Source organism: Plectrocnemia conspersa, unplaced genomic scaffold (assembly GCF_051122295.1).
Source record: "Plectrocnemia conspersa isolate PC_06_02 unplaced genomic scaffold, ASM5112229v1 ptg000013l, whole genome shotgun sequence".
NCBI classification, from domain to species: Eukaryota; Metazoa; Arthropoda; class Insecta; order Trichoptera; family Polycentropodidae; genus Plectrocnemia; species Plectrocnemia conspersa.
The window spans coordinates 7,106,126-7,394,483 of record NW_028277177.1 but is presented as its reverse complement, the minus strand read 5'-3'; the positions used below and the strand labels follow the sequence as shown (position 1 = coordinate 7,394,483).

Genomic DNA, 288,358 nt, shown 5'->3' with positions numbered 1-288,358 from the left:
ATTCTCTTAAAAATAAATATGTATGTATGGTGGATAGGTATACGATGCTGTCGCGCTGCAAACAGCTTCAATTTACATATACATATTTGTACATATACCATATTTATGAAACTCATACGGGAATTTTTTTATTTTGGGATGCTAAGGTGTGCTAGGTTAGAATGCAGAATAATAAGCTAATTGAAATAAAATAAAAATAAATATTTTTAAATATGCAATGATACGCGATTATTTTTTCACGATTTGTGAAAACGGGACTTTTCATATCAAAAGCAGTATTACCCGATATTTTTTTAATATGGCAACACCGCTTAAAACGTCCATTTAAAAGTGCCGGTGACGGCCGCAGTGTACGTTCTTTTGTGCAGGAAGCGAGGAAACGAGGAAGTCGTCACGAGAGGTGCGAAGAAACGGCCGTCGACGATGAAGGGAATAGAGGAGATCCACGCCGAGGCGTTACGCGAACTTTCTTCGCAAGCCTTCGACAACGTCGCCTTCTCTAAGCAAATGGCGAACGACGACAAAGCGGAACGCGTGCGCATAACGTACGAGCTTTTAGATAAGCTGAAACTGTTGCCAAGAGGAGAGGCTAGGGCGAACCAGTCGGGTAAGTCCGAGAAGGCCGCAGCGGAGCACCGCGTGCGGGGTAATTCGCTATTCCAGCTCAAGAAATATAAACTGGCCCGTCGATGCTACACGGAAGCGATCTCCCACGCTCCCGGCGGCTCTCGCGAACTCGCCATGGCTTACGGCAACAGGTCGGCTGCCATTTTTTATCTCGAATTTTACGAGACTTGCGCGGTGGACGCCGATCGGGCGCTCGAACTTTTGAATATCGACGACCCTCTTCGAAATAAGCTCGTCGAACGGAAGAAATCGTGCTTCGACAAGAAGGACCCCGCGCTGCCAAAGAATCCTCCGACAAATCCGCTTCTCGGATTCGAAACCAAAAACGCCGCAATACCGTGCGCCAGCGAATCGTTGAAGATCAATCACGACGCCCGCTACGGTCGATACGTGACTGCCGCGGAAGACATCTATCCCGGTACGATCCTCGTTGTTGAAAAACCATACATAACGCTCTTGCTGACCGACCAATACTACGATCGCTGCTTCGAATGCTGCCAATTGACAAAGGCGCCTATACCTTGCGTCAGCTGCGTCTACGCCAACTACTGCTCTGTCGCCTGCAGAGATCGCGCCGATTCCGGTCCGCACAAATACGAATGCCCCATCATGGGATTCCTCGTTAAGATGGATTTTACCAAGATCGAACTCTTAGCTCTCCGCACTTCCATAAAAGCTAGAATGGAACACGACTCGTGGGGTGCGCTCCGTCGTGTCGTCGACGCCGTCGAATCTGCAGAACCCGCCCAAAAGGGATTCTTCCAAATTGAAAACGGAATCAAAGTGTACGACTCCAAGTATTACCAATCCGTTCACTCGTTAGAGGCTAACGAAAAAGATAGAGATCCGTCCGATTATTTCATGAGAGCCGTTTCGTCCGCGGTCTTCGTGGATCTTCTAAAAAATACTCAGTTCTACGATGGCAGCGACGAAGAAGACATATGGTTCTCGGGAAGCCTCATCTTTCATCATTACATGACGGCGGCTTCCAACATGCATAGTCTGGAATGTCTCGTCGAAACCGACGGTTCGTTCCTCTCCAATCAGCACTTCGCTTCCGCTGCTTATCCGTTCCTGAGCTTATTCAATCACTCTTGCGCCCCCAACATCATACGGGTCAATTCCGGAATGTCGGTCACCCTCATAGCGATGACGCCGATTAAAAAGGGAGAACAAATATTCGACAACTACGGGTGATTAAATAATTTAATCATTTTCATATATCTCGCGACGTCATATTAATGTGAGTTTTTTCTTTTCAGAGAACACTATGCCTTGCACGAATTCATGCATCGACAGAAGTCTCTGATTAAACAGTACAAGTTTAACTGTGTATGCAGAGCTTGCGTCGGTCAATGGCCCACTTTTCACAATCTCAACGACAACTCTGTGCCGAAGACTAGTCTGAGGTTCGAATTGAACCATGCGATTCTTAGTAAGTTGCAAAAGGGCGATAAAAAGGTAGCCGCTTCCACCTTGAGTAACTTATTTAAGAGTGTGAAATTTCTGGATAAGTACGCGCCTTGCAGGACTCTAGCCGTACACGAGGAGACCATTAAGCAATGTTTAGCTCTATTCGGCGATGTGGCTTATGAAAAATAGCACTTTAATATACTATGAGCTCATTTGGTCTCGAATATTTTTAACGGTTATGCCAACCTTGATGCCAAATTTAAATACGTCATGACGATGTATAATACTATTTTTTTTATATATAATATTCGTTGAATTATTTCAAATATGATATATATATATTTATATAATGTTCCTATTGTACGAGTGTTGTTTTTCTAAATACGTTGTCTATTTTTATCTAATAAGTGCCATGACAATTTTATTTTTAATAAACATTTTTTAATGTAAAACTGGTGTTTAATTTATATTAGCTTATCCAAATATGGCTCCATTTTCTGGAATCCTAACAAGACCGGTGGTCTACAACGGGTGTGTAAACTTATTTTGTGAAACAGCAGATCGTAAATATTTTAGGCTCGAGTCGGAAAGCCAAATTTAATTGAAGTTCAAAAAAAAATTTAGCTTTGAAATTTTCAAAAGCAGCAAGTTTTATAATTTGGTTATCATTGATCGAACAAATATTGTTGACACATCGCACACGATTTAACCCTTTCACTGCAGTTGATAATTTTGCGCGCCATTTAGGAATTTGCTAATATGTGCGGAGCACCTATTTATGCCAGAAGTTATTTAGATACTACATTAATAAATTAAAATGATTTTCAACTTTGAATTATACAAAAAAAAAGTATTACAAGGTTTAATTGGCGATTTTTTTACTTCTATGGGTGTCATCTGCAGTCAAATGGTTAAGAAAGAGTAAGTGTTGAATGCTATGATTACACGAGCTTAGTGCTTCTCACTCGTATTTTTATCCACGTCTAAATAAGTACTAAGCAACAAGTAAATCTGACAAGTACAAGTGAATAGAGATGAGACTTATTTACTAAGCGACTAGCAGTCACAATTTTAATAAGCACTTGTTTCTCGCAGAGTCGTCTAAACAGCCGTGACAAGTGTTTAGTGACAAATTGAGATGGCAAGTGAGTGCACATGTTCGTTTTTTGGTTAGTTTATTTTTGACTATGGCGGCAGAAATGTGGAATTCCAATACATCTTTGGAATTCATTCAGGAATTCAAATTTTATCAATGTTTGTGGAACCAATAATCATCTATATATAAAAATAAACACACGAGGGAGGCAGCATACCAGGAACTTGTTGAAGAGATGCTTATTACTGGTTTCTTTTTCCGAATATCATTCTATATTATCGTAAATTGGTTGACATAAATGTCGCACCATAAAAAACTCTCATTTAGAATCGATGCTGACAAATTCTAGAGTAGTCACACATACGGTGTTCGTATTCTGAACTATCATTTTAGGACTTATAGCATTTTGCAAAAACTGACAAATATTTTGTGTAAATTGAATATTTACGATCCAAAATTTCTCATTGATATTGTATTTGGCGAGTGCTCCCACCAACTTTTAAAATTATCAATAGTGTAATTTTTTGTAATATGACAATTTGAAAATTGCGATTATTTCGCACTTTTTTCGATTGCGCGCAAATATGTCTGCTGTACGTGTGTTTTTTCGCGTAAAAGTGCAGCACTTTAGGTGTTAAGTAGCAGGAGCTTGTAATAGTATTTTACAATTCATTTTTTAGATGCCATTAACAGAGGAAGAATGGAAAAAGATTGCCAAAATTTTGCGAACTATATGAAAAAGGCAATTTAAATAAACCAAATACAACGCTATTGCCAAATACAGTTGAAACATTTCCTTCCTTATGTTTTTTAAAAAAAAATAATGAAGCTGTACCCACAAATTGCATGCAATACTGAGCGAAAAACATTTAACTACTAACTATCACGAGCTAGATCGGTTGTTGAAGGTGTATAAACATAATCTGCTCCAGCCCCTGAACTTCGAGAAATTATTTATTTAGTTCTCGGCGGTATTTTGATTTTAATGTATTAATTTTTTTAATATCGTTGGTCAGTATTGTTTGATTATGTACTGAATATCATAAGAAATGACTTAACTTCAAAACCATATAATAGACACAAAAAGCCAATATGCTTAAAAGAAAAGTTACGTTACTCTCAACTGTGTTACCCGTGACTAGCGAGGTCTCAGTGCTGTACGTATGCGCGCCTACTGCGTTTCCCGAGCTGTTCAAACAAAAGATATATTTTTCTTTCTCCATTTGATTATAATTTATTTGTTTTTTACGATTATCCGCACTATCCTCATTCCCAATTAGTGCGGATAATCGAGGTTATGCTTGGCTTCACACTTCCATTTTAACAGTAATTATGATCCGAGATCTGAACTTGGGGTGTATTGAACATCCACCGTACACCAAATTTCACCACCGGTGATTTTCACATCTTCGGATGCTTAAAAAGGCATGCAGAGAAAAGAAGTCCGTGAAAAGATTTTTTTCTAGTTAATCACAGCAGATTCGATATTTTATTTATAAAACTGCGCTATTGATAATCGGCCCTGGATGAAAAGTTATCGAATGTTAACAATAAAAATATTTTTTAATTTATAAAGTAAATTTCACCGATTCCCAGACTGCTTTCAGTTTAACGTCTTAATACTTACTTGTAGGTATCGATTGTGTACTGTCTAATTTACTCCGTTGTACTACATTGGGTTCACGTCTGTCATGTTACAAAGGAAGATTTATAATTAAATAAAATATGTAAAATTTGCATTTAATATGTAAGATTCTACATCATACATATAGATTTAGTTTATATGATAGAAAAGGTTTATAAAAACGCGTATTTGTATAAATAATAATATATTTATTAATAGTGAGTTAAATCAAAACGTCAATAATCCATATACTTTATGTATGTAAAATTTTCGCTTATATTTAATAAATTAACATAATACATTAAATAAAACTACACTAGAGCACAGCATTAGTATATGCAGACTAGAAATGATATTTTCAACTCCATTCTTCTCCCCGTTACCCACAAATGTCACTCTTCCATGAACATCTGGAGAAATAGGACTTTTATGTTGAAGATACGATACTATGGTGTCGACGTCGTAGTACTTCATTACTTCGCTCGAAACTGAATTATCCTTAAACGTGTCGTATCCGTCTCCTCCGTTATACAAAAATATCGGTACCAACACTTTGTAATACTTATCGTCTTCTAAATCTGAATATACTGGAATTTTACACAGTCCACAGCGTGCTTTTGCCGAAACGACCCTCGATCCTGATGGTTTTGATAGATCATATGATACAATCAAACCGGAGAACTGTAAAAATGAACCCGGTGCCTCTATTAAATCGTAATTGTACACGGAGACCTCCAAACTTTCTCTTAAATACTTTCCGCTTATATTAACGGCTACGATTGGATTATCGAATGGCAAGACAGCCAATAAGTCGGCTTTTGTTATATTTCCGTTTGTTCCTTCGGCGTCGATGGAAGTTCTTATGCCGCCGCCTTGCATAATCGCTATAGGTGCATCAGTCCAACCATTGTCTCCTTCATAGTCCAACATGTATTTAAAAACCATAGCATCGGTTAAAAGGTTGCCTATATTGCATTCTTGGACTCTGCAAATTGAACCAGGTCCGCCGAGTAAAACGTTTGATACTCCGACTACTTCTTTTCTCAACGCCAATATGCCTGGTCTGTACGTTTCTAATAACTCTAGTACGTCTTTATCTTGAGGTATAGAATTATTCAACAATATCGGCTCTCCGTCGAAGCTGATCAAGTCTCCGTTAGAATCAAATTTAACGTGAAGCCTACCCAAATATTTTGTATAAGCGTAAGCTTGCACGACTGGAACTTTCTTTTTAGACGGCTGTTCGACAATTGTCGGGTATGGTCCTTGAGATTCTTCTAAATCGGGAACCTTTCCATTCCATAAAAACGTATTGGTATGTCCGCCTATGACTAAATCTATTCCTTCTACATCTCTAGCGATTCTTTTATCGGTCTCAAATCCAGAATGCCCCAAAGCTATTAATATTTTGATATCATCTTTTTTAAGTCTATCGACTTCTCGCTGAATTGCCACTACTTCGTCTTCGTATTCCACTCTGTTCGGCGATACTAAAAATTTAGTATCGGGAGTCAAATAACCAATGACACCGACTTTCACGCCTTCAATTTCAAAAATGGTCGACTTCTTCAAATTCGCTTCTTTTTCCAGATCCGGCTCATTTTGCAAATCAATATTAGCGCACAGAATAGGACACGTTAAGTTTTCAACGAACGGAGTCAAACCACTAACGCCATTGTCGAATTCATGATTTCCCAAAGACTGAAAAAAAACATGTAACAAGTAAAGTAAAACAAATATAATATTTTTAATTTAGGGTTAGAGTTTTTTGTACTAACGGTAAATAAAACCTTATAAATGGATGCTAGAATTATGAAATATTTTGTTTATTGATATTAATTTCAATATATGAAATAATAATTTCAATGCATGAAAAACGATAATACATAAATTACCTCACTCTTTGCTGAAATAATAATAGAAACACTTCTTTTTCCTTATAAATGTCATATTTTTATTCTCTTTATGGCTTTTAAATTTATTTTCGTTGTATTATTATCCTATTGCTATCGAAACAATCTAATTGGACTTCTTCAGTGCCTATATTAATATAAAATTCATATTAATTAAATCTGATATTATTCTTACATTGATAATTCCCAAGACTGCTAGTAAAAGTTGTAGCTATTTACATTTTGATGGCAAGTTGTGTGATTATTTCAGACTTGGATGCTGAAAGATTTGTTTGATATATTTATATTTTATTGCACAACTTATTTTTTATACCAATATCCATATGTAATTCAGGTTTCAGTATTAGGAGGCGGTGTTGAATGCGCAAGAGCTCACTGACAGGTGATATAGAATTATTTTTGCAGTGGTGACATTGTAAAAATCGTGGAGTACTAGAAGAAGTCTTTGCCAGTGCCTCTCGAAATGCATTAGTGTGTGTCAAAGTGAGTTTCTCTTGTGCTCCGCTCTCTCTGATCTCTGTTCTGCCTCATTTTATACTTTTAAAAAGTTTATTTAAACCAATTAGGACGTATTGTCAACATTAGTATCTCTCCCTCATAATTGTATGATATTTCATTATCGTTTTCTGTAAGTGTTTCTTATATTTTTTCATTAATGAGTAAGACATTTTTTGTATTGTAATATTTCATATATTGCAATACTATACTGAAATTAGATATGATAACAAAACTATTATATTACCGAATTTAGTTGAACAAAGAATTTGAAATTCTAGACCTGTGTTTAAGGATCTATGAAACATTAGCACTAAAGAGCATCAGCTATCCGAGTCTTAATTATAATGTATACGTACCACAGCATCAGGTTTGATTATGTTGATAAATGCAGCAGCGATCTCCCATTTATAGACTGTGAACCAAACGGTACCGGTGTATGTATCACCAGCATTTAAATACAAAACTGGTGGACTTTCGCCTTTTGAGGCTTTCAACCGGGCGTCTCTCACTCTGGAATTAATTAAATTTATTAGTATACTTGTATATTGAAAAGTATAGTTGATCTAAATGTCATATATACACCTGTTGGCTACCCTAGCAAATCCGCCGTAGCATTTTCCATTCTTGACGTCGTTATCGTTGCACGTTGAAGAAAGTGCAGACGTCTGCTCGAACCTTGCGTGCATATCGTTATTATGCAAAATAAGCAGTTCGAAGAATTTATCTGTATGGTTAATTGTAACAGCTGACATAGAATTCTTCGCCAATAATGACGCACATATCACAACGAATAATAAATGCATCTTCATCGTATTGTAGAAATTTCTGTAACAATATAAAGAAGAAAAAAAAAGTTAATTTTACAGCATTGCTAAAAATTGAGAAATTCATTCCAGGTGCAACATTGCTTAAGTAGCAGTTTGCAAAAATGTGCTGTAATACAGAATATTATATTTTGTACACTTATTTACGTATATAGTTGAGTTGTGTATTTAAAAACTGTTTTGCTGATAACACATTTATATATAGAGCAACCCTAATAATAGTCGTATAATTATTAAAATATAGTATGTCTAACTACATATTTGTTTCGATATCACTACTTTACATAGTAATTGTTGATTGTGTTTATCCCTTTATAATGTCGTATTTCAAGGTAACTTTTACAATAAAATAAATAATTCAGAAGAACAGTCGCTCAATGTGATACGAATTGACTTGAAAGTTTAATGCTTCTATCGTGCTAAAGTTTATGTTGCAATGTCACAAACGAAGCACTCTATGTACTGGCGTATAAATCGACTTCTCTTATTTCTGCTGACCTAAGTGACAATTAATCAATGCAAAAGTAATACAACGAAACAATACTAATCGAGAATATAGTTTTAATTATGATAATACAAGTACATTCCCACAATTACATATTATATAATAAACATTTAAATAGATACTTTATATAATCAACTAAATTAGTAAATAAAAGTGAACGTTAAAATCAACAAAGTTATCAAACATTATCTTATTGTTTTAGTTAAAACTTTAATAGAGCGCTATGTTACTGTTGTAATCTCATTTCATATGCATAAATAACGCTATCAACCTTAATTGCAGGAAAATGCTCAAATTAGATAGACACATGTATACAAAAATAGTAATTAAATTGCAATGGTGTTCGACAAGGACATACCTTATCGCCGATTTTATTTAATTTACTCTGGAAGGAAAAACAAAATATTGAGAATATGTATTTTACGAAAGATGCATATAATACTTGAAATTGTGGTTTATAACATGCTTAGTTAATTTACATTATAAATTAAAGTTCTGGGGGCAATCTGCGTTAATGGTAACGAATTACAACAAATAAGTAAGATATGAGAAAAATTTAATGTAATGCTACTTTTGCCTTCTATTTAAAGGACTTCCTCTAAATATTGATGTATTACATAATATTAAAAAAGAGACAAGAAGTTAGTGACTATGGAACGACGCGAACGAAAACTGCATTGTTGCTCCACTACGCCTGCCGACAGTGATATTTATAAAGATATTTGTGAAGAATATCTTCAACGCCTCATAGGTATATTTCAATTAGATATTGATAGAAACACATGAATGCAGTTTCTTCAACTAACACCAGGCTTTAAAACGACTCTCAGTCTTCGTGTTCAGATTCATAACATATTGGTTGCAATTTAATTAAAAAATTAACTTGAATGTAAAAAAATCCCCTCGACAAAAGTTGCAAGAATCAGATAAATTTCAGTATGTAATATTGTGTAAAGATATTTTTTAGTAATTATTGCGTATTAAGCTATCTGAAAAATGACGATAAGTTCGATAGTCCGCCATATTGTTTCAAAATGGCGGAGATGCAAAACAAAATAATCGTAGCTCTGTTAATAAATTCGTAGAGAAGAGCTCAAAAATTATTTGAAACATATTTATTATCAAAAAATGCTTAATATTCTTTCACATACATAAATCTACCCATTTTTTGGCCAGTGTCGATATGACTTTTTACTTATATATAATATAATTCTAGTTTAGAACATAATAAAAAAATTGTTTTATGGACTAGAATCAATATCAGACATGTTTACTATTTACGGGTTTTCACTATAAAAATGTAGATAAGCATATGTAAAACTAGTATTAAAAAAAAGATGTTAGTTATTTTATATGTAGACTTTTCCTAAGATAAGTATATACAATTTCGACAAACACGATCAGATTTATTGGCAATTACTGTATGTAATTTCGTTGTTATTGTTAATTGGTGCATTACAATACCTCAGCTTTTTTTAATAATCCGGAAGATTACAATACTTATTTGGTGTGTCATTGCAATTTTACTAAGATTATTTTGTGGACATCATTAACTCAACTTTACGGATATATCATAATTTAATCTATAAAAAACGACTATAACTGCGCAGTTTTCCGTCAGTGATGATTGCTTATAATGTTTCACTTCGTGTTTTGTGACGAAGCGAGGATTTCTACATTTGTCGTGTATATTTTACAAATACAATTACTTGGAATTGACATACAAAACCGTGAACGTCACATCGTTTTGTCAGCGAGAACGTTTCGCAACATTTCAATGGATTCAGAAGAATCAGCAACTTATTTGATACATATGCAAAAAAAATCTGCACTCGAATATATACCTCAAAATATTTACGATAAAATCACATATGCAAATAACCACGTTTGACGGCTTCGTTGTTATTATTGTAGATATTATAATCTGTACACGTTTATGTGACAATGGTGTGACAGTAAAAAATAAATTGTATGGAGAGAACAAAATGACCATGAAATTATTTATTGGAACGAATTTATGTCGGTTCGTCAACAACTGTGTCAACATTATTAAAAATGCTCCTAAAGACGAAATCGACATTGTTTTAATGTTTCTGAGCGCGGGCGAAACGTCAAAAATTGACGTGCTATGAATTTATCATAAGTAAACTACAAACACACGTATGTGATTACGAAGGGCTAAAGAATTCACCCTTAACGGACTAATAGTGGTTGAACTGTTCGTGACAATACGTGGATCGAATAATTTAACCAATAGAACCTACATTGAAGATTGATAGATTATTTTATGTTTATTGAAATTGCTGGTTTAGAATTTAAGGGCTTGACCTTGTCCATCTATTGTAAATTTTCAATCCCTACTTTAAACAACAAATATTTACTGAAAAATTATTGTATTTGATTTTGAATTATGATTTTTCATTAGTACTACTTTCTAACAACGTGATACTACAGTTGAAACGATTCAAAAATCTTCGAGACACTCGATAGTGTGAAAGTTTCGTCAATAAATAAGTTATCTATTAACTGATAATATAAACCATTAAAGATATTTACGACTTGAGATTCGCTTGATTTTTTCTCAGAAAGCAGAAAGTATGATTAAAATCTTTAACAAAAGTATAACCGTAGAAGTAACGGTTCTTTTGTGATTCAAAAATAAGTATCCTCTTAGCTTTTCATGTTTAATATGAATAATAAGGTCAAGGACAGAGAATAATATAGACAAATAATTCAGTTTTAAATGCAAGAATTGAAAAATATTTGCTTTTAATTTTTAACTCCAATTTTGAGCAGTCAGAAGATCTCTGAATTTTGAATACGTACTCTAGTTTAAAAGTAAAATAATATGTCATATAAATACAATTATTGTTTCTACTCGAGAAATATTTATTGAAGAAAAGTATAAAATTAGGTTTTCATTTTTTTAAGAAATTTTCTGAAAAATATGATATTACATTTGTAAGACATAATGAAGATGATGATAGTTTTACTGGTTTTAAAATGCGGAAATAATTTTGAATAAATATTTTCATGTATTCAAAAGATCGTAAAAGTATACAAAGATAAGAACAATGACATACTAAATAATCGAGATCACATTTAATGTTTGAGCATTATTAACTGTAGAAGAGTACTGATTTGTTTTAGGTTGTTTATAAAATATTAATATTAGTTAAGGACGTAAAGAATTTATATTTAAAAAAAATAATAACCATATCTATAATAATATGTATAGTGTTAAATATATTTTAATATAGCTAAAATAACGTTAAACTGAAACTTAGGAAGCAAAATAATCCTGATTATGTTAGAGAGGAAGAGACTGCTTAACAAATTCCATCTAATGCAGAAGAGCAACTAAATTTGCCTATGACAAATCTAATTTTACAGTCTGTTTGTAATAATGGTTAGATTCTTACTTAATAGTTTAATCTTTATAATGTATTCGAAATGACTGGCAAAGTGACAACTCGGAGATGCGTTGTATATAATACAATTAAATATACATCTTATATTAATTTAGCGTAAAAACAAATGTATGTTTTATTCTAAAAAAATGTATTATGTAGTTTAAAAATATATATCATAAATAATTGTTACTTAAAGTGAGATTTAAAAAAAAATATTATCGAAAAATAAGTATTGTCTTCTTCTTTCAGTGGCAAGGTCATTTGATCACGTACTTAAATTGCCATTTAATGTTAGATATAAAAAAAATCAATTATCAGTCAATTATATTTATGAAATTTAGATGAACTTTACTACTACGGCCGGTTTCACACGTGCCGGATGGATTTGCCCGGCACCGGGCTGGCGGCGTGTAGTGGGGGTGGTGTTGTATGGGCAGCGTCGGGCCGGCGCCGGATGGATTCGTCCGGCACGTCTGAAATGGTAGGTACTAGCCCATACAACACCATCCCCACTACACGGCGCCGGGTGAATCCATCCGGCACGTGTGAAACCGGCCTAACTCTCCATGGTGAACAAGGCAGTAACGTAAGATGATAATATAGCGTTAAATACATGGACTTACATCTGGATTTCAAGTCTAATGTCAACAATCACGTTTTTATACTTTAATGTAAAGGGCTTGCCGTCATTGCGGTCTAAAGAAGGAGCGCGCTTACCACAAAAAATCTTAATATACAAAAAACATATGCCTGCTTGATGTGGAGTAACATCAGTTATACTGTTTTTTGTTTTCTAAACTACAAGTCATTTGATAAAAAGATATAAAAATAATATTTAATACACATTTTTTGACTAAATTTAAAAACCTTTAAAAACATTGTTATTTTTGTACCAGAAAATACTATAAAAATATTTCGCATAACCCACTAATCTCGTTTATCGGAGACAATAAAAACAACCTTAAATTTAAATATAAGTACATATTGTTTTAGACTTTTAGAGGCCGAAGACCATATATCAATCTACCAAAACTTCACCAAAATGTACTTAAATTAGCACTTAATCCATTGTTTTTTATTTATATTTTCTTTCATTTTAATAGTAAAATATTTTTAGTTATTTTCCTTAAATTATAACCAACAACGTTTTATATTATATTCATATTTTTTTATTATATTGTAGCTAATAACAAAATTGTAAGCAATAAAACGGCTATAAATCAGTTACATAATGGTATGTTTGTAAAATTAATTAAAATATTGAAATGAGCACATGAGAGACTTAAAGAATTAATACTCACATTTAAGGCATGAAGAACATCTTAATTATCTAATTTAACACAATATTTTTCCGTTTCGAACAATATCTAAAAAAATCTATAGAATATTATTACTTATTTTCTGAACAAATGTCAGTTAAGATATTTTTTCATTGGGTTATTCATATGAAATAATTTCCAATCATTACAAATGACTAGCAAACATTGGCAAAAAAATATATAAAAATAAATCTTGCAGTTCGTCTAACTCTTTTTTTGTCAGTGCATTCCATCGATATATAAGTTTTGGTGACATAAACTATTAATTGAGGTTAATCATACATTAATTGCCACATTGTTACTCTTGAAGCCTCATTTTTAATTAACAGACATGTTAAAAAAATGTAATTGTTGTTTACCTCTCATTTTTAATTGACTAATAAAATTACACACATTCTTATATACCACGCGAATTATTTGTTTATATTATTATTATAAATATAAGTTAGTCAATAAAAAATAAACTATAATGTAAGTAATACTAAAAATATCATCATTGGATAGTCAATTTAAAATCAGGTTTTATTCAACGCGAGGTTTATATATCAAAGCAAATTGAATTTGATCAATGTTTACTTTTATTGACTAACGTGCATGAAGCACAATAAAGGTTCACATATCTGAATATTACTCATATCGCATATGATATTTTTTATTTGTTATTTTAGCATCATAAAAAAATAATGTTAACGTATTATAAATAGTATGTATGTGATTTCATCTATAACTCGTTATGACGATACCAATTCCAAACTGATTGCAATCTACGGTTTTACTTTGGTAATAAGGGTTAATAAAACCACATTAAAAACACGCGATCTGAAAGTTTTCAAATTATAAATGTACTATTTTCGAATCGTTATCGAACGAAATCTTTACGAATGGAGCAATCGATGTTATGTAAATGGTTCATACAAATCATAAAAACACGTTATTTTTATCGTTCAATGCATATTTTTAACTATAATAGTTTACATATAATTGATAGTTCTGTATAATGGTGTTATTATTTTTATATTATGTCATTAAATTTAAATCACTTAATTTCACTTTGAATATTTCACAACTGATAAAAAGAATGAAAGATAGAGATGCAGATATATAATTGGTTAACCACAAATTTAGTTCTTAAAAAGTCGGCTATTATTGAATTAGAACAATTACACTTAAATCCATCAATATGTATTTTTTATGAAAAGTACTAAAAGTGTTAATATAGTGTAATGAAATAAAATACTTACATAAAATTAAAATATCACTATAATCCTTGAACTGTCTTATGTAAAAGAAAATAACAAAAAAGTTTGGAGGCAACCTCAAAGTTTAGCGGACAAGTCCACCTGCTTTGGGCCACCGTACCTGTCTGTGTGTTGTCTGCTACGAGGAGCCTTTGAAAAATACAATTTGTTACCAGGGGTTGCCAACCGTAATATATATTTTAATTTTATAATTCGGTGTATTCTTATTAAAATTAATTTATTTCGGTTTAATTATATACAAATTATTATTTTTCTTAAATATTATATCTGCAGGGTTTCATTGATTTATTAATTATACTGTATAATTATATTTTTTTACTAAATGAAATTAACATTTACTCCATTTCATATTGTTTTTTTAATTAACAATTTACTTTCAATATTTTTTATTAATAATTACGATAGATTATGGTGTATTATGCATTTTTATACATACATTAGAGATGCTAAGCATTTGATAAGAATCATATGTTTAAGTTGTTTTGTTTGGCTACCCAGCGTATTTATTACTTTGTAAATAGCGTCAATTAAAAAAGGTGCTTTCAAACAAACCGTCAAGAAAAATTATCATATAAAAAACACGCAAGAACAACTTGAACAATACACGCGACAGATAAAAACCATCACGATAGACGAGTGATATAAGTCGCTGACTATTGACCTGAAAGACCTGGGCGCAAATCCCATATGAATCTCAGTGTTTATAAATTTCTATCGTGCCTGAAAGATCGAAATTAGTTATTAAATATATACAAGATATTCTCTATGAGCTGAAGTAGATCATTAAAAGAGAACTTTCAATACTAGCTCGATTTTAATTAATCATCACGATATTCATCTGTGAGATTAGGTAAAACTAATCTGTGTTGATCAATCAAAATTATAATTATATAATAATCAGTATTTCTGATTTTTCAGACACGATAGAAATATAAAAATACACTTAGGACCATATGAGAGTCGAGCCCATGTCTTTCAAGTCAGTGTTCAAAAACCATACATCTATCGTGATTGTAAAAAAATGACAGCGTGAACTCTTCCGCATTCGACACCGCCGCCCGACACTGAAACCTGAATTGCATTTGTATATAAGTAAAAATATATTTATTGCTTTTTATTTTAATTTTCCGTTGTAGCCTAACAGGAGTAAACTAAACGTAAATATGTATCAACTGGGTAAGTCAATCAAACATAATAAATATTAACAAATAAGATTAAGGAATCGGTAACATCTATAAAATAGTTTTAAATTAATATGTTACTTATAATTTAAAATCAATAGATGTCACTTTGCAGTTGGGCAGGTCTTTATAATAATAGTACATTTTATAAATAAAAATTCGAGTCTGCTGCCGTGGCTGGGTTACCAATCACGACCTTACGGACTTTATTGTATGAATGTCAAACAAATATTTATATCAAACCAGATATGTATATTTCTATAAATTTTTCAATAATCTTTAAAAACATCAAATCAGATTTATAAATAATTTATGTTATATTTAAAACCATCCAATATTCATTAAAAAAATATGGTAATTCATTTGATTACACAAAAAAATTAGAAACATATTTTTATTTAATATAAGGCGTCAGGCATTTTAACCTTTGCCTTGCTGTGATGTACAATACATGTGCATGTAATAATATTGTGTGAGTATATCCATAAATATGGCGAATATATTTTATTTCATATTTTAGATATTTCTTCATGATACATTTGTATATAGAATCAGATAATTACAATATATACGTAAATATCAGACGTGACAAAAATAAATATTGTCAAAAAATTGAATAATAATTCGTCAATACAATCATATTCCATGAAGTAATTCGATTAAGAGCCCCTGGTCGAAGACATGAGGTTTTTGATACGCGCGTCAAGGTCAGTTACCTAAAAACAGTCTTTCGAGATAAATTTTCTGTATACAGAAAAATGACAATATCCAATGCTCGTTTTTTTTTTAATTTATTTTTAGAACTTATATTGCAATGATTGTAACATTTCGATTTTTGTTATTATTATAATGATTATTTCATATTAATATTCATTTTTTTTAATTTAAATTAATTTTAAACAGTTTTACATGTACACCGAGTGTACATTACCGGAGTGCGCATAAGGGGAAGATTAGTGTCAGTTCGGATAATGCATGTTTGGGATAATAGACTTACAAATTATTTATTTTTTATTATAATATGTAAGGGCGATACAAACTCTATCTAATAAAGCTGTGAATAATTCCGTGAATCAAAAAACATTTAACTTTTTCTTAAAAAAGTAGTATTTATAGAATCTGCAAATATATAGATACTATTATTTTATTTTATTGTAACTTTGAAAGTAATGTAATATTCTTGCTGCAGGGTTGATTTTATTTATTTATTTAAATTAAATTAAGACTATTGTGACCTAACAAGTTACTCAAATGCGTCACGAGGGTAAACAAAAAACATTATATTATTAAAATTCACAAAAAAAAAAAAATATAAAAAAATAATAGATACAATAGTAAATAAGAGTAACAAAATCATAAAATATTAAAATTCAATGATACGAACTGGACTAGCTCATCATATGTGCCATTAAAATTAAATATATCAATGTGCGATGCAATCGCCAGGATGGGAGTTTTTTAAGGATGTTTCTTCAAAAATTGTAAATGACGTTGTTTGGTCACATAGCGATAAATTTTAGATTTTTATTTAGCTGACTCTCAAATTTAAATAAAGCACAATTTATTAGGCCGTATCTCGAAATACTAGGATATTTTCTCAGTGACTATTTTTATTTTAAGATAAAAACGCAATATACTATACATGCATAGGGAGAAATATTTCTCAAAAACTCTTACTGTTCGAAATAGTATATATGTATTTTAAAGTACACTTATGAAAAAAAAAATTAAAACTATACTTATGGTAATTCCACCCATGGATCTAGTCACCGTTATTCAATGTCTGATTATTAACCAATGACTAAAGCTATAATTTTTTGTATTTTTAAATATCCATCCGGTAAATGTAACCGCAATACAATGTTACTGCTTATGCTATGAAAAATGGTAATATAATATTTAATAATGACTTCTTAACCCTTATATATTTTCAGTGGCGTAGCTAGGGTATGTGCCGTCCAGGGCGTTCCTTAAAATTGCCGCCTCCCCCCCTCATACATTTTTTGCAGGGTCATAAAATCAGCATTTTTTAAAATAAAAAATTGGTTACTATTAAGCATATGTTATTTGTGGATTTATATTATATATGTTTTAGTGCATTCAGGGTTAAGAACCACATTAGACGATCGTATCGCGAATATGCCGCCCCCAAGCAAGTGCCGCCCGGGGCGGCCCGCCCCCTCCGCCCCCCCATAGCTACGCCACTGTATATTTTCACCACTCCTTATGAGAGTAACATCATATTTGTATTCATATAAAGCATTGATCGCAAGTAATTAAACACATTTATAAAAACCATACATAAATTTCTTTAACCCAGTATCCTTCATTCCCATATGAAATAAGAAATTAATGTATATATTAAAAATTGATATTTATCGTAACACTGCATTATTAGGAATTATAATTATATCAGATATTATAAATATATTTGCGATAAAATTGCATATATACTTTGAATATATCGATAGCATCTAAGAAGTAAAATTGTTTGTGTGTTTTTCTATTATTATATGTTATCAGATTTTTTATCTATATCTTATCTTACATTCAATGAATCATTTTGATACTTTATATAAAATTAATAGTTTAATATGCCTGACAGAGCAAAACAAGAGGTAAGCACAATTATTATATCAGTATACACCTATCGTAGCGAAGCGGTAACGTTGTAATACATTAATGAAAACCTGCTGATTCAAGTTTTGGAAATTCCATCAATACAGGGAAAATCATATTTCATTATTATCGGTATTTGCATTGTTCTATTGTAATACAATATTAATAAAAAAAAATGCTTAAAAGCAACAAAGGCCTGTCTCGATAATTCTATTTATTTTATTGGCAATCAGTATTTTCGTCGAGATCAGCATGTGATGCGATTTTTTTTACTAATTCTAGGTCAAGTTGGCCACGCTTTATTAGTTTTTTTGCAATAAGTAAATAAACGGAATAAAATAATATTTTTCTAAAATTAAATATGTTTTTACATATCGCAATTTATTAACTGAAAAAATAATGAAAATTATTTTTAGTATTTATTTTTAGCATAGGTTATTCTATAAAAAATATTACCGGTGCTTTAAATAACTTTAAATGCGTCTTTTAATTTTGTTTTTGGGTTTTAAAACAGTAATACGACAAATACGCTATTTTAAAAATGCTTCATAAGTACTTTATGTTTACACAAGAAATACACAAGATTATTCGTCACAAATAGTTTTCAATAATTGCTTTTCGAGTAGCAAAAATAATTGTTCAGGTGTCATGTAAATTTTTTCATCCAGTGCTTCGTATATTTATATTTCTTAACTACTCTGCCATTTATTACATTTTATCTATTGTCGTAAAACGTTGTCTTTTCAATGCCCACTTTTCAGCAGTAACAGAAAATAGCCACAATGATCTATTCGGGGTACCTAGAAGTAATGTCACTTGGATACCAATATTCATTTTTTTCTACATAATGTTATTTACAACGATTTATATAATCTTCCTGCACCTTTTTAACATATTACAATTGCATTTTATGTAATAATTTTTTATTAAAAGTTGCTTTTCTTTTTATATAAAATTCATATAATATGCAGCTCCGTTGATATTGTTCATTAGATTGCCTCACTGTATATAACTGCAATTTCATGAATAATATTTTTATGTTTTCTCATCTGGGGTAAATTAACCACAGTATTCGCAATTCATCAACGAAAAGTTTACCGACTAGTAAATTCGTCGAGTGAAAAATTCATCGATTCTAAAATTGATCACCGATGATTTATTTATTAAAAATCATGAAACGTTAGCTAACGTATTTAATTTCTTAGTTTGTTATTTTATCCGTCAAATACATATGAATTATATGAACTATTGATCCAATTTCAGTGAAATTTAAAACGGAGCGATAAAATAAGGGTCCAGGATGTTCCATCGTGAGCCAGTTTATCATTGACTGATTAATTATTTTTATTGTCGCAATAATTTTTTCTAAATTCATAATTCTGTAAACTATTCTCGTTTTATCTTTTTATTGTTTAAGCAAATTTTATTTATCGAATTATTAAGTCAAATCTATGCTTTAAATTGCCCTCATGATAATGCAGTGTACAATAATAATACACAATATTTAAATAAACAATAATGTGAAACTAAATTGTAATTCTTTCTTTCTGATAATACTACGCATTGGTATATACAGGTAATTGAATAAAATAAACGGATTTGATAAATATGTGATTACGTGAATGATTGTAGTTACGAAGCAACACATGCGTATATAATTGGTATATAAAAAACTACAGATAAAATTACCCCTAGTTTAAAGGTTATTTTACTTAATAGTTTTGGGGACTTCCAGTTTTTTAACATAAAGCAAACTTCAAACATCTATAGTTTCATAGTTCAATAAAGGTAGTTCCTTCGTTAAATATTTTAGTCCAAAGAGGGGTGCCATTTAATTCTAAAATACGGTTTCGGAAGATTGTATAAGCACAAGTAGATCTGTCCAACTGGCGGTAAGAGATTTTTGTTCGTTTAAGGATACTGGCGGAGGCTAAGAAAAAAATGTCACCTCGAAAATATTTGCTTATTTCGGAAAGCTGCGGGCTCTAAAAAAGGGTCATCTGTTGTTTTTTTAGTTGGTTTCGTGATGCTGGCGGTAGCTAAAAAATAAGGTAATCTCAGAAATTTTTGTTCGGTCAGAAATATCTGAGATGACATTTTTAAAGCCCGAGGCGCCGAATATCTTCGGACCGGCTTTGAAGAGACGCCATGGAGGCACAGTAACATAGATTAGCCAGAAGATTGCATCAGCGGATCATCCAGAGAGCATCACGAAGATCAACACATGTACGACAAATCCTAACTGCTCCACCGAAATCACAACCGACAATAATACAACTTGACACGCCAGCGAAAACAGCATCTACATTTCTCTATATATTTTTATATAATAAACTGTTATCAGATTTTCTAATAACTAACTCAAAACCCGGAACCTCAATTGATTTTGGTTGTTATATTAAAAATATTATAAAATTCATATAATTAGAGGATAAAAAATACACCTCTACTATATACTTTATTTATAAAATCTGCCAGTTTATATCAACTATTTTTATCATTATTTGTATTTAACAATATCACATGTCTTGCTTTATTTAACCTTTAAAAGTTCGTTACTGTCATATATATGATTTTATACATGTTTTGCAGTAGTGTCAATTGCAGATAATATTTTTTATATATTTATTGCAACTTGTCATTAATATTTAAATTATAATATTACTAAAATGAATTATTTATAAGATTTTATCGACAAACTTTATTAAATAGTAAACTATTAATTTTATGACTAAACATTATGTATAATATAATAAAAAAAATTACAATGTGATGTTGCTCGAAAAATTCAACTATATTTTTTATTCAATATTAAATATTTAATAATAATTTTGCAAAAATTCAAATGCTTTCATTTTTTACAACGGATTTTACGTTTAATCGATTTATTATTTTTTTTGCAAATGTATTCACAGATATTTAATCAATACTAGAAAGTGTTGAACAATATAAAAATAATAGCAGATATATCACACGTATTTCTTTCAAAAAAACTTTGCACATTATTTGTGACATTTTGTACAGAAAAATACTTATTTATTTTTTAATTAAAACATATTAATATGTAGACTTTTTTATATTCTTACTTTTTCTCCTATTTTGTTTTAGCGCAGTTACAAATCCTTTAATTTTTAAATAGCCTATATTTTAAAATAAGATGGCTGATCTAATTAGCTAATAAACGTAGCCAAGATAATTCGATAAACAGTGGGTTATTTTAGAAAAATACTCATTTTGATATTAGGTAATCCCGAAATGAAGTCGTTTTTTTAATGTAACAAAAAAATCACTTTAAACCACTTCCCGGTCACATTACTTGTTGAAAAATGACTCAAAATATTATTGCACAGACCCACCCTTTCCTATGCAACGGTATAAAAATATGCAGCTGTTGTCAATTTATAAATATTTATACAAATTTAATTTTAAACAAAAAATGCACAAACCCTTTAAAACGCTATCTTACAAACAAAATAACTTTTGTATTCTATCTTATGAATTACCTACAACTTCACAATTTTTTTAGAACCCGTATTTGCCGGTTTTTTAGAAAATTCGTATAACATTGCTATTTTCTTGAGAAGTATAATTAATAGTTTGAGCAGACTTGAAGCATACTCCTAGAGAAACTCCTTCATACCTGAACGTGTACTTTCAACCTTAAAGTTATGACAAGAAAATTGGTTCAAAAGGTTAAAAATCATTTTAATTAGCTTATTCAATATTTATTAAAAATATAATTAAGAAATAAATTTACCATAAATTTATTATCATTTTCGTTAATCTACCGCTGAAAAACGAAGGGCGTTAACTGGTAACTAGAAACATCTGTGCTTTTTTTAATAACTGTTAATTCTTATTAACATAATTTAAATCAACAAACTTTTTTTAATATTAACGTAATTAAAAACAATAAAATTCAATTCTGCTACGGAAATAAATAAAATACTATGTCTCTTACATTATAAACCTTGAACTCTACCGATACGCTTTTTTGTAAAGATTGTTTATAAGTTTTAATGGGAAACAGATAATTGCATCTGGTAATTGCAATAGTTTTAAACTGTTCTCTTTAATATTTATTTATTTGCTTTGGGAATAATCTGGTTTTATTTTCAGAAAATAATGTCACTTTTGATTTATCGTTGTGCAATATTTATTTATGGATTGATGATTTATGTACTGCGTTGGTAACACTATTTTTAACGTACAATATTTTTAACGTACAGATTTCACAGATAACGTTGGTTAAACATTATGTAAAAAATTTACATTATATTTGTAACGTACAACTTGAAAATTATTTTTAAAATACTCTTCTCATTATATCTACATTTTTGAAAAAGTTTATTTTTTTGAAAAATATGACTTGAGAGACAAACATATTGAATTTCTTAAAAAAACAATTAAAAAACTACAAAAGTGACACAAAATTTAAATAGTTTCTGACTCCTGTTATCGATAACAAAAAAGTATGTAAGTGAAATATGTAAGTTTAAACTTTAAAAATATTATACCATTACATAATATTTTAAAAGTTAAAAAATTCTAATTAAAATATATATATAATATTACTTTGATTTTTCAACCCTATGAAACAATATCATAATAATTTTAATTTCATTTGCAATTCAATTACATACAAATATATATATTTCGGGTCTATTATTCGAAACTCTCTATCGTACTTGTTAGCAAAAAACGCCAGAGAACAATAATGCAAAAGCTCAAATAAACTGGTTTTGCAAGTTTAACTTGTTTCTTAAACTGATCCAAAAATTGATTAAAAAAATTATGTGCGCGTTCAAGTACCATCTGTCATACACATAGATTATTTGCAAGTTTAGAAAGTTATCGTTTGTGTCGCGTTTATAATTTATGCATAATTATAAATCAGAAATCGCGAACTCAACAACATTAAACGGTAAACTGGATCATTGGATCATGTCTCGAATTGAGTAGATCTATAATAGCTACTCTAAACCACGCCTACGATTGACTTGGATTTTAACACATTTGGATTTTTGCATGAAATTAACAACTTCCGCTTGTGTCCTTTAAGTGGATATGTAGACTAGTGAATTGAATAAGTGGAATGTAATTTTTGAACAGGAGTGAATGTATAATAAAATGTTCCTTTTTTACATCTCAGTTTTTCATGGGTACCCTCATATTTACCCGTATATGGTATCGAATTAAAATGCTGTATTAATTTCATCACGATAATACAATTTATGAATGGCGTTAATTTTATAATAAAATATTAAATACTATTGTATTATTAGAATATTAAGAAATAAAAAAAAATTAACTTCGTAATTAAACAATAATTTGAAATTAATTAGAGGGTATCACAATAATATATAATAAAATGAATAATAAGTTAAATTATTTTAAACTGACCAGGACTATGTTTTCTTCACTCTTAAACTAATTTTACAACAAATAATTAATATTTGTGCTAAACTGCCTGATGGCGAAATTTTTGATAACAATAGATATTTTTATGTGCAGCTGTGTTTCGAAGATCCATTAACGACAGAACAATTATCGAGTATATTTCCCTTTTGTTGTACGTTTTGTTGTAGATTCTCATATGCGAATATAAGAATCTGACTATGGTAATTTTAATGATAATTATAATTTAACAATTCAAATCATTGTCGTGACACATAAAACATAAAAACGCAGCATCACGCCAATCTCTGATCTTAAAAATGATTGCCGGTGAACTCATGAACACCCAACGACATTCCTCTTGCGAGATTACAGCACGCCATTGTTTTTTAGACTAACGGGTGTTCATTTTAATATATTTCAATCTAAAGCGACATATGCATTCCTAGCCGCGAGCATACAGAGGGGGAGTGCACTATGCCACTGTTATAAATAGTGTATACAACGAGGTCTTTTTTTAATACAGCAGGGCTATAATGGCGGGGGTCGACGACCAAAGGGCTCTCCCCCTCTGTCCTACTCAGATTTTTGATCGTGCTTCGGCTTCACCCTGTGCGATTTAACCCCACAAACGAGTCAGTGTCCGAAGCTGGTGCTTGTGCTACTCTACAATCGACATCGACGTTTGTTTGGCATTTGACAAAAGCAAAGTATATATCTTTATTATAATAAATTTAAAACTAGAATGTACAATTTGACTTGTGCTATTTAGATATTATAACATTCTACATATGCTCAAAAAATTATTATATTGTACAGAAAGATTTTTTTTATATATATTATATATATATAATTTAGATACCGTCATTTTTGTTTACACTTATACCAATTTTTTAACATACTTTTTACTTACATTAGCTGCGGTACCTCACAATAGTGAGAGCCCGACAGATTCATCAGTACTTTATAATTACATTATTGGTGATCATAAACTAAAATGTTTATTACTTGTTTCACTCATTTTAAGCTTTACTTTATGGTCAATTTTTTGGTCATTTTTTATGGCTCATTGTTCTAAGTAATATTTTTCTGCTACAATTACGTCTCCAAGACCATTGATAAATTTTAACTCGCCATAAGCCTTATTCGACATTTCTATCACATTTTAATGCAAATAATAATTAAAATTATTTGTTAGATAATTTTTAAAATAAATTAATCATCCAACGTGACATAAAGCGTCATCATTACTTAACACAAACTATGCGTTTAATATGGGTGACAATTTACATGCGTAACAGACGTCACAATAATATGAACTAAACCGAAAACGAATAAAGCACGATATACAAAATTACTTTTTCATTTATATGGAATTCAAACCTAGGTATTTCATGTATAAGTCAAAGATTTACATCACTGGTCAATAATATGAATATTTTTCTTTCTATAATAATAAGAAAAACAGAAATAAATATCGAAACACAATTATCGCATTACAAGAACATTATCACATTCTTGCGTAAATTATATATTTTCCTACCACATAAAAGTGTATTAACAAGTTGTTTACTTGCTAATTATAAATCGAGCAATTCCAGTTAATCCAATAGACAATATATTCCTTCTTCTATCGCTTATAGATTTATGTCTTTAAATATTCATTTGTACAACCTTAAGATTACCACGGAATGACTTATAATAAATTAATAGATATAACAAAAATGAAACATACATTTTGTGATTTATTTTAACGCTCGCTCATGGGTTTGCAAAATAATATAGGAAAAAATATAGTCTCGCATTATAATTATTTATTTTAAATCATCTATTACAACATGACGCAAACTGAAATCAAAGTTTGTAAGTCAGCGACATATATTTTAATAAATATAAACTACTATTAAAGCTTGCAATTAATATATGTCACTATGCACGATCTATAATAGATCGATAATATATAAATTATTCATCCGTGAAATAAGGAAAATCTAGGAAAAAACAAATCTGTGGTGATCGATTATATTTATATAATAATTACAAATTCCAATCTTCCAGACATAATTAATTGAAAAACACTAGGTTCGTGTGGAACTCAGGTTTTTAAAGTATTAGTTACCAACTTTTACCTAGTTCAGTCTATCGTGCTGGTTAATATAAATATATATTAAGAGTATTATCTCTTATCAAATCATTATAGTGTGATAATAAAAATAAATAAATTAAAATCCCAATAGAACACAATAGTCTAAACTTAAGTATACAATATACACTAAGTTTAGAGTGATTAGATTGAAGTACAGAGTATATTAAGTTTAGATTTTTAAATTCTAACTATAAACTTCCAGAATGTGTAGGATAAAAAACCATAAAACATGTTTATGCAGTAACCAAGTGTATATATATATATATATATATTCTTACGGAAGTATTCAAAGGTTTCTGATTCGAATCACTTTACATATTCGAAAAATAAAACCACAAAATCCAAAATATATCTTAAACAATACCACAGCTTCCATTAGACAATACCTCAGTTTTAACGGAAAGTTTAATTGTTAACACATATATTTTTGCCGTGTTATTATTTATAGTACAAATTTATATTTACCAAATAATTGTTTTAATAAAAAAAAATATTAAATTTTATGGAAACCCATTTTTTTAATTTTACAATATTAAATTTTCTTTACAAATTCGTCGTATAATAATTACACTTTTAAATTTTTTTAACGATATACATTAAATAAAACTAAAATAACACAGATTGTTAAAATGTGTTCGAAGCACCACTAGGAAGTCATCAATCACTTTTATCTTTTCTGCGTGATTTACGGCTACATATAATTAAAATATCTTCTAAATATATACAAATATCTAGTGTCGTTATCATATTATCTTTTTTTCAGATGATTCCTGTCGACGATCTTAATCTATGCAGCTATAAGCAAATGCTGTTATCGCTCAAATATCCATTGGATAATTACGAATACTCAAATTTAGATAATCATTTGCAGAAGGACAAAGCGCAGCAAGAATTTATCAATATGCAAAATAATTACAAGAACAGAATAACTGACGATTTGCAGAATAATTGCGAGAACAGAATGACTGATGATGAACTTATCAATTATGTATATAGAGGATGCAATTTGTATTATAGCGGAAATAATATAGTGAGCATCGTATAATTATTAAATTTTATATTTTATAAGTTATTGTGTGTCTACTCTTCAATATATACTCAGTATGCATTTTAAATTAAATATTTTCTAGTCAAAATATAATATAATTGTATTTAGAATTTTTAATAATATATACTCATTTATAAATTACGAATTGGATTTTTATTTAATTCTTTATAAAATATCAATATGTATCTTCAGATAAATATTATTATTCGAACATAAATATTGTAATTAACCACAATGAATATATTCAATTTGTATTGTATTCAAGTGTACAAATTTACGTCAACAAACAATTTATTATACGTTGTTGGATTAAACTCAAAAATTTACTTCTATACACATAAAAAATCAAGGTTAAATTCTTGTACTTTCCTAAGTTTAATATCGATAAATTAAAAACTTAAATATCAGTCAAGGCCAAAACTATTTATTTTCACTAAAACATACGGAAGTTACAATAATGTAATTTATGAAAATTTGTAAACAAACTATATTTACACTAGTAATTTTATTGCATGCTTAGACTAGATTCACCTAATGTAGCAATGGAAAGCCCTGAAAAAATACATTACAGCAATTAAGCATTTCGTCATAACTAAATTTATATGTAAAATTACTGGGTTTTTTAGATATCGTTAATTAGAAAAAAAATATAAAAACCATCTCTTTTACAACGTATAAAAAAAAGTTATAATTTCATATGTATACGTTTTTAATAAACTATGGTACATAATACATACACACACATTATTTCAAGTTACAGTTTAGGTTCTATATTTTAATTATGGATTTTTGAATAAGTTTCCGGTGACACTATTTACAAAAAAAATATAAAAACGATATCATAATTTTTTGTGTAGTTGTGGCACAAAACACATTATTTTGCTAGGATTATTCTTCATATTTTTTTACCACAAAAAGTAAATATACTATAAAAACCTAAATATAGTTTTAAAATCAGCGTATAATTATCATACACATTATGTTATTAAATCTTTTTGTAAAAAAATGTAATCAATATTAATCTCAACTCAAATGTATGTATGTAATTTATTGCATCAAAGCAAAGTTTTGATGCAATAAATTTTGCATTAAATTTATTATTACAAATATACAATATAATATATGCCTTGATTAAAATTTAAAATAATATAGTGTTATTTAGGATTAAACTCAGAATGCAAAATTTTATGCCACAATATATATTACAGAATTTTATTTTATCCTTTCTTTTTTAATTTGTGGGGATTTCATACACCTGTACAATTTGTCATAATTTAGAGATCATCCTAACAATAATTTCGAACAAACTAAAACGTCGCGAAAGTAAGGTTACACACAGTATATATTAATATATGTACTGTGTAAAATCTTTCTGTCATTATTGTGATTACACAATAATGACAGAAAGATTTTTAGCGATCTATACGATAGTGCTAGAGGTCGTGCTGACGATGCTCCTGGATAGTTGGTTGGTTAGTCGACGGCTGGTTTGGATCTGACGTGGTGATGTCCTTGTGAGAAGTCCGAGTCTGGTTATTATTAAAACATTAAAAACTACAAATTAATTTATCTACTATTGAACGGAAGAAATTATAAATCATAATAATAATTAATTATAAAACTTTGTATTTCTGTTAAAAAAATATAAAAATAAAGAATAATCCCAAGATTATTTTTATATTATTTAACATGTTATGCCCTAGAATCTAAAGTGATCTCATCAAATGCATGCTTTGAAATAGTCGAACACTAGGAACGTCGTTTGGGGGAGCAGGTTGGGGCATTCTCCCCCCCCCCCTTGAATTTGGCCAGAAAAATGAATGCCATTTAATGAAATACTATGAATCTCACTGAAATTGAAATATTAAAAAAACGACCACAGACTGGCTAATTTTTGCCCACTTCCTGGAAAAAGCTGAAATGACGTTTCTGGAATGCACGCTGCACGTGCAGTCTATTTTTATAGCCAAAAGCTTAACATTTAAAGTGCAAAGTATTCACTAACAAAGTATCAAATTTACAATGGAAACTTTATAGTGAAATTAATTCACACCCAATTTTTAATAATTGGGTATTTTTCTATTACTAAAAAATTGATTCTGCTTCGGGAATTGTTCTCATGACTCTTTAAATAGTACAGCGCCTTACGAACTGCACTATTGTAGGTTTAGAGTTTTGAGCTATTTTCCATATTCATCTTTAAAGTTGTATTCTGCTATATAAATTTCATTATGATACTCTTCTCGGTTTAAGGAAGCTATTATAAAATAAAATAATTTCTACACCTTGTGAACTGACACTGAATATTCAGGGCACCTCATATATTAACCCAATAAAATATATACAGCTGTATACATTTTAATACAATGTTTTATATGCCAACTTTAAAATACCTTGTACATTGTGTCTAAAGCCCTTTCTTAGTTAATATATTTTATTCGAGCTTCGTCCATTAGCACTTTAACACTTCATTCTCCAAAAAAATTATATAATAAAAAATATAATTTTTTTCTATAATTTTTGTTAGACGCTACTAGACGCCATTTCCCTTTTAAATTGTTTTAATTATTTTTTTATCAATTATAAATTAGTTATAAAATATATTTTTTGGCTCTTAAGCATGCTTAAATTATTATTAAATATATAACATAGCGTTATAGGATTACTTTATTGTGAATGGCATGAATTAAACGATGGTCAAAAAATAAGAGCTTATAGCCAACGTTTTGGCTTCGTTGACAGAAATGTCTAACGCTCTATATGTCAGATGTTTACATGATCATTTTCGGTTGTAAAAATGTTAGACGATAAGGAATCGCTACCGTATTTTAAAACTAAGGTATAATTAAATACATAAAACATAATTTTAACCAATACAGTACACAAAACATAAAATATGTACCATTTTAACACATGACTGAACAACAGCATTTTTGTATAGTCGTGTACAGCTTTTATTTAATTTTTTGCTTTTTTTAATATTTCAGCTTAATTGCTTATACGACAATTTTATAAAATTGTCATTATCAGACCAAAACGAAGCCTTGCAAATTGTAGAAGGATGCTTCAAAACAATGCAGAGATATTGTGAAAATTCCAAAATTAATAACATTAGCAATATATCGAACGATGATGATAAACATATCATAGTTGATAATAAAAGTTTTCCGTTCGAATCTTACACAAAAGAATCTCCGTTGAAATATGACTTAGTAAAACAATCCAATACACTGAATGAAAACGAGTTAGATTTAGAACAACCGATTCAACAAGAATTTAGCGATTCTGAAAAAGAAGAGAGCAATGAGTTTTCCGACTCATCATGTTTGATGATTCCTAAGCATTTAAACTCATTGGTGGAAAGATTAGAAAATGAGGAAACATTTTCAAACGCAGACAATAACATACAGTTTTCCAGTGGAATTGTAAACGAAGAAATGATCCATTGCAATAGTGATGATAAAAGAGAAGAGTTTAAAAAAAATAAATTGAATATAACCGAAGTAATCAACAGCGATAATGTTGAAAATGATTCCGATTGTACAGAATCCGATGTGACAGACAAATCTTCAAATGATAAGAAAGAAGAATCTTCGACTAAATTTTCTTGCGCTTTATGCAGAAAGCAATTGAGTACTTATACAATGTTGATTCAGCATATTTTTACGCATTCGGGTACTCCGCAATCTTGTATTAAATGCAAGAGTTCATTTACCAACGCCGTGTCTTATAAATACCATTCGTACAACTACTTTTGCTCACAAAAAGATAAAATATATGATAAAAATAAACGAGGCATAATTAAAAAGATCATGTGCTGTCCATATTGTGCAATGAGGTAATCTATATCTATAAATAGTATATTTATTGTTATAAGATGATCTTAAAGTGAACTTACTTTTTTTCAGATTTCGTAATACGTTCAATTTAAGAAGACACATACAGAATAAATGTGGACAATACGAAAAAGAATACATGATTGGTGTTTCAAAAGATCTGAGATTTGACGAGATTTATAGATGTGATGTATGCGATATACGATTTATTTTGAAAGAATTATACGAAGAACACAAAATGGTAACATATTAAAAAATATAATAATACTGTCTATCGAATATTAGACATAACATACTCCCCTTGAATAAATATTTGATGTTTTTTTAATATTTTTCATTTCATAATCATGGGTTTTATTGTAAACTCTTTGTTGAGTTGTACTATCTGTATCCTCCTTAAATAGTTTTTAAGTTTTTCCCGGGGACCACCAGTCAGCTGTCGCTAATTATTATCTCACTATCAGTAACTAAACGACTAAATTATTTATAGCATTATCTTCAAAAGCCTCTGAAATTCTTAGAAATTCTTTCTACACACTTAGCTGATGCAGGCAGATTATCTTTAATCGAATGCTTGTCTACAACTGACGTTTTTTGGGACCATTTCTGCCTGAATTTTACAACCTTAAAGTGTTAAATAAAGTAAAGCGTGAAATTAATCTTAATGTTGAATATTATAAGATAAGTAATACCCACAGTATTGATATTATATTTATTTATCTTTATCACAGTATTGATATATTTATTTAGGTAGAAAGTTCTACCAATAGTAAAAGAAACCCCCAATAAATCCTTCAAAAGCGGGTGATCTTTAAATATATGTATTCATTGTTTTGGCGAACGACTTATTGTAAATGTTAAATAAATGCATTCATGGATATATACTAAGAAAAATAAATATAAAATCATTGTTTGCCAGTCTAATTATCCAATGTATATATATTATATGCTATTGGAAAAATATCTTATAATGAGCTGATTGTTGTCTATAATAAAAAAGTATTAAAACATATTTAAATTTACAGAAACACGAAAAATACAGATGCAAGATATGCAGTCTCAATTTCATTTGTAGAAGACTGTTAAGAGAACATAGTGTTAATCATCATAGTAGGGTAAGTTGCTACAAAAATATTTTTTAACGATAACAATATAAAATCTTTTTTAAATAATTTTAACTCTATTATTTCAGAGAAGATTATATTGCGGAGCATGTAGCATAGAATTTCCTAATCGTGCCGTTTATAGATGTCACATGAAAAAATTCAAAGACGACGAAGAACACACAAAGATGATAAAGAATGGTGAGTGTTTCTTATTGTATATATTTATTTATTTACAATCATACCTTGATTCGCACGGTAGATAAATTTTTCTAAATTTCGAGTATATCAAATTTGCATAAATCGAGGCATAAAATACATACAAAAATGGAAGATGGGTTACAAAAAATAAACATACGCGTAAATCAAGACTTAGAACTCCATACAGAATTGGGAGGGACGTCATTTGGGGGAGACAGATGGAGGCAATTGCCCCCACCTATCTCCCCCAATTGAAGTTGTCTTCCCCAATTGAAATACACGTCAAAAGCAATAAAATCGAGTTTGCACTTGGTAATGGCCATTCCCACTGTGATGGCGACGGCACGATTTTATTGCTTTTGATGTGGATTTTTACTTCTGAGAAGGGATAATTGTTTTTCGCGTTCTCCTATTGGTCACGTGGACGTGAATTCTTAACAGAAACATTTTTATTCAAATCCTTGTAAATTTCTTGATACTGTACGTAAATAATTTTTAAACTCGCTGAAATTTAACAGCACATTTGATATTTGGATCGATATTTAAAACCATATTTTATAATTTACTGGCCAATTGTAGAACTTCAGCAATATTTTTCGAAGTGAATTCATTTGGCTTGAATCATCAACTCGCACAGATAAACGTCAAATATATACGATTGTAATATATATTTTTTTCTTGACCGCGTTAAAGCAAAATCGAGGTATGGGTGTATTTATATTTTATTTTATGTATTATTTTTCTTTCAAGATAACTCCAATTTGGTATGGTGTAAAGTTTGCGTAATGAGTTTTATCAACGAAAAGACATACCAGAAGCACTGTCGGAGCAATAGTCATCTGCAGAACACTGATCCGGATAAGTTGAAGTTGAAAGAATTTGTTTGCGAGAAGTGCGGTTTAGGATTTAAGAATAAAGACACGCTCACGAGTCACCACAACAGGATGCATAAAAATAAAGGTATGATATCTATATTAACTTTAAATTATGAACTTCCAATTCGGAATTTGAATTGCTCCCAAAAAATATATTGGCACAGTATCAATAAAATTCATAGATCATCAACAATAGATAAATTGCTGTCAAAAATATTTATAAATATGACATCTAGAATTAATATTAAACATGTTTCTATACAAATGTTTCTATAAAAATGATCTATACATGTTTCTATATAAATGTAGAAAATAAGAACAATGAGTATCAACGAGTAAATCTAAAACTATAAGTTGGAAATATCTGATATTGATTTTACCATATACTCGCCTGTTACGAAACTATTTCTGTACATGATAATTCGATTATAGTGAAATTTTGAGAGGCGGTCGTATGTAGCAATAGCTAATACATTCATAAAAATCTATAATTCATCCTATGTGCATACATATTATAGTATAGACGATTTAATTCAATAAGGTTAAATGTTATACGGTATATTTATTGTTATCTCTGAAGTAGTAATACTTTTAAATAATAACATTATAATTAAAAAAAAACATCAAGGTAAACTTAGTGAAAGTACGATAGTCCTATATAATAATATTTTTTTACAGAATTACTCAAGTGCGATAAATGTCTATATTCAACAATGTTGAAGAGCAATATGAATCGCCATCAAGGCATACACCATGAAAAAACAACAAAGAAAAACGCATGCGATAAGTGTCCAATGTTTTTCGACTCTTCATCAACACTCAAAGCACACTTGAACTGTGTTCACTCAGAGGTAAGCGTTTTTAAAGCCAAATATAATGACTCAATTATAATCCATTTACTTTTACAGGAGAGGCCGTTCACTTGTGAAATTTGCAATAGAAAGTTCAAACTAAGAACTACACTGAACAAACACAATGTTGTGCACAATCCTGTGCATCTTTATCGCTGTTCTTATTGCTCCAGCAGTTTCCGAAGGTCTACCAATTTACGTCGCCACATAAGGTGTTTACACAAAGACATGGAAAGGAAATCTGATGTTTCTAGTACGTCCCCGTCATATCTAATCTTTATTTAATGATTTTAGATCCTATAATAAGATAATTTTAATATTATTTTTACAGATACAATCAATAAACATAAGAAGATTACCGAGCAGAAGATAATCAATCCTAATGTAAATCAAGACGTGAATAACTTACCGAGTGATCAGATGGTCTCTCTGATAGACGTTCAATCAGGCGAACTGCTCGTTTTGTCCATTACGGAGATCAATAAAAACAACATGAACATTACGGACAACGGCGAGTTGATGAACACTGTTCATGTGCCTGAAATTTGGCCCACTCAGGCGGCTGAGTTGTTTCCTATGTATTCCAATTGTGAACCGACCGCTTATATGGTGCAGGCAGATAGAGTACCGGAAGCTCAATATGTGACGAATTATATACAAATTCCTGATCATAAAGGTATTGAAAATATCCAGCTGCTGACGGATGAGTATAATGGGATGAAAACGGATATGTTAACTCAGGTGACACTCGATAATGAGATGATCACATCTAATGAAGCTTACGGATTGAATTTGGAATTGTCTCAAAATTATGTTAATAAATAGGGTAGTTTTATAGTGACTGTTTTTTATGTGAATCTTTGACAATTGTGTGTTGAATGTGAAATTATATATTTTTATATGAATTTTATTATAATGATGATCATTTTGAGTATACTGAAATTTTTTCGAATATTTAATTTTAATTTTTTGATTATAATGATATTGTTATAATGTTTCTTGTAATTTAATAAAATTTAATTATACAATTGAAGCTATGATTTTTAATGATTATCTTTCTGTTTATTGTTATTTTTTTAAATCAATTATTGTCTTCATTGCATATTAAATATGTACATTGAAACGTTGCCTAAAAAAATAATATTTTCAGGGCTGCATATTGACATGTATAAATATTTCGTTTAACAACGGTGATTAATTTATATATTTTTTTAATGACTACATAACAAATTCTACTTTCGATAATGATTCATTGGATATTATTAGTTGATTGACAAACTTGGTGGCGCTGGTCTGATTGATCGCTTTCTTTGGGTGTGAGCCAGTCGATTGTTGATTTGAGAAAATATCAAGTATTTTATACACTTCCTTGGATAAAGCTTAGATGAATCAGAGAAAGAGCTAGTATAATTTAAAAGCAAGAGTGGCTCTTGGTCGAAGATCATAAATAAATAAAGCTACTATACTATGTTTGTGTTAACACAGTCAGTTTAAGAGCTATTATTACACAGTGAATAATGATGAGCTGGATAGCTATCAAACTGACTGTGTTAACACAAATAGAGTATAGTAATTGTTTGTTATGGTAATTAATTAAGGTGACCAGATGAGGAGGATTGTCCACCTCAAAAAACCTTTGAACAAAATTTTCGAAATGACATTTTTTATTTATTTTTAACTCTCGTAGCAAACTGTCCTTTATCTTCCTCGGACAAACATTTCCGTAATAGCTTTTGAACAAAAATTTCCGAATTAATATTTATTTAGTTTCCGCAACAATAATGACCTTTTTATTTTTAGTGTCCTCAATCAAGCACAAGATTCTTTCCTGCTTACTAAAACAAGGGAAAAGCATAATGTATAAGATAAAAACAAAACTTTAATCATCAGTCAAAGCATATACATAAGATGAAGTCTTCAACTCTTCGATTGAAAATTCACAGAAAAGCAGCCATTTCCACTTTGACCGTCCAATCTGGTCCAGCCGAGCAGTCATCCCAAATCTTTAAGAGTTCAACTTGATCTTTGAAAGATTAATTTAAAAAAAAATCCAAATGAAAAATTAACAATTGTGCCTACCAGGTACTCCTATTTAAAGCAAATGCATATAGAAATAAAATTTATTTTTATACAATTTAAATAACTTTGCCCAACTTCTCAAATGATGAAATAGTTAATTTTTATTAGCTTAATTTTTTAAATAGCTTTTCTTGATTGTCTCAGAACAGTCTATGCCATATTTATTAAGCAGTAAATTTAAATTCGTAAGTCAAATCGCAATATGTACACATACATACATTGGTCAGTCCGACTAAAAAGCTTAATTCTAAGTAGGTGATTTTTCAATGGGCCAATATTAGGTAAATGTGAGACAATGAAAAGATCCTTCAATCAATAGAAACCTTTTTAAATAGCAGCATTCTTGTATCTTCTTTCATTGAAATAATAACGCAATAAGACAACGGATGTGTATAATTAAATATTTATTTATTTTCACATATATTTTACTATATAAAGATTATATATATATTGATAAGTAAGTACAAATGATGACTGTGAAAGTACATCTATGTATAGGATTATATAAATATGACTAGATATTGGTAATAATAATTTTACACTGTGTTTATAAAGATATAATATATGTCATCCTGAAAATTTCTCGAGTCTGACTGAGTTCTTGCTCATCTTGGAAACAAATATTTTCCCATTCTAGGATGACTCTTGTTGATTATTGATATACATATTGTAGTAAATGCATTATATTTTAATAATATATCATCTTCTTAGTTTTAACTGCACATTCATTATTTTATTTCATAATCAGATTCTATGTATGTTTTTTCACTTTCACTAAGATAATTTAAGTAATGAAAAGATTTATTAATGAAACATGGAATCCGAGAACGAAATAAAATTTTAAACAAATTAATATATATTAATATAATGTATATTTTTTATATATCGAACCTCCGGAGGAACATGACGTTAGTGTAAAATGAATATTTTGATTTTTTTATTTGTAAGATTAAACATTCGTACATAATGTAAATCGTTTGCAGCTATTCTATTTAAAAAAAAAATCTTCCGGAGGTGTGAATATGATAAATTATACATAAGCACCTACCTAATGCCGGTTATAAGCTAATCATTACTTTAATGTATATTAAAAGAGAAATAGTTTGCCTATATGGAATTATTGATCAAATTTTACAATTGAAATAATATTATAAATTGACTGCTAGGTTAGCTGCTAATTAAAATTACACTACCGTCAATCTCTGTTAAATTCTCAATATGAATGATGCTACTTATATGCTGTTAAATCTAACCGATGATATAATAAAATAATATCTAAAAATTTATAATTTAATAACTAATCTATTTAAACATTTTGACACTTAATAACTATAAGTTTAAATACACATTGTCATAAAATAAATTCGGCTGAAAGTTTACAATTTCTATTCTTTTATAATCATGAACCAGGAACTATAGTAATTGTTCCCCACATTGGTCTTGATTCACTCATACTGTTAGGTCCAAAAGTATCCAATAATAAGTTTGTCAATATTTGTAGAATATCATATTTCCTGTTATTCCTAGTGTTTGTATAAATTAAGTCCGAAGGTATGAAACAGTTCAATCAACCTTGTCAAAATTATAATAAAATATGTATGATTTTTATACCTTTGCATGACGCTTTACATGCCTTCTTTCGAACATAGTCCTTGAAAATGTAATCATACACAAGTCAGTGCAATTACTGGCATATGCATAATATATTAACATCGAAAGACAGAAATAGGACTGGAAATCAATACGAAAAATATATAGGCCAATGTATAGGTCAGCAGTTAATTCACAAAGAGTTATTCAGCTTTACAGGTATTTTTTGGTGAAACTACTGAATCAAAAAATACTGTTCAAAAATGAATTGACCAAATTAAAAAAACGAGCCTTAAAGAGGATGAGCGCAACGGTTGCTCAAATACAGTTAACGAATAAAATAATAGTACTTTTTTAGTAGTGATTTATCTATTGATCCCGAATCAAAAAAAAACACAAAGAAACGGCAGCGATCACAAGAATGCTAGAATGATGCCTGCCATGCCTTCCAAATATTTTTCCATCTGTTTAAAGGACCACTACATCAAACTTACTGCGTACTGCTCGTCTAATAAGTGAAGTTTTGGCAAATTTACGATGGGAATTACTGTAGTAGTGGCGTAAGAGAGGTGTAATGCACACTGGATGCCTTGGAAAAATATTATTATCATTAATATGTTTTACCCAGGCCAACTCTTTCATTGCGGTCACGGTCATTTTTACTTTTAAGGATTGAGCACTTTTTGACTCAGCAAAAAATAATAACTGAATTCTTCTATTTGGAGTTCACTCATTCGAAAGTATTTGAAACCTGAACAGGTGGGAAATATGGGAATCTGTGAAAAAGCTTGTAGAGACAATGTAGAGTGCTCACCGCAGGGTAGTGGCATCCACGCTCATACATGTCTTGTATGATTTCACTTCTTATGGGAAATCTTGAATGAAGTGAACACTAATGTATTAAAAGACTTCTGCAATTACATCAGATTTCAAGCGCTCAAAATATTTCTTTAAAACGAATAGGGCAAAATGGTGAAGGATTCGTTATGCAGCAGAAACATGAAGCGAGATTGACATTTCGATTTGATATTGCCAAAATAAATTCAGAGGGTTGCGTTTGAATGTCTTGACTGATTTTATTCAACCAAAGACCAAAGAAATTGGGAAGTGTCACATATTACTCTGCCTCGGGTGTGACTTTTACTAGCCAAATTTAACTCCTACTCGAAGTAATTATTTATTTAAAAATTAAGAACTTTAAGATCAAATAGAGACACGTCGAAAATTAATATCTAGATAAAAATATTTTTTTATACCATTTTATGATCTTTGATTACATATAATATTTATTGACCAATGTCCAATATTGATTTTGGATGTAAAAGATGATACTTTTAGACCAACCATATCACAAAAAAAACGATTAAATATTGTTAAAGTATATATCTAATTAAATGCAAAATGACTAGAACAAAAGACTCAACTTAAAAGTAGAATTGTGCGGAATTACATATTGTTGATGCCCTGAATCAGTCGATTCCGGAGGTTGACCATCATGGGATTGTCTCGGGGTACGCCGCGGTCGGTCAAATACTGAATGGCTTCCTTGGCGCAGGCCATGTACCCCAAAGCTCGGGCGTCGAACGTCAGCAGCAACGAAGCGAAATCGGGGTCGAACTCGTCGTCGGTGTCGTCGTCGTCATCGGATAAGTCTTCGTCGTCCGAGTCTACGGCTAGAGCTTGCTGCAAAGCGTTGATACGTTCGATGGCCAGCTCGATGGCGCCCTTCTTCTTCATGTTTTCTTTATCGTTGTTAGCAGGCGGAGCCGTCTTGGTCCTCCTGCGTTTGTTCCGGTTCCGGTTCCTAACAGTTTTACGTCGACGAGTCGACTGATCCGTATTGACCGCTGGCTGTACAGAAACGATCTGATTTCTCTCAGTGTCTTCTACAGTAGCTACAGTGTCTACGACGTCTACGGTGTCGTCCATGACGAATCCGATTCAAACAAGGCGTGACACAATTTCCACGGATAGAAAACGCATTTTCCGATGGCGCGTCAGAAGGGGTGAATAATTGTACGTCGGTATTGATTGGACAAACACAACTACGCTATATGTGGGGCAGTTAGCGACAGTCCTGTCCTCCCTGAGTTTACTCCGTCAACATTGTGCATCCTCGCTCGGCACATGCGTTCCGACCGCCCATCTCTGTCGCTCGCGCCGTATTGACGCGACAGAGCGAGAGGGATGCCAAAGCTTAGAGCTTTCAATTCTCGCTCTCGTTCGCGACTCAGTGGGTGCGATAGTGATGTAGATATGTTGTACATCTGTCCTATTTTCCAACTGTGGGGTGACCATGATGCGCAGAACATTGATTTTTAATTCACTCGAGTGCTTATGACTGTTTACGAGTAAGGCTGAGAGATGTCAAAATAAGAAAATATGAACAAGAATGAAATCCAGAATGAAATATAGGTGGACCAAAAGTCACGTTTTCATTTAGTATTTTACCTTTAGCATGATAGTATACATAGCAGGGCTGGGACTAGACATTTTGTCACCTGAGACAAAAGGAAAAATTTACGCCCTACATATTTAATTTTTTTCTTTCAATAAGTATAATATTAAGCAAAAATAATTATAATACACAAATTTAGAAACAAAATAGATGTATCTATATTAAATAATATCGTTTACTAATTACCTTTAAAGTTTTTTTAACTTGCTTTTGTTGAATCAAATTCATAAATTATTTTATCTACTGTAAATAAAAAATTATCGTCACAAGGAACAGATTGTTGAGATCGATCATATAATTTGAAAAGTTTTCATCGTTTGTTTTCAAAATTTGTAGACAATTTCATTTACAAAGCCAATTTCTCACTTTTAGAAAAAATATTTTTTTATATGGTGTCTTTTATTTCCTGAGAGGAATTATATAATCCTTGTATTAAACGTGTAGCTTTAATACAGTCATCTTTATTAAGGCAAGTTTTGTTTACTCTATGTTACTCTATGAGTAAACAAAGTTTGAAGAGAAGTTGTTCTTGCAATATTAAATTCCATACTAATAGTGTACTTTATTGGTTCCAAAGAAGGCGCGCACCAGAGAAAATACGTTTAACTCTGAGTCTCTTGCCAGTGTTCTTTGAACTATCCGGTTACCGAGTCGTTAACCATTCATTATCACAGCCAATAAAAACAACGAGAATTTAATAAATTGTTTCCTAACGCTCTTTGTCGGTCTTTGATAAAAAAAAAAATTGCTGTGCGCTATTAAGGAACGTACAGTACATAAATGATTCTAAAAAGTTATTGTTTAATCATAACCACGTACCACAATTCGAAAGCTTGCACAAAAGTTATTCGTTAGTAATTTAAACAGTTCAATGCTTCTTAAAATAGCTAGAAAAAAGTTTCAACAAATGGGTGGCGCACTGAATTAAAACGAATTTATTCTACGCTTTTATTACGCAACAGAAACGGTCCATTTCTTGATCGTGAGACGGATTTTTTTCGCGACCACAGAAAGCAGTGTGTACAATGGATGGAGAAATATGTAACACCAAAGCATTTCACGAAATCTAAACTACACAAAAATAAAACTATGATGCTTTTTAGGTCTATACTAAAACCATTATATATGAGTGTAATTTTTAAGGAATTGCCAAAACTCAGCAAAAACCGCGCTGGTCAATCTAAATGGTGAGATTCTCTTGCACGTTCATGCACGACCACGCATCGCACAATTGCCACTCCAAAAGTTGAATGAGTTGAGTTATTAAATTTAGTTAGCTTTCTCTATCATACTCATCAGACATCTCGCCAACGTATTATTACTTGTTAAGTATTTCGACAACATCTAAGTGGAAAACAACTATGCTGCTGCTGAAAGAAATGATATTGTTAATTAATAATATTTCTTTTATAATTTTAAACTTCACTCAAAATTTTTCAGTCAGTGACTCGTTTTTTCTTTTATCCACTCTATACACGATAAAGATTTTTTATTTTTTAATATTTCCGAATTAAATTTAAATATTCAATCTATTTGGGACAGAAAGTTGAATTTAAATAAAAAATCACAGTTAGTTAAGACTTATATCTAATTTTATGATTGGTTTATATTGTGTACTTTTAAAAGACTGAAATTTAAATTGACTATGAATGTATCTACAATAATTCTGAATCAAAAAATAAATGCAACTCTCCATTTTTATTTGACATCGCCCATAAGTCAGTGTACTATGCTTAATACAATCCTTACACAATATAATTCAAGACTCTTAGTAAATGATATCTATAAGTAATATTTAAGCATCTATTGTAGAATTGGAATATAAAATATTGTATTTTAAATTTAGAATAAAATTTATTTTATGAAAGATATTTATAATATTCTGAAGTTTGATTCGCTACAATATGAATAATGAAGGTAAAGTGTATCAATCTGTATGGGAAACATAGTCACCCTATAGCACAGCTGCCGGTCGATTTCGGAAGCAGATGTTACAGCGAAAGGTGCAGACCTGTCGCTTACGCCCGGTGCAGGGGATCTGATACATGAATAACCATTTCGTAATTAATGAAAAATAACATGTTCGAATTCGGTAATAATTGTCTATGATTATATTCTCAGAAAATATTTTAAAATGGCTGCAGAATCTTGTCGTTAAGAAATTATCAAATCTTTCAAGGTTGGCTCAGTCACAAAATCGATAATGCTCTGTGCTAAATATAGAGTAGTAAAAATCTAGTAAACAATCACACCTACGTCTGGAAAAATCAGTGGTGTATTTTCACTTATATATCATTCGTGGCTGAAATAACAGAATTATAAAATTCTGTAGATTTTGTATACAGAAATATTTATTGATAATATAAACAGTGATCTAGTGGAGCCGGAAAGAAAAAAAATCCACGAACGCTCATTACCGAGAGTTCCCACTGCGACGGCGCAATTTTATTGCTTTTTTTACTTTTTAGAAGTGATAATTGTTTTTACGCCCTCATATCTGCCTCAATTAATACCGAAAGCTCTGTCTCAATTAATACTTCTCCTGTCATCCATTCTACGCTGTCTAATTCTTTTTTCAATTTACATTTTTCAATCTGTGCATTTTATTTTTGCTATTTTAACAGAATTTTATCATAAATCATCGTGGTGTTTAAACAATTTTAATTACAAAAACTTAAGATCAGTTACTGCTTCTGTGAAATTCATGGCGGAATCTTACAATCGCTTTTTATTTGATTTTTTAATAGCGTCCCAGAAATTGAGCACAACAATAAAATTAAAATTCAAAATATTTTACACCAATTGTGTTGCATCGCTTCCAGCTTCAAACGTTATATCTGGATCTCGATGAATAGCTGTGACAGCTTTTATTCTTATGCTTCAGTGTGTTTCCAAATCGCGTTTTAATGTCGGTGGTAGAGCTTTTTTTAATTATTCCTAGCGATAGTAACACGAGAAAAAACGCGTTTATGCTTTCAACTGTTCCAAAAAAGTCAAATATATGTTTGAATATGGATTATTATCAAATTCTTTTTGGCACCTCCCTCAATCATGCGCCCGGGGATATATGCCCCCTTTTCCTACGCTACGGCCAGGAGCCAGTGTAAACGTCTCTAGGTTCATATAAAATAAAATCTCATAGATTGCCCTAAAGGACAGTAGCGTTTCATTTTTTAGAACTACACAACTTAATAGGAACATGTTATTGCAACATTATATTGTTCAATATTATATGTATATATAGGTCCTAGATATATCTTATTACTATCACTTAAAAACAACTCTTATATTATAATTTGAGATATGAATGTATTATTTTTGTTTTTGTCTTTTTCGAACAAAAATATACGAGGTCACCTTTTTTAGCTCCCGCAACATTTCTAAATGAGCAAAAAGTGTCCTCCTTTGATATTTTAAAAATCTGGTCACCTTATAACAATACTAAAAAGAGAAAGAATACAAACGAGACAAGTAAAAATTAAAAAAAAAATAGAAAAGATATTTTTACTTCGTTATTATATTTAATTTTAATTACGTAGTAATGTTGTATTAATTTTCAAAATATTTTGATAATTTTTATTTTACTTATTCGTTTAATTTAACAATATTGAATTAGTCAACAATATTGATATGAGATTTTCACTACTGGTAATCCTATGTTTAGACCAAAACTCAAATGTCACTTGTCTAGCGTCAAAGTTGCATGGTTAATATTCTGGTTAATCATTTGCGATGACGTTTTCACAATTTATTAAGATTGGTACAATATTAGTCAATATTATATATAATCATTATTAACAATTCATTTATTCAATTTATTTTTGTAGAACCTGATCTTGAAAGCGAAGATGAATCAAAACCATTTTTTATTAACATCAAACCTACTAAGGTACTTTAAATGTAATCAGATTTAATGGCTAAATTAAACATTTCAATTATTTTCTGGTACTGCCGTATGTGTTTTTGATTTTATTTTTCAGTCTCTAGTAATACTTATATTTTTATTTATTTAATAATTCAGATAAGAAGTTTTTTTATAATTTAAGGGGTCCTAACAAGTAACCTAGCAAATTTTAATTTTAATGATCAAAAGGTATATAATTGTACAATATAAAGACATACAAACATTCTGTTTATAAGATATAATTTTTGATATAAATACTAACGAACTAAAATATATCTTTTTTTCATTCCAAGCTGGAAGTTATTAAAACAGAAAATAATACTGATGACAATAAAAACGACAATGTAGATGATATGCTCGATATTGGTTAGTTAAGTATTTATGAACTTATGAGTAATATTATCTCTGCTGTACACAATACTCTGCATGTAAATGTGCTTTCAGAAATGCACGACATCAAAAATATACTTGACAGTGAAAACACCAATACAGAAGTACCCTTGTTTCAACAACCAAATATTCATGTAAGATTACAGTTAATACTATTAAACTTTTACTGGGTGCTTAAATTGTAGCTTTGTGAATAACTAATGGGTCAGGTAATACTTGACCCACTGGTTATTCATAAAGCGGGTAAAATCCAACTTTTTTCCCCCACTAATGTTTAACAACGAGTTCTGTTGTGTCAAGCTGCAAAAATTGTCAGACATTGATTATTTGTCTGAATATTGATACACAATAATCTCTCACGGGCTGTGTGTGACACTCACCAGCCAATCACAAACCGATCGTTGCTGTCATCTTCTCTGTGTCTCTTATAATTATTAAGATTTAAATCGTAAGTAATTTACATCCTACGTTTTTAGTACATACACCTATGTATGAATTTAGTACTGAGACTAATTTATACAAAAAAATTGTCGATGGTTGGAATATTATATGATGATATTATAACAAAAATAATTTATTTTATTAACAGACACACTTTATTACGATGCGGAAGAAAAATCCTATATGGGACTAATTTATAAAATGTGCCTCAGATCCATCGAAGGCTCAGTGCATAATTTGCAGCAAGGCATATTCTCTGGGTAGCGACAAGGCCAAAAATCAGACAATTACTGGTCTTAAAAGTCATTTGTCGAAAATTCATTCTGATCAAAACAGTTATTATTTAAAACGAGTCGCTGAATATGAAATTAAAAGAAATGATATGAAAAAAAAGTGTGTGAAAGCAGAACCTGATGTAACGACATATATGAAATCTACAGTACTGCAATTGATGGAGCCTGCTGGAAGAGCTGCACATTCACAATGGCCGGATGATCATGAAGTTTCTCGCAGAATCGATAAAGCTATTATGGACCTAATAATTGTAGATATGTTGCCGTATTCTCTGGTAGAAGGCAGTGCTTTTAAACAATTCAATTTTTCAGATTCTTTGGGTCTTAAGAGATACAGATTCAAGACTGAAAAGTTCTTTAGAACAAATTTAATGCCTGCCACTTATGATAAAGTAATGACTCACATCACCAATCTTATTTCTAAAGCCGAATGGATCACTTTTACGACGGATATTTGGAGCAATTCTACTAAATCGTACTCATTGATGACTTTTACAGCGCATTTTATTTTAGAGCCTCAACGTTTTAAAGCCATTCTCGGTGCAATTGTATTGCAAGAAGACCAATCTGGAGCTTATTTAGCGGATAAGCTTATTGAACTGATGCATAAATTTGAAATCAATTCGAAAATTCACCTAGTAATCCAAAACCATTTTAATATAGGTAGCGCTACACATATTGCTGATTTCACTGTTTTGGGTTGTGTGGCACATACCCTTCAGTTGGCAATAAACGATGCTATTTTTGTTCAAGAAAATAATAAATCAATCATTAAAAAGATCAGAAAAGTTGTGCGTCATTTTAAACGCAACGAGCAATCAAATATATATTTATCCAAGTGCCAAGATACCTGTGCTTTACCTAATAATTCACTAATTCTAGATATAGAAACGCAATGGAACAGTACGTACCTTATGTTAGAACGTATCTTTGAACAAAAGAACGCTATAAATCTCTATAGCGTCGAAAGAGATGGGCTAAAATTGCCAAATAATCTAGAGTGGGATTTAGTGGAACATATAGTAAAAATTTTAAAGTGCTTTTATGAAGCAACGTTAGATATATCTACCGATGAAGCTTGTATTTCCTTAATCATTCAGCTTGTTGCAATGTTAGAAGGAAAACTTCAGAAAATAACAAAAAATGACACAGAAAATGCAGCGGAAGAAATGATAGAAAAATTACAAGCTTCCATGAATTAACGATTTTATGTTTTAAAAAATACATCTTATCTTATCACAGCTACTATTTTGGATCCAAGATTTAAGACCAAATATTTAACTGCCGATGAGATTGAAACGGGTAAGAAAGAGATATGTAACTTTCTACTAAAAAAAATGCATTCGTCTATGACAGTGCCAGAAACTTTACCCAGTATTGATAGTCCTGCGTCAACATCAATTGCTGTTCCTCAGACCGTTAAAGAATCTACTTCAAGTTTATGGGATTATCACGATAATTCAACAACTAATATTGGAGATTCGTTACCGGAAGAAGAAATACCTCTGTGCGAGCAAGCGCTTCTTTCTTATTTAAGAGAACCCAGATTGTAACGAACTGCTGACATATATGCTTACTGGCATTCCAGTCCGTATCCTCTACTACGTCCAGCTGCAGTTAAGCACTTATCAGCACCGCCAACCAGCGTTGCCAGTGAACAGTTGTTTAGTTCAGTTGGACAAACCTATGCAAACAGGCGGTCAAATCTACTCGGGGGGGAAAATATGGAAAAACTTTTATTTTTAGCTTACAATGTAAGACTATTCAATTTTAATTATTAAGTTAACATTAAGATTTGAATTAAAGAGAGACTATGCAAAGCGTATTTTATTCATAACCTTTCTATTCCTCGGTTCATATATGACATGTTTCAGTTTTGTCCGAAAATAACAGAAAGACAGTATCGGTCGGTCTCTAAATTTAAAGTATCGGGTTTATAAAGATTCACATTTTCATTTAACAATAGGTCAGTCTACATATGACCATAAAATGATAATTTAATTTACAATAGAATTTTATTCTGTATGTGAACTACTGTTATAATATCATAATTTATTTTCAGCAACAAGAACACGAAGAGGTTGGTGACCCATTAGGTAATATTTTTATGATGGGCGATTTATGCAGTATTACAAAATTAAATGTGAATATCCTACTTGCTTCGAAGAAGTCTTTCATTGCCCTTATTAATGCAGTCTGGGGTATTGCTTTAATAACGGCTCTTAGTGATGCTTTTAGCTTATTATTATTACTTTTAATGTTTTTCCAGTTTATGACTGTAGTTATTTATTTCCGTTGCAAGATAACAGGCGTTATCCCAATGCGTTACAGCAGGGTAAATATCAGGTTGCATAAGTCTTTGTGTTTTTTTAAGGTTCGAGCTAAATAAGTCAAAAAAATAAAATGTGTAATACTTTTATTAAATTATATACTCTCCATTTTTTTCTACAATTATTCATCACTTGTTAGTCAATTCTTTAATATCTGATTCGAAAAATAATGCATTTTTGGAAACAATCAATATTTTGATGTCATTTTTTATATTCGTTTTTGTATAATATTTTTTTAACTTAAAAACTGTTTCATGGATCTAAATAGATGATAGTCATTAAGAGCAATATCTGAAGAATAAGATGGTTGAGAAAGGAAGGTACCAAAGAATCTATCGATTTTTTCCATCGTCTTATTGGATACATGAGGGCGAGCGCTTTCCTGGTATAAAATTACCCTTCTTTGATTTATAAGGAAAGGTCTTTTTATAGTCAGAGTTGCTTTTAACGATTTTTTCTTACACTCGGTTTGGTAAAGGTTAAACGATTTAGCTGAGCATATTATGTGTCAGTCGTAATTTTTTCCCCATAATCCAATAATTCGTTATGAATTATGCCCTTCATATCCCACCAAATGCATAACATTATCTTATTGGGTGTAATTCTGTTCTCGGGGTTGATTGGCGTCCAGCCAGGGACGTCATTTGGCGGGGGCATGTGCCCCCTCCCTTTGAATTTAACCAGAACATCTATATCACTTAATGAAATCGAAGTATTAAAAAAAACAGCTATTTACTGGCCAACTTTTGCCCCACTCCCTGGAAAAAGCTGAAATGACTTCCCTAATTCTAAACCAGAATTTTTTGGGTTATCCCTCAAAGAAAATCTAAAAAACAGTTTCGAATCCATCCCGAATTCTTTTAAACATTGCATTTCTGTGAAATCATATCGAATTACATTTTCACCAGTTGATAAATATTTTTAATATAATTTATCTGACAGGTGCTAGTAAAATTATTTCCATATGTAGTAATATATACATGTATATACTTATCATTATTTATTTACATGCGATGTATAAATGGTTGTATTTTTCAGTGAAGTTATAATTTCACCAGTGAAGTGCAAATACATTTTCACCAGTAGATATATATTTCTACTAGCGAAAATATAATTTAACTGATAGGCGCTAGTAAAATTATATGCTGCTCTAAAATGTCTCTGAAACTCAGTTGTGAAACATCCATTTGCTGTCCAAACCCAAACCTAACCTAATGAAGGTTCTGAAAGTAATTATAGTTTTTAAACTTTCATTAAGTCAAGTCCAAAATACAAATTAAGCCAATTCATTTCTCTGGGGAAAATAGGCAGAATGATAAATACAGACAGAGGTCACATCTCGCATATTGTTCCATACAGATACAAAAGTGTTTATCAAAGTATATTCAAACCACTTCTGATATAAGAATGTTGGTTAAAATATATTCAAATCGAATTTTGGTCAATATGAGAGCGCAAAAACAATTATCACTTCTTAGAAGTCAAAAATTGACGTCAAAAGCAATAAAATTGTGTCAGTGCCGTCACAGTGAGAACGCTCGTTACCAAGCGTTCTCACTGCGACGGCGATGATGCATTAGATATGTTTTTAACTGCTGTTGTCGTATTATGACCAAGTTGAAACTCATAATGCATAATATACCTTTACTGAGATTATTTTATCTCCACTGCCATTGTTGATTTAGGGCTGAAAATATCGAAACAAAAAATATACCGTTACTAAATACTATCATTGATACAACTACTGTTATCAAACACCAAAAGAATAGTTATGGTTAATTTAAAACAAGTTATACATTTTTAAAAATGTAAGAAAATAACGCAAAGACTTTTGGAACAACATGATACAATCAATAACTATTGAAAAAGTAATGAGGCACAAAAACTGAAAAAAAAATAGGGAGAAATCTTAAACAGCATGTAGAGATTTCGATTTACTTAGCGTCCTTATTTCTTTATTCCATTCATAGGATATGCCTTCAATCTGGCTAATAATACCCTTTTGCTTACGATATTCTCATAATAAACACCATTTTCAAAATACAGACACTGGTTGGAAGCAATGAGATTTATCTCCCTTTCAAACTAAAACTTAAACCTTCGGCTTGTGATACAAATGCACTACTCTTATTCCAAATGTTAAATCACTACTTGTGATTTAAAACAAATCTACTACTCATCGTGAAATAATAACAGATATTCACATTTATATTTGTAATAAAATTCATAACTATTGTTTTATTTATTTGTATTAATTTTGTTATAGGCCTATCTGATTTTAAATGTGACCTGTGTGGAAAATCGTTGAAAACTAATGCAAACCTTGAGCATCATATGCTGATTCACAAAGATTCTAATGATTTTAATTGTAAAAAGTGCGGAAAAGAATTTAAAACTAACATATCTCTTACACATCATATAAACTATAATCACGATTCTTACAATAATTTTGAATGTAATACATGTGGAAAAATATTTAATAAAAGGTTTTCATTTGTACGGCACATGAGGATACACAGAAAAACATATGATTTTAAATGTGTCATATGTGAAAAGAAATTTAAATATATGGAATCCCTTAAACAGCATGTAAAGATTCATAAAGCTTCACGAGACTTTGAATGTGAAGTATGTGGGAAAGCTTCGAAAACAAAAGCAAACCTAAAACAACATATGCTGACCCACACAGAGACAAATGATTTTAAATGTGAAACATGTGGAAAAGATTTTAAAACTAAGATATCACTCGTACATCATGTAAACTATAATCATGATTCTCGTAATAAGTTTGAATGTCATACATGCAAACAAGTATTCGATGAAAGGTTATCATATTTACAGCATATGAAGATTCACAATGATTCTTATAAGTTTAAATGTGACTTGTGTGGAAAAGGGTTTAATAATAAAGAAACTTTTAGACGACATGTAAAGACTCATAATAATATTCAAATTTTTCAATGCGATATATGTGGAAAAATATCGAAAACCAAAGCATCTATTAAACAGCATATGCAGATTCACAGAGACTCTAATGACTTTAAATGTAACAAATGCGAGAAAGGATTTAAAACTTCAGCATCCCTTTCGTATCATATGAAGTGTCATATCGAATCAAGTATTTTTGTTTGTAACATTTGTGAAATAGATAAGAAAACAAATAAATCTCTTTTAAGTCATATGCAGATTCATAGAAATTCTTATGACTTTAAGTGTGAAATATGCGGTAAAGATTTTAAAACTAAAGGATCCCTTTCACAACATATGAAGTTTCATAGTGCTTCTTATGACTCCAAATGTCTTCAGTGTGGAAAAGCATTTAAAAACAACTTATTATTATCTATGCATATGATGATTCACAAAGATTCTTATGACTTTAAATGTGAAATATGTAGAAAAGAGTTTAAAACTAAAGTATCTCTTACGCGGCACTTGAATGTTCATAAAGATTCTTATGATTTTCAATGTGAGATATGTGGAAGAGATTTTAAAACAAAAGGCTGTCTTTCACAGCATATGAAGTTTCATTCTGATTCTTATGACTTTAAATGTGATAAGTGTGATAAAAAGTTTAAAACTAAAGCATACATTTCTCAGCATATGAAGATTCACTCAGAACCAATGTGAAATATATTTATAACATATAAAACTAAAAACTTGTCTACGTTTTTAATGATACAATATTTGTTATAGTATTCATAGCACATTATTTTTACAAAATAATGTGGTATCTCTCGAGAGACTTATTAAAATGTATATAAACACTACCTGTATAAATTTTATTACATGAATGAATAAATTATAATTAATGTTAGCTTTTTCATTAAATGTTTTTAAAAAATGTTTTATTTTATAACTATGTAGGTCTCAATTTAGACTGCATTGTCCCTATTTGACTGCATAAAATTATAAATAGAAAAACTATTACGAGAGAAGTTACTCCAATTTCACAATAAAGCTGAACATTACCAAAGTTGTTAATTTGTCTGCTTTTTCAAAGTGATATTTTTGCAGCCTCAGTGTAGTTGCAATCGTCTAATTTTTATAATAGTATTGTGGGTCTGATTAAATTTGACTACATTGGACCTACGCAATCCACAAGTACGAAGCGGCAGTGGAAAAATATTTGTTTTGGTGACACATATTCGAACATAATAACATGTAACTATTTAACTATAAAATAAATCTTTTTTTCCGTCAGGTTTGGAACAGGGGAATAAAGTTATGTTTCTTATAGGACAGTCATTGGTTGAATAACTGCAAGGATAGAATGTATGATAATGAAAATGGTGTCAAAACGATGATAAAATTGGCCAGAATACTCAAAAACAGCCTTCTGAATTTATTCTCAGTGTTGGATGGTTATGTTAACAATGTTAATTCATCTATCAACCGAAATGTCCATGTCTTTGCACGTTTTGTTTGTATATTGAATTCTCTCCAATATTTCGCCCTATTGGGTCTTTAACTAAGGTGACCAGACGTCCTCATTTGCCTTTTTAAATAAGAAAATCCGAAATAACCTTTTTTTAACTCTCACAGCAATCTATCCTCGAACAAAAATTTTGAGATGACTAAAAAAACTTTATTATAAATTTTGTTAAGAATATTTTATTTTATCTGCACTAAATATTTTTTTAAAAGAATTATAATTATCAAGCAAAAAGAACGAGATAAAACAGTATATGGTTTGACATATAAATTTCACGACTGGCGACACTAACTGTAGACCAAAACTTAAATGTCAATAATTGACACGATTTAGTGTCAAAATTCCTTCGTTAGTGTTTTGCTCTTTGCGATGTCGATTTCACAATTTATTAAAATTGGTAGGATAGTAATTATTATGAATTATTAGTGTCCGTAATGTTTTTTCAATTTTATTTTATTTATTTCATAGAACCTGGCCTTGAAAATGAAGATGAAACAAAATATTTTACTACTATCGTACCTAAGATTAAGGTAATAATAAGCCAGAATTGCTAAATTACTATTAGTTATTTAATTTAAATATTTTAATTATTTGTTATTTTTTTTTATTTATTTTATGCTGACTAATTAAAATTAATGTTATCAAATTTTAAAAATATGCTATATTATGGTAGTCGTACGTCTCTATTTATCATAAATTAGAGGCCTTGAATTTGTGTATGTGTTTTTTTTAAATAAGCTTTAATGGCCAGATTTAAAAATACTAAAACTCTTTCAAAAACATTAATTCATGATATGCGAGAATTTTTCTTAGAACAGGGAAGTATGGTTTTTGATGGGAGACCGTACGACTTGTCTATGATAATAAATAAAATATCTTATTGGTTTCTTATTTGAATTTGTAAATATATGTATCAGTGACAGTATGTATATGGGGTCGATTAGAGCGAAGTATAAAACTTTCTAAATTCTTATAAACTGTTAGAGTACGCTCGGGATAAGGATTCCGGTTTGTTATTGTGTGCGTGAACTGTGTGGCTCAAAACAATTTCGCCCAGAATATTTAATTTTTTTTTATTTTTTTATTTTAAAAGAAACTATATGTTTATTTAACATACATAGATCTGAGCTAAGTTGGAAATTTCAACGGACAATTAAAAATATATTATATAATCGAAGAAACCGGACATTGATGTCATTAATTAAATATTTGCAAAATTCAAAATCTTTCACTAGTCAAGAAAATAATGAAGTCTTTAGATATTCTTCAAAAGCAAAAAGATATAAAATGGGGAAAGAAATTATTCGCAGAATGCTTAATGGCTCGACGACTCTATTAAATCATTAAAATCCATTGAATAAATTAAAAAAATTATCATTGGCGCAACGATAAGAATAATAACTTTTTTAAGCCTTACAGAGAATAGTGTAAAAAAACCAACAGCGTACGGATTAATGGAAAAATAATTAAAATATTTTAATCCACGGGTAAGAAAACGAATAACTTACAGTGTATATTTGATTGAAGCCTTGATATCAATTAACCCAGATATGCCCAAGAAATTTTGTTCTCTTAAAATTTCATTTATAAATAAAAAACAGTGGCACGAGTTTAGTGACCTACCCATGGGACAATGGACATATCTGGGTTAAACCAATATCAACACAAAAATATTTAAAGTAAATCACTAGAGAAGATCGAACTTCTGTGCCACACTGCACTTTAATGACGAATACCAGCGTTGACGAATCAGCGACTGTCCTTAAAAGAGAAAGCGAGACAACGAAGTACACGCTACATCGCTTCTCCCTCTCATATACATGTACACGCACACAATAACAAACCGGCATCCTTATCCCGAGTGTACTCTAGTGTGACTTTGTTATACTGTGAGACACAGTAGATTTATCTTGAATAGGTTTTTATTGCATAATTAATAACATATAAATACAGGTCGTTATCGTCAATGTCGATTATTGAAGAGTATGGGTGAATCTATAGTGATATAGCAAGTTTTTGGTTAGTAGTCGTGAAGAGTGTGTATGTAAAGTTCGTATTCTAGTGAACCTTTTATATGTTTTAAGCGTGCGGCTTTGACTAATGGTGAATGGGTTTATTTTGTCCAATTAGATAGTAGAAGGTGGCAAACCATAAATTAAATTATTATCTGGTCTCTTTACAGTCCTTTTATGCAAATGAATAAGGACAATACAATAGTCTTTCTCTTGAGAATGACTACCATAAAATGTATTTACCCCGCGTCTGAATGAGAACAATTATATTGTTCGAACCTAACGAATGGTATAAAAATATTGACCACTATTCTAATGCTTCGCTTTCACGTTAAATTCTTCGTTCACTTTTTAGAAAGTAATTAAATAAAAGATTTATTTGTAAGATTTCATTGCTCTCAAAATTTTATTTATAAAAAAACTTGATTATTTGATTATTTTACTAATACTAGATCAAACTAAGTGAAAGGCAAAGTGCTCATTTCTGTGTAGAAACTTTTTTATTACCAGCTATAAAAATATATATTACCGATGACATCAGTTTCAGTCTGATATTATTACAATACCTACTACTAGGTTTTGATTTTTACCATGTTGTAACAGATTAGACTTGTTTAATTATAATGATAGATTAGAAATAATTATAACATAACTTTACAACTAAAACATTATTTTTTTCGTTTTAAGATTGAAGATATTAAAATAGAAAATGATTATAATGATATTCAAAACGAGAAAGAAGATATGTATGAAATTGGTAAGTAAAGTATTTTATATGTGTACATATTTACAATTTGTTTCATTTTTGTTGTAGTTATATTTTCAGAAATGGAAGATGTCAAAAGTTTACTTGTCAGTGAAAACACCAAGACAGATGTATTCTTGTTACAACAACCGAAAATTCAAGTAAGATTACAATGATAGTATTCAGGTTTTGTTTTACTGAGAATATATTATGTCTGAATTGTTTTACCATGTATTTACTAAGTTAAATATACTTTTTTTTGCGCAAATAAATCAGTTTAAAAATATAAATGTTAAAGCATCAATAGGTAATAAGAGGATTGAAAACTAAATAACTTTTTTTTTGTATAAAAAAATCAATGCCTATTTTTATACATGGCCCTAAAGAGTAACTAAGCAAAATTTGATATTGATCACTCAAAGAAAGTAGAATTGTAAATAGCAGGTATATAATATTAATTAAAAAATGTTACTCATAAAATATATTCTTTTTTATATCAAGCTTGAAAATATTAAAAAAGAAAATGATACTGATGACAATGAAAACGGCAATGTAGATGATATGATTGAGTTTGGTAAGTTCAGTTTTTTCATATATTATGTAATTATCAATTATATTACCTATGTTGTTTTAAATGTAGATATATTTTCAGAATCACACGACATAAAAAATGTACTTGACAGGGAAAACGCCAATACAGATGTAATCTTCTTAAAACAGACAAATAATCATGTAAGATTACAATAATTGTTACTAGTTAACAAGTATCAGATTTACAATAAGCTAACAGTAACACATTTAAATATTACAATAACTCAATCCATTTATCACCCTAGAAGTCACTCTTAATTTATAATAAAATTTAATAACTACTGAGATAATTTCATAATTTATTTTTAGCAACGAGAAGAGGAAGAATTTGATGACTTCTTAGGTAATGTATTATTATAAGATGATTCACGAATATTGCTACAAAAGGAAATTTTACTTGTTTTTATTTCTTTTTATATTTAATTATTTACATAAGAAATCCAAGAAACTGCATCCACTGCAGCAATGTATTTGATTCCTTTTTAAAAACTGAAAAAACTTAAGACTCGTGATAGAATGGATCTGTGTCATTATTAATATATTTTTAAATAAAACTTATTACTATTTTTTGTAAAAATAAAATACTTATAACGGAGATATTCACATTTCTTTTTATAACAAATTTATGAATTACTTTTTACATAGAATCAGTATTATTTGTATTGTTATTAAATGTATTATCTTTTATAGATAAAGCTGGCTTTAATAGTGACAAATGCGGAGATCAGTTTACCAATATAGTTACCCTTAGAGAGTTTGATATTAATAAGCAAGGATTTGAATGCGATAGATGTGGAAAAACTTTGAAATCGAAAGCAAACATTAAAAAACATTTACTTATTCATGTAGATTCTTACGATTTTAAATGTAAAGAATGTGGTAACATATATAAAACTAATCAATCGCTTTCGAGACACGTAAAGAATGAGCATAACACTTGTACAGTTAAATGCAGTAAATGTGAAAAAGTATTTAAAAACCAGAGAATATTGTCAATGCATATGAGGATTCACAGAGAAACATATGATTTAAAATGTAACATATGTGGCAAAAAGTTTAAATATATAGAATCTATTAATCGGCATGTCAAGATTCATAATGCTTTGAAGAAATTCGAATGTGACATATGTGGAAAAACATCGACAACCAAAGCATACATTAGGCAGCATATACTGACCCACAGAGATTCTAACGACTTTAAATGTAACGTATGCGGAAAAGGTTTTAAAACTTCAGCATCACTTTCATGTCATATGAAGTTCCATGTTGAATCAACTATTTTTGTGTGTAACGTTTGTGGGAAAGATATGAAAACGAAAAGAAATCTCTCACATCATATGCAAATTCACAAGGATACCTATGACTTTAAATGTGAAATATGCGAAAAAAAGTTCAAAACTAAGTTATACCTTAAACAACATATGAAGTTTCATAATGATACTAATAGCTCTAAATGTTCTCAGTGTAAAAAATCATTTAAAAACAACTTATTATTATCTATGCATATGATAGTTCACAAAGATTCCTATGACTTTAAGTGCGTAATATGTGGAAAAGAGTTTAAAACAAAAATATCTCTTACACAGCACTTGAATGTTCATAAAAAATCTTATGATTTCAAATGTGAGATATGTGGAAAAGGGTTTAAAACTAAAGGATCGATTTCTCAGCATATAAAAATTCATGCTGAAAGAATGTGACTTTAAATACAATATATTCATTTTTAATCCAATAAAAAATAATTTGAAACTTGATTATCAAATTTTAATTTTTAATGAAGCAAAAGAACTTTTGTGCGCTGGTCGCAAAAATTAAGTATATTTCGTTCTTTTTTTTGTGTTTTTTTTTCAGTATAGAATATTTTAAATGAAGTTCAAAAAGAAAATTTTATACACGATACCATGCGTATAAACAATACTTTGAAGTTGTGCAATAAATTTATTAAAAATCAATGAATATTGTTTTATTACGTAACTGGAGCATGAGGGGTTTTCTCTCCTAGTTTTATGTTAAAAAAACATTTAGATTGATACAGTAAAAATCAGGGCTGTGGAGTCGGAGTCGGAGTCGGAGTTGGAGTCGTGGAGTCGTGGTGTTTTGGCCGGAGTTGGAGTCGGAGTCGGAGTCGTGAAAAATGAGCGACTCCGAGCATTTTTTAAATTATGAAATTTATGAATTTTTAATTGCGTAATAATGAATGTATATAGCGTATGAATAATAAACGTGTAGAGAAACACCAAAAATACCTGATAAAATTAAACTTTTTTGAGTCTGAGTCGAAGTCGGAGTCGGAGTCGGAGTGGAGTCGTGTTGTTGGTAAATATCGGAATCGGAGTCGGAGTCGGAGTCGTGTTTTTTTTTAACGACTCCACAGCCCTGGTAAAAATATATAATTGTATGGATTGAGGATTAAAATTTCATATTGATACATCTCCGAGCTTATAAACAAATGGCAGGCAGTACAGGCGATCGTCTCGGGCGCTAGATATTGTGGGGCGCCGTGATACCAAATAAAGGAGCAATATTCACTTAAAATTCACCTTTGGGCTTGCCCTGGAAGTCACTAACACACTCAAAAGTGTACTCGTTCATTTCGAGATTTTCAGAATACTGGCTCTTCAAACTAGGCATAACCGACATGTATTTTGATTTTGTTCCATTGATCTTCAACCCCATTTTCCTGGATGATGATTTAATGCCGTTAAAGACTTCTATTAGTGCCTGTTTTGATCTCGCCACTATATTTAAGTCATCAGCGAAGTTTGGCATCTCGGATTACTTTTTGTAGTGCAATGTTGAACAGAGTTCACGGTAGAGAATCGCCTTGTCGTAGGCTGTTGACTGTTCGCAAAGGTTTTGTTAGATCATTTTGTACTCTCACTTGGCATTTGACATTTCTCATTGTGAATTTCACCAAGGAGATTAGTTTTTTGGTACACCTTGCTGTGTAGTCTTTAAATTATTTCACGCGTAAAAAATCGAGACTAAAAAAAACTACAAATTCTTAAATACTCTATGGGGGCCAAAATAGATTTGTTATGGCAAAAACTGGTCGGCGTTGAAGTGGCGTTGGCGTGACGGTTTTTCTACCTCTCCACTGGCAACCCTCCTGGCGTGCGGACGCATCTTCTCGTGTCCGCCTCTATTTACAATGTAAACAACTGTAACCGTCAATAACTATACTACTGCAGCGGCTCAATCTGTGTCTCATTGCCACCCGCCATCATAACAGTCCCTAAAACCCACAATCGCAGAAAAGAGTATCGTGTCAATTATAATATTAGATTACTTAAACTTGAATTATATTTTTGAGCTCATGTAATGAGTTATTAAAGTATTATTAGGGGGGTGGCAAATTTAGTTTTGGTCTGGGGCGCCAAATAACCTAGGGTCGGCCCTGGTTTCTAGAGATGTCGCCATATTAGAATAGACGCAAGAATTTGAAACAATAAGAATTACCAAATTCGAAAACATAAATATGAAAAACTATAAACAATGAAATTATAAACATTATGAAAATATCAAGACTTTAAAAACCATTATTTAAAGCAACACTAAACAATTTATTGTACTTGTCAAGACGCATTAAGATTCTTCCGCATTCGACACTGACACAAGGTTTATGTATCTATATTGTTATACGTAACTATTTATTTAACCTTTCCCTTACTGTGCCAAATATATCCGCGTGTGACTGTGCTGTGTAGCTTATACGCATGCAAAGATTAATTATGTAATGCTATTTTTTGTAAAATGTCGATTTTTAATTATTTATATTTCTGTAAATTTCAAGGGTTATTCGGTTGGAAATGTTTTTAATTTACTATATAAAAAAAATGCTATTTTGTTAGAAAAAGCAGATGTATATTTGGCTGCGCACCTTGATAATTCAATTATTTTATACATCATTCCAATTGCTTTGAGTCTGTTAAAACATGTATTTATATTTTATACATTTTTTTCAGAAACATATATACATAAATTAAAGTTGCTTAATCTGTTTAGTTTTGGTATACGTCAAATCATTTTAAATACGGTTCAGAATTATATTGATAATATATAATTTCACAGCTGGCAGCATTAAGCTTAAGACCAAAACTTATGTCAATTGACGCATTGTTAGATTTTTTATCAGAAATTTGTTTATTAGTGTTTTGCAAATTTTCGTCATGATGTCAATTCCGCAATTAATTAAGATTGGTAAAATATTGATTATTATAATAAATAATTAGAGTTGAAAATGATAATTAAATTTATTTTGTAGAGTCTGTCCTTGAGAGTGAAGATGAAACAATGCCATATTTCAGTACTATCTTACCAAGTATTAAGGTAATAATAAGACAAAGATGCTTAGCTAAACAATAAATTCATATTATGTTGTGAAAAGCATTTTCGAAAATAAAATATATTTAATGGTGGAAATCTGAAGAACGTTTTTCCTTATTTTATATTATATATTAAGTAATATACAATTATATTGATCAATGTTATAGCTAACTAGTATTTTTGATTTCTCTAAATTTTATAATAAATATTATCTTATAATTTAAAAATAATAAAAATGATTTATTATAAAATATACGTATGTATATGTATATACATATTTTATTTGAAATCTTAGATTACACAACTAACATATTAACTATTCATTCAAAGCTCGAAGAAATTAAAATGGAAAATGATACTGATGTCAACGGAATCGAAAAACGAGATGATATATTTGATATTGGTAAATAAAGTATTTCCCTTTATTATTTATATAAGTTATATTCTCATCGATGTAGGTATAATTTCAGAAACGCATGACATCAAAATTGTACTTGACAGTGAAAGCACCAATAAAGATGTACTCTCGTTCCAACAATCGAATAATCAAGTAAGATTCCAATTACTATTATTTAATTGCACATTTAATAATACAATAATTCAGTCCTTATAGTGTATTTTATAGTCATAACTATAAAAGTAACTTATTTCATTTACAAAAAAATAATTCTAAATAAACTATTGTTTAAAAATCATAATTTATTTTCAGCAGCAAGAACAAGAAGAAGTTAATGATCCCTTAGGTAATGTAATAAAAATATATTTAGAAATTTTGCTACATAATAAAATGTGAATATCTTTTTTCTTATAAAATGTCAAATTGCTCTTCAGATTTCAGATGGCTTTTAACTCAAATTCTCATTTGACTCGTTTAATTACAATTGACTTATTTAAATAAGAAAGATATTCACATTTATTTTTATAACAAAATTTGTTAATCAATGTTCACCCTATGTGGTTTAATTGAATTTTATTAATTTTTTTATAGATATAAATGGGTTTGATAGTGACAAAAGTGGAAAGCAGTTAAACACCATAGTAAACCTTGAACGGCTTCATAGTAAATCATCGAATTTTGAATGTAACAAGTGTGGAAAGACATTGAAAAACAAAGTAAACCTTAATCAACACATGCTTACTCATATAGATTCTTATGATTTTAAATGTAAGGAATGCAGTAAAGAGTATAAAACTAAAAAATCACTTGTAGGTCATATGTATTATCATCATAGGGCTCGTAAGGTTGATTGCTATAAATGTGGAAAAGTATTTAAAAACCAGAAGACATTGTCAACGCACATGATGACTCACGGAGATTCATATCCTTTTAAATGTAGCATATGTGGAAAAGGGTTCAAAACCATAGTGTCCCTTAAACAGCACGAAAAGACTCATAGTAAATCAAGAGACTTTGAATGTGACATATGTGGGAAAGCGTCAAAATCAAAATCAAACCTTAAGAAACATTTTGAAACTCACAGCAATTCGTATGACTTTACATGTCAAGAATGTAATAAAGATTTTAAAACGAGTATATCTCTTGTACATCATTTAAACTATATTCACTATTCACGTGATAATTTCGAATGTGACACATGTGGAAAGTTATTTAATAAAAAATTATCATTTTTAAGGCATATAAAGATTCATAAAAATTCTTATGATTTTAAATGTGAAACATGCGGACAAGATTTTAAAACAAAGATTTCTCTTCTACATCATGAAAACCAATATCACGATTACTGTAATAATTTTGAGTGTGATACATGTGGAAAAGTATTTACTAAAAGGTTTCCATTTGTACGGCATATGAGGATTCACAGAGAATCGTTTGATTTTAAATGTGACGTATGTGAAAAAGATTTTAAATACATAGAATCTCTGAAACGGCACCTAAAGACTCACGGTGATCCAAAAAATTTTGAATGTGACGTATGTGGGAAGACAACGACAACTAAAGCATATATTAAGCAACATATGCTGATTCACAGAGATTCTAATGATTTCAAATGTAACGTTTGCAGAAAAGGGTTTAAAACTTCAGCGTCACTTTCGTATCATATGAAGTTTCATATTAAATCAAGTATTTTTGTGTGTAGTATTTGTAGGAAAGATATGAAAACAAGAAAATCTCTTTTACATCATATGCAAATTCATAATAATTCTTACGACTTTAAATGTGAAATATGCAGTAAAGAGTTTAAAACTAAGTTATACCTTTCACAACATATGAAGTTTCATAGTGCTTCTTATGACTCTAAATGTCTTCAGTGTGGAAAAGCATTTAAAAACAACTTATTATTATCTATGCATATGATAGTTCACAAAGATTCCTATGACTTTAAATGTGAAATATGTAGAAAAGAGTTTAAAACTAAAATATCTCTTACGCAGCACATGAATGTTCATAAAGATTCTTATGATTTCCAATGTGAGATATGCGGAAAAGACTTTAAAACTAAAGGATCGCTTTCTCAGCATATGAAGTTTCATTCTGATTCTAATGATTTTAAATGTGATAAGTGTGATAAAAAGTTTAAAACTAAAGCATACATTTCTCAGCATATGAAGATTCACTCAGAACCAATGTGAAATATATTCATAACATATAAAACTAAAAACTTGTCCACGTTTTTAATGATACAATATTTGTTATATTATTCATAGCACATTATTTTTACAAAATAATGTGGTATCTCTCGAGAGACTTATTAAAATGTATATAAACACTACCTGTATAAATTTTATTATATGGATGAATAAATTTATAATCAATGTTAGTTTTTGCATTACATGTTTTTAAAAAATGTTTTATTTTGTAACTATGTAAGCTTGTAGATTTAAGTATAGAGTAGCATTTAAAACTATAAAATGTTTTTCACATTTCACATTTTTGTGTGAATACATGAAAGAACATATGTGTAAATAAAGCTTTTGCAATAAATATTTAAAGAAATAATTAGCTAATTGTTTTATTTCATAACTAATCAGCTAAATTATCGCTTGCTGAATATAAGGTTTTAATTTATTATATATAGGTTAATGTAAATATAGATTATTAAGTGTAGTAAGTAAATTACTATATAGTTGTACCTTGATTTACAAACTACTCTACATACGAACTTTTTTTATATCTCATTTTGTCCCCTACATGCAAACCTAGATGCGAGACATGAACTGCGATGCACTGCGTGTGCGCACGCTGACTATTCAAGGAGTATTTGTTGCTACTAGGTCGTATTTATCTGAAATACGACGCAAAAATGGTGTGTGCAACGCACGCTGCACGTACAAGATGATCCAATTGGAGTTTTTTTATGTTAACAGTACTGTAAACCAGTCAGCTGTCAATAATCACGCGTGTTCAAAGTATCAAATGTTAGTTTGCAACAACTTTTTTTAAAACGAAAAAGGTGCCGGAACTCACTTCTTGTCAAACTTTTTACTAAAGAAAATTATTTTAAAATGTAATTTAAAGCAGCTTTTCCTATGCGACGAAGTGCATTAATAAAGAATGAAACTTTATCATAGTTTTTTCTTTATTTTATACGTGTCAAATCTAAAGTTAAACGAACAAATACAAATATACAACTGAAGACTAAATGTAAAATAAAATTGTAAAACATCACATTATGGGGACCCCGAGATGACCGTCCGTGACGCAGCATAAGTGAAAGTGAAGTTCCGCTGAGCCGTGCATCCGAACTAAGCGGCGTTGTACAACTACACCGCACCCCCGCCACCGCAAGCAGCGCGCGGAGTGGGGATACTGTTGCGCACCCGACCGGGATTATAAAGCGGTGCCAAAAAGCTCACTTAACATTCAACATTCGACTCTGGACTTCTGACTCAGCAACTCACTGGACTACACGGATTCTACACCTCGCCTCCTGTCTGAGCAACCATCTCCAGGACACGCGCTCGAGGATTAATATCGACGACTGTCGAAGGTTCCCAGTCAACACGCGTCAAGAACGTACCGGAAGATTTCATAAGGGCCACTTTGTACAGTTCGCTGTACAAACGTCCTATCACAAATCGTCAACCGAACCCGCCGATAACTAAAAATATAGAAGCGTAACCGCGACCGCTTCAACATATTTGAATAAAAATTTATAGTGATTTCCAAAGTTTTGTCCAATTATCGTCTGACAAATCTTCTAGATTCCTTTTATAATGTTGGTGTTTATGGCCGAATAAAATCTGAGAAACCACAGATCAACGTATTTTGAAGGATCGAAAGTTGAAAACGTGGTCCGACGAGATTGATAAACAAGTGCCGAAACTGTATTGGTCTTGAACCAAACTCTTATTGAGATAACGTTCACTTGAAAAAATGGGAATAGTATTCAGAGCATATATTAAACACAATTTTTTTTCAGGATGTCTTTTCGAGAATGTATTCGCGAAATCCACGAATCATTTCTCTTTCGTTTATGGTAGGCCAATTGACATGTTCTTAAAATTCCATCTCTCCAAATGTCAACTGAATATCAATATTTTCAGGCCAATATTTTTAGTCAAGTACGCTAGCCCAAAACTCAAACTCGACATTTTTCTATCTACAATAGCATCATTTTTTAAATTGACTTTCAAAATGGAATAAAATGCTTTCGAATCAATAGGATCATTTTTTGAAGAAAAAAACGTGGTGTGAAATGTACAGCAGCTGCAGCACATTTATAATAGGGTTCATAACCAGGAACGTCATTTGAAGGGGAACAAGGAACGAAAATATAATTAACTGACTGGCGCTAGGGAAGTTATATGCTGTTCTAAAATGTCTGCAATTTAATTTAACAGTTACGAAAACGTAAATTTGCTGTTCAAACCCAAACCTAAACTACTCAAGTTAATCAAACCCAATGAAAGTTCTAAAACTACTTATAATTTTAGAACTTTTATTAGGTCAAGTCTAAAGTACAAATTTAGCCAACTCAGCTTTCAATGGAAAATAAGCAGAAGTACAGTCACCAATTTAAATATTACAAAACGATTAAACTACAAAAAATATTTAAATACTAAACTACAAAAAGAAAATCAAGATTTGTCACAAGTATACGGCCATATTAAAATTTTTAATATCGATATCTCTTTGATTACTTGAAAATACTTTCGGAGATGGTTTTTAATCAAAATTTTCAGTGATTTTATAGCTTTCGCGACAATCTGTCCTCCGTTATGTACAAAAATTTCCGTGATGACCTTTTTTAGATCCGTATTAAAAAAATTCGAGATAGTTTTCAAACAAATATTTCGCAGATGACACTTTTTTTAGTTCTCAGGAAAAAAATCCCAAATGACGTTTGAGGCGCCGAGCATTCTCGAGCCGGCCTTATATCGATGCAAGTAATTGTTCTCCAAAATGAAGTACCTCAAATCCAAATACACAACTACAATTACTAATTAATAAACATTTGGAAAAAAACTTAGATTTAAGTATTACACAAATTGAACCGAACATCAAAAACTTGTAAATCTGTGCACCAAGTCACATTAATTAAACTTTAATTTGTTTTTAAAAAAATACAATAAATGCAATCTGTTATCCAAGTATCTCATTTTCATTAAGACAAAATCTCAGTATCAACCCTCACCACAAAATAGTGAAATACCTAAGTAAGTAGTACATAAAGATGTAGCGCCCCTAAAAAAGATTTCTGGTTTTGATTTATTTTTGAGGTTTCCATGTAGCTCGCGAGTGAAACATATACTCAATTTTGGACCATGACATGAAAAGATTGCCCATTACTAGTCTATATTCAATTTATATGTCAGATTCCGTTCTTGCCTTATGATATTCAATTATTAAATCGCTTTTCGATATAGAATAAAAAGGTTCAATTAAAAAGACTATTGTTTATCAACTAATTTACCTATATTTGCTCTCAATGTATCAGATATTCTTACATTATAAAATGTTCATAACAATAACAGTGTACAAAACGTTCTTGTACATGTATGTGTGTAATATGAGATATATAAAAAAGTTGTAACTTGATTCTTTAACGATCGTTCTCGTCAAAAATATTCTTTCAAAACCATATAAATACAGCAAATACACATAATTTATTCACAACATTGAAGCTGGGTTATTTATCAAATCATTTTTATACTTAATTCGCTATTTTAACTTTTAAATAAAATATTGCATTTCAAAATATAAACATTATTGCCGATTTTCCGAGCAAAAGCACAAATATTTACATACACATATACTGCAAAATATAAAGTTACATGATTGAATTTATTGTTATTGAGACACACATGGCGTTATAGTACTTTAAAAATAAATACACAATGTTACAATATCACAATTTCATTTTTATAAAATATCATACAATACTACACATTCTCGTCATCATATGTATTATTATGTTTTACTTTGTACGCTTCATTGAAACGAATTGCATACATTTAATTTCGAATTTAAAAATTAAGATAAAAAAAACTCAGTTTGGTGTTCAAAAAGGCATGTTATTTCTTTAAAATATATTGAATATAAAATAATAATAAAAAAATACAACACACAGGTGAAAATAAAATATATAAAAGTGCCCATATTTATTACATATGTAATTCACAATACAAATACATGTATACAAGTAGTCGTTTGTCCTTCTAGATATAAGAAAATTATATAAATTTCAAATCAGAATAGGGTTTATAGCTGCTTTATTTCTAGATAACACATAGTAAATAATGACAAAAGACTACTATAACACAATGACCTAATAGAATAATAATAAAAATGCCAAATAATCCTATATACCACTAAATTGGCCACTAAAGACCAAATACAAATTATGTAATTCTACATAACACACGGTCTAATAAAAAAAGTGACGATTCACATAGTTGTTCAAAAAGTTCTGATCTTAAAAATTTTGCTGTCACTTTATTTAAATACAACTTCAATAATAAAAACATATCAACATGAACTATGAAATAAAGAAGCTAAACTTGAATTGAACACTTACTAAGTTGCAAGTTCCAAAATTATAAAATAGAAGTTCAATAATGTTTTCAACAGCTCACATTAATAGGAATAGGTAAAATTGTTATTTATTTAAAATAATAATGAATTACACACTCAGTAAATATAAAGCAGAAAACATTAAAATTTGTAATATTGTCTGTGTAAACAAAAATATGTTGTATTATAACAAAAAATAAAAAAAAAACATTTTGCTTTAAGCAAAACTTCAACATACAAAAACACGACTTTCAATGCAATAAGACACTCATATATACGTTATACTGATTTTTAAAACATGTCCGCACTGAATATCCTACTCACAGCACTATCGTCAATGCTCTAATTAAGCATTACAGTCGTTTATAAACAATACGTCGCGATTTTTTAAACCGACTTCTCTTAAAGTTTTATTCTCCCCGGAGCAATTCAATATTCGCTTAGGAAAATTGGTCATTATTTCAAACTCGTCAGGGGACTTTGGATGACTAAACACAAAGTTGTAAATATCCTGAAACCAAACAATTTAAAATTATTTGACATTAAATAAGATATATAATGGCACTAGATTGACGTTACCTCCAAGGTATCGGTTAAACTAAATCTTCTCTCTAAACGCGTGCCACATGGAAGTTTGAATAAAAACGAAAGACATTGAGGATCAGTAGGCGACGGCTCTGCTGGTAAGTGAGATGCCATTTCTCTCTTAGAATTCACGAGATCCTAAAAATGTTACATAATCCGTTATATTATGATTTGATGTTAGATTGATTAATTTCGACTTACAATTTTTCTCTGCTCTTCTTTGGCAGCCATATCTACTTCATGCTGTCGAAGACGAGCTTCCTCCTCGCAAGCTTCTCGGCGCCGACGTTCCTTTTCCTGGTCTGCACGAAGGGATTCTTCATAAGCCTCATCTTGCTGCGCTCGGATCGTAGCATTCAAACTTCTTTCTACCCTAAAGATTGAATTAATATTGAGCACACATTCAACAACATCATTTCGTTAGAAAATTACGTCAATCGTCTCCGTTTTTTACTGCGCGTATCCATAATTAAAAGTTATTAGCTATTTTGTAGTGTTTTGCAGAAGTCATAAATGAGCAATAAATACAAATTGGCAATTCAATCCTGGTTTATTATGTAATGAAAATGTGTTTTATTGTAACTAAGATACGTTAATTATTATGAAATAATAAAAAAAAGTGAACAAATTTATTCTTCATGATAAAAATAATGCAAAATTTTATTTTTAAATATTTCAGTTTTAAAAATTGTACGAAAAAAATAACATAAGTATTCCAATCAATACTCCAAACCTATATGTGTTTTTTTTTTATATTTTATGATGTAAACCAAGTGAAATAAAAAAACGGTTGTAAAATGCAATTAGAAATCGCAGCAATATAATAAATAGGCAGCAGTGTTATATATAGTTAAAAAAAAGTGACAGTTGGAGTTAGACATACAACAGAAGCTTAAAACGATCGCTGCACTTGAAAAATGCAATTAAGTGTAACAGCACGCTGTCATTCGTATTTTTGCGTAGTTAAGGGATGAAATTTGAAAATCAATTAAAATTCAATGACAAATAGAAGCTCAAGTATAATGATGTATGTGTCACTCTAGCGAGTATATCAATATCTTCACAGATTGATCTATAATATAAGTCAAGAATTTTACAAATAAGCTTAATTTTATACCTATCAGCTCTGGCTCTTGCCAAATGAACTTCATTATCCCCCAATACTTGTCTCAATCGCCTGCAGAGTATTTCCGGGGGACAAGAGCCCTCTATACGTCCGACAATAGTCATTTTGTGGTCTCTCAAGGCCACAATACATATCAATGGATATTTTCTGGTAGCTCCGACTGATTGAGCAACGCGATATCCCTCCGGTGACTCCACTGAACACCCCCACATCAATGTGTTTTGATTTATATATTGAATCACTGTATGGTGCGATAGTGTGTATCTAAAAATGAAGATGAAAATCAAAATTGCTAGTTTTATACACATTATCATAAATCAAATCAAATCAAATCAATACCTGCAAAAGTTTGGCGTATCGGGAGCATTATCAGAGTGCAAATATATGAGAAGAAATTTCAACTCTTGTTTAGCATCATTCAGCGCTTGAGAATACGTTCCTTGGTAAAAGACTGGATGCGGACTGTACCGAGCAGTGTATGCGTTGATGAAGCCCATCACATCCCCCAAAGGATCGGTCACGACTGAATTAATAAGAATTAATAAGAATTAATAATTAAAACGTTGAAGCTAATCGATTTTGCATTTCATTCGCTATACTCACGGCGCCTGTCGTCGTTTCTGAATATATTCAAGAGGATGTACGGTATGGAACCGACGAACGTACATACTGAATACACAAATTTAACGACGTATATGAATAGTCCTCGGATGCCTCTGGAGTTGGGGTCTGGATTGTCACTCTCCGAGAAGATTTGTTGCGCTATGTAGTCCTTTACGACGATTGGAGGACGAGCTTCGGTAGCGAATAAGGAAGGTCTTCCCTCCCGTATGTTAAGTTGTTCTTGGATGGCAACCTAAAATTGAAGAAAATACATTTTTAATTGGTGTGAAATTTTAAATTTACATATCATTTTGTAGCAAAATTTATGACAGTAACTGGAGAGGTCAGAGTATCACTATATCAAAGAAATATTGATTTTTGTAGCATTTCTTAAGTCAAGACATGGATCATCGATATGAAGGATACATTTATACATTACACTTAATATTAATATTTGTATATTACTCTACAGGAAAACGCGTTTCTTTTTCTTATTGATTTATCATGAGATGATTTAGGTGGTAAGTTTTTTTGCATTCATTTAAATGTACACCTTTCAACGCTTTGGTTTTTTTAATAATTGGCTACTTCTAAAAATGTAATTTTACCAATATGTATTAGAAAGTGGCAGTCATTCGTATGACTTGAGCTAATCAATAAGTTAAATTTTAATAAACAAGAATAAAATTAAGGACTATGGAAATATTTATTCAGACGAAGTGGAGAAATTTTAGACATTATGAATATAAAAAATGTGGTACACCGTATTATTATTATTATATTATTTTCTCTTTGGAATAAGCATAATTTATTTTTAAAACACAGAAGGTATTGTGAAGTAATAAAATCCTTTAATTGTTTGATTACCACTTCTACCATCACCTTTTCAATACAAGGCAATGTGTTAATTGGTCTTATTTTCTCAACCTTATGGCCAAATTAGATGGAATTATTTTGGATCATTTGATTATTGCACAACTTTTTCAAGATTGGTTCACACATAAGCAAAATTGTAGTAATAATGAGTAACCACATAAAGCAATATGGATGAAGCGGTCGGTTTATGCTTCAATTCGTAGTTTTCGGAGTGCCGGTTGGCGATTTGTGATAGGACATTTGTACAGCGAACTGTACAAAGTGGCTCTTATTAAATCTTCCAGTAGATTATTGTTGTCGTAGAATCCTTCGACAGTCGTCGATATTATTCTTCAAGCGCGTGTTGGTTGGTTGCTCAGACAGGAGGCGAGGTGTAGATCCGAGTTCAAAGTAGACCTTTGAGCGAAGATGTGATCAGAGTGGCGAGTTGTAGTTCAGTTGAGTGTTGTAGAGTCTGATGTCCAGAGTCGAATGATAAAGTGAACCTTTGGCACCGCCTTATATTCTCGGTCGGGTGCGCAAAAGTATCTCCACTCCACGCGTTGCTTGCGGCGTCATTGTACGACGCCGCTTAGTTTGGGTGCTAGGCTCAGAGGGACTTCACTTTCGCATATGTTGTGTCCCGGACGGTCGTCTCGGGGTCGCCATATGAACATCAGAATATATCCGGAAATTAATATTGTTTCTTCTCCCGAATACCACAAGTGAATTACAGCCCATGGACAAAACGGTGATGGCTACATTTAAATGGTATTGTATGATGAGAAAAATGAATCAAACAATCAAGGCAATTGACAAAGAAAGAAGGCCTACATTAACCCTTTGATTGCGAGGGAGTCGATTTTTCGATCCTTGTATCATCATGCTATTATATATGAATACCAGTGTCACATTTCTTGTCTACGTGGCGCCTTTTCCTTCAAAACAGATCGAAAATAGTATGTAGCTACCCTGTTTAATATTTTATGCGTTGAAATCATATTGAAATACGTATTTTTTATACATTTAAAAATGTATAATATTTACGACGGAAATATTTTTGTGATACAATTTAATTCATTTAGTCATTTACTGACGTTTGTTGAATAATATGGTTTCAAATATCAATGTAAATCAGTAAAATAAAAATAAAAACATTCTAATTACAGAATAAGTTGCAAGAGCATATATGATATTCATCTTTTTGTTATGAAAACAAGTATAAATGGGATTATTTTACAGTAACATTTTCATCATTATTATTAACACTAAGTTTACGAGTATAAACTCGTTAATTTGACGGGTGTTACTAAAATAGGTATATAGTGACCAGATTTTCAAAAATAATAGTCGTAAAATAAGCTCAAAAAAGTTGCAACAAAATATAATAGAAACGGTGATTTACCAAAAGATATACATGGTAGAGAATTTCAAGATTCGAAAATGAAATAGTCTCGGATTTTAGAGAAGAACAAAAGTGGCCTATTTTCTTCTAGGAGTAGGAGTGATAACATTTTTTGGACATCTAGAATGCTATTCTATTATTTGTATGTTGGGAAATGTTGAGAAAATACATAATAAAATCATCATTTCAAAGTTTAGCAAATATGGAAGTATTGCCCTACAATTATTTTTTTATTTAATGATTTATCGATCTCATGCATTGAAAATGACATAAAGTTTGCATCAAAAAATTGAAGAAAATAAAAATGTAAATAATTGTCGAAATTTTTATTAAAATAGACAATTTATGATTTTTAATAGTGTTGCATGTTTTAATTTATTTGAAATAGTGTACTTATTTAGTTAAAATTGTTGTGTGTTTCTGTTTTAGAATAATTACATTTTTTGGTACATAATGTAGTAAAATAATCAACTTTTTGTTTCGATTAAAAGGCAGTGGTTGAACACCTTATATATCATATTATAAACCTAATAAGTCGCAAATTCACGGAAAACATAACACAGATGGAGAAAATCGTAGTCTAACAAAGAGAAGTAGAGAATAGATTGACGTTTCACCTCCAGGTCCCATCGGTGCCGCTGTAAGACGTCTCGGCAGACTATGACGTCGTCGATGCCCGTTAGATCCTGAAACTGCAGCAGCTTGGCGGTCTGCTCGGCGGTGAGGCCAGCCGCCTGCTCAGCCATCGCCGCCGACATTTTCACCGCCGAACACCTGAGACTCAGCCCGTCACTGTCGCGAGCTGCAGCGAGGGCCGCAACACTTTCAATGTCGGCCATCGCCGCTTGGCCGCGCGAGATGAATTGTCGTTTTGTTATGTGCTCAAAAATGCTTTTTAAAAATAATAACTTTGACCATTTAATTCAGTAATCGCGGTATATGCTTATTATTACTAATATGTTTTATTCTTTCCCTTTTTTTGGGGTAATATGGAACATTATTATAATCCTTTCTCTTACTTTTTTTTTATCTTTGGAAAATATTTTTATTGAATAACTTGTTGTCGTTTTTAGTATCTAATCGTTCTAGAGCAATTCTAGTCAAATAACTATTATGTGAATATTTTAAATATTATAATAAAATAATACTTCCCGAATCACAAATAATGCTGCAATGCAAATGCTGCTGGAAAGCGAAGATAAAAAAACAATTATTTATACCGTTGTATAAAAGCATATAGATGTTGTCAACTCGGCGCAGCTAATGGTATTTATTACATTTTTTATGTGAGCCTTTCAAACAAAGATGTACAGGTGAAGATATTTTATGGGGAAATTATGTAGGTTCAAACAAGGATTCAAAGCAAAGAAAATTGAAATGGTATATAAAAGGTATTTCATGTGAAATATTAATTCTTGCAAAGCACCTCTATTGGCGTATATTTAATGTAAGCAACAATACTTTTTACACTTTATCGGTAGATGTCTATAGTAAGCAATATGATTTCAATTATTCAATTATTAAGCGTCAGTGTAATACAAATAATATATTACAATTTAATTTATATTATATACAAAAAATAAAACAATATTTATATAAATATTTTTTTATTTAATAATTATATTTTATCAATTGAAAATTAAGTGAAATTAGATTAAAAAAATAATGGCTATTAAAATTGTATTACTTACAGGACACTAAAGGGATAGATATAATCATTATTACATTCTTTTGTAGTTTTTATTGATATTGGTACAATTTTTATTATAAAATTCTAAAGCGTAACAACGAAATCCTAATGCACAAATCTAGAGCTATAATAGTAAGATCATTTGAGTTACAGTTTAATTGAATGATATTTCTTTCATACTGTGAAAAAATATAGCTTTTTTAATCAACTCTATTTCAAACTTCTATAAATATTTGCTTTTATTTTCGTAATACATTATCTATACAATTAGGTGCTAAAATACCACTTCGTACTTAATCAATCCATGTATTGTAAAACAAGGCGGAAACACGTTTATGAATAGTGAATACAGCGGTATGATACATAAAAGTCGAAGTGCGTGATTTCAGAACCGACAGCCAAAAATGGTCTCGCGTCGCAGAACTAGTTTTCCCGTCGCTAAAATGGAATAATTATTAGGGCGGGTTTGTACGTATAAGCGGCTTTATATGATTCTGAACTTTTTACTTTTGTCTTTCAAATATGCCATCTGGGGCTCGTCTCTCAATGTTGTCACGAGCTACGAGCGAGAACTCGTTGCTCTTGATTGCTCTTTTATTCTCGCCTGTATAATGACAATAAACTTTTCTGAAAATATCTCCATAGTTGGAATATTCTATTGCTATTTAAAATTCTTTCATATACATTTACAATACAAAAATAAATGTGTATGAAACAATCGTAGATTAAAATAAGTACATGGAAAAATGTGCATTATTTAAACATGATTAAAATAAAATATTATTTGCTTATGAACTCTATTCGATGAAAATGCTTGAATTTAGTTGTTTATTTTAAATTTTTGCAAAATAATGAGTAAGATATATTTATGTGTTGGAGGTCTGCATAAAACCGCATTTAGAAATGTAGTTTATTGATGACTATGTAATTTATATAGATACGAAATATAGTGTTCCAAAAATATAATATAATGTTGGTAAAAATAATATATTTTGAAGCCTTTCAATTCTAAATCAATTTAGACATCTTTGATCTTCAAACGAAAAGGTTTCACGTCGCTATCCAATCGGCGGCGTTAAAAAAATAACGAAATTGCAAATTTGGCGAGTCGCGAAGTGGCCTCCGGTAATACGGTGACGACGGGGATAATGGCCGTGCAAAAAGCAGAACCCTTTCAAGGTTGTTCGCCGAAGAAGATGGCTTCGGTGAAGAGAAAAAAAAGCACTATCGATTCATGAAATATTCATCGACTTATCAAAGCGAATCTGATGCTACCGAAAGTGTCGGCAAAAAGACTCAAAAAGATTTGTCCCAATTTCCGTGGAGCAAAATAAGAACTAAGCGACAGGTACTCATGAAAGGAATCGCACCTTGCTTAGCTGATGTTCAAATCTTATCTATCTTCTTTAAAGCCTTCGAGGAATTAAAGAAGTTTAATCTATAATCTCAAAAAAAAAAATGAAGCGATGAGACCGAATTAACACCTGACAATGCGCCTTATCTGGTCTTTCAAATCATGGATTAGCGCTGATAGCCTTTCTTTCAATACTTTTTATTCTCAGTATTTTTACAAGTTAAGAACACTTTATGATATTTAGATCTTACTGTTTATTAACTAAACTTAATAAAATGCAGTTTTCAAGGTGGAGGACAAGCAAAAAACTTAAATTCTTGAATAGAATGATAAATAATCAGTGGTCATGAGTTTGATGTTTATTTATTTACCTTTATTACATCCTTTCATTTTATAAACTTCCATAGTAGACCATGAGAATTTGTACAAACTAAGAAGAAGTAACTTTAAGAGACCTCTCCAATTTCATTTCAATTTATTAATACATTAACTATTTCGATATAAATAGCTTATAAATTTTGTATCCCGGTTTCTTATTTAACACTATCAATTATCTAATATCTTTTTTAGCTCTACATGAACGCTAGATCAGTGGTCAACGAACTTTTTTGGTTATTGCCGCAAAATTCAATATATTTCTGTACAACGATATTAATATTTTGATGTATATCTGTCTACAGTTTTAAAGACTCTATTTAAATCAAAGAATAAATATAAATTATTATTTTATACTTTGGTGAATGATTAAAATGATCCATTGAGATATATGAGTCTAGAATTGTATCCGCAATTAGTTCAGATTTGTCTCGGTCCGTGTTAATTATAGTGTTTTGATTTTTATCTGGAGAATTTGCGCATCTTTACTTTTGTACGATAGTTTTCCGTAGAGTTTTTAAGTCCGGGGTATATTATTTGGATGTTTTTTGTCAATTAAAAGTCTTTTGTCAATAAATGTAAGAGGAAAACGACATGTTTTAAGAAAACTTATTCCATCAACGCTTCTGTTATTGCTGTCGAAGTCTTTCCCACGTGTGTGATCTCACGTGTAAGATCATAACATTGCCAACCAATTTCCATTGGTTTGAAAATTTCTCACAATTACGAAAGTGAATACCAGCATCGGAATCGTGGGACAGTTTGCACATGCGGGCAAACTGAGAATATTTATGCATTTGTGGCAAATACAATAAATCTATAAAGGCGATCCTGACGCAGATAAATCTCGTTTGATCCAAATCGACTGGGGCAATTTTGTCCAATCTGCCGCCATTTTAAAATGGTCGCCGTCGGTCTTTTCCATTAGTTTCATCGAAATGTTTACGTAGGATAGGTGGGATTTTGACACGTTTGTTATTGTTTCCCCTTTTTTGTTCATTATTTTTATTATAAATATCACTGTGTGCCAGCTAGGTGCAATGTTGATCTTGTTTATTTATTTTTTGTTTTTCGACGTAGGCGTTTTCATAACTTGTAAAATGTTTACACAAAACTTTAGAATTCCGCCACAATTGGTCACGGTCGTCGTTATTTGTTTTATTTTCATTGTTTATGTACGCTCGGTAGCGAAGAATGTAATATTTATTAGTTGAATATATTAAGAACGCCACACACATTAAACACAATGCGCTTCGTTAAAAAATCGTCGTTAAAATTAATCAAACAAACGGGTAGTTGTGTTTACTCACTCACGTTGGTACGACTGGGCGGTCGACAATATATTTACGCAATGGCGGCGAAATGTCAAATTTTAAAATCAAGATTGAGATTTGTTTTCTTAGATGCGCGTTCTATTTTTTAGCATAAATAGTTCTTTGACTTTTTCCAAAGCGGAGCTTTAACTATTTGTTACCAAAATTTGTGTTTCATATGCCAAAAATTCGATATAAAAACTGCTGATGCATATTCAATTGTAAATAAAATTAAATGGAACATCCCTATTATTTTACTTAAATTTCACACTGGCAATAAATTGAATAGCACCTAATTCAAAATACTTTTTCTTCTATTCACACAATATTTATTTATATGTTTTCAAAATGTTGTTAAATATACATAATTTCTCACAAAATTGTTTAGGATTTGTGATGCTATAGCTGCTACGATAATATTTATGAAACATCTTTCCACAATAAGCTCTTCGTTTGAATCGAGATTTGTTTATGAACCAAAGTGCGTGTGGCAAACGTCACAGAGTGCCTTTTGTTAATAAAATTGTTTAAAAATAACATTTACACGTGAGAGGTGTTTGCTTCGTGTGTCCATTTTTCGTGTTTTTGTTTTTGTAAAGCTGCCTCAACTTTTATGGCAGCCATATTTGAGAGAAATATTTGTTTTCTCACCTCAAACTCGGATTCTTCAACGTTCCATTTATTTAGCTTTGTTCTACCACCTTTATAGATGTGCTAAAAGTGCGTTTTAGGATTGAGCTTTTATGGGTTTTAAAAAAAATATGCGTGAATATTCTGCGTATGTAATGGTCCATGTCGCCTCCGAATCTCGGCTCGAATTTCGGTTAATTATAAGGGAGAACCGCTGCAACGGTCAACAAAAGGGTCTCCACAGAGCCAACGTTACAATTATACACAATTTCGAAAAGCGATTTGGTCCTTCATTGGCCGCATTAAATGCCCCGATCTTTTTAAAAAGTGCGGTCAACGGACAAAAGATGGGCGTGCCAATTTTTTTGGTAAAAGCTTTCAAGCGGCTCTTATTTTCTATGAAAAATGACTGTCGATTCCGTATTTGCTGTGTCATTATTAGACTCAGGTTTGGGAAAAAATAACATACATTAACCTGTGTTTCTAGTTATATTCTACCTGTAATGAAAATGATTATACGTGTCGACTTTGCGGTCAACTCGGCTGTTATGTAATGTGGAATATGAGAGCTTTAAACGACGTTTATTATATTAATTTATTAATAAACTGTTTCACAGAACTTTTATTATATATTTTTTATCTATATTATATAGCCTCTCTTAAAACGTTTAAAATTGACCATCCCTCAGATAATCGATTATATTCAATATATTTACTATTGATTATTATATTGAAAAATTGTCACTTTGTGTTAGTTATTAATTTATATTCATTGAATATGTGACATGTTCATGTGCACATGCACTTACACGTGCGCACTTGGGCTTCGGTTGAAAATCGAACCATAATTATCGGATGATTTACGAAGCCAAAATTTTGCGAATCATGTTTTACGATCAATTAAAAGAAAAAAAACAACTACCGTTGTAGAATGTGCCTTTTTAAATTTCCGTCTTTCTGAAAACCGATATCTGAATAATTATTAAAAGTTGTGGGTTGTGTTGGATTCTATTCCTAAATATGTTTATAATAAAATTTAATTTACCATGACACTTGCTAGTTCATTTTCTCTTGAAACAAAAGAATTTTTAATGGAACTAAAAATTATGATATAAGTAATACATTTTGGTATGTTCTCTTCATCATTTCCTGATTATAATGACTCTTTTTAGAGTATACAAAAAACTCGTACGTACACTTACATTCAATATGCACTACATGAAATGCAGATGCAACAACAGTTCTCATGAGTACATAATTCACAGAAGACAGAAATACGGCTCGTAGGTATCCCGAGATTTCTAATTACCCGCCATGGTGATATATTAATACGGCAAACCTTATGATGCGTTCGCACTACCGTGCCACCTTAAATATTTAATTTAATATTGAAATGTATTATAATGACAACCCTAATACATTTAATGGATAAAGATAATGCCACGAAAATATAATTTAATTTTAACTTCAGACTTTAGACAACTTTGCAAGTAAGTTTTAATAACGCTAACCTCATTCTTGACTTTTATTATATTTATTCCACAACCGCAGAGATACGTAAACGCAAATGGTAGTAAAATTCGAAAGGCAGGCATCGTCACATATGGATATGACTGATACAAACCACACAATAATTAAGTCAGCAATTGTTCATGAAACAGCACTTGTAGCAAATTTAGTTTCGTAGACATTTTAGAGCAGCATATAATTTCTCTAATCAGTTAAATAATATTTTTGCTTAAAAATACATATTTTATATATAGTGTGAATCGGTATTATTATATTTATAATTATGAAATTAAATATGCATAAAATCGGGATTTTAAAACTTACTTACGTTTAACATAAAAAAACTTGAAAAATTACGCTTCAAACTAATTAAATACATTTTTTTTCATTAAATTTTAATGAATGTTGTTGTAACTAGAGTTCTTGAATTTGCATGAGTCTTAGGAAAAAAACATAACGGTACTATGTATTTTATTTTGGTTAAAAATGAGTACATCTGTTATATTATAAAAAAATAAAAAATCAGAAAAAATGTCTGAAATAGTGCATCAGAATAAGTTTTCAATTAAATTAAAAATAACATCATATCAGAATTTGCCATAATATTGCGAGCGCTTCAAAAGGACTATGGGAAGTAAATGCATCTGCTAACAACATCTCGACATATTTAATAAAACGATGGTGTTAATCTCTTAAATAATGAATAGCTAATATTTTACATAATTATGTATATATTATAACACTCTATTAGGGACATTTGCGATATAAATGCATTTTGTCGGCAAAGTTTTATTAACAAGTCCTTGACAGTGATTCATTAAGTTATAAACTTTTAAAAGCGGTAGCAAAGTAAGACCTTATCATAAACGTCTTACTTTTCTTAATATCATAATGAGAAAGCCGCCGGTTTATTGCCTTATTGACATAGATTTGTCACGCTAAACATTTTTACGAAAGCTTTTATTATCGGAACGTCTTGTTTATCTGAATGCAAAGTCTGTGGCAAATTTTCATTGTTGAGTTGTCTCCAACAAGTCAAAAGAGTGCACAGCGATTGTGAACAAGAACTCAATACAAAACGACACCAATTCTATAAACTCATAAATTCTCGTATACAACGGGCTGACGAAATCTTCTGTGTGCATTCAATATCAGTATACATATTTATACCCGTAGATAATTTTACCTATTTTTTGTGAAAGAATAAAACAGTAAATACCACAAACCCAAGTCCAAAATCGTGATAAAAGGCCGATCATCAACGTCGGTTAATCACGAAGATAAATTTCTGATTTGTTAAATAATTTTATATACGCACTTTACACTCTAAACGGCAGGGCTGTCGAACGTATTCGTCTATGATTTATTATTATAAAAAAAATGATCGGCGCCGAGATTAGATGGATGAAATCGTTGCCTAGACTGAGAGGCAACCCTAAAATTATGGATAAAAATCGTGATGACCTCTACTTAGGGAGATGCTGTGAACTATCACAGGTGCTTCGGTAATTTTACTATACCACTAGGTATTTTTCACGACCTTTGTCCTTGGAGGATTTTTCATTTTCAACTTAATTACACACCAAAACAACAATTTTACTGGACGTTCGATATTATATCATGTGTGAATGTTTAAAAGCATCGTGAATAATCTTGAACTCATAGAGAGTGATGGAAAAAATCATATATGTAATTTTATATATGAAAATATGATTTGAAAGAAACCAGATAATATGTTAATGAGAACTAAACATTTGCGAGCACCGTTAAAATCTGTATCACAACATCATATGGCGCGGTTCTTAAACTTTGTTATATTACAATACTTGTTATGTTATTAATATTACAATTTGAAAGTTTTTATCCGCATGTAATTACTATACAATTGAACTTTTAATTATTATTATTATTTTAATGGTAGTTTTTATATTATGATAGAACTAAATATTCATATTAGATGTTTTGTTTTAGTAATCATCGATTTTGATGTTAAGTAGCTATCAATATCTTTACTAAAATATCAAAAAATATAAAGAAACCCCTTACATTGTTCGAACAAATCTTGCGTCTTTTCCGCTCGTCGATATCACACGCGCCGCATTGTCCCATTTTACCTGTTGCACAAAACTGCCTATGAAACAGGTAGAAGATAGACGACTTCCTATCGCCATTGCCAAGTCAACAATGCTCTTCACCGTTATGTTTAAATTAACTTCGAATGCACACAAAGCCTTCGGTGGTACCACAAAAACTCAGTATGTGGATAAACAATTTTTTGCACTGCTCGCAAAGTGGTATCCTTTGTTCGACCACCTTTCTTCTTTCTATTCAACTATTATTTTCGCTTAGTGTAATCCGTACATGTTTAAATGTTGAACCAAAGGGTTATCCTCATTAAATGCCATCTAATCCGTTGGATATACAATGCAGATCTTCGTGCTTGTCGTCGTTTAATTAAAGTTTGTCGTAGGTATTCGTAGAACAAACCGTGGAGGCTAAATGTGCATAATGTATAAGACAAATCATGATTGTCTTCGACGGCAGCTCCGTTTAGTTTAAACGGACGAGTAATTTGCAAGATCATCTTGAGGTTAATTGGCTAACGTTTGATTGTGGATATGTAATTGTGTGTATACACATACGTATTATATGTGGACATCTATACTATGATACAATTATTATTGCGAAACGATTCAGATGCTCTATAATTGTAAAATGTATATAGTCGTGGTTGTTTTTATGGGCAATGATTTTGGAACAACAATTTTTATTATACATACATAATTTTAGAATAATATTTTCTATGGAGATAAATCAATAATTAAATTAAATTAATTACAATAATTGAACTTAACATAAAAATGCTGAATGGTATAAATTCAGTATTGAGATCAAAGATTGAAGCAGTTCTTTAGTCGCTCTTTACCTTTTTGTACTGTAACAATGACTTATCAATGTCAGTAATACATTTTAACGAAATATAAAATAAGCATTATATTTTTTTAAACGTAACCCTTAATTAATATATATTTAGGTAATGTTTATAATATATTATTGTAAAATAGCAATCTATAACTTACATATTTATTATAAAAAAATATACCAAGACATCAATACCCTTCAGTAGATGTATAAAGTAAGAGAATAAGTGTCGCGTGTCGGAACGAGGTTGGCGTTCAATTAGGCTTTGAAAGCTCGAAGCTTACGGCCGATTGTTTCGAGTTTTTTTACCATAAAGCTCGCAGCGTATAACAATGGCCTCGTTGAGCTGATACGTGAAAAAGGAGACCGCGGAATTCCAATACATAATATAGGAGAGCGAAAAAAGTATGCCCGCAAAAACTTGTCAAGCGAAATATTCGAAATAATGGGCACGTGCGATTAGGGTTGCTGAAAATATTAATAAATCGATGCTAAAAGTTCAATTATACGAAATCCATGACTTCGGTAGACGAAAATTGCATTTCGCGGAACAATCGCGGTCTGGTCATAAATCGTTGTGAATGAAATTTATGACTCGAACGAGTACACTAGGTAGCCGACTCGGTTATGTTATAACTCATCTTCGAAATTTAATTGTATCGATCTTATCGATTCCGAGATGAGGCATCCCTAAAATGGAAGCTGCATACTGGTCAACCAGGTTCCTGTGCAAGCCAAGCGTGAAAACTATGGTTTTGTTACAGCGCATTATTGACTGCGCCCTGATCAGATTGCTCTTGTGCACACAAGGAATTCAAGAACTCGTTAAAAGTGTTTGAAGACCGAAATTACTCATATTTAACTAGGATGATGATACCTAACAAGTGGTATATAGGTACATATGTATCATTCTTGTGTAACGGTGACATGCAATACTTTATTTGAAGAGTATAGAACCAAAGTTAGCAATCTTAATTATGTTTAGATATAAACTAATATATAATTGGAAATATAGATAAATTATCGTATATCTCCACTTTTGGTTGAACATTACTCTGATACATATGGTATGAAAATCTCACATCCCCAAGATATTAAAAGTTTTTTTGCGGCATAATTTTTTGGAGTATGACGTGTATTGCTATGAGAAAATGAAATAAAAACGAGCCACATATAATACATACATAAAAATACTTACCATTCAGTTTTATATCCTTCATGTAAAGTTAACTATTATGGAAATCGATTATTTACATCTGTAATCATCGATGTTCGTTGGGGAATCAAATGTGCTTAAAATACTTATCATATCAGAATTATAAATGAAAACATTTATTGTTATAAAGGTTTGAAAACACAGGAGCATTCGAGACAACGCAAAAACAGGAACCAGACTCCATATCTCCTTATTGGGTACCAATCGATGACACATTCAAATGCATCGCATTTTTTTGACGAACATCTGCAATATTTTCTCTAATTTCTTCATCAAAGGTCAACTTTTGAAAAGCAATCAACTTCGTCACCTTCGACGACGTTAATAAATAATTTATAAGATATAAAAATCACATTAAACTTATTATCATATATATGTAAATTTTTAACGGCCATTATTCTATAGAAGTTTTGATTCACACTTATGTTTATCTACGAAGAGAAGCAATTAGAGTCCATACGTGTTCGTTAGCGGCTGCTTGTTTAATAAGAAATTATAAATTTAATTGATTTTTATTTACGAAAATATATTTTTTTGGTTATAAAAGAGTAAAATTTATAACTCTAAGGATGTGGTTAAAAAGAGTGGTTTATTCAATACAAGAAAAATAAAAAATACTATTGTGAAGAAGAAGTCATAAAGTGAATAATAAATATACTAAATGTAGGATGTTATTCGTAATAATTCATTTTAAGAAGTAGTATTGTTGATTTTTAATATCCAAGATTCTGAGCACGCTTGCGATAGATACGAATCTAGATTCAGGGGAAAAGGAGAATAACTCGTTGTAAAATTAAGTAACATGGGTATTAAAACTGTAATATAATAATTCTCAAGTGGAACACTTGGAAGTTACTTCAATAAATAATTCATTAAAAATTCAGTTACAAGCTTTCCAAATACCATATTTTTTTATAAATATAATAAAAAATATTATTCTATTTGATATTTGCAATAAATGGCTTCAAATACGAAAAATGTAAAAATCGTTGTACATATACATATGTCGATCTTTCACTGTTTTGAGGTACCCCAGATAGTCATATATTATATTTACATATGTAACTGAAGAAATAATAAATATTTTTTATAATTATAATACATATATTTAAAAAAAATTGATTTAATGTAAATGATTTCTATTGAAAATAAAATTAATAAATTAAAGAGTGCCAAATAAATAAACATAACAAAAAATATTTAATATTAAATTTATAAAAAAATATTGAGAGCCTCTGAATTGATTTCAAAAAATCCACAAAAGCCAAATAACATATAAAAAAACATAAAATAAATTAACGAAATTTAATAGTACAAAAGTGTTAAAATAAAGTATTAAAACATACTAACACAAAAAAGTAGTAAAATAAAACAAAGCCAAATAACGTTGAGAATCACTGATACTTTTCTTTAATTTACCATAAATCTAATATAAAATAATAATCAATAAGCAACAACAGAAATAATTATGGTAAAATACGTAAAATTAGCTCACTCCCAGGTACTAACAAATTAACAAATATGTATAAATTAACTCGCGATTCAAAGGGTTAACCATCGATTAAAGACATTATACTTAGTAAACTCATAAGGATCACATATATTTTTGTAGTGAGGGTACGTTTAATTCGATGGGTTAGCTAAGTTGGATCGGTAATCTTTATTACTTTGGGTTGTTCAAGCTTATTATGAGAACAACCGTTTTGTGATGATGATTCATATAGTTCGGTCAAATTGATCTGTAAATTTAATTTCGGGCAACTGAATACACACTGAAAATAAAATTACTTGACAGACCTCGTTAGAACGCTAGAAAAATGTAGAAGCAGTATCTATGTAGCAATCATCAAGTGTAAAAAATTGCTATTAAAAGGTACAGCATTGTATACAAATTTTATCGAAATGTTAACAAATTTTGGATGATTTAAAGATACACTCACAGAACATTAGTCATATGATATTGTATGCCATATTTTCCTCATTATTTTAATGTCATGTCATATATGTACAATAGTTAATCCACATTAACATAACACTGAAGGAACGAATCTAGACATTTAATAAGTTTATCTTTATGTGTATTATGTTATACGAGTATGTACATACATTATTGCGATTGGCCTTATCTTGAATATGGTAATTTGGTTGACAATATTGATTCATATCTTGTATCAATGTTTCTTAATTTATATTGTATACTAAAGTTAATGTTTCCAGTTTGTTATTTAATTTTAAGAAAAATAATAAATAAAAACTTTCATTTGATTCATAATTTTGAAATATTCTCTATGGATTGTTGTGACGAAAAGAAGAAACATTCCATTTGATTCAGCACCTGGTGCAAAAAAATGAATACCCGCAAGGAAATCGCATTATAAAATACAAAAATCAAATATATACCTGCGATATAATATTATAAAAGAGCAATTAACTCAAAACTAAACATAACAAATTTATAAATCAAATGAATCAAATGAAAATTGTTGTTTGTTATTTTTCTTGTATATAATAAAATGTACAATTTTTAACGTAGTGCTTCAATATCCGCGATTCAATCCTCATATATAAATATCTTTGGAAGAACAACGTGTCTGCAACATCGTCGGCCTAGGATTGTTGCGATGAAAAGAATAAACATTCCATTCGATTCAGCACTTGGTGTATATCTAAGCCCAGCTAACAACTGTAATGTATAAATCTTACAGTGAATGTGAATTTTTCAGTGAAGTTATGTTTTCATTAGTAGAGTCCAAATAGAATTTCACCAATAGATATATATTTCTACTAGTGAAAATATAATTTAACCGATAGGCGCTAATATGCTGCTCTAAAATGTCAGTTGCAAAACGTCCAATTGCTGTTCTAACCCAAACCTAACCTAATAAAACTTATAAAACTAATTATATTCGTAAAACTTTCATGAGATCAAAAATAAAAACTAAGCCAACTCATCTCTCAGGGGAAAATAGGCGGAAGAAGAAGTACAGACAGACATCAAATCTCACATATTGCTCCATAGTTTGTCTGCGCGTGGATATTATACTATTTAAAAAAAAATATGATAGCTAACCTTACTGATATTACTACGGACGTATGATATGATAGTATTGGTCGAAGTGTAATCAAATCGAATTTTAGTCAATTTTATTGCTTTTGACGTAGATTTTTGACTTCTGAGAAGTGATAATTGTTTTTTGCGCTCTCCTATTGGTAGATATGCTTTATTTGATTCTCACCTTTTGTAAGTCGTAATATTGCTATTAAAAAGTCTCAATATGAACGTAACATTTTCGAGCGTTTCCACTGCGACGGTGACGGCATGATTTTATTGCTTTTATAGGGATTAATGAAATGGAAATATTCAAAAAACGACCACTGACTGGCAAACTTTTGCTTCCCCCCCCCCCTTTAAAAAAGCTGAAGTGACGTCCCTGGGCTCAATTGTCTCAATTAAAGCACTCTTGAAAATCAAAAACAAAAAGCATGTCAAGTTCGATCAAAAGTCAAGGAGCTCCTTACTGTTTTATTCAATTGTAGTAGCACTCTACACTACGAATGCTTACTATCTGCATAATGAACGTACGTGTTTATATTTCACTACTAATAAGGACATTTTCGTCTACTTTGTATAATGAAAAAAAAACAAAATTTTAAATATCATATTTTTGTCTTGGGGTGTTTATATATGTGTTTAATTTAACTTATTATAGCACATTAGAAGTAGTTAGTTAAATTTACCAATGTATTTCTGTTAGTCATGTTATATGTATGATACGGTATGTGTTATTAGCAGTCATTGATAATTATCTGATTTTTAATTTACAGTTATGAGGCTAGCAACCCGAGCCGTAAAGTAGGTGAGACGTTATCTGAGATCCCTGAAATGTCACTTATATGGTGCAGCGAGTATTCTGGCTCGTGCACTCGGGGGCGAAAGAAACAGACGCGAGCCTGCGCATGCGCTAAAGCGAGATAAATGCAACGCGGAGAAAAAAACGCATCTTAAATCATAGTTAGAAATTATTTATTTTCTTCCTGCAACGTGTTCTGGTATAGAAAAGGCTTTATTTAATAATTTGACGTTATTTATTATAAGCCGATTATTTATTTTTTACAGACTTTTTATTACTGTAATATTGCTTATTTGTTAGAAATAATAATGCGCTGAGCAATTAATATTTAAAATATAATTATTTTCATACATTGTAAAAAGTAAAATTGATTTGATTAGGATTGCCGTACGTGCTTGAAAATGTATGATTAAATAGCGCTTATGTACATGATCATTAAGTTCATGTAGTGTGTTTGTATGAAGTAGCGCTTAAGTCGTTCTGTCTACGCACAACGCTGACCAATGAAGTGTACAACTGGTTGGCACTTCTCGGTTCAGTTGATATCTATCGTTTGTAGAGTGAGGGTGTCTCGTGCGTTTCGCTCGCATAAACAATTTGAGAATCGCGTGTTTAGTTTTGAACCGCCATATTTGACGTTTCGCAATCAAAACAAAAAGTGTATTTTAATCGGCGCGACAATAAGGCGTCGTTTGTTGGCCATTACCCGTTCGGAGGGAGATTAAATAAATAAATTGTGTTTTATCGACTGGATTGTTTTTTCTCATCGGGCGCAATGATTCGAAGGGGCATCGATCGTAAGGATTTTCGGTGATCGATGGAAGATGGAAGAAGGATCTATGTCCCGGAGGAGCAGGGGATCCTGCAGGATGAGGTGGTGCGTTCGGCTGATCTCCGTGCTGTACTGCGTGGCGCTGGCTACGGCAGGGATCATGGGCGACGAGTGCGACTGGACTGGAAGGTAAACATTGACCAAACTTTCTCTTTATCGCACGCGATATATCAAACAAACGCAAAAACACACTATTGTTCCGCAAGAAAAAAAACAGTGACGGTAAATATGTTTGAACGCCCGCCGCGGGGTTGAAAATTGCGTTCTAAATATCATGTACATATACATACATATGTGTATATACTACATACATATATAAAAGAAAGGGAGATTAATTATTTAAATAATGAATAAATAAATCATCAGTTACGAAAAAATAACAATAGTGCTCGACGATTTTTTAGTATGGCAACCCTGATTTTTGGCGCCAAATCTTATGCACCCCCATATACGTTTTGATTTATTTATTTACATACAGTTATAAATTAAATGCGCTATAAATATATAAAGTCTAAAATATTTTATTTTGGGATTGTTTTAGAACACCCCTTTTTATATTTTTAAATGCATATTTATGCTTCATAAATAAGTACTGGACACTAATCTATAGTTTAACGCTCATTAAAACTATTTTATCCTAAATTTATTGATTGAGTTCATCAGTAACAACAGTTGGCTTTCCATTTGTCTCTTCATAATGACACTATTCTTATTTTAAATTTACAACATCATTGCCGTACACAGAAATAATTAACGATGAATTTAACGGCTTTTCACGATCAGTGGTATAAGTCAATAACTAACATCTGAAAAACCTGGGCTAGAATTCCACGTGAACCCTAATGTTTTTCAATTTCCATCCTATCTAAGAGATCGGAATTAGTGATTTTTATCTAGTTTTAATATTCCGATCTTCGGTTCGATGGTATACGATGATCCGAACGGTTTTCTTAGATTTTCCTTGTCTCACGGATCACTATCGTGATGAATAATTAAAAAAAATATTATTTAGGTCGTGCATAATGACTGTATATTTTTTTAATTCAGTCTATGTCTTACTTGTACTTATATGTGTTGAATAACCCGCTGTAAAGCATAAGCTAAAAAGCAAAATAAGCTCTTTTAAATATCTGGAATTTCTGGATCTGTTGCAATATTTTGTTGCCACCACATTCCAAGTGTATTGTCTACAGCAGGAAACACAATGTGGATGTCTGTAATTATTCATTATCTATTTACACTTGAATGAATATTACCATGGATACGACATGAATGATGTCTTCTACTTAATGGTATATAATTGACAGACCTTTGTTCCTGGAAACGCTGAACCAAAGACAATATTTCTGGTTTTGAAGAAGAACATCTTTTGCGAAGTTAAGTTTAGTGTTATTCCGGCAAATATTTACATTTACCGAACATCTACTTTTAGGATCTTAAATAAAAATAAAATAATTACTATTCATGAAAAAAATAACTGATATTAAATTTATAAAGTGACTTTTGGCATGATCAGTACTTAGCATCAAATACGATGTTGTTAAGTTTATTACTTACCCGTCAAATTTACCTGATTTGAGATTGATAGTATTATATTTTTTTAAATTCAATAGCTTCTTTATTTGTTAATAAGTTATATGTATAATTTTTGGGTGTAATACATTTTTATATTATTAAGTACCTAAAGTAGTTTCAGTTTCTTAAAATTATTTTCTTAGTCTCTGAGGTTTTTGTTTTTGAGGATTCAGATCACATTACTAGTATCATAGTTTGATCACAGCACTTATTTACGGCTCAACTTAATTTTGAGCTCTTTATTAACACTTTCACCCTATCATCATTTATACATGAACTGTGCCTGGTACAATTCTGGTACACTAAACCGTTATACAAGTAAGGACCGCACCTTACTTTTTCGCCATAAAATGTAGTGAAATCTTTAGTTGCAAGACATGTAAAATAGCAATAACATATTTTATTATATTTAGCAATAAAAATTCTATCTCCCACTTTTAATAATTATTTATTGTTTTTAATATAATATATTAGACATGATTCGCTTACAATTCATGTGGAAATATTTCGTTTTGACTCTAATCTCGCCGTATAATTAAATTAGTCACGGTAATGAAAAAATATATTCTGCAAAATTACAATACCAATAAATATGGATTATGTGGCATGTGTAATATTTTGCAAAAACTCGTTTTGGGATTTAGAAGTATTTAAATATTTATATGGGCGATTTTGGACAAGTCGCATATCACAAAATACCGAGAAGGATTTTGCGGCATTTCGAGGATAATCCTGGCAGGTAAAATGCACTTGTGCGCTTCCTGTGGGTCAGGTAGATCTTTGCTTGGGTGCTCCTTTTCAAGTCGGGTGAGATAATTTATCATAAAGTTTTTATAGTATACCTGTTAAAAATACTTTTACATAGTCGGATCATATTCAGCAAATTATCACACAATCTGAGTATTTATTATATGTATATAAATGGTGTTTTATATTTTAATACGCACAACGCCATTAGTCGGTTAATTGAAATATTTGTAACGGTATAATCTAGGGAAATTATGCGTCGTTCTCTGGGATTATGTTTAGTCGCCACGGGGTATATTATAAACAACATAATGCTCTCGGACATTGTTGTGTATGTACAACGTACAGTACACATAAATGGATGTTTGCAAAAAATAAATCGATTCGAACCAGTTATCATCGTCATTGTGCACGAGCTCGAGCTGGAATGCCATTATGGGAATTATGTAAGTTTGGTGGGCACATTAACATAAATTCGACATATCAGATTTGAATAACATTTTCGTTAATTGTTATGTTTCGGATGAAGGAGGATTGGATGCAAGATCGCCTTCTCTTTTGTGCCTTTGGCTGAATCTTGGCAACAGTCAAAACTTGAGAATTGAGCATGCAACGCCAATTATGATAGGAATGCGCACTATATGTATATTTTACGGTCAAAGACCGTAACTGGGTTAAGATTTACAAATTTAAACCATAAGACATGAATATGTTAACTGATGTTTTTGTCGAAATAATAATAATATTCATAATTTACTGATTTTTATGTACCTACATACATCAAAGATGAAAATATATATCTGTTTTTACATGTCAATTTAAAAATGTTTGTTACCCCTGACTAATATTATGTCTTATATCGAATGACTCGAGATCGCGAATAAAAAATGGTCAGTAATCGGGCCTCCAAAAAGGGATCAAAATTGCTCGCGGGTTTCATATGTATAGCATAATAAAGGCACTCATCGAACTCCAATTTCAATTGGTAAGGTTAAAAAAGAATGCCTTTTGTGTTTCTCAAATGTTCGTGTTGGTATTTATAAAATTAAACTTACACACACATTCGCCACACGTCAACCGCAGTCCTTATCTCGTATCGTATCGGATATTTCGAAATCGCATTTTTCCTATGTGAACTCCTTCCAGCATCCATCGACCGCTTATCCTTATCTCGGCGCGATAAAGTCAAAAAACTTTGGTCAAATAAAACAAAAACAGATTAACGGTCTGCGGTAAACGTAACTTCCCATGGTTCGTTGGTCATAACCGCGTTGTTATTTCATACCATTTTATTTGGTACTGCGGTTTTTTTTCACACCGACCACAATCGGCTCAGATAGATTAGAAATAGCGCAGATTTAGATATTGGACTTTTTCTACGCGTAATCGTTTCAATTTGCGATTCGGAGAAATTGGATTGGAAACATGTGCGGGCCACTTTTGAATAGTATGTATTAGAAAAACATGGGCTGTCTCCGTCTATGTTTTTTTTTTAGAAAAAGGAAACTGTCTCCTATATGGTTTTTGCACGTCTGCGCCAATTTGTACAATAAAAAAGTCACGCTCCTTATTGAAACGCCATCATTCTCAATTGGTGCAATCATATCGTTTGACCCAGCGAACGCAGCGGTTCAATTAGCTCGATGAAAGCTCTGATAAATTTGAGAAACGCTCGCCGGGTTTAGGACGGTTTTCTAGCTTCATAAACTTTAGATATATTTAAAATATTCAATAGTACTTTAAATCAATTCTCTAGCTATGACACTAAAGAAAAACAATGGACGATTCTATTGATAAAATAAATTTAAACTATAAATCTTAAGGAAAAGGTAGAATTATAAAATAAAATTAACATTTATGTTCTCTATTACTGCAATAAAAAAAAAACATTTTGCAAAAAATATAAACATTTTTTTATGTAGCGATTTTTATAATAATTCATTATTAACGCCAACCCAACTTTGATTTTAAAGTAAATTAAAAATAACTGTATAAATTACAATTTAAAAAAATAGTGATTTTAGGCTTTTTGTAGTGATTATTTAAGCGAGACTTTACCTTCTTTATTTAAAAAAATCTAGATTTACAATCAAGAAGCTAAGTAATATGTACTATATATCATTCAGACAGACAATCTTATCTTTGTGACAGTGTTATTTTAAAGGTACTGTTGGTACCAAAGAGATGCTATTTTATTAACATGTTGAAAAGCCTACATGATTTTATTAAATTTTTTCTCGGTAAAAAGCAGACAGTATTTTTTTCTTCTTTCAAATATAATATAATACGTATAAAATGGTTTTCCATTTCACATGAGCTTGCATCTTTGTGGCAAGTGTTTTGTACAGTGTTATTATTAAAGGTACTGTCGATACCAAAGAGATGCTATTTTATTAACACGTCGAAAAGACTACGTAATTTTATTAAGTTTACCTCGGTAAAAACCAGAAAGTATTTTTTTTCTTCTTTCCTATATAATTCGTATAGAATGGTTTTCAATTTCACATATGAGTGCATCTTTGTGGCAAGTCTTTTGTACAGTGTTATTATTGATAGTACGTTGAAACGAATATAAACACGTTGAAAAGCTTACATAGTTTTATTAAGCTTTTCTCGATAAAAACCAGAATGTAAATTAATCTTATTTTCTATATAACAGGGCTGCCCAACCTTTTAGTAAAGGCATTCTATTTCTTTGTATAAAAAATCATCGTAATCTACCAATATGCAAGGGGTAAATAATATATTTTTTTATAAGTTCACAAATAAAAAATGCTCACTAGATAAAAACAACAATTTAAAATAATATCATATAAAAAATAGAAGCATTGTAAATACTATTAGATAAAATATTATTAATGAGGTCTGTCCAGATTTAGCAATAATTTTAAAGTCAGGATGTACGATGAAATAAATAATCGTCAACATTGGTCAATATGTTCATCACTCATAAAATTTCGTATATCCGATTTTGTAATGACAGAAAATACAAATTCAGCCAAATATGTAGTGCCATTTGTAACGATTAGGTATTTATCTTTAGCGTATTTCCAATACAATATTTTGATTTGAAATATAAATCATTCTGAAGTTTGATTATTACCAATTCTACTGTTCATTCTGATTTACTTTACATATTGTAAAGATTTGACTCGCGATTTCTTCTATGATGCTATGATGAATTTGAAAAAATAGTGTGATATTTTCAATATTTTCAAAATCTTCGAATCTTGTTTTAAATTGCTTCTCAACATTATAATTTCGAAGATCATTATATTTGGGTCGAATTGAGTTATGTCAGGATATAATCTTTGCGTATTTCAGCATTTTTTGGATATTTTGTTTCATATTGGTAATGAATTATCTGAAAACGTCGTTCAACATTTCCTTTTTTGCATAATGTAAACTAAACCATTTTCTTGGTAATGATATGTATATAACTCATCTAAAAATATTTTTGAAAATTACTTTTTACAATTACTTGGTAAATATTGAATTCAATAATAATTAGAAAGGCTCTTAACCCTTTCACCGCGGCCGTATAATTATACAATCAACGTCAGTGCGCGGTGAAATTTTTTTAATGAATTACAAATTTAGTTTTTTTGAACTTCAACACATTGTTTTACTTCATAAAAGGGAATAAATATGTCAATTTACATCTGAAGTATTTTTTATATTAATGAAAATTGTATAGATCCGCGGTGAAAAGGTTAATAGAAAAACACATGATAAGGATATTTAAACGTCTTACATTTGAGTATATCTTTTGAGATAATGTAATCTAATGTACACACGATCAATGTATGTACGTACACGCCAACTCAAGTATTGCACTTTTACGCACGCTAAAACAATGTTATAAACAGCATTGAATAGAGAACGTCGCGTCTGCTCTATAAGTGGCCAGCGAACAAATAAGAAATTAGTTAGCTACTAGCCAATTACTACGACAAAAAATATGTTCAGGAGCATAGCATAGCCAATACTTCAGTTGTGTTACAGATATATTCATGTTGCATTTGTTATAATAAGTACATTTTAAGATGGAGCAAAGATGCAGCGATTGACTTTAGAATGGTTTTCAGTTTCACATATTCTTAGATTAAAACATGCAAATCATATTTCAGAATATTATGTATTTAGGTTAACGGTTTAAAGGTTGTAGATCATTATACTATAAGCATCCATCATTTATATTTATGTCTATTTTTATTACGCCTGTACAATTTTATTGCCCGCATGAGCGTACGTATGTATGTTTGTAGGTATGTCTACCAATCGCAAAAAGGTTGATTCTATCAAATCGCCAATCGCATAAATTCATACGTTGTTTAACTCGGACATGATCCCGGTGGTTGGACAGGTCCCTGGTTCGATTCCCACGCGTTTTGTCCGCCCACGTGTGTTCTCCTCCTACTCCTACTCGCTCCGAGAGATCGTGCTCTCGTTGACTCGGAACACTTCGACGACCACTCAAGGAGTCGTGTCAACCTCTCCTGTGCCGTGGATGGCACTATTGTCATCTCTCATCTTCTCGGCGCTTTTCACGCTTTTAACGGCCGGTTTCTTCTCTATCTATAATAGGTTTTTTCTCGTCTCGCGTCTCGAGAGTTGCGCAAACGTGTAATTTAGGAATGTCTTTCTCTTGACGCCTTTTTTCCTCGCTCACCAAAAGCACCGCTCGATTTACGACCGTTTCGTGTTTTATTGCCCAGGTGAAGTTTTTCCAATACGGCATCATACGATAAGAACAATTAACTGTTGTTTGACTTATCGCGTGTGTCATGCGAGCGGTCTTCCGTAGGATGCGAATCGTGATCGTATGTTTGTGCCGAATATTTATTTAATAAGAACAGACCAACATGCAGGGCTTGCGTTTCTCCATAAGTGCGTAGTCGACGAATGCATTGGTGTCATAATAATATTATGATTGATAATTGTGTAGCGTCGGCTCGACGACAACACATTCGTTTCCCAAGGGGGTGTAGTGTTATACTCAATCAGGAAGGAAGTACTTGTGACCCATTTGCTTAATGGCAGGTACGGTGGCGATGATCGGAACCAGTTGGCGTTTGATCGTTTGCACTGAGAGCCCTAAAACAGTATGCTGATCTCTAAGACCAGAAAAACTGCGACTTTCATATATTTATCTGTGTACATGGAAATTTGAAATGTAACCCTTGCAAGAATGCCAAACTTTTGAGGATTGAAATTTACCTATGAAGGCTTATGACACAGACATATTTTATTTATTTATTAAAATTAGGACCCTCGTAACTTGACAGGTTAACCTAATGCGCCACGATGGCTAATATCATAAAAGGTATAACAATTTAAAAATATATATACATACACGTACTGAAGGGTTGTTAACTATGCCTTTACCAAAAAAAATACATATTCACTTTCATTTATACATCTGATGTAAATAAATAATGATTAGTATAGAAAAGTTGAAATCATATTATTGTACTAGCACCTGCCAGATAATTTATATTTTCACTGGTAACAATATATTCCTACTGGTGAACATGTATTCCGATATGATTTTACTGTAATGGCATATTTTAAAAAATATTTTCGGGATAGATTCGAGACTGTTTTTTCTAGTTTTTCTTTTAAGAATAACCACATGAAACTTAATGTACTATTTATTTATTTTGTTGCATTAAATCCAGTTGTCAAATTACTGATAATGCAATCAATAAAAACATTAAATTTATATACTTCAGTATGGGATTTAAACTCATCATAGACCACTGGTCTATCGTGCTTTAAAGCATCGATGTTTGAGCATAATGAAGCAATCATAGTGATAAACGCAGTAGGCAAATAATGCACACACAGAGCGTTGTCCTAATGCTTGCTCGTTTTTATTTTGATTATTCATCACGATATTCCTCTGTGGAATAGGAATATATGTTTTTAAATGATTTCTGTATATTTATAATGCGTCCAATCTAAATAATGCATGAAAACGATAAATTCAACTATCATACTTCTGCGGGCTAAATAAAAATTGTGACATAAAATCATAGTTGTGTTCGATTATGGTACGTGGTGCGTCGTAGCCGAATTTAGAATGCGTTCACGAGGATATGAAAATTTAGCATACATTAAAGCGCCTCGGGGGATTCGAGAACATTATATATTAAACTTGACGAATAGGTAATTTGCCATTATTACGTTCCGTCTCGGGACAAGCTAGCAAGACAAGTGAGTAGCCGGGGCACGTATAGCAGTCCCAAAGGTGGGCGTTTGTTCGCTGGATGATAATATCGTAACAAAAGAGTAATGATACGGCTCAATGGCAATTTTAGGTATGTGACACACCTAAGCGGTCGTTTTAGTCCGAGACGAATACACTTATATTCGTCTTGGACGTAGAGAGCCGGTGTCACAATTACGCGGACCGGCTAGAACATTACAAATTATGGTAATCGAAAATTTATACTGTTTTATGGCTCAGAGACATAATATTATGTTGTACTAGAGACAACGGTTGTTGATTTTTTGGAATCGTTCGAGATTTTTTCATAAGTAAATGAAACGACATTGCGAGTGCGACCAATTGAATAATGGGACTCTGAACTGGAACGAAATTGTTAAGCATCCTGTGTTAAATTAATTATGGTTGTGATTAAAGCTACACATGTTTTCTTTTCATTATAATTTGCAGTTTTGTAAAAGCTATTATTTTATTTATAAATAATGTTTTTCACATAAATTATTGCTGGTGTGGGTTCAATTAATTGACGTGTTATACTGATATTTATTGTGATTTTTTCGAGCATAGGTTGAACTGTTATAATATAAACATATTTTAGGATATTATTTAATTGGCAAAAATAGTGAGGCACTCTATTTGTATACTTTAAACATATGTTGTATATAACGGAATACTTAATGTAGTCTGTTTTAAGTAACATGGATTTGCTATTATAATTTTTATTATATTTTTTACAGTATCACTTACAAAAACCTATATATACGCTTAACTAAATGTTTATGCAAAAATGATGTATTACGTTTAAAAGTAGTACAAAAAAAACTAGTTTGTATAATTACGTTCAAGTCTATGTTTGTTCTGATTTTTTTGTACATACACAAGCAATTTTTCATTAGCGTCAGTAGTTTTTTTTTTCTGTATTGCATAAGAAAACTTTACTCAAAAATTGTTCATTAATAAGTCATTAAGCGATCCCATTGTTTTATATTCACGGTCATTAACACGAAATATGGCACATGTTAAGAAACTCTAATTACCGATTATATCCATCGTCACATTTATAGTTTTATTGAAAAAAAAAGTACTGCTCTTCATGAAATTAATTCCATGTAATGTCGCCGATCACGCCAAGTATTGAAAAAAAGTAATCAGAATTAGCGTGAGGCTTACTTAATGGCCGTCGACGTCTCTGTGGCATCAGAAGTTGGTCATCATCATCATCAGTGACGGACAGTCAGGCCACTGACCATTTCGGCCTACCAATTGTTCCCACAAGATTGTTGTTAAAAATACCTTCATCTAACGGTCGATTTTATAAGATGAAAACCTGCGTTTATAAAAGAACCGAGAACCATATCGCATCTTAAAACCCTAATATGACCATACAATTAATCTAATTTTTAATTAACAAAAAAATTAACACATAAAATATATAAAATGTAAAATATATAAAAAACGGCATATAAAATGTCATTATTTTATATGCCGATTTTAATATCAATATCAAAAAATAACTTTTTGTAATTAATCATTCTAATATTATATATAAACCATACTTTAGCTTTAATTAATTCATATATCATGGTTTCTAATAATCAATCATAAAAAATAAATTAAAAAATATTATTGATTATGTTGTCAAAGCAAAAGTGTTGAAAGTCGATTATCAAAAAAAATTCATATATAAAAACTAATCGGAAATAAATTAATGATATATGTTTGTGTGTTTAGACATTATAATTATAAATTACGCTATCTTGTCTTTATGACAGAATTCTTGTAGAGCCTCAAGAGATTTTTAGCAACAATATTAATCATTTTAAGAATTAATTATTATAATTATATTATAGATTTATTCAAGTAGGCTTAAAAATTATCTTATAAATCTAATATAATTTATTAATATTAATTTGTATGAGTCATTCGAAATCATTATAACTAAATTTTATCGCCAACATTACCTTTAATATTTCGATGCATTTTTTGTGTTGTACGTAATAACAGTTATTTAATTTCGTATCAGAGACGAAATTATATATAAATCAAGTAATGTTCCGTCGATTTCGTAACGCCAGGTCATATTTCGGTTAATGGACCGGCTACAAGATTAATCTCACAATGACGGATCGGCGATGTATCTTTTTTTGGTGAACGTTCTCGTAATTTTTAGTATCTATTACGAACACAACTCGTATCACCAGAAGATCACGAAATAATTGGAAACAATTTGTGCCGACTCGAATATTTCGTTTGGTACATATTACATTATTATATTGTATTATGGAGAGGTATTTTTTAATACTACGGGACTTGTTGAGTCATTTACGAAATTGTTTTGTAAGCGGCTGGTATAGAAGTATACTTTTCGATTTAACGTCGATTTTTGTAATAAATATTAAATTTAATGGTAATTTTGCGATACTGCAATATACAATGAATTACTATAAATTGAATCAATTTTAAGATAGTATTTCTATATTTTATCGATTTCAATTAAAATGTGCCAAATTTACATTTCATATTATTTATTTTCATTTTTTTTTCGATTATATCCCGAGGTATGTACTCTCGATAAAATATTACGACATCACAAAGTTCAAGTCAAACTTTGTGCCTCAGATGTCGAGCGTGCCGAGACCTATTGTTTCGTGAGTGATGTCAGTCATCGACGTAAATCTCCCCGAAGACTTGAATAACCCTTTCGTAAGACCATCACATATCATTTCGTGGTAATGGCAACGATCGTACGTACACAGGGCTTTGTTATGATTAACCGGTTTTGTGCTGCACAACTCTGGATAGATGCAACCTTGTATCTACGAATATTACGGATTATTATTTTATGGATAAGTTTATTCAGAGGTCACTTCTATTGTTGAAACCCTCGAAAAATTTAACGTTTGTCGCCCATCATAATAAAATAGATTTATTAGTATGAGCTTAGTGCTAAAATATATTTTTATGATCGGTATTTAACATTGATATAAAAATATGTCAGGGAGATTACAGAGACGTTGATCTCAAACTTTGAGTCATCTATCCAAATATATTTTTTAACTTATAGAGATATTTAATCCCATATATAATTTTTTTATATGACGTTGGTTGTTATTAAAATATTTTATTTATTAACACATCCATTTTTAACATAACCATATATTTTCATTTTAGTAGATTTAATCTTCATAATTTTAGCAAAACAATGTTTAAAAAAACTTGCCAATAATGGCGACCGATAAAGTCGTAGGCGGTTTGTAATTAAAAAGACTTCGACGCGCTAGCGCACAACAAACCTTAATGGCATTGTTGTATTTTTTTACTCTCTCGCTCAGTCTTCATCTTGAACATTCACATTTATTCCGTTTTTTAGTAACAATTAACATATTCATATGGGGATGTGGATGTTTATTGTACGTCGTGTGCTTACTTATATAGTATTCTGTGATTTGTTAACGTCTGTAAGTCCTCAGGGCTTGAGCGCAGCTGAAAGCTTTATTGCCCACCGGACTGTCCGGTCAGCCAATCGATTTATGCATTATGCTTTATTGTATTGCGCCTCTCAAACTTTTTTTGTGCTATATACAATTTAAATATCATCTCTCGCACGCTTGAAGTTTTATCAGAGCCGAAATTTGAGAGGCACTGCTTCCGAACGGTTCATGCATTGTTCAATCAATCGATTTCGCTTGCTGATGTAGATTAAATCTCGAGATAAGTTGTATGTAGATTTGTGCAGAGATGCAATAAAGTGGGTTGTCCGTTTGTAAATTGCACCGGTCCCCATTGTGATTTCGCCATATCTCCTGACGTGTCTGAGATGTAATCAATGTTTTCAATGAGTGAAAAATCTTTTCATTAAACATCCGTTTGATCTTCACTCTTTTTTATCTCTATACATATAATTAACAGTTTTTTTGTTTAAAAATCATATATAGCCTTGGCCCATAATAAATGTGTTGAGAAAATATAAATCATAAATGATCAAGGTTTTTAATATAATTTATATTTTTATATCAACGCATTTTGACATAGTATCATATAATGACTTACAGATGGATATATGTACATTATTATTTATACTGAATCTATATTTTTTCGACTAACTTTTTTAAGGAAAAAAATATACAATTAACTAGAATCAGTGAAATAATTTTTTTTTATTAATCAAAATTATATTACATTGAAAAATAAAATCGAAAATACTGAAAAATGATATAGTTTTATTGATTAACGTCATTACTTCTGGGTATATGTATATCATCTTCACTATATTTAACATTATATAATGTTAAATCCAAAACTCTTGAAACCTTGCTTGAAAAATTTAATTTTTGGTGCAAATATTTACGTAACCCTAATACATAAACATTTTGGTGATATGTATGAGATGATAAATTAAATTTATATGTATTATATCTAAACAATAACTAGTTCTTAGCTATTTGTAACCTCCGAGTCAAGCAATTTAAATTTTTATGCTTCGCAATTTCTAAAGAACATCCTAGGTATGGTTTCTTTTATCAAATGCTGATCTTGATTTAAATATTGAAATAATGCTATATATTATGTATAATATATAAAACTTATATTTTATCAAATTACTAAGATAAAAATATTTTGGCCAAAACTATGTATGAACTATTAAAATCGAATAAAACATATTTTATTTATCGGTTAGGACTAGATTTTTAATATACAATAGATAAAACTTCGATGACATTTATATTTTAAGACATTTTTTATTATTCTCTAAGCCGATGGGTTCTTATAACTTGTTTTTACTATCGCATTTTTATGTATAAAATCCACTGATTTATGTGTCGAATCGCTTCATTGTAATGTTCGTTAGCGACTTTGTCAAGTTTTAATACCAATCAATTCGAGTCTTTGGCGAAACGCTCGCAAGTTTTATTGTCTCATTTTTGAATGGCGTAACTCACAGTGAATAAAATAATCAATTTCGTTCGCGTATTACCAATACTAGATTTAATTATTACAAATAAAATACCGAAGCTCTTAGAAGACGCTCGGATTTATCGACGATATGCAAATGTTCGGCTAATGGAAGGTGACAAAGATTTAGGTGTTTTATTTGAATTTTTTAGCACTCATAAAAATGTATTACGCTTCCCAAATTCCTTATCTAAAGCTTTTAACGTAATGCATTTTAGTTTTTTTCTCTCATTTAAATATCAACCACCTTTCGAAAATCCAATATTGAAGGTCGTTTATATTATACTTAAAATTTCCCAGAAAACGGATGTGTTCTGATGTAATAAACGAAGGTTATTGTTCCTATCTAGTGACCTCAAATCGATTGTGAATCGTGTCGCTCAGATATGTATATCCTTCAACAAATTATGATTATGTTCCTGGGTAAAAAAAACGTGGGGGAACACGCGTGGGAATCGAATGTCCCCTGGGTTCACTTAGCCAACCAGCACGTGGAACCAGCACGTGGCTCGCCATTGTAAACACACCTAGAATGACGTTTATGCTCATGACCCCTAATATTGTTGCCCTTATTTTTATTGACCCTCTATTCGCGCGGCGTGAACAATATGGGTGCAGAGTCAATTTATCGATGCACTCATAAGAAAATTGTGTTCATTATAATCGACATTGTTATAAATTAATGTAAAAATACAACTCAGGGGCGATCTTCAATGTCATTCTTTGAAAGGACACCCTAAACTAGCCATAGCCAGCATGAAACGTGCCGTCTATTATAAAAGGGTTAAGCGTGTCAACATTGCACGTTCGAGATTATCTCTGCGTATGCTCAATTTGCTGTTTCAATTCGATCAGTGTTTTTTAAATTGTATGTATGCTTTTATTTATTTATATTGGCTAATAACTTACTATAAAATATAGCAACAACAAAAAAATATTTTAATATCATTTTGGTCTTATAGTACGAATGTGTTAAATTTTTAATTTTGCGGATTATTCTAGAGATACTTCTATACTAACTCGTACCTTTATATGAATATCACTATTTCTTATTAAATAATTTTTAAAATACACTGATAACATATTATTTCTTACATATTAGATAAAAATACAAAGACAAATTAAAAATACTATGTTATCCATTATTATGCATGCACTACACTCTCTGGAAGTTGTCCGAACCGAAGTTACAACTGAAGTCGGCCGAGAGCTACGACTTCGAGTAAGCAACCACACTGTCGCAAATTTCATATGCCGTCTGGACGGCGGCTTCTGTCACGTACAGCTGGCATATTTGCGCGCGATCGAAAAATGTACCAAATAATCGCAATTTTTAAATTGTCATTTTATTAAGTTTGTGTGGGCACTCACCAACACAATATCAGTGAAAACTTTTCGGTCGTAAATATTCAATTTGCGCAAAATCTTTGTCGGCTTTTGCAAAATGCCATAAGACATAAAAATTATACTTCAGAATACGAACACCACATCTGTGACTATCCTAGAATTTGTCGCCATCGATTCTAAACGAGAATTCGTTATGGTGTGACACTTATATAAATCGATCTAGGAAAATCCATAAGGATATTCGAAACGATTTTTTTTAACAAAATCAAGTACCACTAATTATTTTTTAATTATTTAATTTTATATGAAAAAAATATAATAACGATATCTGTTAGAAGAATATACTATCAAAAATATAATTAATCCCTTTTGGTGCCCTAAAATATTCAAAGGTCAGTAAGAGTCTGTTGAGGTCCCCGATAAGCATGTGGTATTATAAATTGACCACGTGACCACGATGCAGCGCTCGACATGCGTGTTAACTATAGGACGCCTACGCGCATATTTGCGAAGCACCATATCATTATCTCTCTCACTCTCGTCACTTAACACGCAAGAGAGCGAAAGGGGAAGTATCTCACCGCTCGCGCTCGAAAGAGCAGCTCCGACTTCGGCTCTTTTGCCGACAATGTTCGGAAGCACTCGAACCTGGCCAAGTCGACTGAATTACCCCCACTTTATCTCCCGTTCTCGGTAACTTCGGACAACTTCCGAGAGATTTTAGAGCAGACAGAACCGAACTCGACCGAATTAACCCACTATATTCTCCGTCCTTGACCAACCTTGGTTAGTTTACATAAAATGATCCAAGGTTCTCTAAAAAATATAAATAAAAAAATACACTTGAAATAGTTTACGAATTAGTAAGAATTCTGTACCAAATGAACACTTCAATAAATGTATCTAATATACATATGTATAATATATACATACATACGTATAATGTGACTAATTTCTGAATAAAAAATATTTAACATTGAATACAGTGGAGTTAGTCACTAATTGAGATATAATAATGTTCGTTGTATCTAATGTGTGTACGTAATTGTAAGACACTAAAAAAAATGAGCAATTCGTAAGAGGGACATGTTTATTTTCATCAGTCGTTTGATACATTAACATTCCCACAGACATACTCTGGTTAAACTGTTGGTGTAGATAACACCATCGGATCCCATGGCAATGTGTACCGGGCTCATTTACAGTGTGTTTACGTTTTTTTAACCACTTTTTAGGTCAAGTCTCATGATTTACCGGGAAAAAATATATCAATGAACCAACGATCGACACATTCCAAGTAGTATTTTCTATGATTGAATCCCATAAAAATACACAAGAACCAGTCGGTTATAATGTATTTTTATTTGTGTTTAATTATTCATACATAATTCATACGCTCGGGCTGTATTATAAATCACTCGGTTAGCATCAAATTCGATTTAAACCGGATCGCAATAAATATCGTCGAACACTTCTTGCGCACACTGTACATGTTTTAATTCGGTACATGTGTGTGTCCCTCTCTTTCAGCATCTCGAGAGTTCCCAAGGAAGTCAAAGCGAGATCTTTGAACGAGTCATTTACGTAATTAGCCAAAACGATCGTATCGAAAGCTCGACCCAATTGTATCGAAATCGACAAAAACAAACAACGTGAGAAAACTGATCAAGATATAGTTAGATGTAATTGCTCAATCTCTAAGAGCAGCTTTTTGTCTCGTACGATAACTGGATCCGGGTGTGTTATCTCTGACGATCGAATTTTTGCACGTTCTTTTTTCAAACTCTTTCTTGCTCCCGGGAGAAGAAAGATCGTCGAGCGAATATTTTATTGTGACATGTCTGATATCACTTTTTTCTCTACTGTCAGTTTTCGAAGAAATATAATGCGTTCACTATACGCCCGGCGCCCGAGTAATTAATTGCATGTTACAGTTCGAACATATGACATTTCATATTAATGGACTCGAAAAACGCCCAAGATTTATCGAACGCATGTGTTTTTTTAACTTGTCTTTAATTGAAAGGGGTGTTTGTGTGGATGTATTATATAGGAGTAAAAAGAAAGTAGGCATTTTAATAATCGTCTTTGTAACGAGGTCGATGACTAAAGATAAGTTGGAATGACATTTTTGCCACCTTATTAGGTCGTTATTCCGTTGAGGTTCGTTAAGATGACTTGACAGGAATGCGACAGAACATTGTGTCGAAGTCGATGAACTTTTAAAATAATTTCAGTACAATCTTCTGAACTCTTTTGCGATTCAATCACAATTTTTTTGGTGTATTTATTATAAAAAACATATACATATTTATATTTTTTTAATAAAACGGTATGTTTTAATTCAATTAATATACGCTATAGATAAGTACAATATAATAATAGTATTGTTAATGAAAAGTAGCCCAATTATATTACATTTTGTTAGATAGAAGATTTAAATCAGATTATTTTAACTGAGCTCTATAAAATTTAGCACATTTTTGCTTCAAATCCTAATATTATTTAGTTGTGTATTTTTTAATATAGTTAATTGTATAATATATATTCTTATTTTTGTTATTGTTGAATTTCTCATTAGCATTGTCTTAAATAGACTGAATCAATGGAGATGCAATTCAAGGCATTTTAATTTTGAACATTATTCAATCAAAATATTACATTTAAATAATATTAATAAAATAAATACGCCACTGTATATACGCTTTACGGAGCATATTATTTAGGGGCACAGACTACTGACTGTCCCTCTAAAATGGAGACAGCTTTGTGGGCGTAAACTCATGGCTGATTCTTTAAAGAGGACATCGCTCCTTGGATGGAGTTCTGAGGGCTACAGTCTCAGGAGGCCTAGATAAATTAAATAGAAAACATCTGCGGAAGCTTAATGAATGACAGTTCACTGCGGTATGGCATACTAAAAACTTAATAGGAGGGAGGGAGGGGGGCGATAATTTAAATGTTTAATGAGCTCTGACGTTAGGCAAATTCTTGATATAACAGGCGCATGGTGAAGGGATAGAGTTTTTCTGAAGCACTCATAAACGTATGATATTTCTTTAGATAAGCTAACATTTTAACATTAGCTAAAATTAAAAAAATTTATGTTTTCTTAACTTTTTAAAAAAAAAACAGTTTTAAAATAATTCTGAGAACCGTTAAAAACAGTTCAAAATTTAGTTCCAAGAAACGTCGTTATCTTATTTAGCGAATGGTCGCTACAAAAATATTGCCAGATTTGATACCAGCGCATGATTTTATGCGCAATGCACAGTAAAAATTTATTAGAATGATCAATAACAAAAAATATATTATATCTATTAAAATATGTTGGCAAAAAAAATCAACAACGTAGACTAAATAAAATATATAGCAAAATAGTATATCAACTGTAATCATAAATATTTTTAAATGAAAAAAGCTTAGCAAAAACAGTTTTTTTTATATAAAAACGTCCTTTTTTATTTATAATTATAATCCAGAACTCAAAACATGGCATTTAGTTAGTTCATTGTTTAAAATGTTTCATTTTATATCATAATAAAATATTTTTAAACAATTTTGTCAAAAAAAAAGCGTTAAATTCGACAACACCTAAAAAATCAGGACTATAAATACAATAATTCTAATCAGCACATGAATCGAGTCATGTTTTTTTTTATGTAAAATAATGTTGTAGTGCTATCATATCTTTATGTCAATATTCAATATTTATTGGCTTTCATGAATATCCTACTGTTACGCTGAATCATTTATTTATGTTAGGCTGTGACGCAATAATGAAATAGGTTGATTTGATATTAAAACAGATGAGCTTTATAAAATAAATTAAAAATACGTTCCCACACAAATCCTGCCACGTTTTTACCATCAATCAAATCGGAATCAAACTCTCGCACAACACAACCTTTTGTGTAACATCACATAATTTACAACATCTAAATGGTTAGTTGCTGACTAATTAAAACAACATCTGCCTTACGATCGCGAACTCACCGTGACACCTCCTAGATGAGAAAATACTCAGACGTTTGAGTAGGTACTATTACGATTTTTTCCATACACGTTTTCGTCGTGGATTCGCGACAAGAAACGTGTTTGATGTCGAGCACCATCACACATGTTGCATACCATTTTCAGAAGCCATATTAAAAATACTTTTTTATTACACAAACACACAACTTGTCCAAAACGAAATCTTAATTTGTGACGCCACCGCGTGACCCCTCATATGTTTTAAAACACACATCATATCTATGTACGTAGTTTCAGAGAATCTCGCGAACGTGTGAATATTTTGGAGACACGAATTTTTTGCGCAACACATGCTCGCTCTGATTTATGGTGATGATCATCGCGATTACGCTTTTTCGTTGACTCAAATTGAACTCGTATGCTCGATAACTTTCGTGTGTCATCCCGAGAAAGCTCATTGTTGCGCAAAAGTACGCTTTGTGCGGTATGACGTTCTGCGAGGCACAAAGAAAATGAGTTGTGATTCTTTTCTTGTGCGCAAATTGCGCTTTTGTGGCGTAAAAGCCTTTGAAGTAACACGACGAGAGTTCGAAAGTTGTGTATAAGATGTCGGTCTTTATTTTCACGATGTCAAAGTTGTCATTGTTGTCGACGATGGAGAATAATGCGTAATGCAATTTTATGTTGCATGAACAATAGCTTTCCCGCATGCGCATGTAGATTTTCAATTTCGAAGTGTACTTTAATATAAAATGAAATTATTAAAATAATTTACAATACATATGTGAGTAAAATTGTGTTTTGTCAGATGTAAAAAAAGTGTTTAGCTTTTAACGTATTTCCTGTTGATGCTGTATAAAAAAAACATTATTAAATGTGTCAAATATGTTATTTATGTATTAAAAAACTTTAAAAAAATTGCTTAAAAACAACTTAAATCAGCATCTAGTTATCTTATCAATGCGGCACTATACCGCAAAAAATCACAATGTAATTGCTATGAACTTTGATGGAAAAACTTTGGACGGTTCACAAAATATTGTTACTGGTTTCGCGCAATATTTCCGTTCTGTTTTCGAGAAATCTTTTTCGCCTTTCGCTCAGTCAGTCATTTATTTTAAGAACCTTATTATACGATCCGCTGTTCTCGCAGAAACTTGTATGTCGAAAAGTTCTACTGAAGAGCCCTGTCGACAAAAAAATCTATTTTCGAGGAATTTCAGTTTTGAGTTCCGGAATGTCATCGAGAATCATGATCGCGTCCTCTTATGATGCCTGATGATCTGTTCCGATACGTATATAAATTACATATTTAGATTACTGTTGATTTAGTAGTAGCTATGATAACTACAACATTTATTTATTTTAGTTTTACGATCTGTGAACGCGCTAATACGACTTTATTTACTTTTCATTTACACCCTAGTGAAAATTCAATGTTATGGTGTATAAATAAATACCATTATCTATAATATATAAAATAGTAACATATTTATTCATATAATATATACATTGTATCTTGTATATAATGACGCAATCAAAAGTAGCTTTAATATCACAATCGTAAATCGCCGAGTTTAATATTCAATTGACTACCAGTCTTTTATAGTGTTTTTAATTATTAAATTAATCACATATTTATGATGCTATATATCTACGCTAAATTATGGATAATAAAATATTTGTTTAGAGAAATAAATAACATAATATTTTAATTATATTGATAAATAATATGAATATATGAAGCAATTTTAAAGTATAAGGTTCAGAAAATATTTATTGGGCGTTAATATTGAGATTAGATTGAAATAGAACACCCCTTTATTTATTCTTTAACGTTAAATTTATTTGATAGATCTTTGAACGTCTAGGAAGTTTCGCGCCTGCTTTTTAGCTCTAAACGCGCGCAGATTCCGTTTAATAAAAAACAGTTTTGGACATTTCTTGTAAATTAAGTTCATCGATCATTAAACGACTTTTTATTTACTCACTACATAGCTTGATATTTTTGCTTTCTGAATATATCATAATAAAAATAATGTAATTTATCTAATCTTAAATGTAGTTGACCTTTTAGCAAAAATAGCTAACCGAAAAAAATTAAGCTCGTACACCATAAACAAAGATAGTACATGGAATAGAGTAATCGCATTTTTTTATCACTTGACGAATTCATCACTCCCGGATAGTGTGAGAAAGCGTCCTCTCGAACATTTCCACACCATACATACACGCCGGAGAGACAGACAGGAAGCTTTTGGTCTGTCGTCTCACGCTTTAGTTCCCCTGACGTCAGGCGCTACACATCCCGGCCATCAGCTCATCAAATCCTACAGAACGCGTCAATAAAACAGGCATTAAGCCCACTTGATTAAATGACGCATTCGCATTTAACACATGTGTCATCGCCGATACGACGCAGTGTATTTTTTCCCCTTTTCTACAAACAAGTTCCTTGGCATACGGCGCATTGTCTTATGGTAATTTTTGATCCCAGAAGACCACTCAATGTTTACACACTTGAATACGAGAGGTATTGATTTTTACCAGCGATGAAAGGCAAAACTGAAGAATTCAAGTGCATATAAAAAAATCTGTTTTTCTAAAGAGAATAATATTTTAAAAATGCACATAAAATAATATTTAGTACAACGTAAAATGTGAGCTTTTATATTTAGCCTTGCATGCGTTTATTACTACTTTTTTATTTAATTGTTTCCAATTATGTGTTTCTATACTCTATTCATGACATTATGACGTGAAATTGACAATGAAAGAAATATATATGTATTTCTGTTATATTGATCGACTTTGTGAAAAAGCAATTTCAAATAGTATCGGTGAAATTATATTGGAATGCATTTTCACCGATAGATAGATAATTTTACTAGTGAAAATATAATTTCATTAACAATTGTGCCAATAAATTAAATGCTGCTTTAAACTGTCATTTGACAGGCGTGAAATGTGTAAAAGAGCTATGTATATGTAAGTAGTTGTCTTGAACTGACAGTTGTAAACGCCATCATCGAATTTCGTTTTAAAAAAATAGCTGTAGGGCGACACGTGCGTGTATCAGATTATCCGCGCGATGAATAAATACAATTTCACTGATATTGCCCAGAGAAAGTATAAATCAATCGTTTGATACATTTTATCTGGTCAAAGTTTGTAAAATTATATATGTACTAAAAATACATGTTCACTGTAACAATTACCAAACCTAACTTGACCTAATGAAAGTTCTAAAACTAACTATGGTTTTTAAACTTTCATTGAGTTAATTCGTTAATACGTTAGGTTTGCAACGTTTCACAACTACCAAATTGAGTTTATTTATAAAGTTAAAGTATAAATTAAATTTAATTATATTTTCGCTCGTAAAAATATATATAATATCTACTAGTGAAAATGTATTCAGATATGATTTCACTGAAACGGCTAGTAAAATTATATTTACACTAGTGAAAATATAACTATGTACTTGAAAATACACAGTTTTTTACTTAAAATATGCAATGTTTTTTACATAAAATATGCACTGCATAATGATTTGTAAAATAAAAAATATTCGCGAGTTTTTAGTTTAATAGATAAAATCCCAAATTTTAGTATTTTGTAATATACTATCATATAATTCATTGTACATTTTAAAAACCGTTGTTTTATATATGCTATTAATTTTATGGTTATAAATTATCAACGATTGAAAGAACATGAACTAAACGTTTTTGTAGAAGTTTTATTTTTGCTATTCGTTTGAGATTAGAATTTTTAACATCTTATAGACTTTTCTGGATACTCGTATTTTCCTGTTTTATCCGATTTTTTTGTTTTAAACATTTTAAAATATAATATCATATAATTCATGGTACATTTTAAAAACTGTTGTCTTATCTATTAAATTAATGCTATGGCCATAAATTATCAACGAAAGAGCGTGAACTAATTTTTTTGTGGAGGATTTATTATTGCTAAAAACAATAGTAAATGAATACGTTTTACTAAATTCCATAGTACATTCATATTCACACTTGTAAGATTGCACCTCAAGATTCAGTTTTTATAACTCAATCGTGCACTATAATGGTGTTTGCGAATCCTCGTTACCATTCGTCGCGAGTGCAATTTAAACCAAATTGGAACGTGCCTCGTTGATGCAATTCATTGGGTCCGATCTAAATGCAGCGATAGTCGCATGCAGTGGTTTTCAATTACAGTTCCGCGATCCTGCGATTATCGCATTATGTCAATTGTTAACGGAACTTATTGGCGGCAAACCGGTCGGGGTCCAGCGGCTGCACGCAGTGGATGCGCAATATTTTAGTCACGTAATTTGTTATAATGCCTATTGAATACGGCTGCTGCAATGTCGACTCGGTAGAGCTGCAGTTCCGGCAGGGGTTGTGTTTATGCTGTAAAGCAGGCACTGGTTAAAATTAATTGCATTGGATCGCACAAAATTTTTACCAAGCTTCATACATGGTGCTTAAAAAATCAGTATTAATTATACAAGTGTAATGAACACGCACAAATGTTTGCTTTATTAGTTTAAAATATAACTAAAATTATGTTGCTAAATGGCGCGGTTAAATGTAGGTTTTGAATACTTTAAAAAAGATACATTAAAATGTTATGCATACATTGTATATCTGCTTACAAGGCTAGACTGGTGTGGGATATGATTTGATTGGATAATTCGTTGCCTCCGACATAGTCATCATACTAATCAGGAAAACTAGGATGATCTCGTTAGACTTAACGCGTGTTTCAATTAAAATGTAACCAAAATGGAATTGTATAATTATGTATTCCGAATATGCGTCCGAGCTTTCGAAGCACGTAAACTTTCAGTGCGATAAGGATCCACCGAGGCTTGAAATACGAAGGAAGAGACACGTGCCCTGAAGGCAGACGTCACGTAACCACAATTGTCACCTACCGAGTAACAAAAATGTTTGAAGGGATGACAAAAGCGATGAATCACCTGTGTACATAAGCCGTGGAAAAGAAATTCCTCAAGTGGCTTCATAAGCACATTCAAACATCCGTTTTTAGTTTTTTATTTGACTGTACTAAAACGTGTAATTGTACTGATTAGCTTAATTGAAACGCTGTCTCAGTGGCCTGTTACGGTTTCCCGGAAAGAATTATGACGGATTGTTGTGAATTTTCGACAGAAGTAAACACAAACTGACTTTTATTATCAAGAAATACAATAACTAGATAGCTACCGGCTACTTCTTCGACCTTTATCTTGTTTCACGTGATGTCAAATCTCGAATTGTACGTTGAAATACTGCTCACTTTTGAATCCATTATTATTATATTTGGGCATAAAAACAAGAGCGTATATTTTGATAAAATTACTTATGTAGTGTTTGAACCACCTGCACAATTTTTTATAAATTAGAGACTACTCTAACGATAATTTTAACAAATAAAAGTCGAGCCAACACAGTATATTCACAGCAAAACGGAAGAGAGATCTTGTGATTAAATAATTGCGTTACGAATTAGAAATATGGTACGGACAGTCTAATAATACATCTATCCCGAGAAGTACCACTGAAAAACTACTCTTTACTTGGAAAGGACGCGTGTTAGAAAATACACTGAACCCTTCGCACAAACCATTGTTCTTCGATTTTTCCGTTATCGATCTGTGTGTCGATCTGGACCGTTTCTTTTTAAAAAGCGATTCAATTGGCTTTCAAACATCTTTATCTGCGATTCGCCAGAGTTGTCTCGAGACAGCATTAGAAAATATATATAAATAATAGGCCGAGACACAGAAGAGAGACGCCGCGGAGTCACAGTAGCAAAGAGCCAGGAGACTGCATCGATACGAGAGACATTAACGGATCTTCCAGAGAGACATGTATTGCTCCACCGAAATCACAGCCGATAATGATACAACTCGACGCGCCAACGAAGACTCTCTAACTTCCAAGACTTGCCATTTCAACTCCACCCCCTGATAGCGCATCTACGGAAAGTTTTTATGTTTGTCACGATAATGGTTAATACTTTCAGTGTTATATTAACGTCGGAAGATTAAATTTGGGATTTTCTGTGTTAAATCACATCACGATTAGTGTTCTTAACCCTTACACCGCGGATGGCTTTTATAAAGGTCATTGAGCACCTATGGTGCCATAAACATTTGAGCCTAATAATATAGTTATTTAGTATAATTTAAAGCTGTAAATCACTTGAATTTATTGAACCATAATATTTTTAAAATACGGCAAAATATCAGCCGCGGTGAAAAGGTTAATCGAATATTCGATTATTCGAATTATTCGCCTTATTTTCAACTATGGGAATATTTTAATAATTGATTGAATATTCGTAAAATATTAATTTATACTGTCTCGAATAAAATTTGAAAAAATCTATGAATGAGACTATTTGTGTACTCAATATACCCGAGTGACTAGTGCCACTCCAAAATTGTCTAAATAAATTGCCTTTATTTTGTTTTTAAATGCGAGACAATGAAACACTTCTTCTCAATAAAAAAAATGCTCGAAAAACACTTCTAAATTAAATGTTTATTGGCCGTGTCTACTATGACGGAAATTCACAGAATTCGTTCGCTTAACGAAACAAAATATTAGAGTCTTTACGCTAAAAAAAACAGGTGTGCGTTGCAAATTTTTGTGAAGTTCCTTTTACGTTTTTGTATTTTTTTCAAGACGCAAATATTTCAATCAACTCAGTAATTTGACCGCGGTTAATTTATTGCTACTATTTATTTAGTTTATATGCAAATCCGCACAAAACAAACGCCAATCGAATCCGATCTTTATGTATATCAATGTCGTTTCAATCATTATTAGCTATTTTATGTACAAAAAATCGGATAAAATTATTTATTAAAAATATTATATTTTAATTCTGATGATTTGTTAAAACTAAAATGACGTCCCTGATCAAAAATATGTAATAATAAATTAAAAATTTGACGACCTCACTGATCAGTAATTCGTACAGCATTTTTTTGGATATTTTAAAAGGAAAGTAATTAATGAATAATTAAAAGAAATATTATTAAGCGATATTTTTTTCAATTAAACAATATTTTACACTAGTTTTTTTGCACTAATTGGTTAAATAAATTAATATCAGTAAGAACCGAGAAAAAAATGATAATATTCGAATAGCTGAAAACTACCATCTTTTTCATAATCTGTTTAACAATGAACTGTTTTAGGTATTTTTAAAACATATACCAACGCTAATTCAAGTTCTTTGGTTAGCAGTCTAAATTCGTACAATATAAATACCAGTTTATAGCCAAACATGTCATTGTGTCCAAATATTATGTGCATTAGACAATGAGGCGAGGGATCAGACGCCTCATTGTGTCGAGCCCTCCCTCATCCCTCACGTGATATATTGACAAATAGCATACCTCTATGTGATGATGCAAATGAGTCCAGATGACTTTTAGAATGTCAAACACTTCTCCGCAAAGGTTGGCTGGGATTCGAATCTAAATAATAAAAAAAAACAAGCACGGGTGTTCCAAAATCATTTTAGGAGAGCCATTGTCATCTCGCGGGTTTTTTTTAATGGTTGCGCCGACGGGCGTAGTCCGAACCAAACGTATTGTATGTAAATTTTACCCATTGTAAACTTCTTGTTGGAGGAACCGTCTTTTATAGAACGCTTTTGGCCGGGTCCTAGATGATGAGGCACAACCAAGAGGAGTGCCCCGATACATCTGCATGTGGAATAAGGGAACGATGGTGTATAATTCGACAGTTTGCATCGAACTTCTAAAAATATTCGTGGCGTATGATTAAGGCCTCTATTGTTCGCACATTGAATGCGAATACCTGTGCATTTGCTTATATCGGCTTATTGTTATTTAAAATTGTACGTGACTTGTGTGGTGTTAAGAAGATATATGCTTTGCTATAATTATCGATGCTATTGTGTGCTATCAATGTTGTGATGGATGACGTTTCAGGTTTAATATTTAGAGTAGACTATTCATCTTATGTTTGTGAACATGATTCTTCTTATTTTTTGTTGGTTCCACCAAATCTTAAACATAAAGAAAGTCTATTGCTATAGTGCCTTAAGCCAGTACTCACTTTACAGTATATAATGATCATGTAGTTATGAATGGATTAAAAATGTACAACGCATCATAATCAATCATTAAAATTCTATAAAAACTATTTTTTGCATATTTTGTTAAAGTCGAAGTGTTGAAAATTAATATATATGAAATCAGCGCATAATATATCGAATTATATTTTATACAATATTATCACAGCCAGTTTGGGAAGCAAGGACACAGATTAAAACGGTCAGTTAAAATAGTATGCCGCAACTCGACCGGAGGCTGTTGAACCAAGAGAAAACGGTTCAGCCATATAAAGATATTCCCGCAAAATGGTCATGCTGCTAAAGGGAAAGCTCGACAGCAAATATGGCAGCACCGAGTTTTGCACAAGTCACCACAATGCGTTCCTCGAACGATCGCGAAACATTGTCGAAGCGCATATAAAAAATAAAAATAAAACACATTTGAGAGCCTTCGTCCGCTGGTTTCAATCTGAATTCACGCCCCGGCGTCCCGAGAGTTTATTTTAACCATAAATGGATGATATATACAAATGGCGGATAAAATATTCGTCATTTCCCTCGGCTCGGCATCGATATGAATTATTAATGCGTTATAAATTTCACAAATGAGCTACGAGCGACCATGTTGGATTTCGTCTAGCCAGGATTTATTCGCTGGGCTTTGTTGGACTCGGTGTCCTTTCATCTACGTACCACGTCCTTGAATAATGGAATCGGATCACGTACTCGATGCATACGTTCTTGCGTGTACGGATACGTTGAATCGTAAATTGCTGAGCAAAGCGATGACATGTGACTCATTAGCGTCATCTTTTAGCGGCACGCGCTTCAAAAATGCATAAAAAAGATTCGCTTTCGAAATGTCTACTTGTGTATTGCATTGCTATTGTATTCAAAATTTGGAAATCAGGGTCGTATTTGAATTTTAGATTCTTAACTTTTGGGTCTGATCTGTTGTGCAGTATAAGGGATGCGAGAGTTTTGCTTCCAATAAATATACAAACACACTAGAAGTATTGTATATTTAAATATAATCTAAATATGTATAAGTATTATATATACAGAAAATGGATATTTTAAAAATAAATCAGCTCAACAATGGACCGTTGAAAACATAAGTTGAAATATGAAACTTGTTATAAAAAAAAATTATTGTTATTTTTTGTTAGTTACTAGATCCAAAATTTAGATTAAAAAATAAAATAACATTATCCATTGAAAAATCAAGCCCACAGCAGATTAATATTAACATGGAAATATGAGTATTTTCTGGAATTTCGGCAATTACAAAGTATTTTTATTCATTATTTTGTATGCGGTTGTTTTTTATTGGCTTTTAGCTGTTATGGCTATGACTATTATACTTTTTTTTATATATTAACATGGAAATATGAGTATTTTCTGGAATTTCGGCAATTAAATAGTATCTTAATTCATTCTTTTTTATGCAGTTGTTTGTGTATTGTCTTTTAGTTGTTATAGCTGACTTTGTGTAATGTTCACCTTGTAATTATAAATTTCAAAATATTCCTCTACAAATATACGCCTGTTTTGGCGATTTTATTCGGTTGCACCAAAGCTCATTTAGCAAATATATTTTTTGGATAGTTACAGCTCTCGTAGGTCGCTATTTAATCTTTGCGGAAAATATTACGTACTTTTATTGCTCGTTAACGATACATTAATGTAGCGATTAAGTAAAGATTCTACAAATTTATAGACCAAAAACTACGACAATTTTATTGTTTTTATTAGTGTTGCTAATTGTTATAAAGTAAATCTAAAATAGGACTTTGAAGTATCACATAAAAAGCTCGTTGATCTAATCCTGTCGCTGCAGCCTCAGTCTTTAGACTCAGTTCATAATTCATAAAACATAGCCAAGAGTATGCAAGGTGGGTTCGAAATGTATTTTATACGACGTGTGTGCCATTTTAAAACAATGGCTCGTGCGTTGTCTTCCATCTTGGCCGGTGGCGCCTTTGTTGAAAATTGCGAGGCACGCGCCATTTTGGTCCAAAACAATACGATCGGCCGAGCCCTTTTGGTGTTTCGTTATTCGAACGAGTTTCTTTTCTTGCCTTCGGGTTTGCGATGAATATGGAACGATTTGGGCACCATATAAGCAGCAAGGCTCGGTCATAATGCTATTGAAACTTTTTGTTATTCCACTTTAATCAAATGGTTTTTCCTTTAACTTATGGGTAGAGGAATGGAACTGAACACGAGACACCTTTTGTGTTTTTGTTTGATTATAAGAATAAAGTAGTATTCTTTATTATAAATATTTTTCATCTCTAATTGTATTATTTATGTAGTGCTTCAAACTTTTCGAAAAGTTCCATTTAGTTATCCTTCAATTAATACTTCTGGCATATTTTACCTTTGAAACAATCAGGGGAGAAATGTAATTATCGCGAACTCAAGAAAAATTAATCTTTAATAAACTGTATATTTTTTTAAAATTAGTTAGTGTAGTCTAAGCGTATTTTGCTATTTTATGCGTTATTTATTTTGTTGTAATTTTTAAATGAATATTTATGTATAATATTTATTTCATCTGTCTAATGATTAAATATCATGTTTGATATTTGATATCATTTAATTCGTTTGTTTTTTTTCTATCGATGATTTGTCTTAATTTAAATATTGTATTTACTGTTCATAGTTTTTAATAATATATTTGATTTTTGCTGTCGTGAAAATTTATGTCAATAACATTTAAGAAATGTTCATATAATGGACGTATTTGATAATTGTGGGGCTCGGTAGCCAAACAGAATTTTCGCCACCGGGCGCAAACTACTCTAGCTACGGCACTGGATACACGATACTAATTCATATATCAAATGACATTGAATTTGTCGAATGAATGTTTAAATGCGATTTATAGATTTTACTATATGGTTCTTTCCGTCTTATATTCGGTACCCTATTCCCCATCAAATCACTGCCAAACGCTCAATTATGAATGTCCATCATTTCTCGCCAGAATCACCTGTTAAACGTTAAAGACAGCCTCTCAGATGTAATCATATCTCAATCTTGGTCATGAAACGCCCGCGATGCGAAAGACATTCGATCCGCCCGGTAAAAAAAGCTTTTAGAATAACGACGTTTTTGCACCCGCCTCAAGATTCTTTTCATCAGAGGCGATCGCTTCTTTTTACTCATCGAAATCATTTCCTGCCAAAAGCGACCGAGTAAATTGTATTCTTAACATCTCCGGCAGCAGACTGGAGAATTAGCATTTTTCTTAAAATCAGTTTCTTGAGCACACGCCGTCAGGTATGATGACAAAAGACCGTCAGGTGAATTCCATCACACGCGCGCCTCTCGGATTTTTTCCTACTTCGGTCCATCGATCCCCTTTTGTGTGCGTTGCTTTTTTTCTATTCAGATCCAGAACCCCCGTCGATCTCCATTGTGATGGATTTTGTAAAATATTAATATTTTCATCATTACCCATTGTCGCACCTGATCGATAGCTTTCTAAACATCTTTTGTCGAATCACTGCCGAATTTTGAAATGCGACCTTACGTGTAGCCGGTTAGTGAAACGAGATCCATTTACCACGCGAGTTTTTTCTGCTTCATTTATAGAGCAAACATAAAAATCGTGATCGCCATAAAAGTGAATCAGAAATGGTCGAGATTAAAGAGATAATAAAAAAAGCCACCGAACCGACTGTAAATATTGATGGAAGCCTAATAAAGGCCATACGTTCCATTAAGCGTCTCCATTGAAATGCATAGTCATTGGGCCAGAGCAGAGGTTTTGTTCCGAAACACAATCAACTTATTTTATTATCGAACCTCAGGGCGTCGTGAGACGCATTCTGGGTGACCATAATTTGGTAAGAGCCTTTTCAAAGTTGTTACCACAATCGCATAATCTATTACATTACCAATATCTATCTCGAATTATTGATTTCATATTTCAATACATCACACAGACATTTATCTGCTGTTGCTTTTTTCAATATTATTTATTTGACATGTTTTTAACGTCGTATCATCAACATTCCATTGTGGTTTTCCAACAATGGTCTCCCCATAAAGGCGGTTTTCCTCCGATGGTATCAAAAGGGCGCGTCGTCGTTGTTATAGTATCTCGTTTACGATCTTGCACATGAGTATTCTTTCGGTGCTAAAATTCACGCCGTGCCATTAAAAATATTTACCAAGAAAAGGTATCGAAGGTATCAATTTTAACACTTGATATAAATCGAGCATTGATTAACGAAAACACTTACCGGAGTCGAACGCGTGACCCCGAGTAGCTTTTTATTTACGCTTCGAAGGATACTCTTTGGATTAGAGTGATGTTGGTTTTTGTGTGTCTGTATGTGAGTATATATAAAAAGGTGGCTATTATTCAACGATGACAACACGAATTCTTCTCCGGTTGAATAGTTACGTGTATATGAAGCAGATACGCTGAGGTGTTTATATAAATTAATTATATAGTAATTCGTAAAAGAAGTCAACTGTCAATATCGAGTAGTTGTATAAAACAGTGTTGCTTAGACTTTTATATTTTTTATTGTTATAATAAAACATGGACCAGCGGCGTACTGAAATGTCCATAGTCCTAATAAATTTAGAAGAGCTATTTATTTTTGTTTTCAGATATATTTATCTAGCTAAGGAGTCTGCCAACTCTATATTTATAAAGCATATTAATTTATACGGATAATATAATTATAAAAATAAAAAGTATAAATTAAATGCAATAAAATATATTTATATTCTCATTTTGAAACCAATGTGTACCTTCAAAAACCTATTTACGATTCATATTTGATACAATAACATCAAAATTATAGTATTTTTTAAATAAAATTTTCATCGATAAAGTGGATACCCTCCATTCCGGAATATAAGCAGCACCCCCATCACTTAGCTCTCTAGTTGCCTGTGGACATTTTTCGCTATACCTTTCTCCATCTGACGTTTACATTTATTTTACTTTTACCACTTTTCCTCAATTCAAAACAGTTCAATTGTTGTATTTATTGCCCCATTTTATTCGTTTTAATCGCATTTATTTGGTCAATAATAGTTTTCTGAGAAGTATACGACTTCATAACCCCACTTTCTAAGGGTTATCCAAATGTGTTTATTTATCAAATGTTTTGTATATACTTACTAGAAATATCCAAATACATTTGCAGTATCTCTTGATTTTCACCAAGTGTAGACTGTTTTTTAAAAAAAGTTTTTAAGCTGATGATTGGTTATAACCGACATATTATAATTTGTCTTGCAGATAAATTGAGAATTTTTTACTGACAATTTAATATTTATTTTTTAATAAATAATTTCCCTGTTAATTAGCTAGGTAATCTGTAATAGTAATAATACACTTTATATTTTTACTTTGATAAAAAAAAAGCAATTAGAGTTGCTCTTAATGTTTTTGTCAAGCAGACATTCATGAGATAAAGGGATTGCTTTTGTATTATTATTTAATCATTTGAGTAGCGCTGTTATTAAACAATTATACTGTGTTTGCTTAGTATGTTTTCAATTCTCATTTTATAAATATTTCAGCCAGTTACTAAAATTAATATCCATTTCAATGTTATGATCAGAAGACTCGTCGCATCGGGGTGCCTCGTGCACGGTCGGTAATTGGAAATAAAAAATGTTAGTCTTTTGGTCATGGATTGCGTTTTATATTCATGTTTATGTCGCGGGTCAGACCCCTGCTCTCGTTTTGTGGCATTGTCCACGCGTCTGGTTTTGAGCCCACGCCCGATTCGAACCCGCAACCGCCATATATCAGCTTTTAGCCCCGGGGCTATTGTCCACCCAGCATCAGACACCATTTTGCATATCTTCCACCTCCTCTCCCACCCCCGTCTCGTGTTCTTGTCGCAGATATTCTGCAAAAAAGACGCAACACAAGGTTATATTTATAATGCATGAGCATCAAACATGATTTTCTACCTTCGATATAAACAAAAGTATTTTGGCAATCATAACTCATTTTTTATATCAAACCTTACAGTAACGCCGTTTTTTCTTTCGGGTCGCTCGATTAGGGCGTCTTCTTGAGCTTCCAGCCCTCGGGACATGAAGCCCAATTATCTTTATATGCCGCGGATTTTAAATTGTAATTTATTACCTTCCGAACCACTACCAAACCGCCTTTGTTTATATATATTTTTTGTATTGTTGCAGGTAAGGATATACTTTTTGATCTACGTCGGATTAAAGTAGGCTGTGGCGGAGCACATCTGTTGAAGTTCATTACTGAGCCTTCGAAGGACAATGCACTCCTCCCACATGCGGACGCCACTGGTGGGTGGCTCGTGCCACCAGTTCAACTGCATATAGGTATTATATACAACATGATGATGAGGATACGTATAGGACGCTTGCCGATTTGCACGTGATATTTACATAGATTGTGTATATACACTTACAGTATGCAAGCGCGGTAGAAACCAGTTATGAAGACTGAGAGGTCGATACAAATCTGTCCAAGTGGCCGATAATTATAATAGTAGATAGTGTATATACGTAGAAAGTCTATTTATCAAACGTCTGGTAAAGAGCCTTATGCTCAATTACATATAAAATAGCACATTTTTTGTCATTGACTATTGGCAAGTGTAAATTATAATTATAGAATACTTTCTAGTATATGGGCATTTAAAAGTACGCTTTTTATATAAAATTTTACGACTTTTCTGATAAATTAAGAAAATATAAATCAGCACTTTATACAGCGGATGATCAAAGGCTAAAAAACATATACATATATGCTAATAAAATCTAGAATTTTCATCACCATAAAGCTGTCTGATAATTGTGCAAATTTTTTTTTATGCAGATAACCGTTAATTGCCAATAACAATTTACATTCCAATCGTTTGTATATTACTGAATTTATATATCGATATAATTCAAAAATTATTTTCGAGGCGGGACTGTAGAATAATTGGTTTCTACTGTATACACATCTAGCGTTGAGAGTTTTTATCGATTCAATAATTTATTGCTCACAATATGTGTGCTTTTTTACTGCGAATGCTTAACCAATGCCAATTGAACTAGTTCCAATAAAAACTTATTTGAATCTCTGATTGATTTCAACGTGTCATTATTTAATATTTGGCGTTGTTGTTTTTATTCGCTCTGATATGTTGACATACAACGCAGACCTCTGAGACCTTTTCGCTTTGCGGTATTTCATGACTCATCTGATCTTTGCGTACGATCTGTAGTACAACAAAAAAGTCTATCAATCAACGGGTCAGAGTTCGCAGATGTGTGTACAACATTCGTGCGATATCTGATCGAATAAGATATGTAATTAATATCGATTGTATCTTATAATCTGATATTGACATGTACACACTTTCTGAGATAATCTACTCATACACACATAAATAGTTAATGTAGAGCAGTGGTTAAAATAATTTTTTTATTTCAATTCGTACCTTTCATCATATCATTTCTGAAAAAAAATCTTTGCTAATAAATTATAAATAATTATAAATAATCCGCGATTCTGACAAAACAATTTGTAGATTTTATGATGAGTGCAATTCGACCATCAGATTAGTCCTTTTCGGTCACGCTTGTACTCACATCACGCTCCACATGATGACCTTCTTACCTTCTCGTTTATAAATCTCATTACGGCATGTGTCACGGTGACACACCGGTCGGTCATTCCGACAATTGTCTCCTCGCGCCATTGTCGCAGAGTCACCTCCGTATCACTCTTCATTTATCTTTGGCAGAAACAAAGGCGGGCGTGTTATGAGCTCTTAAGCGAAGAAGAAGAAATAAAAAATTCAATGCCCCCTTTTGGCATATCACGTTCTGGTTTATTCGTGTTGTGTGTCGTAAGACGTTTCGAAATTGGATTTTTAAACAAATCGTGAAAAAGCACTCTTGATCTACGATGGGATAGAATGGATTGTATGCAAGGTATACACATTAGAATTTGTGGTATTTGTGTGTTTGTTTGTGGAAGAAAATTGTTGGCTATCGCTTGAAACGATTGTGGGCCTTGAAACGTAATTAATTAGTCAAGTTGTGACTGTGTTGCAGGTTTCTATGATATTATGTTATGTATCCGTTACATAAATCATTGATTCGTTTATTTACATTCATTGCGGATACGTTTTTGTTATACGTATAAAAATAATTCACTGGTTATTATCTTATAAATCAATATTAAACTAAGTGTTGCGTATTATATTACATGGCACATAATAATATTATTATTTATCTATATATATAAAACTAAAATGTAGAATTAGATTTGTAGCATCTATTAGTAGCCCGGTAATGTGTTATTTTTCTTATACACTTAACAGTGGAAGATCGATTATTGTTCTTAATGTATTCTAATGTATGGATCTATCTACGCACTAATGATTATGTCTCGAACAATGGACAACATTTATAGTCGATTATCTCTCAATACATATCCTTGTTCGTCTAGCCCAGTGGTTGTCAAATCAAAAGAGACAAATTTAAATATACTATTTGTTAAATATTGATTGGTGAAGTAAATATTTACAAAAATCCTGCACTGTGTTATGCAAATAGGATGCATTATAAATTTGCTACACTTAGCTAGTTATGTCCTTAAAATACATTTCAAAAATGCTCTTAAAATGCTCTTTGATTTGTAAAAAAAATTGCAGGAAATATTAAATCATGTTATCAACAATAATGAATTCTTCAAAATTAATTAAAGAATTTTCTCTAAGAACTTACCGATTTATTTTGCCTAACACCAAGCATGATACCCATAGAACTATTTAAAATACACATTAACATCGTTTTCTCACTATTGTCTCATATACTTATAGCTGAGCTCAGGCCTCACTCCGTGAAAACAGCTCTGTATGCTGCGGTTTCAGTGAATCGATAATGTGGGCTTCGATGGGGGTCTTAAATGGGGAGCTGACCGTGCAAAGTCAAAAGTTTGATGTTAGGCAATCTGCGGCGGAGTCTTCAGTAGGGGTAACCGGCCAAGGACGAGAGCTTGCCGAATAGCGGTCAATGAGAGGCTATAAAGTTACGGCCTTATTTCTTAATATCACCGGCGCCTGGCAATGGGAGGGTGTTTCCCGAAAGCACTCAAAAACGTGTGTTAGATTAACGATAGAAAATTTTAATCATGCTATCTTATTTTTTTCGAAAATCAGTTTTAAAATGGTTCTTAAAAACGTTGTACTGTAATTCAAAATTTAATTTCAAGATTTGTAAAAAAAATTGCAGGAAATATTAAATCATGTTATCAACAATAATGAATTCTTCAAAATTAATTAAAGAATCTTCTCTATAAACTTACCGATTTATTTTGCCTAACACCAAGCATGATACCCATAGAACTATTTAAAATACACATTTACATCGTTTTCCCCCTATTGTCTTATATACTTATAGCTGACCTCAGGCCTCACTCCGTGAAAACAGCTCTGTATGCTGCGGTTTCAGTGAATCGATAATGTGGGCTTCAATGGGGGTCTTAAACGGGGAGCTGACCGTGCAAAGTCAAAAGTTTGATGTTAGGCAATCTGCGGCGGAGTCTTCAGTGGGGGTAACCGGCCAAGGACGAGAGCTTGCCGAATAGCGGTCAATGAGAGGCTATAAAGTTACGGCCTTATTTCTTAATATCACCGGCGCCTGGCAATGGGAGGGTGTTTCCCGAAAGCACTCAAAAACGTGTGTTAGATTAACGATAGAAAATTTTAATCATGCTATTTTATTTTTTTCGAAAATCAGTTTCAAAATGGTTCTTAAAAACGTTGTACCGTAATTCAAAATTTAATTTCAAGAAACGTTGTCGTTATCTTGTTTTCCGAACGGTCGCCATAAACTGGAAATTAATATATGTTTGCTACATTATTATTTTTTAAGGGTTCAAAAAATTCAATCATGCGTTGAAAAACCAGTCACGCCACTGATAAAATCCATCGTCGTTGATTTAATTTTCATTCAACGTCTAGCACTCGCATGCAGACTACATAGAGGTAAAAATCTCATCGATGATTTCAATTGGGTCCGTGCAAAGGTCACTCTCGGCGAGAGATGAGGCCACGCACACAGGTCAGACGTGCACCACCGAGATTGGCTTCTTAATATACTGAAGACAGGAGTGTCATGGGAAAAAGAAAATTCGCACACTAACCCTCGGATTCCGATACTGTTACGGGTGAAAAAACTTCACGCTCCTTTTTCCGTTTTTACGAGCACGAACCACCCAATTACGAGATTTTTCGCCGATCGTAATGACTCCGACTGTTGTTCTGCACGTACTCGCCTCTTTGTGAAGAACACGAGCTTTTCACGATGTCGTAGAAGTACTACGTACAAAACGCGAATAAGTTATACAAGTTTGTTCACACCACAACGGTTCTTTTTTGTGTTGTTGTTGTTGTTGTTGTTCTTTCACTCTGCTAATGATCATGAGTGTGTGTGTGGCTTTTGTACGGCGTATCCCTCGAGCGGTTATCTAAAGTAGATCACGATTTCACTTTGTGTTTTAGTGCCTTACTCGCCATCGGCGAGAGACCCTGCGATGGACAGGCTTTTAGGTGACTAATTTTATGCATTCGCGGCGCCGGCAAATCCAGCGGTTCCTAAAGTTTAAAACTAGTAATGCGTCAATTAATATGTAGTGCTAACGTAGTATAGAAAGTTCTGAATTATCTCTTCAATTTTTTTATCGTTATGTATCCTAAGGTTCAATTAACAAGCCGGTTCAACCACTGGCAGTAAATAGAATGCAATTATGCACAAAGGCACGCGAAAGATATATGACTTATGAAGACGTCCGATCTTAAAAGTCGTGACCCGTCAATCAGAAGCTATTGTTAAAGGGATTGATAATCACTGGTCAGAGAAAAAAAATCTTACACACACCCAAACATGCGCAAGTAGCTGTCGATTCATTTTCAACGCCCATTGTGTCCAAGGGGTTAATGAATACAAGTGTTGGATTAGAGAGAAGCCCCGACGATGATTTTTTTGTAACTCGGTCAAAATTTTCGAATCCGTGCGACCGGAACAGCGCAGATTTGACCACGGCCTTAAGGTCAGTTCTCAGGCTTCTCGAAATAATCGATCGGACAAGTTCAAAATGCCATAGTTGCGAAATTCGGGCCGATCGGTGGTTGTTGGGCCTATAATTTTGTAATGTCGCCACGATAAAGATCTTATGTATGTTGTGTAGATGTATAATTATCACTATACACAACATATTGACATAATGGGAGAAACTCGACGGACCGCTTTTCTTTCGTCTCTTTTTCTCACCTTAAGAAGCGATCGACATTTACGAATTTATGCTCTATTGGTCTAATTGTCAGATGAGGCGTTTAGATACGGGATACTTCATGCATATGTATTTGTTTCTTTCTTTCTATCTAAAAATGTGTTCGTATCGTGGAAGCGCCCTTTTGATTTTAATCTATTCCGTGTCGATCGTTAATTATAGAGAAAGCTGTCTTTGTTATTTAAAAGCGACATTAGAAGCGATTGATAAAACATTTATCCTTTCATTTTATTGTTTATATGAATCTTTAGATTTTAGTCACTTGATATAGATTGACTTTATTTTATAGATTGTTATAAAATTTTTAATGTCTCTTCGAGTGACTTTTGCCCCATATTTTGGGTTGAAATCTCCTGAGAATGTTTCAGAATTATGTATAGATTTTAAGAATATCATCAATAAATTTTAATGGAACGTATTTTACCAGTTGGTTAAGCAAGAAACTTAAAATCATGCCTCATCTGCCCATAACTTTAGAGTGGATTAGCATTTTTTAGGCACTGAAATAAAACATATGTACAGGCGGCTCTCGATTTTCGCACATAATTGATTCCTGAAAATGTGTGCGAATGTTGAATGTGCGAAAGTAGAGGGAAGTAAAAAAAATTAAATTGTGTATTTTAAAATATTTATTTATCAAGTAAATATAATATGTTTAAGAGGCGTTTAAGAGACATGTTTAAGTGGGGTTTGCGGGTGTTTCCTTTGAAAAGTTATCAAGAGTTAACTGTTTTCCACTATACTTTTTCTTTTCTTCGTATAGTATTTTATAACATGCTATGTTTTTATTGATCGCCCTACGCACTTGAAATATGCGTTCTCCATTGGGATCACAATCTTCCATATTATTTAAAAATTTGTCAAGATCCGTGAAGGCTTCATTCATATTTTTCATTGTTAAAGAATTTTCCAAAATAAACCTGTCTCATCTACATTAAATATTTGACTAGAGGAATATTCTCCATCTTCAATAATTTTGGATATTTAGGAAATAAATTATTTTGGAATATCTTTATCCGCATCAGCCGATTCTCAATTAAATTTAATATTATGAAAAGAATACCTCATTTTAAAATAGTAAAATCAACCGTTACTTGCTTGAAAAACCGTGTTAAAATATTTTTTTAATCTATCCTTCCAATCTTTGTGCAAACTAAGAGCTTTTGCTTGATTAATTAAAATACTCAGAAGGACATCTTTTTGATGTTGGTCATTGATCCACGATGACAAAGATTTTTCATTTCATCCATGTTTTTTTTGCTGTGTTTTTTTGGAAACATATCTTTAAAGATTGCGGAAATATATCTTTATTTTCCACAATTTTGAACGTATTTTTTAATTATATTTTTATTTCGCAAAATTGAACATATCGTAGACCTGTTTGTATCATACGAACGTCCGATTGAAGCAAAAGATTCACCGCTATCAGAACGTCTAATAATTTCCATCTTTGTCTTGAATCGTGTGAAGTTTATGAGTCCTTGATTTATTTTTGTTTTTTCCGTTTTTTCACTCGTGTTTATATTTTATTTAATTAAAAAAAAAAAAAAATTTAAAAAAATTGTTTTTTTTTTAAATGTGCGAAATAGCGAACTGTGCGAAAGTCGAACGTCCGAAAGTCGAGGGCCGCCTGTAATTTATCTCAGTTACAAAATATAAGACTTTATACATAAAAATCAGTGTACTTTTTATTGATATTAGTAAAAAGTCTTCGATTGAAAACTTCATAAAGTTTATAATGAATAGCAGTGGACATGATTGATTTCAGTCATAAAGAAAATGGTTTTGATGCATAGAAAATAGTAATACCACTACTTTTGCGGCATCTATCTTTACCAAAGCATTACAAATACATATTTTCGTCCATTATTTAAAAATAACTGATTCATAAAAAAATATTTCGTATCGTTAAAAAACGGTTCATTAATAAACTGACTCAAACCATCAATCAATATATCCTTAGGTTATAACCATAGTTGATAGAAATATTTCAGTATTATTTACTAGAACAGCGCCAATTCAAGGGCACAGTGTTTTATTGTGTGATCTTTTGCAATTGTATATAACATTTTATAGAAAGTCTGATGTATTTAGATTTATGGTTCCAAAAATCATCTTAGAAAGCGTATCTAATGAGTGACATCAAACTTTTTTATGCAAAATTTCTAGAGTGCTCATTTGCGAAATGGTCTTGCATTTTAGTATGCTTCATGTAATCGCTACAGATAACATTTACATATAAAAAAAAATGAGGTTTACCAAGAAAATATGTGAACCCAAATTCCAAGTAATCTATATTGTACCTTCTTTTCCTTGATGTTATGTGTGTAAATATGAATCTAACATTTACCAATATGATTAAAAGATAATTCAAAGCCCATTAGAATGTTTTCGTATATCTCCTGAAGATTATAAAATAATATTTTATTTAAATACATTAGGCATTACAAAATTTGCTTGACTGAATAATAAGCACAGTATATTTTAGCATTATACCCAAACCGTTAATGTGACATTTTTCCATTAAGATTTTTTTGTAAGAGAAGCTATATTTTAATATTTCTCTTATTCCATTTTGTAACCGTACGAATAATCGTCGATTTATTTGTATATATTTATACATAACTTAACGTAAATATGTCTCTATAGGCGGTCCGCCGAGAATAAGCCGTTGGACAAGAGGCATGCACATACGGAATTTTTATCATAGAACAATTTTTAATGCGACATAAGAATTCGAAAAGATAGAAAAAAGACACACGTCGAGCGCCATTAAAGACAGATTTAAAAAGCGGCATAATGACCGACGGCCGTCAAGAAAAAAGGGTTCAAACGAGCGTTAAAGGATAAGACAAAGCGTTCGAATTAACCCAGACATGTTACCGGCTATGTATTACTTCAATTTACTAAAAAAAAAATTGATAGTACGCTAAGGTGAATAGACAGGTGTGCAACTTAAGAATATCCTAGATTGACAAAGATGGAAGTGGTGATGAATGTTTTACGATCCATTTACGTGTTTGCGAAAGAATGTCGCGAAAATTATATGCAACGCATAAAATTAATGCAACATCGAAAGCTCGCGTACGAAAGACTTAAATGGATGTCGGTTTTATATGTTAAATGTCTGCATATGGTAATTGGGGTCCATAAACAGGCGAAGAAGGTAAACATTGATTCTTTTTGTAAATCGTCAAGGTTTTTTTTAATGCGACAACATAATAACGTGTCGGCGGCTAAGACAAAGCTTCTGTAATTTATTTCAGATTTAAATTTTTAATCAATCGCTTAATCGATAAAATTTAGAATGCAGTATTGCAAAATTAACGGTAAATTTTGTTTTAAAATACATTATGAATAAATAATCGTATGCTGATTTTTAGAAACATATACTAGCTATATTCTTATTGATTATAATTTAATTTAGCTGTGTTGAGAATAGAAAATTAACTTAACCTAACATAGTGCTATTAATCAATTCCACTGTAAAATAAAGATTTTGACATACATTTTGCTTTTTAAGATATGCTAATTTAATTTTTTTTAAATACGAAAAAATCAATAATTTTTTGCCTTAATACAATTAATTATATTTTTATGTTATCAATTGTAACATATTGAATACATTTTTTTTTTATTTATTTTTGAAGAAATGATTCTCAATTTTCTTGGCTAATATTGAAGAGGAAGGACGCGAATAATTTATAAGCACGAATAATCCAAACTAGCAATTTATATTTGGGTTTAAAAAATATTTAAAAATATGATTCTCGTTTGCTTTTGAGAATCTTTCAATGTTTTTTTAATATCAGTACGATTTTTTCTAAGAGCTATTATATTGTTATATTCGAATCCTCTTTGGTCGATGTTCAGTAAAATTTATCCTCTTGTGACTAATGTAGTTGCAAGTGTATTCTCACTATTATTCCTTCCTCTTCTATTTAAGTGAAAATATAAACAATAACCGCATCATTCAAGCATAGAAAATTAGATAATTTAAATCGCGATCAAACTATTCTTTGATGTATTCCCGATCGACATTTACAAAGCATTTAAAATTTTCTATTAAAATGCATATTTCAGATATATCATTTGCCTCAGTCTCTTCAAAATCCAATACATCTATTTCCACTTTGGAAACTTTTTCCACTGGCTTTTTTTGGCCAAGATTTTTTATTCCACGTATAGCATCTAATGTCGTATTTTTTCCCTTAAAAATTGATCAAGCCATCACTTCCTCAAAGAAAGCAGTTTTGTTGACGATATACCACTTTCGGGATTCTGAACTTTGCGTGTTCATATCACGTCGGGGTCACCACTATCTAGCGCTTTGAGGTGTAACTTCGCAGCCAGGAAGACGCAGGTGGAAATTAGTGAGAATTTTATTTTATTATATTTCATAGTGCCACAGACTATGATGAGCGAGATATTTTCTCTAATCAGTGGTGGAGAAGCTGGCGAAGGGATGTTGTCCATGGATGATCCTTAGAGTTCTGGTTGATGTGGCAGCGATGGTATTGCGGTGCTAGTAAATATCGTGAGTTATCTTATCGCTTGCTATAAAACAAATATCTTAAAGCATTATTTAAAAAAAAAAAAATTTCATTTGAGTGCTCAAAATTCGGGTTTAATAAACAATTAATTAAATAATTGATTTGGTTGCTTTAGACAGCATAGTAGTTAAAATCTGTAGTTAAAATCAAGATCTGTATTTCACAACATATTTTCAGTTTTCCTGAGATACTCAAAATATATTAAACTCGCCATAACTGTCCATAAAATTTAGTTCCCTAATTTTTTAACTGTCCATTAAATTAGATTAGCTTGTTATTAAATTACACTCTGGTTACATTTTATAAGCTAGCAAATTAATTTGTGCTGCGATTTTTATAATGTGTTTAATATTAAAAGAAAAAAGAAACAATATTTTAATTTTATCAAAATTGTTGTGTTAAACTGAAAATTACCTACAACATATTATTATTTAATTTAACAATATTCTCGATCGATTTTCACTGATAGTTAGAAGTAAACATAAAAACTTGTACCCATCGCCGAATAATTATAAGTTCGCCGCTTTCGCAAATAGCCGCGCGTTCATATCTTTATTAACGGAGGTGCGAATAAAGCAACTTATTTACGCCCAAGTCGCAATTAACGCGTATCGGCGTTGCGAATCACTGCTTGTATAGCAATTTAGTGTTATTTTAAGTGGTTCGATTTATTATTCTCCTGCGGACCGTATGTGGGCAGTTTTTGGACATTTTCTCGTCCAATTAAGCCTGCAAACTCGCGCGGCGGAAGTGCGCTTGTTTTGATTTTATTTTTGCACCTTTGCGTATCTGAATCGATATTTATCTATAGCACACACCTGTCCAAAAATCAAATCTAGAGAATTAAACATTGAAAAGCGAAGCCATAAACACGCATCGATAGTCACTGTATATTATTGAAACGAGTTTTGTTCCGCGGCTGACATAACTCTTGTCCGTTCGTAATAATTTTCATAGGATTACCCTATCTTCTATTGGCCAGCGCAAGTGGCATACTACATCATCTCGAAAGAGTATGCAGGTTTAATCCCCCCGAGGCTGGCTCGCTTCGCACCTGCTGCTACTCTTCGCTACAAGTATTAGAAACGCATTATTGTACGTGTTCATCTCCGATATTTTTAATACAAAATCTTAACTTACCAGGTGAATAATTAATATATAATAATATAGAATAGATCGTAATTGAATTCCATTAGCATCGAAAGCGATTTTTTACCACTCGGCAATTGTATCACACGACTTCCCGGATATCTATCGGAGTAAAACTCTCGCTTTTTAGTCTTCTTCTCGCATGCTGTAATATCAATTAATCGAACGCCGGAAGAGCATAGCTTAACATAACATATCTATATATATATATGATTTGATTAATGGAACTTGGACACAAATGAAGTATGACTGTAGATTAATGACTCTTTCTCGAGCAGTATTGTAACCGTAACACGACCCTAGAAGAACACGATTTGTAAATTGGATTTGAAAGATATTGATTTGCGGCACGGGCTGTGTATATCATGTAGACGTGAGTTTGTTTAAAGATCATATCATATATCGTTCGTGATGGCTATTTTATAAATTAACGGTATACATATGGTGGTTTAAAGCACAATTCTGAGCATATTTAAAGTGTTTTGATGAGCAACTATAGCATATAAAACTTCAGAATATTGCAATCTCATTTCTTTTGCTTTTCATATAATTTTTCCACAGTTGACTAAGGGTTACCACAAGTTCTCGGACAATTAAAAACGATATCAGATGGCGATTCTTTCCGCGTTTATATACATATACAGTAAGTACATGTTGCACAACAAGGCCGGGCACGTTCGTACTGTGTCCAAGAGAGTGCACGACCACTTAACCACCTATGCACACACCTACTACCATTTTGCCGTATAACAACAACTACCACTAACCGGCAATGGAGAGATACGTTAACCTCGGCACAATAAAACGCCAACGCTCAGTCGGAAACCTATTGTCAGCGACTTCTTATCAAAGAGCGCGACGGGTCTTAAAGACTCCGTAAAGGCACTATCAATAGGCGCGAGTTGTTTGTGGAGAGACTTGATATTTATACAAAAACACGGGTTAGAAATCTGTTTCGTAAACTAAAGAGGTATTTACAAATAAACTTGTTTCATAGTCTATCTAAGGGTGAAACAATTTCAGCCTTTTAAAGGCATATATATTTTTCTTTTAAGCTTTTCACTGAACAAGTTATTAAAAATGATAATTTCAAACACGTGAGATGGTTAATTGTCAGTCTACTGTACATATTATTAAATTTCCAACTTTAAACATATTTTACATATGCAATTGACCTCTAACGCTCGCGGCGCACACACGATCGTATTTCATCTCAAATAGAGACCTTATATTCATTGACCATTATATAAAACGCGAGACCTTTCCGACGAACCCATCGCTGCTTTATAATATATGACGCAATTCAGTCCCTAACGTGTTTTTGCAATCCAATATATTACTACAAAACTTTGCTCCGGGTTAAAATGTAGTATCTGTTCATAAATGACATTCACCTATAAATACAATGAAATTATTATGATGAAGCTTTCAGAGCTTTAACGGTTTCCGCATTGCTTTTCTTTATGCGCATTTTATGACACGGTCGTAAATATTTTTGCATTCGCATCTTTCGTCACTGTTATATTTGATTCGTATAATCAATATTCATATTTACGACTGAGTTTTAATGACTAGTCTGTCGAATTGTAAAGAACAAAAGCTTTTATGCATATTAAAAAATGAATTGCTTTATATATATATATATATATATATATAAAACAGAGCTCCATATATAATTTTAATGACTTATTGTAATGTAGTATAAAATAAAGGTTTACAGAACATTATTTATAATTCGTGAGTCGTAATTGTAGGTCAAGCGATCATTGGTTAAGAAATGTAGATAATAGAGTGTTATTTTAAGCGAATAAACCTCAGTTTGGCCGTGACTTTTAAATTGTAATATAGCATTAATAGTTCGGTATTAAAACTTTCAAACGAAATTGCTAAATTGCTATTATTAATATTCTAACCAATTTTATTTTATGTAATAAATTTATAATGATCGTTTGCTAACATGTATTTTTAATGAAAAAGTTGCTTAATGTTAAAATTTAGCTAATCAAGTACTATTAATAATCACTTTACTAATGTTAATTTACCTCTAATAATATATTCAATAATATAGTAACTATAGATACTGTATTTAAAAATAGACCACTAGTATTAAGTATTAGATCATCAAACAACATCAAATCGATTTGATACTACTGCATTACCGTTTGTTTATTACTCCAGTTTCATAGTAATTTGGTTTGCTTTTTCCAATTGAAGATTTTATTTTTGTATTGTTTTTGACACATAGTAATGATCTAAATAAGTACATTAAAAAAGCATACGACAAGCTCTTATGACATTTTCATATTTTTACAGTCAAAAATAATAAATTAAAAATTAATTTTGTTGTCTAAATATGATATATTCTTAATACAAACAAATCTATTATATACATTATGTTTACAACATACATGACTAGATCGGACGGCTGCTTCGTGTCGTCGCGGTCATTTCGGCGTAGCTCCGCTTGGTGCTAATTCAACTAAACTCTCGTTTATTTAAAATCTGACGCGAAGTGATTATTCTGGATGTATTAATTGAGTACGGCAGTGTTCTTAAGGTTGAAGGGTATTTAAATAAAAAACACTGCCTTTTCTTTGCAATCCTCAAATGGTTTGAGGTTTGCAGAGAAGCCCAACGTTCCATTCATCTTTTGATCATTTGACCAATTTTACTCTGTAACCTGACATACGTTAATCCATTGGTTATATTAGTATCAATTGAGTAAGTCAATCAGACAATGAATATCCACAAATAAGTATTAATCAATCAGCCAATCTATGACATATATGTGTATTAATAATTATAAATTATTATAATTTACAGTCAATATATGTATGTCACTCTGCGTTTTAACCATAGCCCATTTTTTATAAAATAAAATGTTGAATCTGCCGTGGGGACTTGAACCCATGGTCTCTGGGTTCCCATTCTATGTTTTACGGACTACGCTATTCTAAACAATAGTATTGTTATGCTTGCACTATACTCTCTGAAAGTTGTCCGAACTGAAGTTCAACTGAAGTCGGCCGAGGTCGCCGACTTCCGAGTAGCGGCCACACTGGCACAAATTTCATATGCCGTCCGGACGGCGGCTGCTGTCATTTGCGCGCGATCGAAAAATGTGCCAAATAATCGCAATTTTTAAATTGTCATATTAATAAAATTACGCTACTGATAATTATAAAAGTTTGTGTGGGCACTCATCAATACAATATCAGTGAAAACTTTTCGGTCGTAAATATTCAATTTACGCAAAATTTTTGTCGGCTTTTGCAAAATGCCATAAGGCATAAACATGATATTTCAGAATACGAGCACCATATCTGTGACTATCCTAGAATTTGTCGTCATCGATTCTAAATGAGAATTCGTTATGGTGTGACACTTATATAAGCAGATCTAGGAAAATACATAAGGATATTCGAAACGGTTTTTTTTAACAAAATCAAGTCCCACTAATTATTTTTTAATTATTTAATTTTATATAAAAAAAAAATATAATAACGATATCTGTTAGAAGAATATACTATCAAAAATATAATTAATCCCTTTTGGTGCCCTAAAATATTCAAAGATGTCAGTAAGAGTCTGTTGAAGTCCCCGATAAGCATGTGGTATTATAACTTGACCACGTGCCCACGATGCAGCGCTCGTCATGCGTGTTGACCATAGGACGCCTACGCGCATACTGAAATTGAACCGAGTTACTCGTTCTATCACAGTTTGCGAAACAACATATCATTATCTCTCTCACTCTCGTCACTTAAAAGGAGAAGTATCTTACCGCTCGCGCTCGAAAGAGCAGCTCCGACTTTGGTCCGTTTGCCGACAATGTTCGGAAGCGCTCGAAGCTGGCCAAGTCGACTGAATTACCCCCACTTAATCTCCCGTTCTCGGTAACCTCGGACAACTTCCGAGAGATTTTAGAGCGGGCAGAAGTAACCCACTATATTCTCCGTCCTTGGCCAACCTTGGCCAACTTCCAGAGAGTGTAGTGCAGGCATTACAGTTGATGAGCGTTCACTTAAATACGCATTCGCCATCGACTTTTTTAAGTAAATCTAAGGGACTAATCCGGGGTTTCTACAATTGTTGAGATTGTTCCTTGCCTTTCTTGTGCTTTTGAACTGTTCGGATACGCAATATTGCTTGTTTATACTGAACCTGTATATAAAAATCCTAGAAGCAAATCAATTAATTTTATGAGTCCCTTTTAGTGAGTCTTTTGCTATGTATTTAAATTTTAATTATATTAGTTATTAGTTAATATACAATAACCCATATGCATGATTTATATATGCAATTATATTTTTATTACTCGATTGAATTTTGTAAACTAGTTTATCCAGAGTAATAAAATTCCTACTTTAACAATCCAATAAATAACAATATTCGATATTAGTTTAACGATAACGAATTGCGCATTTAAAGTAGATAGATCGTTAAATTTCGCTAGTATGGACGGAGTTTATAATCATATAAACTCAACATTACATTATTCGATTTACGTATCGCCGTTTTTTAACGGGCAAGGAGCTAAACGGAGCTAAAATCTCCGAGAGCTCGTTTCTTTTGCCCGAGGCGCTGAAATTATTTTTACGGTGTAGGTCGCTCGCTCCAGCGTCCACTACACAACTACAACTACTCCGACTCTGCCTACTTATTCTACTATACAGATTATATAGCTCCACCTACAATCTCGCCAACAGCACGTTTCCCTGCCGGCTCATTGTTATAAACTGTGCCGTTTATACGACCACTGTCAATTATCTCGACGGTTTTTTTAACTCTATATAATATTATTTACAACCGTGACCTTTCTCTCTGACCGATCTGATATGAGATGGCGACGTTACATTGTCATAATCCGAGCCAAATCTGCTTTAACGGCCCGCTTCCTATTGTCGTATAAAATCGTGAGATTGCCGCCTGATTGCTGACACGTGCCGTATGAGTTCTAAATAGATAATGTTACAAGATTATTACATAATTATATGAATATACACCGAATGAAATAATTAGATATTATTCGTCAGTCGCTTGGTTTTCCTCAATTGCACTTCTTGTTTTTTGCGTCATCTTCTCTGAATTTCCGACTCAGGTGGCAATCATCAAGACTAAGAAATACTTGCTACGTTTAACCTCAACAGGTATTTTCAACCATTAATTTTTTATTATTTTTATTACAATAAGAGTCTCATCTAATGGAAAGAAAATTTAATATAATAATTTATAAATATAACAGTAATCATACAATATTAATAACACTATAAAAAAAACTTTAATATGGATTTTCATTATTATTCTCGTGTACATTTAAATGTATATAATTATGTGTTATACATTAAATAAAAAATATAGTAAAGTTTTTTCAATTATTATGTGAGCTATTAACGAGTATTTCGTTAATTCTAGAGTACTGCAGGGATCCTATTTGTATCCTCTGCTCTTCCTTCTATTTATCATTTTTTGTGTGTTTCAAAGTATTCGCACAAATGTGAATTAGCTAGATTTACAAAAAGACACGGATTCGTCTTAGAGGTATTCGAAAGCACCCACTTTCTAGGTAGTACTTTCACAATAAACATTATTATTCAAAGGGACAGATTGTAGTTTTTTGCCGCTCCGTTTGTATTAAAATTTGTTTGCAAATTATTGTTGAATTTATTGCTTTTTGAACGTTTAAAAAATATTTGACATGAGTGAAAATATTCAACGAATGTAAATTAGTAGCAGTAAATTTGAGTATTTGATCTGAATTTTCAGATCGATAAATTTTTGCCATGTATGCTGGTAAGCTGGTCAGTTTTGCTAGCTTTCATTTTTGTTTTCCATCTAGATCTCTACCCTTGTATTATTATTATACAATACAAATATGTATTGAACTTTGCGCCTTACTTAAATTCAAAGCCTACATTGTCTTTTGAGTCCTCCAACACAAATCCAATCAAAAACAGCCACTGTCTTAAGTTCATATTGTTTCATTGCAATTTCGTCGTGCCTCGGCAATCACGTTTCAATTTCGCGCGAGTTTAATCTGTCACCGCCTCGTCGTGACTATGGTCTCGACCTACCCGCCGAAACGCTTCGTGTCTAGGACGTCTATGATAATTTATTTTTTAGGCCAGAATTGTAACTAGCTGCACGCAGGGGCGTGTCACTGACGAATTTAGAATCATTTGCGTCCGCGCGCGCTGCAATCATGTTCAATTCTGCCGAATTTGAGACCAGATCCGCCCGGGGCCATCTTCTTTATATTATATCTCTCGGATCTTCTATCATATGCCATGTCGGTAATTACACGTCTAAGAGCGAATTTTATTCATGGCTCGGTTGTAAATCTGCGGCGCGAGTAAACGGATCGATTAGGTGTCTTCTGAATGATTCTAAAAAATATGGTACTTCCTATTTTATATCAGTGGATGCGATTAATCATGTTTTTTTAATAACTGGAATTTAAGGCTATGAATTATCAATGAATAGTTTCGGCGTAGTAAAAATGTCGGAGCTGTTAGTCGTGTGTAATTTTGTCGCGCTCGTTGTATGTATTTAAGAATAATTTGTATGTGGTTTAAAATACCGGTTTTATAAATAATAGTAATTTTGCTATGCGTAAAAAATAAAAATAAATTTAATGAGTTATATTTAAATAAAAATAAAGCATTACTCTTATAAAGTTTAGCAAAAAGCTTCAGGCTACTTACAGATTCATATTATTGATGAAAATAAAATTAACTTTTATTACATGATTTTTGAGACATCAAATCGTTACAGATTAAATTTTTTTTTTAAGTACTTACTTTAAATTATATTCCAATTTATTTCATTGGTTTAATAACCTTTTATTTTCGTATTGAATTTCACTTGCATATTCCTAAATTATTATTAATTTTATGTGGATATCCATCCTGAATACTGTGTTTATTATTTTATAAGATTTTTAGGAATGTAGTAGTAACACGTCAATTATTTAAAATAAACTACATTTTTCACTACAGCGTTGCCACTGCGATTTTATTGCTTTTGACGTGGATTTTTTACTTCTGGGAAGGGATAATTGTTTTTTTGCGCTCTCCTATTGGTCAAAATGCGGTTTAGATGTGTTTCATTCAATTATCACTTATTGTAAGTCGTTACATATTGTTATTATCGTTACATATATGAACGCTAGATAATCGAACGTTTTCATTGCGTTGGCGACGGCACGATTTTAGTGCTTTTGACGTGGATTCTGATCAAGGACGTCATTTGGAGAGGGAGCAGGTAGAGTAATTTTAACTTACCCTTTTAATTTGGCCAAAAAAATGCATTTAATTTAATGAAATAGAAATTTAATAAAATCAAGCACTGACTGACCAACTTGTACCTCTCTCCGTCTTAAAAAATCTGAAATGATGTTCTTGTTAAGGAGCTGGATGGCGACTGTTACTGGCACTAGTGCAGACTTCCTGGCATTAGAAGAGCAATAGTGATTCTCGAAACTCAAAACAAAAATTCCTCCAAAATAGTTTGAATAATCAAGTAATATATAAAATATTTTTTTTTAATAATAACTCATGACAAACCTTGTCGAAGGCCTTCTCAAAATTCGTATATACGACATTTACCTAAATTCTCGTATCGAGAGATTTTGCACCGTTTTGGTGAAAGTTTTCTTAAATACGCTCCTTAATGTCAAATATGTCATTGGTTATTTTCCATAATTAAAAGTTCGGTTACTAACAAAGATTTACACTAATATTTAAATTTAATTTAATAAAAATAATTAATGTTGGGTATAAAATAATCTAAATAAATCATATCACATAATCAAATCCCTTGTATGCAGAAGATGATGAAAAACCACTACACTTATTGCTCAAGGCTAACTAATCATCCTCCGTAAATTAGGAACAGGATTATAAATATGGATTTTTGGGTACAAGAACTTTAGCAAAATCATCTATCATAAATTATTTCACTTTTTTCAAATTTATTTTTATGTTCAAAAGCGCGAATACAATACCGAGCATTTTAAATGATCTAAATTAAGAGACTGAACAATGAATTGATCTTTTATGCGATTCGCATTGAAGGATAGTGTCGAGGTCGAACCTTGAAAATCAGACCTTTAACAATACCCATCCAATTTACCATCTGCTACTCACAGCTCACAGCAATCAATTAAATATTACAGCTTTATAAATTTGAATTATAATTACTACAATAATTTCCATCGTCTCATTAAATCAAAAATTAATCTTCTCTTAATAAATTAGCCCATTTGACATTATGGTGCTTTAGTCATGATACTGCCAATAGCAAATTTGAACTTTACTTGTGTTAATTTGAAAGAACCCATCTCATTTTTGACAAAAATTACGGTTACCATGCTCTTCTTATATTCTTTAACGCCAATATGAAATACATATAATTTGGGTCACAAAATGATTCACACACGTGTGCATCTTTAACCTTAATTATCAAATGCGTTTCTTCGAGCGTATTTACTTTCGCGGAAATGCGTATAATTTTCCTCATTTTCACTACTGGATTTCTCTTCTCGCCCAAGGGGTGTCGCGTTGACATGCCATCCTCGTGACGCTCGAATCTTTGCATAAAGTCATAATGACGCGACCGGTTTGCGACCGCAGCCCGAATTGGCAAAAGAACCGCAAACCCCCCTTCTTCTCTCCAGAGAGATAAAGTATAAGTAATAATTGCCCTCATACGACATTCCGCCCGCCGGCGGTTGCAGACCACTGCTGCTCAATCCCTGCGTAGTGATCGAGTCTACATACTACGTGATACACATGAGATTCGACTTTCTTTCGCTCCTTTTTAGCCCCGTTTGAGTTCCCATGGGCGAGGCGCTTCGGTAGCATTCCGCCGGCAGCTTTGGTGGTCTTCAAATTGAAGACTTGAGCACCATTTGGGCAATTAAGCCGTTTTTTGCAAACTTCGATTGGATCGAACGCACTTGTTGGTTTATGGGTTGAGGATGTGTTTAAGGCTCAATGTCATTTGCATACTTTTTACTTGCGATTGAGAGACTTCTCCGTGAGATGAATTTAACCACAATGTAATCTGAGATCTGAATTGAATTAATTTAAGATCGAGGATAGTCGATGTTGAGATTTGACACAGCAACCTATGTGCATATACTATATAGCAAAAAAGTACTCTTTTGACACAACAATAATCGTTTTACCATATGCTCAAAAAATTTTGTTATAACCTATCTCTCTCAAATGTGTATAGTATCTGATTAATACTTAATAATACAATTTTGATTACGATCAAATAGATCATATTAGATTTTCTTAACACTGATTTTTGCACCTGTCTGAAAAAAATAGTTTTTCATTATAATAATTCATAATTGTATTTAATGATTAAATATACTGTAATACAAATTCTAGATTATAATTATATATATTTTTTTCCCGTTTCATATATTTTTTTGGCACAAGTATTTCACTGGTTTGTTAGTTAAATTATGCGCTGATTTAAAATCAGTAGATTAAATTGATTTTGGAACACTTATAGCACGACTATAGAATTCTTTTATATTATAATATAGCAAAAAAATTAATCAAGTTTTATTATACCATAGTTGAACATGATAAGGTCGATTATAAAAACTCTTGTAATTGCATAATTACGATTTCTTATGATGAACAACGATTCAGAGTACATTTTAAGTATGTTCAAAATAACTTAGTTAATTTTATGAAGCATAGAAATAAACCTAACATATACATGAATTGAATATGCATCATTGTTTGTACTGCGTTTTAGATTCTAGATATTTTTTTATTATAAAAAGTATTATTTAGTATCGTTTCATATCGTTTTCTGGCATTATTTCACTGATTTGTTCGTTTTAAAATCGATCAGATTAAATTGATTTTAGCACATTTATATTACAATTATATAGTAAAAAGTGTAATCAAGTTTAATTATACATAAAAGTTATAATATCGACTATAAAAACTTCTGTAATTGAATTATTACGATTGCTAATACATATTCAGTATATTCAAAATTGCTCAGTTAATTATTATAGTGTATCATGCTGTAGATACGATAAAAAAATCATATTTTTTTAAACTACAAACATATTTGACTAATCGATATTAAGGAAAACTATTTTTTTTTATAAAATCGTATAGTTCCAATAATATATAAATAAATCTCACATATAAAAGAATTGAATATGTATTATTGTTTGTCAAAATGTTATCATATGGAATATATGGGCTTAAGCGAAGGTCATGTGGCTCACTCAGCAATGAACTTTGTGCAGCAACAAACGGTTCATAGATATTTTTAGACTGAAAGATGTCTAATTAGCATAGGGGAAAAGCACTTGTTCTCATAACATTAATCATATAAATTTTACAACGCATTAGTCCGCCGTTAAGACTGTAATATCGATCTTCACATGTAGCAGCTAGCTCTATAAAATCTAAAGCTCTAGATGTCTATAAAGTTAAACCTGTTTGAGTGCCTAAAATCCTCATTGAAACCTTCACAACCACATGATTCAACAATCATTATTATAATTTTTGTCTATTATATCAAAGTTGATTGTTTAAAGATTTTATTGATTTAAAGTAGGTTGTTTTTTATTATTCACTACAAATAATAGTTTCAATCACTACTAAAATCTGGTTGTATAGCATTATTTATTCTTTAGTATTAGCTTTTGAACATACCGTAGATTATATAATTTAAATAAATAATATACGTTCAATTTTGCTACTACCGTTCCCATGTCATGTCATAATACAGAGTTCAATGACAGTAAATCTATAATAAAAAATATCTTCACGCAACGTATTACACATATATTATACGCAAATCTTAGATTGCCTATATCCACATTCGCCAAGTACATAATATACCCATCGCATTATAATAATTACAAAGTGACAGCTCAATGACGCATTTTGATCTCGTTCGCATGCTTTCATTATAAAACCCTTTCACACACACACACAGTTACATAGTTACACCACACGTTGTTAAGTAATTAATTAATTACGTCTAGTTTGATCGCTCTTACCTAATGGCACAACAATTACTTTAATTTAAAGCGACGTTTTTTCATTGGTATCTTTTTCAATTTTAACAAAATTTGAAACCCGATCGTCGCTCATCACGCCAATGATCCATTAAGCTTTCGGATTAAGTCGCGTGCGCAGCATAGCTGACGCAATGCCATCATGAGCAATTAACGAAAATGTAACCAAACGCATTAAATTCGTATTAAAAAATAATCTGACGTGAAACGCGTCCAATACATTATATAAAGATTTATAGTCTGAATCATTTACCAAATAGTTAAAAATTGTATTCATTGAGTAGATATTATATAGCGTGGAACGGCGATACTTCGCATGCAACTGTGACGTACGCAAATCTGTAGCAACGACACACACACTGAGTCACGACACAAACGTGATTTTCCTTTCACGCGGAAGTACGAAAAGTCTCGAGGCTTTTTGCTCTCCGCAAAAAGACCGTTTGCTTGTCAGGGCAGCTCAACTTAATACCCAGTCCTTCTATTATTTGTACTATAGTGGATATTTAATTACTTGTTAAATGTCAGCCGCAATCTGCCTTCGTGTTGTGTTATTAAACACGCTCATAATAAATAAATATACATACATTGTACACTGAACTTTCTTGAATAGATTAAAACGTGATATTTCCTAGTCATACTCATATATATTACGTGCTTCTCTATTGTATTCGCTATTAATTTCGCGGCATTAGAATGATCGATCGCTTCTAAACGAGCGTATTAATTTTTTAGTTAGCCAAACTGGTTTTTTTTTTCGAGCGTTGCTCAAAAAATTGTGTTCTAATAGTGTATTATAAAGTTTTAAATTATGATTTATGAATGCAAATTGATCGTAAACAGTCCATAATTAGGTACTGAATTATTGTCGAGGTTGACACGTTCGTGAAATTTATGGCGTAAATCTGCGATTAAATGCGGTTTTATTGAAATAATAAAATAGTATTAAATAATTTATGCAAAATTAAATAAAAAACAACTTATATTGAAATGTGAAATTTGGCTCTTTATCTACATAATAAATATAAATTAACATAAAATGAAGCAAAAATGTATAGATAGCGCAAACATACCATTTCAATATTTTTAACAATATTTATTGTATTTACTTAAGATTAAATTATTTAAATAAAAAAGTTTATGATATGTGCTATACATTGATGAAGCTCATCAAAGCTACAAATATATTATTATTATAATGTTTTGTATTTACAATATACTTTAAAAAACACAAATAATCCGGACTATCAATTTCTATTTGGTTTTAAAAAAAATCATAACGATGATATATGTATAAAAAAAATTAAAAACCGACCTCAAATAATGAATCTGAACTAAACTACACTTGTTTGAGATGTATCTATATACTAATGTATTTTAGGTATAAGTTCCTTTAGCTCTTTTTATACATATAATACAATAATTAAAAGGAGCGGTACATTGCCTTCAATAGCACCCACTTTCTAGGTAGTACTTTCACAATAAACTTGTAGTTGTAGTTTTGACGCGGCTCTGTTTGTTTTAATTTTGTCTGCCAATTATTGTTGACTTTATTGCTTTTTGAACGTTTAAAAAATATTAGACATGAGAGGAAATATTCAATAAATCTAAATTAACAGTAAATTTAGGTTCCTTAGTAAATTTGATCTGAAAATTCAGAACAAATACCTAAGGAAGAAGTAAAAAATAACAAAAAATCAACAACACCAGCTGAATTATATCAATTTAATGTTTTATAGATGGTATTGTCGATAATTTGACAACTGGATTTAATGCAGCAAAATAATTAAATAATATATTCAGTGTCATGTGGTTATTCCTAAAATAAAATCTAGAAAAAACATTCTCGAATCTATCCCGAAAATATTTTTTAAAATATGCCATTTCAGTCAAATCATATCAGAATACATTTTCACTAGTATATATACATTTTTATGATTTCAATTTTTCTATATGTATGTATATATTTATATACTTATCATTATTTGTTTACTCTCGATTTATAAATTTTACAGTGAAAATGTATTTTTGGTACAGTTATATTTTTACATTTTCAGTTTCATCTCGAATCTATCCCGAAAATATTTATTAAAATCATATCGAAATACATTTTCACCAGTAGATATATGTATATATATATTTTTACCATTGAAAATATAAATTATCTGGCAGGTTCTAGAGTACAACTTTTCTATGTGAAGTAATACATATATATATTTACATATTTATCATTATTTATTTACATCTGATGTATAAATGTTACAGTGAATGTGTATTTTTTGGTAAACTTATATCTTCACTAGTAAACTTCAAATACATTTTCATCCGTAGATATATATTTCTACTACCGAAAATATAATTTAACTGATATGGTGCTCTAAGATGTTTTTGAAGCTCAATTTAACAGTTGCGAAACGTCCGTTTGGTGTTAAAACCCAAACCTAACCTAATGAAAGTTCTAAAACTAGTTATAGTTATCACGACTAATTATCATGTTAATATTATGCGTATATATTTTTAATGTTTTTAATCGCATCTATTATTATTTACTTAAGAAATTATATTTCGATGTTAAACGATATATAAAATGACATTTTTGTCATGAGACCCGGAATCATTAATTTCTCAGGACCCGTGTTCTCGATAAACAATAAGATCGATTATTTTAGACAACTAGTAATGATTTCCTATTTTTTTGATAATACAATTACTAATAAATAAGTGTCACAGCTTTTTAAATACTTTCCGATAAAAATGTGAAATGATTATTTGTATACACCTTAGTTTCGTTATTATGCTATATTGGATTTTTACAGATAGCTTGTTATTTTCTCAAGAAGCGCACAATGTAACATTTATTAGCGATAATTTCACAAGAAAACACATAGCATTCATCATCATAATTTATAATAAGTGGCGCATTTAAGAGTAGCAATTTTATCAACACGATTTACTAAGATTTTCATAATGATGTTATCACTAGATTATCTTGAAATATAATTTAATATATAAATATGTTGAATGTTCTCAAACATTGCGACCCACTATTACGCTATCTCTGATTTAAAAGTAAATAAAATTTTATACTATTGCGTCGTACTGCCGTATTAGATTTTACCGTTATGTGCACGATCCTGTTTTATCAACAGCCGTATATAAGTGGAGCAAAGTGTCTGATAAGCATTCTGGATATGGTACAGTTTAGCGTTACATTTTAACGTAAACATGCTATTAAATTAATATTATAATTAGCAAATTACAACACTACTTTAATATGCGTAAACATAACGATTGATTAGCACATATTTATATTGTAAAAAATCTGTCAAGTATTTTTTTTTATTGTGACAAGCTCATTTTGCTATTTATTTATATGATAAAACCTTAAAAAAATATTTTATATTATTAAAATAAACTCTTTTCTTGATTATGATGTCATAAAAGTTTTGCGCCTGCTTTATCTCAGCACCCACCGAACGCAAGTTCTATATTATTCTAGAAAAAAATGTTGGTATTGGCCAAATTTTATCATGGCGTTTCATTGACTAAGACTAGGCTCATTATTAACGCTTCAGCCTCTCGACACTGATGTATGTCGTTACATAAAGATTCAGGACGCGTCTTACAAAAGCTTTTGTTTAAATTACATTTAGAAAGTAAATCGAACCTTTATACGACGAGACCGTACGCTATTGTGCCACGAATCGGCCATTATTCTCTTCGGACAGCTCTAGCTTATATATACAACTAGAGTTTAGAACCTCCTCTAACTGGACCGATTACTCCGTCTTGGCGTAAATCAATCTTTTATTAAAACACACTATATCTTTATGATGTATTGTGATAACGGCGTCCGTGAGCTAGGTGTCGAATTTCGTTCGTGACGAAACCCGTCTATCCCGGGTCAGATGACTCTGACCACAAGTGGCCCCAAGACGCAAAGTCGACCAAACATATTGATCTGTGCCCAGTCGGTTGTGATCAACGCGTGGACCGTTGTGATGTGCGGTCAGATCATTTTTTTATGGTCTTGCTGTAAAACTGGTACGCGCGCATGTAACGATCCTTTGGCTCGGGTTTGTAACGCTCGTTAAGGGTTAAAGGCTTGCGAATCACAAATAAGGAGTGCTTTACGGCCCAAGACGACAACATCTTGTATAAAATAAAAGCAACTGAACCATATAGGAGAGGCTTAGATTTGCAATGCTTGTAATAAGAGCATTTCACAGTCAAAGACATAAAATAAAATAAAAGTAACCTTACATATAATTTCATATATTACTTTTATGATGTGAGACAATGATGCATTCTATCCCCAATTGTTTAACATATACGGATAATTTACAGAATAGCTAGAATGTATGTTTCTCGTTTAGTTGAACTAGAGAAGGGTCGTCAGATGGAATTGGAATATATCAGGAAGTAATGAGGTATCAAGATGATGCGCTAGTACATCATTATCGAGTTTAAAGGATACATTTAAATTTTTGCGTGCTTCAAAATATTTTTAAGCTTTACTATATGATAAAATTATTCATGAAAAATATATAGCACAAACGCTGATTTCCTCAATTTATGATATCCGCTCTTTTTCGATTGCTCTGGGCTTATTGTCACGTGCATAAAGGGCACGTCTAAGATCACCTAATATTAAATTACATCGAAATTATTTAATTACGATTTTTAATTGACGCCTTTTCCAGCGCCTGTTCCCAAAAGGTCATAGGTGACTCGGAGCTGAATAATTTTTAACGATCGGTTTTTATTGCGGCGGTCCAATTATTTCATAGCGCGTACAATCGCATTACAATAATCGTTTTAGAATCGAATATTGCGCCCCGACAATAAAAACAACAACAACAACAACAATAAAAAAACATGTGAAACATTTAGTCTCTTTTCGCCGACGAGCAACAATGCGAGTGTCCGATGACCACAATTCAGTCGGGTCCAGAACTTTATGACCGGCGGCCATCACGATGTCCGGACGCTGACAAATTCGCCGGGGATAATTCGACGATCATCCAAAACAGTGGTTTTCAACAAGCTGAAAAAATACTAGCGCTATCTATCTGAATCAGAGATAGATTTCATTAACTTAGGTACAATATCTACTATCGATAATGTACATTAGAGTGATATTTTATACTAACGCCGTACCGCCTATCTTCGTCGTTCCACGAATAATATTATTTTTAAAGGAAAATGAAAACAATTAAAATACATATTACTTTATTCACAAAATATATGATACGCAGTAAAATTTATCTTTAAAAATGCGCTATTATTAGCAACTGACCCCAGATGCATAGTGACATCTATTGATTTTAAATTATAATATATATTCACAAGCTTTCAGTCTTGCGATTGATACTTTTGTAAGTACTCTTTTTGTCTGATTTCCTTACCCAGTTTTTACTGATTTACCACGTTGTAATGCGTTGTAACTGTAGTATAATTTAAAAATAATACAAAAAGGCTTACCTTCGCGACCGCACATCACGGGCGTCAGAGGTATAAGAAAGAGCAAAAACTCTCGCTTGGTTTAGTACAAGGATCTTGCTACAATGGTTTAGGAATAATAACAATAATTTGATAATTTTAAAATCAGTTTAAAATTAATTCCCGTCTATTTATTTGGGTTAAAAATGAATCAAATTTTGGATCAGTGTTCGCAGAATTAATTTTTAATTTTTAGTTATAAGGGTGATTAGGTAATAATTTGACAATCGTACTTTGAGGACAAGTAACTAATACTGTCCTGTGTACTTACACGTACTGGGATATACCTCCCATGCCAAACGACCAATCGCAGGGCAGAATTTAAAAAAAATCACGCGTTGACCGATGTTATTGTGCACTGATTCTTAAAAATATACAGATTCGTCAAAAGATTGGTCGTCACTGGTTCTTTTTGTATTGTTTTTACGACGTTCGTCGATTTGCGCCTGTCACTCAGACGAGCGACTCTTCATTGTTCGTCGAAGACAAAAAAGCGCATACGTCGACTGATTTGAACAATGCAGACTAACTCGAAAATTAATGTGAAATCGTTCGAATAAACGGCAGTTCAAAAGTCCATAGCTTGTGTCTAGTAATTTTGCATATAAGCAATTTGTACTTAAATAACGGTATATAAGTTGAACGTCAATAAAAACGCGGTTTGACAAATCTTACACAATGCTAAAGAATATTTGAATTACTTGGGATATTCGGATATTGTACCTTTACTTTCCAAATATATTTTGCAAATTGCTTATTTTGTACAATTTGTGAAATTATTTCGCATGGAACATCCACCTGATTTTGATATCAGAAGATATTTTCTCTTGCTGTCAAATGGTACAAAAATCTGATCATAAAAATGCATTATAATCTTTCATGAAACACCTAATTCACTATTTTGATGTATGATTGTGGAATCACCTTGTTATCTAAATGATCTGAAATCATTTTTGAAGAAATCCAATTCCTATTGTCTCTACGGTCATTTGTTTCATACGCGTGTTCCATAATGCTTCCAGAGGTACATCTGTTGTATAATCGTTATATTTACGAGGTTTAATCGACCCTATTACATATTATACTACTCGCCTTCCAAAACTTTTTTGTTGTTTGGTAAGCTCTCATATGGGGGCGGTCGCCTCTTTACGCCTACACCCTTTTTATTTTTATTCCTCGTGCCGCTCACAAGGGCGTCTAATATTGCTCTGATCTTGTAAAACGATCGTTAAATAACCTGATTTGGGTTGCAAGTGGATCCTATGGTGGTTCGGAAATTATTATTTGGAAGGTAATTCGAGAACGTTCCGAGGGATCCACTTTACCACGGCGAGAACACCGATTCGCTTTCTCGGCTCCTCCGCGTGGAATTTACACGATTTTGTAAACATCACCAGAAATGGCATTTTGGGAAAATGACGTATGTTCTTCATTGTATATAAGTACATATAGTTTTAATTCATATATTATCTAGTAGTGCAAAATATAAAAGTATATAATTAAAATGTAAGTCTTAAAGCATTGTATTTATTTATTAAATTCATAATACCAGTTAAATGTTTACTTCTGTTGGATACTGTCTACTCAAATTAAATTAGAGTATATTGTATTCTTCTTGTTAATTCATTATTGTACTTTATACATAATTTTCATCGATATATGTATTATTATTTAACAATGAGTAAGCTTTTTTGGTTAATGGTTAATGCAAATTATAGTTTAAACTTCAACGTTCAAGTAATTCAATACGGGACGTGTCACGCTTCGAATATTTGACAGGGTGCGGGCCGAAAGACTTTGCCAAAAATTAATGAGGCAAACACATCCCTTATATTCTTTTTTCGTGTCATCTGAGATTTTTTCGGTGGAAATTCGGTCATGTGACGCCGTTTCTGGTCATCCGTCATCTTTTGCGCGTGCTGTCTCTGTGTCTCGTCTTTCTGTCGACATCTGCGTCATCATTATAAAAGGACGGAGATTAGAAACCCCTTTGTCTTTACGTTTAAATGGCCATAGATATATAGAGAGCTGAAGACCACACCCGCCTGTCTTCATTGTCTGTCTCCCAATTGACGACACGTGTTCAATTGTGCAATCTTTGTTCTATAAGCAACAGGGGAACTGAATGCGATAGTTTATAAAATATTAATTTATAACACAATATAGCACTACTCTATTTTGCCACAAAAATAATATTTGATTTAAATATAAAATTACTTTCATTTTTTATATCGATTTTGTGGTGAAATTCGTTTATTGATACTTTTGCTTTAACAAAATTTTCAATTACAATAATTGTATTTAGTGAATTATGATAGAAAGATTTTATCTCATCCACTTTATTATCCAGACCTTGCGCTTTTCGACTAGCATTTATTTCTTCCCAGACGAAATAAAATAAAAAATGAAGACGATGTGAATATTTGGCTTTTAGAATATTTTGAATCAAAGCCTCCCAACAATTTATACTAATGATATTTTTAATCATTAATATAAAAAAATAAAAATTGTTTTTTTTTAGTTTTAAAAAATGGACAGTTGTTACCTAATATTATATACAAAAAACCTAATCTACGAATTCTTTAAAATAATCTTTTAAAAAACTTAGAAATTCAAGTCGTTTTTTTATGACTGATGACTGATCCACTGAAACAAAAATATTTAGCTGCTTCTGAAGAACTTTTAAATATTATTTATATGGTACTATTTTGTATATTTTTTTGCAATCAGCTTCTAAAAATCAAATATTGTCGTTATAACAATATAGTTTTAACACTTAAAGCTTATAAAATTCATAATTAATATAAATTTACAATGTATAACATTAGAATAAATCATACATATTTTTTGTGTATCACTTTTTAAAAACGACGAATTTTGTGGAAAGGTTGATAAAAAATATCATTATGCGTTTGATAATAAACTCTGATATTATAAATCAATTTATAAACCAAGTTATCTTATCTTTTGACAAAGATCTTGTTTGTATAGAATAATATTTACTCACACAAAATGATTGAACTGTATTAGGAATACACATATTTGCCAGAAAGCAGGTTGCGATAAGCTTTACTTTGTCATATGTTTTATTCATATCAAAATATAAAAATACCGAATATATTTGTTCATATTTGTAGTGAAACATATTGAAATTTGAAATTTAAAAAAACACAAAAAGTAGACTAATTCTAAAAACACACATGTACCGCTGCATTATCTACAACCTAATTGCGCTCTTTTTGATATTATTTAGGTTAGCCATGCCGACAAACAAAATAATGACGAAAAAACTTTGTGTTATTGCCGAAATTTCATAAATTGCTCATATTTCCTAGTTAATATTATGCGGCTGTGGGCTTTCTTAATGGTTTGTATTGAGTTTTTATATTTTTATCAATACAAATAATGTTAATTTAGTCTAAAGTAATTTATTATGGCTTTTCGGCAGAGAATATAATTAAAATTAAACATCGTATTGACTTAAAGTATGAAACAATTCATACTCTAATATTTTAAAAATTAAATAAATAGGCTTGATAATTATTATTGTTTTTTTTGCATAGCATAAAATAGTATGTAATAGTATTTTTTAATATTTCGATTTCATTTTTCTGGGCAAATTCAAGGAGGACCCTGTTTAGAATCGTGCCGTTGCAGTGGAATCGCTCGGTTATTTATATTCTATTTTTTTGCTTTTGACGTGAATTTTTGACTTCTGAGAAGTGATAATTGTTTTTGCGCCCTCCTATTGACCAAAACATACATAATATCAAAGTTCAGACAAACTATGAAGCGGCTGTTTATACTTCTTCTACTTATTTTTCCCTGAGAGTTGAGTTGGCTTAGTTTGTATTTTTGACTTGACCTAATGAAAATTCTAAAACCGTAATTAGATTTAGAACTTTCATTAGGACAAGTTGGATTTAGTTTATTAGTGTAGGTTAGGTTTGGGTTTGACAGCAAATCTAATTTTCGCATATAATTTCACTAGCGCCTATCACTTAAATTATATTTTCTATTACTGGTGAAAATGTATTTGGACTCCACTAGTGAAAATATAACTTCACCGAAAAATACATATTCGCTTTAACATTTATACTATGCATGTAAATAAATAATGATAAGTATGTAAATGTATATATTACTACGTATGGAAAAGTTTAAATCATACGACTTTACTAGCACCTGCAATATTATATTTTCATTGGTAAAAAAAAATATATATTTACCGGTGAAAATGTATTCCGATATAATTTCACTGAAATGACATATTTTAAAAAATATTTTCGGAATAGGTGCAAGACTGTTTTAATCTGAAAAAAAAAAAAAACACTAAAAAAACCTGAGAATTTCTGGTTTAGAATCATTTTAGATTTTTCCAGAGGGGGGGTCAAATTTTTTTTAATATTTTAATTTCATTAAAAATTTTAGTATTTCATTGAATGACATACATTTTTTTGGGCAAAAGTGGGAGCAAGTGTCTCTACATGCGCCCCCCCCCCCCTCTAAATGCCGTCCCTGTTATTCATAACTTTACGAATATATTGTAATATTTCATCGTTTATTATTTGCTATTGGAATATCTTAAAATATCGAATATTTTGAAACTCTAATGTGGATGCAATCAAAAAGTTTGCGCAATTCCAGGAACTATTTTGTCAAAATCCACAATGAAAACAACACATAAGATGTACTTAATTGAAAGCGCTTTACTTAATCAATACGCCTGTTTTTTATGTATATTTATTCATCGTTATAATACATAACGAGGCATTCATGCCTTCACATAATGGAACACACATTGCCGAGCGCATTGAATTTCATCATGGCTTATCTCTCTTGTGTTATTTTTTGTGCTCCTTATCGATATGTATTTATCACCTTCACTCAGCATCCTCCTCGTCCCTATCTTACACTCTTCTTACTGGCGTTTAAATAAAATGATTTATATTATCCCCTGGCGTGGCACTTGCCCCAATCAAACTTGTCCACTTCAAAAGGAAGTACCTATTTGACCGTGCGTCAAATCATCATTATTACCGTCGTCGTACGTGCCAAAACGTCTTGTGACCGAACGCTTGTTTGGAAAGCCAAATAAATATACTATTTAATTTTGTACATTATTCAGATTTATCGACTCGAAGAAATACTACATATGCATAGCGGTTCAGGATATTTAAATCAAATCATTATGCGATATGCTATTTATGTACATGAGTCACTGACCAATTAACTTAGTCATTCTCGGACGGCCATAATTCACTGTATCGATTGCAGCACGTTCCTTAAAAAGTTTACATAGTCGCGAACGGACCGTGTCACTATCAATTAACAAGTTTTTATTGAAATTTATGACAGTCACTGACTGACTGACACCGCCGTTCCACTTATTGGCAAACCAATAGGCGTTGGGTTAATGAACGACACGAGCCCACACTTATTGTACTTTTGAAACTATGAAACTAACAACATATACAGGGTGGCATAAAAAGAACATTATCTTAACTGAGTCATTGTCGTAGTTTGGAAGGCAAAAATTAGTGCTAACGTAATGTTAAAATATTAATATCGATCGCGTCATCGAACAATCGAGCCTCTACTGTACATTAATATATTCCCATATAATACAGAGTTCACCAACGAGCCAAGCGTGTAAAATCGGTCATCCCATTACGATGTAATAACGATACCAGCGAACCCAAAATCCACGTATCTTATTGTGTGCGATGACTCACTAAACATATTTTGTAAAGACCAAATCCAATCTGATTCACTATACTAATATTATGTTTTATCATCTTTCCAGCGGATTAACAGCGGGTACTTCCAGAGGAGTGACTCCCGTCTACCTGCGATGCAGAGCTGGAAGACTCAACTGGCTGTATCCCAGAGGTGCCCTCAGGGTCATCCTGCGATTGCACAATTCCAACAAGAACTTCAAAGTGTGCGTTAAGATTCTATCAGACAATGACGACGAAGGGAGTAGAGACTTAGATCTTTATAATGAAGACGAAGTGCTCGACTTCAGGGAAGATAGTTATGTGAGTGCTTTCGCTAAGTTCGGTTTGGACAAGAAGCCTCTAAAAGAAGAGCCTTTTCCCGCGAGGTTGTTCTTGGAGGGCGGTAGAGGATTAGTGCCCTTGTACGCTTCGGACGATGGAAGCGGTAAGAAGGTGAGGTGCTTCAGATCGAAGAACGGCCAAGCGGCCATTTATGTAGAGGCTACTCCCGACAATGGAGAGAAGAAGAGATCAGCACGTCTGCAATATGATCTGCAACCATTACCGGCAAAAGCTTACGACCCTGCTACTGAAGAGTGCAGACCCTGTACTGCTCAAGAGATCGCGCATGCTTTCTGCACTAGTGATTTAGGTAAGATATTCATTAATACAGTTTTTTTTTTAAATCGCTTCAATTAAAGCTAAGTTCAATTCCATTGAATTGATTTGACCCCAGTCTCGATCGCAATCGTTTAGAAATGCATCATCGATTTTTATGCAACGTGTGCGATTTCAAGTTCATTTTAATTAACTATTTTATTAAATACCATTCACTGAATTAAAACGATAAAATAAAGATCATTTCGGCTCATTAGTGCGGCATTTAGTCTGACTCCTTTGAAAGAACTAACATTCCGAAAAAAAGTTTCTCCTAGCCCCGAGCGACGATGCCTTATAGCGGATAATAAGCGTTTTTACGCATTTCGGGTTACGAAATCTTTAACATCATTAATATTGATGTATCATTTTTCGCCCATTATGCCATAAAAATATTTTAAGACACCCAAGAACAAAAAAAAACGGAGGTCCTTCTTCTTCATCCATACAACAAAGACCGGTCTTTCATATAAATTATTTATACATCAGGTGTAAAAATTGTGTGAACTAAAAATAGGTGTGCCAAAGTCGTGTATAAATGTGTGCTTTTTCTTCAACGGGGACACACTCGAGATATCTTTCGTTGGGTCTAAAGATAAAATCGATTCAATATTGTGAACAAATATTTACACGCGCCAGATAGGGAACGGCACTTGTGTGCGTTCCTCGTCATAAGACACATGAGGCAGTTAAAATCTGTTTCCTAATCGCCATTCAGCCCTGACTGTCTGCGACCTTTTTTTATCACGGGGTTATGAGCAGGGGGAAATATATATAATTTAGGGTTGTAAACATACTTTATTTATGGTCTTTTTTGGTTGCTTCCCTAAACTCGAGAGCTCACCCTCTACCTGCCACGGTAAAGATCATGTGTGTTGAATGCGACCCATTTTTTTTTTGTAAAATTGCTTGATTTGTATAAATAAGGTAATTTGGCGCTGTTTACTGAATTGATTTACATACTTACATAAGGAATGTGTGATAAATTATTTACTAACTGTAAAAAAATCCTGAATATTAAATTTTTTTTTATGTAATTTAAAATCATGTTTTATAATTTCACTGTGAATTATATGATCGATCTCATAAATGCTGTTAACTCTTTTTCTACTCTGTTAAAGATCGGCCATGCAATTTTAAGACGCAAAATTTGTCTTTAATAGCTTATGTGACTACATTTAAATGCGCCATTTTATTTGCATTTTTAATATATTATATATCATTACTAATCTTAAATAGACACAAAAAACTCCCTAATGTGTGGGTATACATTTTCCGTGAGATAGATCTTTTAAGAAGATATAATTCTGAATTCATGGGCTATATTTAAATGTGCCACTTACTCAATGCCACAAATTATTATAAGTTTAGGCCGAAAATATTTATTCAAAAAATAAAATAAAATTATGGTTGTTGGAATGGTGACCGGATTATTGCGTAAACGAAAATTGCGCACAAGAAGATTCCACACAGTGAAAACTCTGAACATTTTCATATATTTTCATTATTTTACCTTTAATTCCAACTGCTTTATATTTTTCTTTATTTTCAAGCAAGTGTATCTTAACGATGTTAATCACTAATATAATTGTAAAATATTTTTAAAACATGGTATTTTCAAATGAAAATCATATTAACATCTGTTATATATATATAGACATTTTTTTAATATATAGTAGACCCCCCAAAAACACGGTAAATTGGGGACGTGCTATTTGGACGCGTGTAGTTAGGGGACTAAAAAATATTCATGTATTTTTTGCAATACGTGCGAACAGATTAGGCGGGTGTAGTGAGATATCATTCTTTTGGCTCGCACACACATAAAGTAAAGGGCATCTAAATAGCACGTCCCCAATTTACCGTGTTATTGGGGGTCTTCTGTATATATATTGACGTATTCTTATATATACATGTGTGTATATTTATTTACATCTGTATATGATCAGAATTATTGCTATTTGAAATATTAGCTGTGGGTAGTTTTCATTTGCGCAATAATCAACGAACCGCTGGAATATCAGTAAATTTGTTAAGATTTAATTACCTAGCCGTCGAATATCAAGAAAAATATACAGAAATAAATGCCTTTTCATCTCATTTATAATTCACCATATTGAGAACAGCTATACATTAGTTTAATTATCTTATTTAAATCATTAAGTACTAAAAATATATTCAAAAATAAAATTTAAAACCCAAAGTTGAGCGTTCGGTATTCACACACACTCGCTAGCTGCGGTACCTCACGATAGTAAGATACCGACAGCTAGTTATTTAGGCAATAAAATTGCAAATAAGATCAAATAGATTGCTCTTTATCTTTTAAAAAATTAGCAGTTTCCCAGTTAATTTTTATTTTATTGTTACCAAAGTACAACAAGCGTATGAACCATATTTATTATATTTTAATAAATATGTTTAATCACTTGAAATGCACACATTGTAAATTATCTTAGTCGAATGTTTGTTTTACTTCATATATTTTTTAACCAAAACCAGAAACGCGTGATACGTATCAGGAATAATCTAACATCCCTGTCGAGACTTATGAAGCATAACTCTCTTGAAAATTAGGGTAACTTTTTCCCCATCTTGAGTTTTTAGTGGCACAAGTGATCGCCCACCCATTTTCAACGATAATTTTACAACGTTTATCATATTCATAACTCCTTAAGAAATAACATATGGTCAAGAAAAAATACAACAGGACATTTTTAAACATTAAGAATTACGTCTCATATTGTGAAGCTGATCCTTGATTTATGCTAAGAGATTCTGTTGTCAACATTTGCTTTCGTGTTCGCTTGTTGAGCACGTTCCGACCCACGCTCGAATTTTTTTACAAAGACACGTTTTTTGCTCATATTCTTCCCGACAATTCGATTCGGTGACTGAAAAGTTATCATCTTTTTAGCTTTAGAGTCAATTCGTTTCCTCGCAATGTGCTTTAGACTTATCGTGATCTATTGGGTGCATTAATGGACGTCTAAAGATTAGACTTGTCGGGAGGTCACGATATTTTTGAAGATAATTCCGTGGAACTATCGCCATTTTGACCCTTTCGTGATGTGGGTGGTTTTTTTTTGTTTAACAGCTCCTCTCGAAAATGGAAGCTTTCCATTGGTCGCTGGTGTGTTTGCTCGTCTTGATTGCCTCGGAGACTTCTTTACTGAACAAACATCTCAGGAGTGGTTCGTGTCTGACGATATGCTTCTTCTGAAAACGATTGTTTGACCACTGGCTCTCATTTATATAGTAAATATGGCTCAAAATGTGCGTGGGCACGTATGTACCATTTAATCTTCAACTGAAGAACTACCGAGCCAAACATACATATATATTTCTTAAATCTCTAAAAAAATGTTTAAAAATGAAAACAATATAATTTTTTATAGTAGTTTAGATCGTGTCTTTTAATGTCAATTCTGAATGGACCAAAGTCAATATCTTCTAATTTGGCCCTCAGATCACAATCCAAGCACCTTGATTTGCTTTTTGATCTGACTTCTTCTAATTTAATAAACAATTTAAATAACTATAATTATAAATGCAAAATCATTACGATTATTCTTTAAATGTATTAAAATATGCCGTCGAGTGTTCCATGTTCTAAATTAATATTAAAAAATAAATAAAAAATTATCCCTGCGCGGCCTGATAATGAGTCTTGCTTAAAATTATGCTAAACTCGACACCAGAAAGTGTAAATATGGTCAAGTAGCTCTTACAATGAAGTAGTGAGTCTAATTTATTGTAATAAGTACATCTGTTGAATTTAAAATCACTAATGCCTTAAACTCGACGCCATTTCAACTTTTTCCTGGGGGGAGGGGGGGGGGAGCAAACGTTCGGCAGTGAGTGGTAATTTTTTTAATATCTCGATTTCATAGTATTTCATTAAATGCCATGCATTTTTATGGCCAAATTCAAGGGTGACTCTGTTTAGAATCCACGTCAAAAGCAATGAAATCGTGCCGTCGCAGTGGAAACGCTCGGTTATCTAGCGTTCATATTAAGACTTTTTATAACAATATTACGACTTAAAAATAAGCGAGAATCGAATGAAGCATATCTAAACCGAATTTTATAAAGTTCATTTATATAATTTTACTAGCACCTGCCAGATTAATTATATTTTCACTGGTAAAAATATACTTATATCTAACGGATAAAATCTATTCCGATATGATTTCACTGAAATGAAATACATATTTAAAAAAATATTTTCAGGATAGATTCGATACTGCTTTTTTTTAGATTATCTTTGAAGGATAACCCGAGAATTTCTGGTTTAGAATCATGGACGTCATTTCAGCTTTTTACAGGGAGGGGGGAAAAAATTGGCCAGTCAGTGGTCGGTTTTTTAATATTTCGATTTCATAAAGATTCATAGTATTTCATTTTCTGGCCAAATTCACCTACACATCCCTGCTTGAACTATTTTTTAAAAATATTAACCATTTCTAACTTCTACTTGATTCAAGTCAGGTGTTCTTTGAGTAAATATTTTGTTAATAAATTTATCGAACAGGATGTGTATTCTAACAGATAACAATATTTTCAAAAAGCATTCGCCCTTTTTATCCTATAACAAACGAAAAACACTTCTAGTTAATTTCGACTCGCATAGCAAACAAAATGTGACGATTAACCTTTTTCTCTTTATTTGAAGACTGATAACATCGAGGGCGTCTAAAATGTTGATTTTGACGATTGTCGGACTCTCTCTTGTTTGCTCTTCAACATATTTGACGCAGGAAACTGATATCGCTCAACAAACATTTTTTTCTTGTTACAGTAACCAGAGGAGTCATCGTCGGGATGCGAGATAGAAGCGAGCTGGATACGTCGGAGCTGACCATTCAGATCACCAAGTTGATCCGGTACATCACACCTGACGGTCATACGTATACGGCTGACACGGGAGCTCCTCACAACAACTCTTCAGAGTATCAACGGATTAAGAACTTGTTCCATTTGGACAGTGACGAGTTGATCGGTGGACCTTTTCACGGTGTAAACGGTGTGACTGATCCTGGTTTCGTTGAAAATCAGATCAGTAGAAGCAGAGAGAAACGGTGGGACAGCGGTGAAGTTAAAACTTGGTACGCTAGAGTGCAAGCTAACGCTCAGTGCGGTGTAGCGTCTGGTTCTGGTGAATTTTTGATTGCCGCTAGAAGAAAGTTAGGCACTCTATCCTTGGCTTGTGCTCCAAGGATGTCGGACTGGAATTCTCTAGTGAAGAAGATCAACGAAGAAGGAACAGCACATTGCTTATTAACGACGTAACGTTAAAGTTTAACTTAGTTTGTATAAAAAATAAAATGATCGGCTTTGTACTATATATTTTACGTTAGTATATCGTCCAAAGGACATGCAACTGTTATTGTAAAAGTGAGATCAAAGTTTGTTTATAAAATACTTTTTTTAAAGCTGAACAAATGTAAATAAATATTTTTATTATATGATATCAATTTAAAACACATTTTGTAATTATCTTTCCAATTACTATCAATATTCTTTTTATACATGTATGTATTTATTTTTGTGAATTCTAAGTGCCAAACATACTTTTTATTCTTTGACTTATTTGTTCGATTCTGGTATTTGTTTTGTAAAAGCCAAAATAATTTTTTCATGTTCTTACATTATTTTATTTATTCACGTTCCTAACATAATTGTGTATATTTGTATTTATTTTACTGTACGGTTTTTGATACATATGTATATATAAATTAATATTAATACCACCTATGCGTTTGATCTCATTGGTACGCGTTAATCACGTATGTGTACATATGTATTTGTTTTGATAGTAATTAAAAATGTTATTTGATTGGTTTTTATACAATCATTTCCATTAGATTACGTTTAAATTGTATATAGCTTATTGTAACAGTCAATGTTTTCAATGAAATATGTTTAGCGTTTGTTGTCATTATATTTGAATCAATTTTATATCATATAAATGAAGATTATTCGAACAAACATCTATAAATCCAAATCTTTAATAAAATACTGGATTTATCGACTTTTGTTCCATAGCTCTTCAAATTATTAAAAAAAACTATATCGATTATGTAGTTTGAAATGCCTTAAATTGTGATATGTAAATAAAAAATGTGTTTCATAGAGTTTATATGTATTTTAATAATGTAAATAATTTCATATAAAATATATAAAAATGAAAATTTATGCAAATCGTTTCATTCTTCATCCTAAATGTGTCTCTCAAATTTAGCAAATTGGATGGTGATTTACATCGATGATTATGGGTGAGGCTCGATTGATAGACGTATTCAAAAGGTTCCTAGAAGGGTTTCAAATTGATCTATTTATGATCAATTTGCATATATTATGTCAATATGTGCTATTTCTTATTTTATAAATGAGCATCTATAAATAAATAAAAAACACTTCAAAAGTTTATTTATTTAATATGAACAAAACAAGTTTTGATAAATCACATTATTTTAATACAACATTTATTAGTGAATAATTTTCTTATGGAATTTAAGATTCAGTCATAGTGATGATAAATAGTTTTATTTACTTCTTGCATATAATAAAATTATAAAACAAATAAAAACTTACAAGTAATTAAAATAACATTTTTCTCCAAACGTAGAATTATTACAAAATTAAAGTATGTAAAAAAGACAGAATTAAAAATTATTCCTCAATATCATAAGAAGAGTTTCTATATATTTTCGATCCTATTGATCGAATGGTTACAAAAAAACTACTCATCTACACATTCATGAATATTGTCAATATTTATTATCTTTAATCGATATACGATTCTAAGTATTGTGTATTGTAATATTATTAATGAGAAAAATCAAATAAACCTCTTATATTATTACTGGAAGAAAATGTAAATTGGAAGATGTATAAATAAAAAACATTTGGCAAGACAAAGAGAACATTAAAATTCCCATATTGGATATAAATATTTATAAAAGTATTACATATTTATAACAAAAAATAATAACTTTGCAATTGCGTGATAAATATTTATTTATTCACAAGCTCTATTGACGCTAAGTGCTAATTAAACATTCACAAGCTTTCCATTTAGATTTGCATTGATATATAAAATGCACACATGAATTAACATAATACTATTTTTACGGTATCTATTCATAATACTATATCTAAAAGAATGAACAATAAATAAAAATGTGTATTTTATAACTTTGGTACAGCAAATACTTATAGTAATAATTTGATTTTTATACTATAATAAAATTAAAAGTTCTAAATTATGTCAAGTTATTCAATAAGACGAAATTATATTGTAATGAAAATAACCACCCTGCCATAATGATATCACATAGTAATTTTTTATAATATTAAAAAATATTAGTATGTTTTTTTTATTAACGAACAAAAATAATCTATCAATATAATATTTATATTTAACATTTATGTATTTTTTAATAAGCTCTAATTAATAGGTTATCTATTCAAATTTGCTTTTAGCATTAAATCAGCAAAAAAATATGTTCAATAAGAACTGAAAAGAATGCAAGTATGAATTAAGTACATAGTTTCATTAAAAAACCATTTCACTTCACACACCTCGCCATGTCTCACAATTTTCCAGTCTTGACGCCAAGTCCTTTCTATCACAATTTAATAATGGTACATCATAAATTTGTATAAAAATTATGTTTAATATTTCAAGAAAGTAGACAATTTCTTATTAAACGAAACATTGTTATCAAATACACAAAGTAATACTATGATCATGGCTATAAACACATAAAAAATTTATGACACATCAAATCAATTGGCACTCAAAATTTTCCAACGTCATGATTTTGATTTCACTTTTATATTATTCATATAAAAATTTGGAATGATACAATTTGATTTTTCTTTTTGAAGAATCAAAGAACAAACTAAAATAAATTTATAGCACTTCTACTTAATAACTTTCATTATACCTCACATCACACATTCATAATTTTTTTTTAATACATAGTGTGAATGCACTTTGTTGATATTATATTAAATATATTGTCAGTGCAATATTAAATAGAGAGAACCAAAAGATTACAAATTGTAATCGAGAAGAAATAATATCACAATTTTAATAAAAAATTACTATCACTAAATTATAAAAAAATAATATATAAGTTCAGTTGGTAACACTGTCAAACAGTAAAAACAATTTAAGATCATGTATGGTACGAAAATATAACATAAAGCAGAATAAAAAATAATTTAATAACCGCATTACAATCATCAGTGGTACCAACATAATCAGATTAAAAAATATCCCTTTTTAACTTACAACGAAACAAATTTAAAATTAAGAAAAAAATAAACAATGAAAATACTTGAGCAACTATATAAATCGACAGCAAAATATATATTTTTTTACGTACAACATTTATTATAAATAATTTAAAAAATTATTCTATATTTGGAGGAATCATAAAATCTAAGTGTATATCTTCCATATTTGGTAGTACGAGAAGTTTCTCAAACTCTGTGCATAGTTTTTTTTCAATCCAACTAGTAATCACAGCAAAATTCATAACGCGAGATCCGACAATCGGCTTCGTCCTTAGCAGCAACTGAGGATTCCCACGAAAACTGAAACAATTTTTATAATAAGCATGAATTAAAATCTTGAAAAATTCTATCCAATATATAAACAATAACTTACCCAAACCACATACGATCAGAAGGAGGAGGAGGCATATTGATTGTAAGACAACCGAATAACCCGTAAAGCTCGACACTTAATTTTAAATCAGTATTTGAGACTCCTTCCATTGCCCGCTTCACATATCGGTACTCAGACACCTAAAATTTGAATTGAATTAGTATTAATAACACTGAAGAATAGATGAAAGAAATGTGAACGAAAATAATATTGAAATAATTGATAGCTTACATATTGGAAGAGGTTACTGGCTGCAATCTTATCGACGACTTTTAATATCTTTTTAGTGGAAGAACCTCCTTGATTATTAGCAGGAAGAATCGGTGCATCAGTATCGCTATTAAATAAGCCGTTTTTAAAGCATACACTAAATTTAAAAATTCTACATCAATACTTACATTTGCAAATGTGTTGGTAAAGATTGAACAATTACAGCTTCGTCTTCAGAACTGCTTTCAGCTGTATCATCCAAATCTGAATGATAAACGGCATGAAATGTTTCAAAGTTTATTTTATCTACTTCTTTATCATCTGTTGTAGTATCACCAACATTCTCTTCTATAAAAAATATATATTAATAATGTAGAACTCGCAACTATTAAACATTTCCATACTCTTATCAACGAGACTCATCAAGTTCAGCTTTGTAGTCAAGGTCATTGTGACTCGTCCGTTATACGATACATGCAAATCTACCCATAAACCTTGACTATTAATGGTCGGAAAAGCGTTTGAGAATTGTGGAGCTTCGTTTGAAAATTCAAGTGCAGTTACAACTAACGGACCCATGAAATTAGGTAGCTAAAGAATATAAAAAAATACAAGTAAAAAAACAGTATTTTTAAGTGATCAATTTTAAATTTATACCTTCAGACTATTGAGCTTTTTTTGAATCCTTTCTTGAAGCATAGTCACCCAAGTTTTATTTCTAAAGGTATCGTAAATGACTCTTCCTAATATAGCGTTGAACCACATTATTCCCCTAGAAGGTTTTATAGTACCTTCAGAACTCGGCTATAAAAACAACACATAAAAACGATATTCATTAATTACTAAACTAAACTTAAATATGTAAGTCTGTGAGTAATTAACATGTGGGCTTTCACACATGAAGTTAGCCGCGAATACAATAACAATTAATTTATTGGTTTTAAACTTAGCTAAAATTATTTATAGCTTATTTATGTTAATAATACTTATCGCTCGATTTTTTTTACGAAATGGAGGCCTAGAACGAAATTTGTAATAAAACAAGTACTTTTTAACGTTTCTTTAACTTATAAAGTAAATGAACAAAATCTTCAGTGACATACATGCTCTCCAAAAAGCAACTCAAATTACATTGCATGGGCAGTGGGAGAGGTTCCAGATGTAGGTCAAGTGCAAGAAGCGAGAGAAGTTAACCCATGCGTTAGATTTAGAGAATTAAAAAAAAAAAGTTTTTTTTAACCGCTTAAATCCAGGGATAACTGTATGTCTGTAATTGTATAACTTACAATCCAATTTTGTAAATAGATTAATACTTAATAATTATCAATAAAATTGAATTATCTATGATTCAACGGGTACGGTATTAATATATTATTAACACAATAAACAACCTCCATAATATCCTTCATGTATCGCCAAAAATCAGTCTCTTGCTTAGGAACAAACGTCCCGGCGAGCAACGATTGTTTTGATTTCCCCTCAGGAGTATACAAAACTGACGGCAATTCATTATTTCCGGCCTTCTTATCAGATTTGACACTTCCCATTTGAACTTTGGATTCGGTCTGTGTATTGGATTTAGAAATATCATCGTCTTTATCGACACTTTCACTTATAATACCGGAATCGTTGCTTTTGCTCTGTTTCAAAGACTCAGCTTCGATAGCTGCTTGCAATCTTCGAAACCTGAAATTATAATATAAATGAAATCACAGCATAAAATAGATTGCGCATTATAAATTTAGTATACCATTCATCTTTTTCTCTTCCAGTACGCCCGAAAAGATATAGAACAATAGGTTCATCCGCTTTGAGATTTAAGTCATCTTTAGACCACGAGCTACTCAACAGGTCCGTTTCTGAAGCAATCTGAATATTCTAAAAGTGTAATTTTACAATAAATGCCCAAATAAAGCAATATTATATAAAAACTCTTACATTTTCATTATCTTGAACTTTAACGTAATTAAAATTCTCTTCATTTGCTACTTTAGAATTGTTAATATCTATCGGTGCACTTGCTGGCGTTTCCTTAATCTTGACATCTACGCTAGAGGTTTTTTGTTCAATTATACCACATTCAGTTTTTGAAAAGAGGGTATCTTTAACTTTCATCTTGAATGGTTTTGAAGGTGTCTTAGTGAGTTCGATCGGCGCTTCTTCAACATTGACACATCCAACTGGTCTATAAGAACAAATTATATATTAAAAGGTTTACTAGTTAATACCAATATTCTGAAAAACATACTTTTCTTGAACAATTTCTTGTGTAGTAACATCATCTTTAGATTGGATCGAAACGTTCGACTCTTCAGGTTCTTTAAAGCTTGATTTAGCATTAAAGATAGTAACTTTCGATTTATCTTTCAGTGTAATACAAACAGGATATTTTTTACTCCAATGCCTTAAAAATATATACATTAAAATTCAATCTGAATTGTTCAATACGCATTTATTAAAAGGAATACCTCTTTTTAACTATCCCCGATGGTAGCAATTTTATATGAGCTTCATCTAAATTATATATTCTATGTTGATAGAATGGTACCTTGTGTGATTGTTCGTTGAATAGAGCGTGCTTAGGAACTTTATTATGAGTGAACGACAATCTCAAAGTAGAACCTTCTAATTTCATAAATGCAGTTTGAGTCAAAGATATATGATATGTTAGCGGATCGTACTTTCCCGACAAATACACGTTAATCCAGCCCTAAAATAAAAATAACAATTATACATATTTTGTTAGTTATAGATAGCAAAGTTATATATCTTCACCTCATGTTTTTTCAACGGTTCAAACTCGACAATATGAGGAATGTTAGACAGTTCTTTTTTCCAAAAGGCTGGAGTCTTCTTAATAGTATGCTTTTCACTGAACATATATCCCAACATTAAGTGATAACTTTGGTACAAGAAGTACATGAACCAAACGCCTATTAAAAATCCGTTCAGCATATCAATACCAGGGAACAATACATTACTACAAAACACAGCTACGGTGAAAACATATATAAAACAATCGTATAATGTTCTCTCCATTTTTTCGGCCCCTTTCACTGAAGTAATAGTAATACTATTGTCGTGAGATTCAGCCCCAATGATGAGACTATTATTTTCATGCAAAGTTTTATACATTTGAAAATGTTCTGTAATTTCTTGACTTAAGAGTCCTATATCTTCTAAAGCGTCAACTCCTGACTCGATTTCTGCTTCCTGATCACTTTCAACATCCGTGCCTTCGTCTTTGGTATTTTTTGGTTTATCAGTATTTTTAACATCTGTAAAAATAAAATATAAACTAGTTAGTTATGTCAGTTAAAATATTTTTTTATTATTTAAACGAAATATTTAAAGAAAATTAATTATCAATAAACCAATGATATGTTACCATTGTATTCAAAGCTAACATCAGCCGTTTCAGTTTGAGCTTTATTCGTTTCTAAAGAGCTAGAGGTCTCTATGTCCATATCCGTCATGGTGCTACTGTGTGATATAATTGGCGGAGATAATTCAGATAGATTTTGAAGACTACTAGTAATCGAAGATACCTGAAATATTAATAATTAAAATTAATTGCTTATTAATAATAGAAAAGAACCATCACTAATTACTTGTGTACTACTCATTTATAATTCATTGAAATTTACATTATAATTAAACAAAATTACTTGTGGAAAATATAATTTATAACACACAATATGAATTAATCTAATCCCTTTTTATAATTTGCTGCATTTTTTCTAGAACTATCCATGCATTTTCTAAGCTCTGAAAAACGCGTATCGAGCTCCATTGAGACCGTTGTTGGGGTTCTTACATAATTACCCAGTATAAAGCTATTGAACAAGGTGCTTTACAAAACAAAGACTTTCGAACGCCATTAGCGTTACTAATTGTAACAAAAACTGCGTTGTACGTACCCTTTTGTCATCACCAAGGAGTGACCACAATGGTTTCATTTATAATGAGCTACCCGTGAGACAGTCAATGCCTCATTAGAGTTATACATAACAGTTTACCCATTGGGTCTAAATAATCTATTCACTCAATTCGCCTAAGCTTAGTTTAAAGAATGTATTAAAGACTTGACTCCGACTCACACACCCCACTCAGGAGAGGAGCGATCAATTTTGACAAATGCAATGAGTAGACCCGCAGGATCTTACGTATTTCGAAAGACACCAATGAGGACTTCATCAACAACTCTTCAACAAACATCACCACTGCAAGGGCTCTACTACTCTATATCGATCCCAACAGTCTGTTATAATCATAATGTATCGACCTTGGCTCTTCCTCGTTCAACACCGCAGCCTGATACTGACATTTGCATTGAATAAATTACACCATTCGGTGTGACTTTTAATTTATTTTTACTCAGGTAATAAGAAAAAATGACACAACATAGTACTTTCCGATGTGTAAAATGAGGTGAAAAAATAATGATTCATTGCAATATTTACATATTGTCAGTAATAACAGCTAAATGTTAACGATTTATTAAAATAATTTATAAAAATATAAACGTACTTGATTTTCAGTGCTTGCACAACTATTTAAATCCAAATCCATTTGCAAAGAATTGTCTTCAGAATCAGTGACGCTCATACCATCAGCACTCTGTTTATTGTCTTTAACGTCAACTCCTGAATTAACAAAAAAAAACATACCAATTTTTTCTAAAAGTAATTAATACTTTATAATTTAGTAAAGCTAGGATACTTTTCTTTTTATGTAAACATTTACAGCAAAAATTTAACATTAAAACAGCGCTCATTAACATCTTTAAATAATCGACAACATGCATTTTTAACCAACAAAAATATACTAATAAACACATGAATACTAATTATTTATTGAATCAAATTATTGCTACTAATAAAAAAATATAAACCTTCAGAACTTCTTGACGATTTTATATCCTCAACGGCCTGAGCGATTTTATATTTAAAATCGCTAAACAGTTTCCATCGATCGCTGTTTAAATTAGCATCTTTTTCCTTAATAGATTCAAGATCGTTATTGGAATCTACACTGTCTGCCCTTTTGCTAAATTTGCTGAAATATTCCTTGATCGGCGATCCGCTACTCTCGTTGCTGACGTCTACGCTTTTCCTCTCAACGCCGACACCGTCTTTGTGCACATCTTCATCTATCTTCTGATCGACTTCTTTGTCGATTTTAAACGCTTTTAAATATTTATTAATTATCGACACTCCCTTATCGTTCTTTTTAAGCTTCTTGGTTTCGTCCAAGGAAAACGAAGTCTCAGCAGAATTGATGCTCGAATCGCACGTGGAAATGTTCTCTACTTCCTCTTGATTCACGTTGTATTTTATAGTCACAGATGATGACATACTAGGCTTTCCTAAAAATTATAAAAGCAATATAATATAAAATAACATTTGTACACATTAAAGCAAAAGAATATGACTAACTACAATTGATTTTTAAACATACATTACACGATTAAACTTAACACCTAATGCGCCGCACTTTCGTGCGAAAAAACACATACAGCTGGCGTATTTGCACGCGATCAAAATAAGTGACAAATAATCGCAATTTCAAATTATCATATTACTAAAATTACGCTACTGATAATTATAAAAAATGGTGTAGGCACTCACCAAATACAACACCAATGAGAAATTTTCGGTCGTAAATATTAAATTTACGCAAAAGGAAAAAAATATTTGTCGGCTTTTGCAAAATGCCATATATTATAGGCATAAAATGAGACTTCAGAATATGAACACAACATGTGTGACAATCCTAATATTTGTCAGCATCGATTCTAAGTGAGAATTCGTTATGGTGTGACATTTATATAATATTATGTATAAAGATATTCAAAAAGATTATTTTTTATTTATTTAATTTTGTATGGAAAGAATTATAATAACATCTGTTAGTAGAATATACAACATTATCTAAAATATAATTAATCCATTTTGGTGCCCAAAAATATTCAAAGATGTTAGTAAGTCTGTTAATGATCAAGTTTCATAAAAGCGTGTTAATACATTTCCGGTTGTACGATCGGGTCCCCGAAAAGTGTGTTAATCGGAATCCGACGCTTTAAGTGTTAAGCGTAAATTTAATCTAATACTTTGTTAATTAAAATTAATTATGCTATCAACTTATAATAATATGATTATGAAGCTTATAATAATACAAATATATCGATGCCGTGATGATAAGATAGACAAACTAGCCGTATAACTAACGCTATATTAAAAATCACTATAATAATTTTATAGATGGACTTCAACTTTGTCATAAATTTATAGAATGTTTTTTATATGTAATTATCCATTTTTTTATTCGTTACATCATGAATTAATTTTGTACAAAAGTTGAAGACTATCTCTGCATATGTATAATCATTAGACCTCAGTTTCGTTTTTATAAAATATGTATTCCATCACCCACCTGAAATTTTAAATACTTTTATGTATTATACTAATTAATGAAATTATTAGTATAATATATTAAAAATCCCATAGATAAATGTTTTTCCTTACATAATATTTCACTACATATTCTCGGTTTGGAAATGACCATACATCGCAACTCAAAAAATAGTAGTTTTTAGATTTTCATATAAAATAACTGAAATTTGTCAATAGTTTGTTAATATTGAAGAGTTTAAAATTACATAGAAATCCATTTTAAGATTTGTGATAGTCTCTTTCTTGACTGTTGTCAAGAAAAAAATGTATTGAAAAATATGATACCCATCTCAAACAAAAATAGCTTTCACACATGTAGAAAGAGAAAAATAGCTTTAAACGCAGTAGTTGCCATTTATGATTTATTAGTGGTGTAATCATAAACTATGCATAATTTTACTTCATAACTATAAACAAAAAAATATGTTTTTAATTCAACTATTAATCAGTGTTAAGTAACAAAGTTAGTTGTTATGTTTTGAAGACATAAAACAAGGAAAAAGAGAAGGAAATAAAACTGGTTCTTACTCGAGACATTACCTGAATGAAATAAGAATAAATTAATTTTTGCTCTTTAATTATAGACTACTCTAACATACTGTAGGAGGATATTGTTTAATATTTCCATTTCATTAAGATTCATTAAATGAAGTGCATTTTTTTGAGCAAATTCAAGGAAGTACATGTTTAAAATCCACACCAAAAGCAATAGAATTGTAAATTATATAATTGTGTGCAATAAACTATATCTAACAGATTTTCCACATTCTGACTGGCTAAAAAGCCACACTCTACTAATCTCTAAAACACGAACAATAACTAAGAGCATAATTTAAATGAGCAATATATAAAATAATTGTTCCATAAAACGAATTGTTTGTGCATTACTATTGGACATATTAGGTGCGAGCCAGCATTGGCCAGAACAGTGAACACCTTATGAATAATTCTCTGCAACGAATCCTTTTCCGAAAAAAAATCCAAAGATTTACCCTACATTATTGCACGAATAATTCGTTTTATGAAACAAAATATTTATTTAAATGCACATATCTCTCAAAATATTTCCTTGTTAAATAGCACCAAATAACTAATAGTTGGCAATATATAAAATAAGGAAATAGTACATATTCTGTATTGAATAGCATATCAGAATATTTAAGAGATCCTTATTTATTGATATCACTGAAGAATGTGCATTTAAACCAAGTCTAATATGAAATATTGACGAAAATATTAATAGACCGGTATATATAATATAATAAGGGTAAGTGAGTTGTATTTAATCGATTTTTCACATTTATTTAGAGAGATTTTTGACAAAGCACAGTGAAGGAATAAAAATAAATAGTCTCACTCACTACAGTGATATGTTGCAAATACTCATTAGTAAATTAACAAAAGCCAGGAAAAAAGGCAGCCTAAAAAACAAAACTTGTGAGCGTATGCAAACATAAGACAAATGACTAATAGAGTGCAACTATAATACACATCTACAGTCGGAACCACACACTAGAGATAAAATTCCAGATAGAAAAAGACAGGACACTTCATGTCAAACCTCCCCTAGATACAAATTCCGAAATCCAGGGGCTCAATACGATCTATTGATACCACTTAGAGACTACGAGAACATGTATATGTATATGCTTTTTCACGAATAATTTGTGAAAATAATAATAATTTATAAATAAATATCTACGTATTCAACAAATAATTAAAACTTATTTTATTCAAAGATGATTCAGGTAGTTGACGGAATATTACATGAGACAAAACAGCTTAATGACAAGTCTGGTATCTAATAATCATATTGATAAATATTGTATAAATAAGAGTTATAAACTACGTATTTAATAAATAGTAACAATCTCAATCATTTCGATAATTTTATAATATATATATATATATATATATATATATAATAGATAAGTATCATTTATATTTTTAAATATACGATACTTATTAATGACATGCTATATTATAGATATATTATTACACAATATTAAAAGCATGGAATATATTATTTACAATATAAATAAATGATAAATTTATTCATTACAACTGCGCAAAGCCTCTTAAAATATATTTTATTCAATACCTCAAAACCATTATTAGTATACAAAACGAAGTCCATGGTATAGCAACAACCTAGAGTAAATATAATAATCGGTCAAGTCTTTGCCGAAATTTGTAACTAATAATATAACACGTTTTTAAAAAATGCACAAAAGTTGCATTTTCACTCATTTTTTAAGTGAAAATGTAATTTAATCAAATACCAATGTAAATATATTATACAATATTTTAATTGCACAAGTATCAGCATAAATATAAATATAACATTGAATAAATACCATATGCATGCAAATTGAAATATAACAGTATTTCATGTACGTCATACAATAGCATTTATTTATAATATTAACATTTGGTAGTGGATGTATATAACACAGATGTGACGTTTCAATATGGTAATATGTATGGTAAGTAATAATAATGATAAAATATGGATACTTTTGATAAACATGTCTACTCTGAACGGTATACGACTTGTAACTGGAAGCTATCGTCTCAGATTGGAAGTATTGATGTAAATAACGCAGATAAAACGAATTTCGATGCGTATTGGGGAACAATGATAAATATTTATTATTTAAGTTCAACATACCGGAGTCCGTTTTGGTATCCATTTGTTGAATTATTGATATCTCTGCCGCGTCCGATCGATCGTCATATTTAGTATAGATTGCGTGTTCTAATAGTCACTGTGGTTCGATGCGACTGTGTTGACAGTCTGAATCGCAATATCAAGCCACCCATATGACATGACGCATGTCAACCACTCATCTGACTTATGATAATTTCATTGTCTAGACGTACTAATTTATCTCTACGCTTTAAAATACAGTAGTAATATGAATTCATATAATGTAAAAATAAAATATTTTTACAATTATAATATACCTATATTTTACTCTTTAAAATCATATAATGTGGGTAATATCGAACAAAAATACATTATCAAAATAACTATTTTTCTTAATGAAATATATATTATTAACCACTATTACTTAATACAAAATGATTTGGTACTTGTTAATAATATTGGCGCCGTTATTATGTGTTCGGCGACTTCCATAAATTATGTCACAGTGTGAAATAAACAAGAGTTTGTTTATATCGTGTGACATAGGGGAGGGTGTGTAAAACGTGTGACATATTTATTTTTATTAACCTGACAGGCGTAAGCCCAACGCTTTACAGCGGGGTAAATCTCTACCTAATGAATACCTACAAGTAAGTATTTACCACCAAACTGAAAGTCTGGGAATTAGTCACATATATATTAATAATTACAAATTATTACTAGTAATATAATTTATAACCACAAGAGGTTTTTTTTATCAATAGTGAATTTTTTTAAATAAAAAATTCGAATGCCGCTGCCGAGGTTCGAACCGGCAACTTCAGAGTTACTAGTCTGAGACGTTACGGACTACGCTATTCCATCCTTATCATCATTTATGCAAGCCGCCTTATCGACGATACTGATAAATGGTTAATCGCGATTTTTAACCGATGTTTTGGGAAGAAACACGCACATGGTGTTAAAAAACAAAGTTTTAATTTTTAAAACGAATTTATGTACCAAAACGTTGTTGGCCATTTTAGCTAAGCACACACGCACAGATATATCCGCTGGACACTAGGACAGATCTGTCCGAGTTTTGCTACATACGCAAAATGTCTGACCTGGGACATCAGATTTACATATTTTTAGGTGATTCTGCATTTCAACTAAACAAACATATTATGAAGCCCTATCACTAAAGTACTAGAAGAATAACTAATGGCGATTGGCGTCAAAACAATAATCGATTACACTGTTTACAATTATTTTTAACACACGAATTTAGTTTACAATATATGATGTCTCACTGTCTTTGATAAAACAAATATCAAAAAATACATTTTCAACGGTAATAACACTGAGTGACATTATCAGCAAAGTAATAAAACATTATCAGCAAAATCTTATTAAGATCTTTTAGAAGATATACCTACCGATGGCGGCAACTTTGGCACAAATTATTAAAGGCGAGTGGAAATGACCCGGGTCATAAAATCATTTAAGAAACAAATTTTAACAAAAATAAAATGTATTGAAAGATAATTAAAATGACAAGAGCGGAGGGCCGAGGGCTGCCTAATAAACATGCATATTTCCATCGATACTGTAAACCAGGGGCTCCCAACCTTTTTGTATCCTAGAGCGCATTTTATATTATCGGTAGGGTGGCGGGCACCACCTGACTCGTCAAAGATTCCTTTTTTGCCACTTACAGGACCTATAATCGGAAAAAAGTCGGCGATCTCGGCTGATTTCAGTTGTAGTTTCGGTTCGGACAATTTCGAGAGAGTGTAGTAGAGACATAACAAATAATAAAAGATAATTAAAATTTTTAATTAGTGTTTGTGAAAAAAATTCTATTGCGGTCGAATAGTGGCGGGCGCACACAAATCGGTCCGTGGGCGCCATGGCGCCCGCGGGCACGGGTTTGGGAACCCTTGCTGTAAACCATATTTCACATCGATACTGTAAACCAAGGGTTGCACACCCGCGGTCCGCCTTGAACATTTTTCCGGCCCGCAAGATTCATCACACTTTTACAAAATATATTTATTTTATAATGGCCAATACACTGTAGAAATTTTTTTAATTTTGGAGGTGTAATTAATCACGGTGTAACCACGGAGTGTGTCTTATTTAAGACACACTGCGAGATAAATAAATACATTTAATATTAAAATAATAATAGTGTTTCTTAATTATAAAAAAATATATTATTTATGGTTCCCAGAAATTATAATATTTATAAAAAATAATGAAAATAACCATAATGAATAAAATTTTATCCACAAATTAAATGCCATGACCGCACTAATTAAAATAAAAGTCAATAATTAATGCGTATTTATAAATTAAGTAATAAACTTTGTTATCAGTTGCGTTTTTACCGAGCATGCTATACGCTAGCTGCGTCTGTGAGCAGAATCGAGCGCGCTTTTTAGAAACGCGCATCCGAGTTCATAGTGTTGCCAACGCTGCTGTCAGGTTTCAGGTTTCGCTACGGACGAAGTTTACGCCCCCCGGCTTAACCAGATGTCTCCAGTTGACGGCCGTCGCTGTAGAAATGGCGAAATTTCGTACACGATTCATATTGTCGATCATCGCCATTAGCACGTGCATATGTTTTGCGCACAGGAACGAAGTTAGTATCGTTTAATGTTTATTATCACCGTGCAAAACGTTCAAAATGATAATATTTACCTCACAATGGATCGTACAATTAGAGTAACGATAAAATCTCATAACCGTATCCGTTTATGCTGCATAATTTTAATAAATACAGCGCAATGTTATTATGATACATATTGCACTACTCTTTGTGTTATTGCACTATAATACTATTTTTTTTTCTTGTAAATTTTAGGATAATACTGATTTGTCGAAGGGGTTCGACGATAGGCCGTTGTTATTTACAACTTTAGGTGGGGGCATCGTCGCTCTCGATCAAAACACCGGAAGCATATTATGGAGGATCAAAGATGGTTTGTATCAAATTTATTTTAATAAATATATAATACATATTTTTTACTATCTACTATCCATTTTTGTTATTTTCCTAAAAATGTGATTTATGATTCTTAATGGAAAATTCTGATTTCAACACTGCATAATGTAAACAAACTCCCAAGTTTGACCTCCATCATGTGGTTGTTTAAATAGTGTTATTTACAATATTTATCAAATACGAATGCATAAATTTGTGCGTTTTCTCATTTCAACTTCATACAAAAAAGCACTTTAAATTTCGATTAAAAGAATAATGACAAAAACGCAAACATTTATGAAAAATTTCACCATCACAACCCACAAATCAACATGCACTGTCTTAATATAATAGTACAATAACCACTTTTTAATAAGAAATATCTTATTACTGAGAAAAAGTTTTGTTGATTGCGCAAACATTACATTTCAATAGAAATACAGATGAAACTACTGATGTGAATAGAATTATGCTTCCAATAAAAAAATAATTAATACGTGAATTTAGATTACTATTTTATTAGTCTTTTTATCCATAACATATTATACCAATATCTTTTTTATGTTTGTACATTTGTTCATAATTTAAAACACATGTGAAATACAAATAGATATTGAACAATAGCTCTTATAAATGATAATAAACTTCTTTTTAGAGCCTGTTGTTAGAGTGCCGAATGAAAACTATCAGTATAGCCCCCAATTTTTACCGGATCCTAGGCATGGAAGTTTATATATGTTCGGTACGCATGCAGGAGAACGCCAGCTATTAAAAAAGTTACCGTTTACGATTCCGCAATTGGTCGCAAACGCACCGTGCCGATCAAGCGATGGAATTTTGTACACAGGCAAAAAGATCGATACTTGGTTTATGATCGATCCTAAGACAGGCATTAGAAAACAAGTCCTAGGTATGAATAAAAATATTTCGATAAAAATATATACATAAAAAAGTATACCACTAAAGTCTGAATGACATTTAACATAGGTCACGATGATGGATTCTTATTCGAAGAAAGCAAGAGTAACACATGCCCGTTGGATCCTAAGAGTGCAATATACGTCGCTAGAACTGAATACAACATATTGATGTACGATTCGAAGAGTAAAAATCACAGATGGAATGTGACATTCTTCGACTATTCGTCGCACAACATGGGAAAAGAAATGTCTAACGATTATGGTTAATTTATTTTTATTATGATTCACTAGTGGATCTCAACAGATGTTTAATGTATTATGTTTTTAGGAATCGTACATTTCACTTCAACGTCTAACGGAAGAGTAACGTCTTTTGATCGTAAAACAGGCGAAATGCTCTGGTCTCATAATATAGACTCTCCGATAGTAGCGACTTATTTATTAGATCGAGACGGTCTCATTTCCGTACCGTTTAATACAGTCGGCGATGATACAATGGATCATATTATCGAAGACGTTTCGTCTTTGCAAGGGGGCAAAGGATTCAAACATTCTAACATCGAACTTTTGTACGTATTATATATATTATTACATATTAATTAAAGGCCCTAAAGCAATAACATGTTAACTGACATATTTTCAAGACATTGAGTTTTGTAGGAGAGATGTAATTTTATATAATTTCATCTTTTATATATCATTATCTTTAAATTTTTGCTAAGATCGCTGTAGTTAATTACAAAACTACAGCTGTATCATTATTTAATGTCTTATGTTCAATGGCAGGTAAAAGCATTTGAATAATTTCTTAAATTAAAAAACATTTCATTATAAATGAAGGGATTTCATGACATATGCTTAGTAGATATTATAACTCATTTTCGACAAAATCAATTAACACGTTCTTGTCTTTAGGTCTACTATCAATATAAAATTAATTATTTTTACTTATTATGTGTAAATCAACTTCAAGCGTTACTTATATTTACGTTTTTTTTTTAGCCCTTCTCTGTATATCGGCGAACATGTCCATGGATTATATGCGTTATCGTCACTTGTGGATAAAAATACCATCACAATATCAGCCGATGGTCCTCAGCCATTATTACTCGAAGGACCGAATGAATCTAATAAAGAAGATAAACTCAATACAAATAACATGCCTGTTTATAAACCAAATGTGAATATACATTATAATATAAAGAAGTTTGGAAACGAAGATGTGTCCAGGAATTACTTACTTCTCGGCTATTATACTATACCGGAATACGCTGAGACGAATTTTAACATGTTATCAAAATCCACTTCTATATCACTGCCTATCAATTTTGTTAAATCAGATCCTTTAGAAAATACACGGTTGAGATTGGTCATGGAACCAAACACCGAAACTAAGACGGCTAATTGGTACGAGATCGAAAATGATACTAGGGTTAATAAAGGCAAAGAGGTAATAGAAACGCCCAATGACGATAATGACAGTAATTTGAATAAAGCAAAGCAGTCGATAGCTAGTCAGACTGATTTTGACGACAAAATGGAGATGACGTGGCCTCATACCTTTTACTTTTGGTTGTGGGAAAAGCAGAATGTGTTTTTTAACATTTTAGTGTTCACCAGTATTATTGTCATCATATCGATTCTGTTGTATATGAGAAATCAGGTAATTTATGTTTTATGTAACAATAAGAATGTATATAAATAATTTTATTGGCCGTAAAATGATTTTTATGGCATTGTATAGTATAAGATTTGAAGTTATGAATCATTCAGTATTTGAATGAGTTTGTGATGGAAGATGTTTATCTTTCAGATGCTAATCTTCCAGCAGCTCTCTCAAAGCGGTTCCAGATATTCTAATCCGTCCTACAATTACAATGGTCAGATTGTATCAGTGCCTGAAGAATTAGAAAATGGATCTATAAAAGTCGGTAAAATAATATTTTATCCAGGTCAGATTCTAGGAAAAGGTTGCGATGGAACTTTTGTATATAGGTATACTAAAATCCATTAAATAATTTCATAATTATTCTAGTATTGTGTATCAATTATAAACTTACAGAGGAACATTTGAGAATCGAGATGTAGCCGTTAAACGCCTGCTTCCTGAATGTTTTTCATTTGCTGATCGTGAAGTTGCATTGTTGTCGGAGTCAGATACGCACGTAAACGTTGTGCGATATTATTGCATGGAACAAGATAGGTTGTTTAGGTAATTTTGCATTTATAAATAGATAATTTGTGTATTGATTAATTTATAACTGATATTTTTTTACAATATTTCAGATATATCGCTTTAGAACTATGCGCAGCCACGCTACAGAATTTTGTACAAGATAATCTAGAAAAGGAGTATAAGATAAATTATTTAGATATATTAAAGCAAGCCACTGCAGGATTGGCTCATCTTCATTCGTTAGATATTGGTAAGTATACTATTTTATTATACACGTGTAGATCAAAAAGTATCCGATTTTAAGCAAAAAAAAAGTAGCTTACCTATTTAGTTTTGAACCTAGATCCTTTCTGAGCTAACTCATTTCTCTCATAAAATCATATTTTGAAGTCTTCACTTCTTTAAGTCAAAATATGTACATGATCATAATATATGTTTGCAACATATTCATTTAAATAGTCAAAAATTAAACGTAAATTTTTTGATAATAATTTAATGATTGCCTCTCAATTATTTTTGTGTAATGATAATAATATTTATTTGACTCAAATTTATGGTCATGAAGTTTTAAATGTCTGTTGCCCAAACAGTGTTGGGGGGAATAATCGTTAAATAGAGAATTTTCTATTTCAGAATATCTTAACACATTTCACACGGGTATGTCACGTAGTCGCCAAGGTCGAAAGCAAACGTATTTTTATTGTATCGCATATTACTCGCTATACTCGTTAAAATTCATGTAACTTGCATTTCTTATCAGATTTAAATGATTTTTTTATATATTTGTTCCTCGTATAATTTTTTTATTAAAGCATTTTCATGAGTTTTAATTCTTTCGCGGTATTTTATGTATAATTTATCGAAGTGTTCATTTACGGTATCTATTTTTAAATCATGGTGTAACATCGAGTTGTGGACAAACCGCGGACCATTTGACGCGAATCTTAACGGACTACTTCGTTGTCACTGAAGTTTTATTTTTTTCATGTATCCAAACCCGAGAAGCATATAAAATTACAGGTCTTATTATAGATTTAAAAATAAGTAATTTGTTTTTGATATTTAATTTACTTTTGCGGCAAAAAAGAGGGTTTAGTTTTACTCTGGTTGTTTTAGTTTTTAGAATTAGAATATCTATATGAAATTTCCACGAAAGTTTAGAATCTAAGATGAGACCCAACTACTTTGCCATGTTTTGTTAGTCTAGAAAATTGTTATACATTTTTATTTTTACTAATTTATCGTCAGCCGAGTAATTACTAATAAATACCGTTTAGATGATTCTCAGTCTGTGTTCCATGTGTTTATTTATATTTTTATGAAAAACCCTAATAACTTTTATGTTTGTAATCATTTTAGGAAAAGTCATACAGTACCTTGATAATTTCATGTATTATTATTATAAATTACTATATTGATGGATTTAAACTAGTAAGAATTAAAAAAATATTGGGGCTATTTTTTCATTATAAAAAAATTAAATAAACATATATATATTTTTAATGACTCTCAATTTTTGTTATTGAATATTTGGGAAATTAGTCTAAATTTTAAAAAACTATTTTAAATGCTTAAGTAAAAATTTTAAATGGGTTTTATTTTTATTATTCAATGTTACATTGATAATTTGATGAATTTAAATAAATTACTATTTCGTTGGTACTCAATTTGTGTTCCTTGTATTTATTAGATTTTTTTTAAAGAAAACGATGATAACTTTTAAATTTGTTTGAGTTTTGAAAAAATGTTTTTGCCATATTCATAATTAAATACATACAAATAAATATCTTTTAGATGGTTCTCAATCTGTATTTCGTGTATTTATTTATATTTTTAGAAAAAACCGTAATAACTTTCAAATTTGTGCACGTTTTGAGAAAAGTTGTATCTTCATAAATTGATGTATTTTTGATATTTCTACCCTCTCGTCACTCAGGCTCGTGAGGCCGTTTTTTGTTTTTGCTCAATAGTTTGCGGTTTGTGAAAAAGTTGATATGATAAAAAAATAATTTAATAATAAAGTGACAATGTGTGAGTCGTAAAATAAGGGTCGAATTCACGGAAATATATTTTACATGCAACAATTTGAGAATACAGTGCTACTAAACACTGATTACAATAAACAAAGAACTTTTCAACTAAAAACACTAACAAATGCAGCAAATCTTCAAGATACAATAACATTTTGTAAGATGGAAAGATGTATCATATTACTTGAAATGTTAACCAGATGTTTAAATATAAAGACGAATATTCCACAACATCTACCAAAGAAGCAAACCTTTTCATATTCCAAATTATTATTTATTATTTAAACACTTAAATAAGACTAAAAACGAACTGATAAAATAGTTATACTTGTTTAATAGAAAATTCGATCAAAAATTTCCTACGAGAACCGCGAAATACACGATTATTATTTTACATTTTTTTTTTGGCTTTTTTTTATGCTTCAGGTGTTTCAAAAACCCATTTTAGTACAAAGCATTTGTTTATGGGCAATAGTTTTTTTTTGTCTAATATGATGTTAACTTTTAGCGGATTTCTTGTTGTTGCTGCTTTTTTTTTAACTAAAATGCGTAAATTTTTCGATGTTATTATATTATACATTTCGGAAGTGTGCAATCATATCCTTCGAGAGTTATTTGTTGTAGAAGTGGCAGAATTATTGCTAGTGCCTTTTCGAAATATGTAAGTGTAAGCCAAAATTAATTTCTCTCCGTGGTTTTTTGATCTCTGCCAATAGCGCCGGTTAAGTGAGTAACTCGAGATTTTAATACATTCTCTCACAAAATCTTGGATTAATGGAAAAAGGGCTTGCTTAAGTGAATAAAGCCTTATTGTCAAACTCCGCCTTATAATGTCCTTCCACTATTGAAGCACAAGTCTCCCGGGTACCCTTTATAAACGAAACCATTGTGGTCGTTTCCTAACTGCGAAAAAAGTATATAAATGAACTATGGTTGAGCAAATAATGCTTGTTGTACAATAAACAGTTAAAAGAATTATGAATATTTTCCTGCTAATTATTACCTTCAGAACCATCGATTGATTAACATCCATAGCTTCATTTCAAGTCATATTACAATAATCTATGGTCCGGTTTCAATAATAAGTGCCTTAAACAATCATACTTTTTGATCAGACCTAATAATATTTTTACCATGTTCTTAATTTATATTAATTTATAGTTCATCGAGACATCAAACCCCACAATGTTTTGCTATCGATGCCAAACAGTAAGAATCCCATCAGAGTTATGATCTCCGACTTCGGTCTATGTAAAAAACTGAATATCGGACGTCACAGTTTTTCGAGACGTTCCGGTGTTACTGGAACAGACGGATGGATTGCACCGGAAATGCTCCAAGGACAAAGAACGGTAAGATTGACCCAAAAACAGATTGATAGTATCTTGATAACAATATATATTATATTTTAGACGACATCGGTAGATATATTTTCTCTTGGTTGCGTGTTTTATTACGTGCTATCTAAAGGTATACATCCGTTCGGCGATGTTTTAGAGAGACAAGCCAAGATTTTGAAAGGATATTATCATTTGGATCATCTGAGGTATGTAGCGATGAAATCGTAGGAAGTATAACCAATTTTGTTTGATTGTATATACTCGTTATTTTATGTTTATAGTTCAACCCTACGAGAGGAAGAAGTTGATTTAGCAACATGTCTTATCAAGACTATGCTCTCGAGTGATCCACAAAGTCGTCCGACGGCACCTGTCGTTCATAAATATCCATTGTTTTGGAATAAACATGAAGTCCTTACATATTTACAAGTATATTATTTTTATGATTAGGTATTTAATTGTTGATTTTTTTAATGTTATATTTTTGTGTAGGATGTCAGCGATCGAGTTGAAAAGGATCCACCAGATGGTCCTTTGGAGTATGGTGCTTTAGCTGTAGTTCGAGGAGATTGGAGAGGACGTGTGTGTTCTTCGGTAGCGGCAGATCTGCGTCGCTATAGATCTTATAGTGGAGATAGCGTTAGAGATTTACTGAGAGCCTTGAGAAATAAAGTAATATGTTCTAAATATGTACATCATCTATTTTTTTTATGTGTACATATATATAAATTTATTATGGCACTTTTTAGAAACATCATTATAGAGAGCTAACCCTCGAAGCACAAACCAGTCTAGGGTCCATTCCCGAGAACTTCACTTCTTATTGGCTCAAGAGATTTCCGAAGCTGCTGCTTCACACTTGGCTGCAAATGCAGGTGTTCAAACACGAGGTTCCTCTCAATATGTATTACGATGAGAGTTACGTGTTCGACAATAAGTATATAATACAACAAATCGAGTTGGAAGACTTAAAGAAGTACGAATACGAGAACATCGGCGAAAACAATCTGTTTATCAAGAGCAGACAGTATTATGACAAAGCACAAGGCAGAAAAATAAAGTCCCGCCACGTCTTTGAAAAGCGTGCCAATATGGAGCTGGAGAATAATGAGCAAGATAATAATTTGCCATCCGAGGATAACGCTGTACAAGGCACGCCAGTGAAACAGAATCAAAACAAAGATGATAAAGGAGAAAAGAAGAATGTTAGGTTTAAGAATCACAGAAATCAGTCCAACAATGTGACACATGAAGTGGAAAACGTTCAACAAAACAATAAACTGAAGAAAAGACTGAAGAACGAGGAATCTAATGTTGTGTGGAATTTATCTACAGAAAATAGTTTGGTCGGTGATTAGATCTCGTTATTGATTTTTTTAAGGAATTAATTTCAATGAAGCCGGTATACATATACATTAATATATACACGTGCTGATCAAAAAGTATCCGACCTTAAAAGAGTTAACACACTTCTTCCGTGGTTCTTTTACTAACAGAAGCCTTTTTGACTGAAGAATTTTGTTGCAATAATTGACTTTCATTCTTTTTTAGAGTACAATATGACAAATGTAATGAACATTTGGTGCAAGTGCATGACAATGATTGCATTTATCACTAACTCTGATTCCAGGATTTGTCGCTGCAAAATATAGGGTCGAAAATTCTTTGATCAGAGTATATATGCACAATTAATGTATTTTAAAAATATTTAATGTTCAAAAGTTAATAGGTTTAAGATTAAACGATTTATATTAGATTGGTGCATATGAAGTGTAGGATTATTTCCAAAATAAAATACAATGTGTAGTAGTTTAAAACTACAATTGAAAGCAAGCATCAGTTTGACTATAGTTGGTATAGGATCTCATCGTTTTTCATTAGTTAACATTCCAAATTATGACTGCCAATCGTTAATTGGATCGTCATATTGTAACATCTTTTTAGTGTTTATGTTTAACATTTAGTTTTATAAAAATAGTGAGAGGAATTTATTAAATATTTACTTAATTTGATATACTACCGATATATGTAAAACAGAGGATGCAAACATGTGATACAGAAATTACAGGAATGATTCAAATGAAAACCTTACCTAATATCTTTTATCCACTTACAGAGCTCACCTTATCCAAACTTTTTACTCCATTTGTAAACTTGCTGAAAGGACATCTATGTATCAATTTATCAAACCTTCATTCGTTTTTTTATGTATTTTTCTAGTTTTCATTTTTATATTTCTACTATAACATGACTAATTACTTTATATTTGTAAGGTTTTCATTTGACTCATCAATATGTATTTTCTTTAATATAGTTATTTTTAAAAAATACATTATATTAGATAGGTATAATCATATTTTTATTATCACTAATGTTTTGTTATTGTGCAATATTATCTTTCAATATCAATGATGACATAGTTTTTTTGACTACTTTATGATCATGTGTTGTTTTAGGTGTTTACTGGACTAATATTGGTCTTCTTGCACTGTGTTTATTTTATTAATCATCAATCCAATAATCACTATACAAATATACGACAGTTTTTATATCAACTACGACTCGCTCGTTAAACGTGTCTGGATTTGTCTGTGATAATATGTGTTTGTGTAACTATGTGAATGTTCACGCGTTTAAGCTGTCACTCGTTGTACTATTGTTGCAACACGCCAACTGTATAGTAAATGAAAAAAATGGCATCTAGATGCAAAATATTTTTGACCAAAAATATATTTTTGTACGTTTAAATATTGAATGAATTTAATAGTATTAATGCGTTCTATTAACTTTTTAATTTAACGCATACATATTTGATTATGCGTATCAGTGTTGGATGTGTTAATTTGTTCGGGATATGTTAAACATTTTTTTAGTAAATAGTTGACAATGTAAATAGTGATAAAAAGATGGTGAAATAAAATCAATATTGCCACTATATATATTTGTATTGATAATGATCGTTTATACATGTAAAAGTTCTTAATGAAAATAAATATAATTTTTTATTGTATAATTAAGAGTATTTCTTTACAATACAGGTCAATCACAGTTACATCACAATACAAAAATAAAATAAAAAAATAACATTTACGATTTAAAAAAATATATAATAATAACATGGCACTAAAATAATTATCTATTGTTTTTATAAAGACTTACATAATTAGTATATACTCTATATATTTTGCAAATAAATGTTTTTACCTCTAGTACTCGGAGTAGACTTTTTGGATTTGTTTATATACAGTGCATAAACGTTTTACAGCTGTTATATTCTCTCTATTTTTAAAGCATTTTCCATGACTAGGTGCAACGATTTTAACAAACAATAAAAATAGAAAAAATACACTTGTATAAGTTTTACATCTAACGATCCACTCTATTCGAAAATAACTAATATTTTTACTATAGATATCAAGTAATAAAGCTTATATGTAAAATTACACCTTCAATTTAGCCATTTTTTTTGTTTTAGTCGATTTTATAGTTATTTTTTAGGGATACGTTTGACGTGTAGCTAATTGTATCATTATACTTTTTTACTTGAATTTGTGAAAGTGAATTTATACATCATATCTTTGAGAAAAACGTCAATACAATCAACATCAACAAATAATAATTATAATTTATATGGATAACATGAAACTAAAAAATACTTACTTGCAGATGATATTTTATCTAAACAACTTTTTTCAATTTTTTTCTTTTAAAGTATTTTTTATGACTAGATGTATTGTTTAAAACCAAATAATAATTACATTTTAACAAAAGTTTTATATTCATAATAACCCATCCTAACCATAACGAGATAATATTTAAATAACTTAAAGTATATCCGTCAAAAAATTAACTTCTGGAATGGATAATAATACAATCATTAATAAAAAAATTAAGAAAGATCTTTCAATAACGAAACGATGGTCGGAAATAGTTTTTCTTTCGCTTCATCCAAGGCTTTCTTTCCGACCGAATTGACACAACATACGTTACATTGTTTCTTCAGCAATAATTTCACAATCTCAATATTACCGGACATGCAAACTAAATGCAGCGGAGTATTACCGTTAATATCTTTCAAATCAACATTAGCTTCATTTTCGAGAAGAAGTCTAACAACACTGATCCTTCCCTCTTGAGAAGCAATATGAAGTGCCGTCTGACCGTTATTGTTCTGAATATCTACATTCGCGTTATAATCTAATAAGATTTTACACATGTCTATGACCCCATGTTGAGTCGCAACATGCAGAGCTGTATTGCCTAACAAACCACTAGTATTTGGATTATAGATCGAATCTGACTGAATTTTAGACTTAGACGCTTTACAAAGATCGCAATTACATAAAGGATGACAAGTGTTCGTCGATAAAGTATTCGTTGCGTCTTCTATATTTATGTTCATATAGAAGCATGCTAATTTAACGTCTCCGTATGATATAGCGCGAAACAGTCTTTCAACTTGTCGTATTCCTTCCATAGTTTGCGGCTTTACCGATTGAACTTTTTTGACTTGATTGAAACATTTATCTTCGTTTAAGTCGCACAAATTCAATTTTGATTTGAAATTCGAGTCTATGATTTCAGCGACGTTCTTATTCACACTAACAACGTTAACATAATCATTCAAGTATTGATTCTTCGAGCATAAGATTTTTAAAATTAAGTTACTGTGTGCAAAATCAATGGCATTCTTCCCTTTAGAATTATTCTTCCAAGGATCAGCTCCATAGTCTAATAACAAATTAGTTATTTTAACGTAACCCCATTTAGACGCAAAATGAAGCGGTGTATCGCCATTATCGTTTTCTTTATCAATGTTTAGAGGTACTTTAGAATTTTCGGCAAAGTAAATTAAGGCTTTAACACAAGCTTCGTGTCCGTTATTAGAAGCAAAATGCAACGGTGTGTTTCTATCCATGTTTTCTGCATTAAGTTTCGCATTAGCGTGTAATAATAATAGTAAGGCATTCTGATGTCCTTTAGAAGCAGCACAATGTAAAGGTGTAGACCCATTATAATCAACAGCGTTTACTTTAGAACCTTTTTCTATCAATAAATCGACAATTTGAGGATTGCCGTATATACACGCTACATGTAAAGCTGTGAATCCACGATTATCATAAGAAAATATAGTCGGAGATGTTCTCAATATAGTCTTTGAAACTATCTGACGGCATTTATGACAGTCACATAAAGGATGGCATAAATCAGACGACAATACAACATCATCATCGTTCAGAATCTCTTCGATAGAAACATTCTGTTTTTTTTCCGAAGTCTCTTGAAGCAATTTATTATTAGACTGCAACGAAATTGTACTCTTCTCTAAAATATCTTTAATCTTATCGCAATTAGAGAGTTTGATTTGTTTAAATAAATAATCTAAGCCCTCGAATTCTTCAATCTGCGAGGGAATCAAAACAGATTTACTCTTTCCCATATCGATCATCTCAATATTTTCCTGATTGTTGCAAACATATGTTAGTTGAGATTCAGATAAGCAACATCCAATGAATAATTTAGACTTTATATGTTCAATAACCGCTTCTAATGTTGATACCACATAACTAGCTTCGTCGAATTGATTGTTCGATTGGCAGTTAAATCGGAAATTCTTCAAAAAATTCAAATGAGCATGCCAATTAGATAGATTGGACTTCAAAACTAAAAAAATCATTATAGGCAGTAGTTCATCGGCAGATAAAACATTATTGTTAATCGATCCTTTGCGTTTAATAGCAGTGATCGTATTCTTAATACAAACTATCTTACCTAAAACTGTACTGAAACTTTCAATGTGTGCTAGGTATTTTTTAGCTGCTGGAATGCATTCAATAAAATCGCTATTTATGCCCAAATCGCACAATTGTATGTCAGAAAGATTTCTAATAATTTTATTAAACATCGCATCATCGTGTGCCGAACACGTTATAATTCCATCGAACACTTCTGTATAAATACTATGATACATATGAGTCTCAACAGCTAATCGGACATTATTCATAAAACTCTGACATAAATTAGAGTTATCGCTCAATTTCTTGTTTTTAAGAGCTATGTTTAAACAATTATTGAATAAATTATTAACATTATCTCTTAGTAAATCTAATGTAATATTGTCATGATTAATACGTTTCCTTTTAAAATACCTAGCAATGGTGTCAATGTTTTCTAAAACATCTTTACTGCCACTCTGCGTCCATAGAAATTCAACACATTCCTTCAAAGAAGACATAGATTTATAAGATATATTATTGCCCTCGATGATCTTGAACGGTCTATTAAACGGAGCTTCGACGCACCACACCACGTACTTCATGTTGTTGTCAGTATAAAACGTTTCTTCGAATAAGATCTTCACTTGAAACGGGGGTAAAGCGTCGCTCTGTTGTATAGACACAACTTTATTGGATACCGTGACCGTGTTCTCGTCTAAGGTGTAGTAATGAGTCTTGGGAAGTTCTTCATTAGGCACCAGCACGTGGCAGTAGTAGTCGCTTTCCAGAAATATACTCGTGTGAAGAGATCCAATTCTAGGAACGCACAAGATCCATCCGTCCAGTACGCAGTGATGAAATATGTCAGGATGTTCGTTTTGTAGCTCCACATAGAATGGATTACGGGATAAATCTTCGTCGTAGACGGGATTCATGTTAGCGAACATCTTTAGTTCAATATTTAAGAATCTGACATGGTGTGAATAAAAGACCGGACTATCAAGTCGAACCCTGTGAACTGTCAAACGTATGGATTCCTATCGGATCCTAAGCGCATATAAAGCGAGCATGGTATTTGAATAAATAAATAATATTACATATGAATATGTTATTTTCATATAATCAGTGATGTGTTGCTACGGGCTCTTAATAGTTTAATAATAAAAACGTTATTTAACTTTTAGTTTTTAATTGGTCCTTAAATATTTTATTAAGTCATATATACTTATGTCATACAGTGAAACTCCGATTCAACGTATGGGGGTCAATATAGATTTGTTGTGGCCAAAACTGGTCGGCGCAGAAGTAGCGTTGTTGTGAAGGTTTTCGCTCTCTCGACCGGCAAGCTTGTAAGGGTTCGGACGCGTGCCGTCGCGCGTCCACCCCACCTTTGTAATGTAAACTCCGTCTATCTTAAATAAATATTACTGCAGCGGCTCAATCTGTGTCTCATTGCCACCCGTCACCAACAGCCCCTAAATTGGTGACCCCGACGTGATACTCGGAACACATGGAGTCAGATTCAAAATGGCAGACACAGACGCCGCTGCAGTACAAAAGCCGAGCCGCTGCTGAGCTATTTGCTGCCACCCCGCCGGTGCTTCCCTAGATCCGGACTCGAGCTGGCGGATCACCAAGACGATGGGCCTGCGCCTCCGACCATGAGCCGCCATCGTCAGCTGCCGCCGCCGACCACGTGACACAGGAAGCACCCGGCGCCACCACGCGCCTCCAGCGAGAAGCCACCGAAGTGCTGCCGTAGACTGGGCTCGAGTGGACCACGCGTGACCCGTCACACACCCGTAGGGCTACGCCCCCGCGACTCCGAGCTCGAACCGCATGTTCGGAGCTCGTCACGCGCGCGCCCTGTGTAGCTGCACCGAAGCACCACAGGGCCCCGAAAGGTGCTCCCGGACATGCCCGTTCTTCTCGCGCCCCCTGGAGCCCTACGCGCCGCCCGGGTCTACACGTGTTCCACTCGGCTTGGAGCGAAGCACGCCGCGCGTCACTGGAGGCCGCGCCCTTGCGCCTCATGGAGCCCTACACGCGCTCCCAGAAGCGGCGCCGCCACACCATGCGTCACGACTTTGCTACTTTTGTGCCGCCAGCATTTAATCAACAGCAGCGCCAAAGCCCCCATACCCCCCCCTGGTTATAGTTCGCAATTGTAAATTGCTAGGGCCGGAGCCGTATGAGGGCCAATATAGATTTGTTATGGCCAAAACTGGTCGGCGTAGAAGTAGCGTTGTTGTGACGGTTTTCGCTCTCTCGACCGGCAAGCTTGTAATGGTTCGGACGCGTGCCGTCGCGCGTCCGCCCCACCTTTGTAATGTAAACTCCGTCTATCTTAAATAAATATTACTGCAGCGGCTCAATCTGTGTCTCATTGCCACCCGTCACCAACAACCCCTAAAAATGTTTTTCAGGGACCCTAAAAAAACGTCAGATAAAAATTAAAAACTTATTTATATAATAGACTATTTTTATTATAAAACATTCATTTTAAAAGTTGCCTCTTTGCAGTTTGGCACTTCAATTTTACCAAAGACCCTTCAAACTCGTATACTTTTCTAATAACGGATTCATTCATATCTTTCGAATAAAATAATGATTTCACTTTTTCGAAGGCCAATAATGCTTTTGTAAATGTCGAAACATGTTAATTACTGCATTCTTCACCATATTTTTCTTTATTGATGGTATTAGTTGCATCACACAATGACTCGATAGACTCGGTGTCAGGTCACACTGCACATATATGCAAAGTCGTGTTCCTCTTGAGCTGTAAGACGTCAGTCATCATCAAATGAATATTTTGATTCCTCTTCAGTTGCCGCCAGTCATTCCTGAGAAATAACTGCTCTGGGATGTAACCACACTTCTGGAAGAAATTTAAAACAGCTGTTATTATTGCAGTTGTTATATGTGCAACTTTTCTGAACACGCAAACGGGCAGTTGTCATAGAACCGTTCAGAAAAGCAATATATATTATGGTAAATTATTTATCGCTTTCGACCAAAATTAAAAAGTTGCACCATGAAATGTCATGTTGGTTATGTTGGTAGCCGTGGCTGTCACGAAACGGTGGCGGGCGGCCAGGCATGTCGGCTGGTGAAGCAATTTGCGCGGTATGGACAGAGCTAGGGCTTCGGCCGCCGCAAGTGGTGGCGGCGCGCGGCGGGGCGCAGGGCAGCGTCCCTCTCGAGTGGCTGCGAGATCTTACTCGGCGCCACCGGCTCGCTCCCGCTGCTGCTTGTTCCGATGGACCGACTTTTGACGTTTACATCTCGGTCGGTGACCTATTTGCTTAATGCGCATATCGCATCGAATCAATTTATTGTTATTTATCCATTTTTTATAGGTATACCCAAAGAAAAACGAAAAAGTACTACCTTTACCAAGAGCAAAGTTGAATTCAGGAAAATGCGAAGCACCCATGTCGTATTCCCAATTGCTGCAATATATTTCGCAAACGAACCACAGAAATTTATGGAGAGAGTCGTATAAGAAAAGAGTGGCCCGTTCGATGGGTGATCCGGACGGCGAACAATCTACAGTAAACGTGATCGATTACAACATTGCTCTCGTCGAAACCGTAGCGAGATTGTATGGTTGTAAAATAATAAAAATCAAAGCTGATCCCACAGACCCCAACGGGCAAACTTCTGAAGTTGCGTCCAGTAAAAGTGTCTCCAAATGTTTCGAATCCCATTCCAATGTCTTACCGGCCGTTTGTGCAGTTGAAACGGACAAGACTGTCTTTGTGATACATCACAGGCGATACAGAAGCGATCTGTTGAATTGCGTCACATTCAGTCCTGCGTTGCTAGAACAGAATTATTCTAGGAAATTGTTTATAGTTTATCAATTATTGCAAATGTCCAAATCTACATATAATAGAGGTTTGAACATAGGCGAGATTACGTTGCAAGATATTTATTTAACTGAGAATCTATGGATACAAGTAGCACCGCCCGCAAACTCGAACGTTATAATCGTAAATGCAGAAAATATTAGCGAACAACCGAAAGGAAAGCCTTTGTCAGGCGAAGTATATCCAACGTTCAAAAAAAGCTATGATTTATCCGGAGATTATGATAGTCTCACTAGAGACGATCTTGTCAGTTTAGAAAAATTGTGTAATTTATGGGTTAAAGGATGCTTATCAAATCTAGATTATTTGATACACTTGAATATATTATCCGGAAGAACATCAGGAAATCCTGCTGCTCATCATGTCGTTCCATGGATTACAGATTTTTCTTCTAGATGTGGTATTGCATTTAAGATTAACGATGTATTAAATATTAATTAATTTTAATTAATATTTTATAATATAATTATTTAGGCAAACAATGGCGTGATCTTACAAAATCAAAATATAGACTAAACAAAGGCGACAGGCAATTGGATATGACTTATGAAGTGATAGCAAAAGACTCGCAAAATTTACTATCGGTACCGCAACAAATACCTCATCATGTACCCGACGTTTTATCTGATATAACATATTATGTATATATGGCCAGAAGGTATTTTACAATTAAACAAGTTAAATTAAATCATAGTATATTTTAATTAATATTAATTTTAGAACACCAAAAAGCACACTATGCCATTATGTAAGAAGCAATTGGGTACCGGCTGAATATCCGAGCTCTATACAAAGAATGCAGGAATGGACTCCGGACGAATGTATACCAGAATTTTTCACTGATCCAAATGTTTTTAGAAGTATTCATGAAGATTTACCTGTAAGTTTATGTTGTAATACAGTCTGTTTACTTTTAAAAGTCATAAGACAAATAACTTTCAACTAAATTTCTACTGTTCAAAAAATTTTTTTTTGTTTTAATTCTGAGAAATTTTTATTTAAGTATTCCCATTTTTTCTTTAATTATTCAAATATTTATTATTTCTTGGATAAATTTATTCATTAATAAACAGTTTTGGTAGGAAATACTCGAATTGAAAAATTACTAAAAAATTATTTTATTAACTCAGTTTGGTACAAGTGACACTCAATTGTGACAGTCACCTTGAACATTTGTCTGAATATTTGTGATGAATTAAATTTTTTGATGTCGAGTATTGATTATATACACAATATTTCTAGCATTGAGAGGGTAAATATCCTACTGTGCGCATCCACGCTTGTCTTGACCAATCGGAGCTGATGGAGGTGTAAATCTAATTTGCACGAAATTCTAATTAATAAAATGTGACCTTTTATACGACCACGTATAATCTTTTACCGTCGACCAGGGACAGCCAATCTCTTCTGATAATTCCTTGATGGTTTTGCGCTGATCTGATTCTACAAGTGAACAAACTGAACAACACAAAAAATAACGAGATTTCTTTTCGCTTTACCTAATATACTAATTACTGACTTTTTTCGAACTATAGGAGGTGCAAAACAACAAAAAAATATATATTTATATATATATATATCCTTATTTAAACAATTAACACTTTTATTCTTCACCAAAATATATGAAAAAATTATACAAAATCCAACACAAACATATCAAATCAGTATTTAATCATTAATTAAATTTAAGTGCAATGTGTGTAATTAAGTTTAAACGCATGATTTCTGCGTATATTTAAATATGTATCTGACTTAAAAGTGAATAGATTATAAGAATATTTATACTCTAATAATGTTATTTATGTATTTATTAAAGAATCTTGAAACTCCTGCATGGGCCACATGTGTGGAAGATTTCATTATAAAACACCGGGAAGCATTAGAGAGTATCCAAGTATCCGAATCTCTACATCATTGGATTGATTTAACTTTTGGATACAAGTAATAATAATATTGTATTATATTTCCGTGTATTTTACCTCCAATTAATAATTTATTTTTATTTTTAATAATTATAGATTGTCTGGAAGTGCTGCCGTTAAGGCGAAAAATGTGTGTTTATCGTTGGTAGATAATCACACTGAATTAAATAGAGCAGGACCAGTTCAGTTATTTACTTGTCCACATCCGGCTCGTCTATCTCATAATTTACATAGTTGGGGTGAAAAATTACCACCGAGAATAATTTGGCATAAAGAAAAAAGTAATTGTAATCGAATATTTCAATTTATATTATGATGTGTGTTATATTGATTATATATTTTTTCAGAGACAGTAATGAAAGCTAATGAAAGCTCGGATGAAATATCTGACGATGATGCCAATTTACCTCAAAATTTATCCAATCTACACATTCCGTCATCTTATAAACATTCTCGTTCTTTACGTAATAAAAGTAGCAGTCGTAGTAGAAGGCATTCTAAGAAAAACGATCTCACAAGAGAAGCTTCAGTCTCTCCGAGCCACTCTGTATCAGAATCCAAAGAAAGATCTTCGCAACTGGGGCATCATCATTTTAAAGTTCAAAAGTCAGAATTGGGAAAGAGCGTCATATATCTTCCTAAAGAATATAATCCAGTGAGTCAATTGGCTGCCGTTGAAAGTCTCTATAATTTTAATTTGAAAACATTCTATTCGCATAACATAGACGGAAATACGGAAACTACTAAAAAAAGTGATAATTATGAACATACCAACGTTTACAAAGTGAGTAAGATGCTCAGTACTTATAATCCTGAGTGTCAGATAGAGACTAATTCGTTCACAAATCAAATGTTTGAGCAGCAAAATTATTTTAAGAGATACAATAAAGTCGATTCAAAGGATAAGAAGGATAGGATGTTCAACGTCAGATTGGTCACTCACATTTCGCTGTTCAAAGAAGCTGTGTTGTCCAATAGAAGGAAAGATATGCAAGTGTTGGGTTGCATTATTGTAGAACTGTTTTTGTATGAAAAATTACGACCCTTAGCAACGAAATCTCTTCAGAGTTTTTCTGAAAGATATAAAATGTGTCGCTTGGTTTTAAAAAAGAACATGAACACATTGCCAAAATGTATTAAGTACATAGTTTGTTTATTATTGCAAATTAATGAGAATGAAGAACTTCCTGAAAACATGAATTTAAGTGCTTTGGATAGTCTTTTTGCTTGTGTTAGTGATAAAGGATTACCGCAACCGTCTTCTTTACAATTACTACAGCCTCTCTTATCAAATCATCTATTTCCGTTTCCTCCGGGGTTTCCAATCTTATATATGATGGCTACGGTATTACACGAATATTCAATAACCGAAAGAGAGCTCGGTATATTATGTTCGTTCGAGTGTGACGGACAAGAGTGTTCGAAGTATCAATCTTTCGATAAAACGAGATTATTTTTCATACAAAAGATAGCCGAATCTAAAGTTTATTCATGTTCATTACATCTAGAAAATTATTTGAACAAATTAAATAGTTATAGCCAATTCGATAGTGTCGAGTTATTTATACCATATTTTATAGAATTGTTACAGAATAAGAATACTTGTATATTGGCAGCTTGGTATTTATTCGATCCTATTGCTAAAGCTCTAGGACCTTTAGAGACTAATAAAAAGCTATTAAAATTAATATTGAATTTATATGATGAACATATTATGGAGAAGAGTGATGTGGACGCTCCCTGGAACGAAAAACATGTTACTATATACACAAATAAAAAATCTGTAAAGTTATATCATAATATATTCTTATTGCAATTGATCGTTAGATTCGGATTACAGTGCTTTTTAGAAAATTTTATCTCGCATTTAGTCGAAGCTGTGGGTGGATACAAGGATATAATTACCGATGATATAATGCATTCACACGTAGACGTTAAATCTATGAAGAAGTTAACTTATTGCGAAGAGTCTTTGAAAGTGTCGAATAACCCGCACGATATGATGTCGCCGGATACTTCGTTTGGATCTGAGAATGTATCTACTCCTTGCGCCGATAAAGAATCTTCGGTTAAAGATATCACATTAGAAAGTGACGTGTTTCACTTTGAAGGCGATTGCAGTAAAGAAGTCTTTTCGCCAAAATCAATACCTGAAGTTGATAATAAAAGTTGGGATTTCAATAAAGCAAAGATTAAATGCCTCTTGGAGGAGATTGACTTAGAATGTAGCTCTCCAAATTTGGATGCTTATTTAGATCACGCTCAAGCCGTTGAAGCCACTGAATCTATATGCGGAGGAGACGATGAAGACGTTAAAGTGATGGAACCGGATCAAGAGTCAAATAAAGAGGCTGAAATCAGTTTGAATTCGGAACATAAATTCGATCCAATTTCTCCGTCCATTAACGTGCAAGCCTCTTGCGGTCAAACTTTCATAAGTTACTTAGATAGTGATGATAATGATTTCAGAAATAACACTAGAAACTCAGATATGAAATTGTTGAACAGCGGAAGCTCTAGAGCTTCAAAGAACAAGCAAAAAAACAATCGTAGCTTGCAGAGTAATCAGCAAGAAATATCTACTAACGTTAAAGATTATAAAATATCAGAGATGACTTCCGAGAGTCTGATTTGGCTCGCTCACAGACTCGGGCCAGTGTTGACGTGTAAATTTATCACGAGAAATTTGCTGAAGATGTTGACTCTTTGTTACATCGGGCAAGATAATTTGTTGCCATCGAAAGAGATGCCGAACAAAGGTTTAGATTCACTTTGCATTGCAAATGGAAGACTTGTCGGTGATAAAAATGCAGCCAAGGTTATAGAATGCCTTACGTCAGTCGCAGGTATGTTTCAAATTTATTTTTCTAATCGTGATGAAGTTTTTGATTCATATTTAATTTTTCAGCCCTATATGGAGAACAGTTGATCTTATTGCAATATTTTCCTCATATGGGTGATTTGATAGCGTCATGTAGAAGAAGAATATCCGGACCTTTAGAAGGTGGTCTCATTGCATGCTTACAGTTGTTGAGATATCTTGTACCTTATCTATCTGACGTCAAATTGATGGAACAGTTGCAGGTAAATTTTGATTTACAACACATATTCCATTGAACATCATTTATCAAATCTCCTTTGCAGGATATTATTTTGAAAAACATCTTACATCCGACTGTTAGGTTGATATCATCTACACGCTCCACTTTTCCTAATGGTCATATTGCAAGATCAGCGTTGGCTAGAAAGTTTCTCGAAACGTTATATGTTATATCGCTCAGAATTGGTCCGGAAATGACAAGAAAACATCTTTGTGTTCCCGCTTTGCAGAGATTTTGCGTATCCTTCGACAAAGCTTATGGTAAAGTTAAAGAATTGAATTGTAACGAAACGAGTTCATCTTTGAATGCACCAAAGGTTATATTAATGTTCATGTCATATTAAATTATATAAGCTTCATTGTGGTGTTAAATGTGTACGTTTTTGTTAGGATTCTGATGACAATGGTGGTACGTCTTTTATAGAAATATGCCGAGATGGAACGATTGCTGAATGGCGCATAAGGGGCGAGGAAATTTTGCCCGAAGGAGATATGGCCGCGGAATCTACTTCGCCTCCCCAATTGACTGATAAGACTTCTGAATGTCCTGTAAGAGTTGATTAATTAGTAAATGTCAAATTTTCCAAATTTTATGATACCTGGTTTTGCCTGTGTTTTGTTTTGTAGACAATGTTTTTGATAAATTATTTTAATCGGCTAAGACATTGCAATTCAAACTGGCTCAATAACTTATTTATTGTCATGGTGAAAGCAAGGTGAATTAGAAATTGGAGACATTTGAAGTATGAAAAGTCAAATCGCTAAAAATAAATTTAATTCTGGAAGTATACCAACCACATTCCATTTCACAGTTTTGAGATATTCCTCAGCAGCTTAATCGGGCTACTAACATTGGGAGCTAGTTTGTGCTGTGTTCCACTTAAATTCTGCGAAATTAAGAATTCAACAGGACTACCTTTTTTGCATCAATTATTTAAAATAAACCTGATCCATCTGGCATCATCTCTTGAATCGAGAATTGATTTCAACTAATTTTATATGGAAACTCAAAAAATTTTTTTAACTATTGTAAACGAAGGTTTCATAAAACACAGAAACAATTACTAAGACCTTTTGTTTGCCTAATACGATATATCGGTTGTTTGCCTAATACGATATGTTTAGAAATTTGTCCCCAAACAAAAATTTCTATGATATCTTTCTTTTTTTTAAGCTTCTTATTTTTAGTCTCCTTCTTTTTTGTATTCAAAATCTGGTCACCTTAGTTAATGCCACCACAATGACTCATGACTTGTGAGTAGAGTTCTCAATCGAATATTCGATTATTAGACTCAACTAAATGAATATTCAAATTGATTGAATATTCGTTTATACTATCTCAAATGAAATTTGAAAAAAATCTTAGAATGAAACAATTCGTATATTTTAGTAGTATACTACTTTATACACAGGTAAACGTTTTTTCTTTTAATATACCTGAGTGACTAGTGCCGCTCCAAAATCCATGGTTCTTATGCATCTTTATTTTGTCTCGAAATGCAAGACAATGAAACTTCTTATTAACAAAAAAATGTTTTTACGCCTTCGAAAAACATTTATAAACATAATTTTTATCGGCCGTATCTACTATGACCGAATAGGTTAAATAAATTAATTTCGGTAAAAACCTAGAAAAAAATACGAATATACTCGATTATTCGAATACTTGATCCATTTTTTATTCAATATTCGATTAGTTAAAATTACGAGTAATTGAGAACTACTCGTGAGTGATCTGTGAAGATATAATCAGTAGCCAAAGTCATACTGAACAAAATTTTATTATATACGATTCACTTTCAGATTAACCAAAGTATAGTGTTCCATTCATGATTTTTAGTAATTTTTAAAATAGGAAAAGCGACATTTTCTGTATAAAAAATCTTATTACTATATCCATGAGATAATGAATAGCTTCAATATTTTTATGGCTCAAAAATAAAATCTATGGTATCTAATAAATGATACCTTATAGGGAAACATTTTGAAAAAAAGTGCAAAACGATTGTTCAGATGATAACGTTTTTATTATGTATTTAAAGGCATTGGAGGAAATACAAAGTGTATTCACGCACGAGTTAGCCTATCAATCGTACGTATCGTTCACAAAGTTCGTTGGTGAGGAGACAATGCAGCGCAGTTTGAAGAATTACGATATGCTGAAAGAACTTTCCGAAAAGCATGAAAATCAAGCTAGGATGAGGTAAAGTATACCATTAATACTGAATGTGATAGTCAATAATAATTTCATTAAATAATTTTAGTCCACTTCGTAATGATGAATGTGATGTATCGATGGAACTTAATAATAAGGTTGATTATCCTGAAAGGACTCAAAAAAAATCTGAAAGCGTACCATTCAAAAAGCCGTACAATGAAGAAGAATCTTCTAATGCAAATAGTTTTGGATCGGGTGTGATTGTTATTGGAAATAGAATCGACGTGCAAGATGATCTGAATGAAGATATACTATTAAAAAGTGATATCATCCAATCTGAAGTGTTGAATATAGTATCATTTAAAATGAGCAATGGCGTTAGATCAAGCAGGTATTAAAAAAATCATATATTTTATTTTTTAGAAATGTTAATAATTATATTCTATTCAATTTTGATAGGCATTTACGTGGTGATTGGTTAATGTATTGGGAGCACGAGATAGGGAGACCTGATAAAGAAAACACGTTCAATTTGAAGCAGATCAAGTTACAAACATTCTCTGGACACACTCATTCCGTCAGAAATATTATATGCCTAGATAACGAGAACAGTTTTATGACAGGTTCCAAGGATAAAACTGTGAAGTTGTGGTCGCTTCGTAATCAAGTAAAAAGCTAATCTCTTACATAAAGATCATGGGTGCTACTAATACACAAGTTTTTGATTGTGTATGTAAGAATTAACTACTTAAACAATCATTAAAACGATATGAAGACAAGCGCCAAATGTTAAAAAATATTTATGACAGATTTAATGATGTTCAATTCAGTTATACTACTTGTAAGCTCTAGTGTATTTGTAGCACTGGTGATTCAGACGACTCAGTTATATTTATTAGGTTAATTACTATTTTTATTATTATTTATAGGGAGACGGAAGTGCTGTATCATCGTGTCAATGGACTTATACTGGTCATCGTAAAGGAATTTTATCTTTGTCTTTCTTAGAATCTCAAAGATTAGCCGTGTCTACGGATTCTGTAGTTCATATTTGGGATCCGTACGTCGAGAGCATTATAGCTCAGTTAGATAGTTATAAGACGGCACCCGTTAGCATTGTAAAAGCAATGGCTGCACCGTCCGCCTTAATTTTAGCCGCTACGACTGATACTGTTCTTAAGGTTATAGATGCAAAGACTTGTACGTACACACACGAATTGAAGGTATAATACTGCTGTTATAATATATATTATTTGAATAATAAAATACTTAAATTACACATGTTTAGGTAACTTTCAATCCGAGCACATTTATTCGATGCATTTGTGTTTCTCCGTCTGGTAAATGGATAGCAGTGGGTCTCGCTACCGGTCATTTGTCATTGCTAGATTCAAGGACTGGCATGTTAATAAATCATTGGAAAGGTCACGACGGCGAAGTTCTTCAACTGGTGACAATCAATGAAACTAACATCGTCAGCTCTAGTCTAGATCAAACGGTTTCAGTCTGGTCAACGATTGATGGAAAATTAAAGTTTCAATTAAAGTAAGTCGTTATTGAACGTCTCCATAATGCCATGATCTCTCAACTATTTTTAAATTAAAACAGGGGTTCGACTGAGCCGGTTCATTGCTTGGCGACTTACTACGATGAATTGATATCAGGAACTACCAACAATCGGATAGGCGTTCACATGTCGATCGATCAAGATGCTAGTTTTTCAAGTACCAAATTGCGGTCGGACACTTTCAAAGGCGTCTTGACATCAATGGCAGTTTTACCGTTGAACAGAATGTTACTATTGGGCAGCGAAAGCGGTAATGTAAGCTTATTATGTTAATGTGATATACCGAATAATATAATACCAAAGTCTGTAGAATAAATTTATATATAGAGAAAGTAAAGTTCAATTAGGATTGTTAATCCGTGCAATGAATATTGTATTATAGTTTCGTTTATTACAAATGAAAAATGTTTATAGTAGTAATTCACCGAAGAATAAAATTGTTCCTATATTTATATACATATTTCATGAATTTCTTTGAATGTTATTTTAGCCAAAGCTGTTTTATGATTAAGGTTTTACTTTTTATGTAAATTGTGATCGATAACCATGTAAGTTGTTAATAAATATTGTTAAATACACATGTTACGATGATATAAATTCTGTCCATTTTATATTGTGATTTTATTGTACAAAAAATATTTATTCTTCTAAAGTAGCCAAACTCAATGGGAAACATTTATCGATACAATTATGAATTATTCAATGATTTGCTTCTATATTCCATTACCTGTATTTATTTATAAAATGCTCTTAAAAAAGTTTTATTTGTTATTTGATATTATTGCAAATAATGGTGATATTATTTATTAAAACAATATTTGTATAAACAAGTGGAGATATACGCTTACTTATTATGTTATAAGACTTGTTATTTTTTTAAAAGATAAAACTAAATTCTCATAAAAAATAATATATTTATTTTGAAAGTATGCTTCTTGACTTATTCCTTTCCTAAATAAAATTAAATATAAATGTACAGGGTAAAATAGTAGTTTATAAAAAAATCTAAAATTTAGAGAAAAAAATGCTGTAAGTAAAATAGTAGTTTAAAAGAAAAAGTTATTAAATTAATTGCTGCAAGTTGAGAAATTTGCTATATTAAAATGGTAATTTATAAGATAAAAATTTCACGGTCAAAAATTCGGTTTTTGATTTTACTTATTTTAAAAATATTGTTGAACATTATATGTTTTCTTTTTTATAAATAAATTATGTCTATCTAAAAATCATTTTATTTGTTTTTTTTTATCAAGTTTAAATCGTCCAGTTTTTACAACAAATTTTTCAAAGATAATAATAATAACTGATCAATATCACGGAACTGACCGAATATAATTTCCTAAAAAGAGTCCTAGAAATGAGTGAAAAGAGTCCCCTTGTCTTACAAACATATTTTTTAGAATATAACTCGATGGCGAATTCACAAAATATTTGATAACTTCTAACTTTAGAGAATGCAGTTATAAATTTGTCAAAAACGACCTTTTCCCGATAAAATGATTTTTTTTTATGTTGCGTATTTGACAAAAGTTGACCAGGTTTGTTTTAATTCGTGTAAAACCTGAATTTATATGTTGCGATTGTAAGTCTACACCTCCAAAGAGACCCCAACTGCTCTTTTTTGAAACTTAGACAAATAATATAGCAAACTGCAAACCATAACAGTGTTTCTCAAACTGGATCCGTGTCCCCCTAGGGGACGCGAAGCAGTTTCAGGGGGACTGTGAATGGATCACTTAGCTGAAATTGGCTTGTATTTATCTGGTCAGTATTTAAAGCAACTTTTTGGCAGTAATTATATTAAATGGTTAGTATTATGTTGACAGATGGTCAGTATAATAATACAAGTTTGACATTTGATCTGTGAATTCCATTAACTCTGCGCTTAGGGACGTCATTTCAGCTTTTTCCAGAGAGGTAGGGGGACAAAAGTTGGCCAGTCAGTGTTTGTTTTCTTAATATTTCCATTTCAATAAGATTCATAGTATTTCATTAAATGACATCCATTTTTCTGGTCAAATTTAAGGGATCACTGTTACCGAGCGTTCTCACTGCAACGGCGCTGACTCTATTTTATTGCTTTTGGTGTGGATTTTTGACTTCTGAGAAGTGATAATTCTTTTTGTGCCCTCCTTTTGACCAAAAATATTTTTGAATACACTTTAACTAACACTCTTATACCATAAATCTGTTTGGTAAGGATAGCTATCATATTTTTAAAACAGTGTAATATCGAAGTGCAGACAAATTATAGAGCAATATGCGAGATGTGCGTTCTGTCTGTACATTTTCTTCTCCTTATTTTCACTTGTATTTTGGACTTAACCTAATGAAAGTTCTAAAACTATAATTAGTTTGAGAACTTTTGTTAGGTTAGGTTTGGGTTTAAATAGCAAATGGACGTGTTGCAATTGTCATATTAAGGTTTATAGAAATTTTAGAGCAACATTTTAGCGCCTATCAGTTAAATTATATTTTCTCTAGTAGAAATAGTGAACTGGTGAAAATGTATTTGGACTTGATTACTGAAAATATAGCTTCACTGAAAAATACACATTCACTGCAATATTTATACATCACATGTAATTAAATAATGACAATTATGTAAGTATAAATATAGAAAAGTTGAATTCATATCATTTACTAGCATCTGCCAGATAAATTAAATTTTCACTCGTGAAAATATTTTTTTCCGATGAAAATGTATTCTAATATAATTTTACTGAAATGATTTATTTAAAAAAATATTTTCAGGATAAATTTGAGACTCTTTCTCTTAGAAATTCTTTGAGGGATAACCCGAGAATTTCTGGTTTAGAGGGACGTCATTTCAGCATTTTTTAGAATCAGTGGACGTTTTTTTAATATTTACATTTTCGTATTTCTATTCCAATTGATATTTTTGATTGTGGCAGCATTGCGTCAGTTGTCAAGGTAGCAGTGTTGTGGGTTGGAGGTTATGTCGTCGCCGGGGGGAGTTGCACACTGAAATGGAGACAGGCGACGGCGGCTCGAGGGTGTCTCTGCGACGGAGACTACTCGCCCGCAAGTCCCCTCGGGTCGCTTGCTCGCTGGACGCTTCGGACGCTCGCGGGGGCCGCGTCCCCCCCGATCATCTATTTTCGGCCCCGAGCTCCTCCGTCTGTCTCTCAGACTCCGAAGCCAGTCCCGGCCCCGGCCCTTCCGTGCGCACTCCCGCCGGCGGCAAACCCTCGCTCCGCAAAGCGTCCAATAACATTAACAAAACTTCCATCAGACCCACCAGCATGATCGAAGGCAATAGCGCAATGGACGCGGAAAGAAGTCGAAGATCACCTTTGAACAAATACGTCACCGCTTTGAAAGGGCAGCACTCGATGGCGAAAATGCGGAGTGACCTCGACTGTGAACAGTCGCACAGCGATAACGAAGTCGATATCAAATACATGAACGGCAACGGAAAGCTTAAATCGAACGGTCGGATGATGTCTTCCAGCATGTCGGCGATGCGACGATCGGTTGATAAATCTTCGCTTGAGAGCGTCGAAAACATTTCACTTCAGAATAGCGATAGGTAATTACAAACCTGTTTTTGTGTTACTGTAACGTTAATTTAATTAATCAATAGTGTATTTGAAAATGTTATTTAGTTGAGAAGGAGAATCTGAGGTCTTTGTATAAACTTTCTCTGGCCTATGCCAGGGATAGGCTAACTTTTTTACCCATTACCCAAAAATATATTTATTTACACCGATGTTACCCCGTTGATTTTAAAGGTTGACAATCATATTATTATTTAAATTCGAAGGCTTATTAAATCTATTTATACAGAGAATACAATTATAAATGCAATACAATTAATTAACATCTTCATTATGAAACATGAAATTCGAGAAAAAAATTTTACTTCAGGTTTTGAAGAAATTAGGTTTTTGTCGATTTCTTTGTTTTGTTTTTATGTTCGTCAGAGTGGAAAATCCTTGTTCATTAATCTCAATTTTTGGATTGTTCTCTCGCCATAGCCGAAAATCCACTAACAAGACCCAACAGCTATGCAGTCTTTCCACTTGAAATTAACGTTATTAAAGAATTCATTAACTTTACTTTAGACATCAATTTTACAAGATTGCAACTCTTCAATTGCATGAAAATCTTTGTAGTGAACAAATACCATCAGCCGGGAATTTCAACTGACGACTAGTCTCATCGAACTGAATAGCAAAATATTTATGATGATAGAAATTCAATCAAAAAAAATTAGTGTCTTTGTGGTAATGTGGTTATTTAATTTAGTAACCAGAACTCTTGGTACCCAATTTCAATTTAAACTATTCTATATTACTTATTGTAATTATACATCTTAAACATTTAAGAATAGGTCTAAAACCTAATTGGGAATCATCATTAAAAGGATATCTTGAAATTGATATAGAGTGCCTCCAAATATTGTCATTTTTCCACTGAAGAAAGTTTCGAATACTAGACGCTTCGTCACAAACCAAGAAATAACTCCCTTTGTTTTGATCAAATTCAGCTCGTTTTGTAACTGTGAATCAGATTCATTAAATTTGCCACACAAATCTGATATTCAGTTTTTAATGCAAAGCTATCTAAATAATTAACTATTATGGTACGTATTGTAATGTAATGGTTCAAACAATTATTAGGGTTTTATACTGTCCTGATCTATGTGTCCAGGGTTGTTTTGATTCAATACAAAACTATTTACGTATGAGCAACACAAAATACCCAAAAAGCTCTACAATATTTAATAACTTCATAATTACCCAAAATGTTAATTTAATATTTTTATAAATTAACAAAAATATATTGTGGTTCTGTACGAATTTAAATTCTTGTTTTTGAAAAAAATTAAATTATTGACTAATGAATTTTATTTCAGTAACATTGCAAAAGAATACAAATCTAATACTCCACGATCCGGAAGCACCGATAGTCTCGCTAGAAATACTCTCTTGGCTGCCAAAGTACTAAGACTGATACCTACACAGAAAGCTCGTGAAAGGTATTTTTTAAATATTTTCAGATGGTGTTGCAAGAATATGATTATTTACCTGTATGGTTGGTGGAATTTAGTAAATTATGACAAATTGCAACCATTAATATCTCTTTACTGTAGATATCGAAGGCTCGAGATAAAATTGCTTTTATCGCAGAAAAAAGGATACTTAAATTTGTTAGCGAATCGTAGATATGTTGAAAAATATCTCGAAATTAGCGTTGATATAAGTTAATATATTCTTGCAGCAGCTTTCATTTAATATATATTAAATATATTTCACTTATTTAAATATTGATATTTCCTATAGAAATTTTCTTCACGGACGCCTTGCTTCAAACTCTCTCCTTGGTGCAGCCGAATTAGAAAGGGTTTTTCCTAACAGAGAAGTTGAAATTTTTGTCGGAACTTGGAATATGAACGGGCAAACTCCACCTAGGTAAGTGAAACAGTAAATATATACTATTGTATCGATTATCATTTTAACGGTTAACAATATTTTTAATTTACAGTGAATTAAATGATTTCTTATTTCCAAACGGCATCAAAAATGTACCTGATATTTTAGCCATCGGAATACAAGAAGCAATGCCTGAAAAGACAGAGTGGGAAATTTGCATTCAAGAAGCTTTAGGACCGTCTCATATTTTATTTCATTCGACTTCATTAGGTAAGTCAAATGTAATGAATATATTTTATGTAAATTCATTTTTAATTAATTAATGTGTATATTACAGGAACTCTACATCTTTGTATATTTCTTCGGCGAGATCTCATATGGTTTTGTTCTTTACCTGAAGATTCTAATATATCGGTCAGACCTGGTACCGCTTTTAGAACGAAGGGCGCAGTGGCGATTGCTTTTGCTATGTTCGGCACGTCTTTTCTTTTTGTCACTGCTCATTTGACGGCGCATCAAGAAAAGGTTAAAGAGAGAGTGTCTGATATAAAGAAGATTATTAGAGCTTTAGACTTGCCTAAAACGCTACCTTTGAAGCATAAAAAAAATAAAGGTAATTACTAGATTCGAGCAATATTAATCATATATTATAGTATAGTTGTAATTATTATTATTTTTAATTACAGATGTTACTTGTAATTTTGATGTTGTTATGTGGTGCGGAGATTTAAACTTTCGATTGACGGAAGAACGCGAGGTGATCATGCGCGGGCTCGCCGATTCCCTCAACGATCGATCGTCTAACGACAGTAAAATATCAAAGATTTCTTCCACGATCCTGCAAGCTGATCAGCTATCTGCTGTGATGTCGGCGGAGACGACTTTAAAAGGATTTCAAGAAGCTCCCATCTGTTTTCCGCCGACTTATAAAGTAATTCAGCTTATATATCGGTATTTATACCAAATTATTGTTAATGACATTTTATTTTAGTATGATCCTGGTACTCAAACTTTCGATACTTCAAGCAAACAACGAGTTCCCGCTTACACGGATCGTATTTTGTATAAAACTAGAAATGTAAATTCGGCTTCAGGAGCAATGTCAAGTTTGAGAAGAAGTAGTAGCTTAGCGTCATCCGAACCGGTTTCTACAGTACGTTGTCTGGCATACGATTCAGTACCGACGATATGTTCCAGTGATCATAAGCCGGTTTGGGCTTTATTCACCGCTTCGTTGAGACCCGGGACTGATATGTTAGTATTTTTTATTTATGTTACAATGAAACAATTTTTAATGCTTTGTATCTTATATAGAATTCCTCTAGCAGCTGGATTGTTCAACAGAGAAGTTTATTTGGAAGGTATTAAACGAAGAGCTGCGTTGTTGGATCATCCGCCGGGTACGTCGGCTGTGTGCAGTATTCAGTAAATTTATTTTTTGATAAATATTTCAACCATATAATTGCCCTCTATTATATAGAAGTGCATTTCTTATACAAAGATCTTTAATTAATTGAGATGAAAAAAGTACAATAAGACATTTTAAAGAAGAAGCTTTAGCATAAACTTTTTTAAAAAATAGATTTTTCTATCAAATCAATTATTTATTATAAAACTAAGTTTGTCTACATGTCAAATTTAATTTAAATCCTTTTGAGTATAACAAAAATCTAGTTTTCTATACAATTTCAATCACTGATAAAAATGTAATTTACATTAATTTATTATTCCTTGCTAAGTATTAGTGCATAAATAATATGAAAAAATGCCCAGCGGTTTTTACTAGGGCGAGTCAAATTAAAACCTTATTATTTACTGAAAAATAAACAAAAGGACAAAAATTTTCTATATAGTCTCCTTGGTGTTGAATAAAATTTTACAGCACTTTTTTGACTGAGTGCACAGTCACTCGTGTATTACCTGCTGCAGCTGTATGTTTGACCTGTGCTCATTCAATATTGCAAAAAAGTTCAAAAACAGTATTCCTTCTCCAAGAATATTCTTTGTTCAAAAAGTGTCAGCATAGTTTGCATGACTTGGTCGAGAAGCCTGCTACAGAACTCACGCTATTTCAAAATTTTACAGTCCATTCATACAATTGCTAGAGTGACAGACATGCATCACCATAATGAACTTTCATTCATTGATTAATTTCAATGGGTTCTTCCCCTTTATTACTTTAAAAACAAATGACGGCGCTTCTCCGCTGCCTGCTTCTGTCAGCCACTCTTCAAACTAAGAAATAGAATGGTATTTTGAATTTTATTTGAACTACCCGAACATAATTGTAATTGAATTGTTTTTATTGTATTATCGGAATCCACTGAGGTGTAAGACAAGGATGTGTCTTGTCACTGATGCGTTTTAATTTCTACTTTTTGGTTGAGGTTTTTTCAATGAAGCACTAGGCTCGATCATCGAGAAATTATAAATAACATTCGATGCTCAGATGACGCAGCCGAAGATATTTAATTTGTGGCGCGTGTTGTTATAGATTAAACAGAGGATTTCGTGGACCAAACATGTAAGAAAAAATAATATTTAAAAAAATTGTATTTTGGTTCCACAATCCTTCAGCTGGCAATGAAAGAAAACAGTTTGAAAGCAAGTGCTGAATCGAAATAAAAACCAATTCTGGTTTAGAAACATCGTAATAAGCACAAGGCTTGCTCATTGTAGAATATAATATAGAAAACTTTTCAAAGAATTCTGTGGATAATTGCCAATGCTTGAATATGGTAATGGCACTCAAAGAAAATTATTGAGTTTATCTAGTCATTTTAAACATTTATTTATATAATAAATATACAGCTACATAATAAGTTAAAAGCTATGATATTTAATATAAAAAATATATTTGATCAATTATTTAAAAAACACATACAAAAATGTGTAACAGTATAGTATTACTAGCAGTATTTTTAGCCATATGTCGATTAAAAATTGATGTGAATTTTCTGAACCGCACGGTTCGTCTGTCCATGTCTGGTGCAATATTCACAAACTGTCCATATATTGATCTATAATTTTCTTAGTGCCTTGTAGACTATTTCCTTTAAGCTTTCGCTTTATAAAAGTGACTTTTAAATCTTGTATGTACATATGTACATGTTGTTATATTATGAAAGGCGCATTTGTTAATCTATGGTTTAGTGGTGGTATAAATCTGTGATAGTTATAATTTGAGATGTGCTTCATGGTTGTAACCACATATCAATCTAAGAAAAAAGCTGCTATTATATATATATATATATATATATAAAATATGTCTTATTTGTATTGAGAGCACAAAGTGTTTTGTTTGATTCTAGTCACATTTTTTTAAATTATTAAGTTATGTTTCGTAAGAATGATTATATTATTGTGAATATTCCATTGAGTCATTGTGTAAAATTTTCTATTCGTAAGTGGGCTATTTCAAATTTTATCCCATCTTATATAATGGCCCACCTAATTTGTTAAAACCAATGTTGCTTATGTAGCATTTATAAATTAGTATTATGTCTTTTTAGATCTGTTTGTAATTATTTATTTACACTCAAAATTGTAATGAGTGTTATATTATAGGTACAAATTTAAGGTATCTATTTTTAACGTAGATTAATTATATACACATTTGCACTTCATGTTTGTGTAATATATATAAATTCTATGATCTCATATTTTTTGATAAAACCTGTATTACTAGTCATTGTAGGGATTGTGAAAATTTGGAAGCATGTGATGGATTATAGTATTATAAAATGTTTGTTATATTATTTATTAACTTATTGTAACATTAATAACTCTTCTACATAAGATGTGAAATTTTAATACGTTTTACATTGACAATACTTGACTATGATTAAATCGTCTTTATAATATAGTTCATAATTGTATGTATTAATAACAAAGATTCAAAACAATCAATACTTGTTTCGTATATGTTTAAAAAATATGTCAATGTTATAAAAATCGTACTTGTATGTGCCCTGAATTATATTTTTAAAACTAAGACGGTATGTTGCTCTGAGTTTTATTGGAGTTAATGTATTCCCATTCTGTGATACCCCAACCTTTGATACCATTCACTATAAACTCTGCACTTCTTTCATAAACGCTAGCTTCGTTTCTATCCGATATTGTCAAACCGTATGAATCTTTAACTAGTACTCGCGTCGTGTAAAATTCGCCCCCTAGGACAAAGTTAATGTATTCATAACAATGTAATTGATTAAATTTTAATGAATATTTATTACAAACCAGCTTTAAACGAGAATGCGTAATCCGTTGGCATTTTTGTCTTGCTTTCTGCGTGTTGATACAATTTGAAGTCACTCCAATCAATCGGATGTATCTTTTTTGTGTCATGCTTACAGATAAAACCGATAGTTAATCTAAAAATATGTTAAGAACACAAGTAGTATGTAAAGATAAAATTATAATCAACAGAAAATATTTTATTATATTTATACTCTGAAAAATATAGAGGCATGTTAATGTGTCCGAAGCTTATGCAATCACCGTTTTCAAGAGTGATGAAGTGCAAGACGTATCTGCGATAATGTTCCCACATCCTTAACCAACCTGTTTCAGATAAAAAAATTCTCATTTGTTGAATGCATGTAGATATATGTATATAAATTATTATTACTGTTTGAATGATCTCTAACGCTGCCTATTTTAAAGCTGTGAATGACACCGTCGACTGTTATCGTGCCGGAAAGCTTTCCAAATTGCTCAAAGTGAATTGTATCATAGCTGAAAATTAAGTATATGTTAAAAAGTTGAAGTTCATCGTAGCAATTGAAATAACATACTTTCGTAATTTCTCAAAGTAATCTCTGCTCCATTCCTCTCTTGATAAATCTCTCGCTCTGCTGATTGACGACATATTTTCGACATTGAAAGCATTGAATGAAGCATCCCAAGTAGCGTCAAAATCGACGTCTACCATCTTACTTGGATTATTTGCATACCTGAAACAGTACATAAGCACATGTATTACAATATATGTTAAATTAATTAAAATTATATAATGAATAAGTACGCCATCTGTCCTTTGAACTTCAGTTTCCACTTTTTCATAGGCTCGACTACGTCGATTTTCATTCCTCCTGCATGGAAATGATCAACTTCTTCATCATTTTGCATCACAGTCGTGGTCGGTAATGGCGATTTTATCAACAATTCTTCAGAACTTAGCTTTGGAATTATACAATATTTATATAAAGTCGTGTTTGAAAAATTGAGAATTGTCTATTACCCAAAACATGAAGAATGAATTTGTGACTTTTTTAGGACGTCTAGCCAATCCACAGGCAAATGCCTTTCCATCTTCAGATCCTCCGTTGAAGTATACTGCGTCAATTGCCTAACAAAGTATTATATTAATTGATTAATATAAAAATTAGGATAGATAGTTTTTAATTCCAATATAGGAAAAAATTATTGTGTGACCAGAGGTTATTGTATACTTTATTCTGTTAAATACGTCTGTTGAATATGTAGATATTCTAAAAACATCATTTTCATTTAAATAATTATCTATTAAATTTCTCATATAAAAAGTAATTAGACGAAACAGATTAATTGCCCTTAATTCTCAAGATAATGGACGAAAAATAAGCTAATAGTTATCCGGTTGAGTTATTGAATTACTTTAATGCAAATGCATTATGACAGCACAAACTAACCCACAAGGTTAGTAGTACTATTATGCTGCTAGATGTGTCAAAATTGTGCAACATAATGCGGTTGGTTGTTCATTATTGAAAAATATGTTATTGAAACAACGATTCTGATTGACATTTAAAAGCGATAATGTGTTTGTTTCCAAAATCCCATTGATCCCTAGCAATGTTTTTTAACTACAAGAAGTCTCAATTCTCAACTCTTGTTGTCTTTTCAAGACAATAAATAGATCACAAGGAAGATAATTAACGTATTTTTGCAAAAAAAATACATATACTCATTTGAATTGGATTATGAATTTAATGTAACGAATATAATGAAGAAAAATTAAATTAGTTTATGACGAGTTAGTGGTAGAAGTCGAACTTTACGGACTGTTAAAAAAAAGCAATTACTCCCGGAAAAGGTTTAAGCTGTTGTGGTCCATCAAAATCCCGTTCTTTTGCAGTGTAGCTTATACTTCCAGATTTTATTATCTTTTCACTTCTGAACTTGATCTGTGTGAAAATTAATTTTCGTTATTTTTTTAACAATATTATACCTTAAATTTTCACTTACTTTTCTAAGGCACAGGATGATGTACATGTACCAAAATTTAAACCATGCATATTTGCCTTCTTGACGATAACAACCGAAAATCCTACCTCTATCACGGCCCTGCGCAAATCGGATGGTCAAAGTGAGAATTAACACACTTGTAAAATAAATTACTACACAAGAGAATGAGAATGGAAACATGATTATTGAAACGTTGCTGCCAGTTCAAGAATAGATACAGATTGCTACTGATTGACAAAATTATAATGAAACACCTGCCATATCAGCTGATTATTAAGCAAAATGTTAACCCTTTGGACTCGTAGGATTTTAAAATAAAATTATAATTTAATAAATTAATATTTTTGGCTTGATATTTAATGATGACATAGTTAATGTTAAAGCATGAGGCTCAATAAACACTATAGGTCAGTTTGCAGTTTGATTTTACAAAAAAAATTCTCTACACAACCAAATTAGCTTCAAATTTTTATTGAGAAAATTGTCTAATAATATATTTAAATTTTTCGCTTTGCGTAATCAAATGCTTATCGTGCTTAGTGACTGAATTGCTCAGAAAATATAACAGATGGAATTTAAAAAGAGTTATTTTATGGATTTCACAACAATAATTAGACGTGGACTAAATGTTAACTGACAAATTATCATTAAGCTATTAAGTACATAATTGACTTGTAAAAATGATAAATTAATGAAATGCTCATAAAACAGTCAAGTTATATAAATACAGTTTGAAGCAGAGCAGAGATGTGAAAAGTGAGTATTAATTTATGGTTAAAAATTAATGGATGCTTGCGATATTTTATCGAATCATTGGATTAATGACAGAGGTTTGCTTGTAATTATATCGAGTGTTGCCAGATAGCAATTTTATATCATCGATTGCAGAATCATCTGAATCCTAAACAGATGATATTAACTCACCCCCGAGCAATTTTTGATGCAAAAACACATTAATTGTTCAAACAAACCTACAACGCAAGAAATAAAAATTGCTGTTGTGTATAACACCAACCCACCCAACTGAATAGGTAGAAGAAAATAAGTCGCAAATATGCATTGACCTTGAGAAAAGACTTGTCGCAAATATGTGTTAAAAGTGCAATTAACAAAAATGCTACAAGTCTTAATGACTCGCCGACGAGCACATTTGTTATGCTGATGAACGTGACGATTGGTAATCAGGGGGATTAGGATCCTCACATGGACCAAAAACAAAAGCCGTTCGGTGCCTTTACACAAAATAATGATATTTGCAAGTGCAGATAGGGGGTGAGATATGTTCCCTTATTAGTGCTGCTAAATTTCCACCTGTTCACTGTTACAAAAAAATATTCTTTTATAAAGGCAGAAAAAACAACGAATTTTATTCCACTCTTAAATCGTTTCAATCCGAGCAAAATTACCTCCTCCATCTCAACTAGCGAAGTCTACTAATAGAGAACCCAGCCAATCAACATCTGTCTATATCGACTAATTATGATAGTTTTTCAGTACACACGTCGCCGTAGTGAAAAGTAGTTTGAGAAACACTGAGCTGGTCATATTAAACTTTTCATCTTTTCATTCGAAGTACTAGTAAAGTTCAAAGCGTCACATGTATTATTTTGTAATGAAAAAATATTTTAGTCCAGATTTATCATTTACGAAAAAAAAATGTACCGAGTTCAAATGGTTAAAGCAACATTTGTTCAATCAGTAATCAACAACTGATAAAAATAATATACAAATTAAATGATTATTCAATGTTATCTTATCATTATTTAATTTGAAATTATTATACAGTTTCAATTTTACAACGTTCTAGTCTACAAAAAGTGATTGATGCAAGTTTCTTATAAATATAAATAAAAATGCAGTTATGTATATAAAGACACTTTTAATTATAAACATATGTTAAAAACTAAAGCAAATATTTTTGACAATATTAATTTCATTTAAAAAAACTTAGCAATTAAAATCATTCTGCTACTTTTTCTTCTTCAACGTCGACATGTCTTCTATGAATGCACTCTTCTTTGTTGATCAAATGTGTGGTTTTATTGATAAGATCCATCAGATTAGAAAGATTGTTGGACCAAGCGTTCAAACAGTTCGAGACGTCTGAATTTTGACTGAAAATCAGCAGTATTTTATTACAATTGTATACAAAAAATTAGCACTAAAAATTAAGTGTACATACCTGAAATGCACAATACCAGCTGGACGATCAGTTTTCGCTTTCACAGTTCCGGCTACTACCAAATTGCACAGAAACTCTTCAGCTTCGGGCAATCCGAGTCCCAGCAATTTGCTCAAATGACTTAAAGTGACTCGGGTATAATACATAGATATGATTCTAATATTCTATTAAAGAAAATACAAATAATTATTATATATAATATATGATTAATATGAAATCGTAAAAATATTATGATTAATATTACATGTTCAACTACTCTATTGCGCAAGTCGTTCCATCTCTTTTCTCCATCTTCGCTCGCAGGATTGAATACTGGGGTAGCTCTCAATACTTCCATATATGTGGAGCATAAAGAGTTCCAGTTGATCAATTCCGGATTGATAAACATCTTTAATAGTTCTCTGGAAGAATAAAATTAATCGTTATTATCTTCGTATCTAATGTTTGATCGATAAGAGAAGTTTAAATATTACTTGTAAGCGGGTAATTGGTCCAACTGCTTATCGGCCATAATTCTATGGGTGAGATCAGCCTGTTCGTTATCATAAGGTGAAAGCAAAAGGTATAGTACTGCTCCAATTACTGTGTCTGTTCCTCCACAGGTTCCTAGAGCGCGATAATGTTTGCATACGGCCAAATATGACGAGCTTTGCTGATTGACTGCGATCATCAACCGGTAGAATTTTTCTTTTAGCTCCTGTAGATATGATTAAGATGCGTTATTATTGACGTGGATTTTTCATATTTCAAAAGACATACCTCAGTATTTTCTTCATCAAAGAACTTAGTACTTATTTTCTTTGATATGATTTGAGTGCGAATGTAATCTTTGATCTCCAGACAAAGTCTCATTTGTTCGAGGATCAACTCCACTTTTTCCCTCTTCTCCATCGAGCCGTATGTCTCCACCTGCAACTCCTGTATGATCTTAGCGGCTTCGCTAACATCGCCTTCCTCTTCCCTTATCTTTGCCAATTTATGAGTCAAACGCGCTCTTTCCACCTCCACATAGATTTTACCCTGTGTGACACTCCGTAACGTTTCTATTAGCTTAATCCGAGTCTCTTTACTGGGCATCTTTTCCACGTAAGTGCAACATTCTTGCACCATCTTTACCACGGCTTGCTTCAATTGAGATCTACGAGCGAATCAAACTGATGAATTATCATATTCGTTAAGGACGATTCTCAAAAAATAAAATAATTACCTGCGTTTGGCTAGAAGGGCAATGTGATCGTTTAACAAAACCCAATCTTTGCTTTCAAAGCAAATTTGAACGATCGTAACTAGCACGCGTGACGTAGAAACCATATCAGCTCCCTTCAAGTATCAAAAATGAATTAAGCAAAAACTTTGACATCAAACGTATCATACAATGCTAAATACCGTTCTTGTCTGCTTTTCGAGAGCCAATAACTGATCCAAAGCATCATGGACTCGTCCCTTGGCGGCTAAGTCTTTAAGTACCGGAAGTTTTTCGTCGCAAGAAGTACTATAATCGACCTAAAATAATTTATTTATATATTATATCATTGAAATAAAGGTATATTCATAGCTCTTAGATCTTACCTCCATTTTTATTATCCTCCCACTTCCGTCCAAATCTCCCAAGTCATTCTTGCTCGACATTTTAGTTGATTTGAACGATTCACACGATTAAAAATCTGTAAAATATAATATATGACAAGTCACAAAATCAACCTCTAAATTGTGAATGTACTTTTGTCAACTTTATTCATAAATAATCATTGATTTGTACATACACACAAATACTTGTAAATCAACTGCAAAATTAGGTTCAAATGTACATTTGGGAAGTTAAAAGCCGATTCGCTCTCATGACAAGCAAATTTTGTTTGACATAAATAGCGCTATGAAATAATATGTGCAGCATTGATTCAAACTGATGACGTAAAATGAACATTAAGATATAATTGCATGCGATCAAATACCTGAGGAAGCGAGAATCGGCTGAATAATAATTCAACTATAACCACTAAAGCAGCAAACTAAGCCGAATCACCGTGGTCTCGAGCGACTGTTTGGCGACCATAGACTCGAAGAACGCGGATGACATATTGGCCATGACTTTGAAAATTAAAAATTGTGTTTTGTGAAAATAAAAGATAAATTGATAATCAAATACTTTACACTAAAATTATTAAATTTAATATTTAAAAATTTACCTTTAATATAATTGTAGCGCACGTTGCTCATATGCGAGTTCACGAACGTACAACACGAATAACAAAAAATATTTTTTAATTTGTAAAATAGAGTGTTAGAAAAATACACTCACTTTTACAATGTTCTTAATCAAACATGTATTTTTACAGCATAAATAGAATATTTTAACTTCTTTAAATAATATAAAAATAATCTATTCGTCGCTTAAAAGAATCGGGTTTCTTATATATGAACCTCTTAAACTTATTACAACACCTAATATTTCTATATTCAATGGTTTAAGAATTTATTGTCATGGCAAGTTTCAAATAAACTACAATAAGGATTCAATAAATCACCATAAACTCAAGTATGTAAAACAATCTGATTTACAGTGCTACGAACATTGGATTATCATGTACTTTTAAGTCTTACTAATTTTTATGAACTATTTTAAATAATAGTGGGAAAAATTTAATAGAGGGAAAATAAACACTAAATCTAAAAAAATAGCTTTTAATTTACATTTGAGAAAATATTCCCATTTAAAAAATCAAATATATAAAGCTTTTTAACATTTTTAAGTAAATAAAACATGTTAAAACGTTTTGTAATTTCTTAATTTTTATTTTTCTTTATTAATTTACTTTTTTCATTAATTATAATTATATTATTACAGACGTTTTGTTATTCATTTCCACACCACCGTTGAGGTAGAATCAATGGCGCGTTTTTACGTGGTATCTCTAGTAAATATGGAAGTCAAATCAAATTTGAATAATTAACGTTATTTAAAATGAATTAGATTACTTAGTAAATATCGCTTGCTTTCTTCTTTATTGCTAATTTTAGTTAAATAATTAATTCTAATATTTACGTATATATCAGCAACAGCTTTAATTAAATACAAATAAAAATAACTTGTAGGGGGTTGTTCAAACATGAATTTCTAATGATTAAAAAATATCTTCTACACCTACAAGTAATTTTACAATTTTACTTACAATATAATCTTTATTATATTTAGGTAATATTTTTTTCTGGCAATTTAGATTAAGTATATATCTTATAAATATTTCACATTTTAGACAAATTTTCTTAACGTCATCAAACGATTTTTTATGATTATTATTGGAACCTAACAGTGAATCTACGCAAATTTTATAATCTTTTTAGTTACAATTTTTGCTACATAGCCGGCAATGTACCCCACAATTTAATAACTCGCAGTTAAAAAATCTGGTAAAAATTTAAATCGTCAAAATTTGAATCAGTATCATTGACTTCAGTAATTCTATGTCTATCTGATGTTATATTAATATGGTTGGATTGAGACAATATGCTAATATTTTCTAAAGGAATGCAATTACCCCTAAACGAGTCTCCTAATTTTAAGGGAGTAAGAAGTTTTTTGTAAATAGCCTTAAATGGCCGCGTCGTATAATTATTATTATGCCCCCCGTGAGATTTATTATTACAAAAAAGTTTTATATGATCCTGAGTTATTTTATAAAATGGTATATAATTTAATACCACTTCTTGTTCTACGAAACTATTATATAAGTGTTTAGCGCTATCCATGCAAATTAATAATTCTAAAAATACTGTTTTTATTTTACTAGAAACTACTCGTTCACTATTATGGTGAAGAGATATTATGTATTTTTTACAATCTTCAAAAAACTGAAAATCTCTAATTGATTTGCTTTACGTAGAGGTTTCCAAAAGTTGAACTGCTTTATGTTTTTTGAATTTAAAATATCGAGTAAATTATTTATTGCACGTATGAAAGTCCCTATACAAGCATGAAAGCTTTGAATCCTGTGAAATGATGAATTGCATGTCCTTTGCTATTTTGCATTTTTTTTACACGAATATATAGAACAGGAAGGCATATTTTATGACATTGTCAAATAGGCGGAGGCGAATACACGGTTGACTCACTAAGAGAATAGATTATTGGATTTATCTTTGCACGATTTTTAGTACGCGTCACCACCTCTATTTATTTGTTTACTCTATAGTTTAGCCTTTAGCCCGAGATATGAAGTAAAAATGATTATTTGAAATATTGTTTGATATTTAGAAAATGAAATAAATTAAATGCGGTTTACACATGTGTTGTTTTAATAGTGATTTTGTTGATAGAATTTATGCGCGATTGTCGAGCCGGTCGGAAGAAGGTTCGCGAGCGCGCCACCGTCGGAAAGCCTCGCGATTCGCGAATGACGTTCGAGAATCGAGCGACTCGGCGGTGAGATGCGAGCGGCGTCGCACTGAGAGCGCTATACCATCAATAGGCGACGACGCCGAGAAGGAGCGTCGGTCAGCCGGTCCGGAGGAGAGGACGCCTTCTCGTCCGCACCGTGCGTCGAAGGCGGCGCGCGGGTTCGCGAACGCGGCCGGCGCGTGCGTGTGCGTGTGTCGGTGTCGGTGTCGGTGCCCGTGCCCGCGCCTCGGACTGCAGCTGCCCGCCCCTGCCTCGCCAGCGGGCTCGCAGGTGCGCCCCCGACTTCTCGTCTCTGAACCCGGGGGGCGCGTGAGAAAAGGCGACGGCTCCGAAGCGCCCGGCGCGTGGCCGCCGCCTCTCCCGAACCCCCCCGCGCGCCCCGCCCCCTCCCCGTCCCTTGCGCCACCGGCCTTCTCCGACGCCACCTTTGTTTCTTCTTCTTCCTCTTCGTCTCCGTCTTCTTGGTCTTCCGCTCCGACGTTGTCGTCGCAGAACGCAGGACGCAAAACTCGTCTGATTGTCGCTCGGACGCCATCCCGAAGCGCAAAACAAAACAATCGTAAACAATAAGCTCGCGGAGCTTTTGACGTTTTCCTTAATCTAATTAATGACGTCGTCGTTTCCGCGGTGGCGTCGGCGCTAGCTTTGGCGTTGGCTTCTGTTCGGTTTTAAACTATCCAAAGAGGTGACGCGTGACGCGGCGTTTTTGATTTTGTGTTTTTTCCCATCCAGACAAAGGAGATAATCGAGAAAATCTGCGCTGGCGCGCCCGGATAACATGAACCATACGACTGGCGCTGACAGGCAGCCAGTTGATAATGTACACGAAGTTGAAGAGATGGAGACTCAGGAATCGGGTGAGTTCGAATCTCGTTTTAAAATATAAATGACAATATATTAATATTAGTATATCATATGAACGCTAGATTTATATTCTGATTTGATTTTTTTGAGTTTGACAGTTTTTACCACTTTTTATACTTGAATTTTTATACTATTTTTAATGTCACCCATCTAGTGCTAAATTAAGTCTTTCAAAATGCTAAATGCTGACATCTATTGATTATAAGCCATGATAGTTTAAAAATGTCTAGTCACATTTTTTTGTCTCTCAAACTGCTTCATGATGTCATCTAAGCATTGACAATTTACAGAATGTTTTACAAATTTCAATTTCAACTTCAGTTCTTCCTCTTCTATTTCCTTATTCAAAACTTGGAATCCAAGATCACATACACCACTTTCCACTTGTAAGAAATAGATAAGATTGCCACTTGTACTATTAATGAAACTTAATGATGGTCTTTTTCAATGTAGACGTGTCTACAGAAACTCATCGAGAACTGATTCATTTTAAACATTCTATTAACACAATACCATTGTTTTCACTATTATCCAGGAATGAGGAATCTGCAGAAAAATAAACGAGTCTTAAACATTTCAATTTCATATAACAAAATCACAAGTTAAACTGCTTATTGTCAAAGATGTTACTAATATTATATTAACTAAAATAATTGAAAAATATCGATATCCAAAATTCCAAAGGCTCAAAAATCAGATATTAAAAATTCGTTTTAAGGCAGTGTTAACAGATTTTTTCTATACATATATTCCACCTATTTATACACTTCTAATAATGAAATCAGTTACCATAAAACTATGAATCGCTCACCAAAAAAATAAAATGTATTTAAATAATTTGAACAGTGATAAATTGAAAGTTGCACAACACCCAACCGTGCAACTTTGACATTTTGTTCAATATTTACACAATGTAACAAACAAACATATTTCTTTCAACTACTAATAAATACAATGAAAAAGGCACTTATCTTCAATAGAGAATCACACTTATAAAAACTTCTATTATTATTATTTATACATATCATATACTTTAATTTTCAAACTATTGTCGTAATTAATAGTAAAGCTAACAATATTTTTAAATCCGGGACTATAACATCTTTCCATTTTCACGAGTGAGCCGAAGTTACGTATTTAAGGTGATTTTTCTTCCGATATTGGTTTGTCTCTGACATGGTCTGGAACGAATCAACACCAATGAACTGACACACCTTAAAAATTGTTCAAACTTCCTGCAGAGTCATATTCTGACCGATCCAATGTCATATCTTCTTCTGAAGAATCTTAATATCGAAGACTGATAATGACTCGCAATCTTGCACTTATGTGGACTTTTGCCACAAAAACTTCTTCATCTTCACTAGAAAGTTGGGAAAGATGATCGTCAAAATGTTTTTTCTCTTCCATATATTAGAAATCCCAGAAGAAAAGATGTTTTTTTTTAATGAAAAGTATTTTTCCTATAAATAATTTATTTTACATTATTATTCTACAAAATAATCTCCATCGATAGATACAACCTTCTTCCATCGATCAGACAAGTTTTTAATCTCAAATTTGTAAAAATTGACTGGCTGTGAGTTAAAATATTCAGAAAGAATTTTTTTAACTTCACTAACACTCAAATTTTTTACGATCTAAATTATGTTGTAGAGACTCAAATAAATTGTAATCTGTTAGTGCTATATCAGGAGAATATGGAGGGTGAGCAATAGTTTTCCATTCTAGAGCATTAACCAGAGATCAAAAACGACAATATGGTGACTTAGAAACTAGGATCAAAACATATAACGATATATCGACAAAGTTGAACGGTCGTGCGAATATCACAGTGTAAATCGACCGTAAAGTGTTAAAAATAAAGAAATAATTGTAAATGTCATAAGGTTTGGTATTTGTTATTTTAAAAAAAGTAAAAATATTTCATCGTTATTTTATTATAATCTGTATTACCCGAACTTCACTCTCCGAAAGTTGTCCTAGTGGAAGTTCGACCGAAGTCGGTCAAGGTCGCAGTTTTTCGAATAGCGTTCGCACAGCCGGGAATTTCATACGCGTGCACGCTTCTCAACCTCGCGTATTATAACTACGTGCGTGTTTTAAACACAAAAAAAATTAAAGCCAAATGGAGAAAAAGGAGATGGTGGATGATTGCAATGCACCGGAATAGATCAATGTTAGTAAATAAGACATTTTATGTTGAATCGAGGCTTCACTGTCACTAATAAATAATAAACAGGAAACGTTCAAGTGTGCAACTAATGAATAATTTCTATTATTTTTTAAGGAAAAGTATGGAAAGTCAATTTGCTGAATTGAGATTTTATATACAATATATAGCTTAGGTCTTTCTCTTTATGATACATGCAAAATTGACTGCGGATTTTTGCGGTTTTTAACACATTGCATACCTTAAAAATGTATTATTCTTAAAAATGGGACGGGGCTTAGTCGCGAAAGTTACGACCTAAAAATTTGTTCAGAATCACCAAATATACACATATTTAAAAAAAAACGATACCGGGTATGATAAAATGCTAGTCAAATACTTTTTCTTAATATAAAACAGCAAATTTGTGACATATACAATTTTTTTTTTTTACGCTACGCGGCTAAATTTTTTTATTACGCTACGCACGGCCGTTAAACACGGAATTCCTCTTCCTCGGGCCTACAATTAAAGAAATGTTAACGTCAAATTTAAAATACAGTTTTGTAATGATTGTAATTTTTTAATAATATGGTTACCGTGGTAAAATCAGTAAACGTCAAATTGTGGATCGCGTACTAATGAAATAAAATAAAAATTTGTTTGGAATGACTAAATATATACATATTTAAAAAAACGATACCGAGTATGATAAAATGCTAGTCAAATACTTTTTCTTAATAAAAAACAGCAAATTTGTGACATATACAATTTTTTTTTTACGCTACGCGGCGAAATTCGCACGACCGTTCAACACGGAATTCCTATTCCTCGGGCCTACAATTAAAGAAATACTTTAAATAATTGTATTTTTTAGCACTTATAATATTATATATTTGACTAAGAGCACTTATGGAATCAACTAAAGTGGTGAAATAATTTTGGCCGTCCAGATCGGGCAAAAATACCAAACAGTGGCGCGATCGTGAAGACGCCCATATTAAAATTGAATCGTTCTATCTCAGTTTGCGATAAACCATCTCTATCTCTCTCTCTCGTCACGCGAGAGAGCGAAAGGGGAAGTATCTCGCCGCTCGCGCTCGAAGCGTCTTCGGGTATTACTTTCGGAAAGCGAGGGAATTTTCGGAGGCGACGAAGTCGGCCGCCTCGACCAAAATTACCCCCAGTTTACCTCCCGTTCGCGGTGACCTCGGAGAACTTGCGAGAGATTTTAGCGCGGGGACAACCGAGCTCGACCGAAGTAAGCCCGAATTTTCACATTATATTTCCCGTCCTTGGCCAACTGTCGCCTACTTTCGGAGAGTGAAGTGGAAGCATATCATTTTTATTTTTCAAATATATATACTTAGTGATTCTAAACATAAATTTATTTTTTATTTTATTAGTATGCGATCCATAGTTTGACGTTTACTGATTTTACCATTGTGAATATAAAAAAAACGATCATCACGAAACTGTATTACAAATTTGATGTTAAAACGTTAACTAATTAAAAAGTAATGATATAAAAAAATTAAGTTTAGGTTAAATTTTCTCAAATAAGCCCCACCGCACTGCTGTATTTTTAGAAATAATGCCCGGTATGCAATTTGTTAATGCACTACACTTTACTTTACTGTGAATAATATATAGGGAACTATACTGCAGTGCTGAATCATATATTATGTGGCATTTATTTATCAACATTGCTGTATACTATGCACTTATCAGATGTTAAAATAAACATGTGTCAAGGAGAAAGTCAGGCACAATATAGCCAAATTTATTGATTCTTGTTTTACATTTTAATTCTGATTTTTCTATCGATTTTTTGCATAAATATTAGTGATGCACAATCTTTTTATCAGTAAGGCTACCTATAAGTTCGGCAGATAGCAAATTATGCAAATGTATCCTAGGGTATACCATCCACATCCATAGTTGCATAAGACGCAAGAGTAACTATGTACGTATCTGGCCAAGTTTCATGTTAAGCGTTGCGCCTGAATCGATGCTCCACTTGACTTCCCACCTGGGGTATAGATAGACATAATCACGATTGGTTATACATTTATTGGCAGTCTCCTATTTTTGTTAATAACGGATGTGGGAAGAAGCGGTCAAACATACTCAATAGATCTCGAGGAGAGAGAAACAATTTACACATTTATATATCATCAAATGAGTGTTTCATCCAAAAGGCTTGAAAAATATTTTGATTTGTTTATGGATAACTTTAAAAATGGCAGGCTTCACTACAGGTTGCATAGAACTCTAAAGGCATAGAAGTTCAACTTGGACGACACCATGTCTCAGTGAGCAGAAATTCTTCTTTCTTCACCTTAAGTGCTGCAAATAATGTAGGTAGTACTAGGCAATCCCACAGGACGTGCACTGAGCCACAAAGGCAGCTCGGAGATCTCTGAATCCAAAGATATTAACATAGGTACAGAAGGCCCTTTATCTGTTCAAGATCTATGCTGTCCGAATTCCCAGTTGTATCCAGTGCTTAACGAGTCAGCTACTGTGAGGAAAAATTAAAAATAATTCTGTACTTTTTAGTTTGGTTATAATTCTCTTGCCATTCTTCTAGATTGTGACAAGTTCTTTTCCGATGATCACTACCGAGCGGTTATATATATGTACTTATAATACAATCTAAAACATGGAATTAGACAAAAAAATTTTAATCAATGATGGTCAGTTTAAATGTTATTTTTTTAACAAGAATCGTCAGAAAAATATTAATTCCTAATTTCTTACACCAGCTGAGAGTTTCATCGGCAGGTATAATATGACAACATTTGGCTGTGATAGTTGACTTCCTCATGTATTTGTTACGTTTGACTATTCTTTTTTTACTATCAATTTGTTATGACAGCTTGTCATTTGTGTCAACTGCCATCAAATTCTGATGAAATAGTGTACATTTCTATGATTTTTCTGTTTGTCACGCAAACTTGTTGATTTGCGTATTGACTAATAGATTCTCCGATTTTAAAGTTTTGTTTATTATCATGTATTGGGCTTAATTTCTATAATTTCTTAGTGATATGGTTAAAGTGAACAATATTGTACAAATTATCCACGTACAGAGAATGTTCAACTCCAGTCTTCCCCTATAAGCTTGTTTACAACTTTATTGGTGTGATATTTCACAAAAAAACTCAGTTTCAATTTCAAGACAAGGTTTTCCCAACATTTGATATCATATTTTGTATTGATTCTTTCATATTATATTGACAGTGTTCAATGATTCGTTGGCTTAAATTTTGATTTTTATGCCTTACGTGTATTAGACCAGTTTATATGTAGATCCAGATGTTGGTTTGTTTTCTGGTGAGAATTATTTATTCTCATGTCTCATATTGGATGTTGTTTTTCAAAAAGACTTGCGCCTTCATCTTCACTTTCTGAGTTGAATTCTTTTTCTCTTTTAATACAAAGATCACTATTGTCACTCACAATTTTAAAACTCTATTCTTGCTCTTTTAAAAGTTAGTGATTAATTAATTAATTAATTTTACCCAAGGGCTTCAGTAAATTCTGGCATCAGGCCAAGTAAAAAAACGCACTGACTATTCTGTTTGATGACCCAAGATCTACTGTCCGGAGTGGCTCCTGGCGCCTGGCGTAAAGAGTTTTTATGTGATAAAGTAACTTTCTATTTTTTATTATTATAGAAAGGCCTTAATGTGCTTTCTTATCTCTCGAAAATAAGTTTTAAAGTAGTGGTTCCTAGAACTGGAAGGCTGTTCAAAATTTAGTTTATGGTATGCTAAGACTAAAAACATTTCTAATGTTGTTAAGATACTTTTGTGGCTCTATTGCATAGTACTTGATAGGATACACTTGCCAGGTTGTGCACATCGCACGACATGTTGTGTTTAGTTGCGTTCTCAGTACTGGTTAATAGAATTAATGTACTCGATAATAAATTTCGGTATTAATACATTTTTTAAAATACATAATCCTAGAATTCTTTGATTTATATTTTTCTAAAAAATCGTAAATGGTATCAATTGTATAAAAATGTGATCGTTTACTAGGACAGATATAAAATATGAACTTATAAATTAATAATAACCAATTAGTCCCTTGCTACTAAACAAATTAAATAATCTTAATTTTTATTGATCTTACAAATTATTACTAACAAGATGAAAATAATTTACATGTAATAATAAAAAGCAAAAAAATAAACGAAAAATATTGACTGAAAACAGTTTTTGCAGTTTTAATCAATTTAAATAATAATGCTAACTAAACATACTTTTCACTTATGAACGTTTTTTAGTATTGCATATGCATAATGCGCATAATAATTCTCATCTTAAAATAACAAGTACTGAATTTTTTGTTATTTTGTATATATTTATATACTAATTCTATTCAACAAACAAGCAAATCATTTAGTGTTTAATTTTTATTTTATTTATTTATTATAAATCTGACTATAATGACTTGACAGGTTTCCCCAATTCGTCATGATGACCTTTGTTCAAAATTAATATTAAATAAAGGAATCGACTTATGAGCCTGAATGTTTGATGAAGCCTGTTTGCATGTTTTGTAAATATTGTATTTCTTCATGATATATTAAAGAAAAGTGGTATATAACTTATATTATTCTAAATAGTTCCATTGCATACAATACAATACGTTGTTCCATAAAACGAATTGTTTGTGCATTTATATAAGGTTAATCTTTGGAAAAGGATTTCTTGCAGAGTTATTCTAAGGTTTCACTGTTTTGACCAATGCTCGCTCGCTGCCGCTCATTTGCATCTGTCTAATAGTAATGCACAAATAATTCGATTTATGGAACGATTATTTTATATATTGCTCATTTAAATTGCCCTTACAAAGTGAGTGGATTTAAATAAAAAATCAGTTTCTTAATTATTTGTACATCTGCTTGTGTAGTGTTGGTCAGACAGTAAAATGGGAAATATTCCGTTACTTAAAATCAACTCAAACTATAAAACTTCCTAACTCAAAAATAAATCGGATTCATTTTTTATTTGTATATAAACATAGTTTCATAAGTTACATACATAATTAGTAGTAAATTGACACGGTTGGCGATTTGAATTAAAGTTAATATAATTAAATATATTCATTCATTGTTGCTACTTGACAATAAACGCATGCATGTTTACTGCTAATTTTCGCTGGCAAAAATCACTAATCGCTGGAAATATTTAATAGAGAGACATTCTCGAGAGAGTTACATTAACAACTTGTGTTTCACTGGTTTTGAATGTAAATTCAGTTATTATTCGCTGCGATTTTACTTTCGTTAGATCTTTGTATGTTTCCTGATAAACTTTTAAATCACGTTGGAACTGCATAGCTCATTCGGCATTGTTATCATATGTTAAAAAAATGATTGCCAAGTTTATTGGCTATTGGAGCTCTTATAGAATTAAATTTGCAGTTAATGGAACCACTTCTTCATCATTACTACTATGAACTAACGTTGAATCATCAACATTCTCTGAAACAATCTCTAGAATTTGTTCTTCATTAACACTTTACCGACCGGCAGTTTCACTACCAGACTTACGCTAAATACCGGCACTTTTTCGCAAAACTTCGTGAATTTTACCTTTTTTATTTAAATTTATGTATCTTTTGATACGGTCCGAATATTTCGTTGAATTTTTCTAGACATGTTATAAATGTATCAATGCATCAATTCAAGTTATTATTAGATGGTTCTCAACATGTGGTTCGCCGGAAATAAAAAATAATTATTACTTTTCCTTATTATTAGATTTTTAAAATGATTATCTTGATTTAAAAATTATAAAAACAAATAACCTAAAAATTTTAATAAAAATAATTTAAATTGACTTAACCAGCGGTTCTCAAACTTTTTTAAATTTGTTAAAACTTTTTTCAAGCAAACTTTTCTTTTGTATTGTGACATTTTTACTAATACGAGTTTACTGATATATAATTCATTTGCAATATTCACTAACCGTTGTAATTCACTCCATCGTAATGTGAAATCTTCCAGGCACATACACAGATAATTTACATTGTCTTTCACGTGTAAATCACTTTTCACAATAACTAGTTATATAATGAAAGTTTAAAGTGTCTCGATTTTTTACCGTTTTTCGCAATTGCAACAATATTACCCCATATCGTTTATATTTGGTTTCAAATATTCGTAATTTTGCATTTTTCAGATATTCTGGTTAAACCCGATTCTTCCTTATGGTACCACAGATTCTATTTTTTTTCAAATATATTTTTTTTGCTATTTCAACACTGTTATAAAAATTGTCCATATAAAGATGATGCCATTTGTAATTATTGTCTGATGTTAGATGTGATATTGAATCTTGTAACGAAATTCCAGATCCTGAATATATTTTAAATTTCGATATGTATCCTGACACTAATTCACATACCATTCTTATCACTATACCGTACTTTGTGAGCTTACTGGGGTTCTATACGTGAAAATTTAATCTTCCACACCATGGGATCATACCCTCATCCAGAGATATGTTTCGGCTTGGTTTGTACATATTTTTTAATCTTTCGGAGAAATAATCAATTATTTTTTGTACTTTGAACAGTCATCCTACATTATCAGGAACATTTTCATTATTGAAAAAACGCAGGTAACGTAATATTTGCTAAAACCTATTTCTACTCATGGTTTTTGTAAATATCGGGGTTCCTATTAGTGGATTAATTGTCTAATACAGGTGTAATGAGCCTTTTTTTACCAGGCCCATTAGCAATATCAACTCAAACCAATTTTTTTAATTCTGGTACAGTTACATCCACCCATTTTTTAGATTCTATTTGCAGTTTGTATCTGTTGAAGTGTTGATTATGGCGTCTATTCGTTTCTTTTGCAATAACGGGAAACAAGTCATCTTCAATAAAGTTTTGTTTCTTGTAAAGTGTCTTCTAAATATTTTTCTTGTTCATCTTCCTCATTGCTCATGAGCATGTGGACGATTTCTTTCATGAACAGAGGAATCTAAATCACTATCACTATAATTTTCATTGTCACTTGGAATATCTATATATATATTTAACACTATATTAAATAACATAAACTGTAATTATTTTCACGTAGATTCTACACTCGTATCTAACTAAAAAACTATGTTTTATAAACAGTTCGTTATATTTTTCGAATATTCACTCGAGCACACGAAAACCAGATGCACTTCACACGATAGTATAACTTAAACTTAATTCTTATCCATAAGCTTTTATGTGCATCGTGCTAATAATTCAAAAATAATAACCCCACTTTCTAAAAAAATTCCCACTTTCTAAAAAAATGTGTCACTGAGATTCGGTACTTCCAGTAAGCTAGTAATATCTGACGGGAGATAATATTTACTCACATAAAATATGTTGGAATTTCCTTATAACAGGATAGAAAAAAATACAATAGAATCTTACTAATCTGACAATCTTGAGATTCTCAGTAATCCAATACTATCTAATGGTTAATGATATGATAAATATTTAGTGTCTTGTACTTTTTATATATGTACATCGTATTTTTTAATTTTATGTAATTTGACTTTATTTCTAAATAAACCCATTTACCCAATAAATTATTTTTAAATATACATATTTATATGTTTGTGTATAAAATATCATATTTTTTCTTTTTTTACACCGTCCGAAAAAAAAATGTGCTGGAAAAAAGTTTTTAGAAATTTAAAAAAGTTTGAGAACCGCTGGTTAACTCAATTTAAATTATTTTTATTTAAATTCCTAGATTACTTGCTTTTATAATTTTAAAATCATCAATCAATTTTAAAATCTAATAATAAGGAAATGTAATAATTAATTTCTATTTCCGGCGAACCACATGTTGAGAACCACTTAATAATGGCTTGAATTGATGCATTGATACATTTATAACATGTCTAGAAAAATTTGTTTAAATATTCGGACCACATCAAAAGATACATAAGTTTGTCTGGTAGTGAAACTGCCGGATGAAAGAAATATAAAATATATTTATAAAACCTTCGCATTTGTCTAAATATAATTTAAAAAAAAAAAAAATTAAAATAATATGAAAATTCATATATTTATTTAGTTATCTCTTAAAAAACAGCAAATAAAACACTAAACATATATTTTTAATTTGACATGGAAACGAAAACATACACAGGACGCCAATTGGCGTCTGCGGTGTTTAACTTTCGGCACACTCAGGACGCCAATTGGCGTGAGCGGTAGGTAAAGTGTTAAGTACTTCATCAGCTGTCAATTATGCAATATCTTCAATTGTTGTTTGCCAATTGTATATGATGATGTGAGAATATCAGAACGTAATTCAGACATATTTATGGATACAAGATTTTTGAACTTTATATATTCTGGCCAAGTTGGTTTCCAGCGTGCATTTAAGGTGGATGGCTTTAATTCGGATTAAGATATGGGAGCATATTTATCACAGTTTATTATGGTAATTTTTTACATGGTAATAAGTGTAAGTGTAATTTTTTTTGAGCTATTGTTTATTTTTATTTTAGAATATTAAAATCAAAATTTACAAGCCACTAGCAGTTTCATGAATTAATGAATGTTGAGATTGGTTTTAATAATCTGTGTTAATGTTGGTATTTAACAGGCGCATACGGCGAGATACATTCCCTTTCGCTCGCTCGCATATTAAGTGACGAGAGTGAGTAAGAGATAAGGGCGTGCATTAAATGCGTTCTGCACGCCCTTATCTTTCACTCACTCTCGTCACTTAACACGCAAGCGAGCGAAAGGAAATGTATCTCACCATACGTGCCTGGTATTTAGTATTTAATCTACGAAGTGAAAGTTGTATTCTGCAATAAAAGTCAAGTGTTCAAGAGTTGTTGGGCTCGGTAGAACTGTATTACTCATGATTTAATGAATGAATTATAATCCATTAAAAAATAATATAATTATATATAATACATTTCTAGCAATCAACTAAAACAAAATAATTAGTTGAAAAATTCAACAAACATGTGTTTTTAAATTATATACCTGTTAAACATTTGCGTAGTTTTGAAACAATTAAAACTATTGTTTCATGCAAATATGTTAATTTTTACAGTGGATATTGCAGATATCTTAACGGATACGGGAGGAGACATAACCGACAGGGATGTCAATGGTGAGATCATAATCGGACCGCAGAATCAAGACATTGGCGCCGAAGGAATCGAAGTACGGCCTTTTCTTAAATAATTACTTTAATTTCTTAAAGATCTTCGACTAATAATGGTATTTTGTAGGATTTAGACATGGTGGACGACGAAGCGCGATCAGAGGCCACGTTCAGCTTCACAGTGCAGAACTTCAGCCGCATAAAGGAGTCCGTTCTGTCGCCGCCGTGCTTTGTGAGAAACTTACCATGGAAGATCATGGTCATGCCGAGGAATACGCAGCCGTCGGAAAGGCCGCAAAAGTCACTCGGATTCTTTTTGCAATGCAATGGAGAGAGCGAGTCTTCGAGCTGGTCATGTCAGGCCAACGCCGAGTTGAAGCTGATTTGTCACAAGCTTGACGCTGATCACTTTTCGAGGAAAATCCAGCACATGTTCTTCAACAAGGAGAACGATTGGGGCTTCTCCCATTTCATGTCCTGGAGTGACGTTTTGGATCCCGAGAAAGGCTTCGTAAAAGACGATGCGATCACATTAGAGGTGCATGTCACAGCTGAGGCTCCTCACGGTGTCTCTTGGGATTCTAAAAAGCATACTGGTTATGTTGGTGAGTTAATATTAAATTATGTGTGCCTTTTATAAAATATATTTTTTAAATATGTTTTTTTTTAAATAGGACTCAAAAATCAAGGAGCCACATGCTATATGAATTCTTTGCTGCAAACATTATACTTTACAAATCAACTTCGAAAGGCTGTTTATAAAATGCCAACAGAATCAGACGATAGTACACGATCGGTGGCTCTGGCCCTTCAGAGGGTATTTCACGAATTACAGTTCTCTGATAAGCCAGTCGGCACAAAGAAGTTAACGAAGAGTTTTGGCTGGGAGACGCTCGATTCGTTTATGCAACATGATGTTCAAGAGTTTCTTAGGGTAAAATATTTTATAAATTATAGATTTTTTAATCTCAGGACATTTATTTATTATTTGATTTATTTAGGTATTATTAGATAAGCTCGAAAGCAAAATGAAGGGAACGTGCGTCGAAGGAACTGTTCCAAAGCTCTTCGAAGGAAAGATGACATCTTACATTAAGTGTAAAAATGTAGACTGTAGTAGTACTCGCCTAGAAACTTTTTATGACATTCAATTAAATATCAAAGGAAAGAAGAATAGTAAGTTACTTAAAAAATAATAACATTATCATTGACAATATTTACTTCAATTAAATTATTCTTTCAGTCGATGAATCGTTCAAGGATTACGTGTGCACTGAAACGTTAGATGGCGATAATAAATACGACGCCGGTGAACACGGTTTCCAAGAGGCCGAGAAGGGCGTCATTTTCGCCTCATTTCCGCCTGTTCTACATTTGCATTTAATGAGATTCCAATACGATCCCGTGACAGATTGTTCTGTTAAATTTAACGATCGGTATGTTCATATTTTTACGTGATTTAAGTTCGTAATTCGTAATTATTTTTTTTTGTTTTACAGTTTTGAGTTTTACGAACACATTAATTTGGATCAGTATCTGCAAGATAAATCTGGCCTAGGAGCCGATTACACTTTGCATGCTGTTCTGGTTCACTCTGGCGATAACCACGGTGGTCATTATGTCGTCTTTATAAATCCGAAAGGCGATGGAAGGGTATGCGATCAGTTAAAATATTTTATAATGGGAAATTTTAATGTATTATTATTGATTCGTTATTTTTTATAGTGGTGCAAGTTTGACGACGACGTAGTGTCTCGTTGCTCCAAGCAAGAAGCTATAGAACACAACTTTGGTGGGCAAGAGGAAGATATGACTTTGACCGTTCGGCATTGTACAAACGCATATATGTTGGTATATATTAGGTGAGTTGTTTGCATAGTATATATTTGATTATATTAACGATTAGGTATTAATATGGGTCGTGTTTTAGGGATTCACAATTTAAAACTGTTCTGCAAGAGTGCACACAAGCAGATATACCGAGTGAATTGGGCGAGAGGTTAGCCGAAGAAAAACGTATTGAAACTGTAAGTGTCTTTTTATCGGCGGATGTGTTGAATTATTGAGTGTATTTGCTTATTGGTTCGTAAATGTTTCAGTTTAGAAGAAAAGAACGAGTGGAAGCGCATCTTTACATGACAGTGAACGTATTGCTTGAGGATTCGTTTGACGGTCATCAGGGCAACGATTTGTACGATCCGGAGAAGGCGACCTACAGAGTTTTAAGAGTGAAAAAGCAAGCGACTGTTCAAGATTTGCTCGAGATGCTGGCTGAGAATTTTAAATACCCGATAAATCAACTGCGACCGTGGCCATTCAGTGCGCGGTCTAATAATGTACGAACAACGGCATATTCGTATACGTATACTCTAATATATTTATTTGTCGTATTGTAGAGATTGCTATTTACATAAACATTATATCTATTATTTATGAATATTATTGGTATCCAGAAAAAATATTTGTGCACAATTAGTACGAATTATTTGACAAAGTGTATAATTTTTTCTGGGTACCTCTATATATCCGTAATGTATTTTTACATAAACCGTTTATAATACAGGTAGAGGTAAGTGGACAATTCGTGGATGACTGCCCACCATCCGATTACTCTTCCTGACACCTTGAGTTTAGAAGAATGGATTATAAGATATGTGAATGGCAGTTTTTTTTGAAGATTTAATTTCTGAATGATGCGCTGTAACTTTCCAGCGTTCATACTTAGATTGTTTCGTTTGTAATAATTTCAAAGGACGTCAAAGAAGACATCACGTCGTCTTGTTATTATTAGATATGTTTTATTTTCAATTTATTATTTATAAAAATTGCAATAATTGACGATCGGTCGGGTTGGCGCTTTTTTGTTATCCAAACGATTGAGGTTAAATTCCTTTTTATATATATATATATCTCTATATATATATAACGCTTTTGTATTATTTTGCGGGCAATGTTTTTATTGTTGTTGTTACTTTTTTGTTGTTATTCACGCGAGGGTTTTTAAAATATGCGTGTGTGCATTGAAATTAATATTCAAGTAATAATCGTGATATCGAATAACACACTAATATTTTACTTTCCCAGTTAAATAACTCAGTATTAGGGATGGGTTTTCGGCTCTCAATACTCTTGATATCTCAATACTCTAATCTTTCTCCGGAGCAGTAGCATATTTACTATGCATGGGGATATACAATGTTCAGGACGCATGCTGTCCAAAATAACTTTTTAATTATTAAAATTACATTTATGGCCTAAATTGCGCCATTTTCTCAAGTGATGTACTAGCAGTGTTTGATTCAAAATCCAAAAATTTCTCACTGCATGGTGATGATAGGAATAACATGTTATTATTGTTATTATTTTTTTGTTTAAATAGCTTTATTTATGAATCAAATTTTCAAGCTACACCACCGTTTAAAAAATATTTAAAATATGTAGTTTTTTTATAAAGTAATATACTTTTCTTCTTCTTTACTATTTGTATTTGTATTACTTTAGAATTTGATATGAAAAAATTCGATGCTAAGTTTGGAAAATGTCCATTCTATAGTGCAATAGGTAGTATATCTATCGAAATCTATTTAAAAGGTATGTAAAAATTGTTTGAGAGTATTGAGGAATTTTAATAGTGGCTTATATCTGTTTAAGAATAAAAGGGTTGCTTTAAATAAATTTACGTAAAAGTCAATTGCACGTTTGCGGGCTTCATTGTTAGTTTATTCTTGATAATTACTTTATTTAAACAATCGATCTTATGTATATATGTTTTTTTTTTGCTAACCTATTATTTGTGTATGTATATAATACAAGATATTTGACAAAACTGACTCAATTTCTTATGTCTTTTGAATTTTTCAGACTTGCCGGCCGACTTGTCTAGACATTGTCAGCGACTTGAATAAGACGATGGTCGAAATAACAGATAACACGACCATGTGGAATCTGTTTTTGGAGCTGTTGCCTCCAGATTCCGACCTCACGTGTCTGCCGCCGTTCGACAAGGACAACGATGTAGTGCTATTTTTCAAAATGTATGATCCTAGAATGAAGAAAATACACTATTGCGGACACCACTATCTACCGATATCTAGTAAACTGACGGATTTGATTCCCATATTGAACAAAAGAGCAGGTGGGTGATTTGATTATTATAATGATTGTTTATAATTAATGCACTTTATTACTATAGTTTGCTCTTTTTTATATTCTTAGGTTTTCCTCCAGACACTTGTCTTACACTGTACGAGGAAATTAAACCTGATTTTGTTGAAAAGATCACCAATTACAACGATCCGCTAGAAAAGGTAATGATAGAGATAATTTTATATCAACCTTACATTTGTTTGTGGATTTTTATGTATATTGATGTTATCAAATTATGAATGAATTTATTTGTATGCTCTTCGTAGATAGTAGATAATTCTATATCTGTTTATGTTTTCTTAAATTAATATTTATAATTTCATGTGTTTTTTTAATATATCGATAAATAATGGTTTCTACGACTTAATGAAAAAATTAAAATGCACATGAAGTGGTTAAATATTAAATTAAACGTTGAACGCCTTACCTGTAGGTAACGTTAAACATTCAAAATAGAATACATTGAATTGACTTGGCAGGTTCTGGATGAGTTGATGGACGGTGATATCATCGTTTTCGAGAAGGAGGAGAAGGACGAAGATTTATTATTGCCCACATGTCAAGATTACTTCAAATACATTTTCAATAAAGTAGAAGTACATTTTATAGACAAAACCATACCTAATGATCCAGGGTATGTATTTAAAAAACATATATAAACAGATATATTTATTAGATTTAGTGTAAGAATAATGTGTATAATAATTTTTTTAGGTTTGCAATGGAATTGTCCACACAAATGAGGTACGATCAAATGGCTAGTGCAGTAGGTCAGAGGTTGAATGTAGATCCTTATTTAATCCAGTTCTTCAAATGTCAGAGGTTAGTTTTTAATTATTTATGATGTATAAAATCAACAATTTTATGTATGTGTTTATAAATTAATGGTTATTTTCAATTCATAGTTACAAAGACATTCCTGGAACGTCGGTTAAGTATTCCTATGATGGTTATTTAAAAGAAATGCTCACATTCTGTAAACCTAAATGCCCAAAGAAGTTATTCTATCAGTTATTAACGATAAAGGTTAACGAGCTGGACAATAAAAAACAATTTAAATGCACATGGGTATTTTTTCTTATATATTTTTATATTGATTTAAATATATCAGTATATATATTAATACAAATACATTTTTAGGTCGGTCCGAATTATAAAGAGGATAAAGACCTCATATTATATCCAAATAAAGGAGGACGCGTTTCTGACGTTCTAGAAGAGGCGGCAAAAGTAATCGAATTGTCACCTGATGGTACTGGACATTTGCGTATTGTTGAAGTATCTTGTCATAAGATTTTGCCCGGTCCGGATTTAAGTCAGCCGATCGATCAATTGTTTGTCTCCACTAGTGCACCTAAAGTGTATAGGATTGAAGAAATTCCGAGAGATGAAATGCATTTGGAGGTTTGTAATTATTTTAATTGTATTTTAAATGTGAGAATGTTACTTTTGGTTTATATTGTAGCAATTATTGTTTTTTTTTTTTTTGTAGGAGGACGAACTACTTGTAGCTTGTGCACATTTCCAAAAACAAGTGTATTCGACGTTCGGTATACCGTTTTACATTAAAGTAAAGAACAATGAACCTTTTACCAGCGTTAAAGATAGGATGCAGAAGAAATTGGAAATTCCAGATAAAGAATGGGATAAAGTGTGTATTTAATATATATTTTTTGATTTATATTTTTGTGATGATCAACATTATTCAATTTTTAGTTCAAATTTGCAATTATTTCAAATGGAAGGCCAACTTATATCACGGAAGATGAATATATTATGAATATTTTCGACTTACAACCTAATTCCAGTGAGTTACGATACAATGATAAAAGTATTTATATATGGTTTTGTTATTTTTGTGCTTGTATGTTTTAGACGTTACAACTCCAAAGCCTTGGATCGGTTTGGAACACATAAACAAAACTCCGAAGAGGTCCCGCGTGAATTATCTCGAGAAAGCAATCAAAATATATAACTAAATGACCTGATTTATATATTGCATATATACATATATAGTTTGTGCTGATTAAAAAAAATGTTAATATACATAAATATTATTTATTATTGAAAATATAGCTTGCTCAAGACTGACACCCCGATTAATGACTAAATGTTTGTTGTCAATTGTCAGCTTCTCTTCTTATCCCCAAAACAAAGCTGACACTTCCGGGATTTTGTCATCTCAATATTAAGGCAGAAAAATCATGTGCGATTAGAAGATGGTTGCCTCGTGACATTATTGTTTGATCTATTTTATGAAGCCTACTTTAAAGTCATCGATTGTAAAAAGAGAATCAAAAGTTATATATCGATATTTTAATATTTTTGAAAGTGAGACGTTACTTTATATATTCACTGTTGGAAATCCAACTGTTGTTACTGATTGTATGTATATTTGACAGGAAGTGGGTGGGTTTTTCATGATCTATATGTATAACTTGTGCACTGTGGAATGAAGGAATGATTTTTATTATATAAAGCTACAATTCTTCATATAAAATACAATAATAATAATAATAAAATAAACGAGTTTACATCAAGCTTTTTTATTATGCATGATGCAATTTTTGAACATTTTTTGTAATTTTTTTTATTAAACTTTAAACTACTATAAATTATTTTCAATTGTATTATTATTGCTCTAGTAAATTATTGTTGTGTTTAGCTGATTTTATGCTCGGAAATTGTTGTTTAATATATATATATATATATATACACATTAAAGATCTTGTGTTTAAATTGTATAATGCGATTTTTTTATTATCCGAGTATATTTTCAATCGAGGTGATTTTTCAATGTATTTCTTGGATTTCTTTTATGACTCGATGTTAAAAGCTGACATGATTTGATATTAAAAAAAGTACTTTTAGCTGCTACAAATTAGTTTTATTTTTGAAATTCATGTCTGCAGTTGGAATCTTTGGCTGGTTGTCTGTTTTTAATATAAATTGTTGCTCTGTTAGCCAACGCAAATAAATTCGTGCGAGATGAGAAAAATCATAAAAGACTTTTTTATTGATTATGTGGTGATTATCATAGAAATGTCTTAAAATGATGAATGGTGATTTATAAAAGATCTTGTGATAATCAAATGATTTATATATATATAAAATGTTTTAAAGAAAATATTAATTTTCAAAATTTTATCTTTATAAATCGTGGGTCTGGAAACTTTTATTATTACATCCATTAAAAAGTGAGAGTCAAAGCAATACATATTTTTGGTAACTAGTGTATTTCACAATATGTATAAAATCGTAAATTTATTTTTGCTCAATATTTGTTTGCATATTTTTAGATAGTACTTTCCATTAAGATGGCTAAACTCCATTATAGTGTATCATTAGTTTACTTATGAGTTGTGTAGCTTATTTTTTTATATTATTTTTTATGTGGGGTAATATTATTTATTAACTATTTTTTTATATTTTGCTGAGATCTCATGTTTTGTGGGATAAGATAATTTTTATTGCCCACTTCATTGAAATATCGTATTAAAAATATATATGTATAACACGGCTTAATCAGAGTGTTTAATTTATAGACATACATAATTACGCTATTGTATAATAACCTACAGCCTTTTTTTATATAACGTTATATTATATTAACATTGATCGTATCGAGGATAATTATTACAAATGCACGCGTCGGCAGCAAATCTCTTCAAATTTATAATATAAAATGTAAGTAGCTAAATAATTAAAGTGCAATTCGACATCTAGGATATATATACAACATAAATGTATGTGTAAATTGCAACTTTTTTATTTTCATAAATCATTTCAGCTGATTGATACGTCATTAACTTAAAATGTTTTATTTAATTGATATACTTATACATTTTCATGTATACCTATATTGAAATTATCATGTAAGTTTTACGAGATAAATAATGTGTATATGTGTGTTACAGATTTGCTGCATAAAGTGTAAATGCAATCACTGTCGCAAGGGCGGTTATTTTATTTTATTCGACGTTCATGCAGCTTGTTGATAAAACTAGGCAATTGTTTACTAATGATTTGTATATAATGATTATTAAATACACTTGTCTTTGTAAAAGAGAGAGAAACGATTTTTTAATAATCCACCTCCATACAATTCATAAATCAGTTTTCGAGATATTTTTAATACAAAAATAGAGAGCAGTACAAAAAAGAAAGCCAAAATCGTAACATTTTTTTTTTATAGTAAATAAAGCATTTCAGAGAAATGGAAATATAACTTAAGGTTAAAATTGAGATAACTGTGATCTTTATTAGAATTGTTTTTAGGAGGTACAACATTTTTGGAGAAACACTAATATATATCGAATAACCATCTAGTTTATATGTGATACTTAATAGGTTTTCAGTGAAGTTGATGTCAAAAATACATTAGATATTATACAAACATGAGAATATTTGAATCTAAGGGTCTACAAAATTTATTACAGTACATCAATAAGCTTCAAGGAATTATTAAAGTAGCGTTAGCTGTGTTGGAATGAAATATGCATGAAACAATATAGAATTAGAATACATAGGAACGGTTACGAATAGATTTAATTGCAGACTGGAAAGTTTTTAAAAATAGGATTGTCTAATAGAACTATGGGAATAAAACTTGGCTGTCAATCAAAAATTAAAAAATATTTTAATGGGAAAATCCGCTTAGTGGGGCTATATTACACTTATTCTTTACTTCACGTAATATCAATATTAAAAAACGTTAACCATCGTCATTTTTAAAAATAAAATAATTATAAAGGTGTGCTGTCAATTTAATTTTTAAATTTTCTACTGGTTTGAAAATTACAATATAGTAACCATTTTTGTGAGATTGATTTTGACTGAAAAATATTCAGAAGATTCATCATGTGGGGGCCTATTTATTCACTATGGCCAAAACTAGGCGGTACTTTGGTAACATTGACGTAACGGCGGCGGAAGGCATTGCACTATTTGGTAGACCTCGATGGGAATATTACGACCGGCGGCGCCTCGTCCGCCTATCTCTCGTATCATATATTATCCATCAATAACATGTAACTAAACTATAAATCGTTCAACAAATTAATACTGCAACGGTCCAATCTGTGTCTAATTACTATCCGTCCGCCAAAATCTTATAAATTTTATTTTTAAATGATATCTATAAACTATTTTCTAAAAACATTTTCATTTTAGATATATGTATATGGAATATGGTTTGAGAATTATGGAAAATATAATTTATCTAAATTAAATACACTATTAAAAGTTAAAGGGAAAAATATATGGTGATGTATAGAAATTGAGTAAATTACTAATATATTTATAATATCAGTTTTACTACTACTACTACGGTTTTTCTCAAGTCTGCACAAAAACAAATTCACGTGATGAAAACAGGACTGTTTTAGAACAAATATACATTTTTGTAATAAATAAAACGGTATTATTTTCAGGAATAAATACAATTAAAAATGCATGTGTAACAAGGCAAGGGATATAATAAATAAACCAAATATAATTATACCAATAATATAAGGAACGATCTTACACCGAGAATAAGAAACAATACCGCCCTGTGTACTTGCACTTACTATTACCTCTCCTCAGGGCGAGCGACTAATCACATAGCATGCGTTGAACGATGTTTTTGTGTAGTGATTCAAGAATATACTGTGATTATTATATTTTATGAATTATAAGAACTGTTATTGTATAAATTATTTTTTGTCGAAAGTTCAAACTGGATTACTCATATTTCTTTAAAAAAGTAAAAGCTCTGAATAACAAATGACGCAAATATGCGTCGCCCGCATAAATTAAAATGACACGGATTGTTGAGACCACCATTTGCTTCAACTTTATTATATTTGTGAGAATGGTTTCTCCGTTAAGACATTGATAAAACGAAACATCAACATAAGGCGTATTACTGTGCATAATACAGCTGCGAGTCACACGCAAAATGTTTAATTACTATATTTTTTTAATATTTCGATTTTATTAAGATTCATGGTATTAAATTAAATGGCATGCATTTTTCTGACCAAATTCAAAGGGGGCAATTATCCCACTTGCCCTCCCATATAACGTCCCTGTAAAAGTAAAATTTAAAACAAAAACATTGTTGAGGAATTTAATGTTCATATTTATTTGGATCAGACTGAAAAAACACCGGTGCTTAACACGAAAAATATTGAGTAGCACTGCTTTAGTCGACTCTATTACAGCGGCAATCAGATAAAAAGGGATCGTAGGTATAAATCGCAAATGGCCACTGTATGCGTTTTTCGGGGGAAAAAATGTCCGCCCGTTAAAAAATAGTATTGGACAAAGGCGCACATAATCTGCAGTATTATCAACGAATCGTTTATCTGTTTATTTCAGTGTGCTCGAGCGCAATCGGGGCTTTCCATTTCACGGCCGAACTGATTCGAATAAACCAAACTGGCGAAGTGTAAATTTTGCCGATTAATACAAAATTGCTTTTAGCGTTTTTTGCTTGGCCCGCTTGGCGGCGTTGCAAAACAATAAACACTGATTCGACTGACGTTTCAGAAGCGCTAAAAAATAGTTTTTCGCTGCACTTTCACCTTTTAGTGTGAGTTTTCAAACGGACAATCGTGCGATGATTACATTGTAGTTTGTGCTTAAAATTAGATACATTTGAATAACTGAAAGCAGAAAGAATTTAATTTTAATTTAATATTATTTATATTTATATTATTTATATTTAATAATTGGATAAATAGTCGCTGCATAGTTATCATTCACCAGAGAGATTTTCATACTTGAGGCCGGTCTCCAAGGGATAAAAGGCAAAGGCAGACGATCAGAGATGGCCAAATCGAGGGACATCGGCAAACAGCAAGAAGAACGTGCTACAGAGAGAGGAAATCGCCAGACAATGAGACACACATCGACTACGAGACCTCAGAGGACCATCCACTGGACATCATCCCTCCGCCAGCATCTATCCCAGCGCTCGGAGAAAAACAACACCCGCCCACAATAGTTTGTTACAATATATTTGTAGTACAAAAATATATTATTGTCTTTTAAATGTCCTTGAAAGTTATATATTCCAATTTTATAAATGTGGCAATTTAAGTTCCAAAATGAACTATACAGCTTGTAATAGATCAGAGCACCGTTCCTAGAGAATTTATTGAGAAAAATACTAAATCGAGGATTTTCATTTTCATAGAACTTTTTTGGTTAAAAATTAAATTTGTACTAATACTTTTAAATGTTTTACAAGCACTGAATTATTTTTACCGCTGCATAAGAAAGAATGGGTCCTTGCCAGATGTTTGAAAATATGCATGTTTGTTTTCTTGAGGTCGGGACTATTTGAATGGCAATTTTTTTTTTACGATTTTCTCAACTACCATAATCAGCTTTATCTTTGCTTTGGTAATCTAAGAGCTACATTAATAATCAGATGAAAAAAAACCGCTTCGCTTAAGAATCGGCAAATTGCAAAAATGTATGGTAGCTTTCCATAGAATTACGCTATAAAATTTGCCTGTCGGCACACTTAAATATTGGTTTTTCAATAATATAAAAAAGTAGTTTATTATCTCTATTTTATTCGGAATTGTTTTCTGTCAAAAGCCATAAAGCGACGAGTAAATAAAAAATATCTTGCCATAAAATAGAAAACACTGCAACATAAACAATAGACGGTGATAACACTTTCAAATAAGCTCATGTGTTGCAAATATGGACGCGATGATGTAAATATAACTGATCTCTAGATTTGCAGATTTGATTGTTTGATTTTAAAAGAGTAGATGTGTTTTGTTAAACGCCTGCCGAATTCGCATGAATTTTAAAATTATGTTTCACATAACAAACCATTTTTAAGTTTTATACCTACATTCATTTGACATAGCACGACCATAAGTTTCAAATTTTATAGTAAAACTGTAAAAAAGATATTAAGAAGAATGAAGTAGTCATATTAAAAGCAGTTTTATTTAAATTATCCATCCACAATTTTAACACTCGTTGTGAGCACTAATGCATCTTGAATGTTATAATTTTGTGTACGACAGTTATGGGTCACAGTAAATTATTTGGTTTTGTATCAGACTTGTAAATTACGGTGTATTCACAAATGATTATACATTAGCATTGTAAAGAAGCCTATGTACAAATTCAATTACAGGTATACGAAAATTAGGAACGTTGTTAATTAAGATTTGTTAGGTCGAATCAAAGGAGAGTAATTAGTAAACTGTAACTTGTTTTGACAACCACGAAACAAAGTTTATATTTGCTTTTGAAACGTCGTATTGTGGAGAAATCAAAATTTTACTCTTTCTCTAAATATAAGAGACCGGGGACGATAAAACCATTTTTAAGATTTTATTTTTTTAATAAGGGTATCCTAGGGGTATACTAAAATAATTTATAAATTATTAATAATATTTTATGACTGGAATAGCGTAGTCTGTAAGGCTTGGATTGATAACTCAGAGGCCACGGGTTCGGGTATCCGTAGCAGACTCGAATATTAATTTATAAAAATGCGTTATATTATAAACCGGTTCCAAAGTAACGTATATTGATTGTAAATTATAACATAATAGTTTATAATTAGTTATATAGATGTCACCGATTCCGACTCTCAGTTTAGTGATTAATATTTGCTTGTAGAAGTATCGTTTGTGTCTGATTGACTTATCCAGTAGGTTAAGTCAACTCCGTTACAACGCACTGAGCTAACGCATACAGGGCCAGCCCGAGGGGCAGGCAGTACAGGCGATTGCCTGGGACGCTAGATCTTGTGGGGCGCAGTGATACCAAATAAAAGCGCAATATTTACTTAAAACTATCAAAATATATTGTTAAAGAATATAATCTGATATTATTGGCCGCGTTAATGCGCTGACCTAAGCGATTCGCTGTACAGATATTAATACATGAACATATTATTTCTATTTAATGCGAATTCAAGAGGGTGGAAGCCGTGAAGTCGGGATGTTGAAAGATCAACAGTATGAAGAGCAGACACTGACGGCAATCTTACATAGATTAAGTTCGTTAATAAACAACTAAACTTATTATATAGAAAAAATTAAAATGTTTAAAACTGCGGTAGTGATCGTGTATTAAAAACAAATAATTGACAAAAATGTAAAAACATATTTTTAAAAATTTTTATTTTGCTATTATTTTTAATATAAAACATTTTTACTCTCTTTACTTTTTTCTCTAAAATGTTTTTTAACGAAAATACGATTTTTTTGATTTTTTGAATAGCCACCATTTTAAAACGAAATGGTGGATATAGCTCGATAACAAATATATATGAGATGTTATCAAGGTCTATTTTTTGGCAAAAAAATTATGTTGGTATAATAAAAGCAGCGAAAGTTATCGTATTCTTAACTTTGAGTAAATTTTGTATATAAACCTATTATTTTCAGGCGAAATGTGTTTTTATAAGGAAGTAAGTTAGGTTGAGTTAGGTTATGCTACGATTTATCATAGCATAACCTCACTATCGTAGCATAGCCTAACATAGCCTAACTCAAAAGACTTTTGAGTTAGGCTATGTTAGGCAAAAGAAAAAAATTATGTTCACGCGTTCTCAATTTTATACCTTTAGGTACACATAGAGGCGGTCACCAGGGTGGTGCAACGGGTGCAAGGTACCCAGGCTGCATATTATAAGGGGGGGTCCAATATTTTGTTTCATATAAAAATTAATAATTTGAAAAATATTTTATAGAAGAAAAATAAAATTTTATAAAAATTAAAAATTTTAATTGTTTTTTTTTTTTTTTGCAACTTCTTTCTATGAATTTATCTACATATAGGGACAGTCATAAGGGTGGTGCAACAAGTGCAAGGTACCTAGGTTCCACAGTATAAGAAGTTGCAATTTAAAAAAATATAATTTAAATTAATAATTTTTATAAAAAATAAAAAAAAAATATTTTTTTTTCAAATTTAAAAAAATATTTTTTTATTATAATTTAAAAAAATTTAATTTTTTTAATTAAAAATTTTTTTTTGATTTAAAAAAAATTTTTTTCAAACTTTTATAAAATTAAATATTTTTTTAACCTTTTATAAAAATCAATAACTAAATTTTTTTTCTTAAATTGCAACTTTTTATACTGTGGAGCCTTGGTACCTTGCACCTTGTTGCACCGCCCTTGTTACTGCCCCGATATGTAGATAAATTCATAAAAAGAAGGATCAATTTAAAAAAACAAAAAATTTTAATTATTAATTTTTGTTAAAGGTTTAAGTTTTTAAAAAAAAATTGGACCCCCTTGTAATATGTAGCCTGGGTACCTTGAACCCATTGCACCGCACTGGTGACCGCCTCCTTGTATACCTGAAGGTATAAATTTGAGAACGCGTGTACATAAATTTATATTTTCTCTTAAACAAAAATCTTTTGAGTTAGGCTATGTTAGGCTATGCTACGATAGTTAGGTTATGCTACGTTAAATCGTAGCATAGGCTAACTCAACCTAACTTAATTGTTTATAAAAACGCATTTTTCCTGAAAATAATAGGTTTATATATAGAATTTACTCAAAATTAAAGACACGATAACTTTCGCTGCTTTTATTGTATCAGCATAATTTTTTTTCTAAAAAATAGACTTTGACAACATCTCAGATATATTTGATATCGAGCTATGTATACCATTTCGTTTCAAAATAGTGGCTATTAAAAAAATTAAAAAATCGTATCTTTGTTAAAAAACATTTCAGAAAAAAAGTAAAAAGAGTAAAAATGTTTTATATTAAAAATAAAAGCAAAATAAAAATAAAAAAAAATATTTTTTAACATTTTTGTCAATTATTTGTTTTTAAGACACGATAACTGCCGCAGTCTTAAACATTTCAATTTTTTTTTGAAAATAAATTTTGGATTTATTTTTGCTCAGTTAGCTAAGCATATTCGTTTCTTACATTTTTAAATACAAATTTCGACCTATTTTATAATATGGAGCCTAGGTGCTTTGCTTTTATAAAGGGGCATTCCTTAAAATAGTAAAACTCATCTAGAAGTTGTTAGTCTGACCGAAATATTTTAGCAGTTATGTATTAGCTGTAATTTTGAAACTAAACAAAAGAATTCATCGTTTTTTATTACTCACTTGAGTTTTAAAATGGGATTGGATGTCTTATGGTTCAGTCTCGCCTATGCGACCTTTATGTTCAGTTGCGCTTTTTTGGCTTTTATTTTCACTTATATTTTTTTCATTCAATAATTTATTTTGAATTTAAATAAACATTTAAAAATTTTATAAAAACACAATTCAAGTAAAGCTAAAGGGGCGAATATAATTTTATTGCATTTGCATATTGGATTTTATGGACTAAATACATTGGAAATTAGAAAACACATTTATTGTTCACGACACGCTGTCCAAATTGCTTTAAAACGGTTTAACGAATGTGGGTATTACAAATAAAAACCAAAAATTAGAAAAAAAACTACCAATTTTTAAATATCCACAATTATAAAAAATAGAATCGTGTCAAATATAATATTAGATTACTTTAATTTTAATAATATTTTGAGCTCATATAATGAGTTTAAAGTATTAATAGGGGGAGAGGCAAAAATTGCGTTTTTGCCATGGGCGCTAAATAATCTAGGGCCGCCCCAATATGGACTTTATTGATAGATAGTATCAATGTATTGAAAATATTAAGCAAGAATTAAATAAAAACATGTTATGAAATAATCGACTGTTTCTTTATAACTTTACATGCGTAACTTATGTAAAGTTATAAAGAAACAGTCCATTATTTCATAACATGTTTTTGTCGAATTCTCACTTAATATTTTCAATATATTGATAGTATATACTATAAAAGTCCATATTTAATTTTAAATTTTTGCAGGATATACCTATTTTTTAGTTTCGATATATTAATCAGTTTTTTTCTTTAGTTCAGTTTTTTTAAAATATCCCAATTACATCTATGTATTACTATTCTATGATGTTAGAGTTTATGCATCTCTTGGTCGTGTAAAAGATTAATTTTAGTAGATCGGACACCACCATCTTTGAAACTCGTTTGTTGAACCATCATTGTGAAAAACGTTTTCCGGAACACTTTAACGACGCGAGGGAGAAGATAAGGCGAGAGCTTTTTTTGTGCACGCATTTGTCAATCGTTTTATTCAGATTTAGCACACAAGAAGCGTTCAAGTGTCGGAGACAGGATTCGAGAGAATCTCGCAGCTTGCTAAAACCTTCAAGGTCGTGTTGAAAAGATTTTCGAGAGTGAACGTTGTGGTGCTTAATTCCATTAAACATACATGGTGAATTGAAAAGTTCGAGGACTGCCTAATAATAATTTTTAAAGAATATTTTTAATTATGCAGCGTGACATAGTCAGAATAGAGCACTGAAATATGGTGATTTCGTTCCAGCCCGCGAACGACTGGCACACTTTAGGCTAACATTGCTATCATGTAATATTAAAGATTTTTTTAGCAAAATGATACATCTCGAAAGTTTATTATTGGAACATGTAATATTTTCATAAATTCTGTTGGGGACCCTAAACAAAGGCGCTTTATAAATCATCAGGTGAGAGGTAAGGGCGTGCGGCCGCACACCCTTATCTCTCACTCACTCTCGTCATTTAATACGCTAGCGAGCGAAAGGGAAGGTAACACACCGTCACACCTTAGGGAGTTAAAACACATTAAACGTTTTTTTTTGTTGGTACAAATAATAAATCTAACAGTAAGTGTTAAATTATTTTTTTAAATATACTGACATATGCTTTTTATATACATATGGTTATTCAAATGTTAATTAAAAATATTTTTTCGCTATGGTTTTACTGAACAAAACTTTTCGTACGATCCTTACAAGAAAATTTCCCAGCGAGAGCGGCGTGTCGGCCGAGATAAGAACCTTTCTACCATTAGTCACGGTCGACTGGAGAATTTGTAACTGTCACCTGATGCTGCTGCTGCTTCAGCTGCAGCAAAAACCTGCACAGAATAGCTCCTCTCTTCTGCCCAAACAATTGAATTCTTCTGTCACGCCGCACCACTTTTTATTCATTTTCTCGCCCGCCAATTCAACACTGTGATATATGACATTCTCAATGATGCGCACTTGAACTCGGCAATTTGTCTTTAAAATAAAGTAAAATAAAAAACTCAAGACACTGAAAGCCTTCTTAAGCACCTGCTGGATACAATACAATACCGTCTGGACAAAGCGCGAACCCATTTACAATTTCAAACGTTAAATTGCTTCGTAATAGTTATCACGTCCATTACACAGCGGGCAATATTCCGGTTGAATAAATAATGGAATTAAACCATAAAAATTTAATTAGATGCCCAAAATTGACATTGACTATAAAACTTTTTAACTTGGGGTCGAATTTTTGATTAGCCACTCCGGAACGCCATTCTAACGAGAGGGTTTTGAAAGGTAATTTTTAATTCATTCGATGCTTTGAGAAAGGAGTTTGGGTAATTTTGGATGAAATTTTTAATTTTTTTTTGTAATTTTGCATTTTTAGGCTGATGATGTTTGATTACTACATAATTTATTACTTATGGGCTTAAAAGAGTACAAAATGTGAATGTTGGAATAGCATTATAATTAAAATTAAAATATTTTTAATTGAAAATATATCTTGTTTTTAGAAAATACTTTTCGAATTTGTAATTTTTTTTGTACATTCGCGAAGTTTGCGTTTCACAATCAAGTCCTAACGATTTTTGTCATAAACACTCTTTTCGCGAAGTGACAAGCATATTTTTTATTTCACAAAAATTTTCTGTAGTTTTAAACTTTTCCATTCATCATTTTTATTTTTAGTAATATGCCTATGCAAAATAGTTGCTAATTTGACTTGAGCACGCCAACGACTCTAATAAAATATTAATTAAACAATAACAGAGTCTGTTTCTGTCTTTAAACATCGACATTGGTCAGCTGATGAACTGGATCACTTTCTTTAAACACTTTAGAATTGACACAAAACAACTACTTAAACTCAGACTTGGAACAATGGAAATTCAGCCGAACTTGCACCATGCGAAGTTTGTTTTTATTAATAATTATCCCTTATAGCACATCAATCCTTCTCTTGATACATTTATTCATAAATTTGTCAATTTCAAAGTATAAAAATACAAATGTAGTATTTTATCATTAAAATAAAAATCATTATTGTTTCCAATGAGGCTCGCGCAAAATTTAATTTTTATTGACAAGTAAGGTTAATTGGAGATAAAGGGTTCTCTGTAGGCGTTAATGAAAGCCAGCCGGATAATTGGAATAATGAGAGAAGTGAGAGTTTTCGAACGGTGAATATAAATAATCGACGAAAACATTTCATAATTTACAACCTTGCGAAAATTTCCAATCAGCGAGGCTTGAGTTGGTGTGTGAATTTGGGTCGTATTAATACATTTTTTGCAGTTGAAACTATTGCAATGATTTGGTGAGTAATTTGTCTGTAATTATATTTTTTGTAGTAAAGTGATCGTGATATTATTTTTCAGTAACTGTATATTGCATGTATCAGGCGTGGACCATATTATGTATGTTATAAAAAAAGTAATAAAACTTAAAAATAGGTGAAACCAAATGATTCTCTTTTTAATGAACTGATTGTTTTGCAACTTGACAGTGTGGTTACTTAGTCTTCAAGAGTGTTATCAAGTGATACATCATTCATTATTGTTATTTGAGCAGAGAAACTCTCATTGACTAGGTATTTTAAGAATGGTATTGTGTATGTAATGAAATAAATATTTTGTCAACTCATCTACGATTATTTCAATAGCGGATTTTATTAATTATATATTATGCCAATTATTTATGTACGACAAAAATGTGTAGAGACTTTGTTTTGAAATTTTAAAAATAAAAATAAAAATCCGTTTCTTTATTTAAGATATAAAAACGCGATAGAAAACTCCGTATTTCATGATAGAACATTTGTCTGAGCAAAACAACGCTATAAATCTCAACATGGTTGAAAGAGGTGATGTATGTTTTTTCCAAATTATTTCGTTGGTTAAGATGTTAAAATTATTTATCATAGTTAGCATATAGATAACATAAAGTAATAATAATTTTATAAATAATTATATATAAATATAAATAATTTTAGTACTGTGATAATTGTGAATTTACACTGACGAGAAAATCTTTTGCGACTCATTTCGTCGTAACAATTATGGATATCACACGTTTGATAATATTTTTTAAATGGTCAAATATTACAACAAAAAGAAGATGTCAAATACCTGGGAGTATATCTGGATAGAAGGCTCACATGGCTAAAATATATTTTTACTAAAATACTTCAACTTTGAATTAAACTTCGAATAAGCAACACTTAATATAGCGACAGCCAATTTGACATCTGACAGTTGATTTGTGCTCTGTTTGATTTTCCATTTCACCATGAATAGACGTACGCTGAAACAACGCTTGCAAATTGTGCAAATTTATTTGGAAAATCATGGTTTATTTTGCGAAACATACCCTGAACTACATCCATTTTATGGTCTACATAAACGTCCATTCCAGTAAATAATTCGAATAACCATGGATCATTGTCGTATTTTTTTAATTAATAATACGCATCCGCAGAGATGTCGTACAGTGTTTTTGTACTGTGGAGCGTAGTATTAAGAAGGACCCAAATGAATCGATTCGCCATTGTGCACAGCAATTTGAGCTGTGTCCATCCACTTTATGGAAGATTTTGTTGAAAGTTCTTGGTTTACGAGCTTACAAGATCCAGATCGTGCAAGAATTAATGCCGATTGACCATCGTGATTGTTGTACTTTCGGTGAATAGACCAAAAACGAGATTGCTCTTGATCTTCATTCGCAATACAAAATTTTATTCAGCAATGAGGCACATTTTTGGTTGAATGGCTACGTCAACAAGCAAAATTGCCGCATTTTGAATGAAGAAAATGAGACGCCGTTACATCTACAGAAAGTCACTGTTTAGTGTGCTTTATAGGCTGGTAGAATTATTGGTCCATATTTATTCAAAAATGATGCCTGAATTTTTGGTTCTTAAATTGAATAACATTAACGTGCGCCACAATCAATTTATTGAAGGAAACGCATAATTTCACGCAATGGACCAATGAATTGGCCTCTTAGATTATTTATTGTGAGTATATGTGAAGTCGCTAGTCTACGCCGCGCCGATAAACCAGAGACGATGGGCGATTTGGAAGCCAACATTCGCCGCGTTATTGCCGATATACGGCCCGAGCTGCTCGATAATTGGACTTCTAGATTGCGCTTTATTGGAGCAAACCGCGGCGCTCATATGCCCAAAATAATATTTAAACACTAATAGCATAAACTTATCTTTTCAATAAAGCCTAAAAAAAAAACACTTTACAAGTCAATTATCAAACCAGTATGGACATAAGAGATTCAAATTTGGGGGTAGTGTCTGTGCTTTCACCATCGTCATAATCCAGAGATTCCAAAACAAGGTTTTACGAATGATAGTCGATGCTTCGTGGGATGTTCCTAATGACGTAATACATAACGACCTTAACATAGAGCTTATAAAAAACGAAATAGCGAACAAATAATCGACATACAGAGACATACTAAAACTCCACCCAAACAAAATGGCAACGGAACTACTTAGCTGTTAATATGACGACACCAAACGATTTAGACCATCTGACATATCTGACAGACATGGCAAATAAAAAATGTAAAATAGTAAATTGGTATAAACAAATAAATTAGATTTTGTAATAGTGAATATGAAGAGGCATCCAATGAGATTTTTTCTTTACATGCCAATATCATAATCAAAAAATACATATTGTTTATGTAAACAGGTTGTAAACAAATAAAAAAATTATTTATTAAAAAAACAATTTAATGCGTAGATTAGTTGAGAGTTTTATGAAATAATAGCTTTCATCTCGTAAGATAACGACATACAATTGACTTTAAAAGAAACTTTTTTTTCTGAATGCAATTCTTATTGAGCAATCGCCTGAAAATAAAAACATGCACGTCTTTGAAAGCATCTGAAAAATCTAAAATCTTTGCCACTCTGCATAAATTCTATGGGAACAGGGGAAAATGTGAAAAGATTTTAATTTTTAGCGTACAATATAAGTATTAAGTTAACATTGAGATTTTAATTAAAAAGTTACTACGTAAAATGTATTTTATACATATATGTATATTAGTCTTTAGTTCATATACATACATAAATAATATATTAAGATTATTTTGAATTTACACAGTACTTTGATATTAGTTTCAGTTGAAACTGAAACACAGTATTCGGTTCGGTTAGGGTCAGTCTCTAATTTCATATTTATCAGGATTTTTTTAACAGTTCTTCTAGTTCTATCAGTATGAAATAAATTAATGATACCCAGTAGATTTAATATTTTTTATAGCATAGTTGTTCCGGGAACATTGTATTTTGTTCCATCAACTGCACGTATTTTTGTAAGTGTGTGTATATGTTTCTTTATGTTGAAATAACTGAAAAGTCTCGAGCTTCGCGGGAAAACTTTGCCTACTTATTTGCCGCAACCCAAAAAACTTTCAGCTCGGATCGCCATATGCCGCTGCAGTTTTAATTGAAAATGTAATTTATAATTTTACATTTCAACTAATTAAGCGCAAACGCCGGAAAAGTGATAAATTATGCAAAAGCGCGCGGCTACATTTTTTTCGCACACGAGATCCAATTTTATTACAACGTACATACGTGTGTGTGTGTCTACTGACACTTTTTTTGTTTTAACACAACAACATCGCGACGTGGTACGTTCATAAAAAAATGGGCGCGAGGGGTGGTTTTAATTAAAACTTTTTTCACGCATGAGAATTCGTATGCCAATTGAAGTCCGTTACGGGATTTTATTTTTTTTAATCGCGTTCCGTACATTTTACACGCGCGCGGTCGTAATACTGAATCTTGAATGTGTACCAGTAGCGGGATTAAATCCTTCCCTTGATGTGGGTCGACGTAGGTCGAACCGTTTTTTGTTCGACCTACATTCCTCAGGTGTTGCGTCAATCACACCACACCCGCGCTTCAGACAACCGGCTGACCGAATCAACCCTTTTTCCTCTCGAAATCATGTAAAAAATACAAAATTTTGCAATGATTTTAAGCGTTGTTAGTTGCAAGGGTTTTCCGAAAGGTATGTACTATTACTGTATAAACAATATGTATTATATGAAAAATTCCTACTCTGAAAGATTTGTTGCGTAAACACACTACTTATATTTTTTACATACGGAGCTATTTAACCGTTTTATGCTGCAATGTGTAATATGTATCTATGAGTTCAGTGCCGTGTATTTTTAGATTTAAAATAATGATGTAAATCATTTAGTCAAGGGCTTGCTATTTATTTTATATTTTATTTGCGAATGACATATTATGTACGGACATAGTGACAGTCTTGGCACCGCTCAAGTAACATAGCTGTAGCATTTTTTCTTAGCGTATATAATGGTATCTTGCGAGAGAGAAAAATGTCTCGTGCGGCACTAGCGTCGTTATCACGTCGGAGATAAAAAATGCTTTCGCGGCATTAGAAAGGTTAAAAAATCTATCGAAGTTGCATTGAACTCAACAGTGATTCTACCGCAGTCGCTTGTGGGAATCACTCACAATCCATCAATTAGACCACCATGTAATCCATTAGCGGAAATCTACGATAGTTAATTTAACAAAGAAAATCACAAAATAATACAATTTTTAAAGCAGGTGCAAAACCTTTTTTTAAGAGTGAGAAGCAAAAAAATAATTCATCGCAATTGTTTAGCAAACGACATAGATAGCAACTCAAAAACGCAACCGTCACACAAAGACCAGTTATTAGCCATAAGAGAAAAATAAGGCAAACCCTAAATCTCTCTCTGGAGGGGCCATGTGTATAAAAACTGTACACAGAGCCCATAAATCTACTTTGAAACTTACTTTAGACAACACTTTAAGATTTCAATTTAGCTCTCTAAGTGGTTTCTTACCCATATTTTCAACATAAGTATTTGGTTAAAGATGTATTTAATTTTGTAAATGATTTTTTAGTATACTATTACAATATAAAAACGATCAATTTAATATTTTATCAAGATTTTAAATTAATATTTAAAATTATGCTTATGCCTGCACTACACTCTCTGGAAGTTGTCCGAACCGAAGTTACAATTGAAGTCGGCTGAGACCTACGACTTCGAGTAAGCGACCGTACTGTCGCAACTTTCATATGCCGTCCGGATGGCGGTCGTGAATGACGTCCGGACGGCGACTTCTGTCACGTACAGCCGGCATATTTGCGCGCGATCGAAAAATGTGCAAATAATCGCAATTTTTAAATTGTCATAATATTAAAATTACGCTACTGATAATTATAAAAGTTTGTGTGAGCACTCACCAATACAATATCAGTGAAAACTTTTCGGTCGTAAATATTCAATTTACGCAAAATCTTTGTCGGCTTTTGCAAAATGCCATAAGACATAAAAATTATACTTCAGAATACGAACACCACATGAGTGACTATCCTAGAATTTGTCGCCATCGATTCTAAATAAGAATTCGTTATGGTGTGATATTTATATAAACTGATCCAAGAAAATACATAAGGATATTGGAAAATTTTTTTTTAACAAAATCAAGTACAACCAACTATTTTTTAATTATTTAATTTTATATGAAAAAATATATAATAACGATATCTGTTAGAAGAATATATTATCAAAAATATAATTAATCCCTTTTGGTGCCCTAGAATATTCAAAGATGTTAGTAAGAGTCTGTTGAAGTCCACAATAAGCATGTGGTATTATAACTTGACCACGTGACCACGATGCAGCGCTCGACATGCGTGTTGACCATAGAACGCCTACGCGCATGCTGAAATCAAACCGAGTTACTCGTTCTATCTCAGTTTGCGAAACACCATATCATTATCTCTCTCACACTCGTCACTTAACACGCGAGAGACCGAAAGGTGAAGTATCTCACAGAGCAGCTCCGACTTCCGTCCCTTTGACTCCGGTCCTTTTGTCGACAATGCTTGGAAGCGCTCGAAACTGGCTAAGTCGACTGAATTACCCTTACTTTACCTCCCGTTCTCGGTAACCTCGGACAACTTCCGAGAGATTTTAGAGCGGGCAGAACCGAACTCGACCGAAGTAGCCCACTATATTCTTCGTCCTTGGCCAACCTTGGCCTACTTTCAGAGAGTCTAGTGCAGGCATTAGAATTATAAAATGACTATTTAAATAAAAAAAAATTATTCTTGAAAAATGGATAAAATGATTGTTTCAATTTTAATCTCTCATTTTCATCAAATAAATCACTTTTTTATTTACAACTAAATAAATTAACCCATGCTTATAAATAAAAAATTCCGCTTGTGATAAAGCGTTGTAACCGTCCAAGAAAAAGTGGGTCACTACCATGAGAAATATTTTAACAGCTTAATTTGCAGAGTACGCACAAATATATATCCAGTAGTGAGAATGTATTCTTATATGATTTCATTGAAATGCTAGTGAAAATATATTTTATATGTACTAAAATAATATTTTATTTATATAAAGAATGGTTCAATTGCAATAAATATATTGTCATTGAAAATACTCGGTTGCTTATTGTTTTGCATCATGGTATTTTAATATTATAGAAACATCTTTTGAAACAAACATGATATATTTAGTTTTACTTGACACTTTTTAGCTTGATAATTGATTACTTTCATAAAATTATACCAATTTTGAAGCATAAAAGCAAACACGTTTTTAAATAGCATAAAAAGTATTAAAAAATACTCACAAATTAAGGCAAACCTTGATTTGAAAAAGCATACTATATAAAATATAGAATACAAATTTTAGTATACGTAATATAAACCCTTAAAAAAAACCGGCCAGCCTTTTTATATAGGTTTTACATAAACATGTAATTACGCTACGATTAATGCGGTTTTGATACACACTATAAAAAGGTCCAATTGCAGAAAATATAATTTTTCTATAAAGTATGGATATATTTTAATCGATTGAACACACACAGATATACTTCATGTTTATGTATCAAAAAATTAACTCACGTTTGGATATTTTTAACAGTTTCATAACAGATATCTAGTTTAATTACAGCATTAGAGTTGTGGCACCATTGTTTTTATTATGTATCTTAATAAAATTGAGCTACTTTTGGTTTGTGGTCTCAAAAAGGTTCAATGCAATTTTGATGTAATTATGATCTTTAAGCCAAACAATTCACATTTTCTCGCACACTCAAAATATTAATAAATATATTTGTCTTTATCGGATGGTGGCCCAAAAATGACCACCCGTATGTTATACACGTGCTTCAATAGAGTTTAACAGTATGATTATTAGTTACGATTAGTTTCTCTCCTAAGCTTCATCAAAGGTTTCCTAAGCAAGCGTATAAAACATTTGACACTTGGTCACATTACCTCTCAATCATCCAGATATATCAAGAATATCTCAATTAAGAGAACGACCATCAACTTTAAGAGTACGACTTCGGTTCTATTGACCGTGAATCAGAGACATCTCTTTTGGCATTTAATACATAAACCCGAAACTGCACTTTATTTTATTTAGATGATATAAAAGCATATATAACTAAACAGTCTAAGCATTATACTTAAATTCAATAAAAATACTTTATCAGAATCTCATCGTGAGAGTTTTTCTAGATTGCACGTGATCTTTATTCGCAACGTGCTTTGTGTGCTCCCTGTAGTTTCAGTAGACAACGTGTGGCAGCTACCAGACAGGGATGAGAGATGGAAGACTTTGCAAGGGCCAATTGTAACGAGTGAGACGATAGCCGTATCATTAGCGGGGCAATTTAGAACAGCTCTGTATCCTTAGCCAGGAGTCGACAACCTTTGGCTAAGGATACGGAGAACAAAGGGAACGGGCTGATTGATATGGGATTAAAACTTTAACGGTATTGTAGTTTCCTTCTGGAACCTTAAGCAAATAACAAAGTAGTAGATACAGTTTGACATTATACGAACATACGTTATTTAAGGTTCTTTTGAGCATAAAAGTTATTTATGCTCATGGTTTACGATATCTATGTGTAGTTTTCCAAGAGAGAAGAACGGAAAAAAGTGCAGTAAAAAGATTAATGAAATATACACGACTGTGTCTCTACAAAACAATGAGATGACATTTATCTTGGACTCGACATCTGCTTTGTGGTTATATATACTATACAACCATAGATACGTATGTATATAGTCCACGTTTAATATTATAGTGCACGTTTAATTATTAAACAAGGCTTAATTAAAACAGGGCTGGCGTAGTAACTTTTAAAAAGTAGATTTATTTTAAGTGTATTATTTTAAAAATATATTTAACGTTATAACGACACTGGGGAAAGTTACGGGACGAGTGGGAAAACTCGTTTAATTATAACTTTTAATTGGTAACTTCGTCCAAATTGCGTAACGCGGAAAAATCATAGAAACACCCTTTACAATGGGAGTTATCAAAGTGTCAGATAGTGCATTATTATTATTTATTTCATGCAATCCAATTAAAATTTCACCTGCTTTACTTAATTACGGTAGATATACTTAAAGTATTAACGTATAATTTACTGTTAAAAAAAGTGTGACTCAGTTCAAAATTGTTTATATATCCATCGATTGGAAACATTTTTTAAATTTTTTATCAGATGCATTGTCACAGTTATTTCTCACAAGTTTAAGTAATTATTAAAAATCGTACTGATGAGTGCAATATTGAATTACAGAAATCAAGATTATTTCAGCGATTTTTAAAATACATTTTTAAAATTTTTATCGCGTTTTTCTTGGGTTGATTTATGGTTTTGTGTTTTTGATTTATCAAGTTAAGTTTAATTTCGTATGTGTAACGGGGAGTGGTGATAAAGGTAAGGTGAATATTTACATTGTATAAATTGGCAATAAATCGAAGGTTCTACGGGAAAGGATCAGCCGGGCCATTGGAGGTTCCAGCAGGTAGGTATATGTACTACCTCTATAGAGCTGGATCCACCATCTTTGCTGTCCCGCGGGATTGCCTCCGGTGAAATTATAGTGCGTTTTGGATCGTATGGCAAGATGAGATTTCTATTATTAATATTTATAAGTTAATTAAGTGTGTTTTATGGGTTATCAAAAATATTGTTTGGTAAAAAGAACAATAATCAAATAATGTCTCTCCAAAATGGGTCCGCTTTGGATTCTGGACGTTGAACTGGACCAACGAAAGAGAGAAGCGGTGGCTTCTATAATCTTTGGTGGTCTGAAGTTAAATCTGGCACCCTTTCGGTTGTAGTCAAAATTGGAAGGCTTTTAAAAATCTGTTGTTTTGAACTCTGATATAGATTTTTAAGTATATATGCCAATAGTGTCAGAGAAAATCTCTGAGAAGTAGTCCTCAGATGAACTGAATGAGATGAATTGATGAGTTAAAATTGCTCCTCTATGATCAATTTTTTTGTACGCCACTTTTTCAGTAGGAAGAGCAATTACAGAGCGCGATGAGACTTTTTTAAACGAATAAACGTTGGTCGCTAAGGCAGGTCAGAAACGCTGGTTTGGAGGATAGATATCTTTTCTTAAGGCGACGAATATTTGTGACTTAATCCGTTAAAAGAAAAGACTTTTTTAAAATGCGCATAAATATTGTGTTCGGCAAAGTAAAAGGAGAAGTTTCGAGCGCTAATGCGATTGCGACACTCTAGATACCTTACATGAAGTAACCATGCATTAACAGATTGTTGACACCACCCACAAAAACTTTATAATGTGTATATTTGAATACACATTACGTCAAAAATGCAATGAATGTAATACAGTGTTCTTAAAAAAATCTGTACTCCCAATTCGAATTACTTATATTATACAAAGTGCACAGTGCTCTTGAGCTATTTAAATTTTGAAAATATTAGAAAAATAACACAAATGTATTGAAAGCTTTTTTATATTACAGAACTAGGAATAAATTAGATACAATTAGTAATCCGCTTGCAATAAAACACCCAAATCTGTCACAAAATCAGTGCGATGAAGCACGTTACTAGATATTTTACAATCAAAGCACAGTAGTGTTCTAGACATATTTTAATACTAAACGGTAAACTATGCAAATGACGATAATGCGAGCAATTTATAGTATTATATTAAATATAGTTTTGGATTATCCAAAATTTTTTTTTTTTTGATTTTTTTATATATGAGTCATCCTTTAAATGACGCGTTATGTTAGCAAAATATTAATCATATAGTAAATATATATTAAACACATAGCTGTTGTCGTTACAAAGTGACTTTAAAACATTAATATAAATATATGCACGTAACATTCAGTTTGTAATTAATTACAAACTCAATTTCCAATACTAATATTTTAAAATGTACTTAACAAGAAACCTTCTTTTTTATTCTTTCATTGCAACCTGACAGGAGTGAGTCAAATGCATTAGAATGGGGTAAATCAGTAGCAACTGGGTAAGGCAATCAGACATAATGAATATCTACAAGTATTATCAACTACCATACTGAAAGTCTAGGAATCTGTGACATCTATATATTAAACGAGTACTAAAAATTACAAGCAATTTTTAATAGTGACGTATTTTTATAAAAAAAAATTTAAAAAGTCAATCGTCGGGACCAGAACCCGTGGTCTTTGGGTTACTAATCTAGATCTTATGAACTACGCCTTTCTAACTTAATCTATTTCTTATTAGTTCATTAATTATATATAAATAAAAAAAATATAGTTTAGTATCGATTTTGAATAGTGCATATAATGGTTTCGAGCCCAAAGTGCAAATAATGACATATAGTATAAACAAGTCGTGAAGTACACATAAATAAATATAAGCAATCCAATGGGATTTTATTGTATTGTTTTAATTGTTAACACAAAGAAAAATATATTAGATAAGATTAACTCAACTATTAGATTTATTTCAAGTATGATATATATCCGGTTTATAGTAAATTAAGTTGCTGTTAAACGAATACTGTAATTTATTTACTATTATTATAGTTAATTGATATAATAAATTTAAAAATCCGTCTGTAATGCATAAATTTAGTTCCCATATATTTGCTTTAAATTAAGCAAAGTTCATTTATTAACTATAAATATATAAATTGTATTTTTATGTGCAAAAATAATTAGACAATTTTTAAATAAATTGTTGTAATCATAAACTATCTGATTTTATAAAGTACAACATTATTTTAACACATCATAATCGACTAGGTACATATTGCGTTTTACACATATAGAATAATATAATAAGTATTATGTTTCACTAAATATTAAACCAATTAATCTATACGATATTAACTCTAATTTTTTTTAAACAAGCATATAATAAAAATAAAATATGAACTGGTTTTGTTTTGCACTTAGGCGTAGCAAAGTGGAAAAGTTTCTTTGTAAAACTCAAATTAACGCATAATATTTTATTTCTACGTCTTCAACAAATTAGTACAACTTTTGAAGAACGGTGTTCAGCAAAATGAATAATCTGATTCGGTCAAATTTGAATAATATACACGAGATTTTAATTTAACGCCAAACGGTCGAGAACGCTGCAGTCTATCTACAAGTGAACGATATAGCAGTATAAGGTATAACTATTTAGAATCGAAGTGGATAGTTTCAGTCGTGGGACTAGTATACTCCCATCTCACATGGACTATAACTAGAGCCGATAAATTACGCGAGAGCTGTAGGATAATTTGCAATAATTTTCGGGGATTTATCTAGGGGATAAGATTGGATGGATGCATCGGGTCTAACATGTGTATCAAGATAGAGGAAACATTTATCTATATAGAAAAAATCGTATCTTTTCAGATATATATATGTATATATATATATATATATATATATATATATATATATATATATATATATATATATATATATATATATATATATATATATACATATATATATACGAATTTTTCGATATAATAAGCTTATTTTATATTTATATTTATTTATTTAAAAAAATCACTCAATTGTTATTAATACATAAAAGAATCAAAAAACATGGTTTATGTTAGATGTTTTAAGGAATTTGTAAAATGGCCTCATTTTAGCAATTAAAGAAAACAATAAATTCTTCATCATGACATGGAAAAAATATATCGCGCGCGCTGTGGTGTAAGACGGTGCACAATCGCGGCAAAACAGTGATTTGTCGAAGCTTTATTTGTGTGTCATAATAACACTTTATTAAATTATATTATATATCTAATTACTTTGAAACTCCTCTCCATTCATCATCACCCATTCAGCTATCCATTGTTTCATCCGCCAGTTGGCATCTTTATGTGATAAGACATTAAGGCAGAGGCTCAACAACGCCACTTTCCCCAACCGCATTAAATGGTTTGAATTTATGAGCGTGCACGCTCTGCTTGAAAACTGGCTAAGGAGCACGTCACTATTAAAGGCCCACCTGAGCGTTTAACACGTTCGCGGACGGTAAAGATTAATTAGATAAATTGTTAAAACATACCCCTGCCATTTTAAATCTTCGCCCGTCTTCAAGCAGCCGTAAAGTTCCTTATTCACCTCAGCCGAGCTTTCTTATTTCATTAACTCCGGCAAAATGTCATAAAATCTGACGCATAAATTTATATTAGGCTTTAAACGCCTTTGGATTATTATTTATGCATGTATTTAAATATGAATGAATGCCTATTTTGCTATATACCCAAGCATATAGATTAGTTCATTTTTATTAAAAATATTTTGTAATATTAATTAAATTTATAGGCTATAAAAAATATTAAATAAAAGTTTTTGCGACTTCTAGAAAATCCATAGAGTCAAAGAATTAAAAATATGTTTGTTCCAAATGACGGTTATTAAAAATATACTAAAATTATTAAAATGTTATTTAATAAACTGTATATTATATGTAATATAAAAAAGACCTTTGATTAAAATTTATTTTCCCCGTATATTTTTTAAGATTTATGATACACATACTCGTATTGATATAACGCTTTTTTCTCGTGTATACATTTTCACGTTAATTTATAAAATCGCACAGCGTGATTTTTGCGTTGACGCGTGTATGGGTTGATTTATTCCAAAATAAAACACAATGAGTGTTAAAAAAGTTTGTTCATAAATAATGTAACGCTTTTTTGCGGTTACAAGCGAGAAAAGGATTTAAGAGCGTCAAGGTGAATTATTTAATTCAGGCTGTGAATAATAATAAAAAAATATAAACACAATTTTTTCGGTAGAATAGTGGCGGAATTTCAAAACGTATTATGACAAAGAGAAGAAAGGTGAAAAAAACCCAGTATATGTATGTAGGTATAAAACTTACTTTGATACACGGCGGACAATACATTTTGTTGGCCGTTAAATTTATCCCCCTTGTGTCTGAAAACAATCTAAAACTTTTCCATTTTTCCCCGTGAACTTTGTCTTTCGGCCGAGACTTGCGTTTATCGGTACAAAGTTTGCGTCTGACGGGCCCAAATGTTATATGTTACTTAAATAAAATAAATAATAGTGTTTTGCTGCTATTGGCTTTTATGTTTTACCCTAAATATTATATCTTTACGGTAAATTGATTGCTATATTTATTTATACTATAAAGATTTTTCCATGTTTTCAGCAGTTGTATAATATAATGACTATCGCTGTTTTTTTATTTAATTAATGTAGGACATTTGCAAATAAAGATACATGGTCTAGAAAATATTTTATATTAAGACTTATGATTGACATTTAGAACAAACTTTTATTTGTCACCTTGAACTATAATGGCGAGTCTCGAGCGAGCTCTCTATTTTGGCATCTAATAGGCGCAGAGATTCTGATTTAGTAATCGTAACCTTAACTTTACCTTATTTTTATTTATATATTTATTTGATTTAAATAAAGACCATCGGGAAGTAACAAGTTACTCCGAAGTGTCACGTTAGTAAAAAACCAACAATACATTGTATGATTACAATCTACACAAATAAATAATATATAGTAAGAAAGAGTTTTTTTTACTATTTCAAGCACAAAACAGATTAAAAATATCATCATTTTTATTACATTGCTATTTTATCTAGAGTTTATTCGATGTATCTGTCTGAGAAAAATATATAAGTTATTATTCAAACTAATTTTCATTAATTTATCTATGAAAACTAGTTTCATTCCATCGAATTAATTAATTCTAAACCAATATTCAGCAACAACCAAAGTGTCGAATCGAAGTGTTTATTTTAAGTAGTTTACAATCCTCTTACCTATTTGTGCTTTTGGTTAATATGGAAATAATTTCTCGCGTATTCCTATTCATTTTCACCCCTAGATGGAAACTCGCAATAACACCCCCAATCGGACACCCCTCCAACTTGAGGAGCCGGTTACGGAGTTATGGTGTTATTGTGGTCATAAATTACACGTTACAACACCTTCGCCGAAACGTATACCACATTATATACCGAACGCACCTTGAACAAATAAAACTGTGATTGATGCTAAATGCCCAAGTGCCTTTTTCGTGTTGCTATTCGGGTAAATCAAAGCGCCCCTTTATTGCGGTTATTATTAATGTTATAACGGCTATTAATAGCTAATATATAACTACAGAAACATTGGCACTAATATATATTGTATTGTGTGTTGGTAAAATAAACAGTTTGATCATAAATATATGGCCCGTTTTTATATTGCAGGCACTATAAAAAATAAAGCTATTCTTTCTGATATCGAGATCAGATTATAAATATAATATATTAGTTATTTTTTATAGAATCTCTAGTATTAATAACAATCATGTAAGTATGACTGAATTATATTAATGCACAGTAAAAGAATTTATGACTATATCAGTTGCCATAAAAATAAAGTTATAACAATTTCCGCTGGGTATAATTTTCCTCGAGGCGATTTTGATACTGTGTTTGGTCGTGAAAGCTTTGTTATTTTAACCGAAGATTTCAATTCCAGACTCTCGAATTGCAATTGTTCTAGTACGATTATATGAACTATTTATATGATATAATCATATTTAATATATCGACATTTAATTTACTATGTATTTTGAAATTTCAGCTTGAAATAAACTATACTCTAAAATACATTGCATAAGAATTAAATATATTATAATATTCTGTCAACTGAACTTTTTTTAATACAATTTGGTTCTTAGGGTTCCTACACAATTTTCAAATAAAAAATTGAAATCGAATAAAGGTGCGACTAAAATTGTAGCAATTGTAAACCATTCATATACATATATTTTTTTACAAACATTTATTGAGAATCTTTAAGAAATTTTTTCAAGAAATGTGCAATAATGATTGTGAATTATTGTGAGTGAGGAAAATTTCTTGAAAATAAACACATGTCACAAGAGGGTTAGGTAACTTTTAAATTACCAACAAATCCATTATATATTGTATGTTACGTCTATAGCTTCGTAAATGCGAACTTATTAGGTTACATATAATTTAATGTGACCTTTCAACATAAATAGGACTTTTATTATTTATTCTATATTTTAAAGCATTCTGAGTGACAAATTTTCCATTAATAAATTAGAAAATATTCCCAATGTTCATGTTATGTATATGTTCTTGACAATTAATATTACTTAACTGTTATCATTATTAAACTTTATATTTAATAACATGATTTTCATCATTGGTAATATTAAAAGTTTACGAATTGTATATATTATACAAATGTTGTATAAAAAAAGGTTGCACCAATTATTTTACATTCCTAATTGAACTTACTTATTTTACATTCCTTAGTAATTTAGTACAATATAATAATAAAGCAATAATTGTAAAATTTAGTAAATTTAAATCAGTATCATTAGATGAAATTCATAACATAATATGTAAATTTAAAAAAGGAACTAGTACTGATGAACTAGATATAAATATAATTAAAGAAACTTTGGAAATAATAGGAACTAAATTAAATTATTTAATAAATAAAGCACTCTCCTTAGGAGAAATGCCTGAAAATTTAAAGATTGCTACTATTGTACCTATACCTAAAATAAAAAATAGTAGAAAAGTTAAAGAAATGAGACCAATCAACATGCTACCGTGTATAGAAAAAATAATAGAAGAAGTAGTAATCAAACAATTAAAGGAATTTATTACTTCTTAAAACATAATATGTGAATAACAATCGGGATTCAGAGAAAAACATTCCACTGAAACTGCATTACAAGTAGTGATAAATGATTGGTTGTTGGCTAAGGATACAAACAAAATCATTGGAGCAGTTTTCTTGGATTTCAAGAGAGCCTTCGAAACAATAGACAGAAAAATAATGTTAAAGAAATTGGAGAATATAGGTATAAGTGATATAATTTTAAGATGGTTTAATAATTACTTACATAAAAGAAAACAAAAAGTTAAAATAAATTATGTATATTCTAAAGAGAAATTAGTGTCATATGGAGTACCACAAGAGTCTAAATTGGGACCATTGTTATTTGTATTGTATATAAATGATATAGTTAATAACGTGAAAAAGTGTAAAATTCATCCATTTGCGGATGACACATTAATGTATTGCATAAGTGATAATATTAAAAAAATTGTAAATAATTTAAATAATGAATTAAGTATATTAGAAATATGGTTAAAGAATAATGTACTTAAATTAAATGAGAATAAAACTAAATGTATGTTTATTAATTATAAAAATTTGTTCGATAATAATATTAAAATAGTAATAAATAACTCTAGTATAGAAATAGTGGATAGTATAAAATATTTAGGAGTAATTGTTGATACAAAATTAAATTTTAAAGAACATTGTAATTACATATTAAAAAAAAAATAGTAGAAAAATAGGTTTATTATCTAGAATAAGAAATATATTAAGTATAAATACAAAAAAAATAATTTACAATAGTATAATATTGGCCCATTTTAATTATTGTGCAACAATATTAAATATGTTAAATAAATTAGACAAACAAATGTTGCAAAAATTACAAAATAGGGCAATGAGAGTAATCTTAAATAAAAATAGATTAACTAGTTGTAAAAGTATGATTGATAGATTAGAGTGGTTGAATGTTCAAGAAATATTGAGTATGAATGTTTTAGTATTTATATATAAGTTAGAAAATAATATGTTACCAGAATATTTTATTAAGTATTTAATAAGAAATAGAGATGTATATAAATATAATAATAGAAATAGAGAAAATTTAAAGATAGATAAGTATAAGAAAACGAATACGGTTAGGGGAGATTTTGATTTGTATAATAGTGTTCCAAGAATAATCAGAAAAAGCAAAAATATAACAGGTTTCCTAAATGGAATTAAAAAACACCTTCGTACATAAAGAAATAAATTATAATATTAAGTCTTATTAGTGTATATTTTTATTTTCTGTTGTGTATTTTTTTTATGTATTTTTTATATATGTTTATATACTTAAAGTTGACTGATGTAAAGATTAGCTATTAAGCTAAATAAATTAATAAATAAAATAAATCTGTGTATTATGATATCATAAATGAATAATTATATTCGAAGATATATGGTTTTAGATGAAATGTTTTTTTTGGCGATTTATTTTATATAGAAACCCAATTATATTTGACCGAAATATGTTAAGTAAATTATTGACCTTCTCTCGTATATGGTCCGTTTAAAAATAGGTGCGTTAGATATGCATGAGTTAATAACTCTCAATTTCTGAAATGCGGTACCTATGTATTATAATTTAATATAATAACTTTTAGGATCGCATCCATCCCATAAATATTAGGCCTGAAATAAAATTTGCCTGGCTCTACGCCACAAATTCAGATTTAATCAATCAAACTTATCACATAGTCCATTCCGTCCGACTGAACCGACACAACGGCTCACAAATTTCATATCGAGACCCTCTACCCCAAATTTCGCGAGTGATTTAACCTTATCATAAGACTCCTTTTGATCCTGCCTCGCCACGGCTCGATGCTTGGTTTTGATTACGTCTTTATTAAAGGTAAAGACTCGAAGAGAAATCTCGGTTCATATAGCAAGCTTCGAAAAAAATAATACAAGGTGATCTATTGCGAAGTAAATATTAAAAAATTCAATACATTGAATTTTATATTATGTTTAAGCTTTTTTCAACATAAGTCAGAACCAGGTAAAATCAAAATAAAATATACAGTATAGTTTACGATATTATAATGATAAAAAAATATGCATTGAGAATGCTGAATTTTTATTTTAAAATATACACATATATATATATCGTTATTGTTATTGAAACATTTCCCCTATTTTACCGTAAATCTGATCAATTATATCAAAATGGATGGAAATCTATTTCATTTATAACTTACGTGCTTCACTCATAAAGGGCAAGCTCGTTAATATTTCCTCTCCGATTTCTCCGGCAGCAAAGAAATAAAACTGTACGAGGTTGGATTATAGTTCTGATATTATATATCCGTGTAACGTCCGAACCGTTTTGATCTTTGTATTCAGATCTCATTTTTTCGCATCGCATGAACCGTAGTACCGTTTTATTCCTTCAATCTGGGGATAATATCAAATTGAGATATCCATTTCATGGTAGACCGCAATTGGATATAATATTCGGTGCGCGTTTTTACTTATGTAATACACGAGATTATCATCTTCAAAGGCAAAGAGAATAGTTGGTCGCTCGATTTATGATTTTTGGTTTTCTTTTGTGTGCTTATTTTATTGTTAGCCTTTGTTGTATCAAATTATCATATACAGTTGCTTTATTAAGTTTACATTTAGCAGTAAATACATAAAGCAATATCACATTTAAAATAATTTTATTTATTAATAAAAAAACAGTATTTAGTAAGTTTGGAAGGTGTGGCGGAGTACCGCCGGATAAAGTTAAAATCATAAGGTCAAATTAATTTTGTAGTGTTTTAAGATCAAATTAATTAAAATTTTATAGCTATTAAGAACTTCGTTCGTTGTTAAGCCTCCGCGGAAATTTTTATTATCTTAACACATAGTTTTAGCAAGATAAGCCAACGTTTTCAGTCACCAGAATATCGATTAACACTGTAGTATAGTTATATCTTAATTATGTCATGTTATACAATATAATGCGAAAATTATATCACCTGATTTGACAGCATGTTGTCCTTGAACTATAAACTCATAATTCAAGAAGCGATGTTTTTGCTGAGATAGAGTTGAATTCATTTTTAAAAACCCTGTACTATACAATAGATAATATCCTTACAGCAAAATAAATTATATTTTTGATGCAATATATAGAATAATGCTTGTAAGGAAATAATATGTACCATGTTTAAGAACAATTATATTTTTAATTTGTTTTAAAACGCTTCGCCCTGAAAAGATGAAAGAGGAATTTAACGTGCTAAAACGGACGGAAAACTGCCGATACGGAATAGCAATGAGCAAGAGATATTTTTCATTCTGTCTATTGTGTGATTTGCCTGCGTAAGGAAAGAAAAATGTGTTTTTTCTGTCTCCGTTCTTCAATATATATTTAGACAGTTGAAAGAAAAAAAAAACGGGAAATTCTTCATTCACGTCACGCAGCGGCGTAAACTGAATATCCACTTTTATCGATAAGCATCCGGCGTCGGAGCGTGTGGTGGGACGTTTGGGACGTCAAGATAAAAACATCACAACTGATGGACGAACAGTTTGAATTAGACTTTTAAAATGTTTGAGCCGCGGGAGAAATATAGACGAGTCCTCTATCTCGACACTCGGATATGCATTAGGGATTTTCGGGATGCGAAACTCGACCCTAAACAATTTGTCCATATTCAGGGTAGATGGAATAGTTTGGTCTAGAACTGAGTATAGACAACAGCATGCAAATCGAAATTAAAATATAATTTAACTGCGCATCGAGAAATTTATATATTATTATTTTGATATTATATATTATATACCTATTTTTACATCATTAATGTACGACTTAGTTAAATTTTAATTATTCATTACTAAATTCATCAGTGGGATTAAAAAAAGCTTAATATGTGACGATACAATACATTTACACTATACAGGCCGCATTTTTTCAGATGACTAGCGAAATATAGTACACATGTTGTCCAATCATACTGTAAAATAATGAACTAAAAATCAGCCAAGATTTGTTCCTAATAAGCTTTGATCTATTAAGATTAACTTTTTATTGTTAAAATTAATTTAAAGTACTTAAAAATACATTTTTAAACAATCTTGAGTCGCTCGAAAGACCAGTGAAATCATTTTTTTTATCTAATAAACTTAAACTAACAATTCACGTTGGTCAGCGTTGAAAGAATATACTCTGTTCCAACTCACACACATTTTAGCTGACGTCACAAAACAAAAATAATAATGTAGCAACGATACATAAAAATAATTTTGAAATAACCACACACATTTGTCGCGTTGTTAGAGTTATAAAGACTAATGGATTTTTTTATCGTTGCAATTGCAAAGAAACGACGTTTTAGTGGTTTGACTAAAATAAATATTGGACAATGGATCAGCGATGTGTAACTAATATGCGCGTGCAACTACAAATAACATTGTTGTCAGATTTATGCATTCCAATACTAATGCAAATTTTAAATAGCTACATAATATAAAATGTAAACAGAAATTTCACAACACCAATCATTGCTCAAAGTGTCGAGAAAGATGAGGGTCATTGATCTCCCATTTCACCAATTGCATATAAACCGGAACGCTGTCATAGAAAAATCGCTTTTCAAGTATTATTGTATCTACTCACTATACGAGAATTTAGTACTGAACTCGCATCCAGTGGAGCTTACGCTGAATCAAAACGGATTATATATTAGAACGGTAGTCTCCAAACTATTTTGTTCGCATACCCTTGAGACAGAAAACATATTGTCAAATTAATCCAAGAGATTTGCTGTTAACTCTTATATGAGTATCCGAATAAGCAGCTATTAAATTCTCATTTATTTGGTGTTAATGTACGTGTAATCATCACTTGGCGTACCATAGCGTTAATTTTGGAACCCCCCGAGATACACGTGTCCCACATACAAAATTACTGCCTAAGAATTCAAGAAACAATAGTATATTTTGCCTTTGTTTAAAGTAAAAATAAAATAAAACAAGTTATTTTTATAAGTAAAGTTCATAAACTATTGTCTCTTAAGTCGTGATTATTAATAACTTATTTAGTTATTATAAAATATTTATATATGATGCTAAAAAATTTTTAATCATCATTATTTGTATCTGGCTTAATTTATACTGTCAGGATAAAGGTTTAAAAAATCAGCGCTTTCTGGTCGAACTGAAAAAAGCTTGGCACAACCGCCGCATTAATATTTAACGACGGAAACAATTTGGAATGTTGTATATAAAATTAAAAACCTTTTTAAAGTTCGTCCCGCGGGAGAGGCGGCGCACGTTCCGCGTGCCGCTCGTTGTGCACCGCTGCCTGTATAATTCATCAACGTCGGCTTCTATGCTAAGGTGTCGCGCTTCATCGCGAGGAAAATACAAATGCGCAGTGCGACACCTTTACAGCTTCAACGGTAGTAAACGTTGGTAGTGGGGGTAACTTTCGCGGGAATTGAATTTCGCGTTTGGAATATATTTCATGCGGGTTTTGTTTCGCACATGCACGAAAGTTCTTGGCCCGTGAATTATTCAAAGTGCACTCAATGTGCCGGCGAATAATTCACCAGTCCCCACTGTGTTACATCTCTCCCCACTCCTTCCCCAAGCTTAATACCACCTATCTTGCAAATTTGAGTAACCCACGGCGATTACAGGCTATATTCTATTCCATTTTGGAACGACTTATTGCTGATAATGAAGTTTCTCATATTAAACCCTTTTGTTTATATATTCAAAAGAGAAAGCAATTACGCAGTCGTAAAACAAACATTATATTATGGAAACCATGATGGTTCTACCAAGTGTCAATTCACTAAAAAGACAAATAAGATGTAATTGCTTCAGGATTTTTTAGCACCTCTTATAAATATAAATCTACAATCACCCTAGCATGGTAATTTAAATTTAAGCAATATGTACACCTAATATGTTTCACTTGTACATAACTAGTGTCTCTTCTCGAGAATTTCTAGAGAAAAATGTCAAATCGAGAATTCTCATTTTTGGAAAAATGTTATAAAACATTTTTTATTATTTAAAATCAAATTGGTACGAATATTTTTAAAAGGTTTACAACTACTGCCCTTTTTATAACGCTGTATACGTAAAAGTGAGTTCATGCCTAATTTGCATAATTATTGGCAGGATTTGCTTACAAATTTTTAGCTCTCGAATTTGCTTTATATTTGCTTTAGTAAAAAAAAGGCATTCAGATAAGAAATATGCTTACTTTCCCGCGAGATCAAAAGTATTTGAATGAATATTTTTTTTGCGACTTTCTATTACTCTAACCGGCCGGTGGTTTTATTTTTGCTTTGGTGATCTATGAATCAGCTCCGATAAAAAGAAATTACGCAGGGGAATAGGCAGAATGGAAAACGATTTAGGGCTATTTTTATATTTTGATAAATCAAAAAGATTTTTTTATATTGTTTTTGTAAAGTGGCGATATCTGTTATTGATAATTGTCTTACAATTATTATTTACAGCCAAAGGGCTTTAAAATTTTTGTTACAACAATAAGAAAATATAAATTTTGAGCTAAGCTAGAAATTTCAACGGAAAATTAAAGAGAAATTATATAATCAAAGAAACCAGACATTGATGTCATTAATTAAATATTTTCAAAATCCAAAATCTTTCACTAGTCAAAAAAGAATGACTTATTAGGAGCAGAAATATGTAAAATGGGACGGATGGACACATAATGGACCATAAAATGGATGGACACAGCTAAAATTTCTGTACACGACTGCGAACCGACTCATTCAGGTCCTCCTCAATACTACGTTCTACAGCAGAAACAAGTTCTTCGTTGCGCGCTGTACGACATCTCTGCGGATGCGTATTATCAAATAGAGTATGCGTTAGAATTACTTGCTAGGATGGACGTTTATGTCGACCGTAAAATGGATGTAGCGCACAGTATGTTTCGCGAACTGAGCTACGATTTTCAAAATAAATTTGCAAGCGTTGCTCTGGCGTAAGTTTATTCATGGTGAAATGGCAAACCAAACTGAGCACAAATCAGCTGTCAGCTGTCAAATTAGCTGTCGCTGAAAAAAATGCTGCCAATTCAAAAAACACTCTTCAGTGTGGACACATAAAATAGATCAGCATCTCACAGCTATCGCTGAAAACATAATTTTATTTGGCAGGCTTATTGAGAAGCTGGATAAATCGTGCAAGAAGAGCAGACGTCCTGACTGCGATGGGTAAGAATAAAGGACGCAATTGCTACTCTCCAGTGCATTAAAGCTCACAGCGCATTGACGGATTGTTGACACCACATCTTAGCAACTTCGATAAGTACTTCATTGAGTATACACTACGCCAAAAATGCAATAAATTGTATTCCAACGCCCCTAGAAAAAATACTAAGATACAAATACAGATTCGACTCGTACTCTTTGCAACAGACAATGGAGCCATACTCAAAGATGCTACAAACTAACGCATCGTACAGAACTCAAAATAATAAATTATTAAAGTGATACGTGCTCCCATAACGCAGTCAGGCATACTCGACGCTTTATTGCAAACTTTGGTGATGTGCTTACAAAACCTTTATCCCGGCTCACCATTTCCAAGTCATTGACGTCAATGTTTCTGCTTAAAATACCTCTGCCTAAATTGCAAAAAAATCCCCCCATCAATGAAATTTGTAAAATGCAACGTTACACCTGGCGGAGCTGTAAAGTAGCTGATTGTGAATCGACAACCTTCACAGTGACTTCATGATTTTTTGTTAAGAAATAAAATATGGATTTTTGCGAATACGTTGAGCCACACCTTAGCAACTTCAAAAAGTGCTTCATTGAGTAAATGCTAACCTTAAAATGCAATGAATTGTATCTCAATCGCACCGGGAATCAAATACGGATATGACTAGTACTCCTTCTTGTAAAGATATGTTTGATTTTTTTTAAATTCTCTCCAACAGCAAGTACTATTTCTTTTCAATTTTAATGTTGTAATTATTTAACTAAATTACTTGTATTTATTGCTTTCTTTTATATGAAACGGATAAAAAAGAGAAAAGAATAAAATTAGAATCAATGTCGGGCAGCGTGTTTCGTACATTTAAAATAATATTATTAAATATAAAAACACAGTGTTTAGAGTTTTTTATCTCAATTATAAGTGTTTTATTCAACTCACTTTTATTAATTTGCAGAAAAAGTTTGATTCATTTAATTTTATGACATTGTTAAATATTCAAAGTTAAAAAGGAAAATGTCGTACGCTTTGAGACAAGAAAGTGAAAAATTATGACATGAGCGAGGCTAAAAATAAAATACTATTTAAAGCACATACAATTTGTTAATCTCATGCTTATTTAATGACTATCCGCCTCTTCTCGTTGGCTGTAACGTCACGAATTCATCAAGTCGCACATTTTCTCTGAAACGGCTATATTTGGCATACAGCAACTTGGTACAACGTACATGATTAGAATAGTGATAAATATGTTTTAAAAAATAATTAAAGAGTAAATACTCTTTCATTTAACAACCATTTTGATTTTTGTATGAAATACAAAAAAAAAGTTATTTCATTTTCATTAGTCTGTATTAAAGATTTTCAGATATGGTCGATTATACTATAACTAGTCAATCAAATTTAAAAAGCGCTTTTGGAAAAAACCTTTTGTTATTATTTACATATATAAAATAGCTTAACGTGTAGATTTTAATTTTCTACGTTTTAACTAATTTATAGTTGAATTTTGGGTTCAATAATCTAATTATGAAGTTTCAACATAATTTCAACTACACATTTGTTTCCAATATTCCCTTCTAAATTCCATACGCGAACCGACATCATGAATAGCATAGTACGTGGCACAACCACGCAGCAGTATCATGTCAAAATTCGCCAATTTCGCGCACGTATCCAACAATAATGCGATATGACTTTCGGGAGCACACGTTGAAAGCTCGAGCATCGAATGAGATAGTGGATATATGGAGGTGAGGCACAGTTGGATTTTCACAGGTGAATCAACGGCAAACTCTGAGCTAGCTACAAATGCTTGTTACACGTTCGCTAATGAACTGTGATTGTAGGACCAAAGTGTGTGCACCTTCGTGTGCCTGATTCAAGACAAACTTGATTCGATTCCTGTTTGCCGACAGAACTGTCTCCTTGGGAAACTTGCAGCGACAAGTCACTCGGAAAAGTTTACGCTTCGGATAGTGGTGGATACGTCTTCGACTTCTGCGACTTGTGCGCGCATTCTGTGACTTCCAAGCCAAGTCAAATAGTTGGAACAAACGAGCGTCCATCGGAACTTTAGAACCTAGTAATGCTTCTATATCACTGCTCGCTAAGCATATTGATTAGACTGGAATTGATAAAGATAGGAATATTGCCGTTTAAATATAAACGGTACTATTTATTGTATTATATTTAACGAGACTGTAAATCAAAATATTAGACAGATAGTCAAGATCTAAGGGTTTGATTACCGTACAGAATCGATTTTTATTTATAAGAAAATACGTAATAAATAAAAGGCTACCCAAGCTGCATTGTCAAATCTAGTAATTGGAAGCTATAATAATGTAACTAGGATCAAATAATACCGATATTGAAAATCCCGGTATTACAGCTATTGTTATAATTTATGCTAAACTGATGCGTTATCGCAGTGCATAATCTAAGATTTGTTTGATCATAAAAATAGAATTTATTTTCGGATTGCCTAATGAAAACAGTGTAAAAAAGCAAGAATTTTTTATAGTATCAAATATGTTTTGCAATTCCTAGACTATGGTCTTTTACCCGCTTATATATTTTTGGTCAGTGTTTGTACACACACATATACCCATATATACATATACACATTTAAAATTTAAGCGGATTAATTCAACACGTTACTTAGCTTTTTTAGATGTGAAGGGTTACGTATCGCGCCTTTTCTTACTCGCATCTTGTTTGCCGACGTTTTGACTACAGATGTTGGGGTCATCATCTTGGGCCTAATTTTGATTTTATCTCAATCGCCGCAAACCTTTGAGCTTCGTCGTTCTTGACTCGGTCTTGTGTTTTTATTATTTTTCCGCTTGTTTGTTACTAAGGGAACAACAAATGCATTAATTTTCGAATTTCTTTGTTTAAATGAATTTTGTTAAAGTTTAATTTAGCTTGGGTTAAAACCGGTAGTAAAATATCTGAAATTACATTTGCATCGTCTCTTTTATACTTAATTTCGATTCAATTGCTTCTCTATAATTTTATCTAAAGTTGTGTCAAAATTGATATGGTGATTTTCTTCGGAAGTGTGGTTTGCCAAAGTTGATTTTTCATCATAGCATATATCGCGTTTCTATGTTCTATTTTTCTCTGTGTAATCCTACGGTTTGTCTGACCAATGTAAATTTTGTCACAATTGTTACAAAAAATATGGTATACTCCTTTTGATTTATTAAAAATTTTGTTTTTTCCATTCAGTAGAATAGTCCTATTGTATTATAAGATTTAAAAATAGTTCTAACACCTTCTTTGGAAAGTATCGCCCTATTTTCTCCGATATCCCTTGAACGTATGGTAAATGAAAAATACCATATTTCATTTTTACCTATTTGATTTAAATCTGAATTTAAGTAAAATATTAGAAAATAATTTTTATTTTTGATTCGTAATATTCGTTTAAAAATAAGTTTATTTATTAAATTTAAGCTACTGAAAAAATATATTTAATTAGTTTTATTTTAAAGCATGCGTGCCAAATTCCATCGAAAGCTTTAACAATCTCCAAAAACACTGCCCTTGTAGTCATTTGTCAAAGCCCTTATAGATATATCTCATACTTAAAGTATTTGATCCGCGGCGAAATAAAAAAAACTAAAGGAAAATTGCTCATAGGATAATATATTCTTGTTATTTACATGTTTTAAAACTAAATTTTGAATTACCATTTTGTAGACTTTGCTCTCTACGGGCTTAGGCCGGTTTCACACGTGCCAGATGGATTTTCCCGGCACCGGGCCGGCATCGTGTAGTGGGGGTACTGTTGTATGGGCAACGTCGGGCCGGCGCCGGATGAATTCGTCCGGCACGTCTGAAATGGTCAGTACTAGCCCATACAACACCATCCCCACTACACGTGAATCCATCCGGCACGTGTGAAACCGGCTTTATAGGTCGATAGCTCGAAGGAAACGTGAAATCCGTACCATGTTTTCAAATAACTATTACTAATATAGGCAAGCAACAGACGAATTAATTTTATTTAGATAGTAACCAATGGCAATCAGTGAAACAATTTTAAAGGCTCTGTTTAGAATAGAGTCATTTCCGGGGGATTCGAAATTAGAAAGTCGTTGATGGGTTTTGCGAGGTAATAAATTTGTGCAATAATTTTATAGACTCTTTTTTCGCAACAGCAAAACAATATTTTGTAATAAAGTCATAATTTTTTTAAATTTTTTAATGTTTGCGATGATTCACAGAAAATTGTCTAACTTATTAAATGCCATGGCTATTTCTCGTTTTATAATTTATTAGGTCATTTTTATACTATTTTGTTGCGATAATTTTGACACAGCTTTTTATTTAATTTTTTTTATTAAATATTTTTTTTCGGTTGTTAAGGGTTTTTTTTTAATTATTTTATTTTAATTGTTAAGTATTTAATAGTAATTGTAAATGAACTAATTTTACCGTTGATATATATTTCATTGTTTTAGCTGTTGGGTTCTGGAAGCGCTTTCTCAACATAATAAGGAAAATAGTTCAAGAGTATTTTAGAGGTATATTGTTAAATTTGATTATAAAAGCTTAAGATAAATGAAAATATAACTGGGTTGTGATCAGACGAGAGAGCAGCATGATCTTCAATGTCATGTGCAAAAGTAGAGAGCTACATTTTGTAAACTTTATAAAATATAGCTCTGTGTATTTGTGTAATTTAAATAATGTGAATGGAAAGAAATATTAATTGTATCAAATGTACTTTCGGTTATTATTTATATTATATCCATAGTATTTATAAAACTCGTATTTTTCATGACGCTTCAAATTTACATACCAGATTGTAATATATTATTATGAAAATACATTTCACACATGAACACTTAATGTGTGTGTACACACGATTTAAACTCTCGCTTCAAACAATCCGGTAAAAATTCCCGGGATTAGACGATAAGAACATCTCGCCGCCGGATATTAACATACGTATATTATGTATCACCGGAAATTGTGCGGAACAAAATTTTGCCAAAGTCTACAAAAGTGTAATAATATGGGAGTAGGTCGCGGGGAAAGGAATAAGATCTAATGCAAATCGAATCGGAAACATGTTTGTATTATACATACACATACAAAAATAATTTTATATAAAAAAAATACTTGGGAAAAATATATGTATGTAGATAATATATATATGTGTGTCACTAGAGAGTCATTATGTAGCCACGCTTTTCTTGTTAATTAACTTCTTGGGTTTGCTTTGTGAATTACCGTAGAATCCGCCAGAATTATCCGTCTCGCTGGGGATTGCGTAATTTTTCAAGATTTTACAAAACGGGTTAAATCTACCGTCTGCAAGTTTGAGCTAAGACACTCACGGGAACGTTGGTTCGATTCCGTAACGTATTGGAGAAACGTCAGATTATTATTAGCTGGGTCAATGATTTCACAGCTTCTAGACTATCTTATGGCGTATTGTTAAAGCGCACAGATGGGTAAAATAGTATACGAATATGGTGGTTATTATTAGAAACTAGATGCATTGACAAATGTATAGATGAAAATATGTTTTAAAGATAATATATATTTTTAAAATATTAATAATTTTATGGCAATATATTAAACTTTATCATTGAATTAAAATTATTTTAAATAATTTTAATAAATATGATAAACTAATAACCTGGTTCTTAGCAATTAACAAAAAATATTATGCACGGATATTGTTTTTTAGTTATTTGTTTTTATTAATTTACATACATGTACAAGGCACAACAGCCTTACGCTAATGCACAGAAAAACATACACATATATTTATAACAATAACATTAATTACTAGATCACAATTCAACTGTGAGTACCTAGATGAGAACAAATATATACTATACGACAGATAGATTGAGTCAAATTTAGTTACTCTACGGTTAATTATAACCCGTACATAACCTAACTTAAAACATGTTTTAATATAAGAATGTAGAAAAAGTTTAAATTATTTTATTTTAAATACTTAAGTTCTTAAAAATCTAAGTTGATAAAATATATTTACAAATTACCGTGCAAACATTATTTAAAACAGTGTTATAAGGAAAAAATAGTACGGTTTATTATTATACCCTAACCTAGCCTAACTTTAAACATGTATAATTCTAAATATGTGGATTTTTTTTTATATACTATTTTATTTTATATAATTACGTACATGTGCTTCTATGTTTATAAAATATAGTAAAAGTGTATTATATATTTATTATCAATATAAACATTTTTTAAAGAAAAAATATTTAATATTTATATAAAAATTACACGTGTAATTTTTTAAAAATACACTTGTAAATGTATATGTGCTTCTAAGTTTATAAAATCAAGTACACGTGTACCTTATTTTTTATTAAAAATAAAAACATTTTTTTAAAGGAAAATATGTTATATGAAAAAATTAAGTTAGGCTAAGTTAGGTTAAGTTAGGCTACGGCTTAGCATACCCTAACCTAGCCTAACTAAAACAAGTTTAATTTTAAATAAAAAAGTATCTATTGTACTTTATTTAATTTCTTAAAATACTCGTGCTTTTACGTTTATAAAATATAGTACAAGTGTACTTTATACTAAATATATATAAAAAAAAGCATGTTTTTAAGGAAAAAATATATTATATGAAAAAATTAAGTTAGGTTTACTTAGGTTATAGTTTATTATTATTATTTAAATAAGTAAATTGTCATTATTTATATCACACATCGTATATTAAGATTAATTTGAATGTGCAACGTAATCATGAACATCCGTTTCTAAAAAAATGCATTTTTAAGATGTTTATTTCTTTGTACTATAAAAATAAATACACATGAAATTATTCAGCTTATTTGTAGTTATGGACAAATTATTCTATCGTTATAATGCACGTGTGTGTTTATTTTATAACGATTTACATAAACGTTCTTCGGTAATGGCCTGGGCTTTCGTTTTACGCGGCCGTTTAGCGCGTAACTCGGAATTAGGGACTGTTAATGAAACTGTGAAGGGCGGCTGTGATCAGTTTGGTAATTTTCTGCTGGGTAGTGTCCTTTGTGTGTTGCATTAATTTGTTTACAGGTCACAGAGCACGCGGATCTAGTCAGTACTATATAGAAGGTATATCCCTGCGCTTAATCTTCGGCCATTTCCACCGGCACAATTGTACTTGTTAAGTTCCCGCCGCGGGATTACAACAGACTAAACTAAATACGATTACTCTACGAACAAAACCGTAGCGGGGGTGTAGCTTTAACCTATACAAAACTATATATATATAAAAAGGAAAAACCACTTACATGTTTATTAATTAAAAATATGAAATATTGGCGCAAGAAGTTTTTGTAGCTTTGTAATGTTATTTTATGTATTTTTTTTCTTAAACGTTTGACTTGTGGTGGTTTGTGTATTGATTTACCTGTGCTTGCCTGTTTTTATGCATTCTATTAAGAGTTTGTCTTAATGTAGTTTAGTATCTCATCTATTATATTGCGGTATTGGACGCAGTGTCAAACGTATTGTATTCATTGTACGTTTACTTATACAATTTTTTTATTTTGGCAGTAGTAATGGAGGCTAACATCTTGTGCTATTTTCATTGTTAATACACTACTGAGATCTCAATTATAATGTTGTAGTTTGCGAGATTTCTCTTTTCTTTGTTCAAGTGGTCGTTATGGTAACTTTTTATGTGATAATTGTGATTAATAATAGCTTAGATGGTTGAGAACCCCCCAAAATACATATATGTACAAAATAAAATATCATTGACAATGATCAAGTGTTAATAATTTAATAATAATATCTTAAATATACTCATAATTTTTAAAGAAAATATTATACTGTATATTTTTTAATAAAAATGTTGTAAATACCTAATTTTTATTACATTATTACATTTTATGCATATATGAAGCATTATATTCATAATAAAATGTTTTATTATTGAATATTTTTAATTAGGCGGTTGATTTTGGACGGCTGGTTAAAAAATATCACTTAAATTGTATAGATAGTTTACGTAGATATTTATTTAGAAATAAATATTCATGGAAATCAAGTAAATCATGCTGAGTACAGAGTTTATAAGTGCAGTAAAAAACTCCAGTTAAATATATTATTCTTGTGTCGAAGAAAAAATATCCGACCGTTATAGATGCAAAAGCCGTCTCCAGCGGTTGTCAACCGTTTTATCCGTGCCTGTTGTGTGTTTACTGACAAATCTGAATTTTACACTATCGCCCAAACAAATCCTTGACGCTTTGTTAGCGTCAACGTTGTTATCCCGGAACATTTGTCAAGGGATTTGTCCTGTGGAGCAGAGGAGCCAGATCCGAAAACTGTCCCGACTACCCGGAATAAGCGTCCCGTTTGTTTTCAGGTATTCCCACGACGCTTTTGAATATCATTATACACGTATTTTAGTTTTGCTTTGACACAAGAGCCAAACTTATTTTGGACTTAGTTGCCCTTTGCACAAACTTGACGATGTGGTATAGAAAAACATTTAATGAATGTATTCAAGACGTGAAGAACGAGACTGTTGAAAATCTCAAAGTAAGATACTCTGAAACACATATTGTTAATGTAATTTTTATTTAAAAGTAAATAGAAAAATAAAATTAAACTTAAAAAAATCTCTTCGAACAAATCAAGTAGTAAAATAAGGTTGCATATATAATGGGTACAATTTACATGATTACAAGATTAGCTCAATAAAAAAGTTCATTGCACATTGTTGCGTACAAAATAAATATTTATTAAAAAATACTTGCGCAAATTATACAATTATGTAAGTCACATAAATTTAATTCGCTATTCAAACTTAATTTTGTAAGCTACGTATGAAAACAGATTATGATTTTAAATTTACAGTGCAAACTTTGGTATTTAAGACGTCATTCTAAATTCACACCCCGTCGAAGAATTCCTTATTAATCAATTTTCGATGGTGTGCTAACCCTGAGCTTAACGCTTCAGCTTAGGTCCTTTGAAATTTTAACGAGACTTAATACTTTATATGACAGAGCTGGTGAAATGAAGGTTCGGGTCCTTATTGCGATCTATAAAACTTTAAATTAGTTTAATAATGGGCTTTGGTGGATGTTGAAACGAGGAGGACTCGTCGTAATTTTCGTTATAATATTATTAATAACAAAAAGAACAGTTAAAGTCGAATGTCGGGATTGTAATAGTAATTAAATTTACAAATTTAATTAGAAACAGAGTTATGCAATATTATATTTTAAATATAGAGTTTTGTGTTAGAATGAGTAATAATTTTTATATAAACTATTTTGTATATATGTACTATTTATACACGTTATGTCACGAGAGTATTTCATTTGCCTTTGAATTTGGGACAGCGCCAAGGGGGAAAACGGAAAATTTTCCGAGCAAGAGAGGCATAAGCGGCACCGTAATTATTTGCGAGATGATATGTGACATAATTAAGATAATATATGTGATTATGTGATGCCCCGCGTGTTTTCGTAGAATATATTCCATGTAAGTTCAGAGATGATATCCAGTGAGAAGGGAGCGAAAGAGAGGGTAAAGAGAAACCCGATTTGATGAATAGTATTAAAAGATTGTTGGAGGATAGATATTGGTGAAATAAATCGAATTTTCCGAGACAAATTGACATTTCGGCGGTTATTCTTATTTCCAATTCAAAATTTTGTTTCCGGACGTGCATATTTTAAAATAAAACATTCTATGCTCAATTTTCTATTCTTTAAATCGTATCGCTTTGTATGAACGGTGTATAATAATACAAGTAAACAAAAGAAATATAATTAATTATAATTAATAAAAATATAAATAGAGTTGGCACGATGATTTTCGAACCTCCGCTAATGTATTCTTTTGTTATCGATTAATGAAAAACAAGCATTCATATATAAAACAAGATGGCCGACAGTAACGTGACAACAGTTTTAAATAATTATAATTTATTAATAAAATTTTGCTACGCGACAATAATCGTCATGTGCGTTGTTCGATTTGACTGAATATTCAGATTGAAAATTAACTAGGTATGTTAAAACTATGAAAATGAAATATAATGTGTGTATGGAATATAATAAAACATTGATTAAACTAGATAAACAATCTTCGTAATGAAATCTTCAAATTTTGAATTCCTGTCGACGGGCTCCGCGGCCGAAAAGTGAGTTTTTCCTTTTATAATATATATACATTATCATTGATATCGATTTAATGCACATATACCTTAGATGTGACTGAGCCAGGTACGTTTTAAACGTGAACATGTAATATATACTTAGTACGTATGAAGATTGAGGTTAATTCGATCAAACCATATTAATGCTAATAAAACGTATTTTTTATTAATTGCTATTTGGGGATACTATCTTTCACGACGATCGCGTGACTATGATTGTGGTGCAATCGGTTATTTAGCTAAAGAAGTTTGGTTACTGCAAAATAAATTAAAACCATTATTGCTGCAAAAAAATTCACCTAGATCGTTCCGTTCCGAGCGACGACTCGCAATATACACATGTGTAGTTTCTTGGATGTTATCTTATAGACGAGATTTTACAATGATTATAAATATGTGATTGCATACCTGGAATAATCGATAGCCAAATTCCGATGTGGAAAAATATGTATACATCATGGTTTTTGATTAATTTTTGTTCTGTGCCATCATTCCTTATTCGGAATAGCCAAATTAAAGATATTCAATTTAATCAAAATGATGTAGTATGTTCTTTATAAAGAGATAATACTTGCTGACAGTGACTTCAATATGAAAAGATTCACTCTTTGTTTATATATAGCAATTATACGTTGTAGTCATATCAAATTGTTCTATCATTGCTTCTGAAAAATATATAAAAACAATAAGACCTTGATCAAGATTTAAACATTAAACACATTATTACTACTACTAATGCAATCAGTTTTTGCATATTTTTGTCAATTAATAATTTTTGACACCAAAACATTCAGCTGTAATTATTTTGTACGTCATACCAAAAAAATTGCCTTGATATAATTTACAAATTTTATCAAATCTTGTAGTTTTACATATAAATATTTTTATGGCAATGATACAGATTGATTTCAGTGTTATTATAAAACAATTTTTTGAACAGTTAATTGTGTAAGAATGAGATTGCTCTTTGAATTACACAATAAATTTTAATTTTAATTAAAACATATAATTTATTTTTGATAGTATTATTTTATTAAATTGCTTGCCATTTTACTAGCAAATCTATCGTCATTTCTTATGCCAACACCAAGTTTAATACTTTATTTAATGCTATAACAATATGGAATACGAATCCTTCGCGATAGTAGATCCGTTCGTATTTTCTCTTCGGTGTTTACATTGTGAATTGAAACCACTTTCAAATTAAGTTTTAGGATGGAAACTTTCTCAACTGTTAAAGAAGTATAAATCAAATGTAAAATGTAATATTTATTCATAATACATAATTTAATATAAAATATAATAATCTTATATTAATACTGTAATTTAATTACAACATTATAAATAGGTTACACATTTTTTTAAATGCTCCCTCGTTTGTACACAAATGATTTTAGTTCAAAACTATTGGTATTTTTTTATTTTTTATTAAAACAGACAATACAGCGAAAACTTATAGTAACGCAAAAATAATTATTCTAAATAAAAAAATATTAGATATGAATTCAGGTTGAACAATTTTATTATATTTCCTTTCAAAATCACTAATGTACTACTATGCAGCAGAAATATTTTTTCAACCGTTTTCCATTGCAAATATAATTAAATTATTGTAGATTATAAAGAAATATGTTTTTGCAAAAATTAAAAGAAATACCTTTAATTTTAGAATTGTTTATGCACTCTATTAGTATTGAAGAATAATCTCTGAATCTTTTTAAGTGTATTCAAAATATCTTATATAAAACCAATTACAGTTTGATTAAAATATTAGTGCTGATTAATTAAAACGCTTTTGCGGAGACGATAAATTGTCTCTCATGTACCGGCCGAGTATATGTGAACAATTTCTAAGACTTTTTGAAGGCTGGGAGCGTTCTGCGCTAGAAATTTTGTTTAAAAAAAAGGGTCGCAATGAGGATTAAACTAATATACTATTATAATGACTGTATTTAACGCGATGTACGTATATATTATTCTTTATCTAAGTTTTCCACTTTATTCGAGAGCAAAAGTGCCGACTTTACAAGCGAAGCGTCGTAATCCTAGTCACGGTCGGAGTTTCGTTCGTTTTGTTCTAATCTTTAGAGTAACGATATCAGTAGTCAATTTATATCGGCCGCCCCCATCGCCTCTGAAAAAGCAACTGTGTGTGAGAGAGAGAGAATGAGGGAGCGAGAGAGACGGGGGTCGGATTCTTACCAGGATATTCAAATAGCCGGGTAACCGTCAACCGAGACGGGGGAAATTTATGCTAATCTGACTGTCAGATAAAGTAAATCCGGGCAACGCTGCAGCGCGACGTGACTCTCAAATGTCTTCCCTTCAAATTTGACGATTTTATATGGAAAGGGGAGATTATTGTATTAGACATCTGCGACGCGATAGAATTGTCTCGGAGCAAAAACTCGGTCACGCGCTCGCGACAATACAACACACTACCCCACACCACGTGGAACCCCGAATTTCACATGTGCCATGTCATTTGCCGAATGGTACATGCTGCTTGACAACGAAACGGAGGTTATTTTCATATTTTATTTTATCTCAGATCGACGAGGCGACTGGATTAATAATAAAACGGATTCAGGTGGGTGGTGCGCGATATAAAAAGTGAGGAAGTTAAATTTTTAAAATTATTTTAAAGGTTTTAGGGAACGTACAAGTATATATAGATATTTAATTATTAGAACTATAGAAATTTAAAGTTTTCCTAGATAGCAATAAAAACGCTATTTGTAACGACCGTTCGCTAAAGAATATAACGTTTCTTGGAACTAATTTTTTAAATTACATTCCAACGTTGCGCAAATTTAAATTATTTAAAACTGTTTTTAAAAATATTGTGCAAAAAATATTCTTTGTATGAATTAATATGAAACAACCTTCACTCCCGCGCAATGTTACCGACCGCTGTGGGCGTAACTTTCATGTCTGATACGCTCCTTTAAAGGTCATGGCTTGATACTATGTAGTAAGCAGAGATCTTTAGAAGGTTAATCAGCAGTCTATGCTCACAATAATGGCATCCTTTAGAGAGGAATATTATTGAAGGCCTTTTAAGGACGACAAACGTTAATTATCAGCTTCTAGATGTCACGTCGCCAAAGGTCTGTGGCTTCAAATAATGTGTGGCGAATTATATTTCTTATTGCTTTCTTTTTGTGCGCTGTATATATTAAAACATTCATTATTATTGTTTATTGTGTAAATGGAAATAGTTTGAATTGCTTCCAAGTCGGCAACCCAAAATCTTGTTTGCTTATTTTTTTTTTTTTTTAATGATAATGATAAGCATCACAGTAAGTACGCGATTGAGGTTGATTGAACAATTTATGGATTTAATATTAAATTAAAGTAACAATGTATTAATTTGTGTTGTAATTATTAATTAAAAGTCTGAGCATTATGATTTTATTCCAATGCGTTATAATGGTTTGAAATTAGTAACGTGAGTAATGTATGAGTAACGTGAAAAAAAGTTTTGAAATATTATGGTTGCTGGCGTTAGCTTTACACTAGTTTTAACGAGTTCATATGTATATTTTTAGCTATTAAAATATTATAAATTTTATAGTAATAATGATCCGGGTTGTGGTAGAACTACGTGGCACAGAGTAGTAAAATTTAAGCACGTTATTTACGTTGCTAAATCCAAATGCATTTAGCAACGAAACAATATTAGCACGGAAAAATATATTATTTCATTGTTGATTATCTAACTTCAATATTTACATATAGTTAACCATATGCTGTCGATGCACTTAGAATTAAAAATAATATTAACGATTTCAAGTAAGATTTTTACAAAAGGATTGCTATAAATAAATGCTTTTGAAAATGTAGAAAAATCCATTTTTATGGTAAAAGTTCGCACCCAAAAATTGTGCCAGAGATAGTTCATTCGCAAGTTTTTATAATTTTATATTTAATTCCATAGGTTTTGTGATTTGCGTTAATTTATAAATGGGTACTGTACTGATTTATTATTTAAATAATATTTTAAAATTAGCTATTCCGTTATTTATTAATTTTATTTTATTGTATCATAATTTACCCCTTTTAATAGGCATGTTTTTATTTACTGAAAAGCAAAGAAGCCTATTTTTCAACATGCTGATTACAATCTTTTATCTCGCGATCCCTTCTCAAGTCTCGGAGCTCAGAACACAAAAATAATAAAGGCAGATAATAAACGCTACACGAGCGTCTCGATAAAACGATACAGCCATATAATTAGGTTTTAGTGTATACATAAATATATTTATTTTTTCTCCCTTAGACCCGATTATCAACGGGCACAAAGTGATTCCATTGACGACGGCCGAACAAAAGTCGACTTTTATCTCGGGGGATGCGTGAGGCCATTTTTTCCTAAGCCCGTTAATGAAATTCAGCTCCAGACAAAGAGCGAGACCAAATTATATGGGAAGGTTGTTTTCTCTTCAGACAGGTAAACAATGGATGCATTGTGCCTTTCGCGAAACGCGATGTTTGCTTTATCAGAGTAGTCGGTTTGGAATTGCCGATAAGGTTTTCGCTACTACAGATGGACCATTGCTATCATAATAGAAACAACAGATAAGGGATAACACATAAGGAAGATCTGCTTTGTTTTTTTTTGTTGAAAATGTAAAGCGATGCACCTGTGTTTAGAAAATATTGTTTGATCATAATAAAATATTGACGTTCCTTCTTACGTTTCTTTTTTCCTCAGTAATGAGGATCGTGACACACAATCACCGCTCTGCTGAGCTTCTTTATAATCAGCACGCACATCCAATAAAAGGCAAAGTTAAAGAGTTGTCGGAAACACTACGTTCCTTCCTAATTGTGTCGTATTCTAAGGCGATCAGCTGTCTTGGATTCCGAGTAAAGGTTCATTGTTTTGTTCTACTTGCTTATGCAAATCATCGATTTTAAATAAGTAATTAGTTATATTAAACTCACAGATACAGATCTCAATACTAGTAATAACATACATATAATTGAATGCCTCTTTTCCACTAGTAATTTTTTATGTATGTGTGTGTGCATAATTTTAAAATATCGATGTAATCTTTGTGTATATTTGTGTTCAAAATTTTTGAATAGAATTTTTCTGTTTTGACTAGTTGGTTTCTGATATACTTGTGGCATTGGTTTTAGAGTCTTCTCTTTTCTTTGTTCTGATGTAAGCAAGTGTCAAGCCATTTCTAAGTTTTATGCAAAGTCAGAAAATAAATAACTAGTGGACTAGTGGGGTGTAAATTATTTTGTTATCAGATAAAAAAGCATTATGTTTATTGTGCAATGTCAGTATTAAAATATTAGCCACGAAATTTACAAGAGAAACAGATTTTTTCACAAAAATAAAATAATGAAAATGTAACTAAAATCAGTTCATGAGTAGCTCAATTATTAACTAGAAAAACAAACCTGTTAGGCGTTTGTAAATAAATAAATGCGTATTTGTTTGTTGCAGCCTTATTTTAATCTATCAGATTTTCTAGAATTGTTGAGCACATTGTGAGTGACATCAATAGCCAATTTATTAGCAAAGCAAAGATTTTAATTTTCTACACGCAGTTGTTCTTAAACATTTTTGACTCTCAATGCTCTTGCTAAATCCAGGTTTTCCCCAAGTCGTGCTATGGCATTGAAATAGCGAATATTTTGTAAAATTAAAAAGTCAGGTAAAAATAAAATCCATCAGTAATCATTTTTAAAAGTTTATGCAATCAGTTATTTACTAAGTTGGTTGCTAGTTTTCACCACATTGAATTGAGAATTCATTATAAACTTATGAAAGTTTTGTGTAAGCGACGTCTCTGTAAAGAAGCCACGACACGACTAGGGCGTAACCATTGGCCTTACAAATGCTATTTGGTTGCTGCTGCTCAGACAATAAGTCAATATTTACTTTGAAGAAACTTCAGAGTTAGGTTTCATGAATAGTCTGCATAAAACATATTTTTAATAAAGTTAAAAAACGTTAACAATATAGAATCTAAAGTGTAATCGACTAAAATGTGTCACATCCGATATTGATAAAAATATGTGCGGAAAAGGCTTAGCTGGAAAAAAGTATGAGGATTGTAAAATGGCAAAGTGTTCAAAGTTTCTAATTATCTAGTAGCAGGTGTTTTGTGGGAAATATCGCAATTTATTATGTGTTATTAAACTAGTAGTTTCAGCGTTTTTTTTTTATTAAAAATCTAAGTCAAATATCATGATTTGATCTGCCATACAACAGTTTGATGGCTCAGTCATAATAACATTTAATTGAGACTTTTTGAACTTATTTCCAGAAAAAAAATACAATGGATTTATTTTATAAGATCAATCTGCAGTTCTAGCAGTGTTTTTTGAATCTTGATGCAAGTGCAGAGAAAATTTTGATTTTAAAAAATCCATTCAACTGTACAATTAAAAAAAATTCACTTTCAGGTGACGAATATTGTCAATTATGCTCATTTGTATTTGGCAGCACCTATGTATATACACATTTTCAAAGATGAGGTATATAAAATCCTAATTTATGGTCAACATTAACTTTTGCCGATAGTGTGTAACGAATTTCGAAACCAAGTTAAATGAAATGTTATCTCAAAAAATACGAAAAGAGAGATTCCAAATATGAATATGAATTTCTTTAGTGTTTCTATTTGGTAAAGTTCATTTTTTAGATTGTAGATTTTTACAATGCAAACTTTTAGAATACTCTAAAATCTAAATAAAATGGTAAGAAGCTGTAAAAGTTAATATATTCTAATTGATGTCTATATTTCGCGATTGAAAATTAGTCGAAATATAGGTATATCGGTATTGATTAAATGTCTGTAAAATGCAAAATCATACCAATAGTAATACCATATGAACAACAGCAAAATCAGATAATATTTAACTAACCGTTGGACCATTAAATTATGTTTGTCCATATTATAGATGTTATCGTTTCGCCTGAAGCAATTTCCTCTAATTATTCAATACAATAAATACGTGATAATAATTTTATATGACTTGATTAAAATTATTGCGTTAATTTTATTAATTATTGAT

The 288,358-nt window shown here is 31.4% G+C and overlaps 18 protein-coding genes and 1 long non-coding RNA gene across 43 annotated transcripts; 11 read left to right on the top strand and 8 right to left on the bottom strand.

Moving 5' to 3' along the window:
• The first annotated feature begins 303 nt into the window (after positions 1-303).
• On the top strand, positions 304-2,492 carry LOC148227169 (protein-lysine N-methyltransferase SMYD4-like). Its single transcript, XM_088201767.1, has 2 exons — positions 304-1,820; positions 1,890-2,492. Exons 1-2 carry the CDS (start codon positions 424-426, stop codon positions 2,227-2,229), a joined length of 1,737 nt encoding a protein of 578 aa, XP_088057893.1. The 5' UTR covers positions 304-423; the 3' UTR covers positions 2,230-2,492.
• Positions 2,493-4,948: 2,456 nt separating this feature from the next.
• Positions 4,949-14,597, bottom strand: LOC148227168 (protein 5NUC-like). Its single transcript, XM_088202506.1, has 4 exons — positions 14,474-14,597; positions 7,754-7,996; positions 7,528-7,681; positions 4,949-6,461 (listed from the first exon to the last, which is right to left on the bottom strand). The coding sequence occupies exons 2-4, from the start codon at positions 7,978-7,980 to the stop codon at positions 5,049-5,051; spliced, it is 1,794 nt and encodes a 597-aa protein (XP_088058632.1). The 5' UTR covers positions 7,981-7,996; positions 14,474-14,597; the 3' UTR covers positions 4,949-5,048.
• A 14,992-nt stretch (positions 14,598-29,589) lies between these two features.
• Positions 29,590-36,210, top strand: LOC148227167 (uncharacterized). Of its 2 annotated transcripts, XM_088202494.1 has the most exons (10): positions 29,590-29,721; positions 29,870-30,720; positions 30,791-30,959; positions 31,744-31,833; positions 31,911-32,022; positions 32,773-32,982; positions 33,576-33,748; positions 33,806-34,001; positions 34,080-34,424; positions 35,549-36,210. In XM_088202494.1, the coding sequence occupies exons 1-10, from the start codon at positions 29,680-29,682 to the stop codon at positions 35,629-35,631; spliced, it is 2,271 nt and encodes a 756-aa protein (XP_088058620.1). In that variant the 5' UTR covers positions 29,590-29,679; the 3' UTR covers positions 35,632-36,210. The 2 variants fall into 2 exon arrangements, with proteins under 2 accessions (XP_088058620.1, XP_088058619.1); XM_088202493.1 differs by lacking the exon at positions 35,549-36,210 and having other exon boundaries at positions 34,080-34,781.
• A 1,662-nt stretch (positions 36,211-37,872) lies between these two features.
• insb (insensible) lies at positions 37,873-39,674 on the bottom strand. Its single transcript, XM_088202492.1, has one exon. The coding sequence runs from the start codon at positions 39,344-39,346 to the stop codon at positions 38,864-38,866; it is 483 nt and encodes a 160-aa protein (XP_088058618.1). The 5' UTR covers positions 39,347-39,674; the 3' UTR covers positions 37,873-38,863.
• A 3,842-nt stretch (positions 39,675-43,516) lies between these two features.
• LOC148227164 (uncharacterized) lies at positions 43,517-51,216 on the top strand. 7 transcript variants are annotated; one of them, XM_088201705.1, is made up of 6 exons: positions 43,517-43,635; positions 43,703-43,764; positions 44,073-44,145; positions 44,224-44,303; positions 46,966-46,999; positions 49,500-51,216. In XM_088201705.1, the coding sequence occupies exons 1-6, from the start codon at positions 43,608-43,610 to the stop codon at positions 50,858-50,860; spliced, it is 1,638 nt and encodes a 545-aa protein (XP_088057831.1). In that variant the 5' UTR covers positions 43,517-43,607; the 3' UTR covers positions 50,861-51,216. The 7 variants fall into 7 exon arrangements, 6 of the variants coding, with proteins under 6 accessions (XP_088057831.1, XP_088057838.1, XP_088057833.1 ...); XR_015811929.1 differs by lacking the exons at positions 46,966-46,999; positions 49,500-51,216 and adding an exon at positions 44,759-46,723 and having other exon boundaries at positions 44,224-44,617; XM_088201712.1 differs by lacking the exon at positions 46,966-46,999 and having other exon boundaries at positions 49,500-50,410.
• On the top strand, positions 44,993-46,723 carry LOC148227165 (zinc finger BED domain-containing protein 4). The gene has a single exon (XM_088201716.1). The coding sequence runs from the start codon at positions 44,993-44,995 to the stop codon at positions 46,103-46,105; it is 1,113 nt and encodes a 370-aa protein (XP_088057842.1). The 3' UTR covers positions 46,106-46,723.
• A 742-nt stretch (positions 51,217-51,958) lies between the features above and the next one.
• LOC148227163 (uncharacterized) lies at positions 51,959-56,965 on the top strand. Of its 3 annotated transcripts, none has more exons than XM_088201714.1 (8): positions 51,959-52,062; positions 52,134-52,195; positions 54,365-54,434; positions 54,504-54,583; positions 54,924-54,996; positions 55,075-55,154; positions 55,323-55,356; positions 55,704-56,965. In XM_088201714.1, exons 1-8 carry the CDS (start codon positions 52,035-52,037, stop codon positions 56,711-56,713), a joined length of 1,437 nt encoding a protein of 478 aa, XP_088057840.1. In that variant the 5' UTR covers positions 51,959-52,034; the 3' UTR covers positions 56,714-56,965. The 3 variants fall into 3 exon arrangements, with proteins under 3 accessions (XP_088057840.1, XP_088057839.1, XP_088057841.1); XM_088201713.1 differs by having other exon boundaries at positions 54,492-54,583; XM_088201715.1 differs by lacking the exon at positions 55,704-56,965 and having other exon boundaries at positions 54,492-54,583; positions 55,323-55,515.
• Positions 56,966-59,101: 2,136 nt separating this feature from the next.
• Positions 59,102-62,299, top strand: LOC148227162 (uncharacterized). 4 transcript variants are annotated; one of them, XM_088202485.1, is made up of 7 exons: positions 59,102-59,213; positions 59,278-59,342; positions 59,670-59,742; positions 59,810-59,889; positions 60,052-60,082; positions 60,328-60,452; positions 60,550-62,299. In XM_088202485.1, exons 1-7 carry the CDS (start codon positions 59,183-59,185, stop codon positions 60,640-60,642), a joined length of 498 nt encoding a protein of 165 aa, XP_088058611.1. In that variant the 5' UTR covers positions 59,102-59,182; the 3' UTR covers positions 60,643-62,299. The 4 variants fall into 4 exon arrangements, with proteins under 4 accessions (XP_088058611.1, XP_088058610.1, XP_088058609.1 ...); XM_088202484.1 differs by having other exon boundaries at positions 60,049-60,082; XM_088202483.1 differs by having other exon boundaries at positions 60,328-62,299.
• Positions 62,300-65,795: 3,496 nt separating this feature from the next.
• Faf2 (Fas-associated factor 2) lies at positions 65,796-71,683 on the bottom strand. The gene is made up of 7 exons (XM_088201830.1): positions 71,507-71,683; positions 68,630-68,882; positions 68,366-68,549; positions 68,018-68,290; positions 67,102-67,273; positions 66,895-67,038; positions 65,796-66,826 (listed from the first exon to the last, which is right to left on the bottom strand). The coding sequence occupies exons 1-7, from the start codon at positions 71,645-71,647 to the stop codon at positions 66,662-66,664; spliced, it is 1,332 nt and encodes a 443-aa protein (XP_088057956.1). The 5' UTR covers positions 71,648-71,683; the 3' UTR covers positions 65,796-66,661.
• A 14,601-nt stretch (positions 71,684-86,284) lies between these two features.
• LOC148227159 (meteorin-like protein) lies at positions 86,285-159,618 on the top strand. Its single transcript, XM_088201461.1, has 3 exons — positions 86,285-86,710; positions 152,909-153,474; positions 158,281-159,618. Exons 1-3 carry the CDS (start codon positions 86,574-86,576, stop codon positions 158,769-158,771), a joined length of 1,194 nt encoding a protein of 397 aa, XP_088057587.1. The 5' UTR covers positions 86,285-86,573; the 3' UTR covers positions 158,772-159,618.
• Positions 86,527-96,551, bottom strand: LOC148227160 (uncharacterized). The gene is made up of 2 exons (XR_015811910.1): positions 91,625-96,551; positions 86,527-91,551 (listed from the first exon to the last, which is right to left on the bottom strand). It is a non-coding gene; the product is annotated as an uncharacterized LOC148227160 (long non-coding RNA).
• A 1,523-nt stretch (positions 159,619-161,141) lies between the features above and the next one.
• Positions 161,142-171,636, bottom strand: LOC148227158 (testis-expressed protein 2). 2 transcript variants are annotated; one of them, XM_088201459.1, is made up of 16 exons: positions 171,499-171,636; positions 167,267-167,740; positions 166,903-167,018; positions 165,761-165,920; positions 165,148-165,650; positions 164,841-165,082; positions 164,621-164,776; positions 164,311-164,557; positions 164,123-164,250; positions 163,764-164,058; positions 163,030-163,176; positions 162,777-162,963; positions 162,561-162,720; positions 162,394-162,499; positions 162,163-162,302; positions 161,142-162,089 (listed from the first exon to the last, which is right to left on the bottom strand). In XM_088201459.1, exons 1-16 carry the CDS (start codon positions 171,518-171,520, stop codon positions 161,906-161,908), a joined length of 3,267 nt encoding a protein of 1,088 aa, XP_088057585.1. In that variant the 5' UTR covers positions 171,521-171,636; the 3' UTR covers positions 161,142-161,905. The 2 variants fall into 2 exon arrangements, with proteins under 2 accessions (XP_088057585.1, XP_088057586.1); XM_088201460.1 differs by having other exon boundaries at positions 164,123-164,241.
• Positions 171,637-173,915: 2,279 nt separating this feature from the next.
• Ire1 (serine/threonine-protein kinase/endoribonuclease Ire1) lies at positions 173,916-183,924 on the top strand. The gene is made up of 14 exons (XM_088202873.1): positions 173,916-174,103; positions 174,326-174,443; positions 175,101-175,355; positions 175,433-175,627; positions 175,694-175,934; positions 176,368-177,028; positions 177,179-177,360; positions 177,428-177,577; positions 177,652-177,791; positions 180,733-180,923; positions 180,984-181,117; positions 181,193-181,340; positions 181,404-181,583; positions 181,661-183,924. Exons 1-14 carry the CDS (start codon positions 174,026-174,028, stop codon positions 182,267-182,269), a joined length of 3,282 nt encoding a protein of 1,093 aa, XP_088058999.1. The 5' UTR covers positions 173,916-174,025; the 3' UTR covers positions 182,270-183,924.
• On the bottom strand, positions 183,838-187,651 carry LOC148227156 (ankyrin repeat domain-containing protein 27-like). Its single transcript, XM_088202874.1, has one exon. It carries the CDS (start codon positions 187,573-187,575, stop codon positions 184,801-184,803), a length of 2,775 nt encoding a protein of 924 aa, XP_088059000.1. The 5' UTR covers positions 187,576-187,651; the 3' UTR covers positions 183,838-184,800.
• A 2,024-nt stretch (positions 187,652-189,675) lies between these two features.
• On the top strand, positions 189,676-200,479 carry Wdr81 (WD repeat domain 81). Of its 2 annotated transcripts, none has more exons than XM_088201598.1 (16): positions 189,676-189,919; positions 189,991-190,903; positions 190,978-191,161; positions 191,224-191,383; positions 192,320-192,444; positions 192,522-192,706; positions 192,773-195,271; positions 195,334-195,509; positions 195,570-195,786; positions 195,950-196,074; positions 197,568-197,728; positions 197,790-198,074; positions 198,143-198,350; positions 198,613-198,906; positions 198,972-199,228; positions 199,292-200,479. In XM_088201598.1, the coding sequence occupies exons 1-16, from the start codon at positions 189,731-189,733 to the stop codon at positions 199,521-199,523; spliced, it is 6,210 nt and encodes a 2,069-aa protein (XP_088057724.1). In that variant the 5' UTR covers positions 189,676-189,730; the 3' UTR covers positions 199,524-200,479. The 2 variants fall into 2 exon arrangements, with proteins under 2 accessions (XP_088057724.1, XP_088057723.1); XM_088201597.1 differs by having other exon boundaries at positions 195,570-195,842; positions 195,916-196,074.
• A 1,685-nt stretch (positions 200,480-202,164) lies between these two features.
• On the top strand, positions 202,165-206,481 carry INPP5E (Inositol-3-phosphate synthase). 2 transcript variants are annotated; one of them, XM_088201581.1, is made up of 9 exons: positions 202,165-202,184; positions 202,507-202,803; positions 204,133-204,255; positions 204,560-204,688; positions 204,762-204,919; positions 204,987-205,262; positions 205,336-205,580; positions 205,641-205,903; positions 205,964-206,481. In XM_088201581.1, exons 2-9 carry the CDS (start codon positions 202,517-202,519, stop codon positions 206,076-206,078), a joined length of 1,596 nt encoding a protein of 531 aa, XP_088057707.1. In that variant the 5' UTR covers positions 202,165-202,184; positions 202,507-202,516; the 3' UTR covers positions 206,079-206,481. The 2 variants fall into 2 exon arrangements, with proteins under 2 accessions (XP_088057707.1, XP_088057706.1); XM_088201580.1 differs by having other exon boundaries at positions 202,175-202,803.
• A 1,912-nt stretch (positions 206,482-208,393) lies between these two features.
• Positions 208,394-211,865, bottom strand: LOC148227153 (uncharacterized). Of its 3 annotated transcripts, none has more exons than XM_088201584.1 (10): positions 211,805-211,865; positions 210,881-210,979; positions 210,718-210,819; positions 209,895-210,002; positions 209,679-209,833; positions 209,449-209,607; positions 209,283-209,389; positions 209,104-209,215; positions 208,892-209,025; positions 208,394-208,824 (listed from the first exon to the last, which is right to left on the bottom strand). In XM_088201584.1, the coding sequence occupies exons 1-10, from the start codon at positions 211,832-211,834 to the stop codon at positions 208,640-208,642; spliced, it is 1,191 nt and encodes a 396-aa protein (XP_088057710.1). In that variant the 5' UTR covers positions 211,835-211,865; the 3' UTR covers positions 208,394-208,639. The 3 variants fall into 3 exon arrangements, with proteins under 3 accessions (XP_088057710.1, XP_088057711.1, XP_088057708.1); XM_088201585.1 differs by lacking the exon at positions 211,805-211,865 and adding an exon at positions 211,677-211,733; XM_088201582.1 differs by lacking the exon at positions 211,805-211,865 and having other exon boundaries at positions 210,881-211,211.
• An 877-nt stretch (positions 211,866-212,742) lies between these two features.
• Rpn5 (regulatory particle non-ATPase 5) lies at positions 212,743-215,106 on the bottom strand. Its single transcript, XM_088201096.1, has 9 exons — positions 215,015-215,106; positions 214,632-214,726; positions 214,449-214,565; positions 214,270-214,382; positions 213,822-214,200; positions 213,536-213,759; positions 213,307-213,463; positions 213,063-213,226; positions 212,743-212,994 (listed from the first exon to the last, which is right to left on the bottom strand). Exons 2-9 carry the CDS (start codon positions 214,689-214,691, stop codon positions 212,841-212,843), a joined length of 1,368 nt encoding a protein of 455 aa, XP_088057222.1. The 5' UTR covers positions 214,692-214,726; positions 215,015-215,106; the 3' UTR covers positions 212,743-212,840.
• A 2,367-nt stretch (positions 215,107-217,473) lies between these two features.
• On the top strand, positions 217,474-235,820 carry Usp7 (Ubiquitin-specific protease 7). Of its 8 annotated transcripts, none has more exons than XR_015811955.1 (20): positions 217,474-217,728; positions 218,191-218,315; positions 229,581-229,681; positions 229,750-230,227; positions 230,297-230,556; positions 230,624-230,798; positions 230,866-231,058; positions 231,122-231,275; positions 231,348-231,484; positions 231,553-231,649; positions 231,722-231,958; positions 232,186-233,757; positions 233,838-233,929; positions 234,260-234,402; positions 234,483-234,590; positions 234,674-234,836; positions 234,909-235,172; positions 235,261-235,419; positions 235,485-235,575; positions 235,644-235,820. XR_015811955.1 is itself a non-coding variant. In XM_088201919.1 (20 exons), exons 2-20 carry the CDS (start codon positions 218,237-218,239, stop codon positions 235,745-235,747), a joined length of 3,309 nt encoding a protein of 1,102 aa, XP_088058045.1. In that variant the 5' UTR covers positions 217,474-217,728; positions 218,191-218,236; the 3' UTR covers positions 235,748-235,820. The 8 variants fall into 8 exon arrangements, 5 of the variants coding, with proteins under 5 accessions (XP_088058045.1, XP_088058041.1, XP_088058043.1 ...); XR_015811954.1 differs by having other exon boundaries at positions 234,248-234,402; XR_015811953.1 differs by having other exon boundaries at positions 229,569-229,681; positions 234,248-234,402.
• Positions 235,821-288,358: the final 52,538 nt, after the last annotated feature.

What these genes read in the sequence shown, in the direction of transcription:
- LOC148227159 (XM_088201461.1), top strand. Translation starts at nt 86,574, where the DNA reads ATGGAAGAAGGATCTATGTCCCGGAGGAGCAGGGGATCCTGCAGGATG. An exon ending in GAGTGCGACTGGACTGGAAG is followed by an intron (nt 86,711 to 152,908) that starts GTAAACATTGAC and finishes TCATCTTTCCAG; the next exon opens with CGGATTAACAGCGGGTACTT. An exon ending in TTTCTGCACTAGTGATTTAG is followed by an intron (nt 153,475 to 158,280) that starts GTAAGATATTCA and finishes TTCTTGTTACAG; the next exon opens with TAACCAGAGGAGTCATCGTC.
- INPP5E (XM_088201580.1), top strand. Translation starts at nt 202,241, where the DNA reads ATGGAGACAGGCGACGGCGGCTCGAGGGTGTCTCTGCGACGGAGACTA. An exon ending in ACACAGAAAGCTCGTGAAAG is followed by an intron (nt 204,256 to 204,559) that starts GTATTTTTTAAA and finishes TATTTCCTATAG; the next exon opens with AAATTTTCTTCACGGACGCC. An exon ending in GAAGCATAAAAAAAATAAAG is followed by an intron (nt 205,263 to 205,335) that starts GTAATTACTAGA and finishes TTTTAATTACAG; the next exon opens with ATGTTACTTGTAATTTTGAT.
- Faf2 (XM_088201830.1), bottom strand. Translation starts at nt 71,647, where the DNA reads ATGTCGGCGGCGATGGCTGAGCAGGCGGCTGGCCTCACCGCCGAGCAG. An exon ending in GCAAGAGCCAGAGCTGATAG is followed by an intron (nt 67,274 to 68,017) that starts GTATAAAATTAA and finishes TTCAATCTTTAG; the next exon opens with GGTAGAAAGAAGTTTGAATG. An exon ending in GTTTAACCGATACCTTGGAG is followed by an intron (nt 66,827 to 66,894) that starts GTAACGTCAATC and finishes GTTTGGTTTCAG; the next exon opens with GATATTTACAACTTTGTGTT.
- LOC148227162 (XM_088202482.1), top strand. Translation starts at nt 59,183, where the DNA reads ATGATGTCAATTCCGCAATTAATTAAGATTG. An exon ending in TCCAACAATCGAATAATCAA is followed by an intron (nt 59,890 to 60,048) that starts GTAAGATTCCAA and finishes ATTTATTTTCAG; the next exon opens with CAGCAAGAACAAGAAGAAGT. An exon ending in AGAAGTTAATGATCCCTTAG is followed by an intron (nt 60,083 to 60,327) that starts GTAATGTAATAA and finishes ATTTTTTTATAG; the next exon opens with ATATAAATGGGTTTGATAGT.
- LOC148227169 (XM_088201767.1), top strand. Translation starts at nt 424, where the DNA reads ATGAAGGGAATAGAGGAGATCCACGCCGAGGCGTTACGCGAACTTTCT. An exon ending in CAAATATTCGACAACTACGG is followed by an intron (nt 1,821 to 1,889) that starts GTGATTAAATAA and finishes TTTTCTTTTCAG; the next exon opens with AGAACACTATGCCTTGCACG.
- LOC148227163 (XM_088201713.1), top strand. Translation starts at nt 52,035, where the DNA reads ATGTCGATTTCACAATTTATTAAAATTG. An exon ending in TACAACAACCGAAAATTCAA is followed by an intron (nt 54,584 to 54,923) that starts GTAAGATTACAA and finishes TTTTATATCAAG; the next exon opens with CTTGAAAATATTAAAAAAGA. An exon ending in TAAAACAGACAAATAATCAT is followed by an intron (nt 55,155 to 55,322) that starts GTAAGATTACAA and finishes ATTTATTTTTAG; the next exon opens with CAACGAGAAGAGGAAGAATT.
- LOC148227164 (XM_088201705.1), top strand. Translation starts at nt 43,608, where the DNA reads ATGACGTTTTCACAATTTATTAAGATTG. An exon ending in TTCAACAACCAAATATTCAT is followed by an intron (nt 44,304 to 46,965) that starts GTAAGATTACAG and finishes ATTTATTTTCAG; the next exon opens with CAACAAGAACACGAAGAGGT. An exon ending in AGAGGTTGGTGACCCATTAG is followed by an intron (nt 47,000 to 49,499) that starts GTAATATTTTTA and finishes ATTTTGTTATAG; the next exon opens with GCCTATCTGATTTTAAATGT.
- Wdr81 (XM_088201597.1), top strand. Translation starts at nt 189,731, where the DNA reads ATGTCGGCTGGTGAAGCAATTTGCGCGGTATGGACAGAGCTAGGGCTT. An exon ending in AGATTTTTCTTCTAGATGTG is followed by an intron (nt 190,904 to 190,977) that starts GTATTGCATTTA and finishes ATAATTATTTAG; the next exon opens with GCAAACAATGGCGTGATCTT. An exon ending in CGTACACACACGAATTGAAG is followed by an intron (nt 198,907 to 198,971) that starts GTATAATACTGC and finishes ACACATGTTTAG; the next exon opens with GTAACTTTCAATCCGAGCAC.
- LOC148227168 (XM_088202506.1), bottom strand. Translation starts at nt 7,980, where the DNA reads ATGAAGATGCATTTATTATTCGTTGTGATATGTGCGTCATTATTGGCG. An exon ending in TTTGCTAGGGTAGCCAACAG is followed by an intron (nt 7,682 to 7,753) that starts GTGTATATATGA and finishes AATTAATTCCAG; the next exon opens with AGTGAGAGACGCCCGGTTGA. An exon ending in TAATCAAACCTGATGCTGTG is followed by an intron (nt 6,462 to 7,527) that starts GTACGTATACAT and finishes GTTTTTTTTCAG; the next exon opens with TCTTTGGGAAATCATGAATT.
- LOC148227153 (XM_088201582.1), bottom strand. Translation starts at nt 211,060, where the DNA reads ATGTTTCCATTCTCATTCTCTTGTGTAGTAATTTATTTTACAAGTGTG. An exon ending in ATTCATTCTTCATGTTTTGG is followed by an intron (nt 209,834 to 209,894) that starts GTAATAGACAAT and finishes ATAATTCCAAAG; the next exon opens with CTAAGTTCTGAAGAATTGTT. An exon ending in CGCATTCTCGTTTAAAGCTG is followed by an intron (nt 208,825 to 208,891) that starts GTTTGTAATAAA and finishes ACTTTGTCCTAG; the next exon opens with GGGGCGAATTTTACACGACG.
- LOC148227165 (XM_088201716.1), top strand. Translation starts at nt 44,993, where the DNA reads ATGAAAAAAAAGTGTGTGAAAGCAGAACCTGATGTAACGACATATATG.
- LOC148227167 (XM_088202493.1), top strand. Translation starts at nt 29,680, where the DNA reads ATGTTAGACGATAAGGAATCGCTACCGTATTTTAAAACTAAG. An exon ending in CACAAAGATGATAAAGAATG is followed by an intron (nt 32,023 to 32,772) that starts GTGAGTGTTTCT and finishes TTTTCTTTCAAG; the next exon opens with ATAACTCCAATTTGGTATGG. An exon ending in AAGGAAATCTGATGTTTCTA is followed by an intron (nt 34,002 to 34,079) that starts GTACGTCCCCGT and finishes TTATTTTTACAG; the next exon opens with ATACAATCAATAAACATAAG.
- LOC148227156 (XM_088202874.1), bottom strand. Translation starts at nt 187,575, where the DNA reads ATGTTCGCTAACATGAATCCCGTCTACGACGAAGATTTATCCCGTAAT.
- Rpn5 (XM_088201096.1), bottom strand. Translation starts at nt 214,691, where the DNA reads ATGTCGAGCAAGAATGACTTGGGAGATTTGGACGGAAGTGGGAGGATA. An exon ending in GCCCTTCTAGCCAAACGCAG is followed by an intron (nt 214,201 to 214,269) that starts GTAATTATTTTA and finishes ATTCGCTCGTAG; the next exon opens with ATCTCAATTGAAGCAAGCCG. An exon ending in GCAATAGAGTAGTTGAACAT is followed by an intron (nt 213,227 to 213,306) that starts GTAATATTAATC and finishes TTTCTTTAATAG; the next exon opens with AATATTAGAATCATATCTAT.
- insb (XM_088202492.1), bottom strand. Translation starts at nt 39,346, where the DNA reads ATGGACGACACCGTAGACGTCGTAGACACTGTAGCTACTGTAGAAGAC.
- Usp7 (XM_088201914.1), top strand. Translation starts at nt 218,237, where the DNA reads ATGAACCATACGACTGGCGCTGACAGGCAGCCAGTTGATAATGTACAC. An exon ending in TATCAAAGGAAAGAAGAATA is followed by an intron (nt 230,799 to 230,865) that starts GTAAGTTACTTA and finishes TTATTCTTTCAG; the next exon opens with TCGATGAATCGTTCAAGGAT. An exon ending in TCTGTTAAATTTAACGATCG is followed by an intron (nt 231,059 to 231,121) that starts GTATGTTCATAT and finishes TTTGTTTTACAG; the next exon opens with TTTTGAGTTTTACGAACACA.
- LOC148227158 (XM_088201459.1), bottom strand. Translation starts at nt 171,520, where the DNA reads ATGGATACCAAAACGGACTCCG. An exon ending in TCGGGGATAGTTAAAAAGAG is followed by an intron (nt 164,777 to 164,840) that starts GTATTCCTTTTA and finishes TATATTTTTAAG; the next exon opens with GCATTGGAGTAAAAAATATC. An exon ending in TCTGATCGTATGTGGTTTGG is followed by an intron (nt 162,090 to 162,162) that starts GTAAGTTATTGT and finishes AAATTGTTTCAG; the next exon opens with TTTTCGTGGGAATCCTCAGT.
- Ire1 (XM_088202873.1), top strand. Translation starts at nt 174,026, where the DNA reads ATGGCGAAATTTCGTACACGATTCATATTGTCGATCATCGCCATTAGC. An exon ending in GAACAAGATAGGTTGTTTAG is followed by an intron (nt 177,578 to 177,651) that starts GTAATTTTGCAT and finishes ACAATATTTCAG; the next exon opens with ATATATCGCTTTAGAACTAT. An exon ending in AAGTCCTTACATATTTACAA is followed by an intron (nt 181,341 to 181,403) that starts GTATATTATTTT and finishes ATTTTTGTGTAG; the next exon opens with GATGTCAGCGATCGAGTTGA.